This window comes from Camelina sativa, chromosome 6 (assembly GCF_030686135.1).
Source record: "Camelina sativa cultivar CO46 ecotype springtype chromosome 6, ASM3068613v1".
Taxonomy (NCBI): domain Eukaryota; kingdom Viridiplantae; phylum Streptophyta; class Magnoliopsida; order Brassicales; family Brassicaceae; genus Camelina; species Camelina sativa.
The window spans coordinates 16401260-16645052 of record NC_141885.1 but is presented as its reverse complement, the minus strand read 5'-3'; the positions used below and the strand labels follow the sequence as shown (position 1 = coordinate 16645052).

Sequence of the window (243793 nt, the reverse complement as noted above, 5' to 3'; positions counted from 1 at the left end):
GATTGTTTGCAAATTAAACCGATTATGCAAAGATTAAAATCTGATTGTTATTGTTAATTGATTGCTAGAATTTAATTGCATGAAAACCTTAGAACTAGAAACCTAAAATCGAAAAATATTAATCTAATTGTTCTAAGTTTAAATCCGATTGTTCATGGTTGTTTGAAATTAAAACCCTAAAAATATAAATTAAAATCAGAATGATTATTTGTTTTGCATGAAAAATCAAAACATTAAATTAGGATAACCCCTAAATTATTTCTAGACATTACCCTAAAAATCCTAGAAAATATTTCCTAAAACTTTGTCCTAATCCTAATCTAGAAAAAGGAAAATTTAAGAAAAAGGAAAATTTAGGAAAAGGAAATCATTGCATGCTAGATTAAAATTGTTGTCTAGGATTGTTGTTTCATGCATATTGATCCACGAAAATTATGAGATAAAACAAGACATAAACCACAAAAATTTGAGTATAAATAAGCATGGCATAGTTCGGTCTTAAATACCGCATGGCCTTAAGTGATTGGTATGGTTCGGACTCAAATACCGCACGTCCTAAATTGTTGCATGGTTCTGTCTCAAATACCGCATGTTCTAAAATTGTTGCATGGTTCGGTCTTAAATACCGCATGCTAATAAACGGATGCATGTTCTGTTTTGTAGATGGCAAAGCTCAACAACCTCTCCTATGCTTCCCTTAATGTTTCTGGAGATAATTACTTGCAATGGGCATTGGACACAAAGATCAATCTGAAATCAAAGGATCTTTGCGAGTGCATGGAGGATGGTAATGACTGTTCTGAAAAGAACAAGTACAAGGCAATAATGCATATTCGCCATCACCTTGATGAGAGTCTCAAAAACCAGTACCTCACTATTGAAGATCCTCTTGACCTTTGGACAACGTTGAAAAACAGATACGGACACGAAAAGACGGTGCTCCTACCAAAGGCTCAATTCGATTGGAAAAACTTAAGGATCCAGGACTTCAAATCCGTGGATGAGTATAACTCAGAGCTATTTAAGATAGTCTCAATCCTAAAGTTATGTGGTACCGAGGTGACTGAGGAGGACTTGCTAGAGAAGACATTCTCTACCTTTCACTCCAATAATGTACTGCTTCAACAACAATATCGTGAAAAGGGGTTTAAGACATTTGCAAGCCTCATCTCTTGTTTGTTGCTCGCTGAGCAGAACAATGAGCTATTGATGATGAACAGTGCTTTGAGACCTCCGGGTACAGCTCCATTACCGGAAGCTCACAAGGTTGATATGGCAAAGAAAAATCCCAAAGAGCCTAAGGAGCCGAAAGAGACTAAAGAGTCTAACTATGTCCAGAGGGACAAGTTCGGTCGTGGCCGTGGGAGAAGTGGACGTGGTGGTCATGGTCGTGGTAGTTACCAAGGACACAATTTTGGTTGTCAAGGCCGTGGAAACCCATTCGGCTTCGACCATGGTCGGGGTAGAGGCCGCGGTACATTTAAACCGCAACATAAGACCAAGTCCACTTGCCATAGATGTGGTATGGAAAACCACTGGATAAAAACATGCAGAACTCCTAAGCACCTTGTTGATCTCTATCAAGAGAATTTGAAAAAGGATCCAGAAGCTAACTTGATTCATCTCGATGGTGAAGGAGATTTCGACCATGAGAATGATGACCAATTGGATTATGAAACCTCTGATTGTTTAAGAGAGGATAATTAAAACTCAAATGTGGTCTTGATTTAATTTTGTCTTTTATGCTTTGCATTTGATTGGATTATTGTTTTGGATAATTATATATGGTTTAAATTCAATTATTTTATATAAAATTATTTGTTTATGTTTAAAACATAATTTTTGTCCATATTGAGAAATGGCTAAGGACAAGAACAATGCCAATATTAGCACAATAGCGGGCATAGCAAGATAATTGAAGGCTACGGCCAGGCACACATCTTGAACTAAGTGATGCCTTATATCCAACTAGCTCAAAAGGAGCTTATTATTACTGAAATCACCCAAGGACATAAGAAAGTCCTAGAGTCTATACCCGCACTAGCCACTGGTTTATACCATGCTAAAGATTAATATGATAGAAGCTAATTTGGCAATGAACAAGATGTTCAATGAACAATTCACTTTATGGCATGACCGGCTTGGCCATCCGAGTTCTAACATGATGCGTAAATTAATAATGAATTCAAATGGGCACACTCTTAAAGAGAGAAAAGTTATCCCTAAACATCTCACGTGTGTAGCATGTGCACAAGGGAAATTTATAATAAGGCCATCACCAGTGAAAAGCGTTAAAGAGACTTTAAATTTTCTGGAAATGATACAAGGAGATATATGTGGACCAATACATCCACCTTGTGGGACGTTTAGATATTTTATGGTCATGATAGATGCATCGACCAGATGGTCGCATGTTTGTTTATTGTCAACTAGAAACCTTGCGTTCGCTAGATTGCTGGCCCAGATTATACGTCTACGAGTCCATTTTCCAGATTTTCCACTAAAGAATATACGTCTAGACAATGCTGGTGAATTTACATCCCAAGCGTTTAATGAATATTGTATGTCCATGGGGGTGAGTGTGGAACATCCTGTGGCACATGTCCATACACAAAATGGATTAGCTGAATCCTTCATTAAACGTATTCAATTGATTGCTCGACCATTGCTTATGAGGTCGAAGCTTCCTGTGTCGGCTTGGGGACACGCAATATTACATGCAGCTGAATTAATACGCATAAGGCATCTAGTGAACATAAGTATTCACCATCTCAATTATTAACGGGTCATGAGCCAGACATATCCCATCTAAGAACATTCAGGTGTGCCGTTTATGTACCGATTGCTCCACCACAGAGAACTAAGATGGGACCTCAAAGGAGGATGGAAATATATGTTGGATATGATTCTCCCACCATTATTACGTATCTTGTGCCAACAACATGTGATTTATTTAAGGCCAGATACGCGGATTGTCAGTTTTCTGAATCCGAATTTCCTATGTTGGGTGGAGAGAATAACAAGTTGGTCAAAGAAATAACATGAAATCAAATATCCTTGAATTGGCAAGATCCTCGGACTCTAGCCTGTCATGCAGAGGTCCAAAAGATAATACATTTGAAAAGCTAGCTATACAATTGTCAGATTCCTTTGCTGACCCAAAGAGAGTAACTAAATCGTACATACCAGCTTGTAATGCACCAATAAGTATTGATGTTCAGAAGGAACACAATAAGCAAGTTGCTACAGAGTCTAAGACCCGTTTGAAACGAGGTAGACCATTAGGTTCCAAAGATAAGAACCCTCGGAATTCTAAGAAAGGTGCAAATCAAACCGAGGTTAAGGAAATGACAGACATGGACGCGGCAAATCCTAAGGTACCGAATGAGGTTTGGGACGCTGAACCTCAAGGTCCTGAAGGTATTGATAATAATGAGTTCTCAATTAATTATATCATGTCTGGGATACAATGGAACCGTAAGGATGTCGACATTGATGAAATATTTGCATATAAGGTAGCACTTGAGATAAATGAGGATCATGAACCCACATCCATTTTAGAGTGTACTCAAAGTAAAGAATGGTTAAAATGGAAAGACGCTATTGACGTGGAATTAAATTCATTAAAGAAAATGAATGTGTTTGGTCCGATCTTAAGGACACCATTCGATATAAAGCCAGTAGGACATAAATGGGTCTTTGTAAAGAAGAAAAATGAGAATAATGAAATCGTGAGATATAAGGCACGACTTGTAGCACAAGGATTCTCTCAAAGACCAGGAATGGATTATGAGGAGACATACTCCCCTCTGATGGATGCAACAACTTTTAGATATTTACTAAGTCTTGTTATAAGAGAAAAACTCGATTTGCGGTTAATGGATGTTGTAACCGCATATCTATATGGTCCTGTGGATAATGAGATATATATGAGATTACCAGAGGGTATTGAGCTCAAAGATAAGAGCGGTTCTCGAGAACAATACTGCATAAGGCTAAACAAATCCCTTTATGGACTTAAACAAAGTGGACGCATGTGGTACAATAGACTAAGTGAGTACCTAGCCAAAGAGGGCTATAAGAATGATCCCATCAGTCCATGTATTTTTATAAAGAAGTTTGCAAACAAATGGTTTTGTAATAATAGCAGTATATGTGGATGATTCGAATATCCTAGGAACCTCTGGGGAAATCGCCCAAACATTCGAATATCTAAAGAAAGAATTCGAAATGAAAGACCTAGGCAAGACAAAATTCTGTTTGGGATTACAGCTTGAGTACATAAATGATGGAATCCTTGTGCATCAAATGGCATATACTGAAAAGGCACTCAAGAGGTTTAATATGGACCAAGCTCACCCATTGACTAGCCCGATGGTTGTGAGGAGCCTTGATTTGGATAAAGATCCATTTGGTCCAAGGAAGGACGATGAAGAATTTCTCGGTCCGGAAGTGGCATACCTCAGTGCTATAGGAGCGTTAATGTTCTTGGCTAGCCACACTAGACCAGACATATGTTTTGCCGTGAACCTCCTAGCTAGATTTAGCTCTTGTCCAACCCAAAGGCATTGGGACGGTATTAAACATGTATTACGTTACCTACAAGGAACGTTAGATTTGGGTTTATATTATACTAACCATAACAAAGAAGGTTTAGTTGGTTTTGCTGATGCAGGTTATCTATCGGATCCGCATAATGCTAGGTCTCAAACCGGCTATGTGTTTACACACGGTGGTACAACTATATCGTGGCGGTCTATCAAGCAAAACATTGAAGCCACATCATCTAATCATGCCGAAATCTTAGTAATGCATGAAGCCAGCCGTGAGTGTGTGTGGTTGAGGTCGATGACTCAACACATCCGATCAGAATGTGGCATGGCCGACGATAAGGAGCCTACGGTTATCTATGAAGACAATACGGCCTACATAGCACAGCTTAAGGAAGGTTATATCAAGGGAGATCGAACAAAGCATATTCTACCCAAGTTCTTCTTCACACATGAACTACAAAAGGCCGGAGAAGTTCAAGTAGTACAAGTTCCTTCTTGCGACAATTCAGCCGATCTCTTCACCAAGTCACTACCGACATCAACATTCAAGAAGCTCGCGCACCAGATTGGAATGCGGAGACTTAAGGACTTCTAGGGATGCTTGGAATAGGGGGAGTAATGCGTGCTGCACTCTTTTTCCTTCACTACAGTTTTGTCCCAATGGGTTTTCCTAGTAAGGTTTTAATGAGACAGCACCCCCAAGCACATTATAAAGATCCTTCCTAGCACTTGCACGGTTATGTCATCCAAGGGGGAGTGTTGTAAAACACAGGATGTGTGGATTTCCATAACCGGCCATACACGGTCCATACTCGGCCCATGTACGTCTTAGAGTTTACGGCCCATGGCCAAAGGCCCATCGGCAACCTCCTTTGCACTTAGTCGGTTTAGTGTTTCCTAAAGTGTTAAGGGTTTGTCCTTCAGTATATATATGTATGATTATCAAACACCTAAAGAATAATAAGATAAGAGAAAACCTCCTTCGATTTCTCTAGTTTACAATATAATATTAATTATTAATATTTAATATGATACATCTAAAATTTAATATACAAATTTTTTATTTTAAAACCAAATGTAAAATGTATTATATATACATTAAAATTAATATTAGTATTATCATTGAAATTTAATTTATTTAATATTTAATATATTTTAAAAACATTTTTATTGTTTGATTACCATTTACTATTTTGTTCCTTCTCGGCAGATTTTATTTTCATTCTTCAAAAAGTGTTTATTCCATTCCGCATTGTTCTTTTTATCATTTTCTTTTTGTTCTTCTAATGGTTACTAGTAGGAGCCATAGTAGATGTAAAATTTATAAAATGTAATTTCTTTTTAAGATTAGGATTATATCAAATGAATAATAAACTTTTTTTTTTGTTGTCAATTGGAGTTTAATTAATCAGGCCAAACATAATACAAACGCCAAATAAACCAAAACTTTGATAGGAAACAAATAAAAAATTATCTAAATTGATAAGTTTTACTCATTCCGGAACTTATCTGCATTTTATCTGTGATTACAATTAATCAACTAAACTTTTGTGTGTTTTTTTTTTTCATCTGTTTAGAACAGATAATTTAGGGCTTTCCTTTAGATCATTAAAAGGCCCATTAAGAAGCTAATTCCGATAAACTTTGACATTCAATGAACAACACTTTTAGCTTTGCAGCTACACTTTTTTTTCCTTCACCAGTCTCTCTTCCTCGTTTTTTGTTTGGTGAGAAAACGATGGCCGATGGATTTGGCTATGGAGGTTCCTCTGGAGTACCGTACCCGTTCTGGCTCTCTTCTCCGTCTCCCCATCCTCCAGCTTCTGCGCCGCCGTTTCTAACAAGAACTCCGGTTAATGATTCCTATGATCCAACCCCAGAATTGTTTGATCCGATGATTTATCAACGATCGCCCGCTGATTGGTCTAATAACCCATCGTATCGTGATAATTCTCGCTCTCAGACTCCTTCTTCATCGTTTTACGCTGACACTAGTACTCGACCTGGTACGATTCGAAATCCCCTTTTTTTATGTTTAAACAAATTTGGGGGTTTAACTGTGGATTTGATGAGACTTCGTTTGGGTTTGATCTTGTGTTGATGCTCTCTTACGTATATATACTGATAGCTAAGTTCAATTTTAGAATCTTCACTCGTCATGTTTGGGATATGATAATGATCTTGTAGTGTACGGAATTGAATTGAATGGAGCATGAGTAGTTAAGTATTTTTGCAGGAAACTATGGTACCAGGGTTGAAGATTCTTCTTATAAAGACATGTTATCAGCGAGTGGATTTTACTCTTCTAGGGAATCAACATCTGATTTTGTGTCACATCCCACTGAGAGGCAACGTTTGAACTTGTTGCCTAGCTATAATAACTCAGCTACGTTAGCTCCTGTGTCTTCTTATGCAGATATGCTAATCCGAATTCCTCATCAGGAACCATTCTTTACTCCTATCACGTCTTCTGGTGTTTACCCCTCTAGTGATGAGAACCGTCCTGGATATTACTTTCCTGGCTCAGATAGAAGACCTGAAACTATGAATCTTGTCCCTGGTTTTCGTGTGGAGCCTAACAAGTTTGTTACAGATTCTAATTCGTCTTTGTCAATGTCGAATTTGAAAACACAAGCTGTCTTTGATGGAAGTCAGACCGGGATTCATTTAGGAGGTGGAAGATCGTTCCCGAGCAACAGTGATGTTTGTAGTCATGCGCCTGAGGATATTGTAGGAGCTCAGTCCAGCTTGCGTGGTTCTTCGATTGAACCGGTTAACTTTGATGTTTTGCTTGGATATGGTGAAGCTACTGGTCATGTCAAGCCTTTGCCCGATAATCTTGATATAGTTGGCTCGCAAGGATTGGGAAGTCCGCGATCTTCCCACACGCTACCATCTAATATCAATTCCTCGATGTCACTGGTTAAGGATAAAGTAGAAGGTAGTGGTGTCTCCTCTCTTTATCAGAGGCCTTATACTTTGGTTGCTGACAGTGAGAATGGTGTTTCTGAGAGCTCCTTGAAGAATGCTATTGAAGATTTAAATTGTGACGAGTCTCGATCTTGGAGCCACTTCGTGGTGTCTTCTGAGGGACCTTCAGCTCCCACGATGTTTTCTATGGGAAGTGAGTCACGTGGTGCAATGAAAGCGGATAGTGAGAATGCTCAATCAGCTGTCAACTATAAACCCCCTTTCGAATGTAGTACTAATCAACCTAGTGAAGATGTTCCCGCCGACCAAAAGTCTTGTAGGCTCCAGGAACAAACGTTTGATATAATGAATAGAGATAAGAAGACGAGGTTGTTGACAGATCTAGGTCTCGATTTGAGTGGTAGATCTATTGCAGATGATGTCTCAACTGGCAGATCACCTGATAGACACTTATGCGATCGAGAAGATTTCCCATCTCCGACGTCTTCTCCAAGAGTTTCTTCCGTGGTTAATGCCATGCATAATCTGTCAGAAGTGCTTGTTTATGAATGCTTTAACAATGGAAGCTGGCTGAAGCTGGAGCAACTTGAGAACCTTGAGAAAGTAGTAGATAATCTCACTAAGTGCTTGAAGAAAATTACTGATAATAAGCCAACCGCAGGGGAAGCGTCACTTTCAAATCAAACTGTGCATGTTACCTGTCCCAACGTGGTTGACATTCCTGAGGTATGCTACAGTTTGACCCCGGCGTTTTGTGATTTATAGCGCAGCTAAAAGTTAAGAAAAAAACAATATGCACACTCTATGAAACAATAATGTATTTATGATCTAGAGCACCACTTGTGATAACTAGAATATTCACATGAGCGTAAAGTCTTCATTTGTGCCATGTTCCCGACCTATTTCGTTTTTCTTAAAATGAAACACATTGCTTGTTCTTTTTTTTTTTTTTTTTTTTTTTCTGTTGGTTTTTTAACGGTGTCCTTGTTCAGGCTGCAAAGGGAGTTGCTAAAGGCTTTCAAGGGTTTAGTGTCAAGCCACTAGACAGCCTAGGCGTCAAAAAACCGGTGGATAAGAATGAGATGACCCAGGTATCTACCTATATAGTATTTGTGTGCATCTGCATCATTTGTTAAGTCTTGCCTACTGAATCTTAACTTTGCAGAGTATTAAGAACATACTTGCTTCCAACTTTCCTGATGGTGAAGAAAACCACCCACAAACTCTCTTGTACAAGAATCTCTGGCTCGAAACTGAAGCTGCCTTATGTTCCACAACTTGCATGGCTCGGTATCATCGGATCAAGAACGAGATTGGTAATCTTAAATTTAACGATAAAGGTTGGTAACTTTCAAACTAACCGTCTCATCTGTCTGATACTATTAGTGGCTAGCATTGCAAGTGCATTTTCTCTATGCTACTGCTATGCTTAATTTGCTTATAAGAGATCCACATGCAGTTAAACACTAAAAATGACAGTAGAGGTGATTAGGATGCTGTTTCTCTTGTGTCCTTTACGAAAATATGTAAATCATCTGTAGATCAGTTTTTTATATTTCTCTGAGATTGGCAGGCGGTAGTTTTATGGATCGGATTTAACCCGGTTATAGGTCAACTTTGGCGTACCAAATTTAAACATGGGCTAAACGATTGTTTAGTCATGCTTAGGATATAGTATTAGAAATGCTGACCTTGCGCATCATTTTGCGAATAATTTTCAAAGGTATTTGTTTTACCTATGTTTTAACCATTCATGTTCTTGCTTTCGATCCCAGAGATCTCTGCAGATGCAGGAACCCTTATGCAGGAACCTTCTCTTAACCCCCAGAAATCGGTTCCCATCATGAACGCTGCAAATGCAGAGCAGGTGACAACTGAATCGATCATCAAACATGGAAGCAATTGTGGGAACAATGTAGTAACAATGAGTCATGATGCCCCACAAAGCTCTAGATTCAACTCAGACCCTGTGGATGCGGTATTATCGCTTATCTCCAGAAGCTTTGCGGGTGGTTTAGAACACACCATTCATGGAAACATAAGGCCTGATGATGCTGCAGCCTCTGGAAAGATACCGGATGCGATACAGCAGGCATCCCCTGCATCCACTACAGAGAACAAACATAATGATGTTATAGACCGGTTTCAGATTCTGAAGCAGCAGGAAACAGAGCGCAAACTCAAGTCTCAGAAGTTCCCAGATTCAGACATTGATGTTATGGACCGGTTTCAGATTCTGAACCAGCGGGAAACGAATCGCAAACTCAAGACTCAAAACTGCCCAGAGACAATAATGGGTGACCAGGAGGAGAATCCAGAAGCTCCGGAGATGGCTAATATTGGCAGAAGCAGTCATGTGGGTGACGTTATGAATAGATTCCAGATACTGAAACGCCGGGAAGCTGAACAAGTGCAGAAATCTCTCAACAGCTTAGATATGGATCCAGATTCAGAGAGTGACCAGCAACGAGCGCGTGATCATCTCTGGTCAGCTTCGCTGTTAACAGTACCTGCAAATTCTCAGATAGAGACATCCGGCGTTGATACAGAACCATCTACATCCGGAAAAGGCTACGAGAGCCCGGCCTCGGACTGGGAACATGTCCTCAAGGATGATTGAGTAGTGGAACTTCCTTGGATAAGAAGTTTCGATCCTTCAATGAATCTTTGTTTGTATAAATAAAAAGATTTGTAGAATAATAACATGAACGCCATTATGAAAATGTCTGTTGTGTATGATAAGGGATGAAACTGCGTGGTGTGGTATTGATAATTTTCAAAGAATAGTCTAGTTTTCATTTTTTTTTCTTTACATCGTTTTCAGTTTCAATTCTTTTTATCTTCTACAAAAAGACATTTAATTTTGAAACCCACCCAAACTAAATGTATTGACAGGCATCAACATCACACATGATAATGATAATAGTACAACCTCTGTAAACTAATACTTTTTAAATTAATACTCTCTATAAATTAATAAAATTTTCCAGTCCCGAGTTAGGCTAGTGTAAAAAATGATACAATTCGATAAAATACTAACATAATATTCTTTTTTTGAAATCCTATGTAAAAATATGGTCTCATAAATATCATAAATTAATAATTATATTAAATTATATATAATATATATATATATATATATATCTAAGAAAATTTAGTGAAATATGACTCTATTATTGTTTGCTTATTCTTGAATTTGCATTCTTGTTTGACCTCATCTATAATCTTTCTCATTGCATCAAAAACTATTTGTGTTGTTTTCTCAAATTGCATCAAAAAAATTGTGGAGCATCCTAGATGCGATAATTGCTTCCTTACATATAATTGGTTCTAAAGATACCTCAATATAAGATTGGATTTCTTCATGAAGGATAGTAACAACGATTTATTCTAAACTCTGAACTACTAAACATTTATCATTTTCAACTGGATAATCTAGTAAACTATTGACATCCATCATATTAAGATAACCAAAATTATAAATCAATTATGAATTAAGAAAAATTTATAAAAGTGTGAATTATAACAAAGTATCTTATTTTTAATCTTTTTAATAAAAAAAAGTTCAAAACTATGAAAATAAAAAACTCTTCATAGAGGTTTTACTGTATATACACTTTACTGTTGTAATTTATGTCCCCTCCATGTCATTCTAACATTTTTCACACATTAAGAAAAATATATAAATATATCTTGTGCTATTCTATATTACACTTTATTTAATCTTCTTTGCAATTAATAAGCTGAAATAATAGGGTTATATTTGATTTTTTTGTTAGTAAATTATGTGTTGGAACTACAAAGTGACACTCTTTGTTAAAAAAAAAATATATCTTTAACACTCTTCATGAAATGGAGGAGTATAATTTTGGAAATATACATATTTTTGTTACTTAGTTACGCCATACAACTGTAGTTAGTTATTCTAAAAATAAGTAAATAACCTAGAAAAACAATTTAATTTTATTTAGTATTTTTATAGTATAATAATAATAATGTCAGGATTATGAATTTTTATAAATTTATGGTTAACCTAATTCTTTAGTCTAGGAAAAGTAAAAGGAAATAAATCTTTCTTTCATTTTTTTTTCTTGAGTAAGAAAAGTAAATGAATCTTTTAATCTAGGAAAGTAAATATACTTTTAATTTGCAAAGAGACACGAGAAGTAACCAAGGTCTAGGGTTAAGTTTTGAAGTATGGCAGAAGCCGAACATCCTCGGAAAAATCAGAAGAGAGTTTGTGAAAACAGAATCAGTTCGTTGTGTGACGATTTGCTCATACAGATATTATTGCTTGTTCCGACCAAAGATGCCGTGGCCACATCGTTTTTGTCTAAAAGATGGCGATTTGTCTGGACGATGTTGCCTAGACTTGAATACAAAGAAACCAATGACAGTGGCGCCGAAAGCAAGAGCGTTTGGTGGTTCCTTGACGAATCAATGCGACAACACAAGGCACCTTTATTAGAACGTTTGTCGATTCAACTCGGTCCACAATGTTCTGTTGATGTTAATGTTGTAAAGTGGGTTGCAAAAGCACTTGATCGTCCCGTGCGTCGGCTAGATTTCCAGCTCCTCTGGAATAGCGAGCCGACCAGAATGCCTCAGAGCCTTTACACGTGCAAAACCCTTGCGAGACTGACTCTTTCCAGCAAGATTCTCGTGGACGTTCCTTCTCCGGTTTCTCTCCCATCACTTACACATCTTAATCTCCATCATGTTGTGTACAAAGACGAAGACTCTCAAGTTAGGCTTTTATCAAGTTGTCCCGTTCTCAAGTGTCTTAGAGTGACTCGACCTCGTGATGTGGATGATAATGTGCGAAAGTTTAGCGTGAAAGTGCCTTCTTTACTGAGATTATCGTATATGCATCCAATATTTCAAGGAGAAGATTACACGGAAGATGATACTGCAAGGTCTCTGGTTGTAGACACCCCGGATTTAGTATATTTAGAGATCATTGACTCGATGGGAGACTCTTGCTCGATTGAGTATATGCCTCTTCTTGTTAAAGCATCTATTGATGTTCACTTCAACCCTGATGCCAACTTTCTGAGATATCTTTCGGGGATCAAGTGTCTGGTTTTAGTTCCGGACAAAAGAGTGGTGGTTCCATGGTATAACACCGGCGCCGTTAAGTACCCTCGACTTATAGAGTGTAATATAAGACTATTCAGCACAAACTTGTGTGAATCACTTGTGGTTTTTCTCTCTAATTGTCCTAAACTAAAAGTTCTTATGATCAACTGTAAATATGAGACGGACAACGTCCCAATTTTATGGACCAAACCGGGTTCTGTTCTCACATGTTTGTCGTCTCATCTCGAGATCTTTCAATGGATAAGATATGCAGGAAGAGAAGACGAGAAAGAACTCATAAGATTCATTGTAGAAAACTCCAAGTGTTTGAAGACGGCCAGAGTCTCGCTGAGATCAACCTGCAGTGCTGAAGAGAAACATAATATGATTGAGGAGTTAAAATCCATGCATAGAGTCTCAACGTCGTATGTGCCTCTCTTCTCTGCTTGAATGTGTTATTTAGTCGTTTGTAATGTAGAATGATGACCAATATATATGTAACTTCATCTATTTGCTAGAATATATATTCTTTTTCTTGCTTAACTTTTAAGATTGGTTAGGATTTGTTTTTTTATTCCGTTATTTTGATGAGAAGTTTATTAATAAGAGCCACTAGTTTTGTAAAACACTTTTAGAGATTGACTATCTCCCACAGAAGATTCTCATGGACGTTCCTCGTCAAGTCTCTCTCTTCCATCACTCACATAACTTGATCTCCTCTTTGTCAAAGACGATGATTATCATTTTTAGGGCTTTTTTTTTATCAAGTTGCCTTGTTCTCAAGCATCTTAAAGGTGATTGGAAATAGATGTGTGGATTGTAAAATGTGAGAAAGTTTAGTGTGAGTGCCTTCTTTATTGAGAGTAGAGTACAATGCAGATATGATATTTCAAGAAAAAGATGCCGATAGTGATAGTGATTCATGCCCATCTTGTATTAGTGATTCATACTGAAAGAGTGCTTTTTAAAAAAAATATATTTTGACATATTTAGTACTTTGGGACACTTTCTGTTGAGTACATGCCCATTTTGCTACAGCAGTTATTGATGTTGAGTTCTATCCTTATGAAAAACTTCTGAGGTCATGTAATTTACGTTTAGCTCCGGTCGATACAATAGTTCCATGGTGTTATGCCGTTATTAACTACTCTCGACTTGTAGAGTGTATGGTATATCTATCTGGCCAAGACTTGTGTGAATCACTTTTGTTTGGTTTTGCCGTCTACTTGTTGTAAGCGAATCATGGTCCAATTTAACCGAGTTCTGTTCCAAAATGCTTGTCGCCTCCTTTCGAGATCTTTGAGTGGGGCGAATAAGCAGGAAGAGATAATGAGAAAGAATTCATAAGATACATTCTAGAAAACTCCCAAGTGTTTTAAAAACAGTGGGAATCTCGCCGAATTCAACATGCAGTGAAGAGAACAAGAAGATGATTGAGGAGTTAGATTTCATGCATAGGGTTCCAACGGATGTGACTTAGCCCTTTGCTCTAATGTTATTTAGACATCTTTAGTATGAACTTTGTCTAGTTGTTAGAAGATATGTTTCTAAATCCTAAAATTTGCAAGTTCCTCAAACTTTGACTGCAATAAGCATCATAACAAACACATGGGATTAGATACCGCAAAGGACAACAATGATCCGATTTTTCTGACAACTCCAAATGTATTTGAAAACAATCTGCAAGTGAATAGAGGCAGAGAGACTCATTATCTCTCTCAGCTCTTAAGTAGTGAGTTCCATTATTGCACTTACAATGTCTCCATCATGACCCTTGAGTGCCTTAACCGCTTTGCTGCGCGAAACCCCAGCCTGAGTCATGACCAAGTCAATGTCACGATCCTCCACACCGGTCTCATCAATTTCCTCTTCATCTTCTTCCAACTGTGCTTCTGCAGCGGCTGTCGATGCCTCTGCTCTCTGAGATGTGGCTCCCATTTCAGGCATCCTAAACTGTTGAGCAGCTTGCGTTTGAAGCTGAGAGCTCAAGTCCTCGATCTTGGCTTCACCGAATATAACATAGGTCTCTGAATGCGGGCTTTTGAAGACATCGGGTTTTGAGATGAAGAACAGTACCTGACAACATCAATGTTAGTGTATCATTAGAATCTAAATTTAGTGAGAAAAACAGAGTTCAGGTTTTTGGTTTTACGTTTTTGGTTCTTTTGATGGTTACTCTGCTAACACCAGTGACTGGTTTCATACCAAGCTTCAACATCGCCTTCCTACTCTTCTTTTCACTTCTACTCTGCTTTGAACTCCCACTTACACCTACAATAACCAAACCTCATTCAATTTCAAGAACAATGATTCACTATGTTAAAAAAACATATTGAGATCTATCAATTCTATCAAATGATTCATCTCCCAAACCTCAATATGTTAACAAAACTACTTCACATATAAAATCCACAATCCCTAAAACACAATTCACCATTTCTTTAACTAGTATCAAGAAACTTATTAGAGGTAAGACAAAAATTTGAAATGCACAAAATGGCTAAAAACGAGGGAAGAGTCACCTTGAGCGTCGCCGTCTACATCTTCTTCGTCATCATCATCATCGTCGTCTTCGTCATCTTTAACATCTTCTACAATCGGTTCATCAGTCTGTGAAAAAAAAGAATCCTCGAGCTTGAGACAAAGAAAAGCAAGAGCCATGATAAATAAATGTGAAATCGTCTAAGGAAGTTTTTTTTTAGCTCACCTGAAGCTTCTTCTCGAGCTCTTCAGCAATGGTGGCAGCATCAGCCGGTGGTTGCTCAGGTTGGCCATCGGCGGATTCAGTGACTACAGCAGGAGGAGGAGGAGGAGGAGACATGACCTTTCGAGAGATTTTAGGGTCCCGATTCGATTTCGCTTCAGCCAAAAATGGATAAGGATCGGTGCTGTGGTGAGGACTGAGGAGTGGTGACGACTCGGGTGTGTTGTTTTGTTGTTGCACAATCTATTGGGCTTTTAAAGGCCCAATAAGAAAAAAAAAAAAAGAAGAGAGAACCTGAAGAACTACGCGGATACTCCCGAAGTCGACAAATTTTTAAAGGAGGAGGAATGGATAATGTTTTGATTCATTTTTTATTTTACTTTTACAATTCTACTTTTAAATTTTTGTTAACGTCTATAATTTATCACTATTATAAATTTGTTCTCGATTGAATTACAAATTCATTATAATCATACAACACACATAAATTGTGTAAGCTTTTCTGTAGACAAATTTCTTGTAGACAAATTTCTCAATGTATATATATCTCCTATATATTAATAGAAAAGCATTTTTAAAAAAAATGCTGATTTGTCGTCGTCGGAGAGCTCAAGACACCAGTGAATTTATTGATCTCATTTTTATGGACATTTACACATAATTGCTATTGAATGATTAAAGAATATTCCTTTTCAATTAATTAAAAATCAAATACTTTAATTTTAAATATATTTTAATTATTTTATAACAGATTTAATTGTTCCTTATTAGATCTAAAGCATTTTCAAAACCCGAATTTATTCACCTATTAAAAAAAAACTGATTACTATTCACATATCAAATAAGTCAATAATCATTATTATAGGCAATTGACTTATTTGATATCATTGGTATAATATTTCACGGGTGAAACATATTCTTACCCAAAAAAAAAATAAAACAAAAGACAAAATCTTGCATAGATTGAATAAAGAACGAATTATATATTTAGTTGAAAATAGTAGTTTGATATAAATATAATCTCACGGGTTATATATTTGGTTTTTACACAAACAAATTTTAGATCCTCGATAATAACTATACTTATAACACTAATTTTATCTGTATAGATTTATTCCGCACATAGTGCGGATTGTTACCTAGTATATATATATATATATATATATATATATATATATATAGCTTTTGATATTTTTCAAAATTCTCATACCTTTCTATAATACAAAATATTTAAGTTTCATCTTCTAATTCCATATTTAGTTCAATCCATAATCGAATTTACAACATTTATGAAAGAAAAATGAAAAAAAAAAAGATTTAGATAGATGAAAAGAAAATAAATTCGGCGGCTATTATGGTTTCCAACATATTAGGATTTTCTTAAAATTCATTTATTATCGAACATTTACAGAAAAATTGCAAAAAAAAAATCCTTCAACTCGCAAATATCATGTTTTTTTGGTAATTCAACCACTATTATGTACAAATCTATCACCCGATTCACTTCTTCTTTTACCATTGCAACCAAGGAGGCAAGGAAGATACAACTCCCATATATATTGGAGTCTGATTTAGGGTTCTGGTGACGCAAGTTGAAGTTAGGTTCTCTACTAGCGTAATTGCCTAATTGGCCATTTGACATTTTGGCTATCAACAATAATTTTGCTCAAAAATCAAAAATTTGCAAGGAAATAATAAGGGGATTGAGAAAGTATATTTCAAGTTGTGTGTGTATTTGCCAAAAAGAAAAACAAAAGGTTGTGTGTGTATATATGTGGGTCATGACATTCCAGTCCCAACTTTTCTCTAAGCCACAAATGGTATTTCAGGTGCCCAATTAAAAATATAATAACCAATCCCCCCAAAATCCAAACCCTAACCCTATCGAAATAAAAAGAGACCACGCACGCAAACCCTAAAACTTTCCGCTTCAGGCAGAAGAGCATTTGGGTTAAAGCCTTAAAGGTTAGGTCATTGTTTCTCTTCTGACTTGTACAAGTTTTGTTACTCTGTTTCATCTGATGAAGTTCAAATTATGAATCTATGCGCTCTGTTGGTGTGTTTGTAGATCCTTCGTGGGACGCGAGATAGCTATAAATGGCCACCGGTGAGCTCGCATGCACTTACGCTTCTCTCATCCTCCACGACGATGGAATCGATGTCACTGTGAGTCCTTTTTATCTTCCGCTCCGAGCCTTGTTTTTTTTATGTGATTGTAATTTTGTCATTTTGTGTATGTAGCAACCTGTCCAATTCTTAATTCCATGTTCGCCATGTCTAGTACAATCTATGTGTGTCTGGCTTGTTATTAGATATCATGGTTTACTTTGGTTATGTAGACTGGTTAAATCCGGTTATGTCAGTTTATATCTTAGTCAAGTATATAAGCTAAGTAGAGGATTAAGATTAGATTATCGACTTGTAACAAACTTTTATCAGATTAATCAAAACGGTGTTTCTCACCTTTCTCTCCTCCGTCGTCTCTTACCTTTTCCGTTTAACCGGATCGTAATATGGTATCAGAGCTCTATAATTGAGTTTCTATTGCTTCCGCATCTCGCGACGGAGATGAGTTTTCTGATTTACTCTTGTTTTCAGTTTGTTCAAGAATTATTCGCCGTTGTGTGCGATTTTCTCATTGGAGTTTTCTTTACCTTTCTGATTCTCTTAATTCTCTCTTAATTGACCTTTGTGAGTTCGATTCTTGCTTTTGATTTCTCTTTTCGTCTCACTTTCTTTGGATTTCTTGTTCTTGCTTTGAGAATTAGTTCTTCTAGTACTTTGAATGCTCCGATGAATCGACCTCCCACTCCGAACCCAGTGAATCTTCAACCGCAGTATCAAACTGATCAATATGAGAATTCGTATCATCTGCATAGTGCTGATCACGCAGGGCTTGTTCTCGTTTCTGATCTTCTTGTTACTGCTTCGGATTTTCCTTCCTGGCGTCAATCGATGTGGATGGCTCTTAATATCATAAACAAATTTGGATTAATCAATGGTACAATCTCCAAACCCCAAGAAGATCATAGAGATTTTGGTGTATGGTCTAGATGCAATGATATAGTTTCGACTTGGTTGATGAATTCTGTGGATAAGAAGATAGGACAGAGTTTTCTTTTTATTCCTACTGCATAAGGAATTTGGAAAAACATTTTATCTAGGTATAAGCAGGATGATGCACCTAGGATCTTTGCTATTGAACAGAAATTGAGTAAGATTGTCCAAGGTTCAATGGATGTCTCGGCTTATTATATTTGTTTGATGACATTGTGGGAAGAACATAAGAATTATGTTGAGCTTCCGGTTTGTACCTGTGGACGTTGCGAATGTGATGCAGCTCTAAAATGGGAGAAATTGCAACAAAGAAGTAGAGTTACTAAGTTCCTTATGGGATTAAATGAAGGTTATGATCAAGCAAGGCGTCATATCTTGATGTTGAAGCCCATTCCTACGATTGAGGAAACATTCAACATGGTTACAAGTGATGAGAGACATAAGGTTGTCTTACCGTCTACTAGTATAGAAAATGTTGCTTTTCAGGCTGTCACTCCTATGAATGATGGGGAGGCAGCATACATAGCAGCTTATAATACTGCTCATCCCGTAAAGAAGCCTATATGTTCTCACTGTGGTAAGGTGGGACATATTATCCAGAAGTGTTATAAGCTTCATGGGTTTCCACCAGGATACAAAACTGCTGCTACAGGGTATAATGCGAGACCTCCTGCTCCATTTCAACCAAGGATGCCAGTGATGCAGTCGCAACCAAGGGCTCCACCGATGCAACATATGGTCCCTTATATGTATCCTATGTAGAAAGCTAATGCTGTAGCTCAAGTTTATTCTGATACTGGCGTGTTTCCGATGGAGGATACATCTTATGGACCGTACATGCAGTATGCACCGAATGGATCAAATGGTGGAACTAATCAGATTCTACAGGGTTACACTCCACAACAAATTGAACAGATGGTGGCTCAGTTCAAGAGTCAAGTTCAAGTTCCAGAGCCTGTGACTACTTCATCAGGTTCTAGTATTCCTAGTGTTATGGCTAATATTTCTGAACATGGCTTGATGGCTAAGAATTCCACATCTGGTACTACTTCACCTTTTCCTTCTACTAGTCTTAAATTTCAAAACAATAATCTTACTTTTCAAAACCATATTCTATCCTCTTTACAACACCTCTTACCCAATGATGCTTGGATTATTGATAGTGGTGCTTCGAGTCATGTGTGTTCCAACTTAGCAATGTTTACAGCTTTAAAACTTGTGTCAGATATCACTGTTGCTTTGCCTAATAATGATAAAGTCTCTATTACTCATATAGGCACCGTACACATTAGTCCACGATTGATTCTTTCTGATGTCTTACATGTCCCAGATTTTAAATTTAATTTGATTAGTGTAAGTAGACTTGTCAAAACTTTAAAATGTTCTACTCATTTCTTTGAAATTTGTTGTTTGATTCAGGAACTTTCTCAGGGCTTGATGATTGGGAGGGGTAGAGTCTTTCAAGATCTCTATATTCTGGCTACTGAGAATACATCCCTCTCCACATCGACTTCTGCAGCATGTTCTTTCTCTGGTTCAGTGGTTGCTAATGGTTTACTCTGGCATCAAAGACTAGGTCATCCATCACATTTAGCTTTACAAAAACTTGTCAGTATCATTCCTTCTTTAAAGAATTTGTCACCAGATATTTCGCATTGTTCTATATGTCCTTTAGCTAAGCAACGAAGATTGGCTTATGTTTCTCATGGGAATTTAGCAGATAAACCTTTTGATATAGTTCATATGGATGTCTGGGGTCCGTTTAGTACTGAGTATGTTGAAGGATTTCGTTATTTTCTCACTTTAGTTGATGATTGTACTCAAAATACTTGGGTTTATATGATGCGTAATAAAAAAGATGTACATACTGGTTTCCAGCTTTTCTTAAGTTTGTTTCCACACAATACAATATGACTGTTAAGGCAATCCGATCTGACAATGCACCTGAATTGGCTTTTACCGAGATTGTTAAAGAACAAGGCATGATGCATTATTTTTCTTGTGCTTATACACTACAACAAAACTCTGTAGTGGAAAGAAAACATCAACACTTACTCAATGTTGCTAGATCCTTGCTCTTTCAATCTAATGTTCCGTTACAGTATTGGAGTGATTGCATTTTAACAGCAGCTTTCTTGATCAATCGATTACCATCTCCTTTACTGCATAATTGTTCACCATATGAGCTTTTACATGCCAAATTACCTGATTATAATTTGTTCAAGAGTTTTGGTTGTTTGTGTTATGTTTCGACTCCTAGTCATACTCGTCATAAGTTTTCACCTAGAGCCACATCATGTGTTTTTTTAGGATATCCATTAGGCTATAAAGAATACAAAGTATTGGACCTAGAAAGTCATTCTATCACCATTTCTAGGGATGTTGTGTTTCATGAAAATATTTTTCCATTCAAAACTAATGATAATCTTTCTTCTATGATAGATATGTTTCCTAACACGATTTTTCCTTTACCTGTTCCTTTGCATTATGTTGAAGCAATGCCTATTATTGATGAGGACACATTAATACCTACTAATCCATCTACATGGATACCATCATTAATACATCACGATAGTAACATTAGTACTAGTACAGAGACAACTGATACAGATCTTTCTACTGTTCCCATTGCTAGGCCTAAACGTAATTTGAAAGCACCTAACTATCTATCCGAGTATCATTGTTCTCTTATTCCTTCTAATATCCTCCTTACCACCTACAGATCCTCTTCCTCCATATGACCTTTCCTCATCACCTAAATAGACAACACCATATCCCCTTTCCTCTGTTTGCACCCTTGATAGATATACTCCTCTTTTTCAGTTGTATATCTTCTCTTATAGTCTCGAAACTGGACCGAAAACTTTTCATCAAGCTATTAAATCAGTAAAGTGGACTAATGCAGCAAATGAGGAGTTACATGCTCTTGAGCTTAACAAGACTTTTGTTGTTGAGACATTACCTGCAGATAAGCATGTGATTGGCTGCAAGTGGGTGTTTACAATCAAATATAATTCTGATGGCTCTGTAGAGCGTTATAAAGCAAGACTCGTGGCACAGGGGTTTACACAACATGAAGGAATTGATTATTTGGAGACCTTCTCCCCTGTTGCTAAGCTTACAAGTGTTAAGCTGTTATTAGGTCTTGCAGCTGCACGAGGATGGAGTCTTACACAGATGGATGTTTCTAATGCTTTCCTCCATGGTGATTTGGAAGAGGAGATATATAGGAGCTTACCTCAGAGATATACGCCTCCACCTGGTATTGTCCTTCCTCCTAATCATGTGTGTCGTTTACTCAAATCACTGTATGGATTGAAGCAGGCGTCACGTCAGTGGTATAAATGTCTATCGTCGGTTTTACTGGGTGCCAACTATGTTCAATCACCGGCTGATAACACTCTGTTTGTTAAAATCTCTGTGACATCATCTGGTGCCTTTTCTCTCGTGGTTGTACTTGTATATGTCGATGACATTATGATTGCCAGCAATGACGATGCTGCTGTGAAGACATTAAAGGACTCGTTGAAGGCTGCTTTTAAGATTAAAGATCTTGGTCCTGCCTGTTTCTTTCTTGGCTTGGAGATTTCGAGATCATCACAAGGAATCTCTGTTTGGCAACGCAAATATGCTCAGAATCTTCTTGAAGACGAGGGACTACTTGGTTGTAAACCGAGTTCTATACCTATGGACCCTAATCTTCGTCTTACTGAGGATATGGGAACTTTATTACCGAGTCCAACTTCATACAAAGAGCTTATTGGTCGACTGTTATATCTGACCATTACTCGACCAAATATCACCTTTGCTGTTCATCAGCTCAGTCAGTTTATATCATCTCCAACAGACATTCATCTTCAAGCAGCACATAAAGTTCTTCGTTACCTCAAGCGAAATCCAGGTCAGGGACTCATGTACTCTGCTTCATCTGAACTTTGCTTGAATGCTTTCTCGGATGCAGATTGGACTACTTGCAAGGAGACAAGACGATCGGTAACAGGGTATTGTGTTTACTTAGGCACATCACTAATTTGTTGGAAGTCTAAGAAACAGGCCGTAACTAGCCGCAGCAGCACTGAATCCGAATATAGGAGCATGGCACAGGCTACTTGTGACATTATTTGGTTGCAACAGCTTCTGAAGGACTTACATATCAAGGTCACTTGTCCAGCTAAGCTCTTTTGCGATAACAAGTCCGCTATGCATATTGCCATGAATCCTGTGTTTCACGAACATACGAAGCATATAGAGATTGACTGCCATACCGTACGGGATCAGATCAAAGCTGGGAATCTCAAGGCTCTTCATGTCCCTACCGAAGAGCAACATGCTGACATTCTTACTAAGCCTCTCCATCCTGGTCCCTTCCATGGTTTACTTCAGAAAATGTCTTTATCAAATCTTTATCTTCCACCATCTTCGGAGATAAAGATTTGAGGGGGGTATATTAGATATCATAGTTTACTTTGGTTATGTAGACTGGTTAAATCCGGTTATGTCAGTTTATATCTTAGTCAAGTATATAAGCTAAGTAGAGGATTAACAAACTTTTATCAGATTAATCAAAACGGTGTTTCTCACCTTTCTCTCCTCCGTCGTCTCTTACCTTTTCCGTTTAACCGGATCTTAATACTTGTTGATGGTACTTGGTGCCTATTCGTTGTTTAGTTGCTAATTAGACCTTTTGCTAGGCTCAATCTTGACATTGTTTTTGAACTCAGCCTACTTGATCCGTAACTTGTAGCATTTTTTGTTTAACACATACTCAAGCTAATTTTGTTACTTGTTAACTAGGCTGATAAGATCTCAACACTGGTGAAAACAGCCAATATTAACATTGAATCATACTGGCCTAGTCTCTTTGCCAAGCTTTGCCAAAACAAAAACATGATGATCTCTTTATGAACGCTAGTGTCGGTGGGCCGTGGCTCTGCTGCTGCTCCCATGGCTGTCTCTTCTTCTGCCTCTGCAGCTGGAGGAGCCATTCAAGCTGCCCCAGAAACTGAAGAGAAAAAGAAGGCATTGTATTCTTCTCTCCTCGAACCCTTTTACAGTTTTACTCTGGTCATAATTGTAATTACTGCTAATAATATATATATATATATATATATATATATATATATATATATATATACTTTATTGGTTTAATTTGTTCTTCTTGTGATATTTCTATCTTTAGGAGGAGGTGAAGGAAGAGAGTGACGATGATTTTGTATCCGGCTTGTTTGACTAAGAAGCCTCTATTGGGTTATAACGCTTTCTCAACAAAATCCGCCGGTTTATTTAAACGGGACTATTTTTAGTTGGATTTCGTATCGACACCATTCTCTAGTTTACCTTCACTAATCGTTGTACTCTGTTTAGTTGGTAATATTTTGAGGGAGAACGTTTCCTTAAACACAAGCAACCCCTAGCCCCTAGGCAAATATAGGCATTCATTCGTTGGCAATGTAAAGAGTTAAAGACCATAATGAAACTTGTTAAACAAACACGTTAAGATACAAAAAAATATATTCATAGTGGTATAGCACGCCCACTAATAAAAGGGGTTTTTCTTTTCAACCACAATCAAGTTTCAACCACACATGTGCCTCTTATATTAAAAAATAATTTGTTTTTTTTTTCATTGAAATTAAGCTAATATTTATTTAGTAAACACTTTACACAAAGGGTCTAAAAATCCAAGACATAGGGTCAAAACAATCAGAATGATTGTCTACATCCTAATTTAGCCAAGTTACGACTTACTACATCAGAATGTTTTGTATGAACAAGTCGAATGTCTATGAACTTAGGGCTTGACTAGTTCAAACGCAGCGCTTACGGTTGCGGTTGTGGGAGATTGCGGAAGTGGGTGGTTACGGTTACAAGCATTATTTAGCGTTTTGAGTGACTGGTTTAGCGTTCTAAAATAGGTGCGTTTGCGGGAGTTTTACGACTGGTTGACCAGCGGGTGCAATAGCGGTTAAAACATAATAAATGTAATATATAATTATATAAATGTTTGAATACACCAAAAAATTATTAAACTTGATTTAAATTAAAATTCATTAAAAAATACTAAATAATTATTCAAAAAACAAATAAATTTCATATTGAAATACTTATTACTTTATGCATTAGGCTTTTTACTAAAACTTTAATCAAGTAATTTGATAAATGATAAAACATATGTTTTAGATCGTAGATCTTCTTTCTTAAATCTCACACACTCAATAATTTCCGTGGGGCAGTAGTTGCATAGGTAGGAATGATCAAACGAGAGTTGAGAAGAGTCGCTAGTGATTTGTTTTTATATTTTTTTTTTCAAATAATCTTATTTTCTTAAATTTCTGATGAAATGTTATATTTATTTAGATTTTTTTGAACTTACATGCGATGTGCCATTAAATTTACATCAAAAATTTTGGGTTATTGTTAATTGAAATCTTATTTTCTTCCAATTGTTTATTTTTTAATATTCTCAACCGTATCCATACTTCATTTTCTTTCAAAAAAAATATTAAAAAAATAGTTAGGTAAAAGATATATTAAAAAAATATTTCATTATCATTGATTTGTTTCATGTTTAAAAAAAATTTCAACCGCAATCACCCGCAACCGCAAACGCTTGCGGGAAATAGCTTTTGGAATTCAGTAGTTTGAAGCGGTTGGAAACGATTTGGAGCGATTAGAAGCGGTTTGTGTGATTGGTACCAATTGCTAGCAATCGCTACCACCCGCAAATGCAGCGTTTGCGGGAGGTAGCGGGAGAACCAATCAACACCTTAATGACCTAATTAATAATAGATATATAATATTTTATTATATAAAGTTGGGTTTTCAAAGTTAGTCATTAACAGGATTATGACACATGTCAAGTATACTGATGAGATGTTGACATGTGTAAAAAACTATTATTTTTCAAAACAGCTAATTAAGAAAATAACATTAAATCTACATAAAATTTACATGTTTATATCTTAAAAAAAAATTCAAATCAAAAAGGAAAATTAACAAAACTAATATATTTTCCATTATACACTAATTATATTATACATTTTTCTTAATTAGATTTTGACATGGATAAATAAAAAAACAATTCATTAAGCATGCATATTATTATTAATCAATAAATAGTGAATAACAAATTTTAAGAAAATAACATAAGTTATGTTAAAAGAATTATTATTTTTGAAACGTAATAGAACACTTAATTAAGAAAATAACACATTATATCTACATAAAATTATGTTTGTAAAGTGACATTAGTACAGTGACCATTGGTAAGTCCAATTGTAGAAGGCACCATCACGCCAGGGATCGAGTCCTGCTCTCTACGAATGTAGGGATTTGGCTAATGGGCCGGCCTATTGGCTTTTTTATATGTTTATATCGAAAGGTTTGATCTTTGATTTTTTTCCGATATAATTTTGCCGATATATTGCATAGGTCTTTGATTAGTGCGGATCTTCAATGGAAGCTGTCAAATGCAATGAAATGGAATGGAAGTATATAAATCCCGCTAATTTAATCGAGGATGGAGACAATGATGGAGGTTCCAAAAGTGATTCTACAGTTAGTAACATTATAAGTTTGGAAGATTAATCGGTGATTGATGTTTCTGGTCAAAATTTAGAGTTTTCTCTTGTGAATAATGTTGATGATTCTGGTACTCAAAAAAGAGCTGCTTGATCGAGTAATTGAAAAGCGATTTTCAAATTTGGAAAGTTAGAATGGTAAACCGTTTCAAAATTGGTTTCAAACCGGATTTACGTGGTTTTCTATCAGATTTGGTACAATGCAATACTTCTAAGGAGTAAATAGGTCATCGATCCTTAACATGTTTATGACATATGTCATGTTTTGGATTGTTTATAAAGTTTCTATTTTATATATTTGAATTATCTAAGACTTATATATACCATCGTGATTATAACTTTTATTTTTTTTTAATTATGTTATATTTACTTTTTCTCAGTTTCTCAACTTTTATTAGGTTGGTCATAAAATCATTATAAGAGAGTAGATAATTTTCACCGGTTGTTCATCCAAAATATCTTTGGAGTAAAAACAAATTTATGGTTAAAGAAATTATGTCACAAAACAATTTTAGTAATTATAAGAACTATAATTATGCCAAAATGAAAGTAAAGCAACATAAAATTTGTTTAATTTGTTCAGAAGATATTTTATAGATGGTGATAAAGAGCATACTTTAACAATAAAATAATTTTGGGTGTAAGAACATATTTTTAATGGTAAATCATAGAGTAAAATTGTACATGCTTACTAATTAGATGTTGTTTTAATGAACTCTTTGCATTTAAAATATTTTGTTAATAAGTTGTGTAAAGTTTTGAAAATTTGACAATAATAATATTTGTAATGATGAGTATTTGGCAAAATTTTGGTGGGATATAATTTAGTTTTATATTATTGTAATAATTGTTATAATATATTAAAAATATATAAACATAAATAATTGTATGAAGGTAAATACAAATATGATTTTTTCTCTAACTAAATTTATTTATTTATTTAATTCATGAAATTAAGTTTCTTATTATATTTTCAAAAAATTGTTTAAAATTTAAGATTTATTTTTTAAATCCGCAGATCATGCGGGCCCTTATCTAGTATCTTAATAAAACCCGGTAGTCTGACACATTCAATGAACTATCATTAATATTTGTTGATGATTCGCAATCACATACAAAATAACACATGAGTGAAACTTTCTAATCCAGCTTTGTCGTATTAATGCTTAAAGTTTTGAGATGTGCAATACCTTTATTTCAGAAACCACCATCTCGATTTTAATTAACTAAAACCCAAATTTTGTAAGATTTGTATGCTGAAAAGGAAAACATGTTACTGTTTAAAGACTATCATATTAAAAACTTAAAATGACAATCAAGAAAAACAAACAGAAAGACACTTTTTGTAAAACAAAGACAATATCATTGCCTAATGATTTAATTGTTTAATTTTAATATTTTGACTATAAGAAACCAAATATTTTGACTATAAGAAACCAAATTACGAAATATGATGTAATGAGTTGGATTCAAAATTTATTATTTAGCAATTATATATAGCTAATAATCTATATATATTAATAATAAGAAAAAGGTTGCTGCAAAAGGAAATTAAAGAAAAGAAGATAAATACATATCACCAAAAGGTGGCAGGTACCTTTAAGGTATCATTGTAAAATCTTGGAAGACCATATATATCATCCTCAAGTTGTGTTTGATATCGGTACTCAATACTCGAAAAGGTTTCATTTCCTTTTAATTTATGCAATGTCCACCAAGAAAAAACGAAAGGAGCACGTCTCCAAAAATGAGGCTCACCTAGCCATATCATCAACGGATGGGTTACGAGAAAACTATGGTAAGCTGCCAGTTGATCTCATGGTCGATATACTCTCCAGATTGCCTCTGAAATCGGTCGCGAGGTCTCGTTGTGTGTCAGCGAATTGGAATTCTCTTCTATGCAACCCACATTACACCGACCTGTTCCTGAAGAGGTCTTCAACTCGGCCACGTCTCCTTTTCACTTTTGAAGCTGAGGGTAAGTGGTCTATCTTCTCTGCACCTGAGTACCTGATTTCATACAACAATTCAAATCTCGTAGTTGTGGATAGTCGTATGGATGTCCCTAGAGATTACACCTGTCGAGTTTGTGTCCCTGTTTGTGGATTGTTGTGTACGAGAGATGAGTATGAATTGAGTGGAAGGAGGGATGCAAGGATGATGATATGTAACCCTAGCACAAGACAGTTCAAATCATTACCCAAGGTGAGAACGAGGAGGGGTCGTGTTGTAACCTATATGGGGTATGATCCAGTCGAAAAACAATATAAGGTATTGTGCATGACAATTCGTGAAAAGCCCTTTTTGTATAAAGCGGAAGAGTATCAAGTTCTAACACTAGGAACTGACAAGCTGAAATGGAAAATGCTTGAATGTTCAGTAGACCATTACCCTTATACTAGCGATGTATGCATCGATGGGGTTTTATACTACATAGCTATGAATCATAAGTCTAGAAACGATATGATAGTCTGCTTTAATGTTCAGCTGGAGAAGTTCAACTTTATTAACTTTGAAGAGATGGAGTATCATTGTACTTTAATAAATTACAAGGGTAAATTAGGAGCAATTTGTCATCCATCAATCGGTAATTTTATGGATGGAGGAGCTGAAAGCTTTGAGTTGTGGGTTACAGATGAAACTGATGGAGAACGTACATGGTCAAAGCATATACACATATTGCCGCCTATGTGGAAGGAGCTAGTTGCGGAGACTAGAGTTTACATTGTTGGGATTGTTGGAACAAGTGAAATTGTGTTTTCTCCATTCCACTTGTCCAATCCGTTCTACATATTTCACTTAGATATGGAGAGGAACACTCTCAGAAGAGTTGGAATTCAAGGGATTGGACCTGTTAACGGTCAAAAGATCTATGCCTACTTAAACCATGTCGAGAATTTGAAGCTTATGATGTAAGTTCTTAATAATTTAAATTTCATAAAAAGTTAAGATCAGTGCTATTTTTCCTCCTAATTTATTTCATAAAGTACAATATCATGAATTCTTAAGACAATCCTTGTTTTATCATGTATTTTTCCCATTGTTCAGTTATTATAAATGACTATGTTATAATTACTTTGATGTACCTTCATATTTGTCTGGTTGCTGTGTCCATGCATGCTCTTGTTTATATCAACCACACTCGCGGCATTGGTTTTCTATGTTTGATCTGTTTTAACGTATAACTTCAAGCACTCGAGAATCACACCCTTGTTGGACATTAGTACTAATTTGCATTTCTTTTGTCCTCATCATGTACGTTTTCTTCCACACCGTAGCCTCCTTTTTACACAATAGACATTGGGCTTCACATTAATCTTAATTACATACAGTATTCAGCTATATATGCACATCTCTCACCATCTCTGTTTCAGAAGAAGTATACATGGTATTTTTATCATTTTTATTTATATCAATCTTTGTATAAGAGCCAAAAATGTATATGGGAAATCACACCCGGGATCGGGTCCCGTTCCCTACGAATGTAGGGATTTGGCTAATGGGCCGGTCAGTTGTGGCCCAATGGTTGACAAAAAAAAAAGTGTGAAATAACGGTTTTACGCAGGTAATATATTTAATACTATATACATTTAAACAAATTACTTTGGAGCATGATCAAGTGTTTAATCCAGTTATCTTTAATTAAGAGCACACTTTGATAAAGAATTAAAGAGAAATAAAATTGTATGAATTACAAAAAGAAAATTGGTGGCTGGGGGAATGAATATATGTAAACTCTTTCTCGTGTAGTATTTTATTTTCTCTTATTTCCCCTTTTAAAGCAAAATATATATATGTAAACATATCTGCTTTATGCCTGCGCCTTTTTATCTAGGGTGTGGGAGATTTTGACTAGGCAACTGATCCAAGCTCGTTACACCACAAACTTTTTGGATATCATCGCACTTGTTTGAGACTCCACTTACACGTCGTCAACTCGGTTCATCTTGCAGTATATATGTTCTGCAAGCTTCTGCTCACTCGATTTGGTTCGAACGAAACTGCAGGCCACACGGTGTAATCCCAAAGTCTCATGAACAACTTGCCAAGCTCATTGATGATTTGATCGTATCCGCAACAGGTTGTGCTCCATCAAGAGTCATGGTAGCCCGAACCTTGACGATGGACTGCGTATTTGGTTAAGTACTAGAGCTTAAGTCCTCTGTTTCAAAACTCTCAAACTTTTTCCACTCTTATTTCAGCATTAGGTCCCACTCTAAATTGCATATACTGTAAATAATGTTTTTTTGGGTTGAATAAATTTAACATTCTTTCAGAAAAGAAAAAAGCATATACTATATCTCTATCCAATCCTTGTCGATGACTTACTACATTACAATAGCATTTTGTTTGAACTTAGTCGCTGAACAGATAATAACTTGATATATATAACCCGGCCAGGCGATGGACATAGCCGCTAAACCACCATTAATATTGTTGATGAGTACTTTGCAATTCCTTTTAAAATAAACATGAGTGTAACGTCTAACCCAGCTTTGTTGTATTGACTTTTGGCTTCTGCTTCTAGTGGTGAACTAATTTAGATATCCTTTAGATGAACATATGATTACTCTTTTCGAGTTTATGATTGGGGAGAGTTACTTGAATGACAATATCTTAAACTGATTTATCTCTTTTGCAAATTAAGTACCATTAATTTGTTTTTTTTTTTTTTTTTTTCTTAAAAAGCCTTACATAAATTAGGGAAAACCCTAGAAATTTGGGGTTCTAGGTTTTTGTGTCGGCCGCCATGGAGAAACAGCATAATCAATTCCCCGAGAAGGGTCTCCTAACCATAGAGTCGATACCATTTGATATTTTAATCTCAATATTCTCGAGATTGCCGGTGAAATCAATTGCAAGGTGTCGTTGCGTTTCGAAGAAATGGGCTTACATTCTCCGCCATCGAGATTTCACCGACTTGTACCTGAAAATATCGTCGCCTCGTCCCCGTCTCTTGCTCAACTTCCAAGTCAACGGTAATTGGTTCTTCTTCTCCGTGCCTCAGGACCAGAACTCGTGTCTTTTAGCTGCCGATCGTCACATGAGTTTTCCCACCGAACATGTTTCTTATAGGATTTCACCTTCTGTCTGCGGATTGGTTGTATGTGGTTTAGATAGGAATCATCCGTGGATCTATAACCCTAGTACAGGACAATGCATAGCTTTACCCAAGACGACATCACTAGGACCTACTATGGATTTCTCTTTTGGATATGATCCGATTGACAAGCTATATATGGTATTGCGCAAGTCCAATGATTTTCGAGTTTTTACGTTAGGAACAGGAGAAGTATCATGGAGAAAAATTGAATGTTCAATACCCCATTGGTCTGTATCTCATGGTGAGAAATGCATCAATGGGGTTGTGTATTATTTTGCTCAGCGCCATGGCACTAGATTTCAAACACCTTACATGCTAGTTTGCTTTGATATCCGGTTTGAAAAATTCAAGTTTCTTGATGTGGACAGTGACATTTGGGGATCAACTCTAGTAAATTTCGAGGGTAAATTGGGCATAATTATTCTTGGTGATATTGTTTTTTTCAGTGGCCAAACTACAAAGCTTGTGATGTGGGTTCTAGATGATGTCCAGAATGAGAAATGGTCGAAGCATATCTACCAGTTGCCGTCCTTGTGGACGAATCTAGTTGGGGATAACTCGCTAAAAGTTGTAGGGCTGACTGGTACATGTGAAATTGTGTTCTCCCCATATTATATATATCAGGATCCTTTCTACGTTATCTATTACAATGTGGTGAAGAACACTGTCAGAAGAGCTGAAATCCAATTAGGAGTTGTTCCTGACAACGGTCTGATGGTGGGTACCTCTGTTGACCATGTAGAAAATGTGAAGCTTATGGAAGTGCTCCGGAGTTCATAGGACTTTATAATGAGCGCTGTTGTACCTATATGTTAATCAATGACCATGATAATTAATGATTAATTGTTGTAATCTACTAATCTATGTTTGAGCTTATTTTAAACTCTTTTTTTTTTTTTTTTTTTGCATGAGCTATCCACTTATATCTACTAGTATATTGAACAAAGGACTTGATCCATACGTCCGTCCGTTTGAAGAACCTGGTAAAACCTGCCAGCATGTAAGTGTAACGAAAATTATTCTCAGATCTCATGATCCACAAGCCCATCGTATCGCATTATATACAATGAAGGTTGGAAGAAGAAAAGTCACGATAACACTTTATTATTCCTTGAAAGGACTTCTCAGGAAGAAGAATCATTACCTTTAAGGATGTAATAAATAAAGTTGCTTGTTTACATGTCTTTGGTGTTGTTCTAAAGACGGCATGTTATGTTAACTTGTAGATGTGACTATATAATGCAAATAACAAAATCAATAGAGCATTATTAAACCTTGTGAGACAAATTAAAGATGGAAACTGAAAACTGAAATATACTCGCAAAAGCTCATAGATCTTCACTAAAACAAAATCTAAACCTTAAACCGTTAATTTGTAAACATTAAATTTTGAACCCAAATTCATGAGCATCCACAATGATGGTCTCTCTCCAAGTCTCTCAAAAGAGAGAGAGGAGAATGGATTCTCATAAGAGAATCCCTGAGAATTGTTTAGTACTTTCTGGAATGTTCACCTAGACCAACTACCAGTCCTAGGAAAATTTAGAAACTATGGCATAAACTTATATGATATTCTGTCATACAATACTACTATATCACTTTGGACCTGAAATCTTCCATATATTTCAATTTCAATTTCTTGCCAGAGTTGGTGTGGGGATCTCAATGGGTTTAACCATATCCCGACAAAGTTTTGATACACAATCTTTATTCTCGGCAATCCCAAATGATCTCTTAATTGAGATAGTCTCGAGATTGCATGTGGAAGACGTAGCGAGGTTCCGTTACGTGTGGAAGCAATGGGCTTCAGTTCTAAGCCGTCGCCTCACCAACTCCTCAGACTAGTAGTTCTCGTCTCTTTTTACTTTCCATCGCAAGGTAAGTGGTTTTTCTTCTCGACACCTCAGCCTCAAAATCATGACAAGAACTCGTCTCTTTTGACACTCGAATATCACAAGTGTTTCCCCACCAAAGGTGTTTCCTCTGGGATTTAGGTTGATATATAATAGAAATAAGGATTTCATGATATGTAACTGATACTAGGATTTTTGTGTCTCTATCCTAGTAGGTTCAATTAACCTTATGCATTGTAGTACTTAAGGTGTCAATCCAAATGGGATTATGCTAATCACAAAAGAGGCAATCAAGATAGTACAAGTTAAGCCAATTCAGAAATGAGGTGGATTCTATCAACCTAATGAAACGGAAATGTAAAATGCAAAATGTAAAGTACTTAAACAGAAACTAAATGCAAGATAAATAAATGAAAGCAGTGCAGAATATATAAAGAAGCAAGAGTAGCAAAAAAGCAGTAAATAAACAGGATGAAAACTAAATTAAACAGGAAATAAACAAGAACAAACTAGAACAGAACAATGCATAAACAAGAAATTAAACTGGAGCTCGACCTAACACTCGATCGAGCATGGTATGAACCAAGGTCGAGTGCATGGTCGAGTGATGCAAAATAGAATATTAAATTTTAAACTGAAAGCAGAAGCAATAAAGCAGAACAAGACAAGTAATTAAATGCAAGAAACAGAAGCAAATAGATCCTAAGAATGAGAATTATTGGTTGGTATTAAACTTAATCTATCTAGGTTTCTTAACAAACTTCAATCAACATGAGGTATCTCTAGACAATGATTTTAATAACTCACTAATCCACTCTCATGACAGAAGTGATAAAATTACAGTAACATCCTAACCCAATTCTCATTGGTGAAACCATACTGAACAGACATTAAGAACCAGACCATTATTTGTCAAAAACATCTAAAGTTCATATTAATTGGAAAATATTGGATTAAAGGCAGTGGTGGTGCCTCATACAGCTAAAAAGAAAGTAACAATTTTATTGGCATACTAACCAGGTTGATATGATCACCATCGATCAAAATAAATATCAAGCATATCATAACTCTGTTTTTTCGGTCCTATTTACATCATCACAAAAATTTGATATAATCCTGTCAGGTCAGTTAACTATACAAAAAAAATAGTATACATAAAAAGAAAATTGTACAAATTATTACAAATAGTATAAATAGAAATAAATTCTATATCAAATTTTTCTGTGATGAGTTGGATTCAAAGTTTATTAAATTGTAATATTTTTGCAAGATACATATATATATATATATATATATATGTAAGATTTATAAAAATTTAAAATATATTTCAAGGAGCTAAAACTACAGTATGATTGGGTGGTAATATATATTAATGAAAACTGTTACCAAATTACAGATAATAATTTATATGTTTGTATGCCAAATTTGATGTCATATATAAGTTGGATCAACATTTATTAAATTTGATACTTTTGCAAGATACTCAGAAATATATATATATATATATATATATATATAAAAGATTTCATTTCCTAAAATATATATATAAAGGTGCAAAAGCAACAGTATATTTGGGTGGTAATATATATAAAAATAAAATTATCACCTAAATATAGCTAATAATCTCTATATACCTGATAATAAGGTTACTGCAAAAGGAAATAAAAGAAAAGAAGATAAGATAAAAATAGTGTTAGCTAGAAGAAGTAAAACAAAAAATCAAAAGGTGGCAGTCGTGTCAGTCAAGTGGACCTGTAAGGGTTTCATTTAGTTTGTAAAATCTTGGACGACCATATATAAAATATAGGTTGTTGTTGTGTTTGTCTATCGGTACTCAATACTTAAAAGGATTTCATTTCATTGTTTTTTCATCCAATGTCCGCCAAGAGAAAACGAAAGGAGCACGTCTCCAAAGATGAGGCTCACCTAACCAAATCTTCAACGGACAGGTTAGGAGAAAACTCTGGGACGCTGCCAATTGATGTCATGGTCGAAATACTCTCCAGACTGCCAGCTGCCAAATCCGTCGCGAGGGCTCGTTGCGTGTCAAAGAACTGGAATGCTCTTCTCCGCAACCCATATTACACCAACAAGTTCATGACGAGGTCTTCTGCTCGGACACGTCTCCTTTTCACTTTTCAAGTTGAGGGTAAGTGGTCTTTCTTCTCTTCACCTGAGTACGTGATTTCAGACAACAATTCAAACCTTGTAGTTGTCGAGAGTCATATGGGTGTCCCTAAAGATTACACCTCGCGAGTTTGTGTCCCTGTTTGTGGATTGCTGTGTACAAAAGATGAACGGTTGTAAGTGGTAGGAAGGATGCAAGGATGATGATATGTAACCCTAGCACAGGACAGTTCAAATCCTTACCCAAAGTGAGATCGAGGAGGGGTCAGGTTATAACCTATCTTGGGTATGATCCAATCGGAATACAATATAAGGTTTTGTGCATGACAATTTGTGAACGGCCATTTTCGTCTAAAGCGGAAGAATATCAAGTTCTCACACTAGGAATGGGCAAACTGAAATGGAGAATGATTGAATGTCCTGTAGACCATTACCCTTATCCTAGGGAGATTTGCATCGAAGGGATATTATATTACATAGCTACTGATCGTGAGTCTAGAAAAGATATGATAGTTTGCTTTAATGTTAAGCAGGAGACGTTCAGCTTTATTAAGAACAAAGTGTTTGGGTTTCCGACAACTTTAATAAACTACAAGGGAAAATTAGGAGGAATTTGTAGTAGTCCAAGATTATTTATGGATGGAAGAGTTCAAAGCTTTGAGTTCTGGGTTATAGATGACACTGAAGAACATACATGGTCAAGGCATATTCACATATTGCCGCCTATGTGGAAGGAGCTAGTTGCAGAGACTAAAGTTTACATTGTTGGGATGGTTAATGGAACAAGTGAAGTTGTGTTTTCTCCATTTCTCTTGTCCAATCCGTTCTACATTTTTCACTTGGATATGGAGAGGAACTTTATTAAAAGAGTTGGAATTCAAGGCCTCGGATCTCATAAAGGTCAAAGCATTTACACCTTCTTAAACCATGTCGAAAATGTGAATCTTATTATGTAATGTTAATTTAAATTTCGTAAGACCAGTGCTTTTATATATTTTCCTTCTAATTTATTTCATAAGTACAATATCATGGACTCTTAAGACAGTCTATGCTTTATCAGTGTTGTTTCCCACTGATCAGTTATTATGACTATGTTATAAGTACTTTGATGTACCTTCATCTTTGTTTGGTTACTCTGTCACTGTGTCCATCAGTCCATGCATGCTCTTGTTTACATTAAACAACACTAGCTAGCTTGGAGCATTATTGTTCTACTTAGTTTTATCTGTTGTTTTGACTTTAAACACTATCTATCGGGAATCAAACCCTGCTACTTTACATTTTCCTCCACACACCGAAGCCTCCCTTTCAAAATGGGCATATATTATGCTCCACATGTCTCGGTTAACAGTATTCAAACCTTTTTTATCATGAGCAACCCACTTTGTATCTTCGTGATATCTACTATATGTTGACCAAAGAATTTAATCCAATGTGCGGTTGAACTTGAACCGTTTTAAGAACTTGGTATACCTGCGAGCATGTAACAAAGATGATTCTCACGATCCTCAAACCCATCGCATTATACACAGTGACAGTGAAGTAGAAGGTGATTAGTCATCACGATAACACTTTATTTTATATTCTCACGAATCATTACCTTTATAGATGTAATAAATAAAGCTGCTTCTTTACTTGTCGTTGGTATTGTTCCAAATATGGCATGTTATGTTAACAGGTAGATGTGTCGGTGTTGGACTATAAATATACAATAACAAAATGACTAGAACAGAATTAAACTTTGTGAGACAGATTAAATATATGGAAACTGAAAATTGAAAGATAATAGGGCATAAACATCTCAACTACATATACGTGTTACTCTCTTCAATTAAATCTAGGGATCATTTGCTCTCCACTGCAAGTTCTCTTCAGAAGTGTGGAAATACCTCTTACGTCTAGGCATACCTCATTTCACCTTCGTGAACTGGTTGATTTTTTGTAATTGGCTGACTTCATCATTCACTTCTGGTAAAACAATTAAAATCATCAACAAAATAGTGATCCGGAAGATAGCAGCTCAAGCCACAGTGTACCACACTTATGGAAGCAGTGAAAGAATGTTCTTCACAACCACCTAGTACTGTCTCACAAAGCCACTTTCAAGCTGATTGACAAAGAGACCCAAAATTTTATCTCTGCGCATAAACAAAGGAAGCATTTTGGCAACTTAATGCAACTTTGGATTAGATGATTTTTGTTTTTTTTTTTTGAATGTAATGTTAAATTATATTCAAAAGAAAGCTCTTGTACAACTAGTGCATCAGTGTTTTAAAAGTTGACAAAACAAAGGATACAAAACTCAACTTCTAGATTCTAGCCATATGACTAATGTATCGTCATAACGCCGATCCCTCATGAGACCTATCGCCAGAACTTGATCTCTAATCTCTTGATCGATTTGCTTAATAAGGCAAGAAGCAGGAGATGGTTGATCGCAATGCTTCCTCCGATTCCTCTCATGCCACAGTGCATAAACCGTCGCCTGTAGAACAGAGCGGGCTAGATAACAAACCTTTCGATCCTGCCATTTGCTACATGCTGCAGTGACCACCGAATTCCACCTTGTTGAAAAGCGAGATTTGTAGATGTTTCTTGCAGAAGCTTGCCAGACCTCAGAACAAAAGGTACACGAGAAAAACAAGCGGTCGTGAGACTCCGTTGCGGTGTTGCAGAGAACACATTCCCCTGAATCTGCCCGGGACCATTGTGCTATACAGTCACCCGTAGAGAGTTTGTTGCGCACAACCAGCCAAGTGCAGAAAGAATGTTTCAGTGTGGAATGGGTGAACCAAATGCAGTGATGCCAGCTCACTTCATCAGCCATTGAGCGAATTTGATCCCATGTTTCTTGTGAGGAGAATCGCAGAGAGAACGTATTATTCTTACCCTTCCAAAGGACAATATCCTCTCTATAGTTACTGCGGTCTCGAGCAGTGGAGAGTTCTGCGTCTATTTGTGTCAAAAGTTGCAGGCGGTGTCGACGTCGACGATGTAAACCCCACGCATTCGCGACCATCATATGTTTACTAATCCCCATTGCAACGATTCCACTTTCTCCTGCTACATCCACCAGACGACCCATAGTTGACCAATTATCAAACCAAAAAGAGGTATGGAGACCATTGTTCACCTAGGTTTTACAGAGGTTTGCCGCAACTGGCCAGAGTTTGAGCAACTTCCTCCACGTCCAAGAACCAACAGTGGTGGACTGCGGCACACACCAAAAATTCTCGCGTTTGAGTAGTGTGTTTGATATCCATTTGACCCACAACGACTCCCCCCCTCCCCGGACACAATACGCCAGATCAACTTCAATCTACAAACATCATTCATTTCTTTTAGCGACCGTAACCCCAAACCTCCTTCAGTTTTTGGTTTGCAGACATCATCTGAGGAAAATTTGGCCTTGTGATGGTTTAATTCCGGACCGGACCATAGGAAAGCTGAGCACAGTTTGTCAATCTTCTGAAGGCACTGCCGTGGAAGGCTAAAAGCTGATAACCAAAAGTTGCAGAGACTCCATATCACCGAATGTATCATATTTAGTCGTCCTGCAAAGGATAGAAAGCGAGCTGTCCATGAGCCAATTTTTGTCTTTATCTGCTCAATAAGAGGCGAGAAATCAGAAGCAGTGAGACGCTTAGTTACCAATGGTAAGCCTAGATATCTCACTGGAAGCTGGCCAACCTCAAACCTGAAACTGCCTTTGATCTCTTAGCATTCAACATCAGACAGACCTCCCAAATATATTGTAGATTTCTCCATGCTTATCTTCAGACATGAACGCCTAGCAAAACTGTCAAAAACCTCGACAATGCCTTTTGTAGACCTCACTTTGCCGTCAGATAAGATCATAAGATCATCAGCAAAACTCATGTGGGTGAGTCCAAGATTCTGACTGTGTGGATGATAACCAAATTTTCCTCCAGCCTCCTTATCCAACATTCTAGATAACACATCCATCACAATTATAAACAAAAAAGGGGAGAGAGAACGGCCTTGCCTTAATCCCCTGTAACTGTTAAAAAAACCTGCAAGCTCCCCATTAACTTGAACCGAGAAGGGTGCTGTTGTTATACAAAGCATAAGCCAATGAATGAATTCATGTGGGAGATCCAAAGCAGCGAGAACATTACGAAGGAAGGCCCATTGCACAAAATCGAAAGCTTTAGAGATATCAATTTTTATGGCACACCAATGGGAAATTGAGTCTTTATGATAGTCCTTGACGAGTTCGGCAGCAAGGAGGACATTCTCAATCAGTAGTCTATCCTTGACAAAAGCCGACTGATTCCCTGAAATGAATTTAGGTAGGAGCAACTTCAGTCTATTGGCTAAGATTTTTGAGATCACTTTATAAATCACATTACAGCATGAAATCGGTCTGTAGTCTTTCATTTCCCGGGCCTCCACCCTCTTAGGAATAAGAGCAAGAATATTTGAATTAGCACCTTTGGGAAGAAAACCTTAAGTGAAGAAAGATTGCACTGCAATCACAAACTCAACCTTAATTATATCCCATGCCGCCGTAAAAAACTCTAAGGTAAAACCATCAGGCACCGGTGATTTATCATATGGCATAGAGAACATAACATTTTTTATCTCCTCCGCTGTGACTGGTCGAGTGAGCCTGTACTTATCTTCTGAAGCAAAACGGAAAACCAGCAAATCCTGTAACTCCGCGACCGTTGCACTCTCAAAGTCTGATGGAATGTGTTGAAGAAAGTCTTTAAAATCGCGTTCTGCTTCACTCTTAATCCCCTCGACATCAGAGAGAGTACTACCATCAGGTCTCTGAATCTCCCGAATCATATTGTGTGATTGCCTAGCCTGAACTGCTCGATGAAAGGTTTTGTTATTCTGATCACCAACCTGCAGCCAATGGAGCTTTGCTTTCTTCTTCAAATACTTCTCCTCTAGGCCTGCAACAAAACTCCAACAGTCATACGCCATTTTTTCTTCTGCCATCGCACTTGCAGAGGGGTTTAATAGGTTCAAGGCTTGCTTCTCACAAAGAGTAGCATACGCCTCCCTAGTTTTGACGACAAAATTTTCTAGTGTACCCCGAGCTAGAGAACGGAGCTTCGGCTTAAGTGCCTTGAGCTTCTTAGTAAATCGAAAAAGCGAGGAAGTACACAAGTGAATGGCTTCAGTACTCTCCCAAAACTCCTCCAACAACGGTTTAAAACCAGGCATATGTACCATAGCATTCAAAAACTTAAAAGGCTTGCGTCGGTGATGAACTCCAGCTGGACTAACAATGTTAATTCGACATCGAGAGTGATCAGAACACCCTCCTGCTTCAAAAACATTATAGGAATTTGGATAAGTAGCGAGCCATACCTCATTCCCCAAGACCCGATCCAACTTCTTGGAAATCATATCATTATCCCTCTTGTTGCACCAGGTAAATCGTGGACCTTGAGAAGCCAAATCTACTAATGAACAATAGTTCATCACCGATTGGAAATCTCGCATACCCTCGGTGATTCCTGGACCCACAACACCACGAAAATGCTCATCAACAGCCAAAGTCTCATTAAAGTCACCAAAAATAATTCAAGGTTTGTCTCTCATAGATGGAGAGTCCTGATGATTACGCAGATCATCCCACAGGACTTTCCTCTCCTCCACTAGATTAGAGGCATAAAAAAACGAGCAAAAAAACTCCACCTCCTCCCCCTCCATTTTTACCAAACAAGTAATGAGTTGGCTACTCTTATAAACCGGCGTAAGCCGCACATTGTGTCTCCAAACCACCCAAAGACGACCCCGAGCATGGTACTCATAGTTAGTCAATAGTGACCAATCCCTGAACAACTTTGCACCTAACCATTGTGCCTTACGTTCCTTTACCCTTGTTTCTATAAGACATCCGAATTGAAACTGCTGATCCTGCACCCATTTCTTATAACGGAATGTTTAGAAGTTCGATTTAAACCGCGAACATTCCAAAAGAATCCAGACATTAATTACGTTTGGAGGGGCCCTTCTTACTCCGATCCCTAGGTGGCTGAGTAGAAGGGTTCGAAATGACTTTATGAGCTGTTTTTGAACCACGAAGTAGAGAGGGACGCAACTGTGGGAGAGAAGACGCCACTAACTGCTCCACATGTTGTGGATTATGTTCCACATGAGGCGGAACAGTGTCACCAGATGGGTTGTTATCCACAGATTCCTGATCACTTAGTGCAGAAAAAGCATTCGATAAGAGAGAAGCACTAGTACTACTTGTATATGTAGTTGAGATGTTTATCATTGATGTTTATGCCCTAGTATCCAATGATAATTGTGAAAACACGTCAATCACACATCAATGATAATTGTGAAATCATCTAAAACAGAACAAAATCCATATTGAAGCGGTCGTGTTTAGAAATCTCGATTTAACTTTTTGATTCATTTTTCAGTTGTATATACTATATTGAATAAAATACAACATTTGTGATTTCTTGGATTTTAATTAAGATGTCATTGTGTTGATGTGCAGTGCGAAAAAGTATTTCATAAAATTGGTATAATATTTTATATTTTAAAAATATAAGCAATGTTGTATCATATTTTTAAAATATATCTGTCATTATTAAACGATTTAGAAATGCATATATTTAATTTTAGTTTTATGAATAAAATTAAGTTTTATAATTATTTTAAATATATTGTTGTTTCCTAAGGTTTATGAAACAATAAATAGATTTGTTAAATAATTTCATTAAATAATTTTGAAAATACTGTTTTGTTATTTTATAAAATAATATAAAATTTTATTTTGGTTAGTTATTAAAGTAATTAAAATACAATGGCATTTTTTGTAATATGCCACATGATAGTAGGGTTAAACTTTAATTAACAACATTTTTTAAATAAAATTTTATTTTGTTAGTTATTTAATTAATTAAAATGCAATGGTATTTTTTTTTGTAATATGCAGCATTATAGTAGGGTTAAACTTCAACAACATTGCTTAAATAAGTATATAGAGATATAAAAAAAAATGCAAAGAGAAACGATACCCAAATATTAAATTAAATCTAGGCCATGAAATTTTATTTCCATCAAGTAATCATCTTATAATATAATATATTCTTAATAAATTGATTGCTTTAAATAAATATTAGTTGGATTAATTTAATTTACAATAATTGTCACTATAATTTTATTTTGATTTAGTAATTAACTTATATGATCATTTATGTTAGTCAATATACCACTTTCTCTGAACCTAAAATCTTCCTTAAATCATTAAAAAAAAAATTATCTCCACATGACAAATTAACTTATATGATCATTTATGTTAGTCAATATACCACTTACTCTAAGCCTTTTTTTATTCCTTTTTTATCTTGGATATCTTTCCACATTATTTCAGTTTCTTGCCCACTATTTTTTTTCTCCTCAAGATCTAGAGGCTAGAGTGTCAGAGTCGATGTGGAGTGTCTGAATCTCAATGGGTTTAACCATATCCCGACGAAGTAAAACACCATCTTTCTTCTCGCCTATCCCAAATGATATCTTGCTTGAGATAGTCTCTAGATTGTCAGTGGAAGACTTAGCGAGGTGTCGTTGCGTGTCGAAGCAATGGGCTTCAGTTCTCAGACGTCGCCTAACCAACTCCTCGACTAGTCCTCGTCTCTTGTTCACCTTCCATCTCAACGATAAGTGGGTCTTCTTCTCGGCACCCCAGCTTCAAAATCCAGACCAGAAATCGTCTCTTTTAACAGCCGAATATCACATGTGTTTCCCCACCAAAAACTGTTCCTTTGGCATTTGTCCACCTGTCCGCGGGCTGATATGTAATAGAGATAGGGGTTTCATGGTATGTAACCCTAGCACAGGAGAGTACAAAACCTTACCCAATCCAACATGGATGAAGGCTGAAATGAGAACCTTTTTTGGGTTTGATCCAGTCGCAAAACAATACAAGGTATTGTGCGTGCACGTATGTAGAAATAGAAACCCCTCTATTCAGAAAGCTAAGGTTCTAACATTAGGTACAGGTATACTGTCATGGAGAAAGATTACATGTTCCCGACCTCATAATCCTATAGGGCGTTTTGGGATTTGCATAAGTGGAGTTTTGTATTATGAAGCTCTTAGGAGAAGTAGGTTTCAAAATTTCATGATAGTTTGCTTTGTCTTGAGCTCTGAGAAGTTCGAGTTTATTAGTCCACCACCTACGAAGGAACTATGGCATATGCATCTGATCAATTACAAGGGTAAATTAGGTGCGCTTGATCCGATGCTAGTTTTTGGTACAACTGAAAGTATTGAGTTGTGGGTTTTAGATGACGCCGATGAAGGGAGATGGTCGAGGCATATCTACGTATTCCCGCCTATTTGGAAGAATTTAGTTGCGACAGAGGCCATTTTTCGTGTTGATGGGATGAATCGTAATGGTGACATTGTGTTGTCTTCATATAGTCCTTCCGATCCTTTCTACGTTTTCATCTACAATGTGGAGAGGAATACAGTCACAAAATTTACAATCCAAGGGTTTGGATCTCGTAAGGGTTCAGGGATTTCCACCTTTATAGACCATATAGAGAATCTGAACCCTATATGTAACTGATTAAGAACTTCATAAGACTTCACAAATACCGTCCTTATCTCTTCATGGAGTTGTCGATTATATTGTTCAGTTTTATTTTGTTTTTTTTTTTTTTGGGGTTTTTGTCAACATTGGATGATTAATTATTTTATGTTTTGTTTGGTATTGTTAAGATTTAAGACAGTCGTCACTCCTTTTGACTTTTTCCTGTTCCATCATCATAACATTTTTTTATCTTATTAATTTACAAATGATGACAATCGATCAATTTTAACTACATGTAACACATATGATGAACATCTATACGAAAGACATGTAATTCTCTTCGCAACCCTTAAAATCTCTCTAAACAAACACATACAATACTTCGGTGAGCCATCTTTTTTGGTCTGGTGTGAACAAACATTCTCCTTACCCGTTTTGACCCTTTTCCACCCATCTTTACATAATTTTATTTTATTTTTTTACTTGACAATATTTAATACTATCTTGATACAATAGTTGACACACATGCATCAAGATCTTATACATATTATGTTAATTGAAATCCATACTTTTAATTAATAAATGTACTTATACTTCAAAGTTTTTGGATATGATAGGAGTATTTTGTTTTTCATCTTCAGAGTAGATATGACAAGATTTATCATCCATACTATGTACACATATTTAACTTTAATTTATAAATAGCACCTACAAACACTTACTTACACATCTTAAAATCCTATTAGACATTATTTCAATGTCTGGCCTGTATATACAACTCGTGGAAGAGTACGTACTAGAGCCTAAACCGGTACCGTGTTTCTCAATGGGGTTCACCTTCACATAATCTTCCTTTCCGGAGATACCAATTACCAAATGATCTTGTCTCTGAGATTCTCTCGAGAGTGCCTGCCAAATCCATGGCCAGATTCCGTTGCGTGTCGAAGCGATTAATGGGCTTCAATCCTCAGCCTTCCATATTTCACCGAGCTTTACCTCACAACCTCCTCGGCTCGTCCACGTCATCTGTTTACCTTACATGTTGACGGTAGGTGGCTCTTCTTCACATCAACTCAGCCTTTAAATCTAGACGAGAACTCGTCTCCATCTTTACTTGTCGATCGTCACATGTGTTTCCAATGTTCCATTGAGTATTTTTGAGGTTTGTCCTCCTGTCTGTGGATTGCTATGTAACAGAGATACAAATATGATGATATGTAACCCTAGCACAGGAAAGTACATAACCTTACCCTATACGACAAGTAATGAGAGCACCGAAATGAAGAAAACCTTTTGGGTATGATCAGATCGTTGAAATACAGCATAAAGTGTTGTGTGTATCAGCAGATTCTCGGAAGCATCAAGTTCTGAAATTAGAAAATGGAGGAAGATTATTACGGAGAATGGTTGAATGTTCCATTTCTCATGATCCTCATTCCTCAATGTGTTTGGATATGCATCAATGGGCTTTTATTTTATAAAGCTATGGGACATCGGTCAATTATAGTTTGTTTTGAGGTTTGGTCTGAAAATTACAAGTTTATTAGTATTGATAATTAGAAACTAGAAAAAAAAAAGAAACAACCGTGAGTATAACCAATCATCTGTCTCATTTGCGGGTCAATTTGGTATCGTTGACAAAATCCATCAAGCACTCTTGAGATAATGTATTTTTAGCTATCTCGATAAATTGAATCTCCTTTAGGTCATCAACTAGGAGGGGATCGGGTCTCTTTCCGATTCGGATTAATGGGTCAGGTATATTCAGACTCTGATATCAAGTAGATACTTGAAAGATTTGGCGAAAAACTATTTATTATGTGTTACTAATCCCAAGGATTTGATACAATATATATATATAAATATGTTTAACCTGATTAGAATAGGAGATTTTTAGATAAACAGTAAATATTTTAAGGAGGGTGTATTCAACTTAATTAACATTTTGGGTTGTTCAAAAAAAAGAATTAACATTTTAAGTGATTTGTGTAAAATTTACAAGGAACAATTGCAAAACTAGACCCCTACTTTGAGTCAATTGCAAAACTAACAACCTCTTTTTCTCTTTCCAACATTCGTCATTTTCTCCCAATTAAATTCTTCTGTGTTTATTGTTTACAAAAATGCTATTATTTTTGATTTATTTGAATTTCTTGTGAAAATGTTTATTACATTCATATCCTCATCTTTTTTTTTAATTTACGGTTGTGCAACGGCCATCAATTTTCCAACAACCATGAACAACCAAATTTGAAGCTCTTAAAGCTTCAACAACCTGAATTTGTAAGCTTAAATAACACTCAATGCTATGAGAACTTCATTTTCTTCCATCTCCTCTCCATTTTAATCCAAGAAAATTTGCAAGTGCATTCATCTTGTTATATATCATGATTCTTGGATAGTGATTAAATTGGTGCTGGGTTTCTTCCGTGGTGACTAAAGACGACGTCCTCGGTGCTTGACATTGCAAAATAACCACCGATAAGGTTATTTTCCGGTATATTTCGTGATTTTTCTTGATTTTTTTGCGAAATTAGACTTCATTTGTTAGTCTAACCGTCATAATAACATGTAAAGTCTACTATGTGGTCAATTTTGCAATTAAAAATTTATCGAGTTTCGAGCCCGTAGACTGAAATTTCAGTCTCCTTAATTTCATTTGAAAATAAAAAAAAATATGGTTCAGACTGCATTATTATATTTCTAACGGATACTTCGTTTACATGCTACTAAAGTGTATTTTTGCAATTGACCATATTATTGACTTTTTAGTCCAGACCGAAGTCTTCGCATGAAAAAAGGTAGTAGACTTCTATAGTGGTTATTTTTGAAGTTGACCAAAATATAAAAGTATTGACCGTAATATTATTTATATAAAATTACCTAGTTGGCTGCAAAAGAAGTCTACTAGTTAAAAAATTAAAATGTTGGTCAACCCCAAAACTGACCATGGCAGACTGCAAACGAAGTCAACATTCCCGGAGACTTCGTACGTAGTCTAATTGGCGAAAGTCAAACTTGGTCAATTGAAAAACTAACCACAACGAAGTTTACTTTTTCTATTTGACGGATAGATGAAGTCTACTTGTTAGTTAGAAGTCTACTACAAAGTCAATGGTTTGGTCAATTGCAAAAATAACCAGACTAGACTGTAATCGAATTTAACTTGTTAAAACTTTCCAAGAAGTTTACTCTGTTATATGTTTTTAATTGCAAAACTGACCAAAAAAATTACAAAGGAAGACAACAAAAGAAGTCAACTATCCTAGTAGCCTTCATACAGTGTCTGCTTTATTAAATTGTAATTGCAAAAATAGACCACACAAAATAGACTTCAAGGGAAGTATCTTCATAAAGGCTAGTTTATGTCTACAATGTTGACATCAACATGAAGTTGTCATAATTTGAAAACCAATTTATTGCAAATTGGTGAATAATTTTCAAGATTTTCTTGTTGTATCCTTTCATATATGTTATGTACTTGCTTCTATATGTTTTTGACATGATTATATATTATACATATGGAGAAATCAAGTTTTTGGTTTTCTTAGACAGTTAGGTCATTAACTTAGACTTATTTTGGAAGTCAATGTGTTGGAATTCTGTGTGAAGTCTGTATAATTGAAAAAGTCTTTCATCGTCTTTTTTTTTTTTTCTTTCTGCGTTCTTATCTCTTTTTCAACTCTACAAGAAGCGATTATTGGTTGGTTTGTTTGGTTTTGTTTGTATTTGGAAGAGAAAAAGAAAAAAACTTTTTATCACATTTTGTGGGAAGAAGGTGAAGATAGGGTAAGGCATTGTTGACTGACGTAAACAATAATAGTCAATATACTTTCATTAAATACGTTTAGCAAGTGGCTAAGCACTACTTTTACATAGCATTAAGTACAAAGAACTAAAAACGTTGAACATAGGTGCTCCTTATAGCGAGTTCATAGCTGCTAGAGGTATTTTTCCGTTGTTCATGAGTTTGGATCAGAGGTTACCGTTCTACGACAATGTTTTTGATCTCATTCATGCTTCTAGTGGATTGGATTTAGCGGGTGGTAGTAAGCCTGAGAAGTCAAAGTTATACAAACTCGAGTTCACAAGAAAAGTAAGTTGGTCAAGACCAATTTTGATCTCAGGTTTCAGGTTTTGTGTTCATTTACAAATCTAATGACTAACACAATGATGCCATTCAGATTTTTAAGTTCAAATCTTCCACCAGTCGACAATTATGCAGATTTTGATTTCTATGCAATTCGAATTGTAACAAAAGCATGTTTTGGTATACACAGGAGAGGTTGTAAAACCACATATTTTTATTAAGACAACCCGAGAACGGCTTCGGAGGCAAACAAACAGAAATGGAAATAATACAATCTTAAGACCATGTGCAAAATATGAGGTTAGAAAAGAAACTTGACTTCTTTTCTCTCATTAGAGACTCTCTAAACGATAAATAAAGAAACATGTCTTTGGAGACAAAAAAAAAAAAGGGATTTCACCATTTCATCCCTTTCAAGATTAATGCTTCTTATCCCGAGAAAAGCTGATTTTCACGGGATTAGTTCACGACGTCGAGAACAAGCTTACAGGATTTGAGTACTGACCATTTCAGTCTCCTGTAATATGCAGCTTGAAGCAGAGCCAAAGACAGTAAAAATATCCATTTGAAACCCATCTGCACACACATAGAACCAACGTTGTCGTTAACAGAAACCTAAGAGTTGGATCACCAAATTTTGTGGGTTCCCTCTGGGGGTTGGTTTAGACTTTAGAGCCAAACATTACAGTTTTGAATACAAAGAAACAACATGCGCTAGAACATATAAGTCAAGTTCAAGACTCATAATAGCAAACTAGTATCTAGAATGGGTTACTGTTGGTCTGGGATTAGCAGTCCAATGAAAAAAATTGGCTACTAAATGCATAGTGCCCTTACTCTTTTGATGAGGGCTAAAGGTTTCATCTTGAGTCTAATCTCTTCTGCTTCCTTGATGTACCGAAGCTGAGCTGCATTTATCCAAAGGGTATATGAGTTTATGTATGATGAAAGAACAAACTTTTCAAGAACCCAAAAAAGAAGACAAAAGCTATTCAGTGATGTAGAAACATCAACAATCTCTCAAAGTTCTTTCATCTCTACAAGGTTTTAGAATGTGACTCTTAAACAACTTTGATGTCAACAGCTTCTTCAAGTGTAGAAGTCCTCAATCCATAAAAGAGTAAAATCCAAGTGATATAATCAAATTCGAGAATTGAAGTGATACAGAAGCGTAATTCACTAAATCTAGTCCAGAAATCTAAAGAACTATTCAACAAGATTAAAACTTTTTGTTGTTGTGAACAGATCTGAGAAAGACCCATGACAAGATGATCCATCAAGCACCAAACTTTGATCGTAATCCAGAGAAGTTACCAATTTCCTCTCTTCCATTTCTGGTTCAGCTGCCCAGGACAAGAATGATATTTACATCTTTACCCATCTGCATCACATTTAAACAGAGAAAAATTAAAGAGGTCAAATATGATAAAGCTATATGGTCTGTAATTCTTTTCTTAAGCAGAGAAAAAAATCTTTTATAAATCAATTAACCAGATCGAGGTTTCAAATCGAGATCAAGATAATCATATTAACAAACAGAGGGAGCAAGAGTCTTGAGTATCTCAATGAAATCCTTCTTGCCAAACAAAACTCAAAAGATGAGTCCAACAAAAAAAAAAAAAACAAAGCTCTCACAATCATTAATACACTAAGGAGCAAAAGCTTACAAGTTACAATCTTATAGATCGCAAAATTTCAATTAGGGATCGGAGTACCAATAGCTTATTGTAAGGCAAGATCTCAAAAAGAGAGACATAGGAGAAGACAAAGAAAAGAAGAAGACATTACCCGTCTAAAACTCGAGATTAGGGTTTGGACATCTAAAAGACTGATCTCTACACTATGTTTGACAGAGAGAAAAGCGGTAGATGACGAATACGAAGAAGAAAGGTGATTATGATGATGATTTGATGAGGGACAGAGAATTTTTCGGATTTATAATTTGTTATGGCCGGAGAGAGAGAGGCAGAAGGTGGAAGTGGAAGAAATGAAAGTTATTAGGGTTAGGGTTAGTGAAAATTAGGTATATATAACTCGGTTAATTAAAACTGATTGGTTATGCCTCGAACCGAACCGAACCGGTAACCGAATTACCAAAATAATTTTGCCGATCGGTTTGTTGATCCTCTCACAGATGCTGCCGAAAACCGAACATCTCGGTTTAATCGGTTCGGTTCTCTCTGACCGAACGTCCAAGAATTAATAGTTGATGGCATAACAAAGTCAACCACCAATAGTCTATAGAGAAGTCTACTTAATCAAACCCTAAATCAAATAATTTTAACCTAATCAGTCTTTCCTTCCTTAATTTGACTTGTTTATATGTAAATATATTTTATTTCAATGCAGCAAGTCTATGTGGTTATTATTTGGTCAATAGGTTTATTAAATTATGTTTTATAATTTTTTTAATTAAAATTTAAACTATAATTAAGGAGTAGACATATTGTTATGTCTTCTAGTTGACGTTAATTTGCAATCGACCTTAAAGAAATATATTGCAGACTTCTTCCGGGTTACATCTGTCATTTCGGCTTCTGTTTTTTTGTTTGGTCGTAAAAGAGTCAACTGTAATTTCAGTACCCTTAGTGGTTATGTTTCTCAAATATCGAATATGGAGTCTACTATTGCTTCCAAGACCAAATAAAGGTATACAAAATGCAATTGCCCCAATTTACAAATCCTATGTCATTTAATTTTAGAGTTTAAAAATTCTATTAAAATCTGTTGTTATTGAACTAATGATTTAAAAATCTACTTTAAAATCTACTTTATTCAAAACAGTTTGTGGATTTGGATTTTAATAACTTTTAGGAATTCTGGAGGATTTGAGAGAATTTGTTTAGTTAAAAATACAGAAATTCAAATCTCATGGTTTTAGGTGTTTGAAATTTTTTTACAAGAAATCATATCAACTTCTATAAAATTTATCAAAATTCCAAATTTTCTAAATCTCATAAAATCCTCCAAAATCATGGCTTCAATACACCCATCTAAATCACTTAATATTCTAAGTGATTTTAGTTTTCATAAGATTTTAAATGATTGTAATGATTTTAGGAAAGTTTATATGATTTATTGTTAAAAAATTTCAAATCCCACATAAAACATTGAGATTTGAATTTCTGTATTTTAAATAACAATGAATCTTAAAATAGTTTTTAAATCATCAATTCAATAACATTAGATTTTAAAATAGATTTTTAAACTATCATTTCAATAACATGGATTTTAATAGAATTTTTAAAATTCATGACTGAATAACATATGATTTGTAAATTTTACTTAAATCATTTAAAATGTCAAGTTGAATATACCCCTCCCCCCTAATCCTTATCAAACAGTAGTTTTTTAGAACATTACTTGGTTTGGACTTCACAGGTTCATTTCGTAAACGGATTTTGATTGTCGATAATAGTTGGTCCAAAAGATACACATCTTGCTTCTCAAGATTCTTCTAATAGGTACCCATATATTAAATCTAGGCCTTGAAATTCTATTTCCATCAAATAATCTTATTATATAATACTCTGTCCGTTTCATAATATATGATGTTTAGAGAAGTATTTTTGTTTCATAATATAAGATATTTCCAACTTTCTATGCAACTTTTAGATTAATTTATATTTTATATTATGGAGTCTTGTATATGATTGGTTAACTTTTTTTAAAGTAGTTATTTATTAATATACATGTTTTAACTAAAACATCCTATATTTTGAAACGGAGGGAGTATATTTTAATTAATTGCTAAGTTTTGCTTTAAACAAATATTTTTTATTTAATTTACGATAATTGTCACTCTAATTTTGTTTTGATTTAGTAATTTACTTACTACAGTAAAACTTCCATAAATTATTACTCGGTAAATTAATAATCTCTATAAATTAATATTTTTTCCTGGTCCAAAATTGAGCCAGTGTAATATTGGACACAATTTGATAATATAATAAGATAATAACTTTTTTGAAAATCCTTTGTTAATTTATGGTCTCATCAATAATATAAATTAATAATTATATAAACTTATCAAAATATATGTATATATATACACATTAACTTTTAATAGATTTCATTTCTAATATTTTTACTACTACAAAATATTTTTTACTACTACAAAATATTTCAGTGTTATCATTAAAGCATGATAATTGTTATTTATCTTGTCATTGATTCTATAAAAATATTAGTTATAATGATTAAATCTTATTTTAAATTCTTTTGGATGAATTTTTTACCAAATTAAAAAATTCTCTCTATAATTTAATAGATAAAAATTATTACTTTATATGATCATCTATGTTAGTCACTAGTCAATAGGTATTATTATATTATGATTACTTTGGATTTGGACCTCAAATCTTCCACAAATGTTTTAGCTAAAAGCGCTAATAGTAAGAAATATATACTTTTAAAAAGTTTAACCAATTATAAACAGAATTGAACAAAATAAATAATAAAAAATATCAAATTAATTTAAAAATTGTTAGAAAGTTGAAAACATATTATATTATAAAACAAACAAAAACTTCCAAAACATCTTATATTATGAAACGAGGAAGTATATAGAAACAATCATTTAAAAAGTATAAATATGTGAAATAACGGTTTTACGCAGGTAATATATTTAATACTATATACATTTAAACAAATTACTTTGGAGCATGATCAAGTGTTTAATCCAGTTATCTTTAATTAAGAGCACACTTTGATAAAGAATTAAAGAGAAATAAAATTGTATGAATTACAAAAAGAAAATTGGTGGCTGGGGGAATGAATATATGTAAACTCTTTCTCGTGTAGTATTTTATTTTCTCTTATTTCCCCTTTTAAAGCAAAAGATATATATGTAAACATATCTGCTTTATGCCTGCGCCTTTTTATCTAGGGTGTGGGAGATTTTGACTAGGCAACTGATCCAAGCTCGTTACACCACAAACTTTTTGGATATCATCGCACTTGTTTGAGACTCCACTTACACGTCGTCAACTCGGTTCATCTTGCAGTATATATGTTCTGCAAGCTTCTGCTCACTCGATTTGGTTCGAACGAAACTGCAGGCTACACGGTGTAATCCCAAAGTCTCATGAACAACTTGCCAAGCTCATTGATGATTTGATCGTATCCGCAACAGGTTGTGCTCCATCAAGAGTCATGGTAGCCCGTACCTTGACGATGGACTGCGTATTTGGTTAAGTACTAGAGCTTAAGTCCTCCGTTTCAAAACTCTCAAACTTTTTCCACTCTTATTTCAGCATTAGGTCCTACTCTAAATTGCATATACTGTAAATAATGTTTTTTTGGGTTGAATAAATTTAACATTCTTTCAAAAAAGAAAAAAGCATATACTATATCTCTATCCAATCCTTGTCGATGACTTACTACATTACAATAGCATTTTGTTTGAACTTAGTCGCTGAACAGATAATAACTTGATATATATAACCCGGCGATGGACATAGCGGCTAAACCACCATTAATATTGTTAATGAGTACTTTGCAATTCCTTTTAAAATAAACCTCTAACCCAGCTTTGTTGTATTGACTTTTGGCTTCTGCTTCTAGTAGTGAACTCTTTTCGAGTTTATGATTAGGGAGAGTTACTTGAATGACAATATCTTAAACTGATTTATCTCTTTTGCAAAGTACCATTAATTTGTCTTTTTTTTTTTTTTTTTTTTTGTCAACATTATTTTTTTTTGTCTTATTTTCCCCCTTTGCTTTTTTCTTAAAAAGCCTTACATAAACTAGGGGAGAACGTTTACCTTCACTAATCGACACCATTCTCTAGTTTACCTTCACTAATCGTTATACTCTGTTTAGTTGGTAATATTTTGAGGGAGAACGTTTCCTTAAACACAAGCAACCCATAGCCCCTAGGCAAATATAGGCATTCATTCGTTGGCAATGTAAAGAGTTAAAGACCATAATGAAACTTGTTAAACAAACACGTTAAGATACAAAAAAATATATTCATAGTGGTATAGCACGCCCACTAATAAAAGGGGTTTTTCTTTTCAACCACAATCAAGTTTCAACCACACATGTGCCTCTTATATTAAAAAATAATTTGTTTTTTTTTTCATTGAAATTAAGCTAATATTTATTTAGTAAACACTTTACACAAAGGGTCTAAAAATCCAAGACATAGGGTCAAAACAATCAGAATGATTGTCTACATCCTAATTTAGCCAAGTTACGACTTACTACATCAGAATGTTTTGTATGAACAAGTCGAATGTCTTTGAACTTAGGGCTTGACTGGTTCAAACGCAGCGCTTACGGTTGCGATTGTGAGAGATTGCGTAAGTGGGTGGTTACGGTTACAAGCATTATTTAGCGTTTTGAGTGACTGGTTTAGCGTTCTAAAATAGGTGCGTTTGCGGGAGTTTTACGACTGGTTGACCAGCGGGTGCAATAGCGGTTAAAACATAATAAATGTAATATATAATTATATAAATGTTTGAATACACCAAAAAAATTATTAAACTTGATTTAAATTAAAATTCATTTAAAATACTAAATAATTATTCAAAAAACAAATGAATTTCATATTGAAATACTTATTACTTTATGCATTAGGCTTTTTACTAAAACTTTAATCAAGTAATTTGATAAATGATAAAACATATGTTTTAGATCGTAGATCTTCTTTCTTAAATCTCACACACTCAATAATTTCCATGGGGCAGTAGTTGCATAGGTAGAAATGATCAAACGAGAGTTGAGAAGAGTCGCTAGTGATTTGTTTTTATATTTTTTTTCAAATAATCTTATTTTCTTAAATTTCTGATGAAATGTTATATTTATTTAGATTTTTATGAACTTACATGCGATGTACCATTAAATTTACATCAAAAATTTTGGGTTATTGTTAATTGAAATCTTATTTTCTTCCAATTTTTTATTTTTTAATATTCTCAATCGTATCCATACTTCATTTTCTTTCATTCTTGATGAATCAAATAGTTAGGTAAAATATATATTAAAAAAATATTTCATTATCATTGATTTGTTTCATGTTTAAAAAAAAAAAATTCCAACCGCAATCACCCGCAACCGCAAACGCTTGCAGGAAATAGCTTTTGGAATTCAGTCGTTTGAAGCGGTTGGAAACGATTTGGAGCGATTATAAGCGGTTTGTGTGATTGGTACCAGTTGCTAGCAATCGCTACCACCCACAAATGCAGCGTTTGTGGGAGGTAGCGGGAGAACCAGTCAACACCTTAATGACCTAGTTAATAATAGATATATAATATTTTATTATATTAAGTTGTGTTTTCAAAGTTAGTCATTAACAGGATTATGACACATGTCAAGTATACTGATGAGATGTTGACATGTGTCAAAAACTATTATTTTTCAAAACAGCTAATTAAGAAAATAACATTAAATCTACATAAAATTTGCATGTTTATATCTTAAAAAAAATTCAAATCAAAAAGGAAAATTAACAAAACTAATATATTTTCCATTATACACTAATTATATTATACATTTTTCTTAATTAGATTTTGACATGGATAAATAAAAAAAATAATTCATTAAGCATGCATATTATTATTAATCAATAAATAGTGAATAACAAATTTTAAGAAAATAACATAAGTTATGTTAAAAGAATTATTATTTTTGAAACGTAATAGAACACTTAATTAAGAAAATAACATTATTTCTACATAAAATTATGTTTGTAAAGTGACATTAGTACAGTGACCATTGGTAAGTCCAATTGTAGAAGGCACCATCATGCCAGGGATCGAGTCCTGCTCTCTACGAATGTAGGGATTTGGCTAATGGGCCGGCCTATTGGATTTTTTATATGTTTATATCGAAAGGTTTGATCTTTGATTTTTTGTCCGATATAATTTTGTCGATATATTGCGTAGGTCTTTGATTAGTGCGGATTCTTCAATGGAAGCTGTCAAATGCAATGAAATGGAATCGAAGTATATAAATCCCGCTAATTTAATCGAGGATGGAGACAATGATGGAGGTTCCAAAAGTGATTCTACAGTTAGTAATATTATAAGTTTGGAAGATTAATCGGTGATTGATGTTTCTGGTCAAAATTTAGAGTTTTCTCTTCTGAATAATGTTGATGATTCCGGTACTGAAACAAGAGCTGCTTGATCGAGTAATTGAAAAGCGATTTTCAAATTTGGGAAGTTAGAATGGTAAACCGTTTCAAAATTGGTTTCAAACCGGATTTACGTGGTTTTCTATCAGATTTGGTACAATGCAATACTTCTAAGGAGTAAATAGGTCATCGATCCTTAACATGTTTATGACATATGTCATGTTTTGGATTGTTTATAAAGTTTCTATTTTATATATTTGAATTATCTAAGATTTATATATACCATCGTGATTATAATTTTTTTTTTTAATTATGTTATATTTACTTTTTCTCAGTTTCTCAACTTTTATTAGGTTGGTCATAAAATCATTATAAGAGAGTAGATAATTTTCACCGGTTGTTCATCCAAAATATCTTTGGAGTAAAAACAAATTTATGGTTAAAGAAATTATGTCACAAAAAAATTTTAGTAATTATAAGAACTATAATTATGCCAAAATGAAAGTAAAGCAACAGAAAATTTGTTTAATTTGTTCAGAAGATATTTTATAGATGGTGATAAAGAGCATACTTTAACAATAAAATAATTTTGGGTGTAAAAACATATTTTTAATGGTAAATCATAGAGTAAAATTGTACATGCTTACTAATTAGATGTTGTTTTAATGAACTCTTTGCATGTAAAATATTTTGTTAATAAGTTGTGTAAAGTTTTGAAAATTTGACAATAATAATATTTGTAATGATGAGTATTTGGCAAAATTTTGGTGGGATATAATTTAGTTTTATATTATTGTAATAATTGTTATAATATATTAAAAATATATAAACATAAATAATTGTATGAAGGTAAATACAAATATGATTTTTTCTCTAACTAAATTTATTTATTTATTTAATTCATAAAATTAAGTTTCTTATTATATTTTCAAAAAATTGTTTAAAATTTAAGATTTATTTTTTAAATCCGCAGATCATGCGGGCCCTTATCTAGTATCTTAATAAAACCCGGTAGTCGACACATTCAATGAACTATCATTAATATTTGTTGATGATTCGCAATCACATACAAAATAACACATGAGTGAAACTTTCTAATCCAGCTTTGTCGTATTAATGCTTAAAGTTTTGAGATGTGCAATACCTTTATTTCAGAAACCACCATCTCGATTTTAATTAACTAAAACCCAAATTTTGTAAGATTTGTATGCTGAAAAGGAAAACATGTTACTGTTTAAAGACTATCATATTAAAAACTTAAAATGACAATCAAGAAAAACAAACAGAAAGACACTTTTTGTAAAACAAAGACAATATCATTGCCTAATGATTTAATTGTTTAATTTTAATATTTTGACTATAAGAAACCAAATATTTTGACTATAAGAAACCAAATTACGAAATATGATGTAATGAGTTGGATTCAAAATTTATTATTTAGCAATTATATATAGCTAATAATCTATATATATTAATAATAAGAAAAAGGTTGCTGCAAAAGGAAATTAAAGAAAAGAAGATAAATACATATCACCAAAAGGTGGCAGGTACCTTTAAGGTATCATTGTAAAATCTTGGAAGACCATATATATCATCCTCAAGTTGTGTTTGATATCGGTACTCAATACTCGAAAAGGTTTCATTTCCTTTTAATTTATGCAATGTCCACCAAGAAAAAACGAAAGGAGCACGTCTCCAAAAATGAGGCTCACCTAGCCATATCATCAACGGATGGGTTACGAGAAAACTATGGTAAGCTGCCAGTTGATCTCATGGTCGATATACTCTCCAGATTGCCTCTGAAATCCGTCGCGAGGTCTCGTTGTGTGTCAGCGAATTGGAATTCTCTTTTATGACATATGTCATTTGCATCCAGATATTGCATCTGGTTCACCAAAGGAACATGACCAAGGCTCTCACAATCATTATTAATACACTAAAGAACAAAAGCTTACAAGTTACAATCTTATAGATCTCAAAATTTCAATTAGGGATCGGAGTACCAATAGCTTATTGTAAGGCAAAATCTCAAAAAGAGAGACATAGGAGAAGACAAAGAAAAGAAGAAGACATTATTGTTCTTGGATGATAAATACTGGAGGAGGAGGTTTCCTAACTTGTTATTATTGTTTTTTATGTTTTGTTGAAGAGAATAATCAATTTTGAGCTTATGCAGAAAAGGAAAATCTCCAAATACTCTCGGAAAAGGAATATAGGTTTTTATTTTTCTTGGGCTATAAATACTGGAGGAGGTTTCCTAACTTGTTATTATTGTTTTCTTTTGGTTTTGTTGAGGAGAATCGATATGGTGAACTCTGCGAGGTATTTCGAAATACAAGAGGAACGTAGGAACCTACCAGTATGGGTACACAAAGACGAGTTTCTCCAAGCTCTGAAGGAAAATCAGATGGTGATACTGGTGGGTGATACGGGCAGTGGTAAGACAACGCAAATCCCACAGTTCGTTTTAGAAGCTGTGGTCTATGAAAACCCTAATCCTGGTGGGACTGCGAGGTTGGTTGGGTGCACGCAGCTTCGTAGAGTTGCAGCGATGTCTGCGGCCCGCCGAGTTGCTGAAGAGATGGATGCAGTGATCGGTGAAGAAGTCGGTTACACAGTCCGTTTCGACGATTGCAGCAGCTCCAAAACCGTGCTCAAGTACCTGACCGATGGAATGCTTCTGAGAGAAGCACTGGTGGATCCGCTCTTATCAAAATACAAAGCCATCATTCTGGACGAGGCCCACGAAAGAAGTATAGCCACGGATTTGCTTTTTAGTATTCTTGAAAAAGCCTTGACTAGCCGGCCTGCTCTTAAGCTGGTTGTGATGAGTTCAACCCTATACGCCCACGAGCTCCGCCACTATTTTAGCGGTCATAATGTGCCTCTCATCAAAGTCCCAGGTAGGCTCCATCCAGTGGAGATCGTTTATACTCGAGATCCTGTGACGGACTATCTCGAGGCTGCTGTACGCAAAGTTATCCAGATTCACATGTGTGAGCCACCTGGTGATGTTCTTGTTTTCCTAACCGGGGAAGAAGAGATTGAAGATGCTTGCAGCAGGATCTTCCATAAGCTCGGAGATCAAGTCAAAGTCGTGCCACTGTATTCCTTCCTCCCGCCTGCCATGCAACAGAGGGTTTTCGATCCCACACCTCATCCCGTGAGAAAGATTGTCGTCTCCACCAACATTGCAAAGACTTCTCTACCCATCGACGGGATTGTTTACGTCGTTGATTGTTGACATTTTCACTTTGATTTTAAGTTTGTTTCTTTTCTTTCTTCACTCAAAGAACTCAATTTTCTTAGAACTCTCATTCATTCATCATTTTTCATGCTTTTACAACTTCACACACATTACATACTTATAGTAGATTTCTTTTACACTCATTCACTTAGACTCTAGACTTAGCAACTATTACATCATTATATCTAGACATTAGATTTCTGGACACAAGCAACCTTACCTTAGCTATTAGCCACTAACAATTCCAACAACTATTATCTACTCTAGTCTAACTAAGTTTTCATCAACTTCCTTAGTTAAACTAAGTAAACAACACAGACTCTTATTTTGGGCCTAACACTACTAATAGTCTAAAGAACACTAAATACACAAACCTTAAATGGGCTTAACTCCAGCCCATTAGTCTTATTAATCCACAACAACAAAATAGCAATCTTCTCCTTCCTCTTTTCTCTTCTCCGTACGACCACTTCTTCTTCTCCGACTAACTTCCGATCTTCTTGTTCTTCATCATCTTAGTCTCACTCTTTTCGTCTTTCTCTTTTGCAGGGCAAATCGAAGACTCATCCCTCAACACTCCCTCTTGAGTTTTCGATTTGGGCTCTTGATTCCAGGTTAGGATTTTGAATTTTGAAGCCTTTACTTCTCCAATGGAGCTTCCTTTCCTCTTCATCTGAGTGCCATTTTTCAGAACATCTGCATAGGTCATTGGTGAGTTTGATTTTCCGATCTCCTTCTTAATTGAAGTTTCTGTGATTCTCCCTTGATTGGATTTTGTTGCTCCCTCTTGAACAATGGTCTTTTCATTCTTGTTCAGTCTTGATTCACTTTCGGTTGAGCTCACTTTGATCTTCTTTTGCAGAGGCTCCAGACATAAGCTTATGTTTCCAAACTTGATGGCATTCGATCCAAACAGAGGAAATCCATTTACCTCTTCCTTGTTTTGCTTTTGAAATATCAGCCTTTGATTCTCAACAAGTTTACTCTTGTCATTGATCTCCAACTTGTGAACCCCAAATTCTTTGTGCTTTGTTGCTTGATTCTCCTCTGCATTTTTCTTGCAGGTTTCCCTTCTAATCCACTTTTGCTCTCTCTCAAACTTAGGTGAGCTTTCGGTTTTCTCCAAAGTGTCTCTTTTGATCACAATCTTGTTCATTTTGCATCCTGGGCCCTTATCTTCGACTTCTCTATCCATGTTTTCTTAATAGACCAAGTTTGTGACACTTTTTGATTTCCAGCCGTATATCCAGTCCCTTGACAGCATGATTCAACCTTTTCTTTTGTAGCAACCATTGTTGCCTCTTCATTTTCTGACATTCTCAGATAAAAGCTTTTATTGATCATAGGTACCTCAGCTATCTTCCTTCCAGCAGGATCGTGAATGGTACAGCCTCTAGGATTAAACTCAACTTCATAGTCTCTTTCAATCATTTGAGAAACGCTCAACAGATTTTTGGTAATTCCTGGAAGTAGTAGAACATCTTTGATGATTCTCTTGCCTTTCTTTGTCATGATTTCAACATCACCCTTTCCTTTTGTTGTCAGCACAGCTCCATTACCTACACGTACAGGAACATTGAAGCTTGTGTTGATGTGAGTGAACAGCTTCTCATATGGCGTCATGTGATTTGTGCATCCACTATCAATGAGCCAGGTATTCTCTTCTAGTATTTCTTGGTCTTCTTGTCTTGCAGTGAACATATGATAAGTTTCTTCTTCTTTATTCTCTTCTTGAGTAACTTGAGCTTGTTCATTGTCTTCTTGAATAACTTGAGCTTGTTCTCCATTCTTGAGTTTGCAGTCACTGATTAGGTGACCTACTTTTCCATAGTGAAAACAACTTCTAGTTTCTCTGTTTCCGTTGAAAGCAGGTCTGATTTTTCCACTCTTGAGCCAACATACATCTTCATTGTGATTATCTCTTTTACAATAACCACACCACCTTTTTTCTCTATAACTTGTCTGACCAAAATTTTCTTTGTGTTTCTTCTCCACATTCAGACTTCGAAACCGTGCATAGAAGGCTCCTTCAGCCTCTTCTTCATCCTCTGGAAAGAACTTCTTCTCATGTGCCTCCAAAGATCCAAGCAGCTCAGCATAGGTAACAGTGTTCAGATCCTTTGTTTCTTCCATTAAGGATGACAGACCGGCATAGCTTTTTGGCATAGAAGCCAACATTTTCACCACTAAATCAAAGTTAGATTTACCCTCACCTAAAGATCTCATCTGATTCGCTACAGCCTGAATCCTATCAGAGTAAACTTTAACCTTTTCCCCTTCTTTCATTTTCAGATTTTCAAACTCTCTTCTTAAAGACTGAAGTCTAACAGTTTTGACTTTCTCATTACCTTGATAGGAGTGCTCCAGAAGTTTCCATGCTTGATGTGCTGAGTTTGCAGAGAGAATCTTGTCAAAGACCACATCAGCCACTGCATGCTGAATGATTTGGAGAGCAGCCGTATCTTTAGCTTTGAGTGGCTTCAGGTTTGCAGTTTCTTTGCTCTTATCTGCTCCTGGAGTTGCAAGTTCATCTTCAACTTCAGCTTCAGGTACTCCATCATTGACAACATCCCAAAGATCTTTATTCATGAGTGTGGTTTTCATTCTTGCAGACCAGAACTCGTAATTCTGGCCATCAAAGACTGCAATAAGATGAGATGATTGCAGGTTTATCGCCATCTCTGTTTTCTTCTTCTTCTTTTCAGGTACTTCTTCACTTCCTCTTTCTTGCTTTAACAGGCTCCTAGGATCAAGTTGCGCTCTGATACCATGTTGACATTTTCACTTTGATTTTAAGTTTGTTTCTTTTCTTTCTTCACTCAAAGAACTCAATTTTCTTAGAACTCTCATTCATTCATCATTTTTCATGCTTTTACAACTTCACACACATTACATACTTATAGTAGATTTCTTTTACACTCATTCACTTAGCAACTATTACATCATTATATCTAGACATTAGACTTCTGGACATAAGCAACCTTACCTTAGCTATTAGCCACTAACAACTCCAACAACTATTATCTACTCTAGTCTAACTAAGGTTTTCATCAACTTCCTTAGTTAAACTAAGTAAACAACACAAGACTCTTATTTTGGGCCTAACACTACTAATAGTCTAAAGAACACTAAATACACAAACCTTAAATGGGCTTAACTCCAACCCATTAGTCTTATTAATCCACAACAACAAAATAGCAATCTTCTCCTTCCTCTTTTCTCTTCTCCGTACGACCACTTCTTCTTCTCCGACTAACTTCCGATCTTCTTGTTCTTCATCATCTTAGTCTCACTCTTTTCGTCTTTCTCTTTTGCAGGGCAAATCGAAGACTCATCCCTCAACATTGATCCTGGTTTCTCCATGCAGAAATACTACAACCCGCAAACTCGTCTAGACTCCTTGGTGGTGTCCCCAATATCCATGGCAAGTGCTGACCAGAGAGCACGTCGTGCTTGTACAACAGGGCCTGGCAAATGTTTCAGGCTATACACACAGGAAATTTACAGTGGATTAATAGCGCTGGCGGTTCTTGAGATGTATAGAGTAAACCTCGTAAACACAGTTCTCGCCTTGAAAAGGCTGGGTGTGAAGGACTTGTTATCCTTGAAATTTATGTATCCTCCTTCCCAGAAGACCCTCCTTCGGGCCTTGACGGATTTGTTTGACCTGGGAGCAGTGGACGATGAAGGTAACTTGACAAAGAATAGGCGAGATGATGAGTCTGGAGATTTAATCGAGATGTTAGCCCTTTCGAATGTACTATTGTTCCTAATTTTCTGATATTAGATACTTAAAGCTGATTTAATCGAGATGTGAGCCCCTTGAATGTACTATTGTTCCTATTTTTCTGATATTAGATACTTACTTAACTTCATTATGTATTTAATTTTAACTACAAATTATAAATAACATTATTATTTGCTTACTCAAGTCATATTTATATGTACGTACAGACAACTCTCTAACTAAACCAGAAATGCAAATTTCCCAGTACAGATCTTACGAACGCCTTATGACCAAACCTCAACTAAGGTCTAGGAGCTGAGGGAGGGGAGGGGGGGGGGGGGGGGGAGGGTTATAGACATTTTCAAATTGCCATCTTAAAGGTAACAAAAGGACACTTTTTGCGTTAAAGAAGCAACGAAACCAATATGGATACAAACTTGCTATTAAAGCATAGAAGAGGGCATTGCAAACACAGGAAAGAGACACGGCCACTGCATCTTCATTTTTTTCCAGCATTCTGCGTTCATAGAGAAAAGGATACTGGGAAGAAAGTAATGGTGGGGATTTCAACCGTGCTTTATCAGGAATGGAGGTCAAGATCTGTGATAGCCTAGATAACAAAGACTTGAGACTTCCATTCCTAGAAATATCTCCTTGATAACTATCACCAATTTCCTTTGTTATCTTGATCAGTCCAGCATTTTCAAGCAAACACAATATAAGCAATCTGTCATTAAAAGAAAAATCATATCACCACAGGCTAAGACCATAACTCATCATTACTCCGTTACAACTTCTGAAAGAAGGTCTAGGAGCTGAGGGAGGGGGGGGGGGGGGGGGGGGGAGGGTTATAGACATTTTCAAATTGCCATCTCAAAGGTAACAAAAGGACACTTTTTGCGTTAAAGAAGCAACGAAACCAATATGACTACAAACTTGCTATTAAAGCATATAAGAAGCCATTGCAAACACAGGAAAGAGACACGGCCACTGCATCTTCATTTTTTTCCAGCATTCTGTTTTGATACAGGACATTTGAATGGCATGGCAACCACCAACATAGATTGTTTATATCAGCAAATCTACATGCTATGAGCCATAGGACAACATTTTGAATAAGTGCCAGAAAATGTAACGAACCCCCCATCAAGAATTACCAAAAGAAAAAACACAAAACTGCCCGACAAAATTTATTGATCAAAGAGACCCATGCATATCCAACTAAAAACAGTAGTGGGTCAGTGGTTCAATCATTAGTCACACTTGTCAAGAATCTAAGAAAAGCAAACAATCTCGTGCTACATTCCATGGTGCACACTTGTCAAGACGCAGCATTGGTATGTAAAACATTGAAATCGGTAACATCTACAAAAACCTTCACCAAGATGTTGTTTATTTGGTGTTATAAGCAATGTAACCAGACAAGTTTTACATCTCTCTGAACATCTACAAGTTACCAGTGTCACAAAAACGAAAATAAAGGACAAAACCTAATGAGATCAAAGCCAAATATGGCAAGAGCCAAAAGCAATAGACAAGAAACATGTAGCACGAGATAGGCGAGGAGGAGCTAAGCAAACATGAAAGTGTGAACGTAGTTCCAGAAAGTGAACATTTGCCACATGTAGGCTCTTGCTATCTGATCAGTATGAACTTCCTCTGTCTCCCTGTTGTGGTAATAGAGACATAGAGTTTGTCCTTGCCCTTGTGAGAAGATAGAGAGCCCCTTGCTTGTGAAACCCTCGAAAGTTATGCGGTTGACAATTGTGGATGGGCCGAGGATGGAGAGGGGAGTGGACACAATGATGCTCGACCACTTGTTCTTCACTGAGTCTTCAAGAACCCACAGCCGGGACTTATGATGTGGCAGAGCTACAGAAAAACCAACCTTTCCATTCACGTTAACTAACCCGGACTCCCAGCTATACATGCCCAATATTCGCTTCTCGGGTATGGGATTTGACGGGGAAAAAGATTCAGTAGCCAAATCGAACTGGATCACAGAAGCATCTTTATTGGGCAAGCGGCCTGTGTAATACAGATTCCCACTGATACAAATCGAATTGGTGTCACACATCACTGGTACTGAATGTTCAATTGGGCTATTCACCTCTCTCCACCTCCAAGACTCACGATCAAGATCGAGAGTTAGAATTTTGTAGGCCTGGGATAAAAAACCAAACCGAAAAAACCGAACCGAACCGAACCGATATTATTGGCTTTCGGTTCGGGTTCGGTTCACTCAGCTAAACCGATCGGCAGACTTTTAATTTTAATTCGGTTTTCTAATAATTTCGGTTAACCGAAATAAAAACAAAACAAAACCTAATTTATATTCTTCTACTTTCACCCAGCCGATTCTCTTCTTTCTTCTACTTTCATCCAGCGAATTCTTCAACTTCTCTCCATTCTTCTTTTATTATCTTCTAAACTCCAGTCTTCTCCCTCGTTTACTCTTCTACCTCTTCTATCACTCCTCTTTTTGTTCGATTATTTTGTTTCTTCTTCTTTTTCTTCCTCGTCAATGACTACCATGACCGAAGATGTTGTTCTTCTCCTTTGGACGGCGAACTTCTCGGCTGCGACATATTAGGTTTTGATTAGGGTAGTTAATTATCTTATTGGGCTTAGAGGTTAAATTGTTTAGATTAGGCTCATTTAATTAAAATAGATATTATTTAGATCTGTTAACTTTTGGCCCATTCAAAATTCGGTTTTTAATGTCAAAATCCGAAATAACCGAAAATCGAATTGAACCGAACCGTTTTGAATTTCGGTTTAGTTCGGCAACATTTTCAAAATAAAAAAACCGACAAACCGAATTAACCGAACCGAATTGACCGAATGAACCGAACTCCCAGGGCTAGAATTTTGTATGTAGTAGCTTCCCCCTCCTCACCAATGCACAATCCCAAAATTTTATACCTCAAACCCTCCTGGTCAAAACCAATGTACGTTTTCGTTTTCATCCTAACGTCAAAGCTTCCAGATTTAAGAGGGAACCTGGGCAAAGCTGTAAAATTTCCTGTTGCCGGGTTGATTAGGGTAGCAAATGGCCCCGTTCCTGAAACAATCAACCCGTCCGCATAGTGCATCTCTATAGTCTGCTTCGACCATGAACAGAGGAGAGCCGCGGATCTTGGATCAAAAGCTGTCGAGACGGTGAAATCCCATCCTCTCTCTGCCCGCGTGACAAGAAGAACCCTTTCTTCCTTGTTCCTATTCTATCTTTCATATTCCTCGATAAAGGTTGGGTCTTCAATAGCAGATTTGATGGGAGAGATCTCTGCAAACACCAAAGATAAAGTCTTGATCGTTTCTGGGGAACACCTAATCAACACTTCGTTGATTAGGTCACGAGGAAGATGTTCGATGTTACGTAGAAGCTGATTCATGATTTTTGCAATGGAAGAGAATCAAGAAGAGGAAGACGAAACTCTAAAGGGAGGGAGAGAGAAAGAAAGAAAGAAAGAGAGAGAGAGATGAGTCGAGATGGCGACACGAAGCGACTGGTTGATTTGTCAAAAAATAATAATAAAATATTTATTATAAAGTTTTGTTCTTTTCATTTCCTATCCAACGGCTTATTTGCTTTAATATAAAAAAAAGGAAATTTGGCAGCAATAACCAAAAAAAATATATAATTCCATATTTTATATAATATTTACCAAAGTAACCCTGCTGCATTATCTACAGTTGCACAATCAAAGGGCATCCCTCTCTCTCCTCTTCTTGCACACGTACACATGTGTGTTCTTTCCATTTTTTCCCTTTTTTTTTTACTAGAATTCTATTTTAATCATATTTGCTTTGAATATATTTTTTAAAAAAAAATAAAACCTGCCAATTCTACTATAATGTAGATCTTTCATACATATCATGGTTTAAATTTGAAAAAAACAGATTCAATTCTTTTTTGAAAATAGATAAACAAATTTAAGTTTAAATATTATATAGAATGGAATACTAATTTTTTTTATATCATACAATATACAAACCACCATACTATTCTATAAATCATTTGAGTAAAGTTTAACAGAATTTTCATGCTTTTGTAAGTGTTTATTTGTTACTTTTTAGAGAAAAACAATATAGATAAACATTATATTATAGATGGGCATTTGGTACAGTTACATAAAATTATAGATTGTGAGAAGAAAATCTAGTGATATAGGTAGAAACACTTGTCACTAGAAACGTATTACCCTACCTACATCTAGCCCTAGGATTTTAAACCGAACTAAAATAACCGAACCGAACCGAACCGATATTTTTGGTGTTCGGTTCGGTTTCGGTTATGGCGGCTGAACCGATTGGTACAATTTTTTTTTTCAAAAAAACCGAAATATTTCGGTTATTTTGGTTCGGTTTTCGGTTAATCAATTTTTTTTTTTTAATTTTTTTAGGAAAAAAACTAATAAAACCGAAATTTACCCTAAAATAACCGAATTTACCCTAAAATAACCGAAATAACCGAAACCGAAAAAACCGAAATATTTGAAATAAAATCGAAAAACCCGAAATTATCTCTAAATAACCGAAAATCCGATTTTTTCATGTTTTTAATCAAATTTCGGTTAATTTCGGTTTTAAAATTTTAAAACCGAATTAACCGAGAAACCGAAATAACCGAACTGAAATATATTTTGGTTCAATTCGGTAAGATTTTAAAAACTCAAAAAAACCGAAAAACCAAAATAACCTCACCGAAATAACCGAAATCTCAGGCCTACCTACATCACTGTATGTTTCCCCCATTAGGCATTGGAGAAAGTCAGAAAGAGAACTGCGTATGAGAACACTTGCAAACTGAGACTTCTTACAGCAAAAGTTATCACCTTGGAGACAATAATAACAATCAGGCATACACTCTGGAACCAGTCATCAGGGATCTCTTGTGCAAACTGCAATTCTGAAGGATCAATACTTACAAATACAAATACGAGAAAATAAGTGTAAACTGTTTACAGGACAAAAAAAAAAAAAAAAAACGATTTCTTTCTTTTATTCTCAATGAAGACAAGTACAAGCACCTTTTTTCTTTCCTACCAAAGTCCCAACAACAAGCATTTCCGTCTCGTTTTTATTACCACAGCTATAAGCATTATCCCCAAAAAAGACTTACCGGAAATAGCAAGATACATCCCAAACAATTAAAATCTACAATTACAGTATCTTAAACAGGTGAGGAAGGAGGGGCTAAAAAGAACCCCACGATTCCACCAACCCACCCACCCATTTCCAAAGAGCACCCTTCCATTTGTACACACACACAATAGTTTCAGTAAAAATGGGTTATTAGTCGAAGCTCGACGAACGGCTTGTCCTGCCTTTTAGATAAATCCTCAACAGAGACGCCTTGCTCGATGCTTCCCATGGGAGATAGAGTCATCTTCAACATCAAGAAGCGCTACGTTAAGGTGTGACTGCAAGTTAGATCTTTGGCATTGATCATCCTTGAGCATCTCTGACTCCTCTGCATCGCCTTTAAGTAGCTTTAGGACCTGCATCATTCCACATTCGTTAAGATAATTACTACATAGAGCTATGAAACGGCTACTAGATTAAAACCTTGACTTACAATGCTCATTTTCAGTCTAGCTTGAGGGCTACGTCGAATGCAAAGAGTAGCAGCTAACGCCATCCTCTGCATTTGGTCGTTATTGTTGTTATCCCGCAAACTCGGATCTAATAACTGAGAATACTTTCCATCATCTAGAATTGGTCTGGCCTGTACATGAACATCATACATACTTGTTTTCAATAAGAGTACAGAAAAAAAGCTTGGTTTTGATCTTAATTGGTATGCAGCAATACATACCCACATGACTAGACTCTCCTGTCCCTTTGGACATCCACTGCTAATCGTTTTTCTTCCAAATAGTAGCTCGAGGAGAACAACACCAAATGCATAGACATCTATCTTATCATTTACCTTACCATACATGAAGTACTCTGGAGCCAAGTATCTGCAACATGAAATAGAAGCTTACCATAAGAATATTTTCAAGAACTCTTCAGCCAAAAACCAGATTCTTCCATACCCAAAGGTTCCCGCAACATCAGAGCAGATTATATGAGTTGTAGATATAGACGCCCACCTCGCAAGCCCAAAATCAGAAAGCTGGGAACAAGGTATATATAACTTTTTAGTATTCTTGCCTCTTTGACATGTGAAAAAACCGATAAAATTTGTTTTTTTACCTGTGGCTCAAAATCATCAGATAATAGTATATTTGATGACTTAACATCTCTGTGGATGACGGGTTGTGAAGCACTGTTACTGTTATGCAGATAGTTCAATGCCTCGGCCACTCCAACAGCTACACTATACCTCTTGCTCCAACAAAATGCAAGTGGATCTTTCTTGTTTCCTGGTTATGAAACCAAGCATATGTTAGACCCATGATCATAATAGAATCTCTGAGTTGCTTAAAAAGGCAAGAGCTTGTCTCACAAGTACCGTGAAGGTTCTCTTCGAGGCTTCCTCTTGAAAGATAATTCTAAGCAATAGGTTATGGTCTTCAAAGCAAAATCCTAAGAGTGAGATAATATTCTTATGGTGTAATGTTGTGATGATTTCAATCTCAGCCACAAAATCATTCAAGACATCTTCAGTTTGCTTGAGAATTTTGACAGCAACCAATCTCCCATTGGACAAACAACCCCTAAAAACCCGGCTTCTGCCTCCTCTTCCAATGAAATTATCTGAAATCAGATTCAATTTCTTAGTTATAAGGCTTGAAAATTTTCAACATGTCAATATGTCATTCATAAGTAAATGAATGAGAGAAGGACCAACCAGTGGAAAAATTCGATGTTACTGAGACGAGTTCCTTGTACTTGAAAAAACCCGGCAAGTTGAAGAGAATCTCTCATAAAGTCCCTCTAGTTCCTCCGGCAATTTTCTTGGACTATTGTCGGGAGATGACTTCTTGGTGATAGAGTTGATACCAAACGGAACAACTGCGTTTAAGCTAGACAAAACGTCTTCAGAAGAATCATAACCAGGTTGATTAGTGTCCCTCGGAGGAAGCTTCAGACAGAGCCCATTGAACTACCGGTATCTGTTTCGACAAAGAACTATGAGGAGTAGTGATAGACTGTCCTAATGTAGAAACAGCACGACGAAGCAAAGGCCAACCTGGCCTAGATTCAGGCAATTTCCCAACCAACATAGACACATAGTTATAGAACCGCCTGAATCTTCTGGACCATTCACAGGCATAACCTCCATTAATTTGTGACACTCATCATCATCATCATCTTCACTCCTTTCATTTCCAAGAGTATTTGTATCTTTTAGAGACAAAGAATAGGAACCACAAACCGCGCAATTCTCAAAACGCGCAGCAGCTAAGGCCTGCTGTAGACTCTGGCCATTGGATTGAACCTCATCCTCCTCTTTTGAATCTTCCTCGGAATGGCTAACTACTTTAGTCGTCTTATTCAAAGTAACAGATCTTTGAAGCACATTCAACAAAGTAATCCTCCAAACATCTTCCTTTCTTATAACAACACCCAATAACAGATTATTCAACAACTCATCCAAAACCAAATCACTAAGATACAAAAATGTAGAAACTGGGAAGAGAAAAAAAAAAAGAAAGATCCACCTGAAAAAGAGGAGAAAATTCTAAGGAAGCTAAAGAAAAGGATCGAAATTGAAAAAAATTATACACTTTTAGATAAGCTTTTTTTTTGTAACAGAGAATCTAAAAAAAAAAAAAAAAAATGTACCATTTCCTAGGATATGAAGAGCGATTACAGTATCACCAGGCTCGGCGACTTTAACCAAAGCCCAAGTGAGCAACTCTCTCTGCTCGGCGCGTCGAGCTTCACGCCGACAAGAATCGTACCCACCTTCTTCTTCCTCGACGGAGCTCCGTTTCTCTCCACCGTTTTCAATCATCTTCCTTTTTTCACAGAGAGAGAGAGAGAGAGAGGATTTTTCAAGTGTGATCCTCCTCCTCCTGTACACATATTTAACTTCATTCTATTTATTAATAGTATCTACAAACACTTACTCCTACAAATCTTAAAATCCTATTAGACATCATTTCAATTTCTAGCCTGTATATACAACTCGTGGAAGAGTACGTACTATAGTCTATAGCCTAAACCGGTACCGTGTTTCTCAATGGGGTTAACCTTCTCACAATCTTCCTTGCCGGAGATACCAAATGATCTCGTCTTTGAGATTCTCTCGAGAGTGCCTGCGAAATCCATAGCAAGATTCCGTTGCTTATCGAAGCAATGGGCTTCAATCCTTAGTCTCCGACTTTATCTGCAGATCGTCACATGTGTTTCCCATGTTCCTTTGAGTTTTTTGAGGTTTGCCCTCCTATATGTGGCTTGCTCTGTAATAGAGATACAAATCTGATGATATGTAACCCTAGCACAGGAAAGTACATAACCTTACACTGTACGACAACTACAAGCAATGAGAGCACTGAATTGAAGAAAAACCTATTTTGGGTATGATCCGATTAAAAGACAGCATAAAGTGTTGTGTGTATCAGTAGAAGCTCGAAAGCATCAAGTTCTGACATTAGAAAATGGAGGAAGATTATTATGGAGAATGGTTGAATGTTCCATTCCTCATGATCCTCAATGTGTTGGGATATGCATAAATATGGGCTTTTTTTTTATAGAGCCATGGGACATCGGTTAATGATAGTTTGCTTTGAGGTTCGGTCAGAAAAGTTCAAGTTTATTAGTATTGATAAACAAGGTGTTCAGATCCAGTTCTTGCTTCGGACTCTGATTAATTACAAGGGCAAGTTAGGTGCCGTTATCAATGATTCGGATGGTATGTTTAATATATAAAAGAACTACATGCATCGAGATGTGGGTTTTAGATGATGTCGGCGAACAGAAATGGTCGAGGCATTTATACATCTTGCCGCCGTTGTGGAAGAATGTGGTCGAAAATTACTGGTTATATATTGTTGGGATGACTCGTAATGGTGAAATTGTATTGACTTCGCTTGGTTTATATGATCCTTTCTATATTTTCTATTACAATATGAAGAGGAACACTATTATAAGAGTTAAAATCCAAGGGATTGAAGCTTTTAAGGGTCGGAAGATTTATACATTTCTAGACCATGTAGAAGATGTGAGGCTTATGGAAGCGATTAGCTAGTTTTCTTTATAAGTTGGGGATCTTATGTATTATACAGCCTCTATTTATCCCAAACAAAAATTATTGTACAGACTCGATCTTTATAATTCATGAAGGGTTTTATATGATCATAGTTGACTATAAATAATTGACGTTATTATGTTTATGATACATATACTAATAAGTTCTAATACGATGCGAAAAAACTGATTGGATCAAATTAATCTCTTATGATATCTATATTTGCTAAAATGTTTACATTATACCTAAGCTCTTGACGTTGTAACCTCATATTTAGCTATATCAACATAAGCAATGGTGAATAATGTGCACTTCATCCTAACTCGATTATTATGTTCACGAGTTGTTGATTCTAGACAATGCCGAGCACTAGAAATAGTCAAGGGATATCAACGTTTTTGGAAGAACCTAGTCGAGGAAAACAATATCAAACATTGTCGGGATGACCAGTAGAGGTGAAATTGTATACAGCCTCATGCTAATGGTAAAAAATTGGAATCCAAGCCATTGAACATGTTATGGTCAACAAATTTGCACCTCTATAGATCTAATCAACAGATGTGCACCTCTATAGACCATGCCACAAATTTAAGCTTACGGAAATGCTGAGGAATCCATAAGACTTTTAACATTGCTAACTGGATGCCATTTATCAAATAAATCAGTCAAATATTTCAGAAATATCAAAAGAAATCTAATCTGGGGTCGCTAGGACATTAAAATGGTAAAGGACACGAACAAGTCTAATCATACAGAAGTTCAAGAGGTATGGTGATTTTCACGGAATCATCCATAACATAGAAGAGAGAAAGAGAATAGTGCAAAGAAGATTTGAAAGCAAAGAAACACAAGGAGAAGAAGAAGTCAATTATCCAAAAACAGCAAAAACAACAATGTCACAGATTGGATCTTGACTTGAGATTTTAAGCAGTCTTTTTCTTCTGGCCATTTTCACCGCCTAACAAATCACTCACTGCCTTCATGAACCTGAGAAAAAGGACAATTTTTAAGATTGGTTTCTTTGGTCTTTTGCCTATAACTTGGAATATTTCCCGAAAAACGCAGCTTATTTATTATATACCTTGGGAGGAGATTTTGATGGGGACCTGGACCTTGACCTGGACTTAGATCTCGACATTGCCCTAAATTGAAAAAAAAACCACACTTAATCACAGGAGAAATAAAAAAGAAAGAACAAAAAAATACCAACACGGTGAGGGAGCGAACACCAAAAACAAAAGGAGAGAACTTGCCTGGGGGGACTCTTTTTCCTGTCAGGAGATGGTGATCTAGATTTTGATATCGACCTGGAATGGGATCGTCTTGGTGATTTACTGCGATAAAGATTCATAAACACAAAACTCCAGCTTTTAGTTGTTGAAAATGGGAGATATATATAAGGTTCAGTGATAACTAACATAGCACCTCAAATCCTTCCTTGGGCTCTTGCTACCGCTAAGGCTGCGGCTGCGGCTATGGCCATGGCCACGGCTTCGGCTTCTGCTCCTGCTTCTACTTGGGCTTCTTGATTGGGAGCTTTCATATTTCCTAACCTGAATATGAGCAGAAGACACAGACATAACATGAATATTAACTTGTGAGATCATGTTCAAGTGAGTGAGCCAACATCGATTTTTTTGCCCAAATTCACAAGATATTTCATAAATGTGAAGGGAGAGAATGAAGCATCTACCAAAGTATACCGTTGAGAGACTTCAGATACCTAAATTCCTACTTTTCATCTTTCCCATCTAGTTAAAACTATCTCCATTTTTCATTACTCGTTTCAATATAGAAGCATAATTACTACCACACATCAAATCTGACCGTGTCAAGTGTCGGACATATGTAAAATGACAAAAGAGGGCAAAGAAATAAAGACTGCAAAGAGAAATGGTACCCGGATATAAGCTTTCGCCCAGGGGTTCCTGAACTCTGTGTCATCAAGTTTCCTTATCTGAAATCACAACTTCAAATCTCAGAAACAACATAAATGATAGTGTGCTATTCAGCAAGAGAGAAAAACATAGTTCAACTTACAGCATACTTCATATCATCATAATTGGTGTAGTCGACAACACCATAAGTTCCTGATCATATTATTAAAGATAGTCATGTGTAAGAAAAAGACACAATTACAATATATCCCAAACAAAAATGTTGCTTCAAGCTGAAAAACGTAAGATATTGCTAAACGCACCATTACTGTCTCGAGTGACCTCAGCAAAGCACACATCACCAGCTTTCCGCATATGATCCTGAAATAATGGTTTTATACGAATACTAAGACTAGGGAGTAGAACCAATAATGCATAACATGAAGTGTCATCAGACCTTCAAGTCTTGCCATGAAGCAGATGATGGGAGCCCACGCACGATAACTGTAAAACAAGACATCCAAGAATCAGAATAAGCAAATATTAAACCAACTCTTAATCCATACCATCTTCTCATAGGAAATTACACAAACCTCGGAATTCTGAGTGTCGTGAGACGCCAAACCGAGCAGATCCACCACCACCCCCACCTCCACCACCATAGCCTCCTCCACCACCATAGCCACCACGACGATCACTTGAAGACTGTCCTCGGCCACCATGGGCAAGCTCAACCTGCATAAGTTCTGATTATAAACTATGGACTAATGAATAAAAACACCAAACCACTCCTGTCAGCTGAAAGATAACAAGGATGTAATGAATGTCTGATTACCCTCAAGCGACAGCCATCAAAATTATAGCCATCACGGCCCTTGATTGCATCTTCAGCATCCCGAGAATGCTCAAACTACAAAACGTTCAACAAAGCTTGGTTTAGTGAAACTATATCTTGTAAATTTAGTTAGGAACATGTAAGTTAAGCGAATAAACTTACCTCAACAAAGCAATAACATGGAGGACGAGGTGGAACCTTCAGTTCAATATCCACTATGCGGCCATACTGCAAACACGAGCATTAAGGTAAACACAAAAGATGCTCCAGAATCTTCATTTTATCTTATAGGGATAATATAATATCCATAATTAGGTCACACAAATAACCAAAAACTGACCTTGTAAAACAGATCGTCAATCTCATGTTCTCTAATGTCGCCAGGCAAGTTACCAACATAGATTGATCGAGAAAATCGCCCACTCATTGTTTGCAAAGGTTACTGCACATGTGAATAAAAAGGAAACAGATAAGTAAAGGACCAAAGTTATACTGCTATAAACAAAGAATCTCCACTCAGACATCAAGATGAAATGATGATAAAAAAAAAAAAAAACGTGGTAAGACCAAAAAATATATGAAGCAAACCAAGTGAGAGCAATCCTTGGTCAGAGCAGTTGCTCCACAAGCTCCAAATGCTTATTTGCTCTCCAATGTGCTCCAAAAGCTATTATAAAATTTGAAATATATATTCTCTCCAGAACGTCCCATGATGACTAAACTGGTTCCCAAAGAGAGCAAGAATCTCCAATAACAATAAAAAAATTAAAATGAAACAACTCCACAATTGATCTCCCCATTCCCTCTCTATATCCCTATGAACCATTGCAATGCTCATGTTCCAAGCGCTTGCCATCTATCATAAAGAAAGCATGTGTCATGACATCATGTAACATAGACTCATGCATCTACCTTGTTCAGCTTCCTAACTCAAAACATTCATACCGCACAAACACACAGCACAAAATTCTACTGTTTACTTTAACTTGAGCAACGAAAGTTAAACTCTTTCCTCCTCAAGATATAGAAACATCAAACAAGAAACATGGAACTACACCAATGTAGAAGATAGAAAAACTCCCAATTCAAAGTTAATGCGAAGTTAACTAAGAACAATTTCGTAACTGAAACAATTCCGAAATCGTTCTAAGAATTATGATCAAAAGAATGTGCGAAGTAAGAAGATAAACATCTCTTGCATTACGAAGACGCCTCAATTGAATCAAATCACTTTAAACAACTCAAGAACATTAAAGATAAAAGCTTTAAATACAGACCAAACAAGAATTCTCAACAAAATTGAACATCTACAAGTCCAAATCCCAGATTGTTCTGTATTCATACAAGTGCGACGAAAACAAGAAAGACAAAAGCAGAACACACAGAAACCAAAATTCAGAGAGAGGATAGATAGAAAGATAACGAGAGGGAGAGGGAGAGGGATAGAGAGAGGTGAATGACTTCGTACCGGAGAATCGTCGCTATAGCGCCGGAGCCAACAAGACTCGGAGGAGCTTAATAGATTGATATGGTCGGCCGTGGAAGTTCAAACTAGGGTTTGTTCTTTTTATTGTCGTCTTTCAACTTACGTGAGTTACCGGAAATACCCTTATGTCGATCCATTCAATTCTTTTGTTATTTATTTTTCGGTCCCTCTTTAAGCAATTTGTTTACCAATAGAACCTCTAAGTTTTTGTTTCTTTTTCTTTTGGTCAAACAAAATCACTTAGTTATATACATAAAACAAATAACATAAGTTATTTATTAAACTAGATATTTACCTGCGGTACACTGCGGAGCTATTTTTAATAAAAATAAAATGTTATTTGTTTTGTAAATTAACTATATTAATAACTGATATTTAATTTGTATTTTTTTAAATGTACAACCTTACAAATACAAATATATCTTAGTTAGTGTAGAAAGTATTTTGTTTCGAGGTTTATTGTTTTATATTATAGGAACTATAACATACAATTAAATATTGTGTGTTTATAGAATTAATTAATATTGTTTTGTAAAATTAGAAATTTAATATTAATAAAAATAATTATAAATTAATACTTAATGTTAAAGGGAGTGATTCCTATTGTTTTGGAAATTTTATTAGGATGGGAAATCTTGTTTTCTAAAATCAAACCTTAACATTAATTACTTAAATGAAAAATAAATTAATAATTAATGTCAATGGCATGATTGTAAATATGTATGAACTTCAGGATTTATTTGCTAAATGTCTCCAAAAATGTAGATGTAGAAGTGAGTTGTTGCACACAAATGTTATAAAAGCAAATAACTAAAAAACGCCAACCGACCATTTTTAATACTTTGTCATAATGATTATTATTTTTAAATGGGCGGTGAATAGAAAAAAAGTTGTTAAGTTTAAAAATCAGTACAAATTGGATCTGATTTAGTAGCTTAGTTTTTTTTTGGTTGGGTTGCTGTTAGTCTTTTAAACTAAAAATTACATCAGTTACTTTAAACAAGCGAAAAAAAGAAAAGAAAATTAATAAGATATTTGATTTAATTAGCTCTAAAAGAAGAGTCATTATATGGGAAATGAAAAAAAACAAAATTCTATAGTAAACATTTTATAATAAACTTGATATATATAGAATAGAGTATTTCTTACATAACAGAAAACTTTAAATTTGAAAGGATAGAGTATCTCTGGGAGATGCTTTGACCAAGAGGGTTTGAAATTCAAAGTTTTGGGGTTGTCGACTGGTGATAGATGCCAAATTCTCAGCCTTGATGGTGTGTCTTGGAGGTGGAGAAAGCTTGTCTGCCAATTGAACACTTAGTGTTGCCCATGATCTGTAAGATGTTGTGGTCATCCAGTTCAATCTCAGGTATATATTTTGCATGTTTATACTACACAACCCGCTTGTCATGGAAGTGTTGAACACATTTTGTACTTCTTTTGTGGATATTTATTTTCCTACATGTGTCTAAGTTAGGGATGCATATTTGATCACTACATACAAACATTGACATTACCTACACACAATACATTTGAAATACAAAATTAACAATTCTTTCTGAAAATTAAAGATGAACAAAAATAAGTTAAAAGGCGCATTACAAGTAAAATCACAAAAAAAAAAATCAAAGATGGAGAAAACTCACTTAATTAACCTTGAGTTTAAATATTTTTGCTATAAAAAAAATCAAAGATGGAGAAAACTCAATTAATTAACCTTGAGTTTAAAGATGGAGAAAAATCATTTAGATATTTTTGCTAAAAATTATTTGGGTTTAAATCTTGAGTTTAAAATATGAAGTCTTTAGTTTTATATTTTTTTTTTATACTCTTAATCATAACTAAGTTGTTTAATAAGTCAATATATATATATATATATAAATAATAATATTTGTAAAATAATTACATAATTCGTTAACATGATTGAAAAATAGGATAATCAAAGTTTTTAATATAAATCTGATATGTGTTCGATTTTAATTGATTAATATGATATTTTCAAAAATACCATTTTTCAATGTCACTTTTCAAAAATAATTTTTTTCTATGTCATTTTTCAAAAATACATTTTTTCTATGTCATTTTTCTAATCTTTGAAGGATCATATTTCATGATTAGAGATACGATTAGCAAGATTAGAGAGGAAGCTTTTTTTGTGGTTTCTAGCTCAGCAAGTGGAACAAGAAGAAGATTCGAGTGAGTTATCTGCTCCTAAGATTTCCAGAAACTCTTGTAATTTAGCAGCATCTTCGGATGGAGAGAAAAAAAGGAGGTGCAGCCCGGGTGCTCGGAAATTCAAAAGGTAGTGTTCTCCTTCATAGTAGGAGAACCTTCTCCCTTGTGGTGTCAAAAAAGGATGCTGAGTTAAAATGTTGGCTTTTGGGCCATTGAAAGCATGAAAAAGTCTCAAAATCAGAAGAGTCATTTTTGCTTTGGAATCATTTTTGCTCTTGGAGGCGGACAAGAGACCTCTGGCTTGGCCATGATCCTTCAATTATCAATCAGAGGTCCTATTGGCAGAATTAAGATCAAACGCCTTTTGGAGTTTACCCAAAGAGGATCGAAGTGCTAGCAAAGGTGCCTTCCTAATAGCTCAAATTGTAACAAAGGAGGATCGAGGACAATCATACGTAGCCGTCGGTTACCCCTCGTGGTTGCATGAAGTGTTCACATAGATGTACGTTACATAACGTTAATATGTTTTTGTTTTCTCTTGAGGTGATTGATTGTCTTTGATCCTTGCTAATTGTTTTGGTAGTCAGATTGTAAAACTAAAAACCCGATCGATTGAATCATTCAGTCGAAAAAAAAAACATGTAAAAGAACAAGAATTATTGCTATTGGAGCCTTACATATATATGTAAACTATTTTGGACTGTTTTACATATATATGCAAACTAAAGTTATTGTAAGGTTTTTTCATCTCGTGAGAATTATCCATTATGTAATGCGTAATGGTTGGTTTATACAATGAGTTTTTCTACTGTAAGTTTTCTATAATTAGTTTCAAAAATTTGATATGTAACCTATAACTAATTATTTTTCTGGGAAAACCAAAAAAAAAACAAAGGAGTTCCATTTTAAACATTTAGCTGCAATTTGCAACCAATTGAATTGATGGAGCTGAGGCCTGGTGACGTCTCATTTCTGGACGAAGAAGATTCATAAGAACAATGCCTACTTCACCTGAAACATCACAAAAGAAACAACAACAAAAGTACCGTTAAAATTACCAATCCCACTAGATTACACCAAAATGCTCAAAGATGAATCCACAAGATTGCGTTTTTCGTTGTCAATTTTTTGATCAAGTTATGGATGAAAGATAAGAAACAGTACCTGTGGTGTGAACTGATGATCTTTCGTTTTTACTCATCAGTCGTCGTCATCATCGTCTTCTTCTTCGTCATCATTATTATCATCAATGGAATACATTCCTTCAGATTCTTCTTCGTATATTTGAAACTCTCCATCACTCCCATCATCAACTGCTAAATCTCCGTATAAACCAGGTTCACTGGTTGGGAAACTATCAAATAAACCTTGAAGGTACGTCCTGGAGCTGTTCTCACTATCAAGATCTTTTAATAGTTAAGGAAAATCCAAGGAAATAGAGAGTCAAAACGGTGTTAGAACCAAACACAAAGCTTTAATTGATTGGTCTTAATTCCCAAAACTTAAGAAAAAGGTAAACTTTGAAGGATACATCCATGGGAATCAAAAGATTTCTCATTGTCTCCTGCAGCCTGCAAAAGAATAGGAACATAGAAATGGTGAATCCTACCGGATGAAGAAAACAACAAAAAAATCATTTACATTAATACTACCATGTCGAGTTCTTCTTCTTCCTCTTCTTCGTCATCCAGGTTTTCATCATATCCATCCTCATTAACATTAGCATCCACATCTTCGTTTACGCTTTTACACTTTTCCATGTCTTCAGCACCTGAGAATTAAAATACTGTTCAGTAGCTGTTACTTCAGAGTCTTCAAGGAAAACATGTTCCATGATTAAAGACAATAAGCATATCATGCGGAATGTATCAAAATTAGTTTAGAACTTAAACTCATTACAGAATTCTTGTTACACAAATTTCTGTTTAATATATATATATATGTAAGCACATACTCGTAGAGCAGTACGACAAACCAGTTTTTGCTGTCAAATTCACTTATTGAGGCCACTGAATTTCTATAAGATTTGATAGACTCCAAAAATACTCTCTACAAACGCGAAGGTATAATAAGAGTCTAATACATTAAGGAATTCGCTGAACGTACACCACACAGACTTCCTAAAACGTTCAAAGAAATGTAACACATAATATTATTGATGAGCGTACCTTTAGTTGCCTCCTGGTGCTTCACTAGAGATGGTTTAAGTGTCTCTTTCTGAATTTGTATCTTCTCTGACCTCTCAAACTCCTCTTGAATGGATTTAAATAAATCTTCGAACCCTGTCTCAGGAAATACAGACACAAATCTCACAGCTACGCGGAGTCTCAAAGTATCAAGCATGGCTTCAGAGAACCATCCTGTTTTATGCTGCAAACAAAAACGAATCAGATCATGAACTTGAGGACTTACCAAAGTTTATCTACGGGCGCAGATGCATCAGTTTGTGTGCGCTTAATCTTTAACCTAATGGGCAAAAAACCATGACTAAACTTCATGAACAAAAGCGCAGCTGAGAACTCACGCTACAAGTAGTCTGCTTAGGAGGCTTTCTTATCTCCCGCTGGATGTACTCGTCGTCAAGTTCATACAACTGCAGAAAGGTTTGGCATTTAAAAGGAAATATCTTAAAAGCACAAATGTCTTTCCAGCTTGGCTTTGAGCTGTAGCAAAGAAGAGAAAAAAAAAAGATAAGCTAAATTTTTCCTTCATAAATGCAATGGTTCAGTTGTAAATTTCTCAACCAATTAAGCTAAATCTAAGATAAAGTCCTACAACAACTATCTTAGAATGCTATATAGAGTATTCAGGCTTGGATCTCCAGGAAATGATGTGTCATTCATAGGATGAGTCACCACAGAGACAGAAAAGGACTTACTTGTTAGTTGCATTGGCATCGCAATAACTTCGTAATTCAGGTGGAACCCTGAATTCCATTCTCTGGTACCTGAAACACAATTATTCAATGGAGATATAGGTCAAAATCAATCATTACGCACCCATCTGTGTGTATCACCATTTTACCTAACATGTCATGTACCAGACAACAAGAATATATTAATCAATTTCTTAAGATAGAACTCACACACGGGACTCAGGATCATTTCGTGGATCATAGCCTCTTTTAATCCAGAACCTAAGAAACGGACCATTGGAGAAATAATAAGCAGCCCTGAGAAGAAACCTACAAAAGAGCACGCCAAATTGATGAATGTAGTACTACAAACACCCTAGTATAAGAAACCCGCACTAAAAAGCTGTCTCACCTGTTTAACATATGATGTGTACATTTTAGACCTTTATCAAGTAGTCGTTGCACTACAGAATCCCTTGTCCATATAGGCCGTTCGTCAAACAATGCAGACACACATACCTGCCATTGCCAGTGGAAGGAGCTGGGAGAAACAAAGTCTTCCCAATTTAGTTTCTTTGGAATCTGTATGAAGAAAGCTAAGGACAGACCAAGCAAACACGGCTCTTTCTACTCGCCTCTACCACAAGAGAAAGTGTCAAAAAAAGAATTGAAAGAAGTAGCATATAAACAAAAGGATATCTTTGACGCTGAAATCAATTGCAAATACTGGGCCAACATCAATCTGCATCATAAAAGAACATATCATGATAAAGATCAATTAGCAAATAGCAACAGGAAATAAACTACAAGGAAATATTCCCGGCATTATCAATATCGAAAATGGAGCAGAACGAATCATGTATGCTTGATGGTTCATAAGAGTATTTTACATGCTTCAAATCTATAACTACTGCATTAGCAGGATTGAGGATTGAAATATACTTTTTTTTTGCGAATTAACGACTATTATGACAATTCTTTAGTAGAAATTAAACCACCTATTTCTTAGCACCTGAAATCCAATTGTAGGTTTGGCTTAAAAATGCCAACCCATCAAGACAATCCCAGTACTTCATCATCAGTAAATTAAGAATCTCAACTAGAAAATAAGTTACAGCTAGACAACAGTGGTATGTCCCTATCGATGAAGATCAGATGAGAAAAGTCGAATTTGTTCCCAAACAGTCTAATTTGTTCCCAACAGTTAGCGTTTAGTTTATTTAGAAAACTCGGATGTTTCCATTTCCTTATCTTACCTCATAATAGTTCTGAGTCTCTGCATCATCTTTCTTCTTGGGACCATTTGTTGCCGGAGGTTTCAACCTGAAATCACACAGGAAAACTAAAATTAGCACAATAACTGAAGTCAGTTCAATCATTTATTGTTTTTATACATCTTTCAACCATAACTAACATATTCCAAAACTAAGTGAACGGCTTAAGCCACCTAATAAGAAAGGAGAAAATTGAAAGAATTAGAAAAAGGCAGTGGAATCTTACGCTACGTTGTCTGGTATATCTTTGGGTGCGAAGAACTGTGGCAATAACATCATTACATCTTCATCAGCCAAGCCCATCAAATCAGTATTTCCTGCATAAATGCAATATGATTGGGGAGTGATCACACCAGATATATGGAATAAATTGAAAAGAAAAAAACTAAAATGCAAGTGTCACCTGCAAGGGAATCCACCTCCATCCACTTTCTCTTTTTCTGCTGCGCAACATCCGCATGAATAGGAATAACATGCTGATAGTCAGCCATGCCTAGAAAATGAATAAGAGGAGAAAGTATTGAAACACTAAGATATCAAGTCAACTCTAATGTAGAAGACAAATTTCAGATGCATAAGAACCAAACAAAAGAAGAGTAGGTAAGTTGTTACCATCAAAGTGAAACGATTCAGACACACGAGCTACAATATCTGCGCATAAAGCTGGACTAGCTTCCTCTAAACATACATCATTAGTAGCAAGAACAGGTTGACTTTCAGGTTTTTCAGTATCCTGCTTAGAAATTCTCAACAAAAAACCATTGCAAGGACGTTGTTCACCCAATGCAGGATGTGCATAAGGATCTTCAGGCCGGAAACGCAGCTCAAGTTTGTTTGTAATCGATTCCCTTGCCTACCCAATTATACAAAAACTCGAAAAATGAATAATCGTGCAATACTTTAACAAAAGCTTGTTACTAAACCAAGAAAAATCTGAAATTTTGTGTTGATTAGATTATACTAAAGACTGTAACAGAATATAGACTCTAATAACTAGCATATGGTAACAATTTCAAAAGAGCCTTTCAAGAAAAAGTTGAGAGCTTTACTTGTGTAATTCCTTGGAGTCCTCCAAGGGTTTCAATGGCTTTGGAAATAGAAGATGGGTAGCCAGGGAAGTGTACAACAAACGCCTCCTTGGTTGGCAAGGTACCTGAGATTGTTCCTTGTTCTATGATTCCCATTGTCTCTATCCCCCACTTACTCTTCTCTACAATACAATAAAAAATAAAAAAACAAACTCATAAACACGACCCCAGTGCAATTCGAGGATTACAAGTTTTATATATACTCCCCATTAATCTTCACTAATATGTGCTTCATTGTGTTGCCTTTACCGCCAGAGACTTTGGAAAACGAGTCTCGAATTTGAAAAAAATTTCGGAAACATTATGATTCGGTAACTTCAGACTCACCGGGAAAAGACTCGTCGAGTTGTAAAAGATTGCTTCAGTTTCCCGACATCGGCGACGGCGAATTTTTTTTACTCGCGGCTTCAAAACCCTTAATTTTTACATAATTGGGCCTATGGCGCTAATAAAGTTAAACGACACCGGTTTGATTTATCTAATTCGTCGTCACTGCGATTCGAACTGAGAGGTCTCCAAACTAAAATATTTATTAGTGGACTGAAATAATTTGGGCTAAGCCCATATCGTTAACCGACACCGTTTTAAAATCTCTGGCGAACGCGTTGACTTTTTAAATTAAAAATCTCGGAAAGAAATTATAAAAAAAATATATAGAGGGATCACATCTGCGTCACTGCGATTCGAACTAGGGTTTCCGTACTTGAATCCAGTTTTGTTTGTTGTCAAAAGCTAAAGCTAAGTAAAGCAGAGCTTTGGTTTTGTTTCCCTCCAAAACTCAGTTTCGTCGAGATTTGAATGGCGTCGCGGTTCCAGGAAGCTTCATTGGTTACTTCACCATCGTATCCTAACGCCGTGGCTTGGTCATCGGAAAATCTTATCGCCGTCGCTGCTGGTCACCTTGTTATCATCGTTGTAAGTATCTTCTTCTTCTTCTTCTGCTTCGTTCTTTGAGGTTAAAGTTTGAGTCTTTTTTTATAAGAGACTTGTTTAATTTTGTTCAGAATCCGGCTTTGCCTGCTGGACCTCGTGGGTTGATCACTATCTCTGATGCTGAGCCTTATCAGATTGGCCGTGTTCGTTCTCAAGGTTTTTTTTTTTTTTTTTTTTTACTGCTCATTGTTACATAACAATTGTGAAATGTCTAATTAACAGAATCAATTGGTCACAGATTCTTTGAATTTAGAGAATTTTGATGTTTTGTTTTATAAAATTCAGATTAGATTTCAAAATCCTAACCTTTATTATGTGCCAATTCAGATTTGTAGATTAAAAAAAAATTCAATATTTTGCAACTGTTCAGTCTTCAGTTCTTCATGAAGCTGTGTTTTGCAGATCAAATCTTTATATGTTTTTTTGTTCCAATCGCATCTAAGTTGACTTTGCATGTGCCAATTCAGATTTGCAGATAAAAATTCAATATTTTGCCTGTGTTCAGTGTTCAGGAAGACATTTGTTTTTGTGTTTTTGATCATTTAGAGTTTGGGATAAACAATTTAAGTGATGATGTGTTTGTAGATTTGCTGACTGGTGGACTCTTACCTTCGAGTTTAAAACGGGAAAGACATCCCTGTGCTCGATCTCTCTCATGGTCTGATATAGGAATGTCTCCAAACTACGGGTATTATACTAAAAATTTTATAGGTTTTTGTAACATGTTCAGTTTTGTTTAGTCTCTATTCCCTAAATTGGTGATTTTAAATAACACTGCTCAGGTGTTTACTGGCTGTTTGCACAGCGGAAGGAAGGGTTAAGCTATACCGACCTCCATATTCTGATTTCTGTGCTGAGTGGATTGAGGTTGGTCGCAAAGTTTCTTTTGCCTTTTATAACTAACTTATGCATTACAGTTGCTTTCCTCTCTTTCACAGATTGTTGATGTATCTAAAATGCTTTATGAAAATTTATCAAGCACGAACTTTGGAGAGTCCAACAGTCCTTCTACTTCATCATCTAAGGTAACGTGTATCTCCTAACACTTTTCAGGGAAAAAATTATCACCGTGAAGGACAATTTACTACTCTCGCGAACTATATTTGGGACACTTAGATAGTTTGTACTTCGTACTCTCACCTTTACATTTAGATAAGGACTCATCTTAACAAGTTGTTAACATATTTTGTTATCAGTTATTAATGGACAACACTTTTATCACAGGATCAACATCACCATGAAGAGGATGAAAGGATTTCAAGTCTGAAGACACGTAAGCGGAGAAAAACAAGCGCAAACAACATGTAAAGAGCTTCTTTTTTTCACTCTTAAGTTTCCTCAGATGCTAGTGGTTTGAGAAAAGAAATTCATTTTTTTTTTTTCTGTTTTGATCACTTTACTAACTTATTTTCATCTGTAAATTCGTTCTAGCAACTTGCAAGAAAAGAATTATACAGATCGTGCATCATGTTCCAAGCAAGACAGTCAAGCAGCGCATAATGTATATTGCTCATATTTTCACTAGTTTCTTTCTGCTGTAGTGTATTCCTGTGGGAAAATTCTATCTTGACTCCTCCAACTTATTTATGTTACCTTTTTGGTGTTTTCTGAAACAAACTTCAGATTCTACATTCGACCCTACAGATTGTGTCTTATCCTTGTCTCTTGTGGAAAGTCGTCTTTGCTAGGATTAGTAATTAATAGGGAACAATGTCATTCCATCATGTAAATTATTATATTTTGTAACTCCCTCCAATATTCTTTTAGAAGAACATGTGTGCGTGTTTTTTATGCATTTCGAATCTTGTCATGCTTTTGAATTCCACCTGAATCCTTTAAGGCATCATTCACACCATATGGTTCTTAGAAGCTTTGACACTCTTACTCTCAAGTGTCATCTAGTAAGAATCAAATTGTTGCATTGTACACATATCTAACTGGATTCGTTATGTTCCCAGGTACTTGAGATTGAAGTATATAAACAGGCAAGCAATGGACAAGATTGTCATTCTTTGCCTAAAGCTCCGAAAAATTTCAGTGAAGAGATAAGTCCAGAAACATATGTTTCTCGTGAGGCATTATTATCCTCCCTTTCCGTCGCCTGGTCTTCTCTACTAAATTTCTCATTTGGAAGTTCTTATGAAAATATGTTAAGATTCTCTCTTTTGGCAATTGGTTCAAAGTCCGGGTGCGTTTCCATTTGGAAAGTTCATGCACCGGAATGCTATCACATTGAACGTAGCGATGTATCTCCCATCGTGGAACTTACTGCCATAATTCAGGCCCATAGCTCATGGGTTTCAACTATGAGTTGGGGAATTTCTGGTTGTGATTCTTCGAATCCGCAAGTGGTGTTGGTTACTAGAAGTTGCGATGGTAGGTAAGTTAAATATTGTCGTCAGTTACTAGATAAGTGTCCATTCATTTGCATATACTTCTCAATAGAATCTTTTTTTTTAACACTTTTCAGTCCATTTGTTTCCACACTTTCTGCAGTGTGAAAATTTGGATGAGCAACAAAGAAGACCTGCAAAAATCTGTGGAGGTCTATAAATCTTCATTCTTTCTATTGAAACAGGTAACAATGTTTATTTCTTCCCTATGTGTTCCACTTTGTCTGATATTCTGATTAGGAACAGATTGAGTATAGCACCTGTGATATCTGAGTTGATTGTGATTGAGACCATCCTGAATTTTGATTATGATCCGTTTTGTAGTTTTGCTGTAAGTACATTTTGATTTATATTGCGTTTTGTGTCTGTAGATCCTTGTGTTTTTGACTCCAAATGTATCTATTTCCTTGTTTGTGAAACTATCAGGTTCGGTCCGTTTTTCGCTTTAATTGCATCCTATTGAAATGTATAGACTGTTTTCATCGAGTGAACACTAAAAGTTTTGTGTTTTGACATATTCCGGCCTTATTTATAGGTTGTAGCAGTGAATCCTGTTCAGGTTTCAACGCTTTCTTTTGTTGTAAGCAACCATTATAATGCAATGCACTTGGCAATAGGCAAAGGATCTGGTTCTTTCGAAGTGTTGAAGTATGAACTATCTACAGGAAAGATTGAACAAATTGTTTCAATTAATGCTCATAACCACGTGGTAAGTCATTATTCTGTTACTGTAAACCTTTTATAAAATACAATACAATAAAAGTGTCCCATTTATTAATACATATGTCAATGTTTTTAGGTTACAGGTCTAGCTTGGTCTTATGATGGCCGTTGTTTGTTCAGTTGCAGTCAGGTATTATATTTCTTCTCTGTAAAAACAGCTTTTGTTCTACTTGTCTTATGAGAGATAAACAAACATGATTTTCTTACCCAAAAACTAAGCTATGAGCTACATCGTGATCTATTACTTTTGTAATATGCAGGATAATTATGTCCGGAACTGGATATTATGTGAGAATACCATCTCTGAAGTGCCAATTCCTGCAAACACTCCTGGTCTCAGTAGCACGACTGATGTACGTCACTATGTGAATTTTGTAATATTGTCTCTTTGTTTATTCCTTGCTCTTAAGTTATCTTTACAAACAATGAAAAAAAATCTGCAGTTTCCTGATGATTTCCTATCATGCCTTGGTGTGGCATTGTCCCCTGGAAACCTTGCTGTTGCTTTGGTATGATCTTCCTAGAAACCTGGTTTGCTGTGACCTTAAGTTAGTCCGATTTTCAGAATTAGAAAATTAAGATTTCTGTTGAAATTTTTCAGGTCCGCAGCTTTAACGTTGAGCTCTTGAATCCGATGTACCAAGCCAGGTGATTTTCATTCATTAAGTAGCGTTTCTATGTCCTGCTCGTTACAGAACCTGACAGTTCATTCTTTCTTGACTTCAGGTCGCAGAAGGCTGCTGTAGAATTCCTCTGGAATGGTGCACAACAGTCTGGTGAGTCCGAAGATTCTTCAGAGATGGTAACCGAAGCTATTCTGGGTTTCTCAAAGAATGAGTTTGCATACTGGGAAACTAATATTCTCTGGTCGTTGAAAGAATTCAAAGATTTGAATAAGTCTCTAGTTCTTTGGGATATGATAGCTGCAATGCTGGCGTTCAAACAATCAATGCCAGAGTTTGTTGAATTGGTATTAACGAAATGGCTCTCTGTGTCATACCTTGGGTTTCATGCTGATATTTTCATGGAAGATCTCGTGCCAAAGATCTCCAAACGCTTCTCTGCTGTTCCTTCCAGGCTGTTACACATTCTCAATGTAATCTCCAGACGTGTAATGTTATCAGAGCTCAAAACTGAGGAAGTCAACAGAAAACTGCAAGGTCAGAGAACGAACAATGAAGATGAGATTGATCTGTGGCTCAAACTGCTTGAGGAAAGCGAACGAGAACTCCGAGAAAGACTGGTTGGTCTCAGTTTCTCGGCTTATCTAATAGCGGAGTCATCTCAGGGTACTGTTTCGCCTTCTACTTGGAATTGGCGTCCAGCTGGATTGGCTCAGTTGCAACAATGGGTTGAGATCAATCATGATATTGTCCCTAGTCAGCTAGAAACCCTTTCCTCAGAAGTGAAATCTAGTCTAATAAGGTAAGTATCTCACATACCTTCTTCTTCCCGTAATAATAGATACTAGAATGTTTCAAATTCATATCTTCTATGTTTCTAATTCATCACAGATCAAGCAATAGCACAGAAACTAGATTAGAGGAAGAGAAATGTCCTTATTGCACAGCGCCAGTCAATTTCCAGTCAGCAGAGGAAGCCTTTTGCGAATCTCCACACCAAAAAAAGAAGAAGAGCAAAGACAAAGAGAGACATGATCAAAGCCACAAGCTTGAGAGGTGTTGTGTCTCAATGCAAGTATGTCCACCAACTCCTTTGTGGTTCTGCAAATGCTGCAACCGAATGACTTTAAAACTCGCTCCAGAGACCTTATTTGCATTGCCTTCGTTCCCGAGTGATCTCAAATCGCTTCCAGAAACTTCCTTTAGCAAAGTTGCCACGAAACCGTTCTGCCTCTTCTGTGGAATTCTCTTGCAGAGAAAGCAGCCTGAGTTTCTGCTGTCTGCTTCACCTGTGTGATAATAACTTATAAGGAAAAATAGGATTAAGTAGATAAAACTGTATTTTATTATTAAGTGTGTAGTCTTGTATTTTACATATATGATCCGGATCAGTATCAAACCGAGATTTAACAGCCGAAACTGATCCAACCACAGATAAAGTTGGATTTACACTGAAACCTCGCAAGGTTGGAGAATTAGAAGAAAAAGAAAAAAAACTAAAGTGCTCGTTAGATTGATGAACATAATCTCTTAAACACAAAGAGTGAGAGAGATTGAAAAGTGAAAACTAACACAAACACTCTCTGCCTCACCTTATTCCCATCCGAAGGCTAACTGGCTAAGAAACGAAGTGTGGCCGTCTTTTCCCACTTTGTCCCACTTTGAGAGGATGGTCCATACATAAGTATGGTCATATATGTATATAAAGATCCTAATTATGGACACTAAATTAGTTGTGGAAAAACTATCATAGGCCCAACCCACTTTTAAGACTTTAAAAATGTTTAAAGCCTTAAAAAGTCATTTTTTTTGCCAATTATACTTTTTTGGCTTTTATTTTTTTTTTAAGCATTGAAAGCAATTTTTTTTTTCCTTCCTTGTTTTCCTCTTTTTTTTAAAGCGTTAAAACTCATGCTTTAAAACTAAACAATTTAAAAATCATTTATTTTTTCTCCCTTTTATATTTAAAAGCTCTCTAAAAGTATATATAAATATTTTATATATTTTATTTTTATAAACTAATTATTTTTATTTTTTTATCCTTCTTTTAAGATCCATTTCAATAATAAATTTTATTTTTTTATCATCACTAGTAATACTAGAAAATTGTTTATGAAATTCATGATTAATAATAGAATAACATTCAAATAATGAATTGTTTAGGTTAATAGATTTTTGACTCCTGATATAACTACTCAATAAAAAAAACATTCAAAACAATTAAAAATACTATTGATATTTGCCACAATAATCAATCAAGAAATCACATATTCGATTGACTTATATTTTTTAAAATTTTAATTTATCATTAATAAAATTTATTTTATCATTAAAGTGCTATATGAATTAATTTTTAACATAATATATATTTATTATTAATATTTATAATAATAATAAAAATGACAGCTACATCTATAAAAGTTGTTGGTAAACAATCAGATTTTAACAGTTAAAGTTTATATAGTCACATCATCTACATCCAAATTCTCTGCAGTTAAAATTTTTTAAGTCAAAATCTTTACCGCCAAATTTTTTAAGTCAAAATCTTTACCGCCAAAAGTAATAGCCGTCACCGATTAGGCATAATCTTTTAATATCAGTTTTTAGAGTATAACGCCTAGACATATGCTTTAACTAAACGGCTGTAAAAGTTGTCAATAACACGATTAACAAACTTTACTTTCCAAAAAATAATGATAGTTTATGAACTTGGTAAGAAAACTACAATTTCATTATATTTGATGTAACCTTTAAAAAATTATAACCCAAAAAAAATCTCATTACCCAATTTTGGAATAGTTTCAGTACGTTAATTCGAGTCATACAATTCACATGTTTGTAACAAGCTATGAAAAACATATTTTATTTTTGTAGATGTTAGGGGTGGATTCCCCTCCTAACCATAAATCTGGTCCATGGAGATTCTCCTAATGCCCAAATAAACACTTAAAAGAGGAAAGGAGTATTCCGATCCTTTTAAGTGACGAACCGACACGATTTCCTATAAATATAAGCGTACGACGCTTAAGTCAAGGATCTGCGAAAAAGGTGAAGAAAACGCAACAGAAATCACTAGCAATTAGTTCTAACAACTCGTCGAAAACGTAAATCGACGAGTCGCAAGCTCGTCCATTTCAATTTCTTGTCATTCGTTCTATTAACTACCGTTGTAGTCCGGATTTTTGTGCCCAAGCACCGAGTTAAATAAGAAAGAGTCGACCTCTTTTTACCGAGCTATAAATATCTAATTGTGACCGATATCAACATCAACAACTTGGCGCGCCAGGTAGGGGGAGCCATGTCGAAACTTTCTTTGAGGACTTAGAAGACGGACCTACGGAGAATAGACAAGATGACAGGAGAAACCAGAGACGCACACCAAGGAGAAGGATCGTCGGGAGGAACGATCACCCCAGCGACGGACCAAGCAGGGAATACAACACTCCCTACGCCCGATGTTCCGAGGAAAGCCACAGTTACGGATAGTCCTGGCGAATTCATCATAGCTACGAATCTGACAAGCCCTACGACGACCGAGGCAACGCCGACCCCCGAACAGCTCGCCCTTCTTGTTGATCGACCAATCTCTAGTATCGACGAATTGTTCCGCGGAATACTGATGCGCCTTGACCAGCAGGAACAGTGGACGAATACCCGTTTTGACGCACTAACCACGGCGCAAGCCAGATCATAGGAAGAAATAAACTACATCAATACGACTCGACCAAACCTAGAAAGTTCCAGCATTGTTGGAATAACCGCAAGACCACAACTGCAGGTCGGTAACTTGGACCCCCGACCTATAGGCCGAGAAGGACCAACTGGAAACCGAGACCCCGACTTAAAGGAAATCAAAGATAAAATGCAGGAAATGGAAGCGATGTTCCAAAAAGTGACGAGCAAGGCACCAGAGGTAGACCTTGTGCTGGAAGCAACACAACGAACACCATTCCCCAAAAGGCTGGCGATGACGCCAGTACGACGACTGGTCAAGCCGAGGTTAAGCTACTACGACGGAACCGCCGACCCGCGAGATTTTCTGCACACCTTTGGGGTATCCCTCGGCCCTCTGCAATTCAGCCCGGAAGAGTACGACGCCAAAATATGTCAGATCTTTGCCGAGCACTTGACAGGCACCGCTCTGAGTTGGTTTTTGCGGCTCCCTTCTTGGTCAATTGACAGCATAAAGGACTTAATAACCGAATTTCTGAAGCAATTCTCGGCTTTGATGGAGAACAAAAACTCTCACGCCGACCTTTATGCCCTGACACAGGAACGTCAAGAACCGCTTTGGTCTTTCATAAGACGGTTCAAAGAGATCGTCGCCAATGTTTCAATCCCGGATGTCGCGGCAATCGTCACGCTCGGAAATGCTCTATGGTATGAATCCCGTTTCAAGGAAGAACTATCCTTGACACATGTGGAAACAATAGCCGACGCATTGCTTCGGGGAGCGAAGCATATCGAGCTCAAAGAGGAGAAGGACGTTGACGCAAAGAAGCACACAAAGGCAAAAACCACTGTGATTAAAGAGCCAACGATCATCGCTCCAAAAATCGAGCACACCGAGCCTCGGCAGCATTTCACCCGGAATCAAGATCGGACCCGCCGGACCTTCTTGATCGCCGACGACGTACAACAAAAACAACCATGGAACGTCTACGTCAGAAGAGAAGGAGGAGAAAGCATCACGACCCAGTACTGCGATTACCACCAAAGCTCCACTCATGCGACTGAGGATTGCCGCTATCTCCAAATGATCTTGATGGAACGATATAAAAAAGGCGCAATAGTCTTCGAGTCTGACAGAAGTAAGATGCCCCGGCCCAGGAAGAACAATCCCAAGCGAGGAGAAACTGCTGCCCGCAAATTCGAAAGCAAAAATTCTAAGATTCTCGACGATCAAAGTGAGGATGAACTAGGGGCATCAGACGACGTCACCCACGAGAAGTGACCTCGTACCGATCAAAAGCTTGATCAAAACCCACCACAGCCCAGGCGACAAATAAATATGAATATGGGAAGGCTAGCAGGATGCAACAACTCGGTTAGGTTAATTAGGGATTACACCAAGAAAGCCGAGATGAAGAAGTCTTGGCCATCAAGAGTTGATTCCCCGAACACGCTGATATCCTTCGACAATAGCGATCTAGAAGGGTTAGATCTGCCGCACAACGACCCACTAGTCGTCGAACTCCTCATAAGTGAACGTCAAGTCACAAGAATCCTGATTGAAACCGGAAGCTCGGTGAATGTGATCTTCAGAAACGTCTTAGGTCAAATTAAAGTAAGCGAAAGCGAAATCGTACCGGAGTGCCACTCGCTAATGGGATTTGATGGGGATTTGAAAGACCCCGACCCCGGCCATCCAATGGCCGGTGAGGTTCTCTCGTCCTTTATTCGATACTTAGTCATATTATACGGTCCATTCTTTAAACAAGGTTCATTCGCGTATTCTGTGATTCAATGTTTAGAGTCTATATGATATAACTTAGAGTAAAGCAAACATTCGAACATTGTATTAATAATCAAAGGATTCGATACAACTTATGAGTTTGCATAATAAGCTAGTACAAGTTGTATAATCGATCCTAGCTACCCTTATCACCACCACTCATCATCCCAGGCATGAGTCTCGCACCTACGCAGTTCCCTTTCCGCGATCTCCCTCCTTTCGTGCAATCCAAGTAACCATCAATAACCTTTCCCTTAGGCCGTGCAGTATCATGCAATGCATGCTAGATCATAATAATCGTCCAATATGATGGTTGAACGGTAGAGAGTTATCCTGCGCATCAGTTCGACGGTGTACCGAGGTATCTGAACAGATCCCCGTCCAGCCACCGAACCGCGCTTACTTTTCTCCGACCGAACCGTCCGTACTCGGACACCCCGGATGGTACGTTGGTCGGTAGAGAGTTAGCATGCGCATCAATTCGATCGTATCACGACCGAGCCGCACCCCCTTTCCTCCGACCAACTCAACCAACCGAAGCATTATAAATGCTTATGCACATGCAACTACCCCATTCCCCAGAACCATAAGGTCAGTACTGTACTCGCACTCTCGAGTTTACTGTGGTATTTCTATTTTCGATCCTCCCCCAAATAAGAGAAATGCCCTCTTTATATAGGGTCATGGGCCGCGGTTTTGGCCCCAAAAGGCACCCTTCGGACGAATCTGTTCTATCGCTCATGTTCGCTTGTGTACGCTTGGCCATACCCGTTCGACCGTGCCTTTTCGGTCACGAGCTCCCCAGCTGACCGGTACACCGTCCACTACCGTCCAGCTTGTCGAGCTGGGTCGAGCTGCTCGCAGCTGGCCGAGAGCTGTCCGCAACTGGCCGAGAGCTGTCCGGAGCTGAACGATCTTTGTCCCCTACTTGGCTCATTTTTTCCCCATTAACCGAGCTAACGAGTAGCTCTTCCCCGTCTTGTCCGAGATCTCCCTACCATTCCGGACCAAGCCACAGCCTACGATCCTATTCAGGATCGCCGGCGTTACAAGTCTCCCCCCCCCCCCCCCCCTTGAAAGGGATTCGTCCCCGAATCCGGATCAAGTTGATCTGCACTCATCTCCTTAAACCACTTAGGATAATCGACCTTCATCTTGTTTTCAGTCTCCCAAGTAGCTTCTTCTCATCCACCGCAGTTCCACAAGATCTTTACCATGTTTATCTTTTTCCTGCGCATTTCCTTTACCATTCGATCAATGATCCGAATAGGTGTTGCTTCCATCGTCAGGTTTTCTTGCAACTCGGATGGGACATCTTCGACTACCTCATCCTCTTCACTTAGGCATTTCCGAAGTTGTGACACATGGAAAACCTTATGGAAAGCGTCTAACTTCGGTGGTAACTCCAGTTTGTACGCCACAGTACCTACTCGTTTAATCACCTTGTATGGACCAACATACCTTGGGCTCAAAATTTTCCTCTTAGTGAAACGCCCTTTCCCCTTGTATGTCATGGCTTTAAGATACACCGGGTCGCCCACTTCAAACTCCAACTCCTTCCGGCGCTTGTCCCCATAACTCTTATGTCGGTTTTGGGCTTCCTTTAACTTGATTTTTAAGAACTTTAACTTTTCGGCCGTCATTTCCGGTCCGAATAACGTCCGTTCCCCAACCGGCGTCCAGCACAATGGCGTTCGACATGCCCGGCCATAAAGCGCTTCATAAGGCGACATTCCAATACTAGCTTGGTAGCTATTGTTGTATGCGAATTCCACCAAGTTCAAGTACTTTTCTCAGCTTCTGCCCCAATCCAGTACACAAGCTCGCAACATGTCCTCGAGTGTCTGAATTGTTCTCTCGGACTGCCCATCAGTTTGTGGGGGGTAGGCCGTACTCAGGTTCACCCTTTTTCCCAACGCCTTTTGAAAAGCTTTCCAGAAATGTGAAGTGAACCGCGTATCACGGTCCAAGACAATACTCATCGGCACTCCGTGCAACCGGACGATCTCGTCGATGTACCTGCCCACAATTACCTCGGCTCAATCTGTTTCCGCGGTTGCGATGAAGTGTGCAGATTTGGTCAATCTGTCCACCACTACACAAACCGCATCATGATTTAGCTTACTCATAGGCAATCCGATCACAAATTCCATCGTCACATGATCCCATTTCCATTCCTGCATGGGTAGACTTTGGACTAGTCCGCTTGGCACTTGATGTTCGGCCTTGACGAGTTGACAGGTTTTACACTTGGCAACCCACGCGGCCACATCTCTTTTCATTCCCTTCCAGTGATAGTATCGTTTTAGATCGCGATACATCTTGGTCGAACCAGGGTGGATCGATAACTTAGACTGGTACGCCTCCTTTAAAATTTCCCCCCTTATCTCCTTGTTTTGCGGCACACATACTCGTCCATTCACCACAATGGTACCATTTTTCGATGTCTGGAACTCCGTCTTATTGTTCTCCGCCCAACTCTTAAGTTCCTCGTCCTTTTCTTGAGCCAAGCGAATTCTACTGAGTAAATCCGCTTGATCAACCGCTCCCAGGCCTAGTGGCTCAAACCCCATCATGTAAACCAATGTTTCCTGATTTTTCTTTGCTTCCACGTCCCAACGTCTCCTACTTAAGGCATCCGCGACTTGATTTGCCTTTCCTGCGTGATAGGCGATGTCTAAGTCGTTATCTGCGACAAACTCCATCCACCTCCTTTGCCTTAGATTTAACTCCAGCTGGGTGAATATGTACTTTAGACTCTTGTGGTCGGTGAAGATTTGAACTTTGGCTCCATAGAGGTATGAACGCCAGATCTTCAACGCGAACACCACCGCGGCCATCTCTAAGTCGTGCGTTGGGTAATTCCCTTTGTGCTTACGCAATTGCCTTGAAGCATATGAGATTACACCACCCTTTTGCGTCAGCACACAGCCTAGCCCCGTTATAGAAGCATCAGTGTACACCACGTACGGCTCGTCCGCTTCCGGTAGCACCAGTACCGGAGCACTTATGAGCATCGTCTTTAACTCCGAGAAACTTTTCTCGCATTCTTCCGACCATTGGACTTAGTGTCCTTTCCCGTCAACCGTGTCATTGGCTGAGACATACTTGCAAAGCCTTTGACAAACCTTTGGTAATATCCAGCCAACCCGAGAAAAGTCCTTATCTCGTTGGCATTCTTTGGACGTGGCCAGTCCTTTATCGACCTTATCTTTTCCGGATCCACGGACACTCCCTGGTCCGAGACAATGTGTCCAAGGAATCCGACACTCTTTTGCCAAAATGAGCATTTGCCTAACTTCGCGAAAAGCTTTTGCTCCCTTAACCGCTCCAAGACAGCCCTTAAGTGATTCCGATGAGTCTCCCAATCCTTAGAGTAGACAAGTATGTCATCGATGAAGATGATGACAAACTCATCCAAGAATTCTCGGAATACACCGTTCATCATCTTCATGAAGGCTGCCGGTGCATTGGTCAGTCCGAATGGCATGACAACAACTCGAAGTGGCCATACCTAGTTCAGAATGCCGCTTTTTGAATGTCCGTTGGATCTATCGGAATTTGATGGTACCCCGAGGCTAAGTCTATCTTTAAGAACCACTTTGCACCTCGGAGATTATCCAACAACTCGTCTATCCGGGGCAATGGGTACTTATTTTTCACTGTAACCCTGTTCAGCCCCCAGTAATCAATGCATAGCCTGAAGCTACCATCCTTTTTCTACACAAACAATACCGGTGCACCCCATGGTGAACTACTTGGTCTGATAAATCCTTTCTCCAACAATTCTCCCAATTGTTTCTTTAACTCCGCCATTTCTGCCGGTGCCATCCAGTAAGGCGCTTTAGATATAGGGGTCGTCCCCGGTTCTAGCTCGATGGTGAATGGATCTGACCTATCCGGCGGCACTCCCCGTACCGCTTCAAACACATCGGCAAATTCGTTGGCTATTGGAATATCATCCAATTCCGCCTTTTCCCCAACTTCATTCGTTGTTATTGTGGCTAAGTATGCCTCACAACCTTTCTCCAACATCCTTTCCGCCTGGATTGCTGAGATAATCAAACTCCCCGAAGTTGACCTTATTCCCTGGAATCTCAATGTCCCATCCTTTCCCTCAAAATTTACTCGCCCTCGGTGACAGTCAATGTGAGCTTTGTACTTTCCCAACGAGTCCATACCAAGGATAACATTGTGTTTCATGAGTGGAACAATGATTCGGTCAGTAGGCATATCAACACCATTGACAATGACCAAAATTTCACGAACTACACCGTACGGGTACATCACCTGCCCGTCGGCTGCTCGGACCAATCCATATCCGGTGTTTGGTTCACGCCTGAACCCACCTCTCCCTATCATTTCAGGGCTCACAAAACAGTGTGTGGCCCCCGAATCAAACAAGGTGTGCGTTTCCACACCACATATACTTAAGGTCCCTACACATTCCTCTAGAATGCTAAGTACCCATATCCCCCTTTCAAATGCATTATGATGCTATGTAATGCGTGAATTGAACTTAGAAAGGTTCTCGTAACATACCAGTAATCGCCCTGAAATTCCCAGCAGCAGTGTCCTTGGACAGCTCGTACACGCGTGGTGCGACGACTTGTCTCTTTGGTGGTGGCGGTAAAGATTCCTCGCCACGATTTCCACGTTGGTGGTTCTGTCTTCCCTCATCAAGCTTCGGACGTTCCCTCTTAAAATGTCCCTCCTTTCCGCACAAGTAGCAGGACCTTGGCCCATTGCCATTTTCCATCCTTGGACAGTTCCGGATCGCATGATCCCTGCTTCCACAATGACTACATGCACCCACGACCTTCCAGCAAGTACCGCGGTGGTGTTTTCCGCAAGTCCTGCACTCCCCATACTTGGCGTCAGACCTTGCGTTATCCACCTTTTCCCATTTCCTTTTTCGGTCAGTGGTTTTGGCTGGGTGGGTCGAACGCAAAGAAACCTTCTCGCGTCTAAGCTGTTTCTCTTCCTCCAGCCCAGCTTCGATCATGGCCACCCTTTCAACCATATCCACGACCGAGTTAAAGACACCATTCACGCAATGGTTGCGGATGTCCACCCTAAGTCCGCGGATAAAGCGACGGACTTGTGCTTTCTCATCCTCGATCTCCTTCCCAACAAAGCGCCTAAGGCGACTGAATTCAGCATCATATGCACGTACCGTCATATCCCCTTATACGAGGTTCAGGTACGCACTTTCCAGTCGGTCCCAAGCCTCCAGAGGAAAGAATTTCTTGTTGAATTCCTTCTCAAAGTCCGCAAAGTTTAGGGCTTGTCCACCTTTCTGTTTCATAACTATCACCCACTAATCATGTGCTTCCTCTTCCAGGAAATGGACAGCAATGTCCTTTTGGTACTCCTCTGGGCAGCGAGTATAATTGAAATTCCTTACAAGTCGACTCCTCCACTCGTCAGCCACGATTGGATCCGAGCTTTCCGGAAAATGCTTTGTCTTAAGTCTCGACATATGTTCCAATGAGCTTCCCGGAAAATGCTTTGTCAGCCACGATTTGATCAGTGGTCTCATCGGCCACTTCCTTGCCCTTCCTTTTCTTTTCCTTGTTGCTCTTACCCATCTGCAAAACTTATGCACTCTAGTCACGGTTAAAAAATAAACCGATAATAGTAAGAACAACTACCGCGAGATCCCATTAAGCCGATGAGTGGTGATACGCAAAACCCATACTACTGGTCCTAGAACCAAGCATGCTCTGATACCAACTTGAAAGACTCTGATCCGATGGTCGGTGAGGTTCTCTCGTCCTTTACTCGGTACTTAGTCATATTATACGGTCCATTCTTTAAACAAGGTTCATTCGCACATTATGTGGTTCAATGTTTAGAGTCTATATGATATAACTTAGAGTAAAGCAAACATTCAAACATTGTATCAACTTATGAGTTTGCATAATAAGCTAGTACAATTTGTATAATAGATCCTAGCTACCCTTATCACCACCACTCATCATCCCGGCCATGAGTCTCGCACCTAAGCAGTTCCCTTTCCGCGATCACCCTCCTTTCCTGCAATCCAAGTAACCATCAATAACCTTTCCCTTAGGCTGTGCAGTATCATGCAATGCACGCTAGATCATAATAACCATCCAGTACGGCGGTTGGACGGTAGAGAGTTATCCCGCGCATCAGATCGACGGTGTACCGAGGTATCTGAATAGATCCCCGTCCAGTCGTCGAGCCGCATGTACTTTTCTCCGTCCGAACCGTCCGAGCTCAGACACCCCGGATGGTACATTGGTCGGTAGGGAGGTAGCATGCGCATCAGTTCGGCCGTATCACGACCGAGCCGCACCCCCTTTCCTCCGACCAACTTAACCAACCGAAGCATTATAAATGCTTATGCACATGCAACTACCCCATTCCCTAGAACCATAAGGTCGGTATTGTACCGTACCTCCGACCCTTAGGTCTTACTCGCCGAACTCTCTTCCCAATATTATACTCGCACTCTCGAGTTTACTGTGGTATTTCTGTTTTCGATCCTCCTCCAAATGAGAGAAATGCCCTCTTTCTATAGGGTCCTGGGCCGCGGTTTTGGCCCTAAAAGGCACCCTTCGGACGAATCTGTTCAATCGCTCCTGTTCACTTGTGTACGCTCGGCCATACCCGTTCGACCGTGTCCTTTCGGCCACGAGCTCCCCAGCTGACCGGTACACCGTCCACTACCGTCCAGCTTGTCGAGCTGGGCCGAGCTGGGTCGAGCTGGATCGAGCTGTCTGCAGCTGGCCGAGAGCTGTCCGCAGCTGGCCGAGAGCTGTCCGGAGCTGACCGATCTTTGTCCCCTACTTGGCTCGTATTTTCCCCATTAACCGAGCTAACGAGTAGCTCTTCCCCGACTTGTCCAAGATCTCCCTACCATCTCGGACCAAGCCACAGCCTACGATCCTATTCGGGATTGCGGGCGTTACAGGATTCCCTTATGACAATTGGCAACATAAATCTACCAATCTTCGTTGGGGGAACAACTCGGTAATTCCGGTTCGCCGTCATTGATAAGCCTACCATCTAGAACGTAATCCTGGGAACCTCGTGGCTCCACAAGATGCGAGCCATTCCATCAACGTACCATCAGTACGTCAAGTTCCCGACCCCAAAGGGCGTATAAACATTGCACGGTAACCAACAAAGTGTGAGGGCATGCTTTTTGATTGAGCACAAGATGCGCACGGCGAAGAAATTATAGAATTCAAAGCAACGGGTCAGCGACGTAAAGAGGCATGTGAACATCGGAACAGAATTAACCCCAGAGATGCGCAACGAGCTTATCCTCTTTCTACAAACTAATGCAGCAACCTTCGCATGGTCAATGGAGGACATGAAAGCAAAAGAGGAGAAAGTTTGGACCAGAGCGATCGCAGGCGGTTAACGACGAGGTGGAAAAGCTACACGGAGCCGGTTCGATTACCGAGGTAAAGTACCAGGAGTGGTTAGCAAATCCAGTGGTCGTCAAAAAGAAGAACGGAAAGTGGAGAATATGCGTCGATTTCACCGACCTAAAACAGGCTTGTCCAAAGGATAGTTTGCCACTACCAAGAAATTCTGACGTTTATGGATGCATTCTCAAGGTACAATCAGATCTTAATGCATAAAGACGACCAGGAAAAGACCTCATTCATCACCGACCGAGGGACCTATTGTTACAAGGTCATGCTGCTCGGCTTGAAAAATGCGGGAGCCACCTACCAACGATTGGTTAATAAGATGTTCGCCAAACAGCTCGGTAGAACTATGGAAGTATACATTGATGACATGCTCGTCAAATCGAGAAAAGCCAACGAACACATAACGCACCTCCGACAATGTTTTGATACGCTAAACAAGTACGGTATGAAACTGAATCCGACAAAGTGCACCTTCGCGGTCAAGGCCGGGGAGTTTCTCGGTTACCTATTAACCCGGCCAGGTATTGAAGCAAATCCAAAGCAGATCAAAGCTATCATAGACCTACCCGCACCAAAGAACGCCATGGAAGTGCAACGGCTAACTGGTCGGATAGCCACCTTGAATTGCTTCATTTCGCGATCCACTGATAAGTGTCTCCCGTTCTACCAGCTTCTCAAAACGAAAGGAAAATTCGAGTGGAGTCAAGCCTGTCATGAGGAGTTGCCAAACTGAAAGAATACCTGTCAACCCTGCCTGTCCTTGCTAAGCCGGAACACGACGAGACTCTGTTCCTATACATCGCCATATCAGCATCTGCCGTCAGTGGAGTACTAGTCAAGGACGATCGAGGAGAACAACGACCTATTTTTTACATCAGCAAGTCGCTCGACGATGCCGAGACACGCTACCCAACGGTCGAAAAGGTTTCTTTGGCGGTCGTCACCTTTGCGAGAAAACTTCGTCCGTACTTTCAGTCGTATACTGTTGCCATCTTGACCAATCAACCTCTGCGAACAATCCTCCACAGCCCGAACCAGTCCAGACGACTAACCAAGTGGGCGATAGAGCTCAGTGAGTACGATATCGAGTACCGCGCCCGCCCAGCCGCCAAGTCTCAAGTATTGGCAGATTTTTTGATCGAGCTCCCTCTCGGCAACGACGAGCTAATTAACAACAGTTCGAACGAAAGGTGGACTCTGCACGTCGAGGGAACCTCTTCGCACCTTGGTCCGGGGAAGGGATCCGCCTAACATCCCTGACAGGAAAAATTCTAGAGCAATCATTACGACTATGTTTCCAGGCATCGAACTATGTCGCCGAATATGAAGCACTGATCGCCGGCCTAAATCTTGCAGATGGAATGGGGATCATGCGAATTCGCGCCTTTTGTGACTCTCAGCTCGTCGCCAGCCATTTCAGCGGCGAGTACGATGCTAAAAGCGAACCTATGGCGGCTTACCTCGACATTGTTCGGATTCTCTCTAAGCGTTTCAGCGAGTTCGAGTTGATCAAAATCCCAAGGGGAGATAACACTCCGGCCAACGCCCTGGCAGCACTCACCTCGACCTCCGACCCCGATCTCCGACGCATCATACCAGTTGAAAGCATTGACACGCCGAGTATTAAGGAAGCTCAGCCGGCGACCTGCCTCGCACTTCATCAGCCGAACGAGATCAGAACCACATGGAAGGCCGCAACGTCAACACGAGACTTTGAACCTCCCTGTGACAACGACAAGATAGATTGGCGAGTCGAGATCCGCGCTTATCTGGCAGACAAGTGGGTGAAACAACGGTTGAAGACGAAGGCCGCCCACTATACCCTGATGAAGGCCGCCCACTATACCCTGACGAAGGCCGCCCACTATACCCCTACTCATTTGCCTACACGGCGAAGATACCGAACGAGGGAGCCGGAGGGAACCATTCGGGAGGACGAGCCCTGGCACTGCGCATTAAAAACACGGCCATTATTGGCCAACTATGATATTTGACTGTGAGAAGATTGTCGCCAAGTGCGAGAAGTGTCAACGTCATGCGCCCATTATCCATCAACCTACGGAACTTCTCCGAGCCGGAGTAGCCCCGTACCCATTCATTCTATGGGCGATGGACATAATTGGCCCACTCCCCACGTCGAGGCAAAAACGTTACATCCTTGTCCTAACCGACTACTTTACGAAGTGGGTAGAAGCCGAGTCTTACGCCAACATAAAAGCTAAGGACGTCCAACTATTCGTATGGAAATTCATCATTTGCCGACATGGGCTACCATATGAGATAGTTACTGATAACGGCTCCCAAATTATCTCCCTTCAGTTCGAAGAATTTTGCGCCAGATGGCCAATCAAATTACGAAAGTCTACCCCGAGGTATCCACAAGGGAACGAGCAGGCGGAAGTAACGAAGAAACCATTCTCGACCGGTTAAAGAAAAGAATGGATGCCAAGAAAGGCGCTTGGGCCGACGAGATTCACGGGGTGCTCTGGTCCTACCGGACGACCCCACGACAAGCCACGGGACAAACCCCATTTTCCCTAGACTATGGGATGGAAGCTAAATCTCTCGCCGAGGTTGGAAGTTCTAGCCTTTGCTGAAAAATGCTCGTCCAAGATACCGCACTTAACAATCAGATGCTAATGGACAGACTCGACGAGTTAGAAGAGGAACGCGACAGAGCATTCCTGCGAATTCAGAATTACCAACTCGCTGCGGCCAAGTATTACAACAAGAAAGTCCATAATTGACACTTCGACGAGGGGGATCTCGTCTTGCGAAAAGTCTTCGAGAACACCGCCAAGCCAAACGCTGGAAAAATTAGAGCTAATTGGGAAGGGCCATACCAAGTATCAAAGGTTGTTCACCCAGGCGTGTACGAGGTACTCACAATAAGTGGCAAACCGATTCCGCGATCTTGGAACTCGATGCACTTGAAGCGTTTCTATTATTAAAAAAAAAAAAAAAAAAGAGACGACCGAGTCTATTGGCTTGATCCCTTCTGATTTGAGGGTACGTAGGCAGTCCTGTTCACGGGGCGCAACCGCCAATAATAAAATCTTTAATCTTCAATTTTTGAGTATATGTTTTCACCTGTCACCTTGGCCCGGTAACAGTCTGATGTTCCGACATAACAACCTAAGCCGACTCGCGAATCGCAAAATGAATAAGCCGACCATCACGCGTCGCACCTTAGCCGAGTAATAAGCCGAGAAGAAACTCACTACTCTTAGTGGAAAAGGGAAGTCGACCCCCTACGTTGCACCCATAATCCCGAGTCAACAAAATCAAATCACGAGTCGTTGACTCCTCTAAAAGCCGAGTCGCATCTCGCAGAATTCCTAGAAGGAAAACAAGTAAGCCGACCACCGCGCGTCGAAATTTTAAACATAAACAAACGTAAACAAGACAAACTAAAATTCAAAATAAAACCAAGGGAGCCGTTTGTCCTTATGTTTTAAACCGAAATAGACGCGATCAAGCTTTTCTGTCCTTATGTTTGGCCGGGTACCGAGCCCAAAAAGGATCTTTCAAAGAGAAACCAAGCCTCACCGAAGAAGAAAACTGGTGAGTCGTTTTTCTTTTCTAATGGTGGTTTCGTTCGCCATACCTTTATACTAATGTCCTTGTTGACTGTCTTCAGCTGGAACGATGGGGAAGCTGAACATGACTATCCCTAACGCGTCTGCTCGCTACCGTCAAGCGTCCGTGGCGATGCCCCCACCTCATCCAAGGATTCATTCGGACATCGATCCAGAAACCCATACTCCTGATGTTGGTTCGTCTCGTGACGCCCCTCCTTCAGCTTGTCGTTCCGCGGAGATTCGCGAAGGAAAACAGCCCGCTAAAACCAGTACTATCCCCTCGAATCAACACGTAGGGGCTGTCAAGATGCTCCATGGAAGGAAACTCGGCGATTCCTCTGGTCGTCAGGTCGTGGTGCTTGATGGCCCTCAGAAGAGGAAGGAAGGTTTGGGTCAGGAGCGATTTGATCCTTCAAAAAAATAGAAGACAGCGGACTACCGCTGGGAATTCACCCATACCTCTGCTGCTCGGCCCTTTCCGGACGACTCCCACTCGAGGTCGATATTGTTACCGACATCGCTCAGACTGTCTTCGAGGTTCGTTCATTCTTCTTTTTGACTTGATTTCTTCCCTCCTTTCCTTCTGTTAATTCTGCGTTTTACAGCTCGTTGCGCGCACTAATCGTACGATTTTTTGCTACGAGCGTCGGATCCGCAAACTGGAGGCTTCCGGTTCCAATCTCCTGAACCACTCAGACAGGATTGAACGTCTTGAAGCCCAGCTCAGCGAGGCCGTGCGTTCTAACCAGAGGCTAAGCGACGAGGTCTCGAAGCTGGAGCATCATCTTCGGGGTTTGATTTCGGGAGGGACGATCTTCGTTCGAAGCTTAAAGAATCCAACTCCGCCTCCAACGGACTTTGTCTTACCCTCAGCTCCGAGACCAAAAGGCTTAGGGATCGTCGTGAGGAGTTCGGTCTTTTTGAGAAGCTTAGCTTTTATCATAAATTGGCCGGTCGCGCACAGAGGCTGTTGTCGAAGCATACGGAACACGCCGACGCCATCGAAGCGTCCAGGGAGAAGTTCCTCGAATATAATCAAGCTGCTGGGAACGTGCAGATGCTGGAATCACTTTTTGTTGAGGGCCAGATTTCTCTTCTCCCCGAGGGGGTCCAGGAAAGGGTCTTGGCTGTGATGTCCCAGCTGAAGGCCGAAGTGGAGGAGTTCGATATTCCTGACTTGTCGACTCTAACTTCAACATCTCCACGGTTTTCTCTGAAACTCTGCATGCGATCCCTCAATGGATTGGGTCTACAGAGAGCAGAAACACCGAAGGGCAGGACGACGAGACTGAAGCCGAGGGGTCAGAGGACGAGGGCGTTCGAGGTGATGTTCCTCCAACTCCTGGGCGCGATTCTCCGGTTACCGGCCTGGTGTAAAATTTCTGTTTGTATTTGACTCGCCGTGTTTTTGGGGTCGACTTCGTGTACTTTGTTTCGTTTCCTTTTGGACATTGCTTTTGGACCTTTTGATTTTGTTATCGCACGCTTTTCACTTTATGACTTGTGTTGTCCATTCAGTGGGTGAGGTTTTCGAGACCCACTGATTGGCTGTCCCTCCTTGGGAAATATCGTGGTTCCCCTTATAAATATATCCTTCTAGTTACTTTGCTCTCCACTATTCGCTTCTTTCATTTTTTTGTAGGTTCTCTTATGACAGATTGGGTTATTGTCATGCCTGTGACTACAAGGTTGGTGTGGTTGAAGAGAGTCCGTGAGCTGTTGGCTGCGAAGAACTCTCATTCGTTCGGAAACCCAGGCTTCAGAAGTAGTCTCTGGAGATGATGTGATTCGGGGTGAGATCGAATCATATGATGCTCAGATCTAAAGGCTGAGGGTTTACATCATCGCCACCCATCGCCAATTCGAACGTCACTTCCAATTCCACCGCATAGATGGGACCGTGGAGTACCTCAAGCTTTTGATTGTTGATGGGATTTTTGTCTTGAAGTGGAGGATGAACCGATTGCTGGAAGAGCGCGTGCGTAGTGAGACGTTCCTGGCCGAAGCGAGGGTTCCTAACCTCGAGGAAAACGACCTGAAGCCCTTAACCCGGAAACCCTTTGAGGATCACATGGAGATAGCGATTCGATGGGCTCGCATCGAAAGGCTGATTCGCTACAACGACCAGCTGGAAGGGACGGACCATATGTTCTGCGAGAGTCATCGTGCTGAGGGGATCTGCTCATACCTCGAAAAGATGGTTACTAGGGGTGCGGGTGTCCCTTTGGATACGCTAGAAGAGTTGCAAGGAGAGTGCCGATTCTGGCGGGTGCAGCTCGGCGAACTGGAATTCAACGAACCCTCTAATGCCGACCTAGGGATCGAAGGCTAAATTCATTCTCTTTGTAGCGCTTGTTTATTTTTCATTTGATTTTTCTTTGCTGTCGTACTAGGGTAGGCTCCCTTAGAACTATTGTCGAGTTATGGACCGGTCCTGTTTCGAATTTTAGTTTGGCTTGTTTACGTTTGTTTATGTTTAATATTGCGACGCGCGATGGTTGGCTTACTTGTTTTCCTTCTAGGAATTTTGCGAGATGCGACTCGGCTTTTACAAGGGTCAACGACTCGTGATTCGATTTCGTTGACTCGGGATTATGGGTGCAACGTGGGGGGGTCGGCTTCCCTTCTCCTCTAAGAGTAGCAAATTGCTTCTCGCCTTATTACTCTTGTCTAAGGTGCGACGCGTGATGGTCGGATTAGTCATTTTGCGAGTTGCGACTCGGCTTAGATTGCTTTGTCGGAACATCAGACTGTTACCGGGCCAAGGTGGCAGGTAAAAACACATACTCCAAAAATTGAAGATTAAAGATTTTATTATTGGTTGTTGCATCCCGTGGAGATCAGAAGTGATCAAGCCGTTTGTAGTTCAAATTACATAAGAAAGGAACAGTCTACCGACTACTACTAATAGACTGGGTCGTCTTTTCTTTTTTATTTTTTTAATAGTAGAAACGCTTCAAGTGCATCGAGTTCAAAGATCGCGGAACCGGTTCGCCACTCATTGTAAGTAGCTCGTACACGCCAGGGTGAACAACCTTCCCAATTAGCTCCCATTTTCCGGTGTTTGGCTCGGCGGTGTTCTCGAAGACTTTTCGCAAGACAAGGTCCCCCTCATCGAAGTGCCGATTATGGACTTTCTTGTTGTAATACTTGGCCGCGGCGAGTTGGTAATTCTGAATTCCCAGGAGTGCTCTATCGCGTTCTTCTTCCAACTCGTCGAGTCTGTCCATAAGCATCTGATTGTTAAGCGTGGTATCTTCGACGAGCATTGTTCGGCGAAGGCGAGAACTGCCAACCTCGGCGGGAGCCATAGCTTCCATCCAATAGGCTAGAGAAAACGGGGTTTGTCCCGTGGTTGTCGCGGGGTCGTCCAGTAGGACCAGAGCACCCCATCGAGTTCGTCGGCCCAAGCACCTTTTTTGGTTTCCATTCTTTTCTTTAACCCGTCGAGTATGGTTTTATTCGTTGCTTCTGCCTGGCCGTTCCCTTGTGGATATCTCGGGGTAGACTTTCGTAGCTTGATCCGCCATCTGGCGCAAAAATCTTCAAACTAAAGGGAGATAAACTGGGAGCCGTTATCAGTATCTATCTCGTATGGTAGCCCGTATCGACAAATGATGAATTTCCATACGAATAGTTGGACGTCCTTAGCTTTGATGTTGGTGTAAGACTCGGCTTCTACCGACTTCGTAAAGTAGTCGGTTAGGACAAGGATGTAACGCTTTTGCCTTGACGTGGGGAGTGGGCCAATTATGTCCATCGCCCATCGCATGAACGAGTATGGGGCTACTCCGGCTCGGAGCAGTTCGGTAGGTTGATGGATAATGGGCGCATGACGTTGACACTTCTCGCACTTGGCGACAAACTTCTCACAGTCGGATATCATGGTTGGCCAGTAATGCCCATGCTTTTTAATACGCAGTGTCAGGGCTCGTCCTCCTGAATGGTTCCCTCCAGCTCATTCGTGTGTCTCCATCATGACTCGTAATTCTCATAATGAGTAAGGCTCATAATGGGGTCCACCGGAGTAGATGTTCCTTCATCAGGGTTTAGTGGGCGGCATTTGTCTTCAACCGTCGTTTTGCCCATTTGTCTGTTGGCATGTCGCCGTCTGCCAGATAAGCGCGGATCTCGACTCGCCAATCCGTCTTGTCGTCGTTAGAGGGAGGTTCAAAGTCTCATCTTGACATTGCAGCCTTCCATGTGGTTCTGATCTCGTTCGGCTGATGAAGTGTGAGGCAGGTCGCCGGCTGAGTTTCCTTAATACTCGGCATATCAATGCTTTCAACTGGTATGATGCATCGGAGATCGAGATCGGAGGTCGAGACGAGTGCTGCCAGGGCGTCGGCTGGAGCGTTATCTCCCCTTGGGATTTTGATCAGTTTGAACTCGTTGAAACGCTTGGAGAGAACCCGAATGATGTCGAGGTAAGCTGCCATGGGTTCGCTTTTAGCATCGTATTCACCGCTGAATTGATTAGCGACGAGTCACAAAAAGTGCGAATTCGCTTGATCCCCATTCCATCATCAAGTTTTAGGCCGACGATTAGTGCTTCATATTCAGCGACATTGTTCATTGCTTGGAAGCGTAGTCGGAATGATTGCTCCAGAATTTCTCCTGTCGGGGATGTCAGGCGGATCCCTACCCCGGAACCCAGGTGTGAAGAGGCTCTGTCAACGTGTAGAGTCCACCTTTCGTTCGAACTATTGTGGAGTAGCTCCTCGTTACCGAGAGGTATCCCGATCAAAAAGTCTGCCAATACTTGAGACTTGGCGGTTGGGCGGGCGCGGTACACGATATCGTACTCACTGAGCTCTATTGCCCACTTGGTTAGTCGTCTAGACTGGTTCGGGCTGTGGACGATTGTTCACAGAGGGTGGTTGGTCAAGATGGCAACGGTATGCGACTGAAAGTACGGACGAAGTTTTCTCGCAGAGGTGATGACCGCCAAAGCAACCTTTTCGATCGTGGGGTAGCGTGTCTCGGCATCGTCGAGCGACTTGCTGATGTAAAAAATGGGCCGCTGTTCTCCTCGATCGTCCTTGACTAGTACTCCACTAACGACAGATGCTGATACGGCGATGTATAGGAACAGGGTCTCGCCGTGTTCTAGCTAAGCTATGATCGGCGAGGTTGATAGGTATTCTTTCAGTTTGGCGAACGCCTCGTGACAGGCTTGACTCCACTCAAATTTTCATTTCGTTTTGAGAAGCTGATAGAACGGGAGACATTTATTAGTGGATCGCATAATGAAGCGGCTCAGGGCGGCTATCCGACCGGTTAGTCGTTGCACTTCCTTGGCATTCTTTGGTGCGGGTAGGTCTATTATAGCTTTGATCTACTTCGGATTTGCTTCAATACCTCCCCGGGTCACCAGGTAACCAAGAAACTCGCCGGCTTTGACCGCGAAGGTGCACTTTGCCGGGTTCAGTTTCATACCGTACTTGTTTAGCGTATCGAAACATTGTTGGAGGTTTGTTATGTGGTCATTGGCTTTCCTTGATTTGACTAGCATGTCGTCAATGTACACTTCCATATCCTTGTTTAGCGTATCTTATTAACCAACCGTTGGTATGTGGCTCCCGCATTTTTCACGTTGAACGGCATGATCTTGTAACAGTAGGTCCCTCGGTCGGTTATGAATGATGTTTTTTCTCGGTCATCTTTATGCATTAAGATCTGGTTGTATCCTGAGAATGCATCCATAAACGTCAGAAGTTCATTTCCGGTGGCGGCTTCGACGAGCTGGTCAATCCTTGGTAGTGGGAAACTGTCCTTTGGACATGCCTTGTTTAAGTCGGTGAAATCAACACACACTCTCCACTTGCCGTTCTTCTTTTTAACGACCACTGGATTGGCCAACCACTCCGGATACTTCACCTTGATAATCGAACCGGCTCCGAGTAGCTTTTTCACCTCGTCGTTAACCGCTTGTGATCGCTCTGGTCCCAGCTTTCTCCTCTTTTGCTTGACGGGTTTATGAGTTGGGTCGGCATTGAGCTCATGCGTTGTGATGGTGGGGTCGATCCCTTTGATGTCCTCCATTGACCACGGGAATGTTGCCACATTAGTTCGTAGAAAGAGGATAAGCTCATTGCGCATCTCCGAAGTTAATTTCGTTCCGATGTTCACACGCTTCTTTGCGTCGGATTCGTCGATGATTACTTCTTCTGTTGCGGTAACACCTTGTTGGATCGGGGTCGGCTTTCCATCTGTTGGGGACGAGCTGTCGTCGCTGACCCGTTGCATTAATTGCTATAATTTTTTCACCGTGCGCATCTTGTGTTCAATCAAAAAGCACGCCCTCGCACTCTGTTGATTACCATGCAGTGTGTATACGCCCTTTGGAGTCGGGAACTTGACGCACTGATGATACGTTGATGGAACTGTGCGCATCTTGTGGAGCCACGGGGTTCCCAGGATTACGTTATAGATAGTAGGCTTATCGATGACAGCGAACAAAAAATATCGAGCTGTTCCCCCAACGAAGATAGGTAGATTTATGTTGCCAATTGTCATAAGGGAATCCTCATCGAATCCCGTTAACGAGTGGCACTCCGGTATGATATCGCTTTCGCTTAATTCCAGTTGAGCTAAGACATTTCTGAAGATCACATTCACCGAGCTTCCGGTTTCGATCAGGATTCTTGTGACTTGGCTTTCACTTATGAGGAGCTCGACGACCAGTGGGTCGTTATGCGGCAGATCTAACCCTTCCCGATCGCTATTGTCGAAGGATATCAGCGTGTTTGGGAAATCAATTCTTGATGGCCTAGACTTCTTCATCTCGGCTTTCTTGGTGTAATCCCTAATTGACCTAACCGAGTCGTTGCATCCTGCTAACCCTCCCATAATCATATTTATCCGTCGTCTGGCCTGTGGTGGGTTTTGATCGAGCTTTTGATCGGTTCGAGATCGCTTCTCGTGGGTGACGTTGTCCGATATCCCCAAGTCATCCCCGCTTTGGTCGTCGAGAATCTTGGAATCTTTGCTTTTGAATTTCTGGGCAATGGTTTCTCCTCGCTTGGGATTGTTTCTTCCGGGCCGGGGCACGTTGCTTCTGTCAGAATCGACGACTATTGCTCCCTTTTTGTATCGTTCCATTAAGATCGTTTGGAGATAGCAGCACTCCTCGGTCGCATGAGTGGAGCTTTGATGGTAATCGCAGTACTGGGTCGCACTGCATTCCCCTCCTTCTCTTCTGACGTAGAAGTTCCATGGTTGTTTCTGTTGTACGTCTTCGCTGATCGCGAAAGTCCGGCGGGCCCGATCTTGGTTCCGAGTGAAATGCTGCCGGGGATCGGTGTGCTCGATTCTTGGAGCTACGATTGTTGGCTCTTTAGTCGCAGTAGTTTTTGCCGCCGCGTGCTTCTTTGCATTGACGACCTTTTCCTCTTTGAGCTCAATATGCTTCGCTGCTCAGAGCAATGTGTCGGCTATGGTTTCCACGTGTGTCAAGGATAGTTCTTCCTTGAAACGGGACTCATACCATAGGGCGTTTCTAAGCGCGACGATTGCCGCGACATCCGGGATCAAAAACGTTGACGACGACCTCCTTGAACCGTCCTATGAAAGACCGAACGATTCCTGATGTTCATGTGTCAGGGCATAAAGGTCGGCGTGAGAGTTTTTGTTCTCCATCAAAACCGAGAATTGCTTCAGAAATTCGGTTATTAGGTCCTTTATGCTGTCAATTGACCCAGAAGGGAGCCGCGAAAACCAACTGAGAGCGGTTCCTGTCAGATGCTCGGCAAAGATTTGACATGCTCTGGCATTGTATTCTTCCGGGCTGAATTGCAGAGGGCCGAGGGACACCCCAAAAGTGCGCAGAAAGTCTCGCGGGTCGGTGGTACCGTCGTAGTAGCCTAACCTTGGCTTGATCGGTCGCCATACTGGCGTCGTCGCCAGTCTTTTGAAGAGTGGTGTTCGTTGTGTCGCTTCCAGCACGAGGTCTACCTCTGGTGCCTTGCTCGTAACTTTTTGGAACATCGCTTCCATTTCTTGCATTTTATCTTTGATTTCCTTCAAGTCGGGGTCTCGGTTTCCAGTTGGTCCTTCTCGGCCAATAGGACGGGGGTCCAAGTTTCCGACCTGCAACTGTGGTCTTGCGGTTATCCCAACAATGCTGGAACTTGCTAGGTTTGGTCGAGTTGTATTGATGTAGTTTATTTCTTCCTGTGATCTGGCCTGCGCCATGGTTAGCGCGTCCAAACGAGTATTCGTCCGTTGTTCCTGTTGGTCAAGGAGCATCAGTATCCCGCGGAAAAATTCATCGATACTAGAGACGGGTCGATCAGCAAGAAAGGCGAGCTGCTCGGGAGTCGGTGTTGCCTCGGTCGTCGAAGGGCTTGCCAGATTCGTAGCTATGATGAATTCGCCGGGACTATCTTTAATTGTGGCTTTCCTCGGAGCGTCGGGTGTAGGGAGTACTGTATTCCCCGCTTGGTCCGTCGCTGGGGTGATCGTTCCCCCTGACGATCCTTCGCCTTGGTGTGTGTCTCTGGTTCCTCCTGTCATCTCGTCGATTCTCCGTAGGTCCGTCTTCTAAGTCCTCAAAGAAAGTTTCGACTTGGCTCCCTCTTCCTGGCACACCAAATTGTTGATGTTGATATTGGTCACAATTAGATATTTATAGCACGGTAAAAGGAGGTCGACTCTTTCTTATTTAACTCGGTGCCTGGGCACAAAAATCCGGACTACAACGGTAGTTAATAGAACGAATGACAAGAAATTGTAATGGAAGAGCTTGCGACTCGTCGATTTACGTTTTGGACGAGTTGTTACAACTAATTGCTAGTGATTTCTGTAGCGTTTTTTTCACTCCTTGATTAAGCGTCGTACGCCATTATTTATAGAAAACCGTATCGGTTCGTCGCTTTAAAAAACCGAAATACCCTTCTCTTCCTTCAAATACTTATTTGGGCCTTAGAAGATTTTTTTGGGTCGGACTCATTGTTAGGAGGGAAATCCACCTAAGTACAACTACAAATTTATGTACATATCATACTTAGTGTTTCTATAATCTGGTAATACTACTACTTAACACGTTATAGTAAGAATTATACGAAAATATTCATCATGGATTGTAAAAAAGCTAATATATATATTTTACTATACCAAAAAGGTAAAGTTAATCTTTATTAACTACTAACTTACGTTACATTGGAAACATCATATCTAAATATCAAGGGATATATCACTCTACAAAAATAATCAAATTTTTTGATAAAGCAAAAATAATCAAATTTTTTGATAAAGCAAAAATAATCAATTTCAAAACCGAAAAAATCACTGTATATATATATATATATATGGTAGTATACAAGCCATATTTTTGAACATTAATTAATATTAAAAAAACAATTAATTAACAGTATCATTTCTAAATTTCTTTTGGATATACCACTTGATATGATTATTAAAAACTTACAAGTACTAAAATTTTAAAGATAACTCTAACCAATAATAATTCAACTAATTGATTAAAAACACTAATAATACAGATTGCAAATTCTTACAGTTTTAAATACTATTCAAACTTATTCATAAAAATATATTTCTGTCTGAATTACATATGAAAAGTAGGAAGCTTCCTCCTAATGAGAAAGAACATAAAGTAAAAAAAAAAAGATATTCATTTAGGATGATGTCCGAAGGCCATCATAGAAGAAAAGAAACTAGTACAACAACAAGAAGCTTAATATTGAAGAAGAAAGTATAAACAACTTAAAGTCTTTAATTTATAACCAAAGGGTCGGTCTTGTGTTGTGTTCCTTCTATTCTAATCATCCCCCTTTACAAAAAAAAAAAAAAAGTCTAATTTTTCTTTTGTTTCAGTCCTCTCTTCTGCTCATTGATCCTTTAAATTAAGTTGGATTCTCTCCATTTATGGCTTAAACCATTTGATCGAGATAAGCCTATCAGGGTTCGTACAACTTCTTGATCTCTCTCTCTCTTCTCTTCTCTTTTTTTAAGTTTTGTCTTAGTTTGGTTGCTTTTTATGCAGGAATCGGCGAGTTCGTAACTAGTTGTTGTCTGATCTTTCAAAGATTCAACCTTTTTTGGTCCGATCATGGCTGTTGCTGAGAATGCTGGTGATAAAGTGGACTCTTCTGGTCAGAATTTAGACAACAACAACAACAACACTGCTTCTTCAGCTACCGAGACGAAGCCGCCATGTCCTGATGTTGATGATGATCAGAGCCCTAAATCTGACTCATCGAATCCTCCTAGCATTGATTCGGCTCCAGAGACAGACGATCGGATCAATGAGACTTCTCAAAAGGTTCAGACTTTGAATGGGTTTAACAGAAATGATTTCGAGTCTACGAAATCGGAGAATGGTGGTGAGAACAATGGAGGGAGTCTCAAGAGTGAGATCAAAGATTTGGCTGATGCGTTTTCTAAGCTTAATCCGATGGCTCAGGAATTTGTTCCTCCTTCTCTTGCCCGAAGTCAATCTGTGGTTTTGAGGAATGGATTAGGGTTTACTAACAATTTTGCAGCGCCACCTAAACTTGTTACAGATGGGACTGATCATTTTCCTAGAAGGGTATATTATTATACTTTCTTGCTGAATTATGATCTCTGTGCTTTGTTTTGTTTTGTTTTGTTCTCTGGATGGATATATAGTTTGTGTTTTGCGATGTTTTGATTGTTACATCTCTAGTAAATGGATGTGTTTCTGATGTGTGGAATGTCCTTTTTACATTAGTGTGTGTGTTCTCATCTTTGTGTTTAACTTATCTTCTGTAGATTTTGATGATACAGTGAGGTGCAGAGCATTGGTGATATAAAGTTTTGAGCTTTAGTGTGTTTTTGTTTACCATGATTTTGCTAGCTTGTTTTGTTGATTGAGAAAGCTTGTATGCTAGTACATTCAGCAAATTTATAACTGAAAAAAAAGAGCTTTACGTGTTTTTGTGTCTATCGGTTGATCATCGATGCATAAGCAGTTTCACTTTGTGTGTGGGTTTGTTGAACTTTATTTGTTTACTGTTTGCTTTTTCTTATCACTTACACTTCAGGAAAATGGCTGCCTTTGGTAGAAATTACCTTTTTTGTATGATTTTGGAAGTTTTTCGGGTTTTTAATTAGAAAGTATTCATTTTTTTCTGTGGACACATTCTTCAAACAATTGTATTAGCTGTCAGATCTGTTGGACATATTCTTCAAACAATTTCGTAATACATGCGCTTCTTGTTTTACCGTTTGCTACAGAGAAGGAGTTTTGGTCAAGGGAAGCGAAGAATGAACAAAAGGACAAGCTTGGCTCAGAAGGATGATGTAATCAGGAGAACTGTATATGTCTCTGATATCGACCAACAGGTAAAACGAGTGAAGAAGCTATTTTCAATAAACATTTTTCTGGTAAAGGAATTGCCTCTCTTACTTTGTTTTGGTTTGTAGGTTACTGAGGAGAACCTCGCAGGTGTCTTTATTAATTGTGGACAGGTACTTGAATGATCTTTTACTATGTTCCATATGTTTTGATTATTTGCAGTAACTAGTTTGTTTCCTCATATCATATTTTGTCATTTTGGGATTGTAAGGTTGTTGATTGTCGTGTATGCGGTGACCCACACTCTGTCCTTCGTTTTGCTTTCATCGAATTCACCAATGAAGGTACTTTCTACGTCAACCTTTGTTTACTCTAGTTGAGATTTTCTTCCATCTAATCAAGATATGTTGCTGCAGAGGGAGCTAGAGCTGCTTTGGGCATGTCAGGTACTGTGCTCGGTTTTTACCCTCTTAAGGTTCTTCCTTCCAAAACCGCTATTGCCCCTGTTAACCCAACTTTCCTTCCAAGAGTAAGTTCACATAACTATGACTTGGCAAAATTCTTGTCAGTTCAATCATTCTTGAGCCAGCCTAATGGTACTTTCTTTCTCCCAGTCTGAGGATGAGCGTGAGATGTGCGTTAGAACTGTTTACTGTACCAACATTGACAAGCGGGTAAGTCCATATCCAATTACCATTTCTTCGATGAGATCTTATCATATATTGGAAACCATTAACAGCTTAAGTATTGGAGAAACTAACTTTCTTCAATGTTCTGTTGCTTAAATTTGCAGATCACTCAAATTGACTTGAAAGGCTTCTTTGAAATGTTTTGTGGGGAGGTACGGGATTTTGGTTTGGAGTGTGACGATATTTTTACGCTTTTATATTCTTCTCTGCAATCAAATATTTTTGTTATATATCTTTTTATAGGTTCATCGTCTGAGGCTTGGAGATTATCATCACCAAACTCGTATTGCTTTTGTTGAATTTGCGCTGGTAAACACTCTTTGCCTAGGTTTTCAATTAAAGTGTTCCCATTATGGACATTAGTTTTGATGACTGAATAGTTTCGGTTGCTACTAATGATTGTACTAGTCGAATTGCATGCCGGTTTGATCCATCTAAGGAAACTTGATTGCCCCTTCTTAGTTACTTGATACGTTGCATTTCTTAAAGCTTCTTACAGGGGTTCTTTGAAACTCTGAGTTAGATGCATAAACTCGAATATGAAGTTTACGTAAAAGAGTTCAAGATTAAACTTCGTTTTGGATTGTCAATGGAGACTCATTCATACTTTGCTTTGTTCTCTCAGGCGGAAAGTGCAATTGCTGCTCTTCACTGCAGTGGTATGTTCTTGGGGGCACTCCCACTAAGGTAAAGATTTCAACATCTTAACCTGTCTCTTTCTTTTTCTATCATATCCCCTTAAATGGCAAATTTTGAATGGTAGGTTGTTGTTTTAGTCATTACTAAAAAGCTAACTTGATATCGATCGATAGGACTTGGCTAGCTCTTCACTTAATTCTATTTCTGGTTCATTTGCATATAATGTGACATCTTTCTCAGTTCTATGTATGTTAAATTCATTTCCATGATTAGAGAGTGATAGTATAACCAATCTCTTTAGTTATCTAGTATTGTCCTTCTTCTTGGGACATTTGTATTCATCTTTTGTGTTGGTTTTATCTGTTCTTGAAGGGTAAGCCCATCAAAGACACCAGTAAGGCCGCACTTTCCTCGCGCTTAGTTCAAGTGAAGCTATCGTTCTTGTCTCCGGAGATGTCAAAATTATATAGAGAAACGAGAGAGATAGAAAGCTGAAGAAGAAGAAGTCTAAAGAAGAAGGTACTTGAGGCGTTTTGTATTTATATTTAAAACTCTTTTTAGATTTTATTTTTAAGTTTGCTTCGCGGTCGCAGAGCCTGCCCGGGTATCTTTGAACAACTCAACTACTTTGGTCTTAAACTTTCTCCTTTCTATTACTCTCCCAAAAAACACAAATCATGTTGTTGAAATTTACCCATTTGAATATTTTTATGATTTATTTAAGACATTTGAAGAAGTATATTTTTTCTGTCGATTCTTTTGTTTTCTTTAGTTCTTGATTTCAGTTTGTCTGGATTCTGGTCTAGTTTTGATTTTCTTGTCATTTTAGCGTTCGTTACATCTTCTGCCATCATATGTTTTATGGCTATTTTACTTTTTTTTTTTCCGGTGAAATGTATAGTTTTTAAAACGTTTTCTTTATCAACTTTCAAAGTACTAGTTTTAATCATACGTGATTATTTTTTAGGTTAAAAAAAAAGAAGGATTACAATTTGGTTACGTTTACAATTTGGTTAGTATTCTGAAGAGTATTTTACAGTATATATTCTTTTCTTTTATTGTGGAGCTCAATCACTATCTATCACACAATTCACAAGCAATCAAAGCTATAAAGAGTGAGAATACACGAAATCATGATAAACGAGTTAAATAGCGACGTTAATGGTTTTTTGTATATGAAAAAGACATACGAAAGAAGAGAAGGAACAACTTTATGCACTCTCGATAGTTGCATTCCAACATTGACACATTCTTTCATGTTACAATTATTATTTTTATTTCTGACACAAAAGGTATCTAAGGGCATGATTACTAAGGGTTACTCATGAAATTACTTTAAATAAAAAAATAATAAAAAGAAGAGAGAGAAGAGAAATCAGGAGTAATCGATCCTTGCTGGAGGACTGGGGGAACCGTTTCTCAGAATTAAATAGAGATGTGTCACTTACTTATTGGTACACCTATTAAAAAATGAATATATATAATAATTTCTTTTTTTTTAATTTTCTGAGAAATTTTCATCCGTTTCTCGAGTAAAAATGGTCTAATTTGTAAACACAAAGCATGCCTACCTATATTACTAGTACTACATTCTTCTTTTCATTTTGTTCTTTATCTTTTATGGAGTAGTATCTATTAGTATTTTATTTTAATTTCCGGCTTCGTTACTCTTCTTATTCCAACATTTTTCCTCTTTTGCTGCTTTTCCGGATGGAAAGCCATTATATGATTACATTAGAGACCATTTTCCATTTGACCGTTACATTATGATGCATATATATCTTCCAATTGTAGAAATACCAATATGAATAAGAAATCAGGAATACTGTTACAAAAAAATAAATATCATATAAACCATTGAACTCCTATGATCAATATATAAATCCTAGTTTCGTGTTTCAGTACTTATCAATGCATCTACCATCGAAAAATGCCAAAATATACATGTACATATATGTACTGACCTTTTTAATTTAATATTGGGGAACAAAAAAGGTTATTGTTTTACACAAAGGACAGTGAGTGTTCCTTTAGCTTATATAGCTCATTCCATATGTACTATCAACAGAGAGACAATATATAATTAACATAAAGAGCAGCAGACGAAGTTGATCGATCTTGATCATGGGGAAAACCGGCGGAAGTTCATGGTTCACGGCGGTTAAGAAAGTTTTCCGATCGCCCGAGAAGATAATCCCTAGAAGAAAAATTCGTCGACAAGACAACAACGACCTCATCGAAGAAGAAGAGGACGAACAACACCAACGACCGGTATATATCTTCGTTAATTCAAACTATATGATATATTTAATACACCAACATTTTACTTGTAAGTTTGGATAGCTCTATATAATTTTTAAAAAAAATCTTCATCAGCATAAGAAAACCTGATTTTTGATAATCTAATTAACTTTGAGATTTTATTTATTTATTAATAAAATTAAATTTTGTTAAATATTTAATAATTTTGTTTGGTGAAGAAGAGAAGAAAAAGAAGATGGCTATTTAAGAAAGCTTCTTCTGATCCTTCTGCAATAGACGTCGGAACAAACACAAGAAACGCCGGCAACATTAACTTGACGGCTGTTGACGTGATTGTGGCAGAGGAAACCGAGAAAACTGCGTCTTCGACGGCCAAGGAAACCGTCTTTTTCTGTAGGACGTCTGTCTATCTCAAAAGACACGTGGCTGCTATTCTCATTCAGACAGCTTTCCGAGGATGCCTGGTAAAAATCAATATTTACTTGTATAGCCCCTTTATTATACTTTTGTTACCTTAATGAGGTTGATTATCAATTAATGACCATATATTTGTATCACTTTATTGACGAAAATGAAGGCCAAAACGGCATTTAGGGCTCTGCAAGGAGTTGTGAAACTACAAGCCCTAGTGAGAGGCCACAACGTACGTAGACGAGCTAGCATTACTTTGCTTCGGGTTCAGGCTTTGGTTCGGTTCCAGGCTCGAGCTCTAGACCACCGGAGAAAACTTACAACCAATCACGGCGATGAAAATTCCTTATCTCGTGCTTTCTCTAAACAGGTTCAACCAATATCGAACTTACCATTTCTCACTTTTGCTCTTAAAATTTCATTATAAGTTTGCTTATAGACAAAAACTGATCTAACTTTGGGTTTTACAATCAAAGATGTGGAGAACCACAGCGAGAGAAGCTCATAGTGAAAGTGAATTAGAGGACACAAGACCGAGTAGGTTAAACCGGTTTGGTTATCAAGAAACCGGGAGGAGAATGTCAACTGATCAGGCTATCGTTGAACCGGTCAAGATAGTTGAGATCGATACGTACAATACGTACTCACTCCACCACCGACTCAACGACCAGACGCCAAGTGGGAAGTCTTGCGTCACACGGCAAGTCCATTCAATACCTAATTACATGTCTAACACTGCCTCAACCGTGGCTAGATTCCGCCGGCCACAAAGCGTACCAAAGCAGAGATCAAACCGTACCGGTTTAGATAACAACGAACCAAGATTACAAATGATTAGAAAGCGATTGTCATTTCACAAAGATATTACGCAATCGCACAGTTATAATGACGGTGATGGTTACTTTTGGTAGGAATGCTCACGAGGTTATTAAATAAATCGAATCGCTTATTGAGTAGAGGATTTGAACCGGTTATTCAATGAAAGATATTTTATTTTATGCTATAAGTATTGGACCCAAGATTTAATATATTTCTAATATTTGCACCAAACAATTATTAAGTTAGACTTGTTCTTTAATGCTAAAAACACCGTGACCAATGACTATTTCGATGGCAAACGTCTGCAGCTTTGAACAAAACCGATGGTTGAATGGATTTAAACCGGTTTTATTTACTTGATGGTTGGCATGTTTTACTTGTTTATCCAAAGTCCAAACTCTATTCTCGAAGTCAAATTCCTCCAACCATGAACCGTCCTTAATTTTTCAGCTGCAGAATAGAAATGTAGAGTTTTTTTCCCTAGCTAGTTGGAGATTTTTAAATCATAATTCCAGTTTTCAATTGCGTTGAAAACACACAATTTCTAATGAAATATTACTTCATTTAGAAAAATTATTTCATTTCAGAAATTTCAAAAAATGGAAAACTAGATTGAAGATATGTTTTAAATGAGTAATGATCGTGACGTATAATAAGATTGATAACCTATCCAGTTTCTCAAAATTGAAAACATTAATACTCCTTCTGTCCCTAAGATATTTCAAACATTTTCCTTCGTAAAATTTGTTAGCTTTTTAAAATTTTCTATATACTTTATATTTATGAGTTATGATTATGACTATGTGAATTCTGAATATTTATATAAGTCGTTTTTTTAGTTTATCTATGTGTGTTTTAGCCAAAAACAAATCCTATATATTAAACTAAAAAATATTAATATTAAATTTACATAAAATATAAGTAAAAGTATAATTTCAGCTTAAAAAAAAAACAAAAAAAATCGGAGACAAATAAGACATAATAAATGAAATCATTAATCACACGTCACTAAAGCTCACGTGGCTATCGTAGTAATCACGTTTCCTCCGCTGTCGTTTTAGCAGAACCACCAGCATTTTCTTCCGTTACTGTTATATTTATTTCTTTCTATTTTTAAATTAATTCTTTTCTTTTCTTTTTTTTTTTCTCCAGCGGTCATTCAAACCCCTTTTTTTTTCTCTCTGTGAAAGCTTAAACACTATTCAACTTCGTCTCCTCACCGTCCGATATATTGACTTTTTTTCTCACCGATCAAAAAAACTAAACTTTGACTTTCAAACAAGCCGGCGACGATGGGTCACTATTACAGCCGGAACATTTCCACCGTCGATGATGAAGACAACGAGATCCCCTCCGTAACCGCTCAGTTACAACGTCATCGCTCCCATAACAACAACAACAACAACCACCAGAGTTCATCGTCGATTCCCCAGTCTCCGGCTGCTTCAGAAGTCAACCCTTACAATATCAGCCCATTCCAAAGCCCGTTACCGGCGGGAGTAGCTCCATCTCCGGCGAGTACTCCGGGAAGAAAATTCAAATGGCCGTTCCCGCCTCCTTCACCTGCGAAACCAATTATGGCGGCTCTGAGACGGAGACGAGGTGCAGCACCACAGCCGCGAGACGGTCCTATCCCTGAGGATAGGGAAGAAGCCGGAGGTAGCGGTGCCGGAGGCGGGAGGTTAGATAAGAACTTCGGGTTTGCTAAGAATTTTGAAGCAAAGTATGAGCTTGGGAAAGAGGTGGGCCGAGGGCATTTTGGTCATACTTGTTGGGCTAAAGCTAAGAAAGGCAAGATCAAAGGTCAAACTGTTGCTGTCAAAATCATCTCCAAATCTAAGGTTTGTTACAATGTGATTGGTTCTAACGTTACTGGAAACATAAGAGTTGGTTCTTGTGTTGTTGATACAATGTGTGTGAATTTGTGGTGTTTCAGATGACATCAGCTTTATCGATTGAAGATGTTCGTCGTGAGGTGAAGTTGTTGAAATCTTTGTCTGGGCATAGTCATATGGTTAAGTTCTACGATGTGTTTGAGGATGCTGATAATGTCTTTGTTGTTATGGAGTAAGTATGTCTCTTTCTTTCATGCTTCCCTATGTTATGTATAACAATTCTGTTTTTGATTTGGAACACTTGTCTCGGTCTTTCTCTAATGAATATGTATTGACTCCGTTATGGTTCCAGGTTATGTGAAGGTGGAGAGCTATTGGATAGAATTTTGGCGAGGTATAATCAAAACTAGTATTTCCTCTGTTTTTATTGCTTTGTGTATTCCATCTTCAATTTTGTTCTATAGAGGTTTATTAGTTGGCTTTTGTATTGTATAAGAAGTATAACAATCTTGTACTGTCTATATATATCTTTACTGCAGAGGTGGTCGATACCCGGAAGCAGATGCTAAGCGTATTCTTGTGCAAATTTTATCTGCAACTGCTTTTTTCCATCTTCAAGGTGTTGTGCACCGTGATCTAAAGCCGGAGGTACACATTCTGCTTCTACCACTTTGAATATCACAAGTAGATGTTGCTTGTTACTTTAACAAATGCTTTACTTTCGTATCTAGAATTTTCTCTTTACCAGCAAAAATGAGGATGCAACACTCAAGGTTATAGATTTTGGTTTGTCTGATTTCGCTAGATTCGGTAATGATCTATTTCTTTGCTCCACTTTCTTATACATGACTCTGCCTAGTAGAATTTTATGTAGCGACTTAAGGGGCGAATGTTTTCTTTGTGGTGGTCTTTCATCAGATCAGCGTCTCAATGATGTGGTAGGAAGTGCATACTATGTTGCACCTGAAGTACTCCACAGATCCTATAGCACTGAAGCAGATATATGGAGCATTGGTGTCATATCTTACATATTACTTTGTGGAAGTAGACCATTTTATGGAAGAACCGAGTCTGCTATTTTTCGTTGTGTGCTTAGAGCGAATCCTAATTTCGAAGATTTGCCCTGGCCTTCAATATCTCCTATTGCCAAAGACTTTGTGAAAAGGCTTTTGAACAAAGACCACAGGAAAAGAATGACAGCTGCTCAAGCTTTAGGTAAGTTCCTAATTAACCACTAGTGTTAGAACTAGTGACATTGACTGGTGAAATGAAAACATGAGTACTTTTAAATTTGCAGCTCATCCATGGCTTCGAGATGAAAACCCTGGTTTACTTCTTGATTTCTCTATTTATAAATTGGTGAAGTCTTATATTCGAGCATCGCCTTTCAGACGAGCAGCACTTAAGGTATTTCTCTAATTATAAACTGATATCTTGAAATATACCCTTGCAAGTTGCTCAAATCTCTTCAAGAGTTTAACAGTATTCTTAGGATTATAATCAAATTATTTTCATTAGTTTGTTTGATCCTAGCTTTTGTTCTAAACAGAGTTGATTATACGTGTCTTTTATGTTATCTTTTTTTTTTTTTGCTGTTACTTGTGTACCACAGGCTCTGTCGAAAGCTATACCCGAAGAAGAACTCGTGTTCCTTAAAGCACAGTTTATGCTCCTGGACCCAGAGGATGGAGGCCTGCATCTACACAATTTCACTACGGTCAGTGGGTGATTTCCACCCTCATCTTTACTGGTCTAACAATAGCTTTTTTTGCCACTGTTCTTCAATTTATGAATCTGACAGTCATCTTATCTTATGGTAAGTGCAGGCTCTGACACGATATGCTACGGATGCTATGATTGAATCTAGGCTTCCTGACATTTTAAACATGGTACATATTAACACATCGTTTTAAGTCCCAACATTTTTAGTATGTGCTAAAGTACATCTGTAATACTCTTTTTCTATGTGTTTCCTTTTTGTTGACTGAAGATGCAACCCTTGGCACATAGAAAACTTGATTTTGAAGAGTTTTGTGCTGCTGCGGTCAGCGTTTATCAACTTGAGGCTCTTGAAGAATGGGAACAGATCGCAACGATAGCCTTTGATCACTTTGAACGTGAAGGAAGCCGAGCCATTTCCGTCCAAGAACTCGCCGAGGTATGTAGGAACTTTAATATAACTATAAGTTCTTGTGAAACTTAATACTTTTGCATGAATCATGGGTTATTACGGAATATGCAGGAGATGAGTTTGGGACCAAATGCATATCCTCTTCTCAGGGATTGGATACGGAGTTCAGATGGGAAGCTGAATTTCTTAGGCTACGCCAAGTTCTTACACGGTGTGACTGTTCGAAGCTCGAGCTCGAGACCAACAAGGTGACTTCTAACTTTGCATGTTAAACCCGAATCATTAAAACATGTCGATTCAAGGAAAAAAAACATCAACCGGAAGAAAAGGTACCTCTTTTGTATTAAGCATTTTGTTTTCAGGGGAACCATTCTAAATCCAAACAAACAAAAACGAAGATACATATATTCTTGTTTGTATAGAAAGAATTAGTTGAGTTGTTGTGATTCGGTTGTGGTGTTATTTCCTCTAAGCAATGCAATGGTATTGGAGGTGTAATAAATCAAAGTCTAGCTAAATATTAAAAACTTGTGCTGATTTGAAAATTAATTCATATCACTTTCCTCTTATAAAATTTTGATATATGTTTCGGAAGAATATCATTTGTACTGTACTAGCTGATAACTGCACTTTGCACATCTTTACATAAATTTGAAATAATAAAACAATCAATATCATTTGCTTACTTAAATTTTGAGCTAATTGGTTCGTTAACATACAATCATTTTATTTTTATAAGTGAAATGAAGTCATGGTAAATTTTGTTGTAGGATAATGAATTTAATTTTATATAAATGTCTTTCAACAAAATTTTCAAATAAAATAAAAGCTCTACTAAATATGGCATATCATGTATTTAAGTATATATGCAAATGTAGTGTCTTGCTCTTGAAACTTCTGCATTTTGAGAGCAATATATACTAGATAGTGTGTATGGATCTATTTCTCTGCTTGTTCTCACCTCACTTTAGAATTTTATAGCCATAGAGAACAATCTTAATACCCTCAAAAATTGGAAAAATCTTATCAACATCACAAACCAAAAGCTAAGGGAACCACCACAATCTCATCAAATTAAAAAGACATATGTGCCAGTTGCTATATTATTACTTATGTTTATTTTTTTTAATTTATTTAATAATCATAAAAAATTATATAACAAATAAATTTCCTAAATGTCAATAATATATATATATATATATTACTTTTATTTATTTAAATCATACAATGTCAAAATATCTAAATTATTTATATAGCATCATACATACATATTTCTTGAATTTATTCATTTTTTTATTATTCAACTTTTATAATAGTATTCTTTAGTATTTGGAGCATTAAAGGAAAAAAACATTGTTAATGATATTGTTAATAATAAAAATGAAAATTTTCTATGATAATCAAACATATAGTTTAAGTTTTCAATATAAAATAAAGTAATTAGTATTTAAAATCCTTTTTATTTTGTAAGTAACGAATCAAATATATTTCCATTAAAAATCATAAGAAGCACAATCAAAAGCTTTAAAAAATCCCAAAGATTAATTTTATTTTTAATCTCGTTTATATATCCCTTAGTGTATATATTGATAGGTTTAATTCTAATAGCTTCATATATGTAGTACAAGCTAGATTGGAAATGTAATATCAAAATTTTTAATATAGAACATTTCTTAAGTACAAAATTTGAACTAAATAAACATTATAATGATCTTTCTATATTGGATCACAAGAACGAAATATAATGAACTTTTTAGTGGTAATAGAGAGTTAGAAAATTGATTTAATAATTGTATTACAAAAAAATTGTTTCGTTAAACATTGCATACTTTTAAAAATAAAATATATAAACATGAATATGTAAGAAATAATCATACATCTAAAGTATATTATGGAGATGGTTTCTTTAACTTGATTCCCTTATTGTGCTATGACCGAAATTAATATTAGGAATAGACATCGATAAATTAATTTTTAATATATAAATCATTATACATATGTAATTCTAAATTTATAAAAATAAGTAAATAAGAAGGAATGAAGAACTACATAAAATGACATGGTCTTAACATTATTAATTTATAGTGAAATTAATTTATCTATAATTATTATATATTAGTTTATAATAGAAATTATTAATTATTAATTTATAGATATATATTTGAATTGTTTAAATTCTTAAAAATTATGAATTGAGACAATTTAGTAAAATAACATAAGACTTTCAAATGTTATCAATTTTACGGTTTTAGAATTGAATATAAAATTCTTAAAAAAAATATTGAAAATAATTTACAAATACTATAAAAATTAATTTATTATACACATGATATACATAAATTTAAATTTATGAATAATAATATCAGCTTGTATTTTAATAGTCTATAAAGCTATCAAAATAAAAATGATGCATATCTCGTAATTCAAAACTTGAAAAAAATTAGCTCTTTTTATAACATGTTATAGAGTTATTTTATATTATTATAGTTTGAAAATACAACATAACAATTGTTTTCTAGATATGAGCTCTAGGAGAAAATTTAAAATTTTAAAGCATACATATATCAATTTTTTTATATGGAGATTTTATAAAAATTATTATCATATTATCTTATTGAATATTGTTATTTTTTACATTAGCACAAATTAGGACCAACAAAATTTATTAATTTATAGTGTTTATTAATTTATAGAAGTTTTACTGTACAATTAAAGTTTTACAAATGATATCTTAAATATTTGCTAATACAATTTCCTTTTTTTTTTGTTTGGTGGGTTTGGAGTTTGAACTCATCTTGGGGCCCGAAGGAGTTGGTGATTAAAACCCAAAACCCAGAACAAAGTAAAATAAACTTGAGATTCCATATAAAGCCTTTCATCAGTTATCCGCAGCCGCAGAGATCTCTATAAACCCTAATTTTACTTCTAATTTTTTTTGTTTTTCATCGAGATCAGAGAGTTTCTAATTTTGTCGATCAATCCATTCAAAAAACCATGTCGATCGGCGGTAAGAGAAAAGACTAATAGATCCCTATTGTTGTCATTAGTAGATCTATCGATCTGAAGTTATTATCAGTCTCCCATTTCGTAACAGCTCTATGTTTTTTTTTTGTTGGGTTTGAAGGGGTTCCGACAGCTGTGTTCTGGGACATAGTGGATTGCAAGATTCATGACGACCTCAATATAGTTGAGGTTACGCAGAACATTAAAAAGACAATCTCGGAAGTTGGTATCGACGGTACGGAAGTCGTCTCAATCAGGGCTTATGGTGAAGATGATGGCAAAGACCATGACTTTAACTCCGCAGGGGTAACTTTCACTCACTCTCCCGCAGCAGCGAGACGTGCGAGGCATAACCAGATTCTGGTTGACGTTTTGGCGTGGGCTGAAGAGAACCCTCCGCCAGCTAATCTGTTGCTTATCATGGGAGACACTACAAAGGAGTTCGAGAATGTGATTCTTTTCTTGAAATCGTTGAATTACAGGTATCTCTTGGCACACCCCTGAGAATGACGTTGATTCTCAGGATTAGCCGTGACATTTGGAAACTGATCTGTCTCTGCAAGTAGAATAAACTAATGTGTACCGGAAGTAGTGTCTGTATCGGAAGTAGTATAAAGTATAAACTAGTGTGTGTGTGTATCGGAAGTTAAATAAGCATTGTTAGGATTACGGGAGGATTAATGTCGAGATTAATGTCTTGTCTCCATAAAGGAAGGAAATGATTAGATTTCTTAATTGTTTATAACTAATATCTCTTTTTCGTCTTTAATTAAACATTAAACTGAACAACCTACGCCAACTAGTCATCAATCGGTTATATAAAAGAGAGACTATCTTGTCGATAGAACAAGTTCATAACGACGAAAGGAATAAAAATAAACTACAAATAAGAGAAAGGTATAAGATGCATTTGGCTGTTCGTGTAACACTTCCAAAAAAGAATCAACATAGAGGTAGTTTTTTTTATACAGATATACATTTTTTAGAAGAAAACAAATAACTTGTCACATTCATTTAGAAAGAACCCTCCACTCACTCTTCCTATAAGATGTAAGTCCCTCCCCTCCACTTGTTTGGTGCCATCATTATCTTCATCCCAATAATTATTCATCATCATCGTTTAATTAGATGGCGCCGGTGAAGAGGAGGGTGTTCAATACAAAGAATGAACTAGCGGTGGAGCTGGCGATATACATAGCCGATCTCTCTTCCAAATTTTGCAAAGAAAGAGGAATTTTCACTGTTGTACTATCCGGGGGTGACCTCATCTCCTGGCTCTGGTCCGTTTCAAGATTTATATACAAAATATATTATACCAATCTCAATTCTTCCCAAATATATATATATTTTTTTTGATTCGTTCAAAGGAAATTGTTAGGAGCTCCTTATATTGATTAAGTTGAGTGGTCTAAGTGGCACATATTTTGGGTCGACGAGAGGGTTTGTGCTTGGGATCATGCGGATAGCAACTATAAACTCGCTTACGACGGTTTTCTCTCCAAAGGTAAAACATGTACAAATATACGTTCCAAAAAAGGAAAATTATAATAATAATTTGGATAATAGGAAATGCCTGTTTATAAATATCAAAGCCCGAGTCTTTTGACTTTTGACTTTAGTTAGAATTAGAGCTTTAGTTCTCGAAAAACATATTTATCTCTTGAAGATTCATCTCCTTATGTGTCTTTATTTCACTGTTCTGCAAAATATCTTCTAGGTCTTGATAGCAACTGTTTGGAGAAGATCCAGATCTAGGTTTTCTTCAAAGTTTTTCAGGGATTTTCGGTCTACTCCACATGTTTACTAAGATGTCGGTTGTGATAGATAAAGCTCTGATGGCCATGTCTCTTGATGAAGATGACGAGCCTTTTATGATGCCAAATCTTCCAGAATTCTGTGCTAGTGAAAAGAATGAGCTCAGTCTTATAGGGCGTATCCTTAATCCAAATTCACAAAAGGTTTCTAATGTTGTTCTTACTATGCCAAGGAAATGGCAAAAGATTGGGAGAGTTAGAGGCTTGGCTCTCTCCAAAGAGCGTTTCCAATTTATCTTCTCAAAGGAGTATGATCTTTTGGAAATCATGGAAAAAGGCTTTCAAACGTTCAATGAATGGGGTCTCGTTCTTGACAGATGGATGGAGAAGCCTCCAAGCGATTTTCTCCAATTTGTGAAGATCTGGGTCCAGATCCGCAACATCCCGGTGAACCACTACACTGACAAAGCAATTACAGCCCTGGGTGAGCTGATTGGGCAAGTTCTTGAGGTAGTTTGTGATCCGGATAAACCGCAGAATCAAGATTTCGTCAGGGTGTTGATTAAGTTTGATGTGTCAAGACCCCTTCGGAAATCTAAGGTTATTGGCTTGCCTCATGGTCAATCGACCACCATCTACTTCCACTACGAAAGAGTGCAAAAGCGATGCTATAACTGTCAAAGATTGACGCATGAGGCAGATCTTTGCCCCATCCTGCTTTTGAGAAAACATGAATTGGAAGATAGGAAACTCTTGGGGCTCGCAGTTGAGAAACCAAAACCTGCACTGGTCCTGAAAGATTCGGACCCTCTTTTTGGAATTCTGGAGGAAAGCCAAGTTGGTATAAATCCCTTGACAGGTCGTCCCCGAATAGCTCCAGAGATTCTTGAAGGAATGAGACAGTACTTGGTTATCTCCAATGGTGAAGATAGAGCAATAAGAGAAGCACGAGTAAAGAATTCGGTTGCAAAAGCAGAGAAGGATCCCTTCACCAAGAAAGCGGTGTTACAGCTTGAACCAATTCCAATCGTCTCCCATGATCTAAACAAAAGTAAAGGTCTGGTTTTCGGCTATGAATCTGAAGATTCTTCTACCAACTCAGAGAGATTGCTTCCCAAGGGTGAGAAACTAATGGCAGGGGCCTTTCAGGCTGAAGAGACGAGAAGGAATAGAGACATTCAGTCTACATTGCAAACGAATCTGGCTCTCTCATCACATCTAGCCTCCATCTCTCCCCCAGGAAACTCTACGGTCTATAGGATAGGCCTCTCTGAGGCTGGTCCTTCCGGGGTTCCACGGAAAACCTCAAAACCAAGGAGGAGACCTTCAAAAGGTCATAAGAAAAGTTTAAGGAAAGATCTTTTACCTTCTCAAGGAGAGGTGTCACTCACAGCGGGTACAGAGGAAGGTTTTTTGGAGAAAAGAAAAGCAGAGTTTGAGCTGGATGGTGTTTCCAAGGCTGCAAAGCCGCAACCACCTGAGATGGTCCCAAAGGGGGGACCGTCCAACGCCTAATGAACTTCCTGAGTTGGAATTGCCAAGGAGTGGGGCGGCCTCATGACTTGACAATTCCGCGTCTCAAGGAGATACGGAAATCATATTTCCCGGAGATTCTGTTTTTGATGGAGACCAAAAATTGTAGAAACGTTTTAGTAGATTTGCAAGTGTGGTTGGGCTATGATAATATTTTTACGGTTGAACCAGAAGGACTCAGCGGGGGTTTAGCTCTTTTTTGGAAAAACTCTGTACATATCGACTTTAAGTTTGTAAATAAGAATCTGTTGGACCTAGAAGCTCAGGTTGGTAATGTTGCTATGTACATCTCTTGTGTTTATGGAAACCCAGTGACTGGTTCAAGGCAAGAGGTTTGGGAGAGGCTAATGCGGATAGGATCTCAGAGAACCTCCATCTGGTGTATGTTGGGGGATTTCAATGAGATTCTTCATAATGGGGAAAAACTAGGAGGTCCTCCAAGATCCAACCAGTCTTTCCAAGGTTTCGCGGACATGCTATCAATTTGTGGGATGTCGGAACTCAAGAGTAAAGGGAATAGCTTCACCTGGGGTGGCATGCGGGGAACTACTTGGGTGCAGTGCAAGCTGGATAGAAGCTTTGGAAATAAAGAATGGTTCAAGCACTTCCCGGCTTCGAATCAATCCTTCCTAGAGAAAAGAGGATCCGATCATAGACCGGTCTTCAGAGATTTCTATTCAAACCAAATGTCAAAGAGGCGATTACCCTGGCTTGGAACTCTTCTTCAGTACGACAAAGAGAAGGATCAGTCTCTGATAAGCTGAGATGTTGTAGAACGGCCTTGAGCAAGTGGAAGAAGGAAAATTCTGTCAATGCGGCGGACAAGATTTCCCATCTACAAGTTGCACTTGAATCAGAGCAATCGGCTCATCTTCCTTCTCAGAACCTGGTGTTTAAGTTGAAGAAAGATCTGATCCTAGCATACAAAGAAGAAGAGACATATTGGAGCCAAAAATCTTCAGAGAAATGGCTATTAGATGGAGATAAGAACACCAAGTACTTTCATGCATTTGTAAAAGCCAACAGGTCAAAGAATGGAATCTCTAAGCTTGTTGATGTTAATGGAAATGTTCAGAGATCAGAGGCCTCAAAAGGAGAAGTTGCTAATAGTTACTTCAAGTCTTTATTTACATCCTCTAATCCGGGTAACTTCCAGTCTCTCTTCTCTGACCTTCCTCCTCGGGTGTCTACATTGATGAATGATGGTTTAACAAAGCTGGTAAGTAAAGAAGAAATTAAGGAAGCTGTCTTTTCTATAAAACCCTCAAGCGCACCAGGCTCGGATGGAATGACAGACCTTTTCTTTCAACACTATTGGGATGTCATTGGAGAAGAGGTTACCAAGGAGATACAAGCTTTCTTCACCACTGGCTCATTTCCCAACGAATGGAACTATACTCAACTTTGCCTCATTCCAAAGATTACAAACCCAATGCACATGTCAGACCTTCGACCTATTAGCTTATGCTCAGTCCTGTACAAAATCATCTCCAACATCCTCGTTAACAGGCTGAAACCGCTTTTTGTGACATTGTATCTCCAAATCAGACGGCTTTTTGTCCCTGAGAGGTTGATCTCTGATAACATCATGCTGGCTCATGAGCTAGTCCACGGCCTCCGCACTCACCCTAAAATATAAAAGAGTTTTTTGGCCATCAAAACCGACATGTCCAAAGCTTTTGATCGGGTTGAGTGGTCGTATATCAAAGCTCTTCTAACAGCCATGGGGTTCCATTCAAAGTGGATTGGTTGGATAATGGCTTGTGTGACTTCAGTAACGTTCACGGTTCTTCTTTATGATCAAGAGCATGGTATGATAGTCCCAGAACGTGGCTTAAGACAGGGAGACCCCTTATGTCCTTTCTTATTCATCCTTTGTACTGAACGTTTAACTCACATGTTAAATAAAGCAGAATCAGAAGGCAAGATCAATGGAGTCCAATTCTCAGAAGAAGGACCATCAGTACACCACCTTCTGTTCGCCGATGACAGCTTATTTCTCTGTAAGGCGGAGGTAGAGCAATGCACTCAGCTCAATCAGATCCTAAAAGAGTATGGTGAGGCTACTGGTCAAATCATTAATCTTTCGAAATCCTCCATTACTTTTGGGAGCAAAGTGGTCGAAGATGTGAAGCTTTAGATCAAACAGGTAATAGGAATTGAGAATGAGGGAGGAGCATGATCATACCTTGGGCTACCAGAATGTTTTAGTGGCTCCAAAAAGGACATGCTAGCATATATCCACGACAGACTTAAGAATAGATTGTCAGGCTATTATGCAAGAATCTTATCACAAGGGGGCAAAGAAGTTTTGTTGAAAGCTATAGCAATGGCTATGCCAGTCTACGCGATGTCTTGCTTCAAACTCCCTAAGTCTACGTGTACTGCCTTGTCCAGTGCAATGGCCGACTTTTGGAGGCAAGCTCTAGAGCATAAAAGGAAGATCCATTGGGTAAGCTGGGAAAAGTTGTGTTTATCTAAGGAGCATGGAGGTTTGGGCTTCAGAGACATTGCAAGTTTCAACCAAGCTTTGTTAGCCAAACAAGCGTGGCGTCTTCTTCAAAACCCAAACTGCCTTTTTGCAAGGATTTTTAAGAGCCGATACTACCTGCATACTGATTTCTTAAACGCTGAAGTCGAAGATTGCCCCTCCTTTGTCTGGAAAAGTGTGCTTCATGGATCAGATCTTCTACAACAAGGCCTAAAAAGGAAAATTGGCAATGGGAAATCAATCAGAGTTTGGATGGACCAGTGGATCTTTGATGGTGAATGGAGAGCCCCTTACAGTAGACAAATACACATGAACATCTCCCTCAAGGTCAGTGACCTTATTCATCATCACTCAAATGGTTGGGACCGAGATCGTCTCGAAGACCTGTTCTATCCCCCAGATATTGATCGCATTCTGGCAATCAAACTGGTGCTAGATGAGGAAGATTTCTGGTGCTGGGAGCCAAATAAATCTGGAGATTACTCGGTTAAGTCTGGCTATGATTTAGCTCTCTCCATTAACAAAGGCCAGCTCATTGAAGAAGCCTCTCTTCAACCTTCGCTGAACCCCTTAAAAGAGAAAATTTGGTCTATCAACACGGAGCCTAAGATCAAAACTTTCCTTTGGAAAGCCTTAAGTGGAGCCCTTCCTGTTGCTGAAAGACTTATCTCAAGAGGAATGAAGATCGACAGGAGATGTTAGTTATGTGGTTTTGAGGGGGAAGATATCAATCATGTCCTCTTTACTTGTGCAATTGCGAGACAGGTTTGGGCCCTTTCTTCTTTTCCTCACCCTGAGAATGGTTTCTCACAACATTCTGTCTACGGAAACCTTGATTTCTTGCTGACCATGGGTGAGAGTTCGAGTATACAGTTAGATATCAGACAATCTTTTCCTTGGGTTTTGTGGTCTCTTTGGAAAAATAGAAACAAATTCTCCATTGAAGGGAGACAATTTGTGGCCATGGAAACAATAGGCAAAATAAGGGATAATGTCTCGGATTGGTTTTTAGCTCAACAGGTGGCTAAGGAAACTCAGACTCAGAGCACTACCCAGAACAGTGCAACAAGAAAATGATGGATAACCCCTCCCTCTACGTGGGATAAATGCAACATAGGGGTATCTTGGGATAAATCAAAAAGTTTGGTTGGAGGATCCTGGGTTGTCAGGGACGCTTCGGGATCGGTCAAACTTCACAGTCAGAGGGCTTTTGCAAACATCAATTCATGGTCGGAAGCTTATCTGGTTTGTTTTTTGTGGGCAGCTGAAAGTATGTGTAGTCATAGGTTTAATCGGATCATCTTCGCCTTAAAAGAATCGATCCTGGTCAAAGCTGTCAACAGACCAAAAGCATGGCCATCCTTTAGGTATCAAGTTTCAGAAATAAGGAAAGTACTTTCTCCTTTTTTGTTTTGGAAGGTGGTTTCGGAAACAAGAGCAACTAACAGAAGACCCTATCTCATTGCTCAAAGTGTCACCAAATCTGATCGTTGTCACTTTTATGTTCAAACGAGGTTCCCGCTTTAGCTCAAGGATATCTTTGTCAATGAGATAATGTCTCCCTCTCTTTAGTTATTAGTTCTAACCTGGGTGGTTGTATTGATTATTTTTTGTAGAACTGTCTTAGCTGTGGCTAGCACCCAATGTTTTGTATAGAAGAACCCTCTAATCTTAATATATATATCTTTCAGATGAAAAAAAAAAAAATACCACAGCCCGAGAGATTCATTGAAGTTCACACGTTGAATTGTCAGGTGTTTTTTGAGTTGTGTTCGATGAATGGATAGATAGGGTTGATCCATCGAGGGTGAAACCTTTACAAACAAACCAAATAAGTGCAAATATAAACTGTGAAACAACTAAAGAAGTGTTGTAAACAACTTATATGAGACACCATGATTGTGTCCACACAATGAAAGACACGAGTAGACAAAAGCGAAAACACGAATCTAATTCACATGATCGATGGATCACATTTATACATATCTAAGTAATAGTTTAATTCACAAATACATGACTCAACACTCAACAGATAAGTAACATGCCCTTTTGGTATCTTCTTCTTTTGTTTTTGTTTTCCCTACAAACTCTTATATAGTTTATTTATATTATTTGATTAGCATATGCCTAACATTAATATCTAAATTTCCGACAACAAATAATCTTAGATGGTTGCAATTGCAACTGGATAATATTCTTACATATAGTTTTGTTATATAATGATTATTCGCAGTAAAATTTAACTCTATCTCAAATATTTTATTTGACCTTTATCAATTGAATATCTATCTTTCGCGAATGTTAGTTTATAGAGTAACTCTCACGAATGATGATGTAATGTATGGCTTCATTAAAAAGTAGTAGTTTCTCAGTATTATCTTGCTTAATAAAGAAAATTCGTTAGTTAGTTTTTTTTTTTTTTCAACCAAACATTAATCAAATTAAAAGATAACTCCAAGGTTTGTTGCCCAAATCGGAGGAAAAGAGTTTACAAATGAATTTTCAGAAAATAAAGTTCTTGACGAACGGGCAAGGTAATCTGCCCTAATGTTGAACTCTCGTGAGATCCTGGTCAGGCAGAAGGAAGAGAAAGAATTTCTGAGCAAAAATAACTCTTCTAACAGATTCGAGAAAGCGGGCCAATCATCAGGCGTCTGCACCATCGCTACTAGTTCTGCACAATCCGTCTCGAAGTTCTGACAGACAACTCTAGCCACCAACAGTGACTCCATGGCCCAGATCAAAGCTTGTAACTCTGCGTGTAAAGATGTAGGACCGCGTCTATGATTCCGTGCGCCGAGAAGAAGCGTCGAATCTTCACCACTACAACACCACAAGCCCAGACCCTGAAAAGGGTCTGAACCTTTCCATGAACCATCAATCTGACACCGGGAAAATGACCCCCTATCCTCCAACAACGGCGGGGGATGCAGATAGCTCCCCGAATAAGATTTGGCCTCCTCCCACAACAATTTATCATTAGTCGCTTGATTTAAGATATCCATCAGCTCGACCGCTAAACCCTGGAATAATTTTTTATTCCGATCTTTCCATAGTGACCAAAGAATCCAAGGAAGACTAGAAACTATATCATTATCCCCCAATTGGGGAGCCGCCCGCCAGAAAATAAAATCTAAATTTGCATAGATTGAACCATATAGGAAACCGTCCGGAACTAACAATACCGGGGACAACGCCCAAACATCTCGCGAACAAGGGCACTCAAAAAGAGCGTGATTTATAGTTTCTGTTGCAAACGCACACCGTTTGCACAGAGGATCACACCGAACACCCTGTGCACAAGCCGTTCTAACACTAGGAGAGAACCCGAGGCAACCTGCCAGAAGAAATGTTGAACCTTCGGTGGAACATTAAGTTTCCACGATTGGGCCCTGAGGGCCATACATGTCGGCCCGTATTCAACTTTCGCCATTAAATCTCGGGCTAGCCGATATCCGGATTTAACCGTATACTTCCCTGACTTAGTAAAGTGCCATACTAACCTATCCGGTTTCATGACTTTGCTGACCGCCATACTCCGAATGATCGCTATATCTCCTGGGTCCATAAACTCCTCCACGGTAGGAAGATGCCAATCCTTCGTAACAGGATTAATTAAGTGGTTAACCATCAAACTTGGTAGCCAGAGTCTTCCCCGACCGTTTGCTGGACGTGGTCGAATATCTGGTATCCATGGGTCTCGCCAAACTGAGATAGAACAACCCGAACCTACCGCCCACCGCGCTCCCTGCTCTACTAGTTCCTTAGTTGAATAAATACTCTGCCATGCGAAGGAGGGGTTATATGATTTTGTGGCCAAAAGAGGATGTTTATTCCTAAAATAACGCCCTTTTAGTACCCGAGCCATTAATGACGTCGGATAGTGAATTAACCGCCAATACTGTTTTGCTAGTATGGCATCGTTAAATTGTTCCAGAGCTCTGAAACCTAGACCCCCTTCACACTTATCTTTGTATAATTTATCCCAAGCCACCCAATGTAGACTTCGGGCCTTATCATTGGACTTCCACCAAAAAATGGAAATAGTACTCGTTAGTTTAGACGTTAACTCCTGCGACAATTTATAGCATGACATCACATGAGTAGGAAGTGTCAACGCCACCGATTTAATCATAATCTTGTTAGTTAGTTTAAGCATATTCGTTCTTTTTTTTATAATTAAATTAAAAAATATATACACATATTTTTTGGCGACGGTAGTAATTTGTTTTTTCCTGTTAACAGTATTAGTAATAGTTGTAACCATAGTGTATTCAGACGAAGCAATTGATAAAGTATTGTATATGGAAAACGATACTTTACTTTCCCTTTTTGTAAAGCAACGAATCTATCTTTGGTATGTTATCTTTTCCCACCAAACTAACATATCCACAACATTGAATTCACCAATCCCCAATATTTCGAATTTAACTAGACATTGTCTTACATGTGATTATTACCATGTGTTTTAAATTTGTTCAACATCAGATATTCATCAGCACAAAATAATTTTTCTTTGATTCCTACCAAAAATGAAAGAAAATATGAATTTTGTTAGAAAAAAATATTGTCATGGCCGGTGATTCAAAATAAATAAACAAATAACATAAGAAAAAGTATCAACCAGGTCAGGTGCTACTTTTGTTAAAAGGAACCATCGTTACAATAATTGAAACAATTTGTGCAGATTCATGACTCCACTCTAGAAGATAATGATATAATTTAAGAACATATCAACATCCATTTGCCGGTTGGATGACGTACGGAGATATATAATGAAGTCCTATATTATACAAATAATAGAAGATGGTCGAAGAGGTCAGACGTATATTAGATCAATAATTAAATTTATTAGTTTTCTAGTTTCGGTTTTAGTCATTTCAATTTGGTTTAACCAAAAGATCTTTATCTTCTAGTAATAGCTAATCGCACTACACATCATCAATTACAAGTTTTATAGGGGTATGGACCGTATGGTATGTGATAGTAACTTCATGACAATCACATTTGCTTTCTTACCTTTGAAATATTTTGTCAGACAAATATGATACATGCGACTGCTTTTGTTGACCAGAATAATTTTTGTTTATTTGGAAAGAGGTATGTATTGTTTTGCTCATTTTTTGTTTTGCTTTATGTTTCTTATTATTATCGTCCATTGATTTTTTTGGAAGAAAAGAATCCTCTATTTTTTTCTTCATTTTTGATGTAAGAAAACCACAAGTAAATATGGATCAACAGAATCAATCCGATCCAAAGTAAATTAAAAACTAATATAGAAGCCTGTTTAAAATTATCAATACATTTAATTAAATGCTTGCCTATATCAAAATAAATAATTAGTGGCACTAATTCGAAAACTTTATTCTACGTTCAGTCGTTAAAGTCAATTTGGGTACAATAATACTTCAAGAATCCACATAGAAAAAAAAAATAACAAACTGAAAACAAAATCAGAAACCGGATCCAACATTTCTACGTATAGGTATATACCCGAACAGTGGAATAATTTGTGATACTTTGCATCTGGGATATTCCCAAAACCTAATACAAGTGGTTAACGAGTCATATCATATCATTGAATTTGAGCTCAATAAATAAATCCTTCCTTTGCATTTGATACTGTATATAATAGCGTAATCGAACCGTTTGATATATATACTAGGTTGGTATCCGTGCTATGCCGCGAGATTTGTTTTTTTATTTTATTTTTGTTATATTTGTTTGTTTTGTTTTTTTTCGATTTCATAAGTTAATATGTTATTTGGAATCAATTCATAAGTTTTTAATAATTTCAATAGTATTTTTTTTGTAATTTACATCATCATATAATACTTGAGTTGAGTTTTTTATTTCATAAATTTAGTTTTTGAATATATTTTAAATTTATTACCAAATAAGTTTAGGGATTATAAACCATTAATTCTTGATTTGTTTCTCACTCACAAACCCTCTAGAAGAGCAAGAGAGATTACTCTTTGATGTCTACATTGTAAATTTTCTTGATAGATCTCTTAGAGTACTTTAGGTTTAGGCACTTCAACCTTCGTTTACAACATATTTATACTTGTTCTTATCTTAACCTAACACCTAAACTAAAAAAATCCATTTAATCACTTGAAAAATTTAGGATCAAGTTGGAAGCTTATCCATCACTTGACAAGCTTATGATTAAAATTTTCAAGCTATATATGTTAATCTAGCAACATCCTAAAGAAAAAATAGAAAAATAAATCAAATTTTTACATTTTTTTAACAACAAATTTTTACATTCTTACATGTAAAATATGACAAACAGCGGGATACTATTTTGAATATTTTGTAGTATAAATATAATTTGTAAATCATATAATTATTTTTAGAATTTGATGAGTTATCTTTACTTGTAATTTTTACTTCTTGAATTATTATTATTTTATTTATTTATCTAGTTTAATTTAGTATAATTATTTTATCGGTTGCCAACTAAAATGTCATTATGTCGTTCTAAAGTTGAGTGTCATGCAATATCGACATCATAATATGCATCTAACTCAAACCGAATGTGGTGAATGATGTACCGTTGGAATTTTTAATGATGTTTGCAATGGTTGTTTCAACTACAAGTTTGTTGACTAACGAAAAATATTTTTATTACACATGTTTTATGGTCTATTATTGTAATATTTTTATTACACATATGTGTTTTTACTACAATAATGGCCCAATGACCTTTTTTCTTTATTTATTCTCTTTTATCAGATATAGTTTTTTAATTGGTTTAGAAATTTTAGCTGTATTTATTCAAATGTTTTTATTGGCTATTGATTTTAACTGATGTGTCAACATCAACTTGAATGTTAAAGTTGATGTGTCATGTTTTGGTGAAAAACGTACAAGTTTTATTGTATTGATAATAGGTATCTAATACTTAGGGCAGCATTGCATTAACTGTTTCAATTCAATAAGACAAATTATAACCAAAAACAGGAGACACATAAAAGCAAAACAAAAAAATTAATTGAAAAGATAAGAAATTGAAATAGCTAATTATTAATCATAGCGTAGAACCAATTTCATCATTGTTGTCTAGAGATATTTCATGATTACGGATTCTTTAATCTACATTGTATTGAGTCTTTGTTCGGTTAGTTGTATTATACAAACACACAACATATCTTAACAAAACTGTTTTTTTTTCTTTTTTCAAAAAAAAGAAAAGAAAAAAGAAATATTAACAAAACTGTTCATGTACCTTGATTCATAAACAACAATAACATAATTTATACTAAGAAACAAAAATTTATGTTTTAATAACGAATCCCATGTGCTTGATTTTGGTCGGTTGATGAAAACATGGGAATGATTTCATCTCATTCGTTGGGAAACCATTATCTCAAGATCTTTTACAATCTACCACCAAATTTTTGTTTTATTCTTGTACTCATACTTAACTAATACAACTAGTTTACAATTTAGGTTAATTACACACCATCTATTACAAAATATAAGATGTTTGAATTAAAAACACACAAATTTTTAAAGTATTTATTTTTGAAAAATGTCAACTAATCAAATAAAATTACGTAATAAAAATCTTTATTAAATATTAAAATAATATATAATAATTTATATACCGAAACTTGGAAACATCTTATAATATATATATATATATATATAAGTTTTTCTAAACATCTTATTATTTTTTCATGTTTATATAAAAAATAATTTATGTGTTTCTGGAAAAAAAAGATAGTATGAAACACATAAAGTTTTTCCAAAAATAACAAGATGTTATAACTTATAAAGTTATAAAATGTTTGACCAGAAAACACATTTTATAGTATGAAACACATAAAGTACATTTCTTTCTAAAAACATGAAAAAAATAATTTAATAACAGAAAATAGCTTATAGTTCTTAATTTCTTATTGATATTGATGAAATGATAAAATAAATAATTTACAACAAAATTTACAAAATAATCATCATATGGATTATGGAATAAACTTGTAAAAGATAAAAGTACAAGGGTTAAAACATAAACAAATAAAAGAATCAGGGATAAAAACAAAATACTAAAGAAAGAAAAGGAGTTAAAATATATAAATGAAAGGTTTCAGAGTTCGTGAGAGAGAAACTAAAAAAAAGTCACCACCACCATTAAGCTCTCTCTCTCTCTCTCTCTCTCTCTCTCATCAGTCGCATTACTCTTTCAAGACTTTTTTTTTTCCCCTCATTTAGATTCTTATAGAGAAAGAGAGATGAGAGAGATTTACAAGTAAGCCCACGTTTCTCTATTCTATAGAGACAAACAGCAAAAAGTAAACGAGACGGAGACGAAGACGAAGCAAGTTGTGTAAGAAGAAGACGGACGGCGGTATAAAGAGGTTTTTTAAATTCAATTTTTACTTGATCGGGTCTTCGTCGGAGAGGAGAGGTATTGTTGGCTGCGGCGGCGGCGGAGATTTGAAGTTGTCGTCTGTTTCAAGTTATTGGTTGCTTTTTGAGTTAGATTGGAGGAAACCGTTTGATTAGGTTTTTGAATTCGTGTGGGAGAGGAGGAGGAAGAGAGGATTGGGGGAATATATATATATATATATATATAGATGAAAGCTCTGAGAAGGATTCAAACGACGTCGTCGTCTTCTAATCCTTCATCGCCATTATCATCTCCTCCTGCTTCTTCTTCTTCGTGGATCCATTTACGTTCTGCTCTCTTCGTTGTTGCTTCTTCATCTCCTGCTTCTTGCTCTTCTTCTTCTTCTGATCGGTTAGTCTCTTTTTTTTTTTTTTTTTTTTTGATTTTTATAGAATTAGATCTCGAATACATTGCCTTGCAATTGACTTTGTTAGACTTCATCTCCTCCTTCAGATAGATAGATTTGATTCCTTAATCATCGACGATTACATTGATTTAATAATGTTTCAATTTTGCTGTTTTAGATGATTGTGAATATTTTTAAGTATTAATTCATAATAACTCCATGGCTATTTCTGGATAATTCTTTTTTTTTTTTTTCCAATTATTCTTGAGAAACTAGTAGGCACATTGTATAACCTTTTTGTTTCACAATCAGGCAACGTCTTAAATCACCATGGTCCCGGAGGAAAAGGAAGAAGCCACTCAGAGCTCAGCAGTGGAAGAGATTCTTTAATCCTGACGGTAGACTTCGGAATGGAGGAGTGGATTTATTGAAGAAAGTTCGAAGTAGAGTGAGTCTCACAGCTCCATGGACTCCTCCAGTTCACTGTCACAACCGTTTGTGTGTTGTTGATTTTAAAGAATGTTTATTTTTTCCTTGTAGGGTATTGAGCCGAGCATTCGGCTGGAAGTGTGGCCATTCCTTCTTGGAGTGTAAGTATACTGTCAACTCAAGAACTCTATTATTAGGTGAATGTTATTGCAACAATCGCTTCTATAGAAGAGTAGTTGTTTAGTTAGGGAAGCTAGCTCTTTTGCCTCTTTTTTTTTACGTTTGCTGATTTACGTTTTTGCAAAACAGGTACGGTTTTAATAGTTCGAAAGAAGAGAGGGTTACTATAAGAAACCGGAGAAGGTGAGAGACTGGTTGAATTACCACATGGGAAAGTTTTGTACTTTGAACTCTTTTTTTCTATTCTCTAGCTCATCTGTTTTTGAATTTTTTACAAAATGTAGAAAGGAGTATGAGAGACTACGCAGGCAGTGCAAACGGCTTCAAAAACACAATAATGGGAATCTTAAGTTAAACAGGGGGAGTGACGCTATCCAAGATGATTACGATTGGCCTCAAGTGCAAGACACTGATAGTTCATGTTCTGATGAAGTTGTCAGTGCCCGCGAGTCTCTCTCAAGTGACGAAGGCATCACTGAAGATATCGGGTACATGAGTGAAGTTTCTTGTACAGTTGAGAGAGACGGCAGTAGTTCAAGACGAATCACCAATGCTACTATCTCTACACTCAATTCCGAGTCATCAGATTCAGATTCTTCAGATGAGAGTGAAGTGGTACAGGTCTTTCACTCTTCCGATACTCCAGATGTGAGTAGTACCTATCCAGCCAACTCAACTATCCCCAGGACAGAAGAGGATTTTGTGACGTGGCAGCGTATCATTCGTTTAGATGCCGTGCGTGCTAACTCAGAGTGGACCCCTTATTCTCCATCCCAGGCAGTTATATCAGAGGACAGAGCATGTCGTGCCGCTGAAGCAGTTGGGTTAAAAGATTACAATCACTTGGAACCGTACAAAATATTTCAAGCTGCACGGTTAGTTGCTGTTCTTGAAGCTTATGCTTTGTATGACCCTGACATTGGGTATTGCCAAGGAATGAGTGATCTTCTCTCTCCTATACTCTCTGTAATCCCTGATGACCATGAAGTGTTTTGGTGCTTCGTCGGGTTTATGAAGAAAGCTCGTCACAATTTCAGACTGGACGAGGTTGGAATCAGAAGACAGCTCAACATAGTCTCAAAGATAATCAAATCCAAAGACTCTCAGCTTTACAGGCACCTAGAGAAACTCCAAGCTGAAGACTGTTTCTTTGTGTACAGAATGGTTGTAGTGATGTTCAGACGAGAGCTAACACTCGATCAGACACTTTGTCTATGGGAAGTGATGTGGGCAGATCAAGCAGCAATCAGAGCCGGGATGGGGAAATCTGCCTGGAGCAGGATAAGGCAGCGTGCACCTCCAACGGATGATTTGGTGCTCTATGCTATAGCGGCCTCGGTGTTGCAAAGAAGGAAACTTATAATAGAGAAATATAACAGCATGGATGAGATTCTAAGGGAGTGTCATAGTATGGCAGGACAATTAGATGTGTGGAAGCTCCTCGATGATGCACATGACCTCGTCGTTACTCTACACACCAAGATTGAACATTCGTTCTCATAAATTTTGATCTCGCGTTCTTTCCTGCGACTTGTCTAAAATGGATTCTTGATGAACTCCCTGGTTCCGTGCAGGCCCGAATTGGGCCATGAACTCTCTTATCCGTGAATCCTGGCCGATTGAAATGAGGCTAGAGATTGGAAGGAGTTGTTCTGGTGAAGAGAGAGGGGGTGTGTGATTTAATTAAAATAAATGTATGTGTGTGTTGTGAAGACTGTGAAAAAAGGTTGAGGGTTTTGCTAAATCCCACAGGGAAAGATTTCTTTTACTTGAAAAAATATATGCATATGGAAACAAAGCTGTGCAAAGATGATGATGATTTCAGAAGAATGTGTGTGTTTCTGTTTCCATGAGTCGCCGGGGTATTAAACCGGAGAGGGCAGAGGAGAATCTTACTCCCGGTCAAAGAAAAATATGTACTGTTGTATGGTTTAATGGAAAAAGGCATGTTGAGTTGACCGTAATTTGTAATTACTCTTGTGATGACATCTTTACTTCTAAGCAGCCAGTAAGGAACAGTAGTAGGCCTAGAGACATTAGGTAAATCGCTCGATTTCGTTTAGGTTAGTTGGGATATAGTAATGTATATAGGTTTGTAGATTTTATAAATTCTATTGTCACTTATCAAACCATCGAACCCTAAAAGCTTTTAGGACTATGTTCGGAAAAGTATACTTTTTTTGGCTTTTTCTATGTCATGGTCATCAACGACAAGTCCTTACTTGTGTGCTGCTTCATGTTCTTTCCTTTTTGTTTGCTCGTACATGTAAAATCTACTGCCGCCTTTATTCCTCATATATCTATTGAGATGTTGTAGTTCTTTGTCTTCCATGAACATGTGCTGATGTGCAAGATCACCCTCTTACAATATGTTTTTTCTTCAGTTTACATTGGTCGCTGATGTTTTCATGCTTTGCTTTGCTTTTGATTTCGTCCATTCAACTAAATATGTTTCTTTTTAGCAAAAAGAAAACAAATGTTTCTTGTTGCTATGCTGTTTTAGCAAGTGTCGCGAAGAACTTGATGGATAAGAGTGACTTAAGAGAATACTTTTCCTATTTTATCAATTTCTTGTTGATGATATTTACATCTTTACTTTTTTTTGTGATTTATTAATTATTGCAAATTATGAATCTGGAACCCCAAACTTACCGGTGTAAAAACATTAATTAAACCTTTGCCAATCATTGGGTCAATGGAGTTTCCACATTTACATCGTTACTTATAAATACTTTTACAATCCGATTATTAATTTCATAGTTTTTTTATTTTTTCTCAAAGGCCTCAACAACAAATAATGATGTAGGCTCTTCCTCTTGGGAAGACCTTAAGCTACCTTCTTTAAAGTGCAATGGAAGTCAGTAGCTTAGGCCACACACCTTAATGATCATGTGTTGACCCCGTCCAGGTAAGTTATTATTTTCATAGTTACCAATTGAATCGAATATATATATATATATATATATTCCTCATTAGGAATGTTTAACTCCAATATTTGAAACTCGTCTTAAACTCCAATATATATTCCTCATTAGGAATGTTTAACTCCAATAGATTGTATTTGAAACTCGTCTTAAAAATTTTATGTAAAAAAATGAACTAGATTAGTAGATTTTGGTTCTAAATGAGTTTTAAAACACTTTCTAAATTACGAGTACTTGATTAAAACTCGAAAAGAAGCTAAAAGGATACTAAAATAATTCATATTAAGTTTAACTTTGTTTTGATTAAGCTCTTCAAGAAACCAGCTTTTTGGGTTTATATATAGATTCCCGATCCAAGAGGCTTCGCTTTTTCTCATGTCATGGCTCATGGCTTACCGTTTATCTCTCTTGTGGATATTTTTTTTATATGTTTTTTTGGGATCTGAAAAGGGTCATGCATTTTTACGCTCTGGCGTAAGCAGTCTCTCCCACGCTCCACGCATAGCCGGACAATAACGCAAGATATGAATAATTGCCTCCCATCCGCCTTTACAAACCTGACAGATAGCAGAGTCACACAAGTTTTACTTTTAGTTTTGTATTTTTTTTTAAATAATTTTTTCTTTTTGATTTGGAGATTTTATTTTTTGCAAAATTTTGAATGGTAATTTGATTTTTTAATCTATTAGGAAAAAAGTAAAAACAAAAGGAAAAAAAAAACCCACAAAATGTGATTTTTGGATTTTATGAAGAAATTGCCAAAATTCACCAAAATCTAGTTTTTTTTAATAATTTTCAGGAAACCTATTTTTTTTTATATAATCGCGAATAACTAAAAAACTGGAATTTGCCGAATTAAAAGATAAAAAACGATGCAAAATCTGATGACATTCAAGCCCTTAATGGTACAAGATTTAGATATTCAATAACATTCATGGTAGGAGAACATGTTATCTTAAATCGAGAACCAAAGAGTCTGAAAAACCAGTTTCAAGAAGAGTATGGAAAACTTTATCAAAGAAACTAACGAACTATGGCCTTGAATGTCAAGATATTTTGAACCAATTTAGGCATTTGATTGAGCAAAAACTAGTCAATTAACCATTCTTGATTCTAAGAAAAGTAGATTTCCTAAAAATTAGGAAAACCTGATTTTAAGAGATTTTGGTTATTTGTTCATAGAATCCAAAAACCAAATTTTATGGGTTTCTTAAAAGGTTTAAGTGACATTTTTTATATAAAAATTAATCCTAAAAGAGTAACTAAAACTTAAAATATAATAACTTTTTTTTTAAAAGTATATAATTATATAAAAACCCAAAAACTAAACAAATTACCATTGAAAATTTTGCAAAACCTAAATAATACACCAAAAATCAAAAACTATAAAAATCAAAAACCAAAAGCCAAAAACCAAAACCTAAAAATCAAAAATCATATCACGCAATATGGTTATTTCATGAGTGCATTTTTGATAAAGCCGTTTAAGCTCTTCAAGAAACCAGCTTTTCGGGTTATATATAGATTCCCGATCCAAGAAGCTTCGCTTTTTCTCATGTCATGGCTCATGGCTTACCGTTTATCTCTCTTGTGGATATTTTTTTTATATGTTTTTTTGGGATCTGAAAAGGGTCATGCATTTTTTTATATCTTATGTAAGAAAACCAAAGATATGAGCTAAGGATGTGAGAATCTAGACATTCTAAATTAAGTACATATTGGATAAGCAGAAATCTGAAAGATATCTAAAATCTCCACCTATTATTTTGTCTTTTTTTGGTTAATTATATTACCCAATATGGCCATTTTATTTTATATAAAATGAATATTTGAATATGGATAATATATATATATATATATATGTATATATATATTCCTTAGCTATGTTCATTTTTATGTTTTCAGCATTACGACTTGTTTTCACTTTCATTTTCACTTTATAAGTTATAATTTTTGTTTTCACTTATTGAACCATCATACCTTAAAAGTTTTTACTACCATGTTCCTGAGCGTAAATCTTTCTCTATCTTATGGTAGTCAACCATGAGGTTTACTTTTGTGCCACTTCATGTTCCATCATTTTTTTTTCTTTTTTGTTTTACATGTAAATTTAACATCACTAGATTTTAATCCGCGGTACACCGCGGAAAGATACATTTAAACTAAAATATGAAAATTATAAGCTGCATTTTTTTGTTAATTTTTGTTTAATTTATTTAGTGTTTAAAATTGTATAAGTGTATTTTGATAGTTAATATTAGGATTTAACCCGTAGTATACAGAGAAATAATTTATTTTTACATAATCATAATTTAATCAAGTTAATTAAATATGTCTAATATTTTAATATTGATAAATACTTTTAATGAATAATTTTGTACTACCAAAATAATGATATTTCAAATTTATATTAATACTAATCCAAACCCGTGAAGCTATATAACCCCGTGAATTTGAATGATAGACCAAAAATAAAATAAGAAGTATTGTACCGAGAGAAAAGTAAACAAAAAGAGGGGGAGAGACATTTATAAAACATAAAAACTTTAAAAAAGTCAGCTATTTTAGACTGTTTTCCATCAGCAAAAGAACATAGAGGTCACAATCTTTCAGCTGTGGCATGGGATGATGGGAGGCATAGGAACTGCTCCAGATTTGGTGATCACTCCATGACATCTCGATATATTTCATCACAGTTGTATATGTGCAGCTGCCAAATGAGCATAGCAAATAGGTGCATTTTTTTATGTTGCTGGTGATACTAACTTGAGAATAGGGGTCAACATTATTTATAGGTGGATATATTCAACTTATAGGTGGACATATTCAACTTAATCTCATTAATCACCACATTCAATTCTAAAATACTATAATTTTATCCCAAATTCCTATATATAAAATCGTATAAAAACAAATTAATTAAAACAAATTAATAACTATAAAATCGCATAATATATATATGGGAATATGCCAAGTTTATATTATTAGATTAATTTTGATTGATTTTAAGTCATTAATTTTTTTAATATGATTTTATATATAGAAATTCGGGACAAACTTATTGTATTTTAGAATTGAATGTGGTGATTAATTAGGAAGATAGAAAATCAAATGTAGCTGATTTATAGGCTCCTCATAAATTTATATTTAAAATCGATTATTGTAAAGAATTTGTAGAGAGATTTTAGGAGAATGAAATTTGGAAATTTTATTTCAGATTTAATAAGGAGACAAATTAGGAAATTTTTGTTTTTGTTAATGGAAAAGAGTTGAAATGATTTTTTTTGTTTTATAATTTTATTAAATAAAATATTAAATTACAATGGCATGAGATGTAAATAATTCTCAACTTCAAGCCTTCTTTGCTAAAGTTGCTGTGAAAATAATAATATAGATTAATTAGGGAATTTCATTGAAATTGCCACTTTCAAAACAAAACTCACCACAAATGTCACTTTCTAATGATCCTTCCTGAAACTACCACTTTTTAGTTTTATGGCATTGATAAAATGATGATTTTATCATTTAATGAAATGGAAAAAAAGGAAAGATGATTTGAATAGTTGGGTTTTGATGGGACAATTTTTGTAGGAGTCAAGACAATATTAATGGTGGACAAATTTCTTTAGATTTATCTACAATATTAATCTTAAACAAATAACATGTAAAATATAATAGATTTGAGAGAGAAACGAAAAATTTCTTGGATTTATGGTCGGATTTTGTTGAGAACAGCATCGACGTTCGTTGACGACGAACAACAATATATACGAAATTTGGGCAAGTTTGAAAGGAATAACAATATATTCAATATCGTCTTCGGAGAGTTCATCAATGTTGTCTATTGATTGTTGTTCTTGCAGTAGTTCATTAGTGTTTGTCCATCAGAAGTTCATTAGGGGTTTCCATTGATTAGCTAGCAGATCTGAGTGCTAAACTCAGTACCTCACGGCAACGATCGTAATAATCCTTACTAATAGTTTCTCCAAACATTATGGAAACTTTCAATTGCTTATGCAAAACTAAGTTGTTTCATGAAATGCGAGTTATTTATAAAACAAAAGTTATTTTCACAACCCCATTAAAATGTGTTAATGCATGTGATCATGTACATTAGCCCTTCCTAAAAAATCTATCAACAATGTTTAGAAAAATGTTTTTTGTAGGCTTACTCTCCGATAAATACCTAGACCCAAGAATACGTTGCAGATTGCGCTAACGGACCTAACAAAATTAGGTGTTTATGAAAATGACGTAAGATGACTGACCATTTACTTGACTTCGTAGCGTGTTAGAAGATTATCATAATTAAAATAAAACGTCGTTAATTAAGACTATTCAAACAGAAAACATGTTACGCGCTCCAGAATCTCTATATAACACCACCTTCTCATACTCGTTTCTTGGCAACAAAGTCATATAAACCTAAACGCTTATATACCAAAACATTTCATATACTTTTTCTCTCTAGTAGAATGGCTTCGATCAGTTTCTTTACTCTGGCCATTATTTTTAGCTCAAGAACTTCGGGAGCCACATCTCGTGGGGGTGGGCTCTTTGAAGCTTCTGCCATTGAGAAACATGAGCAATGGATGTCTCGATTCCATCGCGTTTACTCACACGATGCTGAGAAAGCGAGTAGGTTTGAAATCTTTAAGAAGAACTTAAAGTTCGTCGAGAGCTTCAACATGAATACGAACAAGGCCTACAAGTTGGATGTCAACAAGTTCTCTGACCTCACAGACGAGGAATTTGAGGCGAGGTACATGGGGTTGGTGGTGCCCGAAGGTACTTCATCACTGGATGTCTGGATTCTTACAAAACGGTGTCATTTAGACATGAAAATGTCAGTGAAACCGGTGAGAGCATGGATTGGAGACTGGAAGGGGCTGTTACACCGGTTAAGAACCAAGGAAAATGTGGTATGTTGTTTAAACAACTAGTGTGACTTCCTCCTGTACAATAGCAAGATTACGGATCAAAACCGCATCATACTTACTTTTTAAGTATATCACACGAAAATTCATATTATTCTTTAAAAAAAAAAAAAATTAGATACTATTATTCTTGAAACACATGCATAAATAAATGAACCAATTTATTTACATATTTTCATGAGTGTTTATCAAAAATATGATATTATAAATGTATATGAATTTTATAACTATTACACTAAAAATATAAACTTTATATTTTTTAATTGAAATGGAACAGGATGTTGTTGGGCTTTCTCGGCAGTGGCAGCATTGGAAGGCATTACGAAGATTGCGAAAGGAGAGCTCGTATCCTTGTCAGAGCAACAACTGGTTGATTGCAACACTGAGAATAACGGATGTAACGGAGGGATCATGTCGAGTGCTTTCAGCTATATTATAAACAACCAAGGAATCACCACAGAGGATAGTTATCCTTACCAGGCATCGCAACAAACCTGTGACTCAACTCATACTGTTGCTGCAACCATCAGCGCTGAAACATGTTATTTTGTATGGTTGTTGGTGATGAATGATGGTAGAGATGATGGATGAACAGGTGGATGCAAGGTGTTTCAATTACCCTTATGTAGTTGTAGCATAAAGGATGTCAATCCATAATGAGTGTGATGCAATCAATCAGGATGTGAATACTTATCTAAGTCAAGCCAAATGTGATGAATGTTTTTATCTAGCAATCTAATGATAATGATGAAATGCAGAATGTAAAGATACTAAAATAGAAACTCTGGATGGAGCTCGAACAGACACTCGATCGGATGCTCGATCGAGTGGTCGGTCGAGTGGGAATGCGGATGCAATACAGAGACATGATAACAATGAAAACAGAGCAAAGCAAAAGTGAATCAAACAACAAGCAATTAACAGGATTAATACAGAAAATCAATAGACAAAGAAAGGTCCTAAGGATGCATTCATGGGCTGGGCTTAAGCTATGATTTTCTAGATTGACCAACAAACCTCAATCAATGAGCTATCTCTAGACAATGATCTTCGAAGACATGTTAATCCATTTTTATGACAATAACAATAAAGCTTAGATACTCTTAGACCCAACTCTCACTGGGTATTACATATAAAAGCAGGCATTAAAACCCAGATCATTATTGTCAAAAATCAAACAAAACATCTAATCTCTTACCATGCTTAATGATAATCTCTAGCATTAGCCTTATCCAGCTTCTTAAACATTGTTGTGATGTTAAGAAGACTTAGATCTATCCTCACCCTCTCAGTATAAGGATAGCATAGAGCTTATCTAAGCCAGAAGAGATATGTAACAATAAATCTTGATCAATCTAAACATCCATAACCTTTACCCAGCCTAATCCATCCTTAAGATCCTAAGCCACTACTCACAATCACAGAACATGATGAACAAAATCATAAACCCAGAAATCATTGAAACTTGCATGATTAGAAAAATGAGATAGAGATCTACAATATTGAAGAAGAAATCAAACTCAAATACTCAATACCTAGAAAGTTATGGAACCAACAAGTATCAAAGATTCTTGGTTTTGGTACAAAAGTGGCTAATGATCTTCTCTAAGAAAAAGCATAAAGTAGATAATCCTCAAAAGGGTAAAATACTAGGTTTTGGTGGCTACTAGATATTATTTCTGACTCTCTCTCTCTCTTTCTTGTGGGCGGCCATGAGGTACAAGAGACTTATAAACAAAAGTGGGGAAGCCCTAAATCTGCTAGCAGACAAAATAGGGAGGCGGCTCGGTCAACTCGACCATGTGCTCGGTCGAGTGCCTGGTCGAGTGCCCCCTTCTTCTGCTTCTCTAGTTCGGTCGAGTCTCTCTCCGCACACGGTCGAGTAGGCTCTCGGACTTTGATTCTTCAGCTCTAGCTCCCTTGTTCTCTTCACTTGATAGCTCTAATCCTCTTCAGCATTCCTTCCATGCTCTTTAGGATCCAAAATCACCTGTTTATGCAAGAAACTATGCAAATGCAATGCAAATCTACTCTAATGCATAAACAGTCCTAAAGCTACTCAACAATGGCCAAAATGGATAGTAAATCATGCAAAAGATGTAAACATACTATGTAAAACAAGGTGAAATATATGAACATCAAGCGCTTACGAGACGGTTCGTCAAAATGATGAGGAAGCATTGCTAAAAGCGGTGTCTCAACAACCTGTTTCCGTTGCGATAGATGGGTCAGGAGCTGCGTTTATGCAATATTCTGGCGGGATATTCGACGGAGAGGACTGCGAGATGAATATGACTCATGCAGTTACCATTGTTGGTTACGGGGTGAGTGAAGAAGGGACTAAGTATTGGTTGTTGAGGAACTCATGGGGAGAAGATTGGGGAGAAAATGGTTACATGAGAATCAAGAGAGACGTTGATGCGCCTGAAGGAGCGTGTGGTCTGGCCAAACTTGCTTTTTATCCACTTGCTTGAGAATATATGTAGATGGGTTTGTTCATAGTGCGGAAAAATACCCATATCAATAATTGGCCTTTTGCAGCCGCAGTTTTGGAATTTTTCGTTTTATTTTTTAAATGTATTTTGCAAGTTATGTTACTGGTGGAAGTATTACATTGGTGTAACAAATACATATAACGTTTTCTTTTTATGGTAATTTGACATTGTGAGGTCAATAACATTTTCTTAATCGATTTTGGAAAGGACGACACACTAATTAATGTTAGCAAAACTCTCCCCATGAGTTCACAAAACTCTCAATATATTTACGTATAACTCGAACCAGCCCAAGAAACGAATCGCAAAGCTCAAACAAGAACAACGAACACACGAGACTTTGTTTACCTACTTCAACCAGATTGATGTGATATAGTCTACATCTGGAGCGGAATCAGTTCTACAATCCACTATACCAAAGTGATGAACACAAATCAGAGTAGAGCTAAACAACAATGGAGTCTATCTCAGTTTCTCGAGTATAAGAATGAAAGCGTTACAAAAGAAGTAGAAGATTCTATGATATTTAGACCAACACCAGAGTAAAACAGCAAGCCCTCTCTCGCAAAAAGAAGGTCTCCTCTTGCTTCTTCAATTCCGGTTCAACCAATCTCAACCAAACCTTGTTCTCAATTCTTTTTAAACCACATGACTAAACCAGCCATTGAAATCGAATCAGAATCCATACCTTCAACAAATAGTCAGATTTCAAAACATTATTAGTACACTAGTTAGTTTACTATTCAAAATAAGCAAAATACGGTAGTTTCACTATTTGTCACAAGGTTTTCAATGGCTATACCTTTTAGAACACTTTACATTCTATATGGAGGAAGAAGAATGATATGCGTCATAGAGAACAACCTTCTATGATGGAAAAGCTTGTCAAGCTAATCGATAAAAGTGTTCGCAACTGGCTCAGCACGATCAGGAATAGAGAGGATGATACTATTCAAATTTGGTTTGCTGCAAGATTCTATTAAACATGTTTTTCCTAAATGGTCATAGAAAAGTTTAGGTTTTGCTTTTGCGATGTAAAAATGTTTATTTTTTATTTAAATATAATTTAACATTAAATTCAAAAAAAATTATAAATATATAGACATCATTTCCTTATAAACGGGTGCACATCTTAACAAATTTCTAACCAAATCATTTTCTTCTATCTAGTCATCTAAACAAAATGTCTTATGTTTTCTAAAATATTAACAAATATAACAAGGTACAGATATATAGAATAATATTAAAAAATCTGGATATATCCATCCAATTGACAAAGTAATAATAATAATCAGTTATACCAAATCGACATACATAAACATATTTTCACGACATACCAAATCGACACAATATATATGCTATATTTAATTATTTTTTGAAAAATACAATAAGAATATCAACCGGTGATAGAACAAATGTCCTACTATTCAAGTTTGGATTCTATTGAAATATCCCTCAAATCTAAAACTAAAATTTTCATCAGTGTAAATTTGTTTTCTATATAATTATATTGTTTTCTTTCTTGACACAGCTGACTCTATAATCTATATCTTGGCTCTATGAGTTTTGAAGTGAAAAGCGAGTCATAGACAATGATTTAACTGACGTCACACTACGGCTCCAGGTTTCCTTGGTGAACAAAGTCATAGTGCCATGGGTCACTAGTCTTGGTGTCCTAGGTTGTGGTCTGAGTTAATTTACACATGGTGGGATTGCGTGAAACTCCCAACCAAAGAACAAGCTCATCAGCTCACATCGAATCCGGTGCTAATTAAAATTAAAAAAAAAATGATCTCATTCAGTCAGGTCAATTCTCTTAATGAAATCTTCGTAATGTTCTGTTCACACATGCAAAAATATATTTTCGTTTCTATAACAGCCACACAACTGTTCTAAACTCAATCCACCTATGTTTTAAACATAGTATATAGTATTTTTCTTGTTTGTCACCTCCGTCATGTCCCTTTAACTAATACCACCAAAACCAATGGTTTTTTTGTTTTCTCAATCAACAAGGCAAAGAGAAATATTTTGATTAGCAAGAATGCTAAGAATTTCTCCAAAAATATGGAAACTTATCATTGCTTTCAACACAACTTAGTTAAGTTTTGGGTATGAACATATATGACAACACAAGATACCTTTATTTGAAGAAAATAAAAACGTTATCTTTAAATTAATCACAAAGATGAAATATATGATCATGTAATTTAATTCTCAAATTCCGCAAGCCACTACTACATATTTTCTGCAGCAATGATTAGTTTCCATATTAATAGTCTAGGGTCAACCTACGAGAGGAAACAACAAAACGTAAGTAATGTCCACAGAAGACTAGATGAATTTTGTTTAATAGTGGAAACCGACCGACCACTAATCTCAAATTTTAACCTTCGGTTCTTTGGTCCGTAATTTGAATCGTGTGCATTATCAAGCTGATTTCTTTGAAAACCGACCACTAATCTCTTTGGCTATAAACAAAACGATTAATTATATAGATTTCAATATATACGTGCCTGCCTCTGGCTATGTAATCTTGGATATTCAATGGTACAAGATTTGGATATACAATACATCCATGGTAAAAGATTTAGACATTCAACAAAAATATTCAGGCCATGAATGGTTGTTGGTTTTTAAATGATTTTAGATTTTAGTTTTCAGTTTTTGAATTTTAGGTTTTGGTTTTTTAAGCCTTGAATGGTAAATAGATTATACAATAGTTTTTAGATTTTGTTTTTCAATAACTCATTTTTCTCCATTCAAGATTTTTACTAGGTCTAGGCATAAAAACCGTACCCGAATATCCAACCCGGAACCCGACCCAAAAAACCGGGTTTGGGTTGGGTACGGGTTTGCCTATAAAACCCTATTGAGTTCTATTTTCTAATACTCGTGGGTTCAGGTTAGGATCGGATAATACCCGGTACCCGTTTGGGTACCCATTAAACCCAAACATATAAATATATTTATAATATTTATCATTAATATAATGCAATTACCCCAAAATTATGATTATAATTTTGAATATTTCATTTAGTTTTATACCTAAATATCAAAAATAATCAAAATATCTAAAATATTTTGTTATGTAAGTCAAAATTTAACTAAATTTATTTAAATTTAATTATATTTTTTCGGGTACCCGGTAGTTCGAGTACTAATCGGGTTCTAAAATTTGTAACCCAAACCGACCCGAACCCGATAGTACCCAAACCGAACCGAACCCATATATCTAAAAATACCCAATGGGTTCTATTTTTCTAAATCCGTTTACCCGAACTCGAATGGGTAATACCCAAACCCGAACGGGTTATCCGAATGCCCAGCCCTAATTTTTACACTAAATAGATTTCCCAAAAATTAGAAAATTTAGTTTTTAACTTTTCTTTACAAATATTAAGAAAAGCTAAACTCCACATAATTAAAGATTTTAAGAAAAACTATGATTCTTTTATTTTATTTTGTTTTTTTTATGTAAATTTTTTAAAAAAACCAAAAATTAAAATCTGTTACAAAACTACAACCCCAAAATCAAAAACAAAAACTAAAAATCAAAAACTATGTGATAGCCCCCTTGGCCCAACGGTTGACCAATGGTTGATTAATGCTTTTACACGAGGAAATTTGGAGCTTGAGTCCCAAATAACGTGATTTGCTAATTATGCAGATTAGCGAAAGTATCCTTACAAAAGATCTCCAGTGATGAACATTTATAGCCATTCGCCAGGATTCTAAATACAATTGAAGACAAAGGTAGAAAAGAGAATATGGAGAAGAAAGGTGTCTTTGTAGTGAATCTAATGGGGTTTGAAGGAATTGCCCATGGTAGAATCTCGTTTATAACAGTTCTCATAACTTGCAATAAATAATAAATCAAAACGATTAAAAAAAACTAAAAACTATAACCTAAAATCCATTTAAAACCATCTTCCATTCATGTCCTTAGCTTTTGATTTTTGGAGATTTTTAGTTTTTGCAAAATTTTGAATGGTAAGTTGATTAGTTTTTGGTTTTTGTATAAAAATATATTAGGAAAAAATAAAAGGAAAAATAAATAAAAAATCATGTTGAAAACCTCACAAAATGTGGTTCCTGGATTTTATGAAGTAATTACCAAAATCTTCCAAAATCTAATTTTTCTAATTTTAAGGAAACCAAGTTTTTTTTTAATCGTTTATGGCCAAAAAATTGGAGTTTACCGAATCAAAAGCTAAAAATTGATGCATAATCAGTTGATATTCAAGACATCAATGGTACAAGATTTAGATATTCAATAACACCTGTGGTAGCAGAAAATGTTATCTTGGATCTAGAACCAAAGAGTCTGAAAACCAGTTTCAAGAAGAGTTTGGACGCTTACTCAGAAAAACTAATAAACTGATGCCTTGAATGGCAAGATATTTTGAACCACTTTTTGGCTTTTAATTTAGCAAAAATTAAATAATTAGCCATTCATAATTATAATAAGACTTAATTTCTTTAGAAATTAGGAAAATCAGATTTTAAGAGACATTGGTTATTTGTTCATAGAATCCAAAAACCAAATTTTGTGGGTTTCTCAAAAGTTTTACATGACTTTTTTTTATAACAAATAATCTTATAACAATCTTTAAAACTTAAAATATAATAACTTAAAAATATTTTTAAAAATATTTAATTACATAAAAAAACCCAATAACTAAATAGAATTGATTTCTAGTTTTTGATTTTGCAAAAACTAAAAAGTACACCAAAAATAAAAAATTAACAAAAAAAAACCAAAAACCAAAAATTAGAAATCAGTTGAAAATCATATTACAAAGTATGACTATTTCATGAGTGTATTTCTGATAAATATGTTTAACCTCTTTACGAAACCAGCGTTTTGTGTTTATAGATTCTCCATCCCAAGGAAACTTTGCTTTTTCTCATGCCATGGCTCATGGCTGTCACCGACTATCTTTCATGTGGATTTGTTTTATGTTTTTTTGGAATGAGAAAAAAGTCATGTATTTTTTTATCTTATATAAGAAAACCAAAGATAAGGATGTGAGAATCTATATATTCTAAATTGAGTACATATTGGATAAGTAGAAATCTGAAAGATATCTAAAATCTCCACCTACTTTTTTTTTTGGGTTAATTACCTGATATGACCATTCTAGAAACAATGAATATTTGAATTTGAATGGATTTTTTTTTCTTAACTATGTTTATAGTTTTATTTCCAACATTGTGACTCGTTTTCACTTTAAAGGTTATAAGTTGTTTTCACTTATCTAACCATCTTACCCCAAAAAAATTTACTACCATGTTCGGGAGCGTAAGTCTTTCTCTATGTTATGGTAGTAAACTATGAATTTTACTTTTGAGCCACTTCATGTGTTTTTTTTAAATATTTTACATGTAAATTTAACGCCATCTTTAATTTATGGAATTTAATGAAAACTGCAATATTCAAAACTAAACTCACCACGAATGCCACTTTTTAGTGAACATTTATGAAACTGCCACTTATTAATTTTAAGGCATTGATAAAATGATGATATTGTCATTTAATAAAATGAAAACAGAAAAAGGAAAGAAGCAAGATGATTTGAATCGCTCGGTTTCGATGGGACAATTTTTGTTGCAGCCAAGAAAATATTAATGGTGAATAAATTTCTTTTTTATTAGGTTGTGTAATAGAGAATTTTAGATTTCTCTACAAAATTAATCTTAAACAAAAAAAACATCTAAAATATAACAGACCCGAGAAAAAAATCTAAAGATTTTTTATATTTTATGGTTGGATTTTGTTGAGAACATGAACAACAATATATGCAAAATTTGGGCAAGTTTGACAAGAATAATAATATATTCAGTGTTTTTCTCGAGAAGTTCATCAGTGTTGTCTATCGATTGTTGTCGTCGAGGGAGTTCACTAGTGTTGTCCATTGATTGACTAGCAGATATGCGCGATAGAAAATAAAGTTAGTGAATATTGAAACAAATTTAAGGTCTTACATATATGTGGTTCATCAATTAATATCTAACTGGACTTTCGATGTTTTCTTTGTCAATAAATAAGTTCACCCGTAGTTTACGATTGATGGAAATCTACGGACAATATTTAGTAAGAAGGTAATGAACAATTTTGTACTACTCCACTAGATCTTGTCTATCGAGACAAACCTGGTTAGTTTGGTCTTCAACACTTGTTTTAGTGTCTAGGCGAACACTTGTGGTATCTTGATGGTTAGTGTAGGCTAGTTAGCGATCTGTAAGATGGACAACAAGTTAGGAAACAAATTATGAAAAATGGACAAGTTAATAAAAAATTAATAAACGAAAATGCACTTATTGCACTATACATGCAGGATAGAAAACAAGTTTAGAAAAAAAAGACATACAAGTTACTACATACACTGAATCTTGTCCACAAGATATTTTCTACCCAAATTTGGTCCATTTGTGAATCCATAGTGTAAATGTGGCTAGATCGTGGGAAAATGGCTTTTTTCATACCTGAATAATTACAATATGTTAGATTCATACTCAGACTATTGACTGTGTTCAAACATACATGTACTTTTACAATATTTGAATTTCATACATGAACTTCTGATTTTGTACGTAAACATACAAAAATGTGTTTAATGCTTAACTCTGTTAATATCTCCGTTAAGCGATGATGAGATGGAATCCACATATGCAAACAGGGTGAAACGACATCGTTTTAGTCGTGTAAAAAAAGCAAGCTAGGTTTCGAACCTAAATGCTTAATTCTATTATCATCTCCTTAACCGTTGTGACACAACAAATTATTTTGATATAGTGTACAACAATTGAATATATAATCCTCCTTCTCTTTTTCTCTCTTCTTTGGTTCTTCTTCTCTTTCCTCGTACATTGAAGAAGGTTGCTGTGAATGGAAACAAACCCACAAAAAATTCAGCTGGAACGTGGTGATGATGTCTCAACGCCACCAAAAAAAAAAATGCTGCACACATATAGAATACACAAACAGTACTTAACAAAATTCACACAACTCATGAACCAATACAAAAAGCGGATTCTCGAGGGTTCATCAATGAAGAACAAATATTAACTAAGGGATCCTAATTAATAATTGAACTTGAACAGAAAAACATAAGGATCTTGTTTGATCAAATGATAATAAAAATTCTATTTTTTAAATCAAATCAAGGATATATGGCCATAGGAGTCAGATCTCCACAATGCATATTGTAGAAACCCAGAATTCAACCTAAAACAACCTAGAATCCGAGAAGTCTCAATCGAGATAGAAGACAAAGAAGCTAAGGTTTATAAAAACGAGAACGAGATTCAATGCAGAGAGAAGAAGACAAAGATCGTGAACGAGGTTCAATTCAGGAAGTCTTTCATAGGTGCATTACTTGCTTCATCGTCTTAACGATTATTTGTGGGCCTTGATTTTTAGAAAGCTTTTGGAAAGAAGATTCAAGACTCGTTCAGAGAGATTCAGAACTCTTTTATAATTGATTTTCCTAATAAAAACCTTTGGTGAGCAAAATTATTTTTTACAAAGAGATTTGATTCAGTAATTTTGTGAACAAACTAAACTTGTTTTCAAAGCTGGTTTTTAACTTGGATATTGGAAAGATATTGGATTTTCGGGTTTTAAACTTAGATAATATTAGCAGTAAGAATTGATTTATTTTACAATTTTCTTTAGAGTTCAAAAACGGTGCTTAATTGTTGAATCATGCTTGCTTAATTGATTGATATGATTTTTTCCATGATTTTCTGAGAATTTACTTAGGTGTAGCGTTTATTCTCATTGCAATGATTTGCTTAGCTGATATAAATCAATTGATTTAAAACTCTTTTATTTTATGTTTCACCTTGCAATTTAATTACAATATTTTTGTTTAGCATAATTAAATGATTATTAGTTTTATTGTGTGAGTATAGAGTCCTTGTGGATTTGATCCTAAATACTACATTGATCTCTTAATTTAAGGGAGTAATTCTAAGGTAAATTTGAGCATATCAAGTGGACTTCGGCAGCCGCATTATATGTTTTGCAAATTTTCGTTTATAAATGTACGTTTAAGCTTTGAACCATAATCAAAAAAATAATGTATGTTGGTGTAACAAATATAAAGTTTTCGATTGAAGAAAAACTCTGGAAGTAACAAATTGAACATAAGCCTTATGCAGTTATGCACCACCACAAGGAACCCAATCAACAACGACCCGAGCTGTATCAGGATGCTCAAAATATACCATAGTATTTTCAGCAAATTAAATAGGGAACATTAAGTACGTAACTAAGTCTTCATTTCTCACTGAAATTATTGAACACTACAAAAAAGGTTTGTGGTAATAACCACTGTTTTGTTGTAGACTTGTTAAATGTTTTGTTTGTCGTAATTAATTAAAACATCCTTATAATGATATCATTATTTAAAGGTACTTATATGCATGCAAGTAAAGCAACCATATACAGTGCTACAATTACATACTAGTGAAACGTTTCGTTTTTACTGACGGTTATAGTTATATATAGGGTAAATTGCATCTACACCTACTTTCTCAAACTTTAATAACACTAACACCCACTTTCTACTACTACTATACTCTTCCTTTTCAAAATTACATATTACTCCCTCACCAAACCAAACACATCTCAACTTTTTCTCTCTCTTCTCTTTCTCTCTATTCTTACAACATATATATATATATGTATATATTTTTCATTTTTTTTTCCTCTACTTTATTCTTTGGTTTCTATCTCTCCTTTTATTATTTTCTTTGTTATAACACTATAGTTAGTTATTATCAAAAAATTATCTGTTCATTTTTATACAATATCTTGTAATAATATTTTTTCTACATTTTAAGATGTATATTGCTATATATTTTTTTATATTAGTATATTATACACTGTCCATTTTTAGTTGGACATTTGTTAATAAGTGTCAATAAGTGGATGACCAGTTACAGTCAATAAGTGGATGACCAGTTACAGTAAGTTATGTTTAATGTAACTGGTCATCCACTTATTATTGAACAAATGTTCAACTTTTAAGTTGAATTGTCACATTTTTAGTTGAAATTTTTAATGAAATAAGTTTTGTCCATTACAAAATGTAGAAATACTTTAACAAAACCACTTAATGAATTTTAGTCTTGTTTGCATCAAAACACAATTTACTATAATTGATCATCCACTTATTAGTGAACAAATGTTCAACTAAAAATTTCACATGATGTGTCTAGGTCTACTTTTATGGTTTGGGTACCACGACACATCGAATCCATATAACCATGATCATGTGGATACTATTATAATTTGTGGATACAAGTTACACATGTGTATATATACTATATAGTACCTTCAAATCCATATGGAGTTAGTGCATTAATGTTCACTTTTAATATACATGGTTAGGATTTCACATTTTGTGTCTAGTATTTAGTATGTTAGGCTTAAAGATTTAGGTGTGAAACCCCCTAGTATTCACTATCCACATGACCATAGATATATGGATTTGATATTGTCATTATATCCTAAACCCTAAATCTAAGCTCTAAACCCCCTAAACCCTTAACCCAAAACATTGACACATAATCCACATAAGTACTAAAACATAAATCTTATATTATAAAACCTTAAACACTAAAACCTAAACCATGAATTTTTCCAAAAATCCAAAACACTAAATCCTACCACATGAACCTTAAATCATCACATGGTGATGTGTCACTAGCATCCATGAATTGTATGATAAATCATAAACCATACACTTTGAACTCTAAACATTCTAAAGTTTTAATCTAAAACATAGACACATTATCTATCAAAATAACATATCCATAAAAATACTATCCACTCATCAACGAACAAATGTTCAGCTAAAAATGAATAAGATATAATTTATTCACCTGAAATATAGCAAAATAGATCTTAAAATGTAGGAAAAATGCAATCATTATCTATTGTGCAAAAATGTATATAAATTTTTTTTGATAATAGCTACACAAATTAATATCAATGAAAATAAAAGAAAGAAGAAAGAGAGAGAGGTGTGAAGGGGGTGGGGGGAAGGAACAATGGACTAAAACAAAATGAAAGACAAGAGCAAATATGTGTTGGTTTTATGCAAAAGGGAATTTTGCACTTACACTCACTTTCCCCTAAACTATTAACACACACACCCACTTTCTACTACCACTATACTTTTCTTATGTCAAATTACAATTTACACCCTCCAACTAAACTAACATTCACTTTTTTTCTTTTTCTTTTTCTTTCTCATTTCTCTCTCTATTATTTCTTTCTCTTTTAATATTTTGTTTCTTTAACATTTGTTTTTTTATTTTCATTACTATGTTTAAGTTTAGTAAGTTTAGTTGTTCACAAAATAAAAGTTAAGAAACTTGTAAATAAACATTTATTGCAGTTTTCAATATTTATCTTTCCACAAAAAAAAATTATGAGACTAATCTAAATCAAATACAATTGAATTGGTCTTCATAGTCAAATCAACAATTTATAAGTCCAAACTAAATTAATTAAATAATTGAGAAATTAATGAATTTATTTAATTAAATTTTCAATATGAAATAGACTATTTGCCCACATACTTTAAGCTTAAATTAGATGCATAATGGATTAACAAAATATTGAATTCATAAGTAGTTATTTATTTGGATAAGTTTTAAAAAACTTTAATTTGTTACCATTACCCACAAATTCTATTGGTATCCACATGACCATGAACATATGGATTTGATGTTGTCGTTGTATCCTAAACCCTAAATCTCTATAACTTGCAAATTCAGTTGGTATCCATATGACTACAAATATATGGATTTGATGTGTTGCTAGTACCACATTTATGGTCATGTGTTATGGGTTTGATAAGAAACTTTGATGTGTTACTAATACACACATTTATGGTCATGTGTTACTAGTACCCACAAATTCTATTGGTATCCACATGACCATGAACATATGGATTTGATGTTGTCGTTGTATCCTAAACCCTAAATCTCTAGCACCCGCAAATTCTATTGGTATCCACATAACCATGAACATATCGATTTGATGTTGTCGTTGTATCCTAAACCTTAAATCTCTAGAACCCACAAATTCTATTGGTATCCACATGACAATGAACATATGGATTTGATGTTGGGGTTGTATCCTAATCCCTAAATCTTTAGAACCCACAAATTCTACTGGTATCCACATGACCATGAACATATGGATTTGATGTTGTTGTTGTATCCTAATGTAGAGTAGTTCATCTAAAATATAGTAATATGGATCTTCAAATGTCGAAAATATAAAATCATAATTTATTGTATAAAAATAAATAGATAATTTTTTGATAATAACTAATTAAAGTGGCAACAAAAGAAAAGTAAGAGTAAAAGAGAATAGAAGAGGGAGAGAGAAAGAGAAATAATCAATTAAAAAAAACTATCCTCCGCTATTTTTTGTTTTTACTCCAAATCAAATACAAATTTAAAATTGTCCAAAAAAATAAGTCACATATGCAAAACACATCCAAAAGTACACCTTCCATCCAAAGTGGGTGTAAGTGTAAGAACTTTGATCCAAAGTGGGTGTAAGTGCAATTGACCCTATGCAAAACCAACAAACACACCCCCAAAAGTACACCATACTCAAAAAGTGGGTGTAGATGGAAGGTAGTTTGAGAAAAGTAGGTGTGTGTGCAATTTTCCCTTATATATATATATATCCGTATTGATGTACAATATCACTGAACTGGCTAAATATTTTGGTTTGACAATTCATATATCCCGGGGGGATTTGATTCTTTTGAAAATCTCAACCATTGAATTTATTCTTGGATTCTATTGATAAGATTTGTGAGGTCAATGATATATTCTTAATTGATTTTGGAAAGGACGACACATCTATTGATATCGGCAAAATAGTCAGTTTTCAAAATATTTTTAGTACACTAGTTAGTTTACTATTCAAAATTAGCAAAATACCATAGTTTCACTATTTGTCATTATTTAGATTCTATTGGCATATCCGTGGAATCTAATAACTAATTTTTTTATAAGTGTAAATTTGTTATCTATAATATAATATTGTTATCTTTATTGTTCTAACGCCCATATCCAGCACCGGTAATGGGCAAGTGCAACAAATGCATTTATACAAGGACAAATAAATTTAAGATCCAGTTTTTAAAATTTTACGTTATTTAAATATTTAATTTCAAAACTAATAGAAATCTATATCTAAAAGGCCTCAAGTTATATTTTTAAGTTTTATTATAGAACCCAAAACTAATACACAAATAAATAGGTCCAAATTAAAATAATATAAGATTGTTGTGAACTATATTATAAACTAGGAGGTAACAAAAATCAAAGGAGAAATGATCTAGAGAAATAAATGTTGATTTAGAGAGAAGCTAGAGAAAGAACTAGAGAGAAACTAGAGATATAAAATGACTTCTTATATTTCTTCTTCTACTGTACATAATTCTTATTTATAGAGGAAAGAGACAAAAAGAGGTTTAGAACAAGTGGCGAACAAGTGTTCCAAATGTTATGGCATAATGAGGGACACATGATGTGATGGATACATACATATTTTACAACAAAGATGAGTTTTTTCCATTTAACTTGATTGTTTGTTAAAAAATGGAATTTTTTTTTGTTGTTGCACCGGGTTATGCCATTGATCAAACCAGGCGTGTATGTCCTTGCCTTCTCATTGACACAGCTGACTCTATATCTTGCCTCTATGAGTTTTGAAGTGGAAAGCGAGTCAATGAGTTCATTTACACATGGTGGGATACTGGGATTGCGTGCAACTCCTAACCAAATAACATGCTCATCAGCTCACATCCATTCCGGTTCTAATAAAAAATAAAATAAAAATAATCTCATTCTGTCAGGTCAATTCTCTTGAATCTTCGTTATGTGCTCTTCACACATGCAACAATATCTTTTCGAACACATATTTTCGTTTCTATAGCAGCCACACAACTGTTCTAAACTCAATCCACCTATATTTTAAACATAGTATTGTTTATTGTTTGTCACCTCCATCATGTTGATGTAGTGTATACACCTCTTTCGTTCTGGACTTCGTTTGGTTTTTCTTTTATTCATGGGCTTTTATTTTTAGTTGTCGGTTTAATTCTTATTGGAGAGTGGAGGTTTTTTCCACCTCATCTCTACTTAGAGTTTTCCTTATTTTAATTCTAAGCATGATACCCTAGATATCGTAGGAATTATATATAGGTTTGTTAAGTCTCTTGGAAAATAGGAGCTTTTGATATTTTAATAACATAGAAGAATTATTCTTCCTTTAAAGTCTTCGTAGCTTGTTTCTTGTTCCACAAGTCATCAAGTTCTTAGCACGAGCATCTCGTCTCTTCATTGAATTGATTCTTCTTTTCAATTGATTAGCTTGACTACTCGTTTCCTTAATATTCTGCTGCACTAGTTGGTATCAGATTCGAATCGATCTACACCATGCCTCCTAAGAAGAGTCTTCAACAACAACATGACGAACAACTCGACGTGATGCGTGACATGTTTACAGAATTTCAACAAAGCATGCGTGAGGAGTTCCGCACTTCTGTTGAAGCAACGGTTCGCAACGTGCTTGCACAGCAACGTCCTCCTGCCTTACACCACCGTGACGAAGCAGTCTTCAGGGACGATGATGATGGTGATGTCAATCCGTTTAATGGCCATGAGCAGCAGAATCCGCATCGTGCAGTTATCACCGCCCCACCTTTTGATAACCGCCGATGGGAAGCTGGGTTCAAACTTGATCTTCCAGAGTTCTCTGGTAGCCTCAAACCTGAAGAATTGTTGGATTGGCTCAGTACTACGGAAGAGCTCCTTAATTTTGAGAACGTGCCTAGTGAGATACGTGTTCCCCTCGTTGCTACTCGTTTCAGAGGTCGTGCCTCTGCTTGGTGGCAGCAGACCAAATCACAACGTGAACGTGACGGAAAAGAGCGTATTGCGTCTTGGGAGCAGCTAAAATCCAAGATGCACAAAGCGTTTCTTCCGTTTAACTACTCAAGGACGATCTACACACGTCTTCAAAATTTGAGGCAGGGGTCTCGTTCTGTTGACGACTATGCAACGGACTTTCTCTCTTTATTGACGAGAAACAATTTGCTTGAAACAGAGGATCAACTAGTCTCACGCTTCATTGGAGGTTTACGACAACAGCTTCAAAATACGTTGCTCCAGTTAGCCCGTCGTATGTCTCTGAAGCACATCAGCGTGCAGTACTTATTGAGCAGTCCATGCGTGGAGTTACTTCGCCTTGGTCCTCGTCGGGTTCTCGTTCTCGGAATTAGTCTGACTTACCAAGAAACGTTGATTCTGTTTCTGATCCGGGGAGTCAGCCACGTTTGATGGACGGAGGAGTTTCTCAACCTTCAAACACACGACCCTCACCCTCTAAGTGTTTTAATTGTGGCGAACCTGGACACCGTCAATCTAACTGTCCTAAAGCTGGTCGACGTGGGTTGTATGGAGATGAGGAGCCTATTTATGATGATTACAAGGATGATAGTGAAGCTCTTATTTGTAACATGTGGCTGGCAATACAGGGGTGTCATTGGTGATTCGTCGTAATTTTCTTGCACCTCAGGTACTTGATGAATCTTGGCTTCGAACTAACATATTTCGTTCTTCTTGTACCATTCGCGGCAAGGTTTGTCGTTTTATTATCGATTCAGGGAGTTGTACGAACGTCATCTCTGAGGAAGCTGTATCCAAATTGGTGTTGTTTGCTGAGCCTCACCCTGCACCTTACAAATTGATATGGCTTAATTCGAAAACAGAGTTACGTATTTCTCGGCGTTGTCGTGTACCGTTCTCGGTGGGCACTAGTTACAAAGATTTGGTTTGTTGTGATGTTATTCCGATGGATGCATGTCATCGCTTATTGGGGCGTCCCTGGCAGTATGATCGACGCACTTCTCATGATGGTTTGCCAATACTTATACCTTTCTTTATGAGAACAAGCGTATCACGCTTCTGCCTACTCAAGACGCGTCGGCTCAAATTGTGTCTAGTTCGGAACTCGCCCCTCCACAACCTGTGACTTCCGCAACAAGTCCGATACTCTTCTTACCAAAGTCACAAATGCTACGTGAATTACAATCTGCTGATGTGGTGTTTGCTTTATTGCCGATGGCGTTAACAATCTTACCTCCAAGTACCATTCCTCAAGCGTTTAAGACGCTTCTTGCTGAATTTTGTGATGTTTTCCCAGCTGATTTGCCCACAGAGTTACCTCCACTTCGCGATATACAGCATTGTATTGACTTGGTCCCTAATGCGTCGCTTTCGAACCGTCCCCATTACCGAATGAGTCCTATGGAACATGATGAGTTACGTAAACAGGTTGAAGATCTGTTAGCTAAGGGACATGTACGTGAAAGTCTTAGCCCTTGCGCTGTTCCGGCGTTGTCGATTCCTAAGAAAGATGGAACGTGGCGTATGTGTGTGGACAGCCGTGCGATCAACAAGATAACTATCCGCTATCGCTTTCCGATCCTGCGTTTAGATGATTTGTTGGATCAAATTGGCAATGCTTCTATTTTCACCAAGCTGGATCTCAAGAGTGGCTATCATCTAATTCGCATACGGCCAGGAGATGAGTGGAAGACCGCCTTTAAATCACGTGAAGGCCTGTTTGAGTGGCTTGTTATGCCGTTTGGGTTATCTTCGTCCTTTTATAGGCAAGTTTGTGGTTGTTTATTTTGATGATATTTTGATCTTCAGCTCTTCTCTTGACGATCATATCTCGCACTTGCGTGATGTCTTGTTGGTCCTCCAACGTGAAAAGTTTTATACTGCATCGAAGAATTGTACATTTGGCGTGGATCAGGTTCTTTTCCTTGGCTATGTTGTCTCCACAAATGGATTATCGGTCGATCCAGCAAAAGTAGATGCAATCCGTTCTTGGCCAACTCCGCGTTCAGTCTCCGATGTTCGTAGTTTTCATGGTTTGGCATCATTTTACCAGAGATTTGTTGCTCATTTTAGCAGTATCATGTCCCCCATCACCGACAGTCTTAAGCAAGCACAATTCCAGTGGTCTGCCGATGCTGAGCGTGCTTTTACTCTTATTAAGTCTAAGCTTACTTCAGCTCCGGTTTTAGCCTTGCCAAATTTTACGGTTCCTTTTGAAGTTCATTCTGATGCCTCGAAGACTAGTATAGGCACTGTTTTGAGTCAGCATGGCAAGCCCATTGCTTTCTTTAGCGAGAAAATTGCGGGTGCTCGTGGTCGGTATAGCACTTATGATGTTGAGTTATATGCGGTGGTTCAAGCGGTTAAACATTGGCGGCATTATCTCTTTCACAAGGAGTTTGTTCTCTTTACGGACCATGATGCTTTAAAACATATGGGTTCTCAAGAAAAAGTTTCGGCTCGACACGCATCTTGGTTTGCCTATCTACAACAGTTTACGTTTGTTATCAAACATAAGGCGGGTACTTTAAACCAAGTTGTTGATGCTCTTAGTCGTCGTCACGCTCTCTTAGCCATACTACATGTGTCTGTTCCAGGTTTCTCTATTTTGCCCGAGCTTTATTCGACAGATGCATTCTTTGGTAAAATGTGGCGTGACATTCATGCTGGGTTGAGTTCGGAGTATTTTCTGTTTGATGGCTTTTTGTTTCGAGGGAATAAGTTATGTATTCCTGAATGTAGTATCCGGTTGCAAGTGATTAAAGAACTTCATGGTGAAGGTCATGTGGGCAGAGATCGAACGGTTCAGCTTGTCATGGCTTCTTATTTTTGGCCAAGAATTCGGCGTGACGTTGAACGTTATGTCTTGCCTTGTGGTGTGTGTCAAGCTGCGAAGGGACATGCTTCAAACGTAGGTCTCTATATGCCTTTACCAATACCAACTCAGCCGTGGACAGATATAAGCATGGATTTTGTTCTTGGTCTTCCTCGAACACAACGCGGCAATGACTCCATCTTTGTGGTCGTTGATCGTTTTTCCAAAATGGTTCACTTTGTCGCTTGTAAAAAGACTACCGACGCTTTAAAGGTTGCTACCTTGTTCTTTCGTGAAGTGTACAAGCTGCATGGATTGCCTTGCTCTATTGTGTCTGATCCTGACTCATGATTTCTTAGTCATTTTTGGCGATCTTTGTGGCGAATATTGCGTACTAGTTTAGACATGAGTTCCGCGTATCATCCTCAAAGTGACGGGCAGACGGAAGTCACAAACCGTGCTCTCGGGGATCTTCTATGGTGTTTGGTCGGTGATAACATTCGCTCATGGGACAACGTTTTGTGTCAGGCAGAGTTTGCCCATAATCATGCTGTGAATCGTTCTACTGGCTTCAGCCCGTTTCGCATTGTCTATGGTTTGATTCCTCGTAGTCCCCTCGATTTGAACATTGCACCCGATCGTACCCGTGGCCATGGCAGAGCGTGTGATTTGGTTGAAGACTTTGTTGAGCTTCATCGTCAAGTTCGGTCCAACTTAGAGGCTGCGAGTGCAAAGTATAAGACAAGTGCGGATCTGCATTGTCGGGATCTTCAGTTTAAGGTGGGTGATAAAGTGTGGGCTGTCCTTACTAAAGATCATTTTCCACCAGGTACTTATAATAAGCTCAAAGCGAGGAAGATAGGTCCGCTTGATGTGCTAGAGAAGATAAACAACAATGCTTAACGTCTTCGGCTTCCTCCTCATATGAAGACAGCCGATGTATTTAACGTCAAACACTTGGTTCCTTATTTGGGTGATGATGATGTGGACGATGTGGAAAATTCGAGGACGAATTTTTCTCTTACCCTGGAGGACCTGATGTAGCGTATAAACCTCTTTCGTTCTGGTTTTTCTTTTATTCATGGGCTTTTATTTTTAGTTGTCGGTTTAATTCTTATTCGAGAGTGGAGGTTTGTTCCACCTCATCTCTACTTAGGGTTTTCCTTATTTTAATTTTAAGCATGATACCCTAGATATCGTAGGAATTATATATAGGTTTGTTAAGTCTCTTGGAAAAGAGGAGCTTTTGATATTTTAATAACATAGAAGAATTATTTTTCCTTTAAAATCTTCGTAGCTTGTTTCTTGTTCCACAAGTCATCAAATTCTTAGCACGAGCATCTCGTCTCTTCATTGAATTGATTCTTCTTTTCAATTGATTAGCTTGACTACTCATTTCCTTAATATTCCGCTGCACTACATGTCCCTTTAACTAATACCACCAAAAAACAATGGTTTTTTGTTTTTCTCAATCAACACGGCAAAGAGAAATATTTTGATTAGCAAGGAATGCTAAAAAATTCTCCAAAAATATGGAAACTCATTATTGCTTTCAAATATGCACAACTAAGTTAAGTTTTGGGTATGAAGACAACACAATATACTATTATTTGAAGGAAAAAAAACATTATTTTTATTCACAAAGAGGAAATATTTGATCATGTAATTCAATTCTCAAATTCCGCAAGACACTAGCTACAACAATGTTTATAATAAAAGTTTCAGCTAAATCAGACTACATATTTTATGCAGCGTCGTTACCATGAGATTTTGAAAGAAGGTATATGTAAATTTTCTATATGAAAAATCCAAGCTTTACCCTCGCGCGTTATCATGAATATTGATTATTGTAGGATTCTTCTCAGAAAAGAAAACTTACGTAATATGACTGGCCGTTTACTTGACTTAGTAGCGTGTAGAAATTGGCAACAAGATCGCTCGTTAGAATATTCAAAGAGAAAAATACGCCACCATGCACTTTGCAGTCTCTATATAACAGTACCTTCTCATGCTCGTTTCTTTGCAACCAAGTCATATAAAATATAAACCAAAGCTTTATATCAAAACATTTCAGAAACGTTTTCTCTAGCTAGCTCTCTAGTAGAATGGCTTCGATCTTTTTCTTTATTCTAGCCATTCTTTTGAGTTCGAGAACTTCGGGAGCCACATCTCGTGGTGGGGGGGGGGGGGGGGGGGGCTCTTTGAAGCTTCTGCCGTTGAGAAATATGAGCAATGGATGTCTCGGTTCCATCGCGTTTACTCACACGAGGCTGAGAAAGCGAGTAGGTTTGAGATTTTTAAGAAGAACTTAAAGTTCGTTGAGAGCTTCAACATGAAAACGAACAAGACCTACAAGTTGGATGTCAACAAGTTCTCCGACCTCACCGACGAGGAATTCCAGGCGAGGTACATGGGGCTGGTGGTGCCGGAAGGTACTTTATCACTGGACTCCCACAAAACCGTGTCATTTAGACATGAAAATGTCAGTGAAACCGGTGAGAGCATGGACTGGAGACAGGAAGGGGCCGTTACACCGGTTAAGGACCAAGGACAATGTGGTATGTGGTTTAAACAACTCATGTGACATTTTGTAAAATAGCAAGATTACGGATCAAAACTGCATCATACTTTTTAAGTATATACATACGAAAATCATATTATTCTTTTTACAAAAAAAATTAAAAAAATTCATATCATTCTGAAAAGTTAAAACACATGCATAAATCAATGAACCAATTTATCCACATATTTCATGAGTGTGTGACCAAATAAACGATTTAAAATGTATATGAAATTTACTACTACTGTATTACACTAAAAATATAGAACCTTTTTATTTTTTACTGAAATGGAACAGGATGTTGTTGGGCTTTCTCGGCAGTGGCAGCAGTGGAAGGCATTATGAAGGTTTCGAAAGGAAACCTCGTATCGCTGTCTGAGCAACAACTGTTGGATTGCAGCACAGAGAACTATGGATGTAACGGAGGGATAATGTGGAAGGCTTTCAAATACATAATAAACAACCAAGGAATCACCACAGAGGATAGCTATCCTTACCACAACAAACCTGTGACTCAACTCATTCTGCTGCTGCAACCATCAGCGATTACGAGACGGTTACCCAAAATGATGAGGAAGCATTGCTTAAAGCGGTGTCTCAACAACCTGTTTCCGTTGCGATAGATGGGTCAGGAGCTGCGTTTAAGAAATATGACGGCGGGATATTTGACGGAGAGGACTGCGGGACGAACCTGACTCATGCAGTTGCCATTGTTGGTTACGGGATGAGTGAAGAAGGGATTAAGTATTGGTTGTTAAAGAACTCATGGGGAGAAGATTGGGGAGAAAATGGTTACATGAGAATCAAGAGAGACGTTGATGCGCCTGAAGGAGCGTGTGGTCTGGCCAAACTTGCTTTTTTATCCACTTGCTTGATATCCTTTTATATATCATGTAGATGGGTTTGTTCAGAGTACTGACAAATACCCTATATATATCAATAATTGGCCTTTTGCAGTCGCATGATATATTTTGGACTTTGGAGTTTTTCGTTTATAAATGTATTTTGAAAGTTATATATGTTGGTGGAAGCATGTATATCACTGGTGTAACGAATATAAAGTTTTCGCCAGAACAAGAAAACATTATTTCAAAAATAGTAATTTATTGTTTCACTCTGAGCACCCGCAAGGGCATCGCCGATCCACGTCTAGTTCCTAAATCGAATGGTTTGTAGCCATGCAACCTGAAGTTACTTACGTACAGGAAGTTACAACGTTTTCACGAAATTTGATTAAGTAGTTTGAGTATTTGATATTTCAGTATTGGCTTGGAGAACTTTGATAATTGGTTCAACCAGATTCAGATTCAATAAACATAGCATGCACCCTTATAAATTTTTAGAAGCAGACCATATATTGATATATATAATCCATGGCTGATTACTTGTTTGTGCTGTGTGGCCAAACTCGCATCTCATCCATGCCAAAAATTATTTATATTATAGTTTGTCTGTATATACTACAATAAAGATGAAAAAAAATAAGACGCACTCCATTTTTTAAAATAAAAAAATATGTAACAAAGAAAAGATAGAAGTACAGATAACGTTGACTGACCCTATTTCCCCTCTAAATAACAAACAAAAAAACACTGTTGTATGAAAAATTTTGGATTTTTTTTTTGAAATAAATCAGAAAAATACTATAATCGATTGAATAATAAAAGAGAACAAAAGCTAATGGGTTTAAAAAATGATAGGCTTTCATGGCGTCTTGTTCTTCTTCCTAAGAGGAGGAGGAGGAGCAAGAATCTTGCCAGCATAAATCGCAATATCCGTCAACATCTTCATGTTCCAATTCGCATAAACCATAGGCGTCGGATAAAAAAAACTCGTCCTACACATGGAAATATTCACAAGCGCAAGAGCTTGATACGCTCTCATGAACCTATAGTCTCGTAAATACAAATACTTCAACGCGTTGTCTAAATGAGCATCCACCAACTTATAAGCTTTCCTACAAGCATCGAACTCTGTTTTGTCTCTACGATCTTTCGCTTTCGGAAGAAGAGTACCTTCTATGTTATCTAGCGTTTGTATCGCGTTGATCCAAGCTTTAGCCGCGGTTAGTTTCGCGATTGTTTTGATCGAGGTTTGTCTTCTGATTAGCTGTGACGTGATTGCTTGGTTGCAGAACTTGAAATCGATTGTTTGTTTGCAGATTCTGTTGATTAGGTTTTGTGTTGTTGGATCAGGGACGACGGAGATTGAAGGTTTGAAGGTAATGAAGATGAGAAGAGAGATAAGTAGGTGAAAATAAGCCATTTGCTCATAAGGTGTTTTTTGATGATATTCTCAAGAGTCAAGAGAAAACTAATTGGGTAATATCATATTTATACATTTTTTTCTCTCTATAGAATGTAACGAATACGTTCCAAAACGTAGTTGTTAACCTTCTATCTTATGATGTTATCTAATAGTAATCGCTGTTTTGTGATTGTAGTGAGATGAAGAATGAATGAATCATGAAAAATTATATATGTTTGGTGTGATTTGGTTGAAGGCGATAATGGTATTGCTTATAGACCACATTTTCTCAATTCCCTTTGGTTTGAAGTCTTTCCAAAGTAAATTGGGTTGCATTTTTTGTTTTAATACTATTTTTGTCATGTTAGTTAAATTTATTTGTTACGAACAAACTTATCCAGATCGTGAGAGTGTTCATGTATAATCCAATTTTTTACGCAATTATGACTATAATACATTGATGTTTTGTTGTATTGTCATTTGGATTTTAATCATGATCGTTTTATATGTATGATTCTTTTAAGTGTTTGTATTTAAAGGGTCCCATGATTAAAACAATACATTTGGTATATAAATTAAATAAGGAAACAAACAAATTTGATATCCCAAATGTGAGTGTGGTAATCAACCATGTTGGTAGGTTTACCAAAGATCATCAACTTTAATTAAAAAAAAAAAAAAAATCCCAAGAAAAAAAATTCAGAACTCAAAAGTGTGGAAATTTATAAAATTCAAACGGCGTCGCTGCATCAAATCCCAAATTCAAGAAACGGCGACGTTTACAGTCAAGCTTAAACCCGCGAGGTCAAGGGTTTAGTATCTTGATTTCTTCTCATCAGCCATGTTTGGGTCGAGAGGTCTCTGCTGCTGTAGCAGAATCTGGAATCATTCTCTGTTTCTGAAACGTTCTGGGAGCTTCCGAGCTAGTTTCGCGACCAATTCCGTAGTAGCGAAGCAGAAACGGGTCGGGACGCATAATGGAACATTCCACTGCGACGAAACCTTAGCTTGTTTCATCCTTCGTCTTTCAAATAGATTCTCCGATGCTCATATCGTACGAACCAGAGATCATGAGGTACTCTATTTCTTCAATTCACAATGTATCTGACCCTACACCTATGTGTGAATTTTGAATCTTTGGATCCAGTTTTATATATTTTTTTTTCGAAATTTCCGAGAAAATGGTTAATTTAGCTTGAGGTTTATGTAAACTTGTTGAATTTTTCGTCAATTCTATATTTTTGTTAATTGTTTCAATAATTGATATGATTTGGTTACAAGGTTTTGGAGAAGCTTGATGCGGCACTTGATGTTGGAGGTGTGTATGATCCTCAGAGTGAACGTTATGACCATCACCAGAAAGGATTCACTGAAGTGTTTGGGAACGGGTTTAACACTAAACTCAGTAGTGCTGGCCTTGTTTATAAGGTAAATGAAATGGCAGTATTTTTGGAGGTTTTCTCTTCTTCTATAGTTCTATATCTCATTCACTTACATAGGTCATTTGGTTCTTATTCTTCTTGGAAAAGAGGTGCAACTAGTGAAAAATGGCAGTACCCAAACCAAAACTAGTTTGGTAATTACTTGAATGAATCAACCTAATGAGATGCTTTTAGTTTTTACAACAAATATTTCATTTCCATTGTTTTATCAGAACTGATCGGTATAAAGAATATGTTTCCCTGCCTCCTGCCTATTTGAGTATAAATCGAGAATACAGCCAGAACGATCTAAAGCTACCTGTTTGACAGTGTGTTCATTTTCACGCGAAATCGTGGTTACCAGCTCGGTCAATTGTAATGGAGTGTCTTGCAAAACGGTATGACATAGACTCCACTGGAGAAATTATGAAGCTCAGTAAACAATGCCCAGTAAGTTCTAATGAGCTCCTTAACATATATCATCCATGTCGTGGTTTGGGGTTATAATTTCTTAGAGGTATTAGAATTGATGAAATGGTGGGATTAGTTTTCAAAGTTATATAAGAGTGTTGTGAAATCGACAGTGGAAACTCCATATATTCGAGCTCGAGGAAGAAATGAAGATTGATCCTAACATAAAATATGTTCTTTACCAGGTACTACCGGGCTTTATGCAATGATCATATTATGTTGTAAACATGATATCTCTTAAGCCAATGAGTGTATATGTGGGTTTGTGCAGGATGATAGAAGTGAAAATTGGAGAATCCAAGCGGTTTCGGTTACACGAGACAGGTTTGAGAGCCGTAAAGCTTTGCCCTTATCATGGAGAGGTCTAGAAAAGGAGAAGCTCTCTGAGGAAAGTTCAATTCCAGGATGTGTTTTTGTGCACATGAGTGGTTTCATTGGTGCAAACCGGACATATGAAGGTGCCTTAGCGATGGCAAGAGCCTCTTTGATGGGTTAGAGTCTATGCATAACCAAAGATTAGTTCTTTGGATTGAAATGGGTCCTCTAAGTGGCCAAGTCACAAAATCATGAAAAACAGTTTTCGTATTAATTTGTTTGTTTTCTATATATATATGAAATTTCTATTGGGAAATGAGAAGTGACCAATAAGAGACATGAAAGTAAGTCATCCCAACATTTGCCGTCTAGCTAGACGTAGAACAACCATTAACCACCATACGAAATGCCTTAAGACTTGAGAGAAAAACAACACCATGGGCCAAGTACTCTTCTTCTTCTTTTTCTTCTTCACGTCCTCAGTTTTTGCACTTTCGCTTTGGTTCCTTCCTCAAGACTTACAAAGCCATGACGACGAAGATGATTGCATAATAAGCAAAATCAGTTGGCAGATTCACCAGCTTCACCGCATGTATCCTCCTGATCAAGTGCCCCTAAATCTGCAAGAATTAAGCTTTCCCAGAGGATGGTGTCTTGTTGAGGAGAAGAATATGAAAACGGCCGGAAAAGGTTGTATCCACTCTGAGGTCGAGGGAAGCCTCTCAGATCGCATATGCCCAAAATATTAGCTGGGGGTGAATTCTTAGAAATCAACCGAGACATAAGCGACATGATGTGTTTGGAACCTTGGGGGACATGAAGAAGAGTGATTCCACTGGAAGAGAGCGCTTGAAAGATGCATTCAGGTATGCGTGATAGATGGCCAACGGCAGTGATGGTGAGAGAACCAGAGTAGCCATATTGCTTCAAAAACCGTTTAATGCACAGACTGACCCGACGAACATCAAAGCCAGGGAGAACCGGAAACCTATTGATGTCCCAAAAGACAGATGTTACAGCGACAGCCTCCTCAGGAGTAGCCATCTCTGGTTACTTCCTCACCATGGTGGGAGGATTCTCATCCTCCTCCCTGGATATGTCTTTAAATTTTAATGATTGGAAAGGAAGGTAAGCTAACCTCTGCTTGGAAAAAAAAATGCAGGGGAGAAGTAGTTAATGACAAATTAAAAGAGTATTGACATAACAAGTTTCTGCTTTGGCTAAGATGTGCTTAATTACCGCTTGTAGATGTTCTAGAGAAGAGAGATGACTATTTAAACTTTCAAAGCCTTGGCCACGAGAAAGATGTTTGCATATCGAGCAAAGCCAGCTGGCAGACTCATCCGTTTCACTGCACGTATCCTCCTCCTCAAGTGCTCCTGATTCTGCCAGAATTAAGCTCATCCAGCTGATGGAGTCTTGTTGAGGAGAAGAATATGAAAACGGCCCAAAAAGGTTGTATCCACTCTTAGGGCGAGGGAAGGCTATCGGATCGCATATGGCCAAAATATTAGCTGGGGGTGGATTATTACGCTTACGCATCCACTGATGCATGTAAAACGAGAGGCTTGAGCAACCTGTTTCAGACGAAACTAAAACTTCAAACTCTCTATTCACGATATCCATTAATGGCATGAGATGAAAAGATAGATACTAACCAAAGGGGGCGTAATAAAGATTGATTCCACTGGAAGAAAGAGCTTCAAGGATGTCAGGATGGACGTTTGTTAGTATGCCAACGACGTTGATTATGAGAGGACCACAGTAGCCATGTTTCTCCAACAGCTTTTTAATGCACGGACGGATCCGAGTATCCGACGAGCATCAAAGCCAGGAGGAACCGGAAACCGTTTGATATCCCAAAAGACAGATGTTACAGCCACAGCTTCCTCCTTCGTAGCTTTCTTCATCATTCAAGAACGACTCTTTCTATAACCTGAGAGAGAGGGAGAGAGAGATACGCAGAGTTGGTTAATTCTCAAGAACGTCTAGGGTTTGGAAATCCCTTGCCGAAAAAGTAAGGGTTATGTGATTTTTATTTCATTACAATTACTATTTATTGAAGTAAAAGTAAAATAAAAAAATAAAAAGGAAATAGTGAGACTCACCGACTGATGAAGCTTACGTGTACGGTAACCGCGTCGTAGAGGATTAATTGAGTTGGTATGGTACAATCGCGCATACCACTCCGTGACATTTTCCTTCGTCTTCTCGGTGGCTCTTCTTAACTCTTTAACTCTGAGAGTGAGAGGGAGAGATAGAGAAGCTCAACAATGGAGGTTTTCTACTACTTGGTGTTCGGAACTATGACTACCGTAGTGGCGGTGCTGGAACTGAGCAAGACAAACAAGGATCGGATCAACACTTCGTCTTCCTTCAATTCTTTCAAGAACAATTACCTCCTCGTTTTCTCTATTATGATGGGTACGTCTCTCCGCCTATTATCGCTCTTTTAGAATTCATTAATTAGCGGAATCAGCTCTGTGATTGATTGATTGATTTGATTGATTCATCGCCAGCTACAATTTCGATTGATGTTTCTTGTCATGGATCTGATCTAAGCTATTCTGTGTGTGTGAGAGAGAGTTCAATTCTCTAATCGTCATCCACTTTTGTGCTAGATCGAGTCCAGAAACAGATACGATTGTTTAGATTTGTTGTTGTAGCTCATACGAAATCTGGTCTTCGATTTGAAATTTTGTTATTAAGACGACGCTTTGCTTCTTCCCGAATCTGGTATCAGTGATTGACTATAATCTTATGTGGTCCGGTTTGATTAAATGTGTTGTAGATCAGAGATTTCGATGAGGAAGATGATGGTAGTATTTTGTTGTTGTTGTTGAATGCTGATATGTTTGTGTTTATATATATGATTATGTTGTTGTAGCTGGGGACTGGCTTCAAGGTCCTTATGTGTATTACCTTTACAGCACTTATGGTTTTGGAAAAGGAGATATCGGTCAGCTATTCATTGCTGGTTTTGGTTCATCGATGTTGTTTGGAACCATTGTTGGATCTCTTGCTGACAAACAGTGAGATTTTTTTCCTTTTTAAGTTCGAATCTGTGTTATCAGAGGAGAGCTATGTTTAGGTAACTAATATCCTTGTGTGTGTGTGTGTGTTGGATTCAGGGGTCGAAAGAGGGCATGTGTTACATACTGCATAGTTTACATACTAAGCTGTGTCACCAAGCACTCTCCACAGTACAGAGTTTTGATGGTTGGCCGTATCTTGGGTGGTATTGCTACATCTCTCTTGTTTTCAGCATTCGAATCTTGGCTAATTGCAGAGCACAATAAGGTCAGCTGTAACTTTTATGCATAGTCTGTCTAGGTATTCGATTTGTCCTTCTTTAGTTTGGTTCCTACAGGAATTCCTTTAGATACTTTGTTACTGGTTTCATGGAAACATATCATTCCTTAGCTTGATGAAGGCCACAGTTAAGATTAGTAGTTCTTGATGACTGTAAATTTATAGTATCTAAAAACATGCCAAAGTGTCTAGACCATGCCAAAATTCACTTGCAATCTTAGCATTGTGGATAATGAAGAAAGTAAAGACTTATAGCCTTTTAGAGCATTCACTTAGTTGGAGCCATGACCTGATGTGTTTTCTCTTCTCTGAACAACTATGCAGAGGAACTTTGAGCAGCAGTGGCTGTCACTGACATTCTCTAAGGCTGTTTTCCTTGGGAACGGTCTGGTCGCTATTCTCTCGGGATTGTTCGGCAATCTTCTTGTTGACACTTTTTCCTTTGGTCCTGTCGCTCCCTTTGACGCAGCTGCGTGCTTTCTTGCAATTGGAATGGCTATCATACTGGCAACATGGTCTGAGAATTTCGGAGATCCATCTGATAGCAAAGACTTGCTGACTCAGTTCAAAGTTGCTGCCATAGCAATTGCTTCAGGCAGGTTCAAATTTAGCGTTAAAACTGTTGATTGAGAGGCTTCAGTACATCCAATGGAATTTGCAAGCTATGTTTTCTGATTATCTCTAACACAGTCTATGATGATTTCTCAGATGAAAAGATTGCATTGCTGGGTGCTATTCAGTCTCTATTTGAAGCCTCAATGTACACCTTTGTTTTCCTCTGGACACCAGCTCTTAGCCCAAACGACGAAGAAATCCCACATGGCTTCGTCTTTGCAACCTTCATGTTGGCCTCAATGTTGGGAAGCTCACTTGCAGCTCGTCTCATGTCTCGCTCATCTCTCAGAGTCGAAAACTATATGCAAATTGTCTTTCTAGTCTCCGCTGCATCACTTCTTCTTCCCATTACAACAAGTGTATGTCTCAGAGTTATGAAGCTTCATTACTACGATTAAGTTTATACTATCTTTCATACGCACATTGATCCTATATAAAATTTGTGGAGCAGGTCCTGGTGACGCCATCAAAGGTGAAAGACGAACGCTTGTCGTTAACTAGCTCCATCCAGCTACTTGGTTTCTGTGTTTTTGAGGCTTGTGTAGGAATATTTTGGCCTTCGATAATGAAGATGAGATCACAGTATATACCTGAAGAAGCACGAAGCACCATAATGAATTTCTTCCGTGTTCCGCTCAACATCTTTGTCTGCATCGTCTTGTACAATGTAATAAATCTCATGTCTCCGTCCTCTATAAACATTACAGAAAGTGAAAAACAAAAAGAAGAAGCTAATCTGGAAATTTTGGTTTTATTATCTGGTGGTTGCTCAGGTGGACGCATTTCCGATCACAATCATGTTTGGTATGTGCTCAATCTTTCTCTTTGTAGCCTCCATATTACAACGGCGGCTTATGGTCATCTCCGAAAAGCCAAGTGAGTCCTTTTTTTGTCTTACTGTCTTACATACATATATAATTCATAACTCTGAAGAGTGTAACAAAAAATGAAAAAATATTGTTTGTTTGTGGTAAAGGGTACTGTCTTACTTTAGCTCTTTGTGTTTGTTGCAGAGGCAGAAGATTGGAGTCCGATGAAGGAGCGAAACTCGGAAGTTGATCCTCTTAACCTCTGATCATGTTCCACTCCTGTGCTCGTAATTCCTAATATTTTTTGGGTGATTTTCCCTTTTTTTTTTTTTTTTTTTTTGATTGAGAAATAGAAAAGAAACAATCTGAAGGAAGAAATGTAATGGTTTGCATTTAGCATTTTACATGTATGGTTAGTGATGCTGATTGTTTAATAGGGTATGTAACTCTATATTCACCTTTACGCATAATCAAATCTTATAATTTTAGAGAATTTTAAATTTTTGTTTAAAGTTTGTGAATTTCTCTCTCCCATATAACAATGATACTAACACAAATCACTGACCTACATATTTTGCATAATAAATTTTGATCTTACTAGATTTTGATTGTATTTGTAACGCCGCCGGATAAGTTATTTTAAATTGTATTTGTTTGCTTAATTTGTTTGTGTGATTAATATTTAAAATTTTATTAGTTATATTTTGATTGTTAACTCTATGATTTAACTCATGAGATACTAGTATACTACTACATAGAAAATGTCTATTACTCTATTTGTTAACTCTATGATTTAATTAGATATGTCTATTACTCTATTTGTTAACAATATAATGAAAAACTAGATTAGGAGCCGCGGTGTAAACTAGATAATGAAACTTTTTTATACATAATATTAATTTAATCAAATTATTTATAACTAAAATATTTAAATTATAAATTTTAATTGTTGGTTAAATATGTTATAATTGTATAATAATTTTTAATTTTATGATTTAAAGTTTAAACCATATAATACCATAATATAATTTGTTTTTTACATAATATTTATTTAATCAATTTAATTAGATATGTCTATTCTCTGATACTGATAGTGTTAACAAAATAATGATATGATGTTTTACCCGTGTAACACCAAATTAATGATATTTTAAATCTATATAAATATCGACAAATCCGTCCCGCTGTATAACTTCGTCAGAGATACTTTAACTCGCACTATATCATGTTAATTTTTTATATTTATTGTTTTGTATTACAAATATTAGCTTGAGTTGCTATGTTATTTATTAAGATTGTAACCATTTACATTTTATAAGATTGGCACTTCTTATAAAGTTTAAATATTTATAATACTTAGAATTCTTAAAACGGTCGAGCATTTCTCGTAAATTGAGTAATATATGTCTGTTTTTAAAAATTTGTATTACATCATATGCAGGAAAAAAATATATATAACTTCGCCCAGAGATATTTTAACTCGCACTATATCATGTTAATTTTTTATATTTATTGTTTTGTATTATGAATATTAGCTTGAGTTGCTATGTTATTTATTAAGATTGTAACCATTATATTTTATAAGATTGACGCTTCTTATAAAGTTTAAATATTTATAACACTTAAAATTCTTAAAACGGTTGAGCATTTCTCTTAAATTGAGTGATATATGTCTGTTTTTAAATATTTGTATTACATCATATGCATGAAAAAATCACAATTTTTATTAACTTGTATTATAGAATAATTCAAGATAATTTAAATATAAATTCAAATAAAAATGAAAAGGAATCATATATATATATATATATATATATTTGAGTGAGGTAGAAAGATTTCCGTATTTTTTTAAACCTTACTTATAATTAATTTGAAATTTTTGGTAACTAATATTAAAGTCAATGCATTAAATGCAAAAACTTTCCAAAAAGTATTTTTGAGCAATAACTGCTGCAATAATACTAGTATAGAAGTTTATACATGTGTAGCATGAGTTAATGATATTTTAAATTTATATTACTATCAATCTAAACTCTTTTTGTCATATAACTCGGTCACGTGATATTTTTATTCGGTACAAGACAAACTATTTTTCTTTATTAATATCACCTTTAAAAAAAATATCATCTAAATTTTAAATATTTTTTTTTTATTATTAAAAATATTAGATTCAGTTAGGATGATATTTATTAAAATTGTAACCATTTAATATAACATATTATAAGATTGCCTCTTCTTATAAAGTTCAAATATTTATAATATTAGAATTATTAGAAAGTTTAAATATTTTAAAATAATTATAATATTTAAAACTTCGTAAAATTTAAATATATTATTAATATTCTAAACGTTTTATAAAGTTTAACTTTTTGTTAGTTGAAATATTTTTAATATCTAAATCTTTTATATAAAGTTTACATTTTTTATGAACTTAAATACTGATAATATGTAAACTTCTTATAAAGTATGGGTTGAATGGTGACAACAGTAAATCCATCTACATATTAAACCGTTTTTATTTACCATTCATCAAGTATAGTCCATAGTGGTGCAATCTAAAAAGAATAGAAAAACCCACTACAGACCAACTCAAAACGGTTTTTACGTTCAAATAGAGTTGGTATGTGGCGGTTTGTTGTCCACCCTAAGTCGTTGACAGACTTGTCCATCCTAATCGCCATCACCATTTAAACCCTATAAATTTCTATAATATTTATTTTCTTAAATATTTATAATATATTTTAAAACTTTTTAAAAGTTCAAATTGTCTAAAATTTATTGTGTCAATAACTTTATTTTCTTAATAATTAAAAAGAAAAAAGAATTCAAGCATCCAAACAAATTTTGTCAAAAAAATGATCCAAACAATGACAAATTTTTTGAACATATTTATTATAGCTTTTTATTTACTTAATTTGATAAGTTTGACAATTACACAAATCATATAGTTATACCTTTACATCTTTGTATCCTTATCATGATTTTTATAGTTCATTTGCGGTGGCGAATGTCAAACTGGTCGACTCCAACCGTTTATTGTCTAATGATTCTTAAAGTCCATTTGCGGTGGCACTTGATGATTTTTAGAGTTGATCTTCGGTGGCAGTGGTGGCACCTGATGATTTTTAGAGTTGATCTTTGGTGGCAGTGGTGGCACTTGATGATTTTTAGAGTTGATTTTCGGTGGCAGTGGTGGCACATGATGATTCTTAGAGTTGATCTTCGGTGGCAATGGTGGCACTTGATGATTTTTAGAGCTGATATTCGGTGGGAGTGGTGGCACTTGATGATTCTTAGAATTGATCTACGGTGGCAGCGGTGGCACCTGATGATTTTTAGAGTTGATCTTTGGTGGCAGTGGTGGCACTTGATGATTCTTAGAGTTGATCTTCGGTGGCAGTGGTGACACCTGATGATTCTTAGAGTTGATCATTGGTGGCAGTGGTGGCACTTGATGATTTTTAGAGTTGATTTTCAGTGACAGTGGTGGCACATGATGGTTCTTAGAGTTGATCTTCGGTGGCAGTGGTGGCACTTGATGATTTTTAGAGTTGATTTTCGGTGGCAGTGGTGGCACTTGATGATTCTTAGGGTTGATCTTCGGTGGTAGTGGTGGCACCTGTTGATTTTTAGAGTTCATTTTTGGTGGCAGTGGTGGTACTTGATGATTCTTAGAGTTGATCTTTGGTGGCAGTGGTGGTACCTGATGATTTTTAGAGTTCATATGCAGTGGCGATGGTCGCACTTGATAATTCATATAGTTCATTTTCTGTGGCAGTGGTGGCGATGATTTTCAGAATATTGGACTTTCTCATGAACTCCTTCTCCATGACTTTCACCAAAATCTAAAAGAGAAAAAGTGAATTCAATTAAAACACTACTATTGCATTATATGTGTAAAATCGGTAAAATGCAAACTAGATCTTTGATATTAAAAATGTAAAACTATCTAATCAGATGATTTAAATATTTTTAAATTATTTGAAGTATTCAATGAAAGGAGCAAGAACGGTATGAGAACCACTAGTTTCATCTTTGAAAGCATATTTTTTTGAGTATTTTTTTTTTTTGTTTTGTTTTATGGAAGAGTAAGGCATGCTTCTCTATATATATACACAGATTCGTAGGTATCCATTGGTAAGAAAAATATGTTGACAAATTAATAGATATTTACATAAGCCAGATTAGCTATGCAAAGTATGACATTAGTCATTAAAATGTTGACATATTTACAACTTAATGATTTCATGTTCAAAAAAAAATTACAACTTAATGATTCACTATTGGTCACTGTCTAATTAAATTTTTGATAACTAATTATAAACATGTTAATTATTTGAAAATAAATTCTTTGATAAAAAAAATTACTTATAAATTTTATACATATGTAATACATGTTAATTGGGAAAATTGAAAATAACTGATCTTTATAGAAAAATTTGTTCATTTATAGTTTATCCTTTATAGAAAAAAATCACCATATGATCTTTTATTTTCAATATATAAATGATACTTTTAAGGATAAACTTTTTTAAAAATACCATTTATTTTTAATATATAAATGAACTTTTTTAATTGACAAACTTTTTAAAAAATATCATTTATGGGTGGGCCTTGGATGTAGCAAACCAGTCATCAGATATGAGTGGGCTCACAGACCATGACTGGATGTAGGTAGGGTCTACCAATAGAGGTGGACCTATGGGCCGGGATCTACACTATTACCAAATTCACCTGGATCTACATCGTTACCAAATTCATCTGTCGGCTCTCCACCGTCAACAAAATGTCGGTTGTTTAACATAACCGAATGTCCATCCATGCACTGCGTAGAGACGCAAACGCGAACAACATTCCTACTACTAAAATCTATCGAGTTCTGAACTGATCTATCATTTGTAACATAGACAGGAGGGGTATGTTGGGGCAATTGCTGAAGCATCATCTCTGTTAAGGGATACGATAACTGAACCATCTATGTTTCTTTGTCAATCAGATAATCTTCTACAGCCATTTCAACAAGCTCAGCATATGTACAACTGTGTCGCAAAAAAAACATTCTCCCACCTTTGCGTCCATCCATGTCAAAATGCCAAGACCTATTTCTCGTCAGCCATACTCCAAAAACAATAAGTATCTGCGTCATTTACGTGAAAGAGTAAGCAGCAAGGTAAATACTCAATAGCCTAATAACCTAAGAAAACCAAAACATGATTGATCGAAAAGTATAATATATTATCATCGTCAAAATATATGTAACCGATATAACACGTACGCACAAAAAAATCAAAAATATTCTTTATAAACTTCCAATTAAAGACTATTTCAATTCTACAGACTTCACAGATAAATCCAACATTTTGACTTCCTAAGTCTAGTTTAATAACCTAAATGCCTATGAAAACCAAAAACTTGATTTCTCCATATGTATAATACATAATCATGTCAAAAACATACATAAGCAAGTACCTATCATATATCAAAGAATACAACAAGAAAATCTTTATAATTATTCACCTATTTGCAATAAATTGGTTTTTAAATTATGACGACTTCATGTTGATGTCAACATTGTAGACATAAACTAGCCTCTATGAAGATACTTCCCTAGAAGTCTATTTTGTGTGGTCTATTTTTGCAGTTACAATTTAATAAAGCAGACACCGTATGAAGTCTACTATGATAGTTGACTTCTTTTGTTGTCTTTCTTTGTTAATTTTTTGGTCAGTTTTGCAATTAAAAACATATAACAGAGTAGACTTCTTAAAAAGTTTCAAAAAGTTAACTTCGACTACAGTCTACACTGGTTATTTTTGCAATTGACCAAACCATTGACTTTGTGAAACGGCCTGACCCATTTTTTTTAAATAAAAAATAAAAAATAATAAATAAATAAACTACAACTAGTGGTCCCATACCCACTAGCCACCTAGCCACAAGCACAACCAACAGCGGAAATAACAGATACCAATATCCAAATAATAATCCAATAAATAAATCATAACCATTCCAATAACCAACATTAAACCAAATCATAAACAAATGATCCAAACAGCATAAACAAATGATCCAAACAGAGAACCAACAATCCTAAACAACATTCTAGGACTCAACTTTAGCAACCTAACAGAGGCAAGACAACCAAGCGAACCACTAGAACATCCTCCTCTTCATTGCCTTGTTTCCACGATCACACGTTGCCTTTACCTGCATCACAAACACAAATTGCAATGCATGAGTATTTTATAAACACTCAGTAACGCAATCCTCCCATATACTGGGCTATACACACAAGCAATAGAGATACTCTAGCCATCAAACAACAATCAACAACCAAACCAGGCTCTGCATCGACCGACACAAGATTGCATCGACCGACACCATCAGGGACCAGCATCGACCGACACAAGATATGCATCGATCGATACCAGGTTCACTTGCATCGATCGACACATGCTCGACATCATGCGGAAACCCTAATCACAGCGACTGATGCCTCCACATGGCATCGACCGATGAACCTAGGTTAACTTGCGCCGTCCTCGCACTAGCATGGACCTACGCACATATTGCATCGACTGATGCTCATGCCGAGCATTGTTTTCCCCAAAGCTTCTTACCGGATCTTCGTTCCTGCAACCACAAGAATCGATCCCAAGCCGCAAGAAAGCTTCCTAATGCCTCAAATAACATACTAGCAAGCCTAACAACACAGAAACAAACAGATCAAAGTAATCTCCAGCTTAGATAAGCCATGGTCATGCACTTAGCTTTACCATCAGGAACCAACATCGATCGATACCAGGTTAACTTGCATCGGCCGATGCTTCCACTTGCATCGACCGATGCTTCCACTTACATCGACTGATGCTTCCACTTGCATCGATCGACACATGCTCGACATCACGCGGAAACCCTAATCGCATCGACCAATGCCTCCACATGGCATCGACCGATGCTCCTAGGTCAAACTGCTCTGTCCTCGCACTAGCATCGACCGACGTACATAGTGAATCGACCGATGCTCATATCGAGCATTGTTTTCCCCAAAGCTTCTCGTCGGATCTTCGTTCCTGCAACCACAAGAATCGATCCCAAGCCGCAAGAAAGCTTTCTAATGCCTCAAATAACATACAAGCAAGCCTAACAACACAGAAACAAACAGATCAGAGTAATCTCCAGCTTAGATAAGCCATGGTCATGCACTTACCTCTGCCACAAAAGGAATCCGACCCAAACACAGGAAGAAAACGTTCCTAGGAAGCTCCTACAACGATCCCAGCTACAGATCTCTACAGGAACAGCTTGAAATCTCCCAAAAACCTCAAGAACGCTCAAGAACACTTTCTCTGTTATCTTTTCTCTCAAAAACGGCTAAAGTCGTCTAATGAAACAAAAGAACGACTTAAGGGTTTTTCTCCTTTCCCTTTGCCCAAAACGCAGGAAATAGAGTAAGCATCGACCGATGCTCCTCCAGCATCAATCGATGCACATCCCAAACCGGGATTCCGGTTTGCGGATGTTACAATTCTCCCCCACCAATTTAGATTCGTCCTCGAATCTCAAACAACACTCAGCCAAGGACTCCCGTGCTACCGTCTCCACGGCCTGCACTCTTCCGACCGATATACGAAAGGTCACCTCTAGGCGATAGACTCACGCTCCAGGCATTATTTGCTCTCGACTTTTGGACTCTCCTTTTTACTCACAGGCCTAAACCTTGAGTTTTTATTGGCTCCTCATCAGACCGAAGTCTGCTTCCCATAATATTGGCTCCTCATCGGGCCTAAGCGCGCCTGCCATAATATATATAAGGGAGTCCAATACTCGTCTCTCGGGTTGCCACCCTACAGCGTGCCCCTGAATCGTCATCCGAAGTCGATATACCAGCCATACTCCCAAGCCACAAAGTCTTAGAATATGAAGGTACTAGGAGGACCTAAGTTCCCCAAAAGTCGCGAGCAAACAATTCCGAACACGTCTGAGTCCTATCCCTATCCACGTTTCCTTTTTGTTGCTCGTGTAAGACAACACGATGTCCTACCAACCACATATCCCCTCACTGGAATACCTCATGACCACACAAGGATCATCTCTCTGCCCAACGGGCCGCCACAAAGGCCAAGCAAATGTCCTAAACAGGACCGCCACCAAAGCCAAACAAATGTCTTAAACAGGACTGCCACCAAGGCCAAACAAATGTCCTAAACATGACCGCCACCAAGGCCAAACAAATGTCCTAAAAAGGACCGCCACCAAGGCCACTCGTCCCGAAAGACCGTCACAAAGACCATCTGTCCCGAAGGACTGCCTCAACAGGCACTCTGGCTAAACAGCCCGCCACAGAGGCCACACAATTGGCTAAATAGCCCACCACAAAGGCCACACAATGGCTAAACAGCCCGCCACAAAGGCCACACAATGGCTAAACAGTCCGTCATAAAGGCCACACAACGGCTAAACAGTCTGCCACAAAGGCCACACAATAACTCAAAAGACCGCCACACACGGCGCAACGACTCAAAAGTCCGCCACTAAGGCCACACAAGCCCCTCCAAGGCCCTCTGCCACTACAAAATGGACAAATTCCAACTCACATAAGACTTTTCATTTTTAGCACTTTCCACTTCTGGAAACTTTCCACGTACAGAAACTTCTAAAACAGGAAACTTTCCTCCAACACACTACCTCGCGGAAACTTTGTACCCCGAGCGACAAAGTAAACAAGAGAGATGGGCTGGAATACTCCATTCCCGCTCCAGCCACGGATTACAGATGGGACCAGGCTAGACAAGCTCAAGTCGCGGCTTGCTTCTCATACCACTTCTTAAACCTTGCCTTCATCTTCGCCTCAGGCTACCAAGGCTGCTCCTCAACACCATCACAGTCCCAAAGGACTGTCATCAAAGGAATCTTCTTCTTCCGAAGTTCCTTGATCCTCCTCCCGAGAACCCTCAATGGTCTCGCCTCCAAAGTCATGTTAGGCTGAAGATCCTCAGGATTCTTAGCCAACAACTGATCATCATCACGGAGACACTTCCGCAACATAGACACATGGAAAACCTTATGGAAAGCACGCATAACCTCAGGTAACTCCAGTCTATATGCCACCGGTCCAACTCGCTCAATCACTCTGAACGGGCCCATATACCTCAGACTCAACTTAGTCTCAGTCAAAGACCTGTTCGGACCCTGCAACATGGCCATCTTGAGGTACACTCTAGCTCCAACCTGAAACTCAAGATCTCTCCTCCTCCTATCGGCATAACTCCTCTGCCGATCCTGAGCTTCCTTCATGTTCAGCTTGAGAACCCGAATCTTCTCCGAGGTCTCTTGAAAAAAATCTGCCCCGTACATGCTCCTCTCCCCCACCTGAGTCCAGTATAACGGTGTACGAGACGGCCTCCCATACAAAGCCTCATAAGGTGCTATGCCAATACTCGCCTGGTAACTGTTGTTATAAGCAAACTCTACCAAGCTTAAATGATCTGCCCAATGGTCACCCCAATCCAGCACACACATCCTCAGCAAATCCTCCAACGTCTGGATCGTCCTCTCTGACTGTCCATCTGTCTGGGGATGATAAGCTGTACTCATATGCACCTTAGTGCCCATCTCTGCCTGAAATGCCCTCCAGAACACCGAAGTGAACTTGGAATCCTTATCAGACACAATACTCGCTGGCACCCCATGCAACCTGACTATCTCCTTCACTTACTTCTTAGCCAAGACCGTTGCTCCATCAGTCTTCTTAATGGCCAGAAAATGTGCCAATTTAGTCAACCGGTCCACAATGACCCAAATAACATCAAATGTCCTGAACACTGGCAAACCTACCACGAAGTCCATAGTAATCATATCCCACTTCCACTTTGGAATGGGAAGACTCTTCAGCAAACCACCTGATACCTGATGCTCAGCCTTCACTAACTGACACACATCGCACTTCGCAACCAAACTAGCCATGTCCTTCTTCATCCCGACCCAGTGATAGTACCTCTTGAGATCTCGGTACATCTTAGTCGCTCCTCGATGAATAGAGAACATGCTAGCATGAGCTTCTCTCAGAATCTCCTGCCTCAACTCCTAATCCTTGGGCACACTGATCCGCCCATGCACCAGAATTGTACCATTAGCCAAAACCTGATACTCTGAATCAATATCCTTTGAGGCATTCACCCGCCCCAAAACCGACTCCTGAGCCAACCGCACTCTGCTCAACAAATCTGCTCTATCAGCAGCAACCAAACCCAACGGCTCCTGAGAAACCGCACACAAGCTCAACGCACTGATCTCTCCTACCAGAGAATCCATATCCTACTCCTGAGCCGAAGCCGCCCGCTTCCGACTCAAAGCATCTGCAACCAAGTTAGCCTTACCAGGATGATAGGCTATCTCCATATCATAATCCGCCACCAGCTCCATCCACCGCGTCTACCTCAAGTTCAGCTCGGGCTGAGTGAATATGTACTTCAGGCTCTTATGATCTGTAAACACTTGTACCTTTGCACCATAAAGATAAGATCTCCAAATCTTCAGGACAAAAACCACAGCATCCATCTCCATGTCATGAGTAGGATAGTTGTCCTCATGCTTCCGCAACTGCCGCGAAGCATAGGCAATCACCTTCCCATGCTGCATCAACACATATCCCAAACCTACTCCCTGCTACGGCAAAGCCAACACCGGAGTAGTAGTCAACATCTCCTTCAAGCTTGTAAATTCCTCCTCCCACTCCTGTGACCAGACAAAAGGGAGATCCTTCCCCGTCAACTTAGTCATAGGACGTGCTCTGCTCGCAAACCCCTGCACAAATCTCCTGTAAAACTCTGCCAACCCGAGAAATCTCCTGATCTCCGTGGCATTTTACGTCTAGGCCAATCCCTGATAGCCTGAATCTTCTCCGGATCTTCAGAAACCCCATCTGCAGACACAATGTGACCCAGAAAACCCATCTCACGCTGCCAGAAACTACACTAGCTCAGCTTAGCAAACAACTTCTGCTCTCGCAGCTTCTCCAGGACTTCCCTCAAATGCATTGCATGCTCTTCAGGACTCTTAGAATAAACCAGGATGTCGTCGATGAAAATGATGACAGACACGTCCAGAAACTCCTGAATCACGCTGTTCATCAATATCATAAACGCAGTTGGTGCGTTAGTCAACCCAAATGGCATTACCACAAACTCGTAATGCCCATACCTCGTCCTGAAAGCAGTCTTCCTAACATCCGCCTCATCTATCCGGATCTGATGATAACCCGACGCCAGATCTATCTTGGAGAACCAAGTCGCACCTCTCAACTGATCCAACAACTCATCGATCCTCGACAGAGGGTACTTGTTCTTCATAGTGACCCGGTTGAGACCCCTGTAATCGATACACAAGCGGAAACTCCCATCTTTCTTCTTAACGAATAACACCGACGCTCCCCACGGTGATACACTAGGACGGATGAAACCCTTGCTCAACAAATCCTCTAGCTGCTTCTTCAGCTCTGCCATCTCTGCTAGAGTCATCCTGTAAGGAGCCTTGGATAATAGTGTCGTCCTTGGTTCTAGTTCAATCGTAAAAGGATCAGACCGAGAAGGTGGTAATCCCTGCAATGACTGGAACACATCCTCAAACTCCTCCACAACCGGAATACCGCTAACCGTAGACTTCCCCACTGACTCTAGCATAAATATAGTAACCAAATAAGCCTCACGGTCCTTCTCGATCATCTTCCCATCCTGAATGGCCGAGATCACGAGACTCCCCGAAGTCGGTCTAATCCCTTGATAAACCAACTTCCCTCCTGAGCGTTCAAACTCCACTCTACCCCAGTGACAATCCAGATGAACCATATGCCGATGCAACCATTCTATCCCCAAGATGACGTCATACAGCTCCACTGGGCTGATAAGCAAATCTGCAGGCCAAGACTCTCGCGCGATCTGAATATCAATACCCCTCGCTCTACCAATGACAAGTCTTGTACGCTCTCCGGGATCTCCCACAATACCCGCACTCTCTGCACACTCCGGGGTAATGAAGCTATGAGTAGCTCGAGAATCAAACATAACATGAGACTTAAACCCTCCCACTAGTGATTGCCCCGGCATTGGTTCCACCAGTCTCGACAGTTGTGTGAACCCGTGGCGCCTGCTCAATCTGTGCCACCTGCTGCCCTCCTGACTGCACCTGCTGCAACGCTGCCACTGCTACCGGATACAACTTGGGACAATAGGGCCCGATGTGCCCTGGCTCCCTGCAATGATAGCACACACGATCTGCTGCCGACGGAGCACTCCTCTTGGGACAGCTAGCAACCTTGTGATCCTTGCCTCCACACCCCAAGCAACTCTGACCACCCGGCCTCTGCGTAACCTCCCAATTCCCTTTTGTTTCCCTGCGCAGGCTTGCCGCCCTTGCTAGAACCCCCTGATACTGAGCCCTACTAGGCTGAACTGTTGGGCTAGCCGCTACCGACTGGGTCCGGATATCCTCCTCAATCCCTGCTACAGTCTCAACAAACTCTGCACGCGTAGCATAACTCCACCCTCTACAGTGAAACCTCAGATAGTCACGTACAGCCCTCAAAAATCTCCTGATCTGAGCCCCATACCTCAGAAGTCGACTGAACTCCAAGTCAAGCTCCCGCACTGACCGAGTCCCCTGAGCTAGCTGAAAGAACTGCACCTCCAAGCTATCAAGTGCCTCTCTAGGGAAATACTTGCGGTTGAACTCCAAGACGAAGTCAGCCCAAGTCTTCTCCCTCTGCACTCTCCTAGCTGCCACAGAACTCCACCACAACTGAGTATCACCAGTCAAATGGTGGACCCCAATGTCCACCCAAAACTCCTCAGGAAATCTCAGAGTATGGAAGTTACGTTCCACACTCGTCCTCCACGCCTCCGCAACGATAGGATCAGTACCTCCCAAAAACCGCTCGGTACGAATATGACCCATCTTTGTCAGCATGCTGATATAATGAGAATGGACCCCCACATCCGCCGCAACTCGCTGCCACTCCTCCGCCACTACTGGTGGCACTACCTGAGCCTGAGCCGGTGCCACTGGCGGCAACCGCTCAATCAAATGTGCTAGCAAACCCGCTGGGTCGACACCCGGGACTCCACCCACTGGAACTCCCGCACCTGGAGCCCTAACATCACCAGCCACTGGAGCATCAACACCGCCCCCTCCAGCCACACTCACGGAAACCCCCTGGACACCCTGCGACTCGCCGACACCCTCTGCTGTCACACTCTGGTCCTCGGTCACACTAGACTCTGGGGCTCTCCCCCTACCACGACCACGTCCGCGTCCACGACCACGTCCGCGTGCACGACCACGACCAGCAACATCATCCTCTCTAACCATCTGCACTACCATGAACAGAAGGCTAAGCACACAATTAACGGAACACAAAAAAAAACATGAACTCACCGTGGAATCACACTATAGGCTCGAAGAGGATGTTCTAGGACTCCATGCCACTCACAATTGACTAACTCACATAATCAATCATGACATGCAATCCCAACATCAACAACAGAAACCTAGTGAACCCAAACCTAGAACCGTAAGGGCTTTGATACCAAACTGAAACGACCTGACCCGTTTTTTTTTAATAAAAAATAAAAAATAAATAAATAAACTACAACTAGTGGTCTCATATCCACTAGCCACCTAGCCACAAACACAACCAACAGCGAAAATAACATATACCAATATCCAAATAATTATCCAATAAATAAATCGTAACCATTCCAATAACCAACATTAAACTAAATCGTAAACAAATAATCCAAACAGCATAAAACAGAGAACCAGCAATCCTAAACAACATTCTAGGACTCAACTCTAGCAACCTAACAGAAGCCAGAAAACCAAGCGAACCACTAGAACATACTCCTCTTTATTGCCTTGATTCCACGATCACACTTTGCCTTTACTTGCATCACAAACACAAATTGCAATGCATGAGTATTTTATAAACACTCAGTAAGGCAATCCTCCCATCTACTGGGCTATAAACACAAGCAATAGAGATACTCTAACCATCAAACAACAATCAACAACCAAACCAGGCTCTGCATCGACCGACACAAGATTGCATTGACCGACACCATCAGGGACCAGCATAGACCGACACAAGATATGCATCGATCGATACCAGGTTCACTTGCATCGATCGACACATGCTCGACATCACGCGGAAACCCTAATCGCAGCGACTGATGCCTCCACATGGCATCGACCGATCCTCCTAGGTTAAACTGCGCCATCCTCGCACTAGCATCGACCGACGCACATAGTGCATCGACCGATGCTCATGCCGAGCATTGTTTTCCCCGAAGCTTATTGCCGGATCTTCGTTTCTGCAACCACAAGAATCGATCCCAAGCCGCAAGAGAGCTTCCTAATGCCTCAAATAACATACTAGCAAGCCTAACTACACAGAAACAAACAGATCAGAGTAATCTCCAGCTTAGATAAGCCATGGTCATGCACTTAGCTTTGCCACAGAAGGAATCCGACCCAAACACAGGAAGAAAACGTTTCTAGGAAGCTCCTACAATGATCCCAGCTACAGAACTCTACAGGAACAACTTGAAATCTCCCAAAAACCTCAAGAACGCTCAAGAACACTTTCTCTCTTCTCTTTTCTCTCAAAAACGGCTAAATTCGTCTAATGAGACAAAAGAACGACTTAAGGGTTTTTTTCCTTTCCCTTTGCCCAAAACGCAGCATTTAACTTAAGTCAAAACGCAGGAATTTGAGTCAGCATTGACCGATGCTCCTCCAGCATCGATCGATGCACATCCCAAACCGGGATTCCGGTTCGCGGATGTTACACTTTGTAGTAGACACTTAGCTAACGAGTAGACTTCATCTATCCGTCAACTAGAAAAAGTAAACTTCTATGTGGTTAGTTTTGCAATTGAACAAGTTTGACTTTCGCCAATTAGATTACGTACAAAGTCTCCAGGAATGTTGACTTCGTTTGCAGTCTGTCGTGGTCATTTTTGGGGTTGACCAACATTTTTATTTTTTAACTAGTAGACTTCTTTTGCAGTCAACTAATTTTATATTAATAATATTATGGTCAATGCTTTTATATTTTGGTCAACCCCAAAAATAGCCACTATAGAAGTCTACTATTTTATCATCCTGAGAAGACTTCGTCTGACACTCATAACTGAAAAGTCAAGAATTTGGTCTATTGCAAAAATACACCTTAGTAGACTGCAAACGAAGTATCCGTTAGAAATATTATAATGCAGTCTAAACCATATTTTTTTGTTTTCAAATGAAATTAATGAGATTAAAATTTTAGTCTACGGGCTCGAAACTCGATAAATTTTAAATTGCAAAACTGACCACATAGTAGACTTTACATGATATTATGACGGTTGGACTAACAAATGAAATCTAATTTTGGCAAAAACACAAGGAAAATCATGAAATCTACCGGAAAATAACCTTACGGTGGTTGTTTGCAATGTCAAACACCGAGGACGTCGTCTTAAGTCACCATGGAAGAAACCCATTGCCAATTTAATCATTATCCAGGAATCATGACATATAACAAGATGAATGAACTTGCAAATTTTCTTAAATTAAAATGGAGAGGAGATGAAAGAAAATGAAGTTCTCATAGCATTGAGTGTTATTTAAGCTTACAAATTCAGATTGTTGAAGCTTTAAGAGCTTCAAATTTGGTTGTTCATGGTTGTTGGAAAACTGATGACGGTGGCACAACCGTAAATAAAAAAGAAGATGAGGATATGGATGTAATAAATATTTTCGCAAGAAATTCAAATAAATCACAAATAATGGCATTTTTGTGAATACAATGAACACATAAGGATTTATTTGGGAGAAAGTAGCAAATGTTGGAAAGAGAAAAAGAGGTGGTTAGGTTTGCAATTTACTCAAGTTAGGGGTCTAATTTTGCAAGTCTCCCTATCAAATTCATTATAAATAACAAAATAATTACTAAACGATAAATAAACATATAGAAAACTATTGTATCAATATTTTTATTAGTTTTCTCCAATCTAAATTTATTGAATTGAATATGTAGATCAAATATGTTGAGTCAATAAGTTTATTATCTCGATAATTAAAAGGGAACAAATTTAAAAATTCAAACAAATTTTTAGCAAGAAAAGGATTCAACCCATTAAATTTTTTTGACCAAATTTATTGTAGCATTGTGTTTACTTAGTTTGATTATTTTGACAGTTACACATAGCATATAGTTATCATACTTTTAAATCTTTGCTTCATTATCATAATTTTTGTAGTTCATCTGCGGCGGTGGTGGACGCACAGGATGACCCCAACCGTTGATTCTCTGATGAATTGGTGGTGGTGGTCGGACAGGACGACCCCAACCATTGATTCTTTGATGATTCGGTGGTGGTGGAATACTCCAACTGTTGGTTGTCTCATGATTTGGTGGCGGTGGAATACTCCAACTGTTGATTGTCTGATGATTCTTATAAATCATCTGTGGTGGCGGTGGTCGCACAGGACGACCCCAACCGTTTATTTTCTGATGATCCATATAGTTCATCTGCGGTGGCGGTGGTCTCACAGGACGACCCTAACCGTTTGTTTTCTTATCGTGGCTTGGGTTTGAGTTTTTTTCTGGATAATCCATCATTTTTGGGATTCTTTCTTCAACCTACATTATTTTTTTATTTTTGTTTGGTGAAAAAAAATCAAAAATTATCGTATGCAGATCTATATTGAAGTAAGTGAAAATATTGATTACCAATAAGAGAAAAAAAAATCTATGAAGATATGCATTTTTGTTACTGATATTAATTACCAAATTTACTGAATCTTGGACGGTGTGAAGAACTCCATCTCCATGACTCTCTCCAAACTCTAAAAGAGAAAAAATGAATTCAATAAACAACCATACTATTAGATTATAAGAGTAAAATCAATTAAAAAAAACAAAATAGATCTCTGATATTAAAAATGTAAAACTATCCAATTAGAAGATTTAAAATATTTTCAAATTACTTATAGAGCACAATGGAAGAATGAGCAAGAACGATATGAGAGGCAGAAGTTTCATCTTTCAAATAATTTATTTTTCTAATACACAAGATATATATTTTGGTTTCGTTGTATGGATGAGTAATGCATGATTCTATATATATATGTGCACAGGTTCATAGTTATCCACCGGTCAATGTACTGTAAAATGATAGATATTTTGCACTACAAATTTAAAACAAGTCAAAGTAAATATTTTGATCAAAGATTTTATTTTTATATAGTCAACATATATATCAGTAGTTATCAAAATTTAACATTTTACATCTTGGTCAGTGTCTAATTAACATTTTGATGACGAATTATAAATTTGTTGATTATCTGAAAATAAAATCTTTGATCAAAAGATTTACTTTTGACTTGTATTAAATTTGTAGTACAAAGTTATTTCGAAAAATTAAATATATATTATCTATGTGACATTTAAAAAAAACTCTTTTAACTATACCTTTTTACAAAAACATTCTTTCTTTTTGTCTATTTTCATTTTCAGTAATACTTTTTTCTATATACAAAATGATTATATATATGCACAGGTTCATAGTTATCCACTGGTCAGTGTATTGTAAATGATAGATAATTACATATGTCATTAGGCAATTATGCACTACAAATTAAAACAAGTCAAAGTAAATATTTTGAGTAAAGATTTTATTTTTAGATAGTCAACATATTTATCATTAGTTATCATAATTTTAATATTTTACATCTTGGTCAGTGTCTAATTAACATTTTGATGAATAATTATAAATATGTTGATTATCTGAAAATAAAATCTTTGATCAAAAGATTTATTTTGACTTGTATTAAATTTGTACTACATGAATACTTGTTCTTCATGGTCCGTTTTGAGCTAGAAGATGAATACTTGTTCGCACTTACTGGTGGACCATGGCGTGCGTTTGGGAGTTACCTCATGGTACAGGCATGGACGCCGGAGTTTGATCCTTTAGTTGATGAGATCATGACCACTCTGGTGTGGATTCGTTTGTCGAATATTCCGATTAGTTTCTACCATAAGGCTCTTTTAATGAGCATTGCGAAGGGTCTGGGGAAACCGATTAAGGTGGATCTCACTACCCTGAACTTTGAGAGATGACGTTTTGCTCGCATCTGTGTGGAACTTAATTTGAAGCGGCCATTTAAGGGGACAATAATGATCAATGGGGAGCAGTATTTTGTATCATATGAATGGTTGACAAATATTTGTTCTCTTTGTGGCATGTTTGGTCATGTTGTGCATATCTGCCCTCGTAAAAGTGTGGCACAGCCAGTGGAAAAGCCACAGCAGATTGCTGATACATGATTGAGTATGTCGGGTGAGCATCGAGGAGATGAGGGGTTCACGCCGGTGCGGAGGCAGAATAGAAGGTCGACTCCACCGCCGGGGATGGTTACGCTTGTGGCTGGTGAGGGTAGGGGTAAGTTGGTCAATGATCGGGAAATGACCCTAATTAATGATGATCCCGTGAATATCATGGTTACTAATAAATTTGGAAGCTTGAGTGATTCTCCAGTGATTGCGGGGGATATTGATCATATGGTCGATAAGGAAAACATTCCGGTTTCTAATCAGTTGTTTGAAGTAAGACGTGAGGTGCAAGGGAATCCTCGGATTGGGAATGGGCCAATGCAAAAAGGAAAAGGGCTTGCACGTGATGGGCCTAAGGAGAAACGAAATGGATGGTTTACCTCTAAAGTGTCTAATGGGCCTAAAGCTAAGCCTTTTTCTAATAGGCCCGTCAGGGGATTGGTTTATGGTCCGACGAGGGGTGTCGTAGATATGTCGGAGTCGGGAAAACGTTTACGTGTTGAGAGAGATGGTGTGGGTCGACCAGGCGGTTGTTTTGATGCGGAGGGGCAGATTGATGAGCCGATGACGACGATGGTGTTGGACGCGTCTATTCAGCCTCGACCAATGGTGGATCCTCTGGTTGGCTTGCCGGAGGAAGATGTGGGTGGAGAAAGGGCATAACAGGTTGCCCCGGTAAGTCGATACTCTTGTTATCAAGCTTTAATGGATTGCATACTTTGGAATTCTCGGGGGGGGGGGGGGGCGAACAAACCCAATTTTCGGAGGGCTATTCGGTATATGCTGAAACGATTTAAGACCGATGTGTTGGCATTGTTTGAGACTCATGTGAGTGGTGATCGAGCACAGAGGATATGTCAGGGGCTCGGTTTCGATAAGTATGTCAAGGTCGATTCAACGTGTCAGAATGGTGGGATATGGCTTCTATGGCGGTCAGCGGTTGGTGAGGTCGAGGTTTTGAAGACTTCTGATCAATTTATTTATGCTAGATTGGACAAGGATGGTGGAAGTGTTCATCTTTTTGTTGTTTATGCTCCGTTATGAGATTCAGAACATATCCGGTCCTATTATTGTTGGAGGAGATTTTAATACCATTGTGAGATTGGATGAGCGATCGGGGGGAAATGGAGCACTGTCTGTGGATTCATTGACTTTTCGTGAGTGGATAAATGACCTCTCTTTACTCGATATGGGTTTTAAGGGAGGTAAATTTACTTGGAGATGGGGATGAGAAGTCAATGAATGTGGCTAAGAGGCTTGCTCGGGTATTATGTTGTGCGACTACGCGGTTAAAGTGTCAAGAGGCAACAGTTACGCATCTACCTTTCTTCTCCTCGTTCATGCTCCGCTTTACCTCGAGTTGAGTCCGATGGTGAAGGGGGACCCTCGAAGGCGACCGTTTCGCTTTGAAGCGGCATGGATGCAGCATGAAAGTTTGGGATAATGAGGTTTCCACTCCAGTGGCTTTGAGAACTTTGTAGAGGAAAATAAAGAGGTGGAACAGAGACGTGTTTGGATACGTTCAGCGTAAGAAGGAGGTACTTCTATCAGAATTGAAAAGGATTCAGGATCAGCTTGAGCTGCAACAGTCGGATGCTTTATTGGTTAGAGAGATGGAGCTCTTGAAGGAGTTTTATGTGGTGTTGGAGCAGGAGGAGATGATTTGGTTTCAAAAGTCTAGAGAGCAGTTGATTGCTCTTGGTGACAGGAATACCAAGTATTTTCATACGTCCACAATTATTAGAAGAAGTCGCAACCGGATTGAAATGCTTAAGGATGAGAATGGTCAGTGGATCTCAGATCCACGAGCTCTTGAGGAAATGGTGGTGGCCTACTATCAACGTTTATATTCGTTGGATGATGTTGACCAGGTTGTCGGGAAACTCCCTACTGAGGTTTTTATGCCGCTCTCAGGGTCAGATTTGCGGTTTTTGGATAAGCCTTTTTCTCAAGTGGAGGTTGAAGCCGCAGTTAGAAGTATGGGCAAGTATAATTCTTCGGGCCCTGATGGTTTCCAGCCGGTCTTCTACCAGGAGAGTTGGGATGTGGTTGGGGTGTTAGTGAGTAGGTTTGTCTTACACTTTTTTGAGTCAGGAGTGTTGCCAGAACACACAAATGACGCTTTGGTGGTCCTAATTGCTAAGGTTTTGAAGCCGGAGAGTGTGATGCAGTTTAGGCCTATAAGTCTTTGTAATGTTTTGTTTAAAACCATTACAAAGACCATGGTAACACGGTTGAAGAATTTGATGCCTCTTTTGATAGGACCAGCTCAGTCGAGTTTCATCCCTGGCAGGTTAAGCACATATAATATCGTTATTGTTCAGGAAGCAGTGTAGTCGATGCGACGTAAGAAAGGAAGGAAGGCGTATGATAGAGTTAGATGGGACTTCCTGGAAGACACTTTACGGGTAGCTAGGTTCCCAGAAAAATGGATTGGCTGGATTATGCCTTGTGTCTCGGGACCTTCGATGAGTCTGTTACTGAATGGGGAGAGAATTGTAGAGTTTCAACCGGCACGAGGCTTGAGACAGGGAGACCCTTTGTCCCCTTATCTCTTTGTCCTTTGCCTTGAGAGGCTTTGTCACCAGATAAGTAAGTCCATTGAGTCTAAGGAGTGGAAACCAATATCCTTATCACGGGAAGGACCAAAGCTATCTCATTTGTGTTTCGCGGATGATCTTATATTATTTGCAAAAGCCTCTGTTGCTCAGATACAAGTTATCAGGAGAGTGTTGGAAACTTTTTGTGTCTCCTCAGGGCAAAAAGTAAGCCTGGAGAAGTCTCAAATCTTTTTCTCAGAGAATGTGAGTCGTGATCTGGGGAGATTGATCAGTGAGGAGAGTGGGATAAAGAGCACCAGAAATCTTGGTAAATACTTAGGTATGCCAGTGTTACATAAGTGTATGAATAAGGACACTTACAGTGATGTTTTGGAGCGTGTGTCAACCAAGTTGTCGGGGTGGAAAGGACGTATGTTAAGTTTAGCAGGTAGGGTTACTTTAACCAGATTGGTGCTAACCTCGACACCGGTTCATTCCATGAGTTCAATCATGCTTCCAGCTTCTATTTTGACTAAGTTGGATAAGGTATCTCGCGCGTTCCTTTGGGGGAGTACAGTGGAGAAGAAGAAACAACATCTTGTAGCATGGGAGAAAGTTTGTTTGCCAAGAGCTTCTGGTGGCTTAGGAATTAAATCTGCGGCAGTGATGAACAAAGCATTGATAGCTAAGCTTGGTTGGCGGATCATACATGATCAAGAGAGCTTGTGGGCATGTGTGCTTCGATGTAAGTATAAGGTGGGTGAGCAGCATGATGTTTCCTGGGCTATGGTTAAGAGCACATGGTCTGCTACATGGCGGAATGTAGGAGTGGGTTTGAGGGATGTAGTGTTTCCCGGGATGCGATGGGTTATTGGGGCTGGGAAATCTGTTAAATTCTGGAGCGATAAGTGGCTCGAGGAGGAACCACTTATGAATGGGGCGATACGGGATATACCAACAGATCTTGTTGATCTGTGTGTTTGTGATCTTTGGATTGATGGCTTGGGTTGGGATCAACAAAGGATTGGACCGTTCGTTTCGAGGTTCACAATGATTCGGTTGTTTTCTGTGGTGATTGATAATATGACCGGAGTAAAGGACATGGTGGCATGGGGGCAAGTGCAGATGGTTCTTTCTTTGTGAGTTCTGCGTATTCATTTTTAACCCGGGATGGCTCTTACAGACCGCATATGGATCTATTTTTTGGAAAACTTTGGAAGGCGACTATACAAGAAAGGGTGAGGGTTTTCTTAAGGTTGACGACTAGTCAAGTAATTATGAAGAACTCTGAAAGGCAACGACGACATTTGAGTGACTCGGGGATTTGTCAGGTTTGTAAAAGTGGAGAAGAAACCATTATGCATGTACTACGCGATTGCCCAGCGATGTCAGGTGTCTGGAATCGGATAGTTCAACCAAGCAAGAGGGCTCTGTTTTTCAGCCAGACCTTGTTGGAGTGGGTTTATGGGAATCTAGGAGACACCGGATTGTGGTATAATGTTCCTTGGGCTACAATGTTTGGCATTGCAGCTTGGTGGGGATGGAAGTGGCGTTGTGGAAATGTGTTTGGAGAGAGAGGTAAGTGTCGGGATAGAGTGCAGTTTGTAAAGGATGTGTCAAGTGAAGTTTATCAAGCACATTCTAAACTCCGCAATAATGGTATACAAGTTATGCGGGAGATGCAGGGAATAGCTTGGTCTCCACCGCAAGGTGTTTGGGTGAAACTGAATACGGATGGGGCATCCCGGGGTAATCCGGGACTAGCCACCGCGGGTGGGGTCTTGCATGATAATGAGGGGCGTTGGATTTCCGGGTTCGCTTTCAATATTGGTTTTTGTTCTGCTCCATTGGCTGAGCTTTGGGGCATCTATTACTGGTTGGTGATTGCCTGGGAGAGGCGGGTTATGTGCTTGGAGTTGGAAGTTGATTCCACACTCGTGGTTGGTTTTCTCAAGACGGGAATCAAGGATACTCATCCCGTGTCACCCCTAGTGCATTTGTGCTATGGCTTACTATCAAAGGACTGGTCTGTCTGTATTATCCACGTGTATAGAGAGGCGAATCGTCTTGCAGACGGATTAGCTAGCTATGCATTTTCCTTACCGTTTGGTTTGCAGCTGTTAGATGTTTATCCGAGTAGCGTGTCTTCGATCCTTACAGAGGATGCGAATTGTATTGTGTGCCCTCGACGGGTGTGTCTGTAGTTTGTACTTTCTTTTTTAATAAACTAGGTTTTGAACCCACACTACGCGTGGGTATATTTTGATGAAAACTATATATGATTGATGACGGTAGTAAAATATTATCTTATAAAAAAATTGAATTAGTATTAAGGAAAAGGTTAAATTTCAGATAAACAATTTTTTGAAATATAAAAATCAGTTGTGTTATAAAATCAAATCTGATAAAAAAAATCATGAATTTAACTCGACATCCAGGCGAGGCGAATTAAACTGATGACCTCACATATCCTAAACCATTTCTTTGACCACCAGAAAAACAAAACAATTTTATCATCATGAATTTAACTCGTTTTCATATTTAATTGATCGTTACCACCTATGTTTTCGTGTTTATTATTCAATGTTTTCTTATTTTTCATATTCTTTCTTGTCATTTATATTGTCAAATTTTGTGGTAATCGACATCATTACTTTTACTGTCTGGTTCTTCGCTATACTCTTTTTCTTCTTCGTCCTCGTCGACTTCTTCACTTTCTTCCACTAAAAAACTTTTTTTAGACTACCACACAACTTGTTAATCCATCAAACTCCAAGAACAATATCATTTCTTTTCTCATAAAAATAAAAAATAAGATAAAAATTAAAAATTAATGAAAAATATCAACTTATCTATAAAATCATACACAAAAATATGTTTTACAGCTCATAATAAATAAAAAGCACAAACGTAGATAAATAAGATAATTTATGTTTTACATAAATATTTATAATATTTTAAACTTTTAAAAGGTTTCGAAATATAAATTTTGAACCTTTTAAAAAGTTTCAAATATTTATTTTAAAATTTTAAAATTATAATATTTAAAAACTTTTTAAAAGCTAAGAACTTTTAAAAGTTTCAATATTTATAATATTTAAACTTTTAAAAAGTTTCAATATTTATAATATATTAAACTTTTAAAATTAAAAATTATAATATTTAAAAACTTTTTAAAAGCTAAGAACTTTTAAAAGTTTCAATATTTATAATATTAAAACTTTTAAAATTTTAAAAATTATAATTTTTTTTTTGAAACTTTCTAAAGTTTTAGTTTGATCAAATAAAAAACTGGATCAAACCGAATATACTTTTAAACTTGGACGCCTGATAAATCAAGTTTTCCTGCTCATTCATTGTTGGAAGCATATTAATCTTATTTATACTGGTTATGAACCATTGTCTAAAAATTTTCTAGCCGCTGTGGGATATTGTGCATAGTTCTTTTATTTCCATAAATTTAAAATTTTCCTGTTTCTAAAAAATTCTAGAAATTTAAAAAATGTTAATGAATGACATGTGAAATCCTGATTAGTTGTTTAAAATAATTCTTAATATAGAAAATTCTGGAGATTTAAAAAATGTTAATTAGTGAAGTGTCTAATCACAATTGGAAGTTTAAAATCCGATGTGGACGACTTTAGGAGCTTATAGCTCCTACTTTTTATTAGTATAGAATTCAGAGAGCCTAGGTTCCCTCTATCTCACCAAAAAAAAAAAAAGAAAATTGTACTACATAGTTATTTGGAAAAAAAAATTATCTATGGGACATTTACAAAAAAAAACCCTTTTAACTATAATTTTATACAAAAACATTCTTTCTTTTTGTCTATTTTCAGTAATACTTTTTTTATATACAAAATGATTAAATTCTAAACATTAAACTTTGAATACTAAGCATTTACCCCTCAAAACTCTACACTACATGTAAAAAAAAGAACCCAAACCAAAAAAAATATATATAATTTAGTTTAAAATAATGTAATTATGTAAAAGAGGGCAAACATAAAAATGACTAAAAAAATATTTACAATTTCTTTTTATACTTTATTTAATTTTCAATATATAAATGATTTTTTTTAAATAATCTTTTTTGAAAATATATTATCTCCCGTATTTAACCTTTTTTAACTGAGAAGGTTTTTTAAAAATATCATTTATTTTCAATATATAAACATATGTTACTCTTCTACAGCACTCGCCCGTGGGTAAAGCCCAACAAGCGGATAATTTAGGCAGCAAATGTGTATAAGTTGTTTAAGGGACATGATTTTAAGAAAACACTATTTTAGTGTATCGTTTAAAGAATTAATCAATTGTTTGAATCTATTTTTTGGTAAAACTTTGTTTGAATACTTAATTGATTTTAAAATTATCAAGATAAAAAAACTTGTGACTCAACAAATTAATCTACTATCGCCAATTTAGTTTTGAAAACACTAATAAAAAAGTATAGATGATGCAATGTTTTCCAATATGATTATTTATCTTTGAGTAATTGTTTTTTTCTTTATAAAGAAATTGAAATGGCAATCATAGATTTTTTTTAAAGATACGACTCATCGAGAAATATCACAAGTTCAACCTTTTTGGTTTTCAATATTATGATCACATGTGATTGTGAATTCCTCTTTCATGTATATAATCGGAAATTCGGAACCAGGAAGTCTAATATGCGTGAAACTGAAAGAACAAAAAAACAATACTAATTGATATTACAATCAGTCTTAAAACAAGATTCATCGTTGCAAATTATGCATAACAAGATTTAACAAGTTCAAAAGAAAAATTCATATTGAGTTTTAAATTGTTGTGATCTAAGCTTTAAAAGAGTAAGAGAGAAACCAAATCAAGTAGATATAAATATTTTGAAGATCGTGTGTACGACAATATTTTGAAGATCGTGTGTTATAAATAAGATATAATAACATGTTCAAATGTCAATTGATGTGATAAATAAGATATGGTAACATGTTCAAATCTCAATGGATATAAGAGCTTTTCGATAAAAATATTATAATTATATTGGTGATGATACATAACAACTTCACTCAACTTTGAACCTAATACAAGTCCAAACTATTTGAATAATTAATTTATTTTCTATTATTAAACATTTTCGAAATAACATTACCTAATCATGGGATGGTTAAGAGTCTGTGTGTTGTAGCACGAATTCATCTCGCAATAAGTGAACCAAGTGAACGTGTATCCGCAGAAACAGCCATACCCGCCAGCGTGTCAGTGGACATGCGTCTTAGCATTTGCGACAGGTTGTAAATGTATTTGTGAGATAATCTATGTATAGAAAATGAAACACTTGAAAGTATATAAACTTTTGATAATTATATAAAATTATCTAAATATATGTTTATATATACATAAAAATTTGTATTAGAATTCATTTTTAATAATTTTACTATATAAAAATCTTTGAGTATTATCTTCAAAATATGATAATTTTTATTTTTCTTGTAATAGATTTTATAAAAATATTAGTTATAACAATAAAATCTTAATTTTATTTTTTTTGCCAAATTAAAAAAGTTTCTCTACAAATTAATAATTATTAATTTATTGAGAAATTAAAAACTCTATAAATTAATAGATTTTGATGGTCCCATATTATTAATTTATAGAAATTTTCTTGTATGTCAAACAGACGAAATATATATATAGGGACCTTAGGTGTAACAAAAAATAAAATATATAGTCAATAAATTAATTTTAAAAAACTATGTTAAAGACAACTTTTGGCTCCGTTTTGATCTTCATGGTACGTTTTAGGATATAAATTAATTTTAAAAAACTATGTTAAAGACAACTTTTGGCTCCGTTTTGATCTTCATGGTACGTTTTAGGATATATTGGTTATTAAACGGCTTATTTCTAGGGATAGCGATTTCATATTTGTACTCTCCCAGAAGTGCTAATTTTTACGCGTACAAATATTAGTGCCAATTTATATATTTACTCTATTAAAAATTCAAATTTCATTCATGTACTTTTAAAATCTAACCGAGTTCGGAGTTACATTAACAGATGATGACTCAAGCTCCACGTGTACAATGATGTAGCATCGTGTTCATGAAACGACATCATATTGCTCTTTTCAATTCAAGAAAAGGTTGAAAAAGCCAACATATGTGGCTCAAACGTGTGACTTCTAGCAATTTTAGCATATGACATAACTAGTTGAACCAACAACCATATTTATTGGAGTATTACTCAATCCAATATGTTTAGGGATTGGATTATTTAGTTTCCTTACATTATTGTTGTATATTCGAGAATCGAGAGATCATAGCATTTAGGTCCAAAAATATATTACTTTGTATATATGTATGTGAATCATTTCTCAATAAAACACATAGAATTCATCGATTTGTTCATGGTAGCAGAGCCTGAAACAAAAAAATTCTAAAAAAAATTTGATCATGGCTGCGACGACTTTACCAAACCCGACGAACGCGAACTCGACGACTCTGGAGGTGAGGCGTACAATATCTCCATATGACTTGACTACTGCTGACAACCCAGGGGCAGTGATCTCTCATCCGCTGCTGAAAGGGATGAACAACAAAAAATGGGCGTGTGACATGAAAACAGCTTTGTGCTCACGTAAGAAATTTGGTTTCCTCGATGGATACATTTCTTGCCCAACAGAAGAATCTGCTGATTTAGAAGACTGGTGGACAATCCAAGCCTTGTTGATATCATGGATTAGGATGACCATTGCGTTCCAACATATCACAACGAGATGTTGCCAAAGACTTGTGGGATCACTTGAAGAAGCGTTTCTGTCACTAATGGGCCCCGAATCCAATAACTCAAAGTGGAGCTAACTGGTTGAAAGCAAATAGGTCTCATCATTGAGACATACTATGGGAAGCTGAATCGCATTTGGGACAACATGGCAAATCATAGGCCTTTGCCTGTATGCAAATGTGGGAAATGTGAATGTAACTTGAATGTGTTGCAAGAACAAGATCGTGAAGAAGACAAGGTCCATGATTTCTTATTTGGCCTTAATGAAGAGTTTAAAACGATGAGGTTGAGTTTGGTGTCTCGTGTACCAATTCAATCTTTGGAGGAAGTTTACAACGTTGTTTGACAAGAGGAGGATTTGAGGAGCAATGTCACCAAAGTTGATGAGTTTGCTGCTGTTACAGCTTATATTGTGCACCAACGAGGTTGTGTTGTTTCCTCTGGTCGTGGATATGACCCGATGTCGATGTGCAAACATTGTAACTGTCCTGGTCCTCCTTCGAATAGTTGTTTTGCGGTTATTGGTTATCCGGAGTGGTGGGTTGAGCATTCGAGAACCATAACGATGAAAGGCAGGGGACATGATGGTGCGTCTATTGGTATGTTAGGTGGACGTGGTCGAAATGTCAGCTACGAAAATGTTGTTTATGTTCCTCATCATCCTAGCCAAGCGTGTGTTAATTATGTCATTACGGACAAGGATCGTAATGGTGTTGCTGATCTGAGTGATACTAAATGGGTGAATCTCAAGAAGCTATTGAACAGTGGAGACAATGGTGTCGCCAGTTCAAGCAATGGAGCAGGTCCAAACAATGAAAAACTTTCGGGTAAGTTTTTTTCTCCTTCTTGGATTTTGGACACAGGAGCATCACATCATTTGACAGGTAACTATGGTGTGCTCACAAATGTGAGACCAATGGCACTGGTTCTGGTTATTCTTGCTGATGGAAGAGAAAGGATATCTTCTCAAGAGGGAACAATTGTCTTAGGGTCTCATCTTATTTTGAAGTCTGTTTTCTTTATTGAGGAATTGCAGTCTGATCTTATATATGTGGGTCATTTGATGGATGAAAATTGTTGTGTAGTGGATTTGGCTGATCATTATTCAGGACTGTGCTTCGAGGATGATTATTGGAGCGGGCAAACGTGATTCATGAACTTTCCACTTTTGTAGAATTGATTTGGCTGTATTTGTGCAGACTACGGATCCATAACTTCAAAGCCTTCTTGGCTACTTGTTTCAAAATGAAGGATCTTGGTTCTATGAAATACTTCTTAGGCATTGAGGTTGCCCGCAGTTCACAAGGATTTTATTTAAATCAGAGGAAATATGCTTTGTAGATTGTCTAGGACGCAGGTTTCATGGGGTGTAAACCTGTTGTGTTTCCATTGGAGCAATCACAGAGTCTCTCACGATCTACTTCACCTTTGCTTCCGGATCCTGAACTGTATTGACGTTTGATTGGGAAATTGATCTATTTGGTGTCAACAAGACCGGATTTGGCTTATTGTGTACACGTTCTAGCACAATATATGATGACTCCATGGGTAGATCATTGGCAAGCAGCATTACGAGCACTGTGTTATTTGAAAGGGACGGTTGGACAAGGGATCCTACTAAAAGCATAACACAAGGATAGTGTGATTCTGATTGGTCAATTTGTAAGAACTCACGATGTTCTGTAGCTGGGTATTTTGTACAGCTTGGTGAGTATACAATCTCATGGAAAGCCAAAAAACAAGACATTATGAGTATGTCATCTGCAGAGGCGAAATATCGTGCCATGGCATATCTTACAAAAGAACTTTTATGGTTGAAGTGTGTTCTCCAAGATCTTGGTGTTTCACACGACCAACCAATGCGTCTTCGTTGCGATAGGAAGTACGCAATATACATTGCCACAAATCCAGTTTTTCATGAGCAAACGAAGCATATCGAGAATGATTGTCATTTTATTCAAGAGAAGATACAACAAGGTATTATAAATAAATAAAAATTGAAGATATTAATGATTTTCAATCTTTTCTTGAATTGAAAGGAGCAAAAAACGACGTTGTTTCACAAACACGATGCTACGTCATTGTACACGTGGAGTCTGAATCAACCTCTGTTATTATGAACTTCAAATTCAGCTCAATTTTAAAAATACTGAATTTTGAATTTTATTAGAGTACAGGTTTAAACTGGAACTAATAATTTGTAGAGAAAAAAATTCTCACATTCGAGAAAGTACATGTATTAAATAATTTTTTTTCCTTTGATTTTGTGTTTGGTTAGTTTTGAATTTTAAAATTGTAAAAGTTTCTTTCACAATCACAATATATAGAAATTCTGTTTACATTACCGTAAGTCCGTAACAACAATATATATAAAAAGAAAAATGAAAATTCACAATTTTCCGGTTCAGTAGAGCACATCCACAGATAAACCGGCAATGGCATTTTAGTATTCGTCCAAGAAAGTGTAGAGAGTGTCGTCTTTCTTGGTTTTGCGTCGACTAAGCAACGCCTTGAGTAGTCGTTTGCTCTTGCTAGGTACTTGCTGCTCTGTTTCTTTCTGGTTTTCTTTCTGGAATGCCACCCGGACCGAAGCCGATCTTCTTGGTTCTGATGGATACTGGAAAAAAATGTAAAAGAATAAGAATCAAGAAGAGATTTAAATTGATGAAACAAACAACTTTTTTGGTATTCAAACGAAGCTCTTTTATACCCGTATAGGTGTTATAGATCTGCTCTTGCTTGGTGTCGTTGGTCGGCTGATTGATGCTGACTTCCGAGTAGCTACTGATCCTGATCTTAGTAGCGGAAACCGATGCGGTGAAACTGATAGCTTATCTGATTATATCACACTAAAAGGTGAATAAAAAGATCGGTGTATTAAGATTGTAATTAAGCTATATAGGTTTTTTACCTTGTTCTTTCTTCGGAATGGTAGAGGTAAATGAAAAGGTTGCTGATCGTTGAGGTGGTAGCCGTGGAGATGAAGTCTGAGATGTCGATTTTCTGAAAAGGTTGAAACACGGTTAAAATCATCTGGTTTCACATTACCTTTGTGCTTCAAAAATGTGTTTGGTGTTTTTACCTAACAGGTAGTGGAGGTGTTTCCCGGATTGTAGCACGGACAGCTTTAAAAGAACGAAAGAGGAAACCAAACAAGTTAGGAAGAAATCTTGAATCTTGGATTTTGGATTTTGTACAGAGGAAACATAGAGAAATACTAAATTACCATTTCGAAATTGGTTCCAATCATCTGCATCTTCTAAACTACTTCCGAAGTACTTAAGCTTTTCAAGATTGGTAGCAGTCATAATTTCACCCGCTGATAAAGAATGCATCTTTTTGCTTGTGAGTCCCGGAAATTGAGTGAGAGAGAGAGAGAGAGAGAGAGAGAGAGGGAGAGAAAGAGAGAATTTACCGGGTAAGATGTATCGCTTATGGAACTTTGGAGTATCAATCACAAGTGACTGCTGTGAACGCCCTTCATGATCCATATACTCTTGGCACATCCTTAGCCTCTAACCACCACGATCACATTGTTGTTTTCCAACATAACATACACAAAAAAAAAACAAAAACCCGGTAAGAAAAATCGACGTGAGAAAGAACTTAAAGTAGGAACCTTTACGGACAAATACAAGTTTTTTAAGGAACATTTTACATACCTGTTCGATGCAAGACACTCGAAGTTCAGTCTCTGCTACTTCATCGACTTTTTCGTCGATAAAGTCGTTTACTTTATATGTAACAGAACCTAAATGGTCAACTGTATTCACCAGAGCCTTCACGGCATAATCTTTCAGAGTCTCAACAACTCTGCAATTAACGTGTAACAACTAACTACTTAGAAAAAAAGGAGCATTTTCAATGACACAATTAATGTGAAGCGGTTAATCTTACACTACTCACATCTGCTTTTTATCGTCAGTAGTGTAAGATAGTTCGAAATACTCAGCTGCCGAATACAACTGTGCTCGCAGATTCTTCAAGTCCTGAGCAAATAAAAGAGCAGCTTAAAGAATATTGAAAAACCAACATATGATTGAACATTGTAACAACTAACCAAACTTGGATCTTAATAATCATTTCACTGTTATATCGTTTTCACACATAGAACATATCTTTGTGCTTAGTTTCATTCTCTTTCCAATTCGGATGGAGACTTAAACAGAAATGATCAGAACCATGAAGTTTTTTGCAAAATTCATAATCTACCTGAAGACCATCAGAAAAGAGCATGGTTTGCTGCATAGAGACTTCATCGTAATTCGATGCTTCGTGGGACTCGGGCATTGTAGCCGCTTTCCACAGAGAGGAAGCTGTATTCTCAAGCCTAGCTTTTCCCTGTCACTGTGAGAAAAAAAAGAGAGAAATCTCCCCTATAAGATTAAGAATGCAGATAAAACCTCAATCTTCATAAACTAGTTTCATTCTAGATTTTCCAAGAAGACTTAAAAACCACAATCTTACTATAAAATGCTATAAACAGAAAGACATAAGAAGATCCAAGCTGTCAATTCGTCTAGTTAAATATATATGAGAGAGTAATCTAATAAGTGTAAGGTAAACAAACAAACAATAAAGATTGTGATATTTTAACCTGAGATTGAATACTCTATTCAAGAACAGGATCAGTTTTATCAGAATTACACATCCTTTGAATCAGTACAATCTTCTTGATTTACGAAGAAATGTTACCATTTAAAATAATCTGAAACAAGACGATTGCTTTGATCCATAACTAAATCTATATAAGAAGAAACAGACAAGAAGAAGAATCCACAAGCTCTCAAAAGTAAACCAATAGTTTTTGATCTGAAACAAACAAACATATAGATCTTCTTTGAATCTTTTATTAGTAACAGTGCTATCTATTAAAGATTATAAAAAAATTCCCAGGAAGGATACTAATGAATTAAACAATACAAAAAACAAAAAGAAGTGAAACTTTTGAGAGTAGTAGGTGCAATGCAAATGTTTATATTTCTCAGGAACAATAAAAAGACAAAGCTTTATAGAAACTAAAAGCAAAACCCCAATTCAAAATCACTAGCTAAATCCTGAACAAATCGATGAGGTTCCTCCTATATAGAAGAAACTAAAGAACCCAGTAGTAGACTAAAAAAAAGTTTCGACCTTTCAACTAATTTAAACTGGAATTTTTTTTCAGATGATGAGAGTGGAATCAAAACCTGTGTAACTGTGATTGTTCAATTGGGTGTTTTTTGCTCGAAGGAGAGATCCAATTCGAAGACAGTAACGGTTTCGACAGAGGAGCAATAGAGGCAAATGTGTATTTGATTAGGTCGGAGATTTTAAGGAAGGAAGTGAGTGTTGTTGGTATTGGTATTGGTATAGAGAGAACTCAAAACCTCAGAGTCTCAGACTTATTAGGCCACTTTTGTCCCCACCATTTGCGGAGAGAAACGCTCACTCCTTTTGTTCCCCTCGCATTCTGTTTTTTGTTTCCTTTCACCCTTTTTTGCTATTTTTTTTTTTTTTTCTCAAATCAAATTTTCATATTTATGCATTTAACCCCAAATTAAAAAAATGTCAAAATTGTGTCATCTACATTTTAATTAATTAATAATGCGATAAACTGATACATTGACGGAAACACTAAATATTTCTAGAGATTATTACAAGCAAAAAAAAATCGAAAGGAAGCAAAACCTCAAGTTACAGAGAGACTAATTGAAATCGTAAAATAAACCCCCAAATAAAAAAAAATAAAGATTTAAAACAAGCTCGAAAGAGTAACAAAACTAGCCAAACTTACTCTGTCACCAATGCCAAACTCAAAATTCATCTAATTTAAAGGAAAACAAAAAACAATTGCTTTGGTGATAAATCCTCAAAAAGTTACCATCATCTAGTTTGATTTGAACTCTCCAATGTTTGAAGAAGTGGTCAAATATATCTTGTCACAAAAGATTTCAGCTGCCTTGAGCCATTGGACCTTGTTCAGCTATACTCAACTTCTTATATATGAACATATTGAATCAAAGGCAATGGTAGTTCAATTGCAGTTTTGATGGTATAACTTGTAACAACTAGAAAAAATAGTTATAGAACAGTAGATGTGATATTCATTATTGTCAAACAATTAGATTATATTAGATAAAATTCTTTTTTTTGTTAATTAATTTCTTTGTAAGTAACAAGCTTATGATCATAACAAATTCAAGTACATTTTTAACACAAATAACTTTTGAGAGAAAAGAGAAAAAAAAAAAGTGAAAAAAAAAACATGCAATGATTTAAGGTACGCACGTCTTTGGACAGCATGAACTTCTTGATTACTTTTTAAAATGAAATTATAATTCCATGTTTTTTTTTTCTGTCTGTCAATTTTAGTTAACTCGGAAACCTTATCAATCACACACTGCTTTTAAGTGGTTGGTTACTAATGATGGAACGATCATCATTAGTAACAAATTTATATCATCAGTTACTTCCTATCACCAACAAAACTTTTGGGTGCAACTAATTAAAACGTGCTATTCATTTTCTTTCAATTGCATTATTTGTAATAAGTTTTGAGTCCCATATTCAAAGTAGAATTGGGATTTTTTTTTTTTTAATTAGACCGTCACATTAAAAACTTGAGATGATGACATGTTCCATTATTAATGTCATATACAATTATGCAACAACGAAAATATATTTCAAACAAGACAATTAACCAACCACGCACATGTAAGTTTTTTATTCAAGATTTAAGATGTACTTTGCTTCTAATGATCATGCCTCCAACCTCTCTTTCCAAACCCGGTAGGACTTTGACTAGGACTAACCGGCTTACGTCGGATATCAGATTTTGGGTTAGGACTCCTAGGACCAGGGTAACTTGATGTTATTGCTCCACCTGAACTTGAGGAATCACAACCTGATCCATTAATCGACCCGTTTTTGGTTGAGGAGTTCCAATACGGCACAAAAGAAGTTCCATGTAGCTTGCCGGTTGTGCTTTGGTCTCGAACTTTAGCCTTTGCAGATGCTGTTGGAGCCATGTAGCTTGGTATATGAGTGGGGCTTTTCCGTTGCTTATGGCTTTGTCTATATGATCCTAAGTCTATATACTCTCGATCGATAAGACCCATTATATTGTCCTTGAAGCTAGTAGGAGTTGTCACCTCCATTTCCACCGTCTTCTCGGATACATCATCAGATGTAGTGGTTGCCGCGGCTGTTGGGAAAGGCGGATACGGAGGTGGATTGTACTGTCCGGGACCGTGAGCCTGGCCAGTTTGACGGCCTGTGTATGGCTGGGAAGACATCCAATGGTCAAGCCAATTCCAAGCCCATTGGTTTCTATCAGGCCCATTTGTCTCGTCACCGTTTGTGTGTTGCATTTGACGCTTCAAAAACCGAAATCATTATGAAAGATGTTTAAGGACCTATAATGCATATCTTTTAGCACAATAAGAAGGAAATAGAATTTAGGAGAAAGTAGATTGGTGACCAACCTGGTAAGTGTATGCATAAGCAAGAGCCCTCTCTCTTTTCATCATTCCTTCACTCTTTTCTTTTTCCTGTATATTCAAAATATAGACATTAGCTAAAAAGCTTCCAGTAGTGTAATTACTCAAATACCAATTACCAATATTATATACGTAAGACATTTCCTCATTACCTTTCCTGGAGTTTGGTACAAGCTGGTTCGGTTCACTTCGTGCAATTTCTTTGGTTTCTCTCGTTCGGTTTGGTGATTAGCAAACCCTATATAACCATACAAATTGGTTATGGTCACCACTATAAATGTATATACTATTAGGTGATTTGATATGTACTGGAATCATTTCAATATGTACCGTTGTTTGGTTTTCCCATCCCGGACCGCTTCTCTTCTTCCTCAAATTGTTTCTTAAACCGGTCATGAGCCACTTGGAGCCTTCTCGCTCTGACTCGACCTTGGACACGAACCAAAGCTTGCATACATTTCATAGTCATTTGCGCCTGTTTCCGTACATGGTTGCCACGGACCAATGCTTGTAGCCTAACTAGTCCTTTCAAAGCACGAAGTGCTCGTCTCGCCTATAAGAAAAAGACCAAGCAGGAATGTTTCTTAAGATATATTGTGGAACATGAGAACCGGTAAGAGTTGATAGTAAAATGGTAAATAGAGGTGGAAACAAATACCAAATAACCCCTATAGTGCGACTGGATGAGCACGGCGGCACTATCTTCCTCCGTCTGACTGTTGTAGCCGGCAAGGCGAACAACTTTAGCGGCAGCTTGTGCAGCTGCAACGGCGGCTTCAGCGGCAGCTGCAGTGGCTATAGCCACAGCCATTGCGTGTTTTCTGTCTCCTACATTGGTTGCTGGAGTAGAAGCTGTACTCTCGACGTCATGAGAGATCTCCGGTGAGCTTTCTGCCGGGAAATTTTCAAACGACACGACTTCTTGCGTATCGTGTTGCTGCTGCCATCTATCGGCATTATTACTACCAATGTTGTTTTCTCTCTGCATGTATTTAAATCAAAGTGTGACCATAATATTAATAGTAGTAATCATCTAATTTGATGAACCTTTCCATCTTTATAAGCTTTGTCGGCTAATGATTACATCCTTTTAGTTTTATATTATACGTCCAACGTAAGTCTCCTACTATTTGGTTTTGCACATATAGTAAGTCTCCTACTATAGTAATTTGAGAAACAAAATTGATAGAGATTAACCTAAATTGTACAAAGCTAGTATATTGATATATTGACATCTTAGTCGAAACTCAAAACTCAAAATCAAATTCATTCTGTTACTATGTTGTTTTTGCAGATGACCCTTCATTCTTTTAGTTTTGATATGCATAACACGGTCGTAATTTTAATTAATAAGACGACAGTAAATAGTGAAATTCAGTGAGTTGAGGTTGAGATCGATCCAATGTATAAAGTACAAAAATGATAAATATTGTGGGGCTAAACATTGAATAGTGGTAAAAAAAGAACCTATACTATATAGTAATGTGAAGATAGATGCCTATCTATATATCGATTGATACAAGTTGAATAAATTGTATACTATATCTATAGGTGGGGAAATTAAATTGGGTGGAGTGATGGCGAGGGAACAAAGCAATGCACATGAAAATTGGGAGATTGAAAAAAAAAAAGATTTTTTAGGAGTCATGAAAATCATATTTAAATACTCTTATAAGGAGCCTTCTTAGTCTATCTCTTTCACAAGGGGACCAATCTTTTTCGGCTTATAATTAATAAATAGGTACGGTCTAAACATTTACTTTGTGTAACACAACTTGCCATACATTTATAAGATGAAAGTTCCTATAGTTTGCTTTCCCCTTTTAAGCTATAGTATACGTAAATATAGTTTACGAATCCTCATAAAACAGGTACAAAAATAAGAAAAAATATGGTTCATTGCAACAAAATAGTTATGTATGTAATTAATATGGAAATTGCTTTCAATCAAGAAGAAAAAGACATTAAAACAAATTTGCTTACTAATGAAGGAGTAGTTATGCGGTCGTATTAGTTATATCTTATCATTCAAGTTATGTTTTGTTAGCACTGCTAGAAATTAAAACGTTATGTATATTTGTACTTTGATTATCTCTTTCTTTATGCTATAACAATGGTTTCTTATGAAGATCCTCTTCATGATACTTCTAAATAGCCCATGCCTAATTTTCTCTAACATATTGTCAATTTGTCATACATAAAAATATATGCATATATAACTATTGTGCTTGAAAAAAAAAAATTAAAGGTGTGATTAGAACCTTTGAATCTTTAGGAGAGGATTTGAAGACTTTCTTCTTCACCGTGGAGAACCATCCACCACTCCCTTTCTTCCCCATAATTTCCGGTAAAACTCTTTGATCGTAAGCGATCTCTTACTAGCTACTACTGAACAATTAATGAAAAATTCGTAACTATGTTTAAAGATTCCAAAAAGTTGCTGTAAATACTGCAATATATAGCCAAACCAATTCAGAAATAGTCAAAACTAGAATGTATAACAATGTAATATTATACCACAACATGCGATCAGTATGTTATATGTGTAAAAGTTAGACATATATGTGAATTTAGGAACTTACATGTTTGTGCAATGTGATGATCAAACCATTTGAAGCAATACTTGAAGTTGAAAGAGAGAGATGATCAAACCAATTGAAGCAATTCTTGAAGTTGAGAGAGAGAGAGAGAATGAGAAGAGATGAGAAGAGGTAAGAGATAGAGAGAAGTCACAGAGAGACATAAGTTGAGAAAGAGAGGAGATGTCTCCATCATTTTACCACCGATAATGAAATGAAAATCATTAACGGAGTCACGTGGGGTTCGGTTAAACGCCGTTAAGTGTTTTTACGAAGTTCACGAGGTTTTCTCCACTTTTGTCTTTTCTTATTTTAAGGCCAATCGCCATTTTTTTTCTTTTGTATTATGTCTTCTGACATTTGTAAATTGTAATGATCAAATTCTGTATTTATATATTTTGTTATATATAATAAAAATATTTGACTTTTTCTTCTAAATTTGTGGACTTGTGGACCTAAGTTCTTTGCACACAAAAAAAAAAAAAAAAAAAAAAGTGGACCTAAGTTCTATATTTATTAATTACATATATATTTCTGATAAGATATATCTATATTTCGGATATGTAGTAATCAGAGAAATTTTCCAGTTGAAACCGAGACATATATTCAAGAATCTATAGTTATATTCTACAAATAAATTTAGTGCATGATGAGCTGATTATCTTGATCAAATTCAGTTTTGAATAATATTCCTAATTTGTATGTCGGTGAGAAAAAAGTTTGAAAAAAGATATGATATTATTAACTTATATTTCTCGTTTTATCAGCTAGTTTATTGTCAAAAGAAAGTTTGATCACATATGTACATATAATCATTAATACACATTAATAAAGCTATGATTTATATGATTAACAATTGTGACGTGAGTATAGATTTATCCGAAACAATATATAAACAAACTGAAAAATATATGTTTGATAAGTTACAAATTACAAATTAGCTTATATATATTACACAATTTGGTTATTGTATTCATCTTCATCGCTCTCGACTAGTGGTTGTGGAGATACAAACTCCGATAACGGATGTGCTCCAATCCAACAGACACCTCTTTAGTTGTTGATCTTTTTGTGTTTTTTATCCTAACACAGTTCCTACCTAGTTTTACCACTGCTGTGACTTCCACGGTCATGCTCCAAATCAGTTTATTTTTTTAATGTTTTTGTTCATCATGTTATTAGAACAATTTAAGTTAGATTTTTATCAATTTACTAAATACCTATTACAATTGGCAAAGTCTTGTTCCTCTTGAACACATATTGGTAATCTTTCCAAGTATTTACACAAGCTTCCTCACCACAATATTTTCGATTTTCATTTGCCTTGAGTATTTTCGTCAATATTTAGAGGAGAAAAAATGCATTAATATAATTTTGCTTTAAAATACTATATCTTTTGCTTTTTTATCGCATATAAATGTACAACATTCCTTCAGTATAATAGAAAGCAAGAATAAAGTATCGAACATCTGGTTTATGATACATCACAACGGATTTTGGATGGCTTTGTGAAAAAACAAAATGACTCAATGGATTTTGGATGGCTTTGTGCAAAAAGAAAATGACAAACGTATAAGTCTACGACTCTGGCAAGTCGCAACAAAGTCTTTCAGTACTTTATTGAGAGTTATCTGAGAAATAAAGAGCATCGTAAGAGACCAAAAATGTTTTTGTTACTTAACTTGTTTTTCTCTTATTGACTATTTAGTATAAATCTGGTCGACTATTAAGTTCAAAGTGTTAATTAATTAATTACATAGTTTATATCTTTTTAAAAGATATTTGTATTTTGAACTGACTCACCTATCTTAAGAAATTTGACAAAAATGACACCCAATTAATGTCTTTTTTTTTTATATATATGTGAACTAAATCAGATTTAAAGAACAAAAAAACAAATATGACAATGTGCAGTTGTTTTAATAACGGCGACCTAACTTCTTTATGGAGGACCCAAGACCTACACCACCTCCAACTCCAAATTGGACCACCACTCGGTTTCACTACTCATATGAGTCTTATATATATACATCCACACGAGTAGCTAAACTATATTTTATACATGCATCAAAATATTGTTAGAGAGCTGTATTTGTTTCTTGTAATATAAATAAAGATTAAATTCAACATTTCTTATATATAAATGTTAAGACCATCATTAGTGGAGCAACCCTCCTAAGTTACTCTCATATTAATTAATTATATAATTAATACTAAATTAATTAAAACAACCCTAACAGAACTTAAACAAAATCACTCCATTACTAGAGAACCCCAAAGAAGATTGCTCAAGCATTTAAATAATAATTTTTTAATTTGTGTTTATTAATTATCAAACTTTAATTATCTAAAATGACAAAACAATTATTTAAATTTTTTATATTACATAAAATAGAAAATAATAAAATTTTACAAACTTTAGAATATTAAACATATTTTACAAAAATCGGAATAGTAAACATATTTTATAAAATTTGAAATATTAAACATATTAAACAGAATTTGAAATAAAATTTATTGTGCGGTTGCACCAAATTTATGCCAAATATGCTCAATCAAGTATTTTTTCAAAAGATCATGCATTTGTGTATCATGAACATCATTTCGAATGCCCATCATATTCTGTAGATTTGTTGGCATATCTATAGAATATGATAAATCGACATGAGAAGTTATGTTTCCTTCTCCGTTATATTATATAGATTTGTTGACATAACTGACTAATTCCTATTTATATTTTAATTAATAAAAAAATTAAAGCAATATACAATGGTGGTTGGTTACTTGTTATATATTCTTTGGTGTGAAAAATCAAATCGGAATTAGACCTTAATTCCGTTAATGGATTATGATTATTTGAGTAGTAATGAGCTTTTGATATTATATATGTTAATATTATTGGGTGATGGTGATATTATATATAGCAAGCTCATTCTCTAAAAACTTAGCCAGAGCGAGGTGATTGGCCTTCTGTCTAGCACTTCGAGTGGCAGATCCTTTGGAAACCCCAGGGGAGTCTCGTAGACCCAAAGTAGCTACACCACTACCTGATTTGACAAGGAAAGAGTTTGCATGACCATGATAACAACCTTCAAACTTGATGAACTTCTCTTTCCCAGTGAAGGCACGAGCGAGACGTAGCACGCCCATACATGCCTCAGTACCGGAGTTAACAAACCGAACTCATCAGGAACAAAAATCATGAGATGATAATTTACAAGAAAAATACAACATTAAAATGTTTAATTAACCCAGCTTGGTAAGAACTTCGTTCAAAGCTTTCAAAGCAGAGACAGTTCCTGAGCTGATTCTTTTGGCTCTAGCTGCAGCTTCTGTTGGTGGCAATGGCTGCAAATAAAATCTGTTTTTCAATGCCAATGAAAAGTCTCTTGCTTGGTCTGAGTTATTTGTCCCAGCTGCTCAACATAACAATACACAATGTTGTCACCATAGAAAATAAAACAATCTTAATTAAGTGTTATTTACTGATTCAGGCTGCAATGTCTAAAACCGCAACTTTACACACTGCTCACAACAACCAAATAAATACAATATATTTCCTAAAACAAACGTGTTGGACCAATCTTTCTTACAGTTCTATTCGTGTAATAAACCAATGATGATAACTAAGGAAAAGCAAAGAAACATTACGGTATCACCTGCTATACGAATAAGAAGAGTATGGAGAAAGGCTTCTATCTCTTCTAGTCCTTCTGCTATGCCTATGCCTTACGGGAGACCTTGACTTCTTTCTGCGACGTGAAGGTGATGGAGACGGTGACCTCGATCTTGACAAATCCCGAGGCATCTCTAAAATCCCTGGATGATGATGATCCATCCAGAGACCTGCTGGTTTACGTCTAAGAGCTGAGTTCCAGTGATTCTTAATTGCATTATCTGTTCTCCCAGGTAATAGTTTAGCAATCACAGCCCATTTGTTCCCATGAACCGCGTGTGCAGACATTATCATAAGATCCTCCTCATCTGCATCATTTTCACAACACAACAACATTAGCCAAAAAATGTGAAACACATAACTCAGATGCTACAAGCACATCATCATCAAAACTCCATCTACAAAAGACCAATCTGATTCTGATAAAAAGTTCCTAACCAGACCCATAGCTGTTAAATTTGGGCTTATCTTGGGCTTCTAACTAAAAACTAATTGGCAATTAGTAGATTGACCATAATCCTTTATATATTAATGATAGTTTTATCAAACTTCAGATGTGGGACTTGGATTGTATTCCAACAATCTCCCCTTCAAACCAAGGACCACATATGGGATTTTAACACGCCTCCTCGAGATGATAACTCCATCTCGAACCGATAATAAACCCCTTCTTGGGCCCCCATTACTCGGGTTAACAAGAGGCATGTCCGTATCCACTTTTCTAGGTCCACCAGAACTTGAACATTGGGCTCTGATACCATGTTAAATTTGAACTTATCTTGGGCTTCTAAGTAAAAACCAATTGGCAATTAGTAGATTGCCCCTAACACTTTATATATTAATGATAGTTTTATCAAACTTCAGATGTGGGACTTGGATTGTATTCCAACATCAGCAGCTAAAGAGACCAATCTACAAATGAGAACATACATGATTCAATAGTTGAAAACATCGTTTCTTCCCAATTTGATTGTTAGTTTTAGCTGTAACTTTAACCTCACAAACTACTTCAAAATCATAGCTTTAAAATCTCATAATAAGCTAAAACACAATTACTAATCCCAAGTCCACAACAACGATTTATGGCAGAAAATAATAATCCAAGGAACTCATCATCGATTTACCTTTATGGCAGAAAAAAACTTGGCTTCACCGGACTGTGTCCATCTAAATGAGTTTTAGAACTCTTTTAGTTGTGAAGAACTGATGGATTGAAACATATTGATTGACACAAATAATGGAAGTAGCAAGAATAGGAACGAAACATATTGATCAGATTCGAGAAATTGAGGATTTGAAGAGGAACCCATGATTAATCGAGGATTTTAGAGAAAACCCATTACTCGAATTCGAGAAATTGGATGTTCCGGTGAAGAATTTGGAGGAATGCATGACAAAGCTTGAAGATGAATTGGGTCTGAAACTGTGGATTGATTTTTTTGAATCGCCTTCGATTCCTCGTCTGCATCGAGAGAGAAAAGAGAGGATCGAGAGAGAAGAGAGAAAAAAAAAATTCTCTTTTATATTTTCGCGTCCACGAATCAGTATACGCCACGTAGCGTTGTTCTCTGGGTTGCTCAATTCCTTCCCAGAAAATCGATTCTCTACTTAATGGACCGAAAAATGAGTTTTTAATTTGGTTTTTGGGCCCCAAATAGAAGAACAGAGTAACTCCCACTAAAAATGCTCTAAGACCATCATTAGTGGTGAATACTCTTAGGAGTACTCTCTTGTTGGGCCCCAAAAACAGAATATTAAACCCATTTTTGAGTCCATTTTAGTGAGTATCGCTGCTTCTGATAGTAACTGAAGCAACACCCTGAGAAACCCGACGTGGCGTTTTGCCATTGGTTCCAGAAGAAATATAAAAGGCAATTTTTTTTTTATCTCCAATTTTTTTCTTTCCGAGTCTCTCTCTCTTATCTGTCGGGTGAAAGACGATTTGGGTGGCGATTCTTGCGAATACCGGGAAATTCCATCGATTCAGACCGAATCTGATGAATTTTCCGACTAAATATGGAGGATGATGATGGCAAGCAGAGGCGATGGCGAAGAACAAGCGGTGTAACCCTAAGATGATGACGCTTCGGTTCTGAAGACAAACTGACGGTGGAGGAAAGTTTTCTGTCGATTTAACTTATTAGGCGTTGATTCATTGCTTTTGAGATTAAATTGATATTCACTTGCTTTTGAAATTTTGTTTTGGAGGATTGAGGGTTACGGTTAAATTACTCTGATTGTATGATATCGTTTTTATGAATGAGTAGCTTTTTATGTTCTTGTTATCTTATGTTTGTGTTTGTGTAAGATTAGTAGAGTGTTTAGTGTTTATGTATGTTGTTCTGATCAGAACCGATCCCAACTGTTTAGGCTTTGAATGGCACCTGATTTTGCATCAGTTTTTGGCTTTAGATTCTGCAAAATCTATTTTTGAAGCCATTCACGATTATGAAAAAATAGCTTTCCTAGAATTTAGGAAAACCAGATTTTGGTGGATTTTACAAATTTTTTCATAAAATCTAAAAACCACATTTTGTGGGTTTTTACTTTTTAGTGTGACACTTTTTTTTTCTTTCTAAAAATCACATCATTATATTTTTCTATCTTTTAATAAAAGTTTATAATTATTATTTTACTATTTTAAAAATAATTATTATACATAAAAACCAAAAACTAATCAAGTTACCATTCAAGATTTTGCAAAAACTAAAATCTACACCAAAAATCAAAAAACTAAAAAAATCAAAAACTAAAATCCAAAAACTAAAAACCAAAATCTATAAACCAGTAGCCATTCATGGCCTTAGTGTTTGTTTATGTTGTTCTGTTTGTGTTTGTTGAGAAGGAAAGAAGGAAAGATTAGCACAAATGGTTTTTCTTCCTATATTGTTCTGCCTCGAAACCATGATAAGAAATCTTATATGGTTCTGCGTTTTCGTTATCAAAAGTAGTGAAACAAACTAAGTGAGTTTAGTCTGACTGTTATCTATAAACTTAGTATGATATAACTTGTGCTCCTGAGAGAAGATTTGTCACCTCTTTCTCTTCATTTTCTTGGTAGAACATTCAGATGCTGAGACTTTCATTGTAGATTGGATTACTGTCTAGTTTATATTGTAGAACGGTTCTGGTTGGATCATCGTTACTTGAATGATGTTAATAACTGGCCAATAAAGTATTTAGGATTAACGAGTCTGATCTACACATCAAGTTTCAAACATATTGGATTTAGATTTATCAGCCCAATGTTTGAAAGTCAAGACTTGATTCAATCCTAAGCTAATTATCCAAAGTATGATGTTTTGTCTTTTATGGTGTTGTATAGAACCTGGCGAACCCGACAGCTTTACTTAGTGGATTGATGATGCTGCGGCATCTGAAACTCAACAAACAAGCAGAGCAGATCCACAGCGCCATCATCAACACAATAGCCGAGGGAAAGTATAGAACAGCTGATCTAGGAGGCTCCTCAACCACAACAGATTTCACAAAAGCAATCTGTGATCATCTCTAAACACCCGTAAAAGCATGATTCTTTCTCTACCATTTACCAGTCTGATTTTCATTTACCTGTCTAATTGTTGTTTCGTTTGTTGTTTACTTTAATGTAGGATGTGAAGTGCCAAGGCTGCTACAACATGTAAACTTGGGAAACAGTTTTTTTTTTCATTCTTTTCCTTTGACATTACATAGTTTAAAGAACATACAAAACTTGTAAAATATGTTTAAGAATGAGCAACCTTTTTTGGTTCTCTAGTAAAAAAATGATTTTGCAAAAATACTCTTAGGGTTGCTTTACTTAAATTAATATTAATTATATGTTTAAATAATTTGAGAGTAACTTAGAGAGTACCCCTTACTAATGATGCTCTAATAACATATATAATGTAGTATATATATATCATTTAAAGGGGAAAAACATAACATCATGTCACATGTTTTGTTGTATGGAAAGCCGCACGGTGTTCGACAATATCTATACACACATAGACAGTTCTCCGTACGAACCTAAAGCATGTCAAAACCAGTTATATAAGATGAAAAACTGGTGTGACATGTATCGGTATCGAACTCAGAATACACAAGTGACATAGTCAGGCTCATAAGGGAAAAGTATATATGAAGCACATAACCGAAGCTTTATTGGGCCTTTCATTTTTGCCAACACTGTCTTCGTAAAATTGAAAACAAAAGGACGACACAGTACTTTGCTAACGACTAACTTGAATAAAATTAAAATACATATTTTTTCTTTTGTCATCTGAAATTTAATTAATGTACTAGTTTTGGTATGAAAAGATGAGATACAAAGCTCAAAAAAAAAAAAAAATTAAGTTGGTGGACTATATAAAAGTCCCCAAAATTATTGCTGGCGGAAAACAAAAATTCTTCCTAATCTAGGCTTAACCGAAAGAAACAAAAAACACAAGAACAAAAGCGGAAAAATTTAAACTTTTAACTAACGCCTTGATTGGTAACATTTGTTGTTGTGGCCGTAAATGTTTTGACTTTAATGACTTTGACTGTAGAGACTTTGTTGTAAAAAAATTTAACTGTTAAAACTTTAACACTAATTATTATTTTTATTGTATGTTTTTCATAAATATAAATTGTGCTAAGAATAAATTTATGTACCAACATAATAAATTTTATTAAAAATAAAAATTTAGAAAATATTAAAATTCATAAAAATGAATAGATAAATATTTTCAACAAATAAAAATATAAAAATATGATATAATTGATTATGGGTTATAATGGTTGTTGAAGCAAAAATAATTATGAAAAATAGATCTCAAAATAACAGAAAGACAAAAAAATATTTTTAATGAATCAAAATGTATTTATGATAAATTATACATATACTGAAAAAGAATGTAACAATCATCATAAAAATAAGAAAAAGAAAAAATAAATACAGTTTTATTATTATTTATTTTTTACAACCAAAAAATGTCTCATATTTGTGATTTTAAAATTTTGTACTTACAAACTGTAAAAGTGGGCAGTTGGACTTTAAAGCCTGTTAAAAATAATAAAGCAACAAAAGCATGGTTGGGAAAATTTTGGTTTTTAATACTTTAAATTAGTTTTAAAGATTTTAAAGTCTCTCCCAATCAGAGCCTAAATGGGACGAACCTTTAAACTAAAAACATAAACAATTACGTTTAAACCTTACCAAACACACTAGTCTTCAAAAATAAGAAGAACTCTTCTCTGAAATACATACATATGAGATACATTAACGAAAATTCTATTGAAACTATCATTTTCAAAACAAAACTCACCAAAAATTCCACTTTTTGATATTCCTTTTTAAAACTGCCAATTTTTATTTTATGGTATGGATAAAAAGACAATTTTGCCCCTGAGTAAATGAAAAAAAAAAAAGAAACAATATATTTTGAACGCTCGAGTCTTGATGAGACATTTTTTGAAGTAACCAAGACTGTATTAGTAGTGGACAAATTTTTATTCCAGTAAGTTGTGTTCTAAATTTTTTAGATTTATCTACAATATTAATCTAAAACAAATAACATCAAAAATAAAACATATTTGAGAGAAAACAAAGAATTTATTGGTTTTGTGGTTGGGTTTTGTTGAGAACAATGTTGACGACGAACAAAAATGTCTGGTCTACCGGATCTGGCCCACAGGATCTGCTTCACTGGATTTTGTCTATCGAATCTGGTCCATCTACATAAATGTGTGGTCGATAGTGTAAACCTAGCTAGATCGTGAATGACGTCTTCTATAGGTACATCACTTGTTTCATCTTCTGGTCGATCAGTTCTGTTTTCAAAAAATCTGCAGAATGGACAAAATTAGTTAGTAAAATGGACAAGTTTGGTTTATTGATTATGGTCCATCGAGAGAAAAAAAGACAAAACCTGGCTGAAAAGTGGATCTTGTCCATCATTGATGCAGCACACATCCTTGAATGAAGTATAAGACATGAAACATATAGGATGGACAACATTTTAGGAAACAGAAGAATGGACATGACATCATAATTAGTCCACCAGACGAGTTATTCAAGTGATGGACAAAATAACGGTAGACGAGTTGGTACGTAGTAGATCTGGTCAATCAAAAACTTACATGGTGGGTTCCGAGAAGAGAGCCCATGTTTGCATTTCGATCCTAGGTCTTTGTCCTCTGTTGCAGGCACAATATATTTTTTGAGACTCTTGAAGGACAAAATTGAAGAATTGGACAAAACCCTAATAAGGGGAATGGGAAGCACAAAAAAATCCATGGTGTATCATACCTTGACTTGACATATGAATTTTGATTCACACATGGATCATCTCCAGTCTAGACAGAGGCATCTTCAGCCTCGATGGAAGCATCTCCGGCTTTGAGAGAACCATCTTCGGCTTCTTTTGGCTTTGCCGGAAGCATCTCGACTCTTGACGGCAACATCTACAGCGTCGTCAAGACCAACATATGAAATGGGTTGGTTGTCGACGGCGAGTAACTCAATGGTCACATATGGAAGGGATGAAGATAGGGTTTGGTAGAAGAAACTAAAAACTCTCGCTGCTTTTAATTTTGATGTCTTTTGTTAATAAAAAAAAAATATTTTTCATTTACACAAGGACAAAAATGTCTTCTCGAGTTAGGCTTATGTCAACCGGGAAAATAACAAAAATAAAAGTGTCATTAGTGAAAAACTTTGACATTGTACATGACACTCTTGCTAATTTCTCTACATTAACCACATGCTATCAACAAAAGAACTGATTTTTCAAATTCAAAAACAAAGCTTTCGTAATTCGATGAAGAAAGACAACTTAAAATTAAAATACACCAAGGAAAATATTTTTTATCAAAAAAAATAAAAAGTTTTGAGAAATTAGCCGTATATGTCATGAACACTAGCACTTTCTCAGCTATGTCAATTATGAGAACCTCTTTTCCCGTCTGCCACACAGGGGTTGTAAGAAGACCCTTATGTCCTTCTTCCATCGTACGCGAAACTTAAGCATTTTAATATGAGATATATTTTTTTTTTGAGAGAGATGACACAAAGTAGGAAGAGCAGTTAATTGCTTCATCGATAAATGCAATACTTCGGCGAGACAAAACAATTGTCGACTTTTCATAATTCCGACTCTCTCTCTTCTCATAGTTCCGACTTCCCCGAGCATCGACTTTTCATCTTCTGAAAGCAATTGAACAAGTCGTTCGATTGAGCGTTTGTGAGTGATTAATTTCTTCATCCAGACACTTCTACGGGCTAATCCTCCCGCTTCGCCTCCATTCGCCACTATAGGAGAAGCCCCATAGACTAGTTCTGGTGCTCAAAAACCTGACGCTTGGTATGATAGTGAACTATTTGCCATTTTTTGGCTTTATGTTGTCGTGTACTTACCCTTTATCCTTGCTTTAATTCGTTTCAATGTTGAGTTAGATGTGTCCGTTCTTAGCGCTAGAAATCTGGCCGCCGCTTTCGTTCATAGATAAATCAATTTTCTACCAACAAAATCTTGTCTCCTTTGTTTGGCGTTTTTTTGTCTTTTTACACAAAACACTTTGTTACACTCTGCAGGACAACCGATCTAGTAGACAAGAGCCAACATCCCAGATTTTGTCCACTAATATTATTTTCCTTCGACATATTAGGTAAATCATATCTGTTATGTCGATTTTGGTTGTTTTGTAACATAAATATTGTCCACTCTGCCAGTCATCTAAGGCGGAGGACCTGATTCAACATCATAGGTACTCTTCCAACATTAATTTCCCCTAATTAATATGGTCCACCATATCGGACTACCATTTCCAATTTTAGTCCACTTCTAACAACACACTTTGTCCATTGTACAGGACGTCTCATTTGATTGACCAGATCCAAAATACCAAGTTATTGTCCACCACATCTAACGTTCTTAGTTTTTATTTACTGTATATTGTGTATGTTAGCCAAAATAACTTCCAAACCATGTATCTCTGAAAACAGTGGACCAAATACATCATAAAAGATGATTGTCCACAATTAACATGTTCTTCGGTTGAGTAGTTCATATCACTCGGGTCTAAAGAACATGTTTATTGTTCCGCAAAGGTCTGATGAAGAAGCAGGCACTGGGAATGGTCTGCCTCCTGTCGTTGACAACCAAATTGAATAGTCAAGGTATATCTCCATCATCATATATCATTCCTTTTGATATGCTCAAATTAATCCTTGGAGCTACTCTCTCAAACAAGAGATCACTGTAGTACTTAGGGGGCGAATCCACAGAAACTCAAGATCAAACACAATAGATTTTAGAGTTTCGTTATTACGCTAAACAAGTTGGTTTAAATTAATAAAAGCAATGCAAAATATTAAATTAAAGTGTTGTAAATCAGAAAATCAAAAGGTTAGGCCTAGGGAATTTCTCAGGTAATTATGAAATATTAAATCAATAAATAATTAAAGGTTCAAGCAATTAAAATCATATCTAGAACTCTAAACACAACTGTAAAATAAATCAGTTCTCACCGCAAATAGTATCTAAATTTAAAACCAGAAAATCCAAATCTCTTTGTAAAATTCTAGGTTAAAAATCAGCTTTAAAATCAGGTTTAGATAAGTTCACAAAATTACTAAATCAAATTTCTTTGTAAAAAGTAATTTTGCTCATCAATGGTTTAATCAGGAAAACAATTCCATTCTCATATCAATTTATTTTCCTAGATTATTAATTCTAGATGGTCAATCAAGGATTAATATGATGAACAACCAAGGATGAAGATCATAATAGATTATGAACTCTAAAAATCATAGATCTAAAAAATCATAAAAACCCTGTGAAAACCCTTAACCTAACAAGCAAACTACTTAGACATGTTTAATGAAGAACAAATCATAATTCTGAATAACATGCAATAGATATCAAAAAGTAAAAGAGGAAGTCCACGAATTCTTCTCTCTACAGATAAAATCGGATTCGTCTCTCCAAAAACTCTCAATATCTCTCTCTCAAAAAACTGCTAGAAGAAAACTTCAGGGTTTCTAAAACCCAAAAACACTATATATATGTATCCTAAAACACGTCAGGGACTTGTGTTGCAAATATGGAAAAATTCGGGCAACTTTGTAAAACTTCCAAAACTTGGCTCTCTTGTCGGCTAAACAGGGGTGTCGACCGATGCTAATACGGTGTCGATCGACACCATCTCTCTAAATTGATTCCAAGTTGATTTTCTTCGGTTAAATGCTCTAAAACGATCCAAATTGCTCCATGTTGCTCCTTTCGTGCTAAAATCCTATAAAACCTGTAAAGACTCAAAAACAACCTAGAAAACAAATCAAAAGACTCAAAAAGCACACTTATATCATGGTTAAAAACCGTAAAAACCATGATATATCACCTTTCGTTGTAGGGATCATATTCATTTTTTCCATTACTAACAGTATCCCAACTAATCCCCATTGAAGGTTTGATGGAGACTCATGTTGTAACACCCCTGAACCGTTCTATAACTAAAATGGAACAAGGGCGTCACATATGACGCCCGTAATCAGTCGATAAAGGTTCTCGGAACAAATCCATGTGCCCAAATCAACCAATCTCGAGTATCTTTACCTCTCGATCATGGCCTAAGGCTTTTCAACCCGTACCACGGTCGCGAGTTGTGTCAGTCTGGACAGGACTAATATATCATTCGAACGCTTTCAAGTTAAGCTAAAACCGATTCTTATTTAGTATAGTATCGTACTTTAAATCGGTACAAAACAAGTATAGTTTCATGGGCCCATAAAGAAAACTATACATAATAAATTTATCAAGTTTTTAGAAAAAATCTGTTAATCATCTAATCTGGCCAGCCTATGATCACCGCGGCAGCTAGGAGGTTACCTAAAATGGAATACCTGCAAAAACAAAAGGTATCATCATGAGTAATCTAAGATAGCCCGTCTAACTAACCTCTAAAACAACACTCCAACTTGGACTCTAACAACAAACAAGCAACTAATGAAAGCAACGCATGCATTAAGTAAATCAGAGAATCACGCAATCAAACAAATGCTTAAAGAAGCTGAAGTACTCAAATAAAGAGTACCTGCACAACGAATCACACTACTACTTGTACGATACTATTAAACTTTACCTTAAGGCCTTTGATCTTCTGTGATATGGATTTCCCACCAGGTGATTCTTCCCCGACCCTTAGCCACAAAGGCTAGAAGGATCACATCCCTTTCCCAAAACCGTGTATAAGGAACCTATTCCCTTACGGCAAAATTTACTACTTCGTCAAGTAGTGCTCGTTGGTAGCTAACCACTCCGAGCAATTGGGACAATCACGTTATCGCCTTCCCAAGTCTTAACAAGACTAATGACTTAACCCAAAAATACAAGTATACAAAAAACTAAGAATACTTGCAATATAAACTAACAATTAACCAAACAAACATTTGCCATGCATAAGCAAGCCCAACACACAAAAAAATACACAACAATTAATATGCTTCCTATCACAATCAAATAGCAACGAAGACACAACATCAAACAAAGCAACTCAAACTCGTCAATAATTACCAATTATTGACTTACAAATAAACGAGCAGCATAACGGCTATAACGATAGCATAACCGATTATACTAGCATATAAACTACTCACAACAAACAAATCACACAATAATAACCACATAAAACTAAACACACAACAATGAACATGAGCTATACCAAAATAGAACATGAACCTAACATGCAACACATACCCTAAAAAATTACGATAATAAACACAACAGCCACACGAAACAAACAACAACCGAACTTAACCTTACACAAAATAAGGAAATAAATCCTAGACATGTGTTACTTCACATGTGTTCGTTACTCACAAGGTTAGGCTGGAATTTGGTTTGGTTTCACGTCTCCGACTAGCTAGATCCGCGCGAACTCGAAAGTTCTAGATTTCGCATCATCAAGATCCGCTTAGGCTAGGATCTAAAAAGAAAAAGTTAGAAAGGAAACTGAACTATGACTAGGTTACTTACCTAACAACCTTTATAACCTTCCTTGAAAACTCCCATGAGCTACTTGGAGACTTCCCTTAACTCCAAGAACAAACTAAAAACTTTAACTAAGGTTTAAGGTGGATTTTGGTGTACTTAAGCTAATGAGCGGTGAATAAGCATTTATACTCCTCTAGGGTCGGTGCTGAGGTTGATTAGTCACCTAAACAAGTGTCTCACTTTCAGTTCCTAGCCAATCACATCTCAGCCATTTTAATTTTGACCATACTTATCCATTTTCCATGCCAACACATGCATTACAGCTCAACAACGTCCTCATCCTGTTTTCTTGGCTAAGAATGAACGATTTGATCTCTTATTTACCAATCAAAACTCTCCTAACCGATTCTAAGCCTAACTCTCACAAACTATTATGTGTCATTGCCCTAAAAATCATTCCTCCATGAAAACTCTGATTTTTCAAGATAAAATTCCCTATTTTATCTTCCTTTAGCTTACCTAAAATCCAGAAGCTCAAATAAAGTTAACCGTATCACTATTCCTTTCGGTGATCGGTTAAAAGAAGCTCTGGCGACTTGATTTTCTAAAAGAAAATTATTCTGAGATTCAACTTGATTTTCTACTTCTTGATATAGCATCCTAAACTTCCTCAAGGTCCTCTAAATTTATTTCATGCTTTTCCTTAGCACAAAATTCTAATTCTGCTCCTTATCGCTCTTCTGAGTAGCTTCTAGGTCAATTTTCTGGAAATCTGAAAACTGGCTGATTCTTCTTGGCTAAAACCTTTCAAGCTTCTTATTTGATTTAATCATATGCCTTAGCCCACTTAATGCTTCATTTTCTTCCTTCCAAACTGATTCTCAGTCTTTGGACTAATTACCGGAAAATAACGTCTCTCGCTAAACGGCTATCGGCTCCTGTTGAACTTAGCATTGATCCTTAAATAATCTTTGCATAGCTTCTTGATGCTAGTCCTCTTAGCTAATAATCGACTCTAGTCTTTCTTAGAAATTCTCTTTTTCAACAATTTTTTCCCGGCTAGGTCGTTCGGCTAACTTACAGCGTCTTTTGTCTTCGGAATATTTTTCTGAGTAATAATATGTCGGGACAAGTGCTCTGGATCCCTTCTACTGAGCTTTGATCATCGTAGTTCCTTTGGTTTTTAACCAATCTTCCACTCATTTGGTTTATTTCCCTCGTTGGTCGAATAGTCTTGTTCGCGTCCTTCCCATATATTTTTAGGTTTAGTACGGGGTATTACACATGCTCTAGAAATGTTGTGCTTCCGGTGGACCAGATCCAACAACCAAGGTATATCTGTCCACCATTATTGTATGTGTTTTTCGTTCGTTTGAGTGGATCATATCCGATTGGCCCATCTGAATCAAGAACCAACAAATCTTTCTATTGCGGGTCTCATGACGACGCAGCTCTATTTGGGATCCTTTGGTGGACCAGAATCAAAAGTCACGGTATATGTCCAGCAGTATTATGTCATTCATTTGTCTTTCTGTTTGGTCCATTACTAACAACCCATGTTTTAAAAATCATTAGGCGCTAGTAGGGCGGTGAGGATGGGCATAGCGCCTAGCGAGAAAATCGGGGACTAGTTTTTTTTTTTTTTTTAATAAAATTATAGTGTCGAATTCCAAATATACGATTGATAATATATATTCAGTCTTTATAAAAGAAAACCATGAAAAAAACTAAAACCTTCTATTAATTAATTGATAATATATGCATTTTGTTGTAGTCTTCGAGAGAGAGTAAGCACTACCAACTGGTTATTAATTAACTTTTGGCAGAAACATAACATCCCACATCAACAACTAGTGAATGAGTCCTTGGAGATGTTTGATTATAAATATGCTTGCCCTCTATCCCATCGTTTGTGTGCAAGTGAATAAGTTAATAAGTTGAAGGGCTTTTTTTTTTTATTTAGGCCCAAAATTAGGTTTGACTTTTGCTATAAATCGGTGATTTTCAACGCTTAAATCACTAATTGGCTAAAAAATCGTTTAAACAATTAGTGATAACGATTAGGGCTAAATCGCGGAGGTGTGTCTCCGCCGAGCGTCTAGGCGTCTGATTTTTTGAACAGGGCTAACAACATACCATATTCTCCCCATTGCAGGTTGGATGAGGACGCAGAAACTGGTAATGTTGTTCCTTCGGTGGACTACATCCAACAGCCAAGGTAGATGTTTATCTCCTGGTGGACAATTGTTGGTATTTTTGTTTGACAAACTTGTCTATTGCCTGTTGCATTGATTGTAGACAACATACCAACATACCAACGTCTTGATATAGCAATTGCTCGTCTAGCTCTATCCCAAGTCCAAAACCTATGGGTTCTATTGCCCTCTCCACCCTTCCTTTGTAATGATCCCATTCAGGCGGATATTCTTTGTTAATTTGTTCTGTCCACTTATCAAAATTATTATCAGACTCATCCTCAGAGCTCCCCAATGTTTCACCTCCTAGGTCAGCATAGTCTAACATCTCGGCTGGACCCTCATACTCTTTTATTTGGGGTGAAGTTTCTGACAAGTTTCTCAATATTGAGCCCGATGGACCATTTGCCTCTTCATACAAATCCACTAACATGTCCACAACATCCTGTTCACTGTCGCCCTCCAAAATGTTTCCACGAGTATTAGACCCTTCTACAATATCATCAATTGTTGTCTTCGAATTTACCTTCCTCTTTGTCCTTGGTTTTCTCCTCTCTTCTAATCATTTCCTCTTCCCATTCTTTTCACCTAAGCTTGAATCATTTCCCCACCCGTCGTCTGATTCCTTGTGCACCATTACCTCACGGTGGACTTCTTCAATATTTCTCAAACACTCTAACAACACTTCATCGCCATCGTCCATAGTTGCACCTTCTTTATGAACAATCATATTTGCTTCGGCAGATAAATTGTTGTCCTGTAGAAAGATTGACAAGAAGTTCGATTCACTGTAATGTCCACACACGATAGCCAATGAGGGTTCGCCCACCAAAAGACAACATGTTACATTCAATGTTCTTTCCACATTCCGTAAAAAACATGAGCTGTCCACCGTCAACAAAATTGTCCACACTGTTCTTCTCACCCCGGTAGACAACATGGTTTGTCCTTCGTCAGTTGTTAACATGTTTTCCTTGTTCATTGAAACGTACAAATACAGACCACCACACTCTTCATTCTTCACTTTAAACTGTTCAAACTCAATATCATTGCCTACTGAAACAGGGTGCATCTTACCTTGTGTGAAGACAATTGTGTTTCTTAGGTGCCAAAAGTTTAACTCTATATTGCTTTCCTCTAGTTTGACACCCAACAGCTCTCCTATCTTTGCCTTCAACCCTACAAAAGTAGTTTCTCTGTCGATGGACAAAAATCTTGTCATTTACCCATGATGGATAGAAAACTTCAACACCCCAATATCTGAACATGTCCATTCACCCACAAGAACACACACTCTACGGTCCATCTACAAAAACATAAAAAACATTTTTACCCACAATTAATACAAGAGAATTTTAGCTTTTCTCCCAACCATAAACAACATTCTTTCGCAACTGGCCAAATTATATGCTACGACATGTTTTTTTGGAAAATGCCAGTATTAAATGCGAAAACATACCTTCGATTTTCTGACCACCACCAACTCCATCTTCTCTTCACCAATCGCATTCTTCATATCTGGTTAGGTTTACTCCTTAACAATAGCATCATTAACTACTATTAACTCTTTTTTAACACTTAATTGACCGAGGCTCGCTATCACTAATGCATGTCTCATCAATATTAACGATGGTTCTTTGAATTTGCCCGCCTTTGCAATTCTCCTTCTTTAATAAAGAGGTATTTTCGTTATTTTTTCCTCTAAATATAGAAACTGGTATTTTCAGAGGACAATAATCAAACTCTCATTTCTAAAAGTTTATCATCATAGCATTCTTAGCTAAATTCTCAAAATCATATTTGACCACAAAAAAAAAAAAAAAAAGAAAAAAAAAACTTTTTTTTTATTCTTCTTTTTATTTTGGGTATATTTTAAATTAAAAAACGTCACACCAATTACTAAAAACCTGCAAAATCAAATCCTCGTAAGACTCAGTGAGACCGGAGAAGAAGCCAAAGCAGGGAGAGAGTGAGAGAGTGAGAGAGATAGAGAGATTCTCCGGTGATAACATTGAAGCTGTGGGAGCAATGTATCCGTCTGGTCATCAGGTTAGTTGAAGAATCTCTCTTTAATCTCACCGTGATTACTCGTAAAAATCTGAACTTTAAAGTCTATAATCTCTCTTACGCGATCAACATCTCTCTGCGATTTCTGTGAATCTGGAGTCGAAAGACACGAACTTTCTTGTATATTACTGTATCTACTCTCCAAATTTCGTTTCTTTTTTTTGATTGCATGCGAACATTGGATGTATTTTTGAGGGTTTTACAGATTTTTACGAATTCGAGAGTAAGGGTTTATGAAAGATTGGATTTTGATTCAGGGCTTTTGTTTTGTTGTATCGAATTGTAGATTTCGTTTCAGAGCACTCCTTCGAATGTTCGAGATCCATCACCGATGATGATGGGTTTGGACCAATCTTCACCAGTTCCAAGAGGTGAAACTCAGAATGGAGGAGGAGTAGGAGGAGGCATTGCTCAAGCTGAGTTTGCTATTTTCAATTCCAAGAGGCTTCAGTCTGATCTTGAAGTTATGGGTAACAAGATCAAACAGCATGAGGATAATCTCAAGTTTCTCAAGGCTCAGAAAACCAAATTGGATGAAGCAATCCTCGACTTGCAAGGTTTTAGAGATCTATTTGTTCCTTGCATATAGCTGCATGTCAGCTACTTGTTGTTTTGTGGATTGAGATTTTCTTGTGAATTACAATTGTCTTTTGCAGTTCATATGAGCAAGCTTCATTCGTCTCCTGCTCCTACAAGTGAAAACTCTGATGCCAATCTTCATGGTGAAGATATTAATGAACAGATCCTTCGCCACGAAAAATCAGCTGCTGGAGTTTTAGGTCTAGTTGAGACTAGTCATGGCGCTCAGGCTTCTCAGTGGATGCAGACAAAAGGTGTTGTTGGTGTTGTAGCGAAACTTGCGAAGGTCAATGATGAGAACCTCAGCCAGTTAGTTCCATTTCTCACTGTCACTTTTTCAGTTTACCTTCAAACTCTTAGTGTCACAGTTTCTATTGTTACAAACCTTTCTTGCTATGTTTTTGTAATCTGAAAACTGACTAGATTCTCTTGTGGTATTTTAAAAATGTAGGATTCTGTCGAATTATTTAGGGACTCGTTCGATGTTGGCAGTTGTATGCAAGAATTATGACAATGTTACAGCTTTAGAGAGTTATGACAACCAAGGCAACATTGATAGAAATGCTGGCCTTCACGGACTTGGCGCTTCAATTGACAGAACGATTGAAGACAATTTTGATGTCATCTGCCTTGAGAACCTGAGGTACTTATTTTGTTTAAATCATTTTGATGTATTACAAATTTAATTAGATACAATTCCATCTGCAATCCTTTTCTGATGACTTCATTTGATGACTTCTAGGCCGTATGTTGGTCAGCACATAGCTGATGATCCGCAAAGAAGGCTTGATCTTCTGAAACCAAAATTGCCTAATGGTGAGTGTCCTCCCGGGTTTCTCGGATTTGCAGTGAATATGATACAAATCGATCCAGCGTACTTGCTCTGTGTCACATCATATGGATATGGTCTTCGTGAGACCTTGTTCTACAGTCTATTCTCCCGCCTTCAAGTTTACAAAAAAAGGGTCGATATGATTAGTGCCCTCCCATGCATAAGTCATGGTGCAGTATCTTTGGATGGAGGAATCATCAGGACACCAGGGATCATCAACCTTGGAAACCGGTAACATTCTCACAATTTTATAAACCGAAAACTTATTTCTCTCTCTTTGGGTTCTTATCTTTTCTTCTTGCTCTATTCCAAAGTCCTAAAACCAATGCAATTTTCAGTGATCAGGTGAACGTGAGATTTGCAAAGCCAATTGCTTCACACACAATGGACAACTATAATGAGACAGAAAAGAAAATGAAAGAGCTGAGATGGAAGAAGGACAAGACACTGGAGGACATTAAGCGAGAGCAAGTCCTCCGTGAGCATGCTGTCCTCAACTTTGGCAAGAAGAAAGAAGAGTTTGTTCTATGCTTGACTCAGAGCTCATCCGCAAATTAGGTAGTGAGACATGTCTCTTCTATCACAGTTAAGATGCTTCAACCTAAGTCCAAACTTTGATATGTCCGTTGAAGCAAATCATGGAATTGTCTATATGATCATATCTTTGTTTCGGTTTTAACTCAAAGCTTCAAATATCTCTACCTGAAAAGTTTCTATGGGTAGCATTGATCTGTTTATATGTTGTGCAAATGAACACACCCAGATAGAAGGAGAGCAAGCAAAGACGCATGGAACTCTTAAGTGACAGTGGCCCTTCCTCCTAAAGGAATCCTATTTTGACTATAAAAACTTGTTTCCAGCTTAATTTTTGATGTTTTTCCATGGAAATGATAGATTTTAATAAATTTTCTGGAAGGGTAGTAAACCGGTTTGGTATAGAACGGTTAGCTTCGGTTCTGTGTTTCTAGTCTTTTATTTGTTTTGGTTTTGACTTGACCGTGTCTATAATCTATAACCTTCTAGGCTTTCTAATGTTCTGTTGTTTCCTGTTACCGGAATTTGAAAATCAATGTTCCCTAAACATCTCGTTCACTATTAACTTCAAACTGTCAGATTATTAAAGAAAAGTATACACAGACCATTAAGTAAAACAAGTGGCCAATGTTGTTGCTACAGAACATGTTAAAATGATAGCAGAAGCAAACTTGAAAACAAAAAAAAAAAAGATTTTGCCAAACCTGCATTATAGCAAAAGACAAATTATAGCTTATTGTCCCAACCAAATCCCTAATTACATAAAGTTCAATAATAGGAAGATAAATAGAGACTCTAATTAAGTACTAAAAGACCATCAGCAAGAAGGCAGATCCTGACCGGTTGATCCACCTGCTTCTACTCCTTGAACCATCTCCACCACATCGGCTTCTTCAACACCACCATTTTCATTATCCCATTGCAGCTTTGCCTCTTCATTCTTTGCTTCCACTACTTTTGGAGTAATTAATGAAGCTATGTTAATTTGTTGACTCTTCTTCTTTGCTTCTGCTTCTTCTAACTCTTTCGCCTTTGCCTCTGCTTTCAATCTCTCTTTCTCTTCAATTAGTTTCTCCAGATCTCCCTCTCTTCCTCCTTTCCTCAGCTCTTCTTTCGCAAACTCTTGTATTTCCTCACTCACTCTGACCGTGTCATCATCTAGCATCTCATCCACAATCCTGAGCATCTCATCGAGTCTACCAGCTTCACTTAACGCCCTCATGATGAATTTGTAAGCCTCATCGTCCATCTTCAGTTTGCTCACCATCATATCGAAGAAGGATTTTGCATCATCGAGTTTCCCGGCTGTAATCAACTGATCTTGCAATCGGTTATACACATCCAAGTTTGGTCTTAGATTAGACTCAACCATTGTTTTGTAATACGCAGCTCCTTCATCAATCTTACCTTCCTTGAAACAAGTATCCATTAACAATCCAAATGTGTACTCATCAGGCTTCACCTTTTTCTCATCCATTTCACCATAAAGCTTCTCAGCCTCAGCCAACAATCCGTTGTCGCACAGCTGATTCATCAGATTATTGAACGACAAAGCATCGGGACTACACCTAAAATCACCCATTTGCCTGAAAACATCCACAGCATCCCCAAACTTTCCTTCTGCACAGTACCCATCAACCATCACATTAAAAGTTCCCAAATTTACAGCCAAACGCCTCGGTGGGTTATGTTCCTTTTTCACCGCATCAAACAACTTCAAGGCCTCATCAAACTTCCCATTCTCATTCAAAGCCTCCAGCACATAGTTATACGCCATAGCACTCATCTTTACCTTCGAATTCTCTCCAGTAGCTTCCTCATAACACTCCATGGCTTCATTTTCCATCCCCTTCATGAAATACCCTTTCATCAACTGCCCGTAAACCACACCATCCTCAACAAACCCACCAAACTTCTCCTTCAACTCCTCATAAAGCTTTAACACACCATCAGCATCAGAACTCTTCACACACCCCATCATAAGACAACTATAAACAACAGGGTCTGCAACAAAACCTCTAACACCCATATCTTCCTTAATCTCCATAGCTTTCTCAAGATTATCATTACTAACTAAACCCTTAACCAAAATCCTAAAAGTAGCAATGGAAGGATTCAATGGAGCGTTCTCTATAAACAACTTGTAATGCTCCAAGGCAATCTCAGGTTTCCTAACATCAAGATAAGCCTGGAAAATCAAATTGTAAGTGATGATATTAGGCGCGATACCAGCTTGGTTAATGAATCCATGCAATTGCAGAAGCGCTCCATACTTGGCTTGCCGAAGCTGCGCCGCTAAAACAGCGTTCACTGTAAAAATCGTCGGGCGGCAATTCGAATACACAGAGTGACGAGTGTACAGAGCAGCTTCTTCAAGATCATTCTCTCGGATCAGTTTGAGGATGTGGTTATGGAGATCGAGGCGTTTCCCTACGACAGCAGCCACAGAGTCAGGCAATTTAGGGATGTTAGGGTTCTGAATCGGTCTAGAGATTTGAGATTGCTGCTGAGATCTGTTGAACGAGTTAACCGGTGGCTCCATACGAAGACGACGCTTACGACGGCGACGTTCAGCGGCGGCTTCTTCTTGGGTCGCGAATGACATGTATCGGACGGCGAGAAATGGCTGCGGCGGGACACGTGGACGGTAGGATCTCGCTAGTGTTTGAAGGTGGTTGAGAAAGGCGAGTTTGGAGATCGACATGGTTGGAAATGTTTGAGACTTCACAGTGGAAAAATGGTTCCTTTGAGATGGAAATGAGAGAGTGGTTTAGGGTTTTAGGAGTTTGGAGACGATGAGGTTTAGGGGTTGTTTGGGAACGAGGATAAGTGTGTTTTGGTCTGACCAATTCAGATATGGGCTCTTTTGGGCCATTAGCTCGAACATATTTTTTTTTTTGTAGCGATCCATTGTTGTTTTTATCATTAATTTGTAAAAACGAAAAGAAATGACAAAATTTGGGAACCAAATGATCGTATTAATATAACATACTTTTTAAGGTGAAATTTATATCCATTGTGACAGATAATTTTTAACATTATGAATGATGAATTATTGTTGTTTGTCATATGGCAATGTATTGCTCAATAAAATTTGATCTGATTATATTTTTTTTGAAATCTTTTGAGTTTTGAACATTCGAAGCAAAATGGTAAAAAACGCAACATATTTGCTGCATAGATAGAAGCAAGGTTCTTTTTTCGTGAGTGTGCTGCATAGTTTATTATTAACGAGACGTAAATTTCGCTCTCCTAACTCTTAAGATGCATTATTCAATCATTGGGCTCTTGTTTTGTGGATCACAAAATAAGTATGGTTGATGATGGGGTATTTTTTTCCTGAAAAGTAGAACTATGTATAACTAATTTGTTAGACTTATGGTAGATGGGTAATTAATTATACATGAGTTCTTGTTTGATGTATAAAATGACCTTAGCAAGTTCCAATTGCTGACGTGAAAAAAAAAATTGCTGACGTGAAGCAAATAAACCACTAGAGGTTACATAACTTAGCTATACTTGTGTCGTCAACTTTCTTATGTGAATGCTATCTCAATGATATGTAATGTAAGAGTATAACGTAAGAAAACATGTTTTGTAAT

At 37.0% G+C, this 243793-nt stretch overlaps 25 protein-coding genes, 7 long non-coding RNA genes and 17 pseudogenes across 71 annotated transcripts; 28 read left to right on the top strand and 21 right to left on the bottom strand.

Moving 5' to 3' along the window:
- The first annotated feature begins 663 nt into the window (after positions 1-663).
- Positions 664-1707, top strand: LOC147942685 (uncharacterized). The gene has a single exon (XM_087453036.1). The coding sequence runs from the start codon at positions 664-666 to the stop codon at positions 1705-1707; it is 1044 nt and encodes a 347-aa protein (XP_087309162.1).
- A 2775-nt stretch (positions 1708-4482) lies between these two features.
- LOC147942684 (secreted RxLR effector protein 161 pseudogene) lies at positions 4483-5148 on the top strand (annotated as a pseudogene).
- A 912-nt stretch (positions 5149-6060) lies between these two features.
- On the top strand, positions 6061-10284 carry LOC104791174 (uncharacterized). Its single transcript, XM_010517000.3, has 5 exons — positions 6061-6559; positions 6790-8210; positions 8477-8575; positions 8650-8824; positions 9260-10284. The coding sequence occupies exons 1-5, from the start codon at positions 6208-6210 to the stop codon at positions 10102-10104; spliced, it is 2892 nt and encodes a 963-aa protein (XP_010515302.2). The 5' UTR covers positions 6061-6207; the 3' UTR covers positions 10105-10284.
- Positions 10285-11668: 1384 nt separating this feature from the next.
- Positions 11669-13042, top strand: LOC104699008 (putative F-box/FBD/LRR-repeat protein At3g49480 pseudogene; annotated as a pseudogene). Its single transcript, XR_015559078.1, has one exon. The product of XR_015559078.1 is annotated as a putative F-box/FBD/LRR-repeat protein At3g49480 pseudogene (transcript).
- A 1112-nt stretch (positions 13043-14154) lies between these two features.
- LOC104791173 (nascent polypeptide-associated complex subunit alpha-like protein 2) lies at positions 14155-15594 on the bottom strand. Its single transcript, XM_010516999.3, has 4 exons — positions 15271-15594; positions 15086-15173; positions 14716-14834; positions 14155-14639 (listed from the first exon to the last, which is right to left on the bottom strand). The coding sequence occupies exons 1-4, from the start codon at positions 15382-15384 to the stop codon at positions 14289-14291; spliced, it is 672 nt and encodes a 223-aa protein (XP_010515301.1). The 5' UTR covers positions 15385-15594; the 3' UTR covers positions 14155-14288.
- A 1770-nt stretch (positions 15595-17364) lies between these two features.
- On the top strand, positions 17365-23557 carry LOC147942682 (large ribosomal subunit protein P1-like; annotated as a pseudogene).
- On the top strand, positions 18061-19086 carry LOC147942683 (uncharacterized; annotated as a pseudogene).
- Positions 23558-27532: 3975 nt separating the features above from the next.
- On the top strand, positions 27533-28989 carry LOC104699005 (F-box protein At3g49450 pseudogene; annotated as a pseudogene). Its single transcript, XR_015560336.1, has one exon. The product of XR_015560336.1 is annotated as an F-box protein At3g49450 pseudogene (transcript).
- Positions 28990-30628: 1639 nt separating this feature from the next.
- LOC104699004 (F-box protein DOR pseudogene) lies at positions 30629-31873 on the top strand (annotated as a pseudogene). Its single transcript, XR_015558989.1, has one exon. The product of XR_015558989.1 is annotated as an F-box protein DOR pseudogene (transcript).
- A 2863-nt stretch (positions 31874-34736) lies between these two features.
- On the top strand, positions 34737-35944 carry LOC104699002 (F-box protein At3g49450 pseudogene; annotated as a pseudogene).
- A 6494-nt stretch (positions 35945-42438) lies between these two features.
- LOC104699000 (F-box protein At3g49450 pseudogene) lies at positions 42439-43560 on the top strand (annotated as a pseudogene).
- A 790-nt stretch (positions 43561-44350) lies between these two features.
- On the top strand, positions 44351-45084 carry LOC147942681 (F-box protein At3g49450 pseudogene; annotated as a pseudogene).
- A 12915-nt stretch (positions 45085-57999) lies between these two features.
- LOC104698999 (putative pre-mRNA-splicing factor ATP-dependent RNA helicase DEAH3 pseudogene) lies at positions 58000-58938 on the top strand (annotated as a pseudogene).
- A 5300-nt stretch (positions 58939-64238) lies between these two features.
- LOC147942680 (putative F-box protein At1g53550) lies at positions 64239-64745 on the bottom strand. The gene has a single exon (XM_087456157.1). It carries the CDS (start codon positions 64743-64745, stop codon positions 64239-64241), a length of 507 nt encoding a protein of 168 aa, XP_087312283.1.
- Positions 64746-67647: 2902 nt separating this feature from the next.
- On the bottom strand, positions 67648-70542 carry LOC104791170 (protein kinase STUNTED-like; annotated as a pseudogene). Its single transcript, XR_015559116.1, has 8 exons — positions 70409-70542; positions 69471-70172; positions 69132-69376; positions 68873-69042; positions 68713-68792; positions 68490-68637; positions 68250-68399; positions 67648-68172 (listed from the first exon to the last, which is right to left on the bottom strand). The product of XR_015559116.1 is annotated as a protein kinase STUNTED-like (transcript).
- Positions 70543-70688: 146 nt separating this feature from the next.
- On the top strand, positions 70689-71949 carry LOC109133330 (F-box protein At3g49450 pseudogene; annotated as a pseudogene).
- A 515-nt stretch (positions 71950-72464) lies between these two features.
- Positions 72465-76450, bottom strand: LOC104791169 (serine/arginine-rich splicing factor SR34A). 2 transcript variants are annotated; one of them, XM_010516996.2, is made up of 14 exons: positions 75997-76110; positions 75117-75384; positions 74869-74970; positions 74691-74756; positions 74529-74603; positions 74287-74428; positions 74151-74197; positions 74017-74074; positions 73857-73906; positions 73717-73773; positions 73242-73369; positions 73070-73150; positions 72898-72958; positions 72465-72803 (listed from the first exon to the last, which is right to left on the bottom strand). In XM_010516996.2, exons 3-14 carry the CDS (start codon positions 74953-74955, stop codon positions 72783-72785), a joined length of 873 nt encoding a protein of 290 aa, XP_010515298.2. In that variant the 5' UTR covers positions 74956-74970; positions 75117-75384; positions 75997-76110; the 3' UTR covers positions 72465-72782. The 2 variants fall into 2 exon arrangements, with proteins under 2 accessions (XP_010515298.2, XP_010515297.2); XM_010516995.2 differs by lacking the exon at positions 75117-75384 and having other exon boundaries at positions 75997-76450.
- A 2467-nt stretch (positions 76451-78917) lies between these two features.
- On the bottom strand, positions 78918-83864 carry LOC104791167 (uncharacterized). Of its 2 annotated transcripts, XM_010516994.2 has the most exons (16): positions 83733-83864; positions 83367-83527; positions 82930-83170; positions 82721-82810; positions 82544-82634; positions 82300-82366; positions 81743-81785; positions 81456-81627; positions 81275-81373; positions 81068-81136; positions 80714-80852; positions 80358-80559; positions 79842-79960; positions 79721-79760; positions 79354-79595; positions 78918-79200 (listed from the first exon to the last, which is right to left on the bottom strand). In XM_010516994.2, exons 2-15 carry the CDS (start codon positions 83499-83501, stop codon positions 79390-79392), a joined length of 1713 nt encoding a protein of 570 aa, XP_010515296.2. In that variant the 5' UTR covers positions 83502-83527; positions 83733-83864; the 3' UTR covers positions 78918-79200; positions 79354-79389. The 2 variants fall into 2 exon arrangements, 1 of the variants encoding a protein (XP_010515296.2); XR_015559115.1 differs by lacking the exons at positions 78918-79200; positions 79354-79595; positions 79721-79760 and having other exon boundaries at positions 79872-79960; positions 80358-80471; positions 80602-80852.
- A 156-nt stretch (positions 83865-84020) lies between these two features.
- LOC104791166 (uncharacterized) lies at positions 84021-89489 on the top strand. Of its 21 annotated transcripts, none has more exons than XM_087453143.1 (17): positions 84021-84320; positions 84410-84494; positions 84924-85026; positions 85121-85205; positions 85277-85363; positions 85563-85642; positions 85770-85839; positions 86297-86718; positions 86835-86916; positions 87103-87157; positions 87349-87440; positions 87531-87584; positions 87715-87807; positions 87898-87963; positions 88056-88102; positions 88181-88879; positions 88969-89489. In XM_087453143.1, the coding sequence occupies exons 1-17, from the start codon at positions 84204-84206 to the stop codon at positions 89372-89374; spliced, it is 2643 nt and encodes an 880-aa protein (XP_087309269.1). In that variant the 5' UTR covers positions 84021-84203; the 3' UTR covers positions 89375-89489. The 21 variants fall into 21 exon arrangements, with proteins under 21 accessions (XP_087309269.1, XP_087309268.1, XP_087309275.1 ...); XM_087453155.1 differs by having other exon boundaries at positions 84046-84320; positions 85318-85363; positions 86297-86714; XM_087453156.1 differs by having other exon boundaries at positions 84046-84320; positions 87267-87440.
- Positions 87825-89755, bottom strand: LOC147942679 (uncharacterized). Its single transcript, XR_015559112.1, has 3 exons — positions 89670-89755; positions 88455-89366; positions 87825-88385 (listed from the first exon to the last, which is right to left on the bottom strand). It is a non-coding gene; the product is annotated as an uncharacterized LOC147942679 (long non-coding RNA).
- A 2184-nt stretch (positions 89756-91939) lies between these two features.
- LOC104698998 (uncharacterized) lies at positions 91940-93031 on the top strand. The gene has a single exon (XM_010414363.1). It carries the CDS (start codon positions 91940-91942, stop codon positions 93029-93031), a length of 1092 nt encoding a protein of 363 aa, XP_010412665.1.
- Positions 93032-96554: 3523 nt separating this feature from the next.
- On the bottom strand, positions 96555-98714 carry LOC104698996 (uncharacterized). The gene is made up of 3 exons (XM_010414360.1): positions 98075-98714; positions 97268-97887; positions 96555-97046 (listed from the first exon to the last, which is right to left on the bottom strand). Exons 1-3 carry the CDS (start codon positions 98712-98714, stop codon positions 96555-96557), a joined length of 1752 nt encoding a protein of 583 aa, XP_010412662.1.
- Positions 98715-110783: 12069 nt separating this feature from the next.
- On the bottom strand, positions 110784-113045 carry LOC147942678 (uncharacterized). The gene is made up of 2 exons (XM_087456156.1): positions 112106-113045; positions 110784-111943 (listed from the first exon to the last, which is right to left on the bottom strand). Exons 1-2 carry the CDS (start codon positions 113043-113045, stop codon positions 110784-110786), a joined length of 2100 nt encoding a protein of 699 aa, XP_087312282.1.
- Positions 113046-114104: 1059 nt separating this feature from the next.
- On the top strand, positions 114105-119408 carry LOC104791164 (polyadenylate-binding protein-interacting protein 10). 3 transcript variants are annotated; one of them, XR_015559113.1, is made up of 12 exons: positions 114127-114453; positions 114535-115080; positions 115749-115856; positions 115938-115982; positions 116081-116153; positions 116226-116338; positions 116424-116483; positions 116603-116650; positions 116742-116807; positions 117124-117185; positions 117510-117656; positions 119206-119408. XR_015559113.1 is itself a non-coding variant. In XM_010516989.3 (11 exons), the coding sequence occupies exons 2-11, from the start codon at positions 114601-114603 to the stop codon at positions 117556-117558; spliced, it is 1104 nt and encodes a 367-aa protein (XP_010515291.2). In that variant the 5' UTR covers positions 114105-114453; positions 114535-114600; the 3' UTR covers positions 117559-117891. The 3 variants fall into 3 exon arrangements, 1 of the variants encoding a protein (XP_010515291.2); XR_015559114.1 differs by lacking the exon at positions 119206-119408 and adding an exon at positions 117731-117891; XM_010516989.3 differs by lacking the exon at positions 119206-119408 and having other exon boundaries at positions 114105-114453; positions 117510-117891.
- LOC104791165 (protein IQ-DOMAIN 15-like) lies at positions 119262-120860 on the top strand. 2 transcript variants are annotated; one of them, XM_019246750.2, is made up of 4 exons: positions 119262-119408; positions 119621-119863; positions 119977-120180; positions 120287-120860. In XM_019246750.2, exons 1-4 carry the CDS (start codon positions 119262-119264, stop codon positions 120719-120721), a joined length of 1029 nt encoding a protein of 342 aa, XP_019102295.1. In that variant the 3' UTR covers positions 120722-120860. The 2 variants fall into 2 exon arrangements, with proteins under 2 accessions (XP_019102295.1, XP_019102294.1); XM_019246749.2 differs by having other exon boundaries at positions 119618-119863.
- An 831-nt stretch (positions 120861-121691) lies between these two features.
- LOC104791162 (CDPK-related kinase 6) lies at positions 121692-125161 on the top strand. 4 transcript variants are annotated; one of them, XM_010516987.3, is made up of 11 exons: positions 121692-122470; positions 122566-122696; positions 122817-122858; positions 123004-123112; positions 123196-123274; positions 123383-123679; positions 123762-123871; positions 124077-124181; positions 124291-124353; positions 124455-124622; positions 124707-125161. In XM_010516987.3, the coding sequence occupies exons 1-11, from the start codon at positions 121922-121924 to the stop codon at positions 124845-124847; spliced, it is 1794 nt and encodes a 597-aa protein (XP_010515289.1). In that variant the 5' UTR covers positions 121692-121921; the 3' UTR covers positions 124848-125161. The 4 variants fall into 4 exon arrangements, 3 of the variants coding, with proteins under 3 accessions (XP_010515289.1, XP_087309266.1, XP_010515287.1); XM_087453140.1 differs by having other exon boundaries at positions 121750-122470; positions 122566-122700; XR_015559111.1 differs by having other exon boundaries at positions 121754-122470; positions 123388-123679.
- Positions 125162-127361: 2200 nt separating this feature from the next.
- Positions 127362-128347, top strand: LOC104791161 (uncharacterized). Its single transcript, XM_010516984.3, has 2 exons — positions 127362-127602; positions 127720-128347. The coding sequence occupies exons 1-2, from the start codon at positions 127590-127592 to the stop codon at positions 128100-128102; spliced, it is 396 nt and encodes a 131-aa protein (XP_010515286.1). The 5' UTR covers positions 127362-127589; the 3' UTR covers positions 128103-128347.
- Positions 128348-128533: 186 nt separating this feature from the next.
- On the top strand, positions 128534-129206 carry LOC104791160 (uncharacterized). Its single transcript, XR_015559110.1, has 3 exons — positions 128534-128648; positions 128727-128878; positions 128966-129206. It is a non-coding gene; the product is annotated as an uncharacterized LOC104791160 (long non-coding RNA).
- Positions 129207-129406: 200 nt separating this feature from the next.
- Positions 129407-130867, top strand: LOC147942677 (uncharacterized). Its single transcript, XM_087456155.1, has one exon. The coding sequence runs from the start codon at positions 129407-129409 to the stop codon at positions 130865-130867; it is 1461 nt and encodes a 486-aa protein (XP_087312281.1).
- LOC109133329 (uncharacterized) lies at positions 130865-135116 on the top strand (annotated as a pseudogene).
- A 701-nt stretch (positions 135117-135817) lies between these two features.
- Positions 135818-136381, bottom strand: LOC147942676 (uncharacterized). The gene has a single exon (XM_087456154.1). It carries the CDS (start codon positions 136379-136381, stop codon positions 135818-135820), a length of 564 nt encoding a protein of 187 aa, XP_087312280.1.
- A 233-nt stretch (positions 136382-136614) lies between these two features.
- On the bottom strand, positions 136615-137244 carry LOC147942675 (uncharacterized). The gene has a single exon (XM_087456153.1). The coding sequence runs from the start codon at positions 137242-137244 to the stop codon at positions 136615-136617; it is 630 nt and encodes a 209-aa protein (XP_087312279.1).
- Positions 137245-141475: 4231 nt separating this feature from the next.
- Positions 141476-144530, top strand: LOC104791159 (rab GTPase-activating protein 22). 2 transcript variants are annotated; one of them, XM_010516977.2, is made up of 5 exons: positions 141476-142128; positions 142436-142571; positions 142664-142713; positions 142862-142915; positions 143017-144530. In XM_010516977.2, the coding sequence occupies exons 1-5, from the start codon at positions 141965-141967 to the stop codon at positions 144233-144235; spliced, it is 1623 nt and encodes a 540-aa protein (XP_010515279.1). In that variant the 5' UTR covers positions 141476-141964; the 3' UTR covers positions 144236-144530. The 2 variants fall into 2 exon arrangements, with proteins under 2 accessions (XP_010515279.1, XP_087309265.1); XM_087453139.1 differs by having other exon boundaries at positions 141484-142128; positions 142664-142749.
- Positions 144531-145510: 980 nt separating this feature from the next.
- Positions 145511-145648, bottom strand: LOC147942674 (U1 spliceosomal RNA; annotated as a pseudogene).
- Positions 145649-150056: 4408 nt separating this feature from the next.
- On the top strand, positions 150057-153067 carry LOC104791158 (senescence-specific cysteine protease SAG12-like; annotated as a pseudogene). The gene is made up of 3 exons (XR_015559108.1): positions 150057-150578; positions 150871-151147; positions 152737-153067. The product of XR_015559108.1 is annotated as a senescence-specific cysteine protease SAG12-like (transcript).
- Positions 150718-153046, bottom strand: LOC147942673 (uncharacterized). The gene is made up of 2 exons (XR_015559109.1): positions 151071-153046; positions 150718-150975 (listed from the first exon to the last, which is right to left on the bottom strand). It is a non-coding gene; the product is annotated as an uncharacterized LOC147942673 (long non-coding RNA).
- Positions 153068-153408: 341 nt separating the features above from the next.
- LOC147942672 (uncharacterized) lies at positions 153409-158072 on the bottom strand. The gene is made up of 2 exons (XR_015559267.1): positions 153891-158072; positions 153409-153776 (listed from the first exon to the last, which is right to left on the bottom strand). It is a non-coding gene; the product is annotated as an uncharacterized LOC147942672 (long non-coding RNA).
- Positions 158073-171895: 13823 nt separating this feature from the next.
- LOC104791157 (senescence-specific cysteine protease SAG39-like) lies at positions 171896-173515 on the top strand (annotated as a pseudogene). The gene is made up of 2 exons (XR_015559106.1): positions 171896-172417; positions 172717-173515. The product of XR_015559106.1 is annotated as a senescence-specific cysteine protease SAG39-like (transcript).
- Positions 172538-173272, bottom strand: LOC147942671 (uncharacterized). Its single transcript, XR_015559107.1, has 2 exons — positions 173111-173272; positions 172538-173024 (listed from the first exon to the last, which is right to left on the bottom strand). It is a non-coding gene; the product is annotated as an uncharacterized LOC147942671 (long non-coding RNA).
- Positions 173516-173891: 376 nt separating the features above from the next.
- LOC104791156 (uncharacterized) lies at positions 173892-174864 on the bottom strand. Its single transcript, XM_010516975.3, has one exon. It carries the CDS (start codon positions 174682-174684, stop codon positions 174124-174126), a length of 561 nt encoding a protein of 186 aa, XP_010515277.1. The 5' UTR covers positions 174685-174864; the 3' UTR covers positions 173892-174123.
- Positions 174865-175320: 456 nt separating this feature from the next.
- LOC104791155 (uncharacterized) lies at positions 175321-177189 on the top strand. 2 transcript variants are annotated; one of them, XM_010516974.3, is made up of 5 exons: positions 175321-175741; positions 175948-176094; positions 176418-176537; positions 176672-176743; positions 176830-177189. In XM_010516974.3, the coding sequence occupies exons 1-5, from the start codon at positions 175508-175510 to the stop codon at positions 177052-177054; spliced, it is 798 nt and encodes a 265-aa protein (XP_010515276.1). In that variant the 5' UTR covers positions 175321-175507; the 3' UTR covers positions 177055-177189. The 2 variants fall into 2 exon arrangements, with proteins under 2 accessions (XP_010515276.1, XP_087309263.1); XM_087453137.1 differs by lacking the exons at positions 176672-176743; positions 176830-177189 and having other exon boundaries at positions 176321-176537.
- A 71-nt stretch (positions 177190-177260) lies between these two features.
- LOC147942670 (uncharacterized) lies at positions 177261-178879 on the bottom strand (annotated as a pseudogene).
- A 144-nt stretch (positions 178880-179023) lies between these two features.
- Positions 179024-182102, top strand: LOC104698993 (uncharacterized). Of its 2 annotated transcripts, none has more exons than XM_087453136.1 (8): positions 179024-179297; positions 179761-179905; positions 180005-180173; positions 180510-180780; positions 180894-181159; positions 181252-181467; positions 181574-181676; positions 181814-182102. In XM_087453136.1, exons 1-8 carry the CDS (start codon positions 179147-179149, stop codon positions 181873-181875), a joined length of 1383 nt encoding a protein of 460 aa, XP_087309262.1. In that variant the 5' UTR covers positions 179024-179146; the 3' UTR covers positions 181876-182102. The 2 variants fall into 2 exon arrangements, 1 of the variants encoding a protein (XP_087309262.1); XR_015559103.1 differs by having other exon boundaries at positions 179051-179297; positions 180510-180784.
- Positions 182103-197756: 15654 nt separating this feature from the next.
- LOC104791154 (uncharacterized) lies at positions 197757-198748 on the bottom strand. Its single transcript, XR_015560178.1, has 3 exons — positions 198638-198748; positions 198438-198496; positions 197757-198290 (listed from the first exon to the last, which is right to left on the bottom strand). It is a non-coding gene; the product is annotated as an uncharacterized LOC104791154 (long non-coding RNA).
- A 12830-nt stretch (positions 198749-211578) lies between these two features.
- On the bottom strand, positions 211579-214777 carry LOC104791153 (protein ABIL2). Its single transcript, XM_010516972.3, has 10 exons — positions 214483-214777; positions 213506-213640; positions 213200-213282; positions 212956-213106; positions 212709-212808; positions 212520-212612; positions 212376-212418; positions 212205-212296; positions 212004-212128; positions 211579-211910 (listed from the first exon to the last, which is right to left on the bottom strand). Exons 2-10 carry the CDS (start codon positions 213581-213583, stop codon positions 211737-211739), a joined length of 939 nt encoding a protein of 312 aa, XP_010515274.2. The 5' UTR covers positions 213584-213640; positions 214483-214777; the 3' UTR covers positions 211579-211736.
- Positions 214778-215887: 1110 nt separating this feature from the next.
- LOC104791152 (protein IQ-DOMAIN 21) lies at positions 215888-219731 on the bottom strand. Of its 2 annotated transcripts, none has more exons than XM_010516967.3 (7): positions 219357-219731; positions 219036-219162; positions 217433-217756; positions 217105-217327; positions 216927-217012; positions 216760-216825; positions 215888-216651 (listed from the first exon to the last, which is right to left on the bottom strand). In XM_010516967.3, exons 2-7 carry the CDS (start codon positions 219111-219113, stop codon positions 216028-216030), a joined length of 1401 nt encoding a protein of 466 aa, XP_010515269.2. In that variant the 5' UTR covers positions 219114-219162; positions 219357-219731; the 3' UTR covers positions 215888-216027. The 2 variants fall into 2 exon arrangements, with proteins under 2 accessions (XP_010515269.2, XP_010515270.2); XM_010516968.3 differs by having other exon boundaries at positions 219036-219159; positions 219357-219710.
- Positions 219732-222150: 2419 nt separating this feature from the next.
- LOC147942669 (uncharacterized) lies at positions 222151-224521 on the bottom strand. The gene is made up of 2 exons (XR_015560410.1): positions 224154-224521; positions 222151-223337 (listed from the first exon to the last, which is right to left on the bottom strand). It is a non-coding gene; the product is annotated as an uncharacterized LOC147942669 (long non-coding RNA).
- A 13363-nt stretch (positions 224522-237884) lies between these two features.
- On the top strand, positions 237885-240689 carry LOC104780749 (protein DEFECTIVE IN MERISTEM SILENCING 3). 2 transcript variants are annotated; one of them, XM_087453135.1, is made up of 7 exons: positions 237912-238228; positions 238533-238803; positions 238903-239134; positions 239277-239468; positions 239568-239888; positions 239996-240215; positions 240421-240689. In XM_087453135.1, the coding sequence occupies exons 1-6, from the start codon at positions 238208-238210 to the stop codon at positions 240213-240215; spliced, it is 1257 nt and encodes a 418-aa protein (XP_087309261.1). In that variant the 5' UTR covers positions 237912-238207; the 3' UTR covers positions 240421-240689. The 2 variants fall into 2 exon arrangements, with proteins under 2 accessions (XP_087309260.1, XP_087309261.1); XM_087453134.1 differs by lacking the exon at positions 240421-240689 and having other exon boundaries at positions 237885-238228; positions 239996-240394.
- A 195-nt stretch (positions 240690-240884) lies between these two features.
- Positions 240885-243041, bottom strand: LOC104791149 (pentatricopeptide repeat-containing protein At3g49240, mitochondrial). The gene has a single exon (XM_010516965.3). The coding sequence runs from the start codon at positions 242893-242895 to the stop codon at positions 241009-241011; it is 1887 nt and encodes a 628-aa protein (XP_010515267.2). The 5' UTR covers positions 242896-243041; the 3' UTR covers positions 240885-241008.
- Between the last annotated feature and the right edge of the window lie 752 nt (positions 243042-243793).

Bases quoted from the DNA above. Each gene is read 5' to 3' on its own strand.
- LOC147942685 (XM_087453036.1), top strand. From the start codon at position 664: ATGGCAAAGCTCAACAACCTCTCCTATGCTTCCCTTAATGTTTCTGGA.
- LOC104791174 (XM_010517000.3), top strand. From the start codon at position 6,208: ATGAACAACACTTTTAGCTTTGCAGCTACACTTTTTTTTCCTTCACCA. The intron at 8,576-8,649 runs GTATCTACCTAT...TTAACTTTGCAG, and splicing joins ATAAGAATGAGATGACCCAG to AGTATTAAGAACATACTTGC. The intron at 8,825-9,259 runs GTTGGTAACTTT...TTTCGATCCCAG, and splicing joins TCTTAAATTTAACGATAAAG to AGATCTCTGCAGATGCAGGA.
- LOC104791173 (XM_010516999.3), bottom strand. From the start codon at position 15,384: ATGTCTCCTCCTCCTCCTCCTCCTGCTGTAGTCACTGAATCCGCCGAT. The intron at 15,174-15,270 runs GTGAGCTAAAAA...TTTTTTTCACAG, and splicing joins AGCTCGAGAAGAAGCTTCAG to ACTGATGAACCGATTGTAGA. The intron at 14,835-15,085 runs GTGACTCTTCCC...TGGTTATTGTAG, and splicing joins TGTAGACGGCGACGCTCAAG to GTGTAAGTGGGAGTTCAAAG.
- LOC147942680 (XM_087456157.1), bottom strand. From the start codon at position 64,745: ATGTGTGACACCAATTCGATTTGTATCAGTGGGAATCTGTATTACACA.
- LOC104791169 (XM_010516995.2), bottom strand. From the start codon at position 74,955: ATGAGTGGGCGATTTTCTCGATCAATCTATGTTGGTAACTTGCCTGGC. The intron at 74,075-74,150 runs GTCTGATGACAC...CCATTATTTCAG, and splicing joins CTTCATGGCAAGACTTGAAG to GATCATATGCGGAAAGCTGG. The intron at 73,370-73,716 runs GTACCATTTCTC...GCTCATATTCAG, and splicing joins GGGCGAAAGCTTATATCCGG to GTTAGGAAATATGAAAGCTC.
- LOC104791167 (XM_010516994.2), bottom strand. From the start codon at position 83,501: ATGGGAATCATAGAACAAGGAACAATCTCAGGTACCTTGCCAACCAAG. The intron at 81,786-82,299 runs GTAAGATAAGGA...TTTATGATGCAG, and splicing joins AGACTCAGAACTATTATGAG to ATTGATGTTGGCCCAGTATT. The intron at 79,761-79,841 runs GTAGTATTAATG...ATTCTTTTGCAG, and splicing joins AAGAAGAAGAACTCGACATG to GCTGCAGGAGACAATGAGAA.
- LOC104791166 (XM_087453142.1), top strand. From the start codon at position 84,204: ATGGCGTCGCGGTTCCAGGAAGCTTCATTGGTTACTTCACCATCGTAT. The intron at 85,206-85,276 runs GTTGGTCGCAAA...TCTCTTTCACAG, and splicing joins TCTGTGCTGAGTGGATTGAG to ATTGTTGATGTATCTAAAAT. The intron at 87,964-88,055 runs GTATGATCTTCC...GAAATTTTTCAG, and splicing joins GAAACCTTGCTGTTGCTTTG to GTCCGCAGCTTTAACGTTGA.
- LOC104698998 (XM_010414363.1), top strand. From the start codon at position 91,940: ATGCAGGAAATGGAAGCGATGTTCCAAAAAGTGACGAGCAAGGCACCA.
- LOC104698996 (XM_010414360.1), bottom strand. From the start codon at position 98,714: ATGACGGTACGTGCATATGATGCTGAATTCAGTCGCCTTAGGCGCTTT. The intron at 97,888-98,074 runs GTATGTTACGAG...CTGAAATGATAG, and splicing joins GAATTTCAGGGCGATTACTG to GGAGAGGTGGGTTCAGGCGT. The intron at 97,047-97,267 runs GTATTGTTTGTG...ATTCTGAACTAG, and splicing joins GTTCACCATGGGGTGCACCG to GTATGGCCACTTCGAGTTGT.
- LOC147942678 (XM_087456156.1), bottom strand. From the start codon at position 113,045: ATGACAGGAGGAACCAGAGACACACACCAAGGCGAAGGATCGTCAGGG. The intron at 111,944-112,105 runs GTCTTTCATAGG...TGCTCTGAGCAG, and splicing joins TGAACATCAGGAATCGTTCG to CGAAGCATATTGAGCTCAAA.
- LOC104791164 (XM_010516989.3), top strand. From the start codon at position 114,601: ATGGCTGTTGCTGAGAATGCTGGTGATAAAGTGGACTCTTCTGGTCAG. The intron at 116,484-116,602 runs GTAAGTCCATAT...TTAAATTTGCAG, and splicing joins GTACCAACATTGACAAGCGG to ATCACTCAAATTGACTTGAA. The intron at 116,808-117,123 runs GTAAACACTCTT...TTGTTCTCTCAG, and splicing joins CTTTTGTTGAATTTGCGCTG to GCGGAAAGTGCAATTGCTGC.
- LOC104791165 (XM_019246749.2), top strand. From the start codon at position 119,262: ATGGGGAAAACCGGCGGAAGTTCATGGTTCACGGCGGTTAAGAAAGTT. The intron at 119,409-119,617 runs GTATATATCTTC...TGTTTGGTGAAG, and splicing joins ACGAACAACACCAACGACCG to AAGAGAAGAAAAAGAAGATG. The intron at 120,181-120,286 runs GTTCAACCAATA...TTACAATCAAAG, and splicing joins CTCGTGCTTTCTCTAAACAG to ATGTGGAGAACCACAGCGAG.
- LOC104791162 (XM_010516985.3), top strand. From the start codon at position 121,922: ATGGGTCACTATTACAGCCGGAACATTTCCACCGTCGATGATGAAGAC. The intron at 123,113-123,195 runs GTACACATTCTG...TTTCGTATCTAG, and splicing joins ACCGTGATCTAAAGCCGGAG to AATTTTCTCTTTACCAGCAA. The intron at 124,182-124,290 runs GTCAGTGGGTGA...TGGTAAGTGCAG, and splicing joins ATCTACACAATTTCACTACG to GCTCTGACACGATATGCTAC.
- LOC147942677 (XM_087456155.1), top strand. From the start codon at position 129,407: ATGTCGGTTGTGATAGATAAAGCTCTGATGGCCATGTCTCTTGATGAA.
- LOC147942676 (XM_087456154.1), bottom strand. From the start codon at position 136,381: ATGGATATCTTAAATCAAGCGACTAATGATAAATTGTTGTGGGAGGAG.
- LOC147942675 (XM_087456153.1), bottom strand. From the start codon at position 137,244: ATGGCTCGGGTACTAAAAGGGCGTTATTTTAGGAATAAACATCCTCTT.
- LOC104791159 (XM_010516977.2), top strand. From the start codon at position 141,965: ATGAAAGCTCTGAGAAGGATTCAAACGACGTCGTCGTCTTCTAATCCT. The intron at 142,572-142,663 runs GTGAGTCTCACA...TTTTCCTTGTAG, and splicing joins TGAAGAAAGTTCGAAGTAGA to GGTATTGAGCCGAGCATTCG. The intron at 142,916-143,016 runs GTGAGAGACTGG...TACAAAATGTAG, and splicing joins ACTATAAGAAACCGGAGAAG to AAAGGAGTATGAGAGACTAC.
- LOC104791156 (XM_010516975.3), bottom strand. From the start codon at position 174,684: ATGGCTTATTTTCACCTACTTATCTCTCTTCTCATCTTCATTACCTTC.
- LOC104791155 (XM_010516974.3), top strand. From the start codon at position 175,508: ATGTTTGGGTCGAGAGGTCTCTGCTGCTGTAGCAGAATCTGGAATCAT. The intron at 175,742-175,947 runs GTACTCTATTTC...TTTGGTTACAAG, and splicing joins TACGAACCAGAGATCATGAG to GTTTTGGAGAAGCTTGATGC. The intron at 176,744-176,829 runs GTACTACCGGGC...GGGTTTGTGCAG, and splicing joins TAAAATATGTTCTTTACCAG to GATGATAGAAGTGAAAATTG.
- LOC104698993 (XM_087453136.1), top strand. From the start codon at position 179,147: ATGGAGGTTTTCTACTACTTGGTGTTCGGAACTATGACTACCGTAGTG. The intron at 179,298-179,760 runs GTACGTCTCTCC...ATGTTGTTGTAG, and splicing joins CGTTTTCTCTATTATGATGG to CTGGGGACTGGCTTCAAGGT. The intron at 180,174-180,509 runs GTCAGCTGTAAC...ACAACTATGCAG, and splicing joins TAATTGCAGAGCACAATAAG to AGGAACTTTGAGCAGCAGTG.
- LOC104791153 (XM_010516972.3), bottom strand. From the start codon at position 213,583: ATGCCCGAGTCCCACGAAGCATCGAATTACGATGAAGTCTCTATGCAG. The intron at 212,809-212,955 runs GTATGTAAAATG...CGTGGTGGTTAG, and splicing joins GAGTGTCTTGCATCGAACAG to AGGCTAAGGATGTGCCAAGA. The intron at 212,419-212,519 runs GTAATTTAGTAT...GTTCTTTTAAAG, and splicing joins TTGGAACCAATTTCGAAATG to CTGTCCGTGCTACAATCCGG.
- LOC104791152 (XM_010516967.3), bottom strand. From the start codon at position 219,113: ATGGGGAAGAAAGGGAGTGGTGGATGGTTCTCCACGGTGAAGAAGAAA. The intron at 217,013-217,104 runs GTACATATTGAA...ATGGTTATATAG, and splicing joins GATGGGAAAACCAAACAACG to GGTTTGCTAATCACCAAACC. The intron at 216,652-216,759 runs GTTGGTCACCAA...CGGTTTTTGAAG, and splicing joins CTTATGCATACACTTACCAG to CGTCAAATGCAACACACAAA.
- LOC104780749 (XM_087453135.1), top strand. From the start codon at position 238,208: ATGTATCCGTCTGGTCATCAG. The intron at 238,804-238,902 runs GTTTTAGAGATC...TGTCTTTTGCAG, and splicing joins AGCAATCCTCGACTTGCAAG to TTCATATGAGCAAGCTTCAT. The intron at 239,469-239,567 runs GTACTTATTTTG...GATGACTTCTAG, and splicing joins ATCTGCCTTGAGAACCTGAG to GCCGTATGTTGGTCAGCACA.
- LOC104791149 (XM_010516965.3), bottom strand. From the start codon at position 242,895: ATGTCGATCTCCAAACTCGCCTTTCTCAACCACCTTCAAACACTAGCG.